Raw genomic sequence first — 217,755 nt, 5'->3', positions numbered from 1 at the left:
AAGGTGATTCGCCCCAAGGCAAACATTGTCATATCTCACCCAAAGGAAAAACCAGGACACCTCAGGAAGGCGCCCTGCAGAGCCTGTCAATATGGCTCATCACCACCCATCTCTACTTCCACCTCTGACACCCCAAGGCATATCTAAAATCTGTATACGTGACAGAAACCCGGACATCCTTGATTGCTGCCATTAATCCCTTTAGAAATCGGTCTAGCAGGAATTAATCCGATATTTCCTGCCCTGTCACTTCATTGTTTCAATAACTCCCGCCTTCTCCTTCCTGATTGGCTCGAGTAGAGACAAAAAGCAGCTCCCTATTGGGCCAACAGAGCAAGGCGGGAAACGAAAGCCCGCCTCGTTCAACCTTCTAGCCTATCAGCGATCAGATGGGCGGGGGAGCGGGGCGGGAAATTCAAAGGGCTGTCAGACTGAAACTTTGTATAAATATGGCTTTATTTTGATTATGTGGTACCCTAGTAGACTGAATGATCGCTACTAGAGTCCTCTTCAGCTGAATTGCTCAATAAAGACTCCTTGGCGGATTTTCCTTCAACTTTGGCGGACCTTCTTCATTTCGGCTTCAGGTTGTATTGCGGCTCATATTTTCCTATTGGCTCCGCAAAGGTCCGTTCTCTCAGGACCGGATTGGCTCTCTCCTTAAGGGCCCGATCCCCTAAAACGCGGTCGACAACAGAACTACTTTTTCTGTCAAATTTGTTGTCTAACATGATGTTTTGGCGCTTAATTTGTAAAATCTTAACCTAATTTGATGTTTAATAGGCTTTTCCTTAATCCCTCCTTATTATCCAAGATATTCGCTTATCCAAGCTTCTGCCGGCCGGTTTAGCTTGCACAGGGGCCTCAAACTTTTAAAGCAAAGGGCCGGTCTACAATCCTTCAGACTGTTGAGGGGCCGAATTATCATTTGAAAAAAAAAAAACGAACAAATTCCTATGCACACTGCACATGTCTTATTTGTAGTGCAAAGCAACAACAACAACAACAATGAAAGAACAATACAATATTTAAAAATGAAAACAATCTTAACCAACATAAACCTATCAGGACTTCAATTGAAAGTATGGACCTGCTACTGGCCAATGAGATAGTCAAGTTAATTAGGATTGTTGTTTGTTGTTGTTTTGTGCCTTCAAGTCATTTCAGAATTTGGGTGAGCCTACGTCTAAAATTAATTATTTATTTACTTACTACATTTATTTACTACATTTATATCCCACCCTTCTTACCCTGAAGGGGACTCAGAGCAGCTGTATGTACATACAATATATTATATTATTAGCATAGCAAAATATTAGCATTATACATTACTATATTGAACTATACCACTACACTGTAATATTATATGTAATATATAACATATAATTAATATTATTATATGGTATTATTATTAGTATTATATTGTGTAACATTATAATATTTTTATCAATATTATATGTATATAAAATATATTATTAAAACTGATATAAAAATGTAGTATAAAACTGAGGGTGGGGGCCAGGTAAATGACCTTGGAGGGCCGCATTCGGCCCCCGGGCCTTAGTTTGGGGACCCCTGAGCTTGCACAAGTGAGACTCTACTGTACTACCCTGTTTCCCCGAAAATAAGATATCCCCGAAAAATAAGACCTAGTAGAAGTTTTGCTGAATTGCAAAATATAAGGCTTCCCCCAAAAGTAAGACCTAGCAAAGTTTTTGTTTGGAAGCATGCCCAGCGCCTGCCAAACAGAACACCAGAGCATGCAGGATTGGTAAATGTACGTACCAGTTGTACATGGAAATAATGGTAGTAACAAGAAATTCTTGATAGGATTCACAGTTTGTCTGGTTATGCTGGTTTCTGATGACAGCTACTGCACAGTATAACATAAATGTTTATTTTTATTTTTTTGTTCAACAATAAATGTGAATTCTTCTTTATGGAAAAATAAGACATCCCCTGAAAATAAGACCTAGCACATCTTTGGGAGCAAAAATTAATATAAGACACTGTCTTATTTTCGGGGAAACACGGTACATAACGTTACCATGTATTGAACTGCTTTTTCTGTCCATGATGTTTTGGTGCTCAATTTGTAAAATCATAATGTAATTTGATATTTAATAGGCTTTTCCTTAATCCCTCCGTATTATCCAACGTGTTCGCTTATCCAACGTTCTGCCGGCCCGTTAATGTTGGATAAGTGAGACTCTACTGTACTTTGCTTCTCTCTCTCTCTCTCCAGCAGAGAAACTACATTTCCCAGGCAGCTCCGCGCGCCTTCTCCTCCTCCTTTTAAAGTCTATGCACGTGGCTCTCTGGGAGGAGCTGGGAACGTCACATTCCTGCATTCTCTTTCGCCTGTGTCAGAAGAGCCCGGTTTTCCCCCTCTGGAACTGGGGGGAGCCCGGAAAATAGAGGAAGGGAGGCAAAAACCCACCCCAGCCCACTCCTTTCCTTCTGCTGCCTGCCCGTCGGGACTCATGCGCCTCCGGTCGGGGATCTGACCCTTGGCTCCCTCTCCCCTCCTTCCTTCTTTCCTTTCTTCCTTCCTCCCTTCCCTTCCTTCCCTCCCTCCTTCCTTCCTCCAGCCACCCTCTTCCTCTTCTCCAGCCAAGCCCGGGCTCTCCAATAAGGTAATTCGGACCGAAAGGCCGTGGGTTGTATCTGGATGTGGGTGGAAAGGTCTTGGGTACGTTTTGGTGGTGCGCGCTTGGAATGCGCTTTCGTGCGTAATGGTCTCCCCGGCGGTTGTCAACCAAAGAAATACCTTTTCCTTCTATAATAAAGTGGGGATCCCTCTTGCCAAAGCTGGGCTCTAACAGAGGATTAGCAGAGGGAATATAATTTCCTCATATGATTGCCTATTATGCCCGTTTTCTTGTGCGCATTTGTCACAACCCCCAGGATCAAAACTGCTCTCTCTTCCTCCTGTGCGCTTTCTGCCCAGCTGCGTTTCTTTGATCGCCACCGGGGAAGGGCTTGTTTTGGGGCCAGGAATGTGTATATAAGGAAGGGGGGTGGGTAAGGGGTTGTGGTCTTTCTTTCCTGCCCCTTTTCCCCTTGTTGTTGTGGCGGTTGCATGTCATCCTTGGCGTAGCCAAAGAGGGTGGTGGTGCGCGCTTGGCGCTTCCCTTTGTTTTGCCAGCGCTGCGCTCGGCTGGCTCTTGGCTGGCGTGACCAACTTGCAAGGGTGATTGATTCATTCCCTCGGGCCTGGGGGCTGCAAAGGGAAATCCCACTGGAACCAGGAATCGAATGGTTTGCAGAGCCCCTCTTCTTGCCCTCTGGCCTCTCCTTCCATAGGCCTTGGTTGGGGCTGAGCTTATTTTGCTCTCTTTTGCACTTCCTATCTGATTCCTCTCTTCTTCCCTATCTGTGTGTGTTGATTGCAATTTCCCCTCCTCCTCCATCAATATTATCTCCCCTGTCCCTTTCCTATTGATATATAAACATCTTGGCTGGTTGGGGAAAAACTGGGCCTGCTTTGGTTTTTCTCTCCCTTCTTTTTTCCAAAGACATCATTCCAATACCGTCTCTCTTCCGCACATTCACACCGAGACCTTCCCTTGCCAGACATTTGGGCGGGGAGAGGAAGAGAATGGATGGTAGGCATAGTTGTAATGTTTCACGCCCGCTGTAGCAAGAAGCAGCCAAGGCTGTCTTTACCTCGAGCCACATCCTGACAGATCCCCTTCATCTATAAATTATTGAGGGCAGAGATTCATTTGGATCCATATTCATGAAAGGCACTGCAGACTAACTCAACCAGAGAAGTCAGCCATAGCAGAGCACTTCATGAACCAACCTGGACACAGCATATTATTGGAGAACACAGATATGCTGGACCACTCTCACAACCACCATGTCAGACTTTAACACAGAGAAGCCATTGAAATCCACAAGCATGTGGACAATTTCGACAGAGAGGAGAAAACCATGCAAGTGAACAAAATCTGACTACCAGTATTAAAATACTCTAAAATCATGAAAGTAAATAAAGAACAACACTCTGAAAACAGGGGAATTCCAGACATTAACCAATCAGGGCCAGCTAACACCTCCCAACAAAGGATTCCCCCCAGGCAGGAAGCAGCCAGGCTTTGAAGCTGCAGAGCCATTTAAATGCTAATCAAGGTGACCAATTGCTATATTAACACTTGCCTCAAACAGACAACAGTTGTTTTTCCCACCCTGGACATTATTCCACAGATATATCTTTTCTAGTTTCCAACACACCTCAAAACCTCTGAGAATGCCTGCCATAGATGTGGGTAAAACATCAGGAGAGAATGCTTCTGGAACATGGCCATACAGCCCAGAAAACTCACAGCAACCCAGTGATTCTCGCCTTGAAAGCCTTCGACAACACATATTCATGTCATTGCATATTTGTGTATGTCTGTATATAGAGTGGGCCCTTGGTATACACTGTAGCTTGGTTCCAAAACTGTATATTTGTGTACACATGTCTCTCCCTCTCTAAGATAGATACACACACACATACACACACACATATATTGGATCCTTGGTGTCTGCTGAAGAACCCTGTTTGGATATTAAAATCCATAGATGCTCAAATTTATATGCATATTATATACAGTAATGTATTTAAAAGGTATTCCTTATATCATCATCATCATCATGTAATTACTTATTAATCGCCCTCCATCCAAGATGCTCTAGGCGATTTACAAGATAAAATTGTAAAGGATAGAAATACATACAAACAAATATTGATAAAAGCTCTAGTAAAGAGCCAGGTCTTGAGTGCTAGGGTAAAAGGCATAAAACAGCAAAATCCAGGTTTACCTTTTGCAGTCCTTTTTTTTGAATGTGTTGAAGTCATGAATGTTTCAATCTGTAGATACCATGGGCCTATACATTCACACGCACACACTAGCAAAAGTAGCCAAGGTTGCCTTTAATTAGAATCATACATAGGTATATTACCTTCACCTATAAATGCTTGAGAGCAGTGTAGAGATCCGTTTGGATCCATATTATGCAGCTGTGTATTTGTATACCTTTATAAACTCAAATGCATACAATGTGCCTTTGGTATCCTCTGAGCTTTGCTTCCAGGATGGTCCTTGGGTACCAAAATCCATGGATACTCAAGTCCCATTATATACAGTGGTGTAGCAAAATTGTACCCATAACATAACATTATCTTTTGGAATCTTCATTTGAATATGTTCAAGCTGTGAATGGTTCAAGTTGTGAATGCAGAATCTGTGGATACGGAGAGCCGGCTATACACACATGCACACACATACATATTAAGGGGCTGGTGAAAGTTTTGTTTATCCTCCGGGATTTGTTAGTTGCTTCCTGTCCAAGTTGCCCAGACTCAAGCCCGCCCAGAATCATTTCTCTCCGCCCTCCTCCATCAATGATGTGTCTTAAGGTCATCTGCTTCCCTCCCCCCACCGTCCTCTCCTGGTAATATAGGATTAATTGTTCAGAGGCTATTGTAATCCTTTTAGCCTTCCCCCATTGGCCCTGCCTGCTTTACACAGATTTTTTTCTCTCTCGCTCCGATTCTATCCATGCTGCGGGAGCTTTCGATTGTTCTGTCAGAGAGGCTCTGGAACATGGGTCCATTTTGCTGAATTTCAAAGCGTTTTGGAACAAAATTTTGGGTTGCTGAAATAAAAAGATGTGACCACTATGCATGTTTTAGAGCAAGAGAACTATGTTATGCCTTTTGTAGTTGCATGGGTCTGTTGGGAGTTATTAAAAATGCCAGCCTTAGATTATCAGAATTTGAAAATGTGCATAGGTTTTCCAAGATTTCCAAGTCATCCAAGAGGTTTATGGTCTTTCAGTAGAGAAAGCTATGCATATATACAGCTTGATTAGTTGTGGTTTCTTTGTGATTTGGGCATATGCTGTCTTTCCTAATGTATGTCATTTGAAAAAAAAAAAAAAACCAGAGAATTCCATGGATGCTGTTGGCCTCATTTGCTGTTTTTGATTCCTGATCCAGCAAGATAATATCAAGTCCCTGATATTGCTTTTCTGCCTGGATTATGAGATAAGACTGGTGGGGAGGACTGGTGCTTTTCCCTAGCGAATGCATCTCTCAGTGTGAGTAGCCTGTAGTAGCATCTTACAGTGAGCATGCATTGCAATCATACTCATAGCCGGTTAGCGTGCCCTGCAGTAGTGCTGACGAAGAGCCGTCTTAGGTTGGATCGGTTTTCAGACAGATTTGGGTGCGGTTCTTTTTATGTATTTATTTATTTATTTATTTCGCTATAGCACTCATTCTGAGTTTTAACAGTTATTATCATCTGTGTCTGCCTTTGGCTCCCTAGTTTTCCTCAGCAAATAGTATGCAGCTGTATGTGATATCTCTTGCCATCCTTAGTCATGGGAATGAATAGACACTTCCAGACGCCAGGAAGATAACTGTAGTGTTGATGCTGAGGTGCCAGTTTCTCCTGTTCCCGGTCTCCGCCACGTAGAGCTTCCTGCATATGGGTTGCTCATGAAAGCTGCTGCAGTGGGGAGAACAGATTGCAGTGGGAAGCAGCTGTAGATCGGTGAAAAAGGCATCTGTCTCACTCTCTCTCTCCTTCTCTGCTTTCCGCCCTCCTTCCTACCCTGGTATCGGTAAACACAGTATTTGCATTTAGTAGAAGCATCAGCAGTCTTATATATCCTATATCCTTGCTTTTCATCTCCTGCATTTTGAGAAGCTTGTGGATGTGGCATCAGAGTTGTGCCTTCCTGATGGATGTCGGAATGCCTGGTATCTGAGGCTGGGCGCATTGTGGGCAAGGAGGTTGGAGTGGTTGGTGACTGAACCAGAAAGGCAAGCAGCCATCCTCCCATGCATATATATACACCTTAGACTCACAATCCAAGTTGTTGTAGGTGGGCAAATTGGTGCTGGCGTCGCTTTGAAAAATGAATGGAGCCTGGCTGTACTGACACAGATTGTATTAGAGCAGAAAATCATGTTTCTCTTCCTTCTTTCTTCAGTATGCATTTTGCTTTACAGTGAGAACTGGAAACTTCCTTTGGTAAATCATTTTGCACGATGAGGGAGACGATGTCATTTCTCTCGTCGGGCATTGCAGAACATGCATGAATAATTTATTTAATATTTCATTATGTATTCATTACACTTATATCTCGCCTTCCTCCGGAGAGGTCTTGGTTGTTCTGCCCCAGACTTAGGCTCACAAAAACTATGTGAGGAAGACCTTGGTGAACAAGAATTACTGCTCCAAGGTCACCTCGTGGCCTAATATCAAGATATGACATAAAAGGAAAAAGGGATGGCAGTGTGGGAGGGGATCAAGTCCAGCAGATATTACCACTTCTTTTGTCCCTCTGAGGCTTTGCCATTGGCAACTGGGATGAAAGGAGCGTCTTTCATGTGCTTCACGGCTTAGGCATGATGGAAACATTTCTGCTTCTCTTTCTTTCCCATTAGCCCAGTGGTTTTCAACCTGTGAGTCCCCAGATGTTTTGGCCTTCAACTCCCAGAAATCCTAAGAGCTGGTAAACTGGCTGGGATTTCTGGGACTTGTAGGCCAAAACACCTGGGGACCCACAGGTTGAGAACCACTGCATTAGCCCAACACACAAACTGCTTTACCACACTGGCTTTCTGCTAAAGCTTCTTGGGTCAGTCTCTTTCTCATCTAATCTACTTTTTATGGTTGCCAAGTAGATTAGTGAGATAGCATTTGTCCAAAGAAAAACACTATTTTTCATCAGACTCCAAAAGTAGGAATGTACAGTAATTGAAAGCCAAACCGTGTAACATAACCCTAGTATCCATGGTATTAGCACTAATGTTCTCTTTAGGCATTTTCTAGGTCCTCCAACATAATTCTGTGGTATGCTTCTGCTGGAAATTGACTGGAGCATTGAGCTGGAAAATATGATCTACTAGAGAGGCATTTTCTAGGTCCTCCAAAGGGTTTGCTATTATCCTTGGAACTTATACACCTTGAGTATGTCATACTGTATTTTCCTGAGTTGATGTTTGAAACTGATAATGGATGTTTCCAGCTAATTATTTGACATGCCCGGAGGAGTTAGAGATAAAGGAGATTGCTGAGACTAGTTTGCTTAGCACTCCAATTTAATTTGAATTGAGGTATTATGTCTGCGATTCTTACCATATTCCTGTAAGGCATGCTTGTATTGTTTCCATGTTGGAGCTTAACAGATGGAAAGACTCATGAGAAGAAATGGGGCCTCCAGACCAAAGTAATATTGGGACTAAGTCACTGTTCTTCTAACCACTACACAATATCTTATTTTCCCTCTCCAGCTCTTCTGCTTTCCCCCCAGCTCCCAGGTGTTTACTTTATCATGGACCAATCCAGACATAAAAACTGGATATTTCTTTGTTGTTATTCACCAACAAGTTAACTTCAACTTATGGCAATCCTATGAATGAGGAACCTCTAAGATCATCATTTTCCCTCCGTTTTTGCAAATTCAGAGCCATAGTTGTATTATTATTATTATTATTATTATTATTATTATTATTATTACTATTATTATTGACACAAAGACAGAGTATGACACAGTAAATGAGATATATATGCTGGATTTCGTATCACAGAATTGCAAGTCGAACACTTCCCAAGCATTTAGGATTGTGTGATGTATTTTCGGATGATGCACGCAGATCCCAGTAAGATGGTCTTTTGCAGTTGACCTCATGGGTGCCACCTTGTCATGGTGGAGGGGCTTAACTGCTCCAAGGATGCTAAGAGCTGTGCTGGCGATAGTGTAACTACCAGCAGATCCAACCAAGCCAGAGAGGTCTCATCTGAGGAGTAGAACTAAGAGTATCTCACCCATTAGCACTATGGAGAAACAAACCAAAACAAAGGCTATACTGGCTCGGTCGTTGCCCAGGATAAAAAAGACCACGGTGGATGCTGCTAATTATGGACATCCATTGACAAGTGGGCTACAGAATCAAAGTACAGATGAATAGTCACCGAAGCGGCATAAATATACAATGCCAAAAAACCCCACACTGTTGTTATTTTTGTTGTTGTTATTAAATCAATCCACCTGCAATGTGGTCCCCCTCTTTTCCTGTCCATTTTTCACAATCGTTCCCAAAATTAGAGACACTATTGTCTGGATCATCCTGACTGGTATTCAATGATATGTCTTTATAATTGAGGCTTTCATCTAGTTCGTTCGTGGCAACCTTTCCAAGTCTTTTGATTTCTTGACCATAGTCTCCATTTTCTTTAGTGACCGAGCTGATGTGTGGCTATTCCTTAACTGTTAGGACAGGACTACTAAGTGGATTCTTGAACTGAGCATACTATTCCCCATACCATTCTACGTTCACTGGTTTTAAGATGGTTAATAATTGCATCTGAAATAGAAACGATGGCTGCTTTGTGCTATCAGGTTATCCGCATGTTTATGTGTATATTTATTCATAGATTTGAAGGAAGCCCCATGAGTTATCTCATCCAACCTTGCCATTCCATGTGCAATTTTGCTTTATTTTGCATTGCTGATTCATGAATTGGCAAACACAATCATGCACAAAATTTATGGGATACTGTGGTTGTCTAAGGCAGCTAGTTCATACCTCACCTGCTGAACTTTGCCTTAATTCCTCTAAAGATTGTTAAGTCTGGAGAAGGGAAACATAGTAGTGTTCTTCAAATGTAGGAGGACTGATCTGGCCCCTGGAGCTACAGAAAGCAGAACTGGAATCGGCGAGCAGAAATCGCAGGAAACCAAACTTCAACTAATTATTTGGCGATACTTTTTGACACTATGAGTTTTTTTGGCAATGTGACAGGATTTTTCTCTGGATGTATTTTGGCAGTTGTCTATAAGAGAGCTGTAATTTGTCTTGGGTACTGCAGGTCTTGTGATGACCAGGAGCTTGAACTATGTTAGTTGTTGTCAACCTTTGTTATCTCACAGTTTTGGAAATCTCAGCAAAGATGGCCAAGGAGTCTACGAGTTAAAAAAATCTGGAAGGTGAAAAGTTCAGAATCATTTGATAACTTTTGGCTTCATTTCCAAGATTATCAATCTTAGTGACACTGTGCATTTCTAAATAAGTCATTTACAGATGAAATAACACTTACCATGATAGGCCCAGTAGAGTTGAAATATACATCCAATTGCCAGTCATCACATTTCTCTATGACTATTTCCCGACAAGAAATTTTAGCTGATTATATTGGTGCATTTTACTTGAATTAAGAGATCAAGCAAATATGCATGGATGTGCCAATGAAGACATCTAATAGCTCTTTTAAAAAAACACAAACACATTTTCTTTCTATTTAGATCAGAAATAGGAATCAGGCAACCCTCCAAATGTTGGTGTCCTAATAGATTTTCTTGGTTTTGTAGTTTGGTGAGTCCAGTTGGAAAGATAGAGGCCAGGCAATTAATATGAAATCACAATGCTATAACTGCATAGTGTGGAAGGCTCCCAGGTATCATAAAGATTAACATTGCAACTTTCTTGGTATATTTTATCCATTTAGTATTGACTTTAGCCATAATATCTCAATCCACAAAAACATCTGAATGATGTCCACAAATTGAAATAGTAGTTAGTTTGCGTGTTGGACTATCACGTTGGGAGAACAGGATTTGAATCCCTGTTTGGCGATATAAACTGACTGGGAGACCTTTGGGCAAATCCCATTGTCTCAGCCTCAGGGGAAAGCAAGGGCAAATCTCCTTTGAGCAGATCTTGCCAAGAAAACCCTGTGATAGGATTGTCAAAAGTCAGAAAGGCACACAACAACAGCAATAACAACAACAACAACAACAATTATTCGTTCTTGTCATGTTCAGATAGCTGCTTTGGGTTTCTTTTTAGACAGAAAGTGAGATATAAATAAATATAATAGTAATAATTTAGAAGCAAAAACCTTTAGGATTTGGGGGAAAATTCTGTGGAATTAAGAATCATTACAGCAAATAACCATGTTTTATTTATTTTGCCAAAAAGGCTCACAGGGCAGCTTATAAATCATAAATGTGACTGTTTCCTGCCCTAAGGCTTACAGTCTAAAGGAGACAAGACAAGACACATAAGGAGAATTGATTTGAAACAGAAAGAAGATAAACTGCTCCATCAAATTCTGACTGTTCTCTGTCTTAGAGGTCAGAGCAATGGCAACTGAAATATGGCCAAGTCATGACAGAGCTGTGATTGGCTGCTCTTCTCAGAACAATGAAAAGCATAATTGTTTTTGTATTTATAACAACTATTTAGTAGTTACATTTAGATTCCCCCTTTCATCCAATGACCTCAAATGATAGAGGTTGAGTATCTCTTATCCAAAACGCTTGTGACCAGAATTGTTTTGGATTTGAGATTTATTTATCTCTTTGGCTTTTGGAATTCTTATATTTCCATTGGGTACACAATGAGCTATCGTGGAGATGGGACCTAAGCCCCCTAAGCAAGGAATTCATTTTTTGTTTCATTTACATGTTATACATGCAAACTGCAGATAATGTTAGATGTTTTAAATAGTGTTGTGCATGAGACAAAGTTTGTGTGTACTGAATCATTAGAAAGCAAAGGGCACCTATCTCAGTCACCTATGTGGACAATTATGTAATTTGGAGTATTTTGAAAATCCGAAATTCTGGATAAGAGATGTGCAACCTGTATGTAGCTCTCCTTCCACCCTCTGCATCTCCTTACATGTTGAGATGGAGTGAATAGCTCAGGTTCATCCACTGCATGTCACGGGTCAGTACTGACAAGAAACTTGATTATCAGTTCCTAAGCCCAAGGAAGGGTACATCTACACCAGGCATGGGCAAACTTTGGCCCTCTAGGAGTTTTGGACTTCAACTCCGACAATTGAATTGTGGGAGTTGAAGTCCAAAACACCTGGAGGGCCAAAGTTTGCCCATGCCTGATCTACACTGTGAAATTTATGCAGATTTGTCATGGTTTGCAAAGGCACTGTGCAGTGTGTGTTAACTGGAAAATGAAGTGCATGAAGCCAATTGGCTGAGCCTGCAAAGAACAGTTTGAGCAAGTTTTTCATTTCTGACTGAGTATTGCTAGAGAGCAGTATGTACTCACTCAGAGAGGCCTTGCTATTTTGAGGCCTGTTTGCAGCTGAGAAAAGAGGGTGAAGAACCAGGACTGTATTCTTCTCTGAAGCAGATTTGTGGACTGAGAAAGGACTGTTTATGACTGTGGACTTCTGTAAGTGATCAGAGGGACCATCGTAAATACTACTTTTTAAAAATCTCTTTATATCAGTAAAGTTCCTGTATTTTTGTTCTGCAAACCTGAGTGGCATGTTATTGTTCTGCGAATGACTCTAGATCCTGGGCGTACATAAGAGCTTCCATTTATCATCAGTCCGTAACAAGATTGACACCTTGGTGCAATGATGTAAAATCCTGGTATTCGTAGTTTGGTAAAATACCAACACTCTTTTTTTTGGCAGAGGAGGCTAAAGACCTTGCAAAACTGCAATTCCCATGTGCATAGCATTTAGCCATGGCAGTTAAAGTGGTGTCAAACTTTATAAATTCTACAGTGTAGATGCACCCCAGGAATCTAACCACTTCACCACACTGACTCTTGGTATTGCTTTGGCTGGATCTACACTGCCATATAATGCAGTTCAAACGTCATTATAATGTCAGTGTGGAGTAGACTCATATACTATAGTTGAATTCAGTTCAAACAACATTATACAGATCCATCCTTTGGGGGCATAATGTGGAAATATGAGATATCATTTAAATAAGACAATTAGTTAAAATGAAACTGGGACTTCTTTGTGCTGTCTCAACTTCCATTCTCTCTTTTTTCCGATAGCAGTTTTGTCATGTGGTTTTTGAACAGGACTAGAATGTCTGTAAATATTCTCAGTTTACAACCTGGAAGATTCCTTTTTGTTGATCTCATACTGTTTGGAATGCTTTCCGAGTCCAAACAAGAGCTATAGGAACCTAAGGTTTTAAACTGGCAGAGCAAGTTCTAATCCTACTCCTTGTTCCTTTTCCAAAAATGGTAAAATGCATTAACCTTTAGAATATTTTCCCTAAATACAGCAATTTTCTTAAATGCAGTCCTTTCCCCTTCAGTACAGAGGGAATATAATATCACACTGTTGATGGAAGTGTACAAAAATAAAACACTCAAAAAGACAATTATGCCATAGTGCTAAGAAGTCCGTATTGATGGAATTAATTAGTAGCATCAATAAAAGTGATGGAGGAATGAATCAAAATTAATGCATTGAGCTTTTAAGAATCCATTGTACCTGCTCCCCTCCTCTGTTACGTGAATTTACCATAGCAAATACTTAAAATATAATTTTTTTTATCTTAAGTCTTGTTAACTTCATTGAATCTATCCCTTTAAAATACCAGTATGGTTGGTAAACATTTTGTATCTTTTAAAGACACAGTTATACAGATACTATCGTTTTAAGGGATATAAAGAGTTTAGAAAGAAATTAAGATGGCTATCTTAAACCATAGGTTGAGTCTTCCTCTCCTAAAATGCTTTGGACCAGAAGTAATAATAAGAATTTTATTTGTTACCTGCTTTTCTTCAGGATTTAAGGTGGAGTACAATATAGTCAAATACATAAATAAAACATCAAAATACATATATTAAAAGACACAGAGGAAATATCAGAACACATTAAAATCATACATATCAATACAATGTAAATGTAATTCATAGCTTAAAAAGGACTAGGTGAGCCTGCTGGACAGGTGTCCCTTGACTTCTGTGGATTTGATTGTTCACGGGTTTGATTTCAAATATCATCTCTTGGAATTTCTAGGTCTTTCTATGGCCAACTCATGCTAGAGCACCTAGAGCAATGGTTCTCAACCTGTGGGCCCCCAGACGGTTTGGCCTTCAACCCCTAGAAATCCTAACAGCTTACAAACTGGCTGGGATTTCTGGGAGTTGTAGGCCAAAACACCTGGAGACCCATAGGTTGAGAACCACTGACCTAGAGATATCTAGAGAGAATGCCCTTCTAGGGTTCTCTCCTCCAATGTGATAGTGATGACTTTTCTTTCTGATGTTACATAAATTCTGTTTCATTCTCAAAATTACTAAAAATATGGTATATAAAATTACCTTCAGATTATGTCTGTAACGTTGGCCAACACACATTTTGGTGCCTCATATGTTAGCCCTATTTCTGGGTATATTTGACCTGCTGATTCCACAAATGGCACCAGTTTTCCCCTATCAGCTATAGTTTTTGAGATACAGAACATATGCCATATACCAGTCTTCATCTGTTCACTCATAGAAAATCATGGTAAACATATTTAAGAAACTATAGCTGATGTGGTCTATCCAATAGAATTTACTAAATCAGTGCTCCAAGTAAACCCAGGAACAGACCTAAAAACCAAGACACCAAGAATATTTTTTTGGTTGGGCTGTATAATATATGTATGAAACATAAATGAAATTGATTTTTAGACCTGAATTCCATCTCCAAGATATTTCATTATACAAGAGATGCAGGTTTGGTGCTGGTCATCGACTGTATAATATATATATATATATATATATATAAGAGATACAGGTATTCCAGAATCCAAACCACTTATTTCTAAAGCATTTTGGATAAGGGATGCCCAACCTGTATAAGAACTGTCCCTTTAAAACAATTGTTCCTTTGGTGTCAGAGATTTCACAAGTTATTTTCTCAGGGATTCCCCAGAAGCAAGGGATTTCTGATCCTTGTTAAGCTGGTGCTGTCAACACTAAATCCACCGCTACATCAGCTGAAATTGCATCAGCTGTCATAACCCTTCCCAGCTAAGCAAGGGTTTTCCTAGGTGCTATTTGCCTTTGTTTCTCCCTTTCTCCCCTACAGTGTGGGGTAGATTTCTCTTTCGTGTGCATCCACGCATGCGTGCATGTGCCCACGTAGCTCACACACTTATTGGTTTTCGAACACAAAGGGGCTTGTGTGCGTATTGTCTAGAAACCAAGGGTGATGCTTGAGTTGTTTGGAAATGAAAGCCACCCTATCTGGGGCGATACCCAAGTTGAGCCGAACGGGAGAGCCAACTAGTTGTTTTCCTGGTTCGAACCCATTGTTTCATTTCTGACCTCGGCCAACCAGGGGCCTTTGGGAAAATGCAAGCAGGGCAAAAAGGTGATGCTTGTTGCTCCCTTCTTTCCAGTGTTTATTGTTACTGAGATACAGTGCCTCAATTGGAGAGGCTTCTTGGACATTCATTGGAAATGGTACTCAAATATTTGGTAAACAAACAGAGGCATACACAGAAAAGAAACATGTGCTTTTCATGAGGCTGGGCACATGTTTAATTCAGCTGATCATTTCGTCTTTCTGGAAATGTAAGCCCAAAGTGTGTTGGAATTGTGCCATGTGGAGAAAAAGATGTGGATTTGGGTACAGGGTCACTACTTTATTTGCAGATTTGATATTTATGGTTTCAATTACACCGTTAAAGTCTACTTCTGGGGTTTCAAGTTTGGTGAGGCATTAGAGCAGAGCTTTCCAAACTGTGTGAATGTGACAAACCTGCAACAAGAAACCTCTGAGCCTCTGTGAAAAGAGCAATAAATCATATATTTTGAAATATATATATGAAAGGTTTTCATGAAATAAATTGTGTCCTCATCCATTTAATTATAGCAATTTATGTATGTGTCCATATCTTTTATAAAGGATTGGTTTAGCCTCTGGTTTGCTAGTAAAATTGAATCACTGTGTCCTGAAATGATGCATGTCTGAAAAGTATGTCACCAACATGAAATGTTTGGAAATCTCTGCACTCATGCATTGGCTGAGAATTCTGAAATACTCTACCCTAAACTGCAAATCCCAGGATTTTAGAGAACAGAAGCAGACTACTTTAAATAGGGCTGTAGGGCTATAATTTTTCAGATTGAAAGGAGCCTTGAAGGCACACAACAACAAGGATTCGCCTTCTTGACACCGAGGCCTTGGGAGCTGAATGCCTGGGCTGGATTTTGTACTTTTGAGTCGAAGGCTAAAGCTTGCATCATGCAATCTGATCAGGTTAGGTGAGTTCTGGCCCTTGGCTGAATCTCAAACACACAAACAAAGTCTGCTGTCTGGTATTTACAATGCTGGAAAGAGAGTTGATTGTGCATCTGATTCTGCATCAAGCTTGCCTTCCAGGTGCATGCTGACATCTTTCTCAGTCTCAAGGGAAATATCAGGCAGTTGTGAGGCTACATGCCCATAGCACTTAAATTGCAGTAAGCTTTTTATAAGCACTCGATTTGTTATACCAGTTAGAATCAAGACATTTATTGGAACAGTGTGACATCCGTATAAATGACTCGCTCTTGTGGCTGTTCCTAGAAACCTAGGATGTTGTCTTCAACCGATTCAGATTTTTTCCTATTTAACCCAGTGGTGTCTGTTCCAAAGACTAGGAAAATTAAAATTTTGCATTATAAAACTCTGTTCCGACAAATACCAAACATTGAAACGGGGACCTTTTGTGTGCCAAACAACCTCTCTGCCACTCAACTATGGTTGCCCTCCTGGCTTATTGTGAACAGTGTTTAGGAAAGTTCCTTTTTGGACTTTGGCCAGTTTAAACTGTTTGTCCATCCATCCCAGCGTTGTTCTTTCAAGAGGCTGGAAAAGTTCCATTTTCGGACTGTGGCTTTTAAAACATCTCAGCCGCCCATGACCTTCAGAACTAAGAGTTATAGCCCAAAAAAGGAACTTTTCCACTCTCTTGTCTGACTGGCACCTATTCCCAGGATCTTTCAAATAGTTTCTTATCGTTTCTTAGTGATTTATTTTTGCAAACTGAAACCGGTTGTTACTTTGTACAATGGAGAGACCTTGGACTATGATTTTGAACTTGCATAATTTTAATGGATGTTTTAATAATTGCAATTGTTATTTTTAATTGTATGTGTTGGCATCAAATAGTTGCCTATTGTGAGGCCGCCCTGAGTCCTCTTCTGGGTGAGAAGGGTGGGATACAAATGTGGGAAATCAGTACATAATTTACTTCATGCAAACTAGTATTGTTTTCCCTATTTATTGGGGGAAAGGGCTTGGAAAGTTACTTTCTTTGGAACTTTGGAATTTTTCTAGTCAGTATGTTCTAGGAATTATAATTTCTTTTGGAATAATTTTTTCCTGAGTGCATTAAAACATCATAATTCTAATTTTTCAAAACGGCATATACTTTATAAATTTGCTCATCAAAGGATTGTTTCTTGGCAAAGCTTACATTTTCAAAACGTACACAGAGCTTTAACAGTCCTTCCCTTTCAAACCAAGCCTACAACTGCAATTGATAGAAGATATTCTTTTATCCCTTTGGTCCGCTTTTTATGTATTTGTGGATCTCCAAAAACTGGGGATTTGCCTCATCATTTGTTCTTGTTCCCCGTATATGCAGAAACAAGAACTAACTTTTGGGCACTATTTTGGCCTCTGATCCAAGGATGAATAAACTTGCTACTACTATAATAAAACAACATCTAATCTATAGTCGAGTGAGTGTCAATCAGACTGGTTTTCATTTTAAGATTAAGGTAGTTTTTATTCCAGTGGGCATGGTAAATGATAGAAAAATGTAAAGTACGTACATGTGCTGACACCGTTTATGGCTTTTCCCAGCAAACAGACACATTCACATTTCCCCAGGGAGATGTATAGTCCTCAAAACTCTGGAAGCCAGCCAAAAAACCCTCAGGCAGTGAGAATGTGCCTTTGTGCATTACCTGTATCATAAATAAGTTCAGGGGTTTTGTCGTTATTAGTATTAATAACATTATTAGTATTAATAACGTTGACACGGATTGGATTAAGGCTCTTGCAAAAGGTCTGATGGATGACTGGCATATATATTCGGCGTTGCACTGTGTTAAATCTTTTATATATTGTATTTTACTATGTTATTTAACTATTTTAATTGTTGTATTATTTTATTGTATTATGATATACTGGTAGTGATCCTGCCAGTTGTGTAAACCGCCCTGAGTCCCGTGTCCAAAAACAAAGTCCTATATAGGCATTTTCTAGGCCCTTCAGCATGATTCTGTGCAATGCTTCCACCAGAAATTGTTTATTTTAATAGAATTCACTATTATCCATGGTTTTACATTTCCAAAGTATGTCCAGGAGCAGATAGAGGTTGCACAATGTACAAATCTCTGCTTAGTCATGGAATCCCACTGAGTGACCTTGAGCAAATCAATAATTATCATCCTTGGAGGAAGACAATGGCCAAATGTCTTCTGAAGAACCCTTGACCAGATTATAATACTTGGTAAAATGCAAGGAGGTAGGAGACATGTCAGATCACATTACAGGTGGATTCATACAATCAATCAATCAAGGAGATCACAGGCCTGAGTTTGGAAGACCTGAGCAGGACAATTGTTGTCCTGGGCTCTTGGAGGTCTCTCATTCATGGTGTCACCATAAGTCAGAACAACAGTTTTGGGCTGCGTTGGCTTGCATCTGCCTTAAGAAACAGTTATATCTTTTAAGACAGATTTGATTCAAAGGAAAACATTGGTGGAGGCATTCACCTGGTGCTAAAGACAACAATATGTAGAATGTTTGGTATGCTGTAAGAAATAAATGAATTCCTTGTCCACAAAGAGGATGGTCATGATTCAGTGTTGTCACCTTCCCATTGGAGCCAGATACTTCCTATGTTTTTTGTGGTGAGAACACTCCCTTCCTCCTACAGATACGGAACACAATTATTTGGGGAAGCCTTCCTGAGCCTGCCTCTTAGGTCTCTGCATGAATTGTTGCTGAGCCTCGCATTAAGGAGACTTGCCCAGATCAAGTGGGGGAAAGGGTTTCTCCAATTAATTGCTGCTGCTGTTACATGTCTTCAAGCTGTTTCTGACCTATGGTGACTCTAAGGCAGCGACCCTTTGTTTTTACACACACTAATAAAGTAAAACAAAAAGTTGAATCAAGTGAAACAGATATTGTAGATCTATAAAACTACCAGGATTGCACAGCTATGTATTATACACTAAGCTAAATAATTTTATAGCAAAGAAGCTCTACACACTTCTCACTGTGATGGTTGTTATCCCTTGTTAGTCTATTCCTTTTAAATAATAATTTTTAAATATACTTGTGGAAACAGTTTCCCAATTAATGTGTCCTACAGTTGATAAATGCTCCCATAAATAACAGGATCCAATTTTTCCTAAAGTTAGGTAAAGATTTCTGCTTAATCAGCATAGTTGATTTGTCCATCTCGGCTGTTTCACAGATCCTCGTCAGCCAGTCTTCTTGCATTGGGATAACTGGTTCCTTCCATCTCCTAGCATATGCAATTCTTGTACCAGTTTTTGTAGCATTCCTCCCAATTTTCTTTCTAAATAATCATCCAGATTTCCCGACAATTAAATCTTCATCTTCCATTTCAGCTTAACAATACCTTTCAGCATCAAATGTGTTTGAGTAAAACATTAAAGAAGACAATTTGTGTGTAATGGTGTTGTGTTTCCAGCTTTACTTGGGATGGAGATGTGGCTTAGCTGTGAGAAAGCAAGTCAGTAAATTCTGATGGTTTGATTTGGATTTTTGAGTAAATATTCTTGAGATCAGGATGTAGGCTGAGCATTATGCTTGGATCCTATTGAGCTTAAGACTTGGCAGATGTTAGTACCTAGGAAGAGAGACTTGGTAAATAAAAGTTACAATAAGCAATTTCTAAACGTGTTTTGAGATTGCCTGGGCACATTTTGGAAAGATCTGAATTTACACAATCCTTCTTCAGGTATTTGGGAATAAAACATGTACAATAATTCTTGTAAATTCTTCAGAACATCAGCATGTACTTTGACTACAAATCCTGACCAGGGATGTATCTGAAAAACATGATTGTAGCACTTTGATACCACTTTAACTGTCATTCCTCCATCCTGTGCAATGCTGGGATCTATAGGTTTATGGGGTACTTCGAGACTCCAGTGGTGTAGGTTGAAGGAATGTGTTGAGAAGTCTAAGTAGTAATACACTACACATCTCAGGATTCTTTAGGATGCAGACATAGCAGTCAAAGGCATCAAACTGATCCATGAAGATCCCCAAGTTTCTTTGGGTCCATTGTTTTCATATAATCATAGAGTTGGAAGAGACCAGCTTTGCTTGTTGGAGGACTCAGGTGTGGAAATGGAGAGCCACATATGCCATTCTGTAATTCATCAGCATATAAACATAATTAATAAAATAAAAAGAAACCAGTGGCTTGGAGAAAAATAGATGCCCATAAAACTCCAAAGCAATCATGCTGTGTCTTTGCATAAGTTCCCATTCAGGTCTCTTGCTTCCCACCTGCCTTTGCTGAGTATAGATTATTCTGTTCAACTTTGCCTTTGGTATCGTTGAATCATTTGGTCATTCCCACAATTTAAACATCAGAAGATTTGCCTGCCTTCTGAAAAGACCACTGTTTGTCATCAGTGCTCATCACTGAAATGGGCTTGCATCCATCCAAATATGTTCAGAACAATGGCCGCCATAGAAACGTAGGGAATGGCCTTCCTTTGAGAATGTCTATTTCTTGTTCTTTTGAGCTCTAAAAAGATAAATTTTGACCACTATAAGAGCAAAACACAGGCTCTAGCATTAGTACAGAAGTGTCTTCCATCTTTCAGAGGTGTGAAGATGCTGGTTTGCATCACCCCTGGAGAAACAAAGAGTTGGAAGGGACCCTATGGACCATCAGGTCCAACCTTCTACTCAATGTAGGATCTCCAGCAAAGCACCCCCAGCAGATAGCTGACCAGACTCTTCTCAAAGACATCCAGAGAAGCCCCCACCATCTCTCTAAATAATTGATTTCATTACTGACAATCTTGTATTGTCAAGAAGTTCCTTCTAACGTTCAACTGACATCTTACCTCCTGTAACTTCAGAACAGTATGCCTGGTCCTATGCTGTGGGACAGCAAATAAAAAACCTATACCCTACGCTTTGTTGAAGCCATTAAGGCATTTTAAAAGTGTAATCTTTACTCCTCAATTTTCCCTTTACCAAGCTGAATATGTCTAGCACCTTCAACTAGAACTGAACACATTACTCCACAGAATATAGGGGGACTTGGAAACCATTCTTCTATTAATGCAAGCGAAGACAGATTTTGTTTTATTTCACACAGCTGGCTTACATTCAGTTAACAATAAACAGTAACCCCAAGCTCCTTTTCACGTGTAGTTCTGCTAAGCCAAGGTTTCCCCATTCTATACTTGTGCATTTAGTTTTTTTAGCTTAAATGTAGAACTTTGTGTCTGTCTCTATTGAATTTCATTTTATTAATTCAGCCCACTCTTCCAGTTCTATCAACATCCTTTTAATTTTGCTCTCATCTTCTAATAAAGTAAAAAAAAACAAACTTCATAGATCTGTAAGTGTGGCCAGCAAAATGGAATTAACAAGCAAGGTCCCTGGATGCATTTTCGGAGAAGCTTCCAAGCAATTTCTGGGAGGTTCAAAATGTTCTTGTTTACTTACGCAAGGCTTATCTGACCTGATCGTTTCTTTTCTCCTGTGCATGCTGTTAAAGGTTTGCTAAAACATGTAACGTTTCTCACTTATTGTGTTGCAGGAACCTATCCTTATTATTTCAATGTTATTTCTGCCTCTGGTTCCAAAATTTTCTATTAAAGAAGTAACGCCTAGGAACACATCTGTACCTGTACCTGTAATTCCTGTAAGGCAGGATTTTGAACTTTACCCTAGTTGGTATGCAGGACAAATTATTACAGGCCACATTTTCCATTGTTTGAAGTTTTCATTAGACACCACTTTGCAGTCGTCCCTGTCCCTCATTGTTGGAGGGTGGTAAAGAACTGCACCTGATGGGCTTTCTGATTTGGCTACTTCATCTCGATTGGTCTAGTGACCCATTGGGGAGTTGTAAAGAAGTTGTGATGAAGATTTAGGCTCATGCCCCTTTTCTCTTTCTTCTTTCTTTTCACCTCTTTTGTATTCCATCAGTCCATCACATTTCTGGGTTAAATTCCTGCAGATTTGATTATTATTTTGTAATAATATTAAATATTATTATTATTAAATAAATATTCATTTCTATTAATATAAATAAATATTAATTATTTAATATTATGTTAATGTTTGGCTAATATGTTTGTTCTAGGTCTTTAGGGATTGCGGTAGACATTGACTATAGGGCCACCCTAGAGGTCATAGATATTCCTAGAGAGAACACTTCTCTAGGAATCTCTAGCTTCTCCAACACAACTTTTTGATCAATGTTGATGAATATTGCCCTAGAGTCACACTGGAGGATCTAAGGGATTCCTAAAGAGGTTGCAGTGTTTCCATTTTCATAGGGGTCCTGCACCCCTTCAAGAAAGGTTAAGAAGAGTATCAGAAAAAGACCACAAAAATCTCTCTATGTTGAATTTCATAATATAAGTGTCTCACCTCTAGGGCCGAAATTGAACCTATTATATACTCCAACAATCATCATTATTTCATCAATTCTGAAGTTGTAGTCCTGTGTACATTTACCTGAAGGTCAGTCCCAAGTAAGTTGGGTCTCCTTCTGATGGTATGGATGGTAGTCCACTGTTACAGTTAGGGCATTCACATGCATTCAGCACAGGGACACTCTCTGTATATGCCAACACTCATATGGTTAGTTGTGAATTCATGCTCATTGTGTGTAAATTTGTTTGTTCTCATTCGTGACTTTGGCTTTTGTGGATTTGATCATTCCCAGATTTTATTAAAACAATTTCTCTACATCCTTCATTGTGACTCTGTGGTCAACCTGTTTCAGTTATGCTGGAGGACATAGAGAACCCCTCTCTAGGTCCTCCAGTGCAATTCTTTATTGGTGGTTTTTCACTTCCATGGGGGTCCTATACCTCACAGGCCTGACCATACACTCATTTAAAGAAAATGGAGAAAACTGGCTATCAAAAATCCAAATAAAACTATTATCGTGTACTCAAGCTCCCCATAACTGGTGAAATCAATGTCCCTAGTTTTGTTTGTTGCAGTGAATAATCAATGGCTGCTCTCTTAGTTTGAAGACAAAAAGGCTGGCTGAGGCTCAAAGGCTGCCGTCTTGCTCAAAGGGTTCTGGCTACCAAGTGAGCTTAGAGCTGAGCCATGGCGTAACAAGGCAGCCTCTGTGTTGACAAAGCAGAATATGATTTGTCTATGAGATGCCCACCATAACAGTGTGCTGTGACCTTAGATGAGCATTGATTTTGGAAAAATTGCTTTTTTTGGACCTCAACAATATTGGTTGAGGAAAAAGTAACTGTCTCAACGAATTTTTGATTATTTTAATGCCTACTTGGTTGTTTTATTGTTTGCATTTTAATTTACAGTTGGACCTCCAACATTTCTGGGTTTATCTTTTGCATGTTTGATTATTAGGGTATTAAAATACACTATGTGCTGTTTCGGAATGTTTAGTTCTTTCAACACAAACATCAGACAGTAATTGACAAAAGTTATACTGGACGGTCTAGAGATGCTTAGAGAGGACATTTCTGTAGGGTAGAAGCTGAGCATATAGGTGTTCTGGTTAACCTAAAGATTCCTAAAGAGATGTCCTCTCAGGTAAAAGAAGAGCGAGTTTTCAGTTCCCACCCATGTGGACAGTGGTCCAATTCAAATGAGAACCACACCATCTTAAATACTCTGAAGTATACAATAACTCTGAATTGTGGGGCTGCTCTTCCATTGAAACTTCAGGGAATTTCCGATTTTTGCTAATGCAAAGTAAAACCAGGGCCCCATCTTCACTAACCATATAATGCAGATTCAAACTGCATTATTTGGCAATGTAGATGGGGTCCAGATTAACTGGGTTTGCTTTGTATTACAAATGAACAAATGAATGTTCAAGAGCAACTTCTGCTCTGGTGTGGGCTTTCTGGCCATTGTAGACAAGAACTAAAACTCAAATCCTGGTTCATTCATCCAGTACAAATATGTCTAGCTAAATTCGTGCTACTTGCACATGGATTTATTATTATAATATTATTATTACTATTATTATTATTATTATTATTATTATTATTATTATTATTATTATTATTATTATTAAAAACAGCTCAGTTAGTTGGACAAAAGTTAGGTTACTGAATCATCTTAATTCATTTGGAGAATCCAGGCAGCATCACAGTCTTTGAAACTGGTACTTGGGGTTCTTGCTCCTGTTTGATTTTATTAACTTCAAAGGCTGTTGAGGCGTTATTTGTTATTCTAGGGGAAGAAGCCAAGGCATTTCAAGCATATGTTAACTGTAGAGGGTCCCTAAGGGTGCACCTAAGGCCCTTTCTACACTACCATATAAATACAGATTATCTGCTTTGCGTTGGATTATATGGCAGTGTAGACTCCTATAATCCAGTTCAAAGCAGATAATGTGGATTATCTGCTTTGATAATCTCAATTGTATGGCAGTGTAGAAGGGGCTTAAAAAGCAATACAATCACCCTTTCATATTCATACGGGTTAGGAGCACGTGTACCCCATTAAAGTGAAAAAAACACAAATTAAAACATTGCATTTTCTATCCAAGAGAACATCTCTCTTGATATTCCCTGATCTTCCAGCATGGCTGTATGGTCAACTTCCACTGAAAGCTGGCTATAGAATTGCATTGAAGGATCTAGAGATGCCTGGAGGAGTGTTGTCTCTAGAAATCTCAAGGCCCTCCAGAACAGTGGAGGACATTGACCATAGGGCCATAAAAGAAGACCTAGACATTCCCAGATGCAACATTTTAATCAAAGCTTGACTAATCATATCCTCAAAAGTCAAACCAGCAAATGTGGCATGATTGTATTTGCTTCATTGTATTACAGAAGGCCATGGTGTGGGTCTCTCACACATTTGACTCCTCTTTTAAATGAAATACTTGTCCAGATTGGATGGTGGAGGCAATAACATTTTGCAGTGATACAGATTTCAATTTGAGGTAGGTTCAGAGTCTAAGCCAGTAGTGGTCCAAGTGCCATTTTTGTGGACCACAGAGAAGTCTCCGGGACTTTCTAGGTGTCCATTTTTTCCCATTTCCACCCAAATACCTTCTTTGCGGAGCATACATGCCATGTGTTTGGACATCCTGGGACCAATTGAAGCCCAGAAGTTTCCTTTTTTAAACAAGAACTGGGACTATAGCATGTGTTACTGGTATTCTTTTGGAGGTCTCCCATCCAAGTACTAACTAACCAGACCTGACCCTGCTTTGCTTCCAAGATCAGCTGGGATCTGATGATGCCTTTAGGCATGGCCAGCATAAACAGCTGCTTGTGCAATTGTGCTGCCATGCATTCCTTCCAGTATTTCAGAGTAAGATCATCTGTATTTGCATTTTCATTTAATGTCTTCCTCTGTATTGCCATTTAAAGTGTGTGTGTGCTCCTATACGCATGCATGCACACCCCATCACTAATAGCTCTCTTCTCTCCAATCGAGAAAAGTAATGTAAATGTTTAATAGCATTATTTAAAAAGAAAGATTAGGTGGGCACAATGTCAAATGAGACAAAACGTTTGATTAGCCAGTTAAAACAAGGCAATGCCGCAGAAAGCCAGCTCTGAATAGATACGAACAGCTGGGAGTTGAGGGTTCCTGCCGTCTGATGGGAAAACTATAATGAGTGCAGGGAACGCCGGTTAATTAAAGGCACGGGAAGGGAGCTGTCTTCGGAGTCAAGAAAGCTAAATAGTTGAGCTGCCAGCCAAGGAAAGAATCCTTTAAATGAACATTTAGTTGAACCACTATTTAACCAGGTAATCAGGTATTTATATCACTGCTTTTGAAACTGTGGGTCCCAACCTCAAATGGAGTCCCCTTCGCCCAATGTTGGGATCCCCCAAAATTTGGCAACAGTAAAAGGTTTCTGAACACCACTCATTTGCACAAATTTGATAGTAACAACTTTCAGTGTTTACAGTGGACTCTGCAGAAAATTCTTCAGCAGTATTTCACAAAAAGGAAAACTAACATGTTTCGCACCCCTTCCAAATGCTGATTTATTTTCAGTAAATGTGTCATTTCTTGATTGGACAGAGGTGGGAAGTGGAAAAGGTTTCAAAAGCCCAGATTGCTAAAACCTAAACCTAGGTGCCTTTTGAGGAAGTTTACGATAATTCAGAGCATACTAAACCAGAACTTCCACTCATTTCCATAATGGGCATATATCTTGCTTCCTTTTTTTCACTTCCTGTTGAAGCAAATGCATCAGGAAGGAGTATAAACTTGGAAAATTAATCAACGCGGCTTACATTGGCAGTACCTTTTGTGGGGCAGGTAAAGAGATTCCCTGTTCCAATTAAAATGCTGGGCTTCAAGTGGTTCTGAACTGGTGGTGTGTCATTTGGATCGGACTTCAACTCCCAGAAGTCTCCATGAATTAATTGCTCATCTTCCCTATATAGTTCTTCTCCACTATCCATGCTCCTCATCTTACATGTTATTTCTACTTATTTTAATCACAGTACGAAAGTGATATAAAGTTCTAATGTTATAACATCATAGAAATTGGAAGGGGATCATGGATTATTGAGTCCAATCCCCGCTCAGTGCAGGATCCCCAGAAAAAGCATTCCTGGCCTCTTTTTTTGTCCGGAAAAGGATACTCCACCACCTTTCCAAGCCATTGATTCCATTGAGTTGCTGTGAGTTTTCCAGGCTGTATTGCCATGTTCCAGAAGCATTCTCTCCTGACATTTTGCCCACATCTCTGGCAGGAATCCTCAGAGGTTGTGTGGTCCGTTGGAAACTAGGCAAGTGGGGTTTATATCTGTGGAATGTCCAGGGTGGGAGAAAGAAAGAATTCTTGTGTGTTTGAGGCAAGTGTGAATGTTGCAATTGGTCACCTTGATTAGCATTGAATAGCCTTGCAGTTTCAAAGCCTGGCTGCTTCCTACCTGAGGGAATCCTTTGTTGGGAGATGCTCACTGGCCCTGATTGTTCGTTGTCTGGAATTCCCCTGTTTTCAGAGTGTTGTTTTTTATTTACTGTCCTGATTTTAGAGGGTTTTTTTAATACTGGTAGCCAGATTTTGTTCATTTCCAATGTTTTCTACTTTCTGTTGATTCCATTGCTGACATACCCCTATCATGAAGAAATTATTTCCAATGTTCAATTGAAATCTGCTTTCCTATTATTTGGAACTACAGTAGAGTCTCACTTATCCAAGGTTCTGGATTATCCAAGCCATTTTTGTAGTCAATGTTTTCAATATATCGTGATATTTTGGTGCTAAAGGATAAGTGGATAAGTGAGACTCTACTGTATTAGACCTGGCTGTATCCTCTGGGGCAGCAGAAAACAAACCCATACTCTCCTCTCTTGGATATTTAATAAGTGCAATCATTATAAGAAAAAAAACAATGGGAAAGAAATGTTCAATCTGATATCTGGCAATGTGATGAGGCAATGCAAGTCAATGGGAAAAGTCCCTCCTGGAACATCTAGAGTGGGACCACCCAAAAATATAGCAGCAGGAAGGGACAAGGGAAACAGATGTCTGCCATTTACTCAGGCCTATATAGGAAACTCCAATGACCAGAGGAGGGGAAAAACCCAGCCCATGCAGTGAGTACAAAATACAAATCATCCCAGAAATTTCCAGAGAAAAAAAGGAACACGAAGAAGGTAGTCTGGATATTTTATGTTTAAAGTACTGCTATACCTGTTTTCCAAATTCCAAAAGGGCTCTGAGTTAACCTGTATATTTAATAGAATGCAGCTGGCACACCTACAAAATAGGATGACTAGAAATGGCAGGGGCTTTTTTATACTTCTATACATGAGTGAAACGTTGTACTGAATGGAATGTAAACATTTTATAAATGTACATGTGATATAGTAGAGGATAGGTGACAATTGTCATGATGTTCAGTCAAGAGTCAATGGAGAGCAGGACATATATATGTGTTGTACCTATCTCTCACTGAGGCCCCATCTACACTGCCATATAATGCAGTTTGAAACTGCATTATATCATCCCTGTTGACTCGTATAATGCAGTTTACTTATATAAATTTAGCTGCATTGATCTGCATTATATGAGTTCATACTGTCCACATAATGGAGTTTCAAACAATATAGCATTCTGGATGGGGCCTGAGTCAGACTAGACTTTATTAATTGCATGGTATGTGATCCCTGCATCTCTCTCCTCTGAATGTGAAAAAGTTATTATTTTTGAGCTCCCGGAATGCTCCAGCCATATGTCCTTTTTTTGATCTGTTGCCCATGGTATTTGTGGAACTTTCTCCACGCTGTATTTCAAATGAGCTGATGTTTCCCCCCGTCAGCTTTCTTCATTGTCTTGATTTCCCAACCATGCAGAGAAATTGGAAATACTGTGACATGGGTGACCATCATTGGTATTCAATCATATATGCAAATGTAAATTTGAATGTCGTATTTGGCTGTTTTATTTATGACAGACCTGAGAGCAGTAACACGTTGCCAAATGGCAAATCCTTTTGGATTTGTCCATGGCTATATCTACACAGCTTGACAGCACCTTAACTGCCATGGCTCAATGCTATGGAATTTGGGAACTGTAGTTTTGCAAGATCTTTAGCCTTTGTGGCCAAAGAGTGCTGGTGCCTCAACACATGGCAAATCCCAGGATTCTATAGCATTTAGCAGTGGCGGTTAAAGTAGCCTCAAAGTGCATTAATTCTACAGTGTAGATCAGGGGTCCCCAAACTAAGGCCCGGGGGCCGGATGCGGCCCATCAAAGCCATTTATCCGGCCCCCACGGCACAAGGGCAGAAGGGGGTTGGGCTAAATGACCCAAGGGTCTCTTCTTCTCTTAAAGCTGTTATTATTATTATTATTATTAGAAACACAACAAGATGAGTCCACAGCAGACACTCTGCTGGTTGGATCATACGTTGGACACTTCCCAAGTGTCTAGGACTGTGTGATGTATCGGCGAATAATGCGTGCAGATCCCAGTAAGGTGGCCTTCTGTAGCTGGCAGATGGTAATTTTGTTAGTGCCGATTGTGATTAAGTGCAGGCCAAGGTCTTTAGGCACTGCACCCAGTGTGCCGATCACCACTGGGACCACCTTGACTGGCTTGTGCCAGAGTCTTTGTAATTCAGTCTTTAAATCCTCATATCGTGTCAGCTTTTCCAGTTGTTTCTCCTCAATCCTTCTGTCACCTAGGATTGCAACATCGACAATCCATACTTTGTTTTTTAACACAATTGTGAGGTCAGGAGTATTGTGTTCCAAAACCCTGTATTATTATTATTATTATTATTATTATTATTATTATTATTATTATTATTATTGATAATAATAATAATAATAATAATAATAATAATAATAATAATAATAATATTGAGGCTGGGTGGCCATCTGTCAGGGGTGCTGTGCTTGTGCTTTCGGTGCATAAAGGCAGAAGGGGGTTGGACTAAATGGCCCAAGGGGTCTCTTCCAACCCTCTTTATTGTTGTTGTTGTTGTTGTTGTTGTTGTTAATTATTATTATTGCTCGGTGGCCAACTATAGTCCGGCCCTCCAACGGTCTGAAGGATCGTGAACTGGCCCCCTGTTTAAAAAGTTTGGGGACCCCTGGTGTAGATGGATGCACTCTGTGGCATTTGAAGCAGAAAAATAGCATGGTTTAAAAAATGAGTTGCTTTTTAGTCAAGGCTGTGGGTGGTGCACACATTTGTATGTAAATGTCCTCATGTTCAACCTCCAGCAACTCTTATTAAGTGGGGAAAATACCTCCATCAAAAAGGGCTGTGTCACAAAACAGGGTCAGGAAGTACACCTTTTAACACAGTGTACAACAACAGTTCATAGTCTCAGCTGTCAAATAGCCAAGCGCTTTGGGGCACTTGAGTCAGGCTGGAAAAAACTTTCTGGGCAGAGTCCAACTTCTCCCTGTGCTTTGAGTAGAGTTCGGCACAGGTAGCTGGCAACAGGTGAGCCTTTATTTACTACTCCATGTGAATGAATCAGAGGAGAAGCAGGTGTATGAATTCGCCTGGGTTGTTGCTTCAAGGCTGCAAATATTATTACCAGGGAAATGTTAAAAAAAAAAGGAAGGAAGGAAGGAAGGAGGATGCCTATCACCCTGCAGAGATCCTGGGATGTCTGCCCAGTTTTAAGGTGTGCAAGGGAAATGTGTGGCTTGGAACAAGCAGTGTTTTGAAAACATGCCTGGAAGAGGTAATTTGATCTGAATTGCAAATGTTGTGCTCCTCCCTGAACTCTGCTGGAAGAATTTACCTAGCTTGGATTATAAACTCCCTAGAGGCACCAGATCCTACCTGATCATGAAAACTAAGCAGGGTCAGCCCTGGTTAGTACCCGGATGGGAGACTGCCAATGAAAACCAAGCCATATTTCAGAGGAAGAACCTGGCAAAACGGCACCTCTGAGCATTTTTAAAAAATATTCTTTATTAAGATTTTTCATTGCAATAATAAAATATAGTTAAGATTAGAAATATAGATCAAGGAAGCAGAAGAGAAAGAAGATAAAACCCTACGTACCAAAAATATTGTATAAATATTAAATGATATTAATTTATTTATTTCGTGTCAAAAGCATTGCATGATAAATACATTTTAAAATGATGAAAAAAAAGGAAATCACAAGCAACTAAATAGTTTTCGACCAAAAGCAGGCAACAGCAACCGCATTTTTTATAGTTCTTTATCTTTATTCTAGTGTTATCTTCTTGACCCTACAGTATAACAGCACTATTATTAATATCATTCATTCACTCCAAAAGCATCGGATGAATGAATGATATTAATAATAGTGCTGTTATACTGCAGAGTCAAGAAAATAACGCTAGATAAAGATAAAGAACTATAAAAAAAGACGAAAGAAAGAAAGAAAGAAAGAAAGAAAGAAAGAAAGAAAGAAAGAAAGAAAGAAAGAAAGATTGATTTTTTTTGGCTTCCTAGTATCTTCTTGAGATCTTATCCTTTTCTTTCTTTTTTCTTTGTTATTCTTTCTTTTTTTAATCTCCTTTCCTTCCTTCCTCAGATAGTCCTTTTCATATTGTCATCTTATTTTATCTCAGATCAAAATCTTTATGAGGAAAGTTAGTCTATCCATGTTTCTGATCTCTAATATTTTTGTCATCCACTTGTCTTCTTCCAGCATGTCTTCTTTCTTCCATACCTTTGCATAACATACTCTTGCTGCTGTGGTCATAAGAAATAATAGTTTATCCGTATTTTTTCTATCTTCATCTCATATATGCCAAATAAGACAGTTTCTGGTCTCCAGGGAATTTGTATCTCTAAGATTTTCTGAATCTCACTCTGTATTTTTAGACAGAATTTCTTTGCTCTATCACATAACCACCACTGAGCATTTTTTTGTGTAAGAAAAACCTCTGAAATTCATGAGTTGCATTACTTGGCGCAGGATCTGAAGGCACACACAGATCAGAATAGGAAATCAAAGCCAGATGAGGCCTGACCCAAGCAGAATAGAGTAGGACAATGACTTCCCTCGATCAAGATGCTATGCTTCTATTAATGCAGTTTGCCCTATATTGTGTTTTTAAATCACGGCATTGCATCTATGCAGCACAACGCCCAGGACATTGCATCATCTAAAATAATCATGATATTGCTTAATTGCCTGGTATGAGATATTGCATGAATTGAATGTGAGGTGGATATAGGTATGCCAAGGGAGGATGGGCATGGCAATATTGTGTGCAGTCCTATTCCAATCATAATCTTATCTGGACACCCCCCCCCCTCAAATATGCCATATTGGTGCAAACTGAGTGCTTAAGGATCACTGCAATCTAAAGCTTTGCAATAGTGAGGAGGAGATCGCTTAGTAATATAGCAGCCACTCTCTGCCAGAGACGCAACCGAAAGTGCCGTTAATTTCCTGGATTTCCCACCTACTGACGTCAACCTGTGCTCTTCCCTCCTGTGAAATGGCATCACTAATGTTTCATGGGCGCCAGCCAGAAACTGCATAAAAATAGTATCTGGCTTGGAAATCTATTTCGGGAGGCTTTACAAATGTGTTTGTAGTGATGTGCTTTTGCTTGAACTGCTAAAGGAAAGCATTCTGTTGTTGCGGTTTATGCCACACAATCCATGAAAGTGGGTACCACTTTGGAGTGGGCATTCCCTAGTAATCCTCTGTCTTGAAAAAATATTGGCAGAGTAAGGGCAGTTTCAGAACATTATTGAAGGCCCCATCTACAGTGCCATGTAATGCAATTTGAAACTGCATTATATGATCAATGTAGACCTATATAATGGAGCCTTAACTGCACTGAACTGCATTATATGAGTCTACAGTCACCATATAATGCACTTTCAAACTGAATTATATGACAGTATAGCTGGGGCTGAAGAATCTGATTTCGCTCTGCAAATGATTACATAGGAAATCCTAGAACTAATATAAGGCCCAGATGGTGATTACACAAACTATAGAGCACTGATGTGCATTAAGACCTTATTTAGTACACTTTTGTGGGTGTTCTTTGTATAAGTGGTATAGTTTGAAGCTAGTGTCAAACTGCTTTGTATGGTCAGTGTAGAGTGACCAATGGTTCCCAGCCTGTGGGCCACGGCCCACTGGTGGGCTGTGGGACCTAAAATAATGTCCACGAAACATGCAGCTTCCCTGCATGTCTTGCGGACCTTGTTTTAGGTTTCACTGCCTAAAATCAGCTCTAGATTATTAACTATGGTTTTCTGTGGGTGAGCAATTGGATAGCTACTGAATGGCATATGTTCTGTATCAGAAACCAGACTTGATGTGGTCTATCCAATGCAATTTTCTGAATCAGCACCTCAAATTGCCAAACCAAATCTAAAGTTGACCAAAAACTGATTCGTAACCCATTTGGTACTAATGTTGGAGAATTTCAAGTGGTACCTTGAAGGTTGGGAACCACTGGTGTAGACTGATATAATGCAGCTTAACTGCCTTGGACTGCATTATATGAATCTACACAGCCCATATAACACAGTTTCAAACTGCATTAAGTGGTCAGTGTAGATGGAGCATAAGACAAACCCAAAGACCGAGGAGTAAGAAAAGAGGAATGTATACAATTAGCCTGAACAGTTTGGAAACTGGGGGTGATTCCCAGAAAACAAGTAGTGAGGAAATGTATCCTGAAACCTTGCAGAACATCGCAGGGATCTTTCAGATAGGTCTTGCAGTCTGGTGTGTATGTTATGAGCTGTGTATGCACACACACACAAACACACACATTCACTTACATTGCTGTTTTGCTTGGCTGTTGGCTCTGGAATGTGTCCTGAATGCCAGCTGTGGGTCTCTACGCAGGAACGAAACAAAGCACTCTGCAACCACCGCAGTTGTCAGAGCTGCAGACATGGGTTTTATAAAAGGGATTAGCTGGGCCTGGCAAAGGTCATCCCCGTGGCCACATAATTCTGTCCCTGCCTCCCATCACACATCTCTGGATTCGTGCAGGAGTCGCCCGGTCTGCAGACATCGCCGGTGTGTGCCCTGATTTCCCTGCAGTTCTAAAAGATGCAGGTACTGTGGGTACAGAATGCTAACTGCTCATCATTGCTTCCTTTTTAAGATGTCAGGATCTCAGGATTTCATGGCATTGAGCCATAGCAGTTAAAGGGGTCTCAAACTGCATTAATACTACAGTGTAGATAGAGGCACCCCATAGTCCTATTGCTGTAAATCCACAGTTTAATGTGATTGTTGCTTGGGCATGAATAGTTCTGATTAGAAAATTACTCTCTGGACAATTGCTTCTTCCCTAATTCCTTATTTTCTTTCAGAATTTGGAAATAATGAGTTAAGATTAATTAAACTGCAATGTTGTTAATATCTATATATATTATATATATGAGATGCAGTTCGAAGCTCTCTCTCTCTCTCTATATATATATATATATATATATGTACAGTAGAGTTTCACTTATCCAATACTCGCTTATCCAACGCATTTTTGTAGTCAATGTTTTCAATACATCGTGATATTTTGGTGCTAAATCCGTAAATACAGTAATTACTACATAGCATTACTGCGTATTGAACTACTTTTTCTGTCAAATTTGTTGTCTAACATGATGTTTTGGTGCTTAATTTGTAAAATCATAACCTAATTTGATGTTTAATAGGCTTTTCCTTAATCCCTCCTTATTATCCAACATATTCACCTATCCAACGTTCTGCCGGCCCGTTTATGTTGGATAAGTGAGACTCTACTGTATATATATATATATATATGAACATTTAGAGAATTACAAGTTCCATTTATAAAGCAATACATGGCAGAATACATGTTTCTCTAATGTGTGTATTAGATCCCATATACACTGCCATATAATTCAGTTTAAAATGGCTTTTTTGTGTCAGGAGAGACTTGAGAAACTGCAAGTCGCTTCTGGTGTGAGAGAATTGGCTGTCTGCAAGGACGTTGCTCAGAAAACACCTGGATGTTTTACCATCCTGTGAGAGGCTTCTCTCATGTCCCCACATGGGAAGCTGGAACTGACAGGTAGAAGCTCACCCTGCTCTCCAGATTCGAACTGCGAACCAGCAGTCCTGCCGGCACAAGGGTTTAACCCATTGCACTACCGGGGCCTCCTTGAAATGACATTATATGGTGTGTGTGGACTCATATAATGGATTTCAATGTAGTTAAACTGCATTGTATCAGTCTACATAAAATTATATGGAAATGTACATGGGACCCTAGTTATAAAATTACTTTTAAAGAGGACATGAAGCCATTTAGTAGGGAAATCTCCATGATTGTTTGCCTTTCTATTCCTGATACAAAGACAGTTTTCCCGGCAAATTAAAAACAAAAAGATGAAGAGTTGTTTCATCAACAATGAAGTTGGCTACAGGTTTGTTTTTGTAATGGCAGCGACTTGCTTCCTACATAGGTTTCTGCAACAGTTTACATAACAAATTCATTTTACAATGTAACTTTCTGAGCCGTTTCATTTCTAATCTGTCAATTGGATAATATTGTTAAGCTTTCAATAGTGTGTAGATATTGACTTGCGACAACTAACATCGGCCTATTGTATTTGAAATTGTATCATATCATCAGTGTAGATGAGGCCATAACTTAGTGCCACCAATGACATCAGACAGAAACCTTTTAGTTTTCTAGGTTATGTTTTTTATTTAAAACAATTTTGGGAATATGCACCTGGATGGAAACGATCCAGCTTATTTATTTGTTTGACAGTTGTTTGACAGCCTTTTCCTTTAGCTGGGTTTAGGACCCAAACCTGTGCCTTAGGATGTATCTACAATGTATAATAAATGCAGTTTAACACCACTTCAATTTCCATGGCTCAATGCTATGAAATCCTGGGATTTATAGTTCGATGGGACACCAGCACTCTATGGCAGTGCAGGCTAAAGCCATGGTAAAACTACAGCTTCCATGATTCTATAACACTGAGCCATGAAAGTGGGATAAAACTGCATTAAATGTACAGTATAGATGCACCCTTAGACACTTTAGAGTTCTCTTTTGCGGTTGGTCTGTCTTGGAATACATTTCACATTAAAAATTCATTTTGTTTGACAAACTTTTCCTTGGTGTTCAGTTTACAATGTTTCCTTTACCAGTTTTCTGGTGTCTTTAGCATCCTGTTGAACAGATTATATTCAATACGGTAAGGGACACAGGATTACTGTGAATATATATATATTTTTAAAAGTGTATTTTTCATCTGTTGGTATTATATCCATCTCATTAAATATATTGCTTTAAAGTACTTTTTTTCCCTAGTGGAACACCTTTAGGTATTTCTAGGTCTTCCAGGACGACTCTATTCTTAATGTGCATTGGAAAGTGATCATACAATTGCACTTGAGAACTTAGAAATACTTAGAATGAATGCTTTTAATCAAATCTGTGGATAATCATACCCATCAAAGTCAGCCCTACAAATGTGGAGGGGTGCCTGTAATTTCTTCTTCTGTTAGTATGTGCTGTGAGACCCGCTTGGATTTGTATATCATAGTGGCTGGTGTGATTTCTTCATATAAAAAAGGCAGTGCAGTGAGTATCTTTGGGAATGTTCTATTTAGAAGCAATTAGAACAAAAAATAACCAGGCCTTCTTTTCAAAACCCCTGTGGCTTTATTTCAGGGTGGTTGCAAAAAGCAAAAGATTTATTGTGTTGCCATACTCAAGGACAGCAGTTGGGGCATCACCAAGGATATCAAAGGAAAGCTTAAAGCACAGCGTAGAACATTTATTTCCATGTAAAACAAGAGAAAACTGCAGCGAGAAACCATAGGAGAGCCAGGATTGGTTATTCTAGACCAGTGGTTCTCAACCTGTAGGTCCCAGGTGTTTTGGCCTACTACTCCCAGAAATCCCAGCCAATTTACCAGCTGTTAGGATTTCTGGGAGTTGAAGTCCAAAACATCTGGGGACCCACAGGTTGAGAACCACTAAACTAGACTGATTGTTGTGTACCTTCAAGTAATTTCTGACTTCTAGAGACCTTAAAGCAAACTACGGGGTTTACTTTGTTCTGAAGAGGTTTACCTCTGTCTTTCTCTGAGGCTGAGAAAGTGTGACTTGCCCAAAGCCACCTGGTGACTTCCATGGCTGAGTGGGAATTCACGAGTTGTAATACTATTGTATTACGGCGCTCCATGCAGTCATGCCGGCCACATGACCTTGGAAGTGTCTACGGACAATGCCGGCTCTTCAGCTTAGAAATGGAGATGAGCACCAACCCCCAGAGTCAGGCACAACTGGACTTGACGTCAGGGGAAAACCTTTACCTTTTAATACTATTGTACACTATCTATTCATTCAATTTATATGCCACATTTGGTGTGTGGTGGAGTCTCCTTCTCTGCAGGTTTTTAAACAGAGGCTGGATGGCCATTTGTCAAGAGTGCTTTGATGGTGTTTTCCTGGTTCACAGAATGGGGTTGGACTGGATGACCTGTAGGGTTTTTTTTCTTCCAAATATATAATTCTATGTAGGGAGCCCCCAGTGGCGCAGTGGATTAAATTGCTGAGCTGCTAAACTTGCTGACCAAAAGGTTGGCAGTTCGAATCCAGGGAGTGGAGTGAACTCCCGCTATTAGCCCCAGTTTCTGCCAACCTAGCAGTTTGAAAACATGCAAATGTGAGTAGATCAATAGGTACAGCTCCGGCGGGAAGGTAATGACGCTCCATGCAGTCATGCCGGCCACATGAACTTGGAGGTGTTTACAAACAACTCCAGCTCTTCGGCTTACAAAGGAGATGAGCATCAACCCCCAGAGTCGGACACGACTAGTCTTAATGTCAGGGGAAAACCTTTACCTTTACCTATAATTCTGTGATTCTCCCAATGTGGGATCAAAAGGGAGTTTACAGCATAGGTTAAAAGAAAACACAGCTGAAACAATTTATAGCACAAAAATAGACAAAAACAAAAGATTGCCTAAAATCAACTTCAAAGCCAAGCATAATAATTTGAAATGTTCAACAACTCCAACAAAAGAACCATCTGCAATAACCAGTTCACAGGCAAGGACCTGACTACATAAAATTATTAAATTTGGATATCTTATATGGCACTTGGACTTCTATTTTCCTTCCTTCCTTATGAGAAAACAAACAGTAATCCATGAAAGACACAAGTAATGCAAGCTGGGGTTTAATACCATCAAAGGAAGAGTGAAAAATCTATAAAATAAAGAACGGTAAAATTCCATGTGGGAGTAAGGAAGATCTGCTTTTTCCACAACGACCTGCAGATTATATCTCCTTAGTTATGAGCAAGACACTCTCATTAGGCTGATGAGTTGAAAACATCTTTATCTCCCCATCAGTGATTGTTATGTAAGGTATTTATTTTTCCTTTCCCACTTTCTCTGCTATTTTTCACCCTAGCTTTGTGGCCTCACCAATTTCCATATGGTGTCCTCTCCCCTCCTTCTCCTAATGGGATTATCCCGTGGTCTCACCCTGGTTTGTCCTTTGTTGCCCTCCCAATTCTTGCTTTTTATGATCTCCAGGCCCTTCTATGGGTTTTGAAGAGGGGGTGCTAGGGTGGGTGGGTGGGGGGGGGGGTTCCCTCCTTTTATTCAGTGCATGTATCATAAACAGCCTGGCTCTTTGTTGGAGATGAGCGTAGCCACGGAGAGGTCATCTCCCTTTGAGCTTCTTCCTGACCCTGCCCTGACTGCTTTGACAGCCGGGTCAGGCTTAGGAGAAGAGCGGGCACTGCGCTTGTGCGGACGCAATTTCTTTGCTCCATCTAGTGGAGTCGGAGCAAAATACACAGGCCTTCGTGCAGTCCTTTATGTTGCTCATCTATTGGTGCTTTTTCTTGTGTACAATCTGCTTCTGGTTGTGCAAGAAAGAGTGATTTATTTAGTTATTTACAGTATTTATATTCCACCCTTTTCACCCTGAAGGGGACCCAGGGTGTGTCGTAGTTGGGCCAAGGGACAATGCTACTATTACTAGTAGAGTTACTACCGTGTTTCCCTGAAAATAAGACAGTGTCTTATATTAATTTTTGCTCCCAAAGATGCTCTAGGTCTTATTTTCAGGGGATGTCTTATTTTTCCATGAAGAAGAATTCACATTTATTGTTAAACAAATAAAATGAGCATTTATTATATACTGTACACTGTACAGTAGTTGTCATCACAAACCAGCATAACCATACAAACTGTGAATCCTATCAAGAATTTCTTGTTACTACCATTATTTCCATTTACAACAATCTATGGTACATATATTTACCGATCCTGCCTGCTCTGGTGTTCTGTTCGATGGGCATGCTTCCAAACAAAACTTTTGCTACGTCTTACTTTCGGGGGAGGCCTTATATTTAGCAATTCAGCATAACTTCTACTAGGTCTTATTTTCTGGGGATGTCTTATTTTAGGGGAAACAGGGTAGTAGGAGGAAAAGAGCTAATGGTCAGCAGGTGCTTGATGAGGAACAGCAAACAAAGTGGCTCCGGGAAATACTTATGGCTCCTTCTGGGGAGGAGACGTTTGAAGGGTTCTCTAGCTTCGCTACTCCTGGTTGGCGTTTCTCTGGCTCCAGAACTTGGTTTGGCTCCTGACGACGGCATCGCTACTCCCGGTTGATGTTTCTCCGGTTCCTGTAACTCGGCTTGGCTTTTGACGACGGCTTCGCTACTCCTGGTTGGCTCTTCTTTGGTTCCTGGATTCAGCTTGGCTTTCTGGACAACGGCGTTGGCCGCTCCTGTTTCGGGTGTGTGTTTGGCTCGCTCCAGCTTTCCACATCGTAATTGAGCATGGCCATAGCTTCATTGAACTCCTGGCTGGATTTAAGATGGATTATCAGGGAGGATAATCCGGATTATTTTCTGTTCCTGTATTTTTGCCTTTTTGGAAGCTAAAGACGTTTACTTTTACCAGGAACACTGAAGTTAAGTGTTTCTAGGTTCAAAACATTGTTTAATAAACGTTGTTGACTTTACTTTCTTGTGTGTGGTCTTTTCAAAGGGGTCTGTGTCCTTGTCACGACCCAGGCTACAGAGCACCAATAACCATACGCAGAGGCCAGATTCTATCTAATATCTTTATTAAGGAAATATATAAAGTTAGTAAAAGCAAATGTAAAAGTTAGTCCAGAAGCAGACCTTTCAGGAAAGGTCAAAATTAGTCCAAAGAAACAATGTCCAATATGAAATATTAAGGTCCAAAGTTGTAATCCAATAACCGAAACACTCACTTTGCCAGGCAAAGTGAGGGGAGATGACAAGGTCCTTTAGTCCATGAACTTGAGCAAGGCTAGGAAATAACTTGATACTTGAAACAAGGCTTGAAACGTGGAACAAGGTAACGAGGAACAAGAACAAGGTCCGTGGAATAACTTGGTAAAATCCGTGAAACAAGGCAAGGTTTAGTCCTGGGAAACAAGGCAAGGTCCGTAGGTAAACAAAGGCTGGGAAACAGGAGCGAAGGCTGGAAACAAGGCAAGGCTTGAGCAGGAACGAGGCTTGAATCGGAGCGCGCTATCCAGACACAACTCGCTCCGGAGGTTGACGAATTGACTCCGCGAAGTTACTACGCGGGTAAAACACCTATATAGAGTCTAACTTTCCCGCCGAAGCAGTTCTCTGGGAACCAGAAACGAAAGCTAAACTCTGAGACCAGATGTTTGACTCCTTAAAGATTCTCACGAAAAGCAGACTTAATTGGGTACATTCTTAGCTGCTATTCTCGCACTCCTGCGCGAAGCTGCTTCCAAACCCCTCTGTTGTTTACAAAACTCATGGCGAGAGAACACGGGAGATGTAGGCTCAGGGTTTGTTTGACATACTTCTGGGACACAACTTTCTTGCAGGTGCAAGGTTCCCAGATCTGCCTGGGAAAGATCTGGCTGAGAAGATTCCAGTTCTGACTGGGAAGGTAAAAAACCCAAGTTCTCTTCTTCATCAGGCATTACAATGTCATGAGCAGGACTACAAGGCCCATGAGTCATCACACTATCCCCCTCCTCAAGGCCCCTCCCAAACTGGGACTCTCTCCCCGAGGCGCGAGGTCGTGGCTTGGCGGGATAGGTTTGATGAAAGCGACGGGTTAGATCAGGAGCATGGACTGTGGAGGCGTCTTCCCAAGAGCGTTCCTCAGGGCCAAAACCCACCCAGTCAATGAGATATTGCAGGCGGCGGCGGTGAAAGCGAGAATCCAAAATGTCCTGAACCTCGAACTCGTCCTCCCCATCCACCAAAATAGGGACGGGGGCCGGCCGGTCTACATCTGGCCGCACACCATCCGCCGGAAGGAGCAGGGAGCGGTGAAACACTGGGTGAATGCGCATTGAACGCGGAAGTTGGAGTTTGAAAGTCACGGGGTTTAATTGCGCCACCACTGGATAGGGGCCAATGAAACGGGCATCTAACTTCCGGCAAGGGCGATGGGAGGGCAAAAAGCGAGTGGACAGAAAAACCCGATCTCCTACCTTGACTTCGGGGCCCGGCTGGCGATGTTTGTCCGCGTGACGTTTATAGTCCTCCTTGGCTTGTTCCAGTTGCTGGAGCAAAAGTTGTTGCACCGCTGTGAGTTCCTGCAGCCAATCTTCTGCTGCGGGAACTTCTGAAGTTTCAATGACAGGGGGAAAGAAACGTGGATGAAAGCCGTAGTTTGCAAAGAACGGCGTTTCTTTTGTAGAAGCCTGGACTCCATTGTTGTAGGCAAATTCCGACAGTGGTAACAGAGAAGCCCAATTGTCCTGTTGGTAGTTTACATAACAGCGAAGGTACTGTTCCAAAGTGGCATTGGTGCGCTCCGTTTGCCCATCCGTTTGGGGATGATGAGCTGAAGATAAACGAGAGTCTATGCCCAATAGTTTTTGTAGTGCCTTCCAGAAACGAGAGGTGAATTGGGATCCACGGTCTGTGACCAAACTCTTGGGCAATCCATGTAGTCTGAAAACATGTTGGAGGAATAAATCTGCAGTCTCTTGGGCCGTGGGAAGACCTTCACAGGGAATGAAATGGGCTAACTTGGTGAAAAGGTCCACCACCACTAGGATCGTGGTGAATCCACAGGAAGGTGGTAAGTCAGTGATAAAATCCGCAGAAATTATTTCCCATGGGCGAGATGGGTTAGGAAGGGGGTGTAGAAGCCCTGAGGGCTTCTCCCTTCTTATCTTGGAGCGCTGGCATACTGGGCAGGTGTTAACATATTTTTCCACATCCTTGCGGATCTTGGGCCACCAGAAATCTCTTAGGATCAAATGCATGGTTTTAAATAGTCCGAAATGCCCTGCTGGTTTGCAGTCATGACACAGACGAAGTGCTTTTTCCCTGCCCGGTCCGGGTGGGATATAAACATGATTTCTATAGCAAAGCAGTCCATCTTTAAGCGAAAAGAGAAAATGCAGACCTTGACGAAGTTGGTCCTGCGCCCAGGCATCTGCTTGCTGACTAGCCCTGATTTCTTGAGCACAGATGGGCCCTGGAGTAGAGGGAGTTGAATCAATGGGAGTGGATTTGGTGTTCCCCACTGTGAGCGTGGCAAAGTTCTCGGGTTGTAGTAGTTGGGATTCAAAGGTCTCCTTGCGTCCTGCAGCGTATTCCGGTTTACGTGACAGGGCGTCTGCTTGCTTGGTTTGGGCTGGGGTCACATAATGAATCTGGAAGTTGAAACGTTCAAAGAATAAAGCCCAACGTTGCTGCCTTTGATTTAGCTTGCGGGCAGTTCTTAGATGTTCTAGATTCCGATGATCAGTGTGGACTTCAATGGGAAATTTGGCCCCTTCTAGCCAATGTCTCCAAGTTTCAAAAGCTGCCTTTATGGCTAATAGTTCTTTTTCCCAAATGGTATAGTTCTTCTCTGGTGCGGTTAGTTGACGAGAATAATAGGCACAAGGATGAAGGTGATCTCCCACCGGTTGTAGGAGCACAGCCCCAATTGCCACATCAGAGGCGTCCGCTTGCACCACAAAAAGGGTTTCAGGATCTGGATGCTGAAGGATTGGCTGGGATGTGAATAATTTCTTTAGTTGCTGGAACCCTTTCTCTGCTTGATCAGTCCAGCGGAAGGGCTGTTTTCCACGGATGCAGCTAGTGATTGGGTCAGACCAGCGGGCAAAATCTGGAATGAACTTGCGGTAATAGTTCGCGAACCCCAAGAATCGCTGCACCTCCTTCTTGTTAGTTGGCGCCCGCCATTCCAATACTGCTGAAACCTTGGCTGGATCCATGGAGAGCCCTAGAGGCGAGATACGGTATCCAAGGAAATCTACCTCTTGTAGATCAAAAGCGCATTTTTCCAGCTTGGCATAAAGTCCATGATCCCGCAATCGTTGTAACACCATTTTGACGTGGTTCTCATGTTCTGATTGTGATCTAGAAAACACCAAAAAATCGTCCAGGTAGATTATCAAGAACCTATCTAGATAGTCCTGGAAAATGTCATTGACAAAATGCTGGAACGTTGCGGGAGCTCCGCATAATCCATAATTCATAACTCGGGACTCGAATAATCCAAATTTGGTCTGGAAGGCGGTCTTCCACTCGTCCCCTTCTCTGATGCGAACTAAGTTGTAAGCTCCCCGAAGATCCAGCTTGGTGTAAACCTTGGCTCCTCGAAGTCGGTCTAGTAGATCCGAGATTAAGGGCAGAGGATAGCTGTTCCGCTTGGTGATATTATTCAATGCTCTGTAGTCCACCACCAAGCGTAATTCCCCTGACTTCTTCTTCACAAACATCACTGGGGAGGCGGCTGGGGATTGAGAGGGTCTGATGAATCCCTTGCGAAGGTTTGTCTCTATGAATTCCCTGAGAGCTTCTTGCTCTGGTTCAGTCAGGGAGTAGAGATGCCCTCGCGGGATCGGGGCCCCCTCCACCAAGTCAATGGCACAGTCATAAGGTCTATGTGGGGGTAACTTTTCGGCTTCTTTTTCATTGAATACATCCCAATACTCGGAGTACTTCTTTGGCAAGGTGATAATGGGCTCGGTGTCTGTGGCATGGCAGACCTTGGCTACGAGGCAATGGTTTTGGCAGTACTTTGAAGCAAACTGCAGTTCTCTGTTGGACCAGGAGATGCTTGGGTCGTGAAGCGTCAGCCATGGAATCCCCAAAATCACAGGGAAATGGGGAACCTCAGTAACAAAGAAGGAAATCTCTTCCATATGTTCCCTTATCCACATCCTGGTGGGTTCCGACCACTGGCTTACGGGGCCCGTCTTGAGAGGGCGGCCATCGATGGCTTGCACCACACGGGCATTCTTGAAGTCATGATATTGTAATCCCAGAGAGTCGGCATACTCTCTATCAATGAAATTGTTGGTAGCTCCTGAGTCTATCATGGCGTGGATCATGACGGGTCCCTTTTTTGCTGACCATAAGGTGACCACTAGAAGGAACAGGACCCCGGTTGGCGGCTCTTGAACGGGTTTCTTGACCGGGTTGGCGAGCCTCTCTACGCCCGGTCGTTGGCTTCCCCCGCCGGCTGTGTGCCAGCCGCCTCAGACGCCTTCGTCTCCGTGGAGGACGCCGCCGCAAGACGGGCGGCGGGCTTCCCTTTGGCTGGGCACTCTCTGGCGAAGTGGCCCCCATTCCCGCAATACCAGCAGAGATTTAGGCGTTGGCGGCGGGCCTTCTCGGCGGCATCTAATCTGGGACGCACATTGCCCAACTGCATCGGCACCTCCTCGCTCCCTCTGGGGTATGGGGATGGTGGTGGGGGTCTCCACACTGGACGCGGCTGAACGCTGGCGGGAGCGGGGGGTTTTGCCCCAGCTCTACCGCTCTGGCCTCGTACCCACTGTTTCCTGTTGGCAATCATGACTTCAGCCCGTAAACATTGATCGATGAGTGCTTCCAGCGTTTGGGGAGGATCCACCTTGGAGATTTCCTCCAGCATTTCAATGTTGAGACCCTCCCGAAATTGTCCTCTGAGGGCAACATCGTTCCAGCCGGTGTTGTGGGCCAGCACTCGGAACTCGGCTATGTACTGAGACATGGGTCTGTCTCCTTGGAAGAGGCGGCGGAGTTTGTGCCCGGCGGCCTCCAAATTGTCCTCGATTCCCCAGGTCGCCTTAAGGTGGTCCAAGAAGTGTTGCGCTGACCTTAGATGTGGGGAGGCTTGGTCGAACAGAGCCGTCGCCCAGTTAGCCGCTGGCCCGTCTAGGAGACTGTAAATCCACGCCACCTTGATGTCTTCCTGGGGAAACTCGGCATCACGGGCCTCTAGATAAGCTTGGCATTGGCGACGGAAAACATGAACCTTAGAAGCTTCTCCAGTAAACTTGGTTGGCAACGCCATGGCCGGAAGACGGATTCCGCGTTCCTTCAAACCCTTAATTTCTCCATCCTGTGCATTGAGCTTATCACGGATTCGGTCCACCTCATCCTTGTCGATGGTGTAGGTAATCGGCTGGCCGCTCGGCCCAGGTACGGCTCCGGTAGACATTCTGGCCGAGGTTAATTGGTGCTTAGGGTGGCGGAGTCAAACTGTCACGACCCAGGCTACAGAGCACCAATAACCATACGCAGAGGCCAGATTCTATCTAATATCTTTATTAAGGAAATATATAAAGTTAGTAAAAGCAAATGTAAAAGTTAGTCCAGAAGCAGACCTTTCAGGAAAGGTCAAAATTAGTCCAAAGAAACAATGTCCAATATGAAATATTAAGGTCCAAAGTTGTAATCCAATAACCGAAACACTCACTTTGCCAGGCAAAGTGAGGGGAGATGACAAGGTCCTTTAGTCCATGAACTTGAGCAAGGCTAGGAAATAACTTGATACTTGAAACAAGGCTTGAAACGTGGAACAAGGTAACGAGGAACAAGAACAAGGTCCGTGGAATAACTTGGTAAAATCCGTGAAACAAGGCAAGGTTTAGTCCTGGGAAACAAGGCAAGGTCCGTAGGTAAACAAAGGCTGGGAAACAGGAGCGAAGGCTGGAAACAAGGCAAGGCTTGAGCAGGAACGAGGCTTGAATCGGAGCGCGCTATCCAGACACAACTCGCTCCGGAGGTTGACGAATTGACTCCGCGAAGTTACTACGCGGGTAAAACACCTATATAGAGTCTAACTTTCCCGCCGAAGCAGTTCTCTGGGAACCAGAAACGAAAGCTAAACTCTGAGACCAGATGTTTGACTCCTTAAAGATTCTCACGAAAAGCAGACTTAATTGGGTACATTCTTAGCTGCTATTCTCGCACTCCTGCGCGAAGCTGCTTCCAAACCCCTCTGTTGTTTACAAAACTCATGGCGAGAGAACACGGGAGATGTAGGCTCAGGGTTTGTTTGACATACTTCTGGGACACAACTTTCTTGCAGGTGCAAGGTTCCCAGATCTGCCTGGGAAAGATCTGGCTGAGAAGATTCCAGTTCTGACTGGGAAGGTAAAAAACCCAAGTTCTCTTCTTCATCAGGCATTACAATGTCATGAGCAGGACTACAAGGCCCATGAGTCATCACAGTCCTGACAGGGTGGATCACAGAACATACGCATGTGGCAAACATTCAATGCTATTTATACACTGACAAGACAGGCAATTGTATATAGATAGAGTTATGTAGACTTTTCCCATCTTCAGCATCTTGGAGGCTTGTGCTTAGTTCTGGCCATGGGAGGGGGGTGCTGTCAATCCATCTTCCCTGCCAAAGAGCTTTGTTCGTAAACTTCCTCCTTTTGATCAAATCGCCTTCATTTTCCTGGCATTTCCTTATGGGTGCCTTAATACCTCCCCACTTTTAAGTGGTCCCTATTTATCTACTCACATTTTGCTTTCGAACCGCTATTATAGGTTTCAAAAGTTTACAATAAAAGTGGGAGAACCATAGGGGCTAATAGGAAAGTAGGAAAATAGAGATCAAAAAAGAGGGGAGGGGAGGGAGTTAAAAATAAGGAAAAAGAAAAAGAAAGGAAAACAAACTTTATTGACTTCCATCCTTATCTATGCCATCCTTAATAAAGGGAAAAACCTTTCCCATTAGTTTGTTGTTATTTATTATGAAACAGCTTTCTTATGTTAACAAAGTCCTGAAAATTTATTGATGTTTTGTCTTTATGTTATTATAGTTTTCTTTTCTTTTCTGATAAAATCTAGGAAGGGTTGCCAGTCTATACTTTTCTTCAGTTGTCCTTGTTGTTTAGTTATTAAGTATGTCAATCTGTCCATATTTTTTTATTTCCGTTAGTTTAAGTAGCCATTGGTCTGCATCTGGTATTTTTTCTTGTCTCCAGTTCCTTGTGTAAAAGATCCTCGCTGCTGTCGTCATGTAGTTAAATAGTAATTCGTCATTTTCTGACTTTAAACCTTTTGACAGGATGTCATATTGAGTGGAAGGCAAGCTTGTTTTCTGCTGCTCCAGACCAAGACATGCAGCAATGGATTCAAACTACAAGAAGACCACCTAAACATTAGGAAAAACTTCCTGATGGTATTAACTATGTAACAGTAGAATATGCTGCCTTGGAGCATGGTAGAGTCTGCTTTGCTGGAGGTTTTTAAACAGAGGTTGGATGGCCATCTGCCAGGAGTGTTTGATTGTGTGTTACTGCATAACCAAATGGGGTTGGACTAGATGGCCCTTGGTGACTCTTCCAACTCTTATCATTCTCTGATTCCATGACCTACGTGTAAACTTGCCCCAAGACTTGGAACAATGTCTCCAAATTGCAAGAAATAAAACATTGGGAAACAATTCCTATTATAAGAGGGGTCGGGTTTGGGCCCTTCCACAAATCTATATAACCCGGAATATCAAGGCAGAAAATCACAGAATATCTGCTTTGAACTGGGTTATCTGAGTCCACACTGCCATATATTCCAGTTCAAAGCAGAAAATGTGGGATTGTATTCAACTGTGAAAGGGGTCTTTGTTTTCTTCTGCTCTGGAGATTATGACACAGAGCAATGGATTCAAATTTCAGGAAAAGAGATTCCACCTAAACATTAGGAAGAGCTTCCTGATGGTAAGAACTGTTCAACAGTAGAAGATGCTGCCTTGAAGGACAGCAGAATCCCCTTCTATGAAGGTTTTTAAACAGAGGCTGAATGGCCATCTGTCAGGAGTGCCCTGGTTGGCCAGATAGGGTTGGACTGAACAGCCCTTGAGGTATCTTCTGCCTCTATGATTCTAACATCTTTATTTTGTGGCTCTTTAAGGGGCGCATGTTTTCCCCGTCATGGATTGTTGATTCTCTCCAGACATTGTCTTGCGTGAATGGAGCTGTGTTATACAGGATTGGAGCATTAGCTCAGTGCCTTCTGATTTGATTGGGAGAGATTCTGTAGTTTTCCAAGTCTACATTGGAATACTTTTAATAGAGATGCTAAAGACTTCATATTGTATACTTTTCAGTTTGGGAAATGGGTTTTGTATTTCAAGTCCTTCGCTGAATCCTCAGAGTCCTAGTTTTTCCAAACTCTGTTGTCATAAAGCTAAAGCTATTTCTGCCTTGGTCTTCCTTAACCATCAATGCATTTTTCTTCCAAAACATGTTTGTACGTGTATTCACATCCCCATTTACCTAAAGAGCTATTTAATTTCCATTATTTAAATACTAGTCCTGCCTTTGCATGATCTATGATGAAATTTTCCATTTTATTGTAGGACCCCTTCTTGCATGCCCTCTTCCTCTTTCTTGTAGAAAGATTAAGGGTGCAATGGTGACTTGCATTCAACACTGATATATTGGCATTTAACATTTTCAGAGAAATCTAGATTTAAGGAAGTACAAAGGCTTTCTTTGTTAGTGTTGTGTGTTCAAAATTTGAAATTCTGTCCAGAATGCCAGAGGGATGGACTTGATAGCCTTTGTAGTCTCTTCCAGCATTATGATTGTGTGCTTCTAGAGAACAAACATATACCTTTGCTCCAGTGGCAGCAGATAGTGGCTTTCTTGTCTGTGGAGGAGATCAGTCCTGTCTGGATTTTAGTCTGATTTTCAAAGGAGCTATCCAAGATGTTGAACTCTGCCCAATGTATTCAGTGTTTTACACAGGACCGTTAAAGCTTGAAAGAAAAGTCAGAGCTGATTTGCCATCATTTCTGAAGGCATTGGTGTACCGAAAAGAGACTTTCTGGCTCTTCGTTTCTTCTCAAACCAAAGGCTGGAGATATTTTTGGCATAAGATGTACACAAACCCTGATTATATCTTGTCATACATCTTTTTCCCAAGTAAATCTGACACTTCGCAGCAAGAGGTGCCCAAAGGCCAAATCTCATCAGGTTAACCTTTGCTGAAGAGCTTTTCAGTCTAAAGATACAAGCCAAGAAGGTGAGGCTGAGATAACAAGATGGGTAAGACAAGCAGATATGGCAAACTTGGGCTCTCCAGGTGTATTGGACTTCAACTCCCACAATTCCTAACAGCCTACCGGCTGTTAGGAATTGTGGGAGTAGAAGTCCAAAACACCTGGAGAGCCCAAGTTGGCCCATGTCTGGGTAAAAGAGATGTTTGAAGTTCAAGGCATCCATGGACATAAGGTAGAGGACTTTAATTTAGGAAGGGCTACTGGACAATAAAACCAACGGCTGTAGGGTGGAAGACTTAGGGTTCATCAACGCCTATGGTTCTCAACCTGTGGGTCCCCAGATATTTTGGCCTTTAACTCCCAGAAATCCTCACAGCTGGTAAATTGGCTGGGATTTCTGGGAGTTGTAGCTCAACACACCCGGGAACCCACAGGTTGAGAATCACTGAGCTGTGCCATAGAATTAGCGCAATGGTTCAGTGTTGTGGAATCCTGGGATTTGTAGTTTGGTGAAGCACCTGTGCTCTTTGGCAGAGAAGGCTAGCAATCTAGTAAAACTACAACTCCCATGATTCTATATCATTAAGTCCTGTCCGTATTTGTATAATCCTAGAACTATAAAAAGCAGTATCTGAGAAATATATACAGTACGTATCAGTTAACAAAACCAAACATTATGACAAGCACAGGACTGCTCATCTCGGTGATTCAATCTGTTGTCACCACACATTTAAAACTGCAACGCTAATAGAAACTCAAGTCACTTTTTCCGGAAATGTTGAAGGTTTCTTTTCCACCAATAAAATTTCCAGTAATCAAAGATTCAATAGATTAATCAAAAAAGATCTAGCTTTCTAAACAAAGTTGCTGTTTTTGAGTCCTTAATTAGGTAATGTATAAAACCGCCTTCCTGATATGCTGATCTGTCATTCTTTGTTTCTAAATCTTTTAAAAAAATAATTCTGTAGACAGTTGGATGCTATTTTAAACATAACTTTATATATGTTTTTAGCAACCTGCTCTTTCATTTGCAATTTATTTTATTTTGAATGCTGACTTGTGACCCAACTTTACAAAGAAGGTGGGTATGGAAACATTACAACCCCAAAGTAATATGATTACCCCTCTGTCAAGAAAACATACCGATAGGGTCACTTTAGGGCCTCTATAACTTGGAAACAACTTAAAGGCGTATGGAAAATAAAATAAGAGACCTTTTGGAACTCCAGCTACCAACTACTGTATATACTCGAGTATAAGCCTAGTTTTTCAGCCCCTTTTTTAAGACTGAAAAAGCCCCCCTCGGCTTATACTCGGGTGAGGGTCTTGGTTGGCTTATATTTGGGTCAGCTTATACTCGAGAATATATGGTACATTTATTATTTTTCTCTATTATTGTTGCTACTTTTACATTTATTTTACCCTATTTTTATTATTAATAATAATACATTTATTATTTCACTCTGATCTTATTATTATTATTGCATTTATTGTTTGACTCTATTTATTATTACATGTATTATTTTCCTGTATTTATTATTTTATTGTATGACACAGCAAACAAGATAGACATGCTGGATTTCATATCACAAAATCACAAGTCGAACACTTCCCAAGCGTTTAGGACTGTGTGATGTATTTTTGGATGATGCATGCAGATCCCAGTCAGGTGGCCTTTTGCAGTTGACAGATCATGATTTTGTCAATGTTTATTGTTTCCAAATGCCGGCTGAGATCTTTTGGCACGGCACCCAATGTGCCCATCACCCCCGGGACCACCTGCACTGGTTTCTGCCAGAGTCTTTGAAGTTCAATCTTGAGGTCCTGATAGCGGCTGAGTTTTTCCTGTTGTTTTTTGTCAATGCGACTGTCACCTGGGATGGCAACATCAATGATCCGAACTTTTTTCTTTTCTACAACTGTGATGTCTGTTGTGTTGTGTTCCAGAACTTTGTCAGTCTGGATTCGGAAGTCCCACAGTATCTTTGCATGTTCGTTTTCCAATACTTTTGCAGGTTTGTGATTCCACCAGTTCTTTACTGCAGGGAGGTGGTACTTGAGGCATAAGTTCCAATGGATCATTTGGGCCACAGAGTTGTGCCTCTGTTTGTAGTCTGTCTGTGCGATTTTCTTACAGCAGCTGAGGATATGATCAATGGTTTCGTCGGTTTCCTTGCACAGTCTGCATTTTGGGTCATCAGCTGATTCTTCGATCTTGGCCTTAATTGCATTTGTTCTGATGGCTTGCTCCTGGGCTGTATTTATTTATTATTATTATTATTATTATTATTATTATTATTATTATTATTATTATATGTATTATTTTACTCTATTATTATTAAAAGGATACATAAGCACATTTACATTGAAGAAGATGAGAATAATGATTTAATCAGAGTTGGACGGTCTTATCTTAAATTTGAGCTTTATGTAAATATTCAAAAACATCTAACCTACTGATGCCTCAGTTAATGTAATTTTATTGGTATCTATTTTTATTTCTGAAATTTACCACTCTCGGCTTATACTGGAGTCAATGTTTTCCCAGTTTTTTATGGTAAAATTAGGTGCCTCGGCTTATATTCGGGTTGGCTTATACTCGAGTATATACGGTATATTACTCATGTCTTGCAAACTCGAGTTTCCCTGTCTGAATCAATGCATCTGTAGTGTGTTCTTCCTCTTTTCTGACTGCCCTCCATTTCACTAAGAACTATTATTTTTGAAGTTAATGACGTCTTCTCATGATGTGCCCAAAGAATGACAGCAGGCTAGATTTGCTCTCTGACTCATTCATTTGCCTTATTTGCTGACCATAGAACTCTACTGCAACACCATATTTCTAAAGAGTTTATTTTCTTCCTCATGTTTATCATTTCCAGCATTTTCTAGTTACAGAATAAAACTGATGGATGGCTTGCTTTCTCTGCATCTTTTTACAGCGATAGCTTTACTGTGTTATTATGCTGTTTCCACATTCCGCACCGTAGGCAGTTTCATGGCCTTCGCTCACACAAAAAGTGTTGTACCTTGTATAGTGGGCCCTTGATATTTGCCGGGGTTTGGTTGCAGGACTCTCAATGGATACCAAAAACCTACTATAGTAAATATTGTTCCTTATATTAAATGGCCAAAGCAAGGTTTGCTTTTTAAAAAATTGTATATTCAAGCCATGGACACTTGAATCCAGGGATACGAAGGGCCAACTGTAGTGTTTTTCCAGCTTACATACTAAATCTGGAGAGCGTCCTTTTGGGAGCAAACAAACTGATGAAAGGTGAGACGCCTTTTAAAATAATTAGGATGGTGCCGGCTGGTAACACTATATTTTAAGGATCTATCAGCAGTCCCTTTATAAACCTGTGTTTTGAGTGGATTAAACATTAATTGAGAAACTCCTCTCTCTGCTTTTAAATCATTAAAGGAAAACCTCTGACTGGACTTGTATAGTTGAGCAAAAGATGGATGGCTCACTATAGAAACTTGGAGGTGTTCATCTTTTTCCTCCTTTTCCTTTTGCTCTGGTTGCCTCATTATACCCTGTGGGTAAAGAGGGTACGGCAAGACAATTCTGCCTGTACATGTTTATTATAGGTGTATTGCTTCCAAATTTATAATAATGGTTACAAAAAATGTAGGATTGGTGGCTCCCTCCTTAAGCACTTTCTGGCACAAAACCCATCCTTGTCCTTCCTTTGGCCCCAGGTTGCATCTAGACTTGAATTACCCCCAGTTTAATGGAAATAATGTGGAGGGTACCTCATTTTAGACTTGATATGTGCATGCAACAAAATGAAGTTAGAATCTAAATCAAAAAGGAACACACAGGGAGTAATTCCACTTGGTATAGTTGTTGCTGTGTGCCTTCAAATTACGATGTTTGCTTCCTCTGAAACTGAGAGTGTGACTTCCCAAGGATCATATAATGCTGTAGTTCCCAACCTTTGGGCTTCTAGGTGTTTTGGACTCAACTCCCAGAAATCCCATCTAGCTCACCAACTGTTAGGAACTGTGGGAGCTGAAGTCCAAAACACTTGGATGCCCAAAGGTTGGGAACCAGTGATCTAATGACTGAGCAGAGATTTGAACCCTGGGCCCAGTGCTCAGACCGCTATACCACATTGCTCTGTTGGTGTCATACACATATCTAAGTTTCCTTATGCATGTAGTTCGACTATCTTGGTCACTTCGTGGCACGCATCACCTGTTCTTTTTTCTTTTTAAAAATTAATTAATATTTTTCACAATGTACATTAGGGACTAGGAGGGAAAGGTAAACCTTATTCAAGTTATTGTTAGTAGTTTAATACGTTTTCGCACAAATCATCAGGGAAAGGGAAAATATTGTGGAGGGCAAATAAACAAAACATTTTATAACATGTTATGTTGCATTCAGGTTTTTAGTCTCTATTATCTTGACATCCTTTATTTAAACTACTAAAGTTTTTGAAAAGTCATTGTTTCATCTGTATGAAGGAGGAATCTTGTTGTTCTTTACTGTTCATCTCTTCTGCCTGCCTGTTCTTGGTTGCATAAGTAAAGTTCTGTAAATGCAACCTTTTCACATGCAACCTTCTCATATGCAAAATTCTATTCCTGGTTTGAAAGTGCTATTTCATGTTTAATTGTACTATGCTTTCTTTGAAATTAGTTGTTAAACTCCATAAACTTCATTTGTGTTGAATTAGTTGAGACTCGATGAGATAGTCATTGAAAACTATAGCAAAATATATACTGCAGGATGTCCCTCAAAAACAAAGTTTTTGCAGTTTAATAAATCTTTTCCATGTTTTTATGGTACAAGTTGCATAACATCTGTTTTCAATAATGGTCATGCATTAAGGGACCTATGTATATAATGCCATCTCCCAGAATTATATGTGCTGACAATGTAATTTTGTTATGTTATTACTTAATTTGTGGTAATGCTTTTGATTATCACTCTGATGTGAATGTCAGATATGTTTTTGACTTAGGTGCTTTTGGTTGTTTTTGTTTTGCTAACACATTACAGCATTGAATGTCTGCAGTTGTTTGTTGTAAACCACCCTGAGTCCCCACGGGGAGATAGGGCGGGATATAAATAAAGTTTATCATTATTATTATCCATCATTACTGGTTTTTAAGTGAACTATTATTTGTATTTCTATTATGCTTGACTAATTCTTACTGCATATTATTAAGAGGTGCGACATTGTGGTTCGGTGTAGTTTTAGGTTTTTGTTCTCTAGTTTACTATGTTTGGCCTGTGAAGGCAATGTGCAATCTTTTGAATAAAACAATGAAATAAAATAATGATATTGTGAGGTCATATAAATCAAGATTCATGCACCAATCAGCCTGGTAACAGCTGAATGACATCTGCCATGTTCAGAGACAGTATCCCTGTCGATTATAGGATGATGGCTATGGATGGATGGGGGATGGATGGGGGGGGGGGGTCTGTATTTCATGCTTGTTAACTTCATTTTGTCCATTGATGCACACCTATCATGCAGGGCTAAATGAACCTTTTCCCATATAAAGTAAGAATCCTCCTTACCATTGGTATATACTCTATATATTTATTTATAAGTCTAGAAACAACCCTCTCTACTGTGACACCGTTTCTGGCCTTTCTGAATGCCTGGGTTGGGAAATGGCAGTGGTGGCCAGGTGCAGCTGACCTTTCAAGTTGGCATTAGTATTTTCCCCTCTCCAGAATGACCCTTGACTTATCCACAGGTTATACAAAAATCCATAATTTTGGTCTCCAAACCTACCTTTGATTTATGCAAGAGGTAGACATGTACATGAGTATATACAGTAATCACAGCAGGCTTGCCAAATAAGTTACCCCCCATTTTTTGGCACGCTTCTCAACAAAAACTGAGAATTGGGCATAGTGGGGGACACTTGATCATTTGCAGTTGTTCTTACAGAACCAGCCATTCATTCCATACTGTAGACTCGGTTAATTATTTACCCCTTCATCACCCCGTGTGCCATGTTTATTTGTGTTCCCATATGTCACTCCTGGCTCAGCATTGTACATCTGTCAGTCCTGATAAGAGCTGTAGCGACTGGCAGTTTTTATGGCTTTTCTTTATTGCAGCATTACAGAGAGAGGTACAATAGGCTGTGCTTTTATGTCAAGGTTAAACCAAAGCCTTTTGTTCTGGCTTATTTCTTTGAGGATGGTGCAGAAATGTTGCATGGCTGAGTTGAAGAGTCCCATGGCTTTTCTAGTCTGTTTAAATAGCAAACCTATCTTTTGTTTTCCCCTTAAACTCAACCCTCCACATTCATTGGAGTTGGGATACAGGGCCAAATAAATAAATACCCTTTTATGTGAAGGAACACATCCAAGAATTTCTAGGTCTATGCACAACCTCTGGTGGACCTTAACCATAGCATTGCATTGGAGAAACTAGAGATTGCTAGAGGGGTGTTCTATCTAGAAGTCAGCATGATTGAAGTTGACCATTAAGTCACACTGGATGACATAGAAATTCCCAGAATTTTTTTAAAAATCAAAGCCGTGAATAATCACCAGAAGTCTAAACCACAATATGGAGGGATGGCTATATTGCCACCCTTGAATGTGGACCCTTCAGCTGAATTTAAAAGACATTTTAAGCTGCATTATATGATCAGTGTATACCCATATAATGCAGATTACCTACACTGAACTGAGTCTACACTGACCATGTAATTCAGTTTCAGACTACATCATATAGCAGTGTAGATCCAGCTTACGTTACATTTTTCTATCCTTTTTAGACTCAGTGGCTCACTTTGGCAATTTTAAACACAATGTAATGATCATACGAGTTTCTCTCTTTTGATAGTTATGACAGGCAGGTAACGGGCAATTATATACCAAGTAACGTTTTCAGCTGATTATTTCAACAACAAAAACAGATTTTGAGTGGAGAGAGAATGAGATATGGCATTTCTCAGACTTCTGATTTTTAAAATCTACATTGATTGAACTGCATTATATGAGTCTACACTAACCAGATGCTGCGGTTTCAAAGTGCATTGCATGGCAGTGTAGATGGGACCTGTGAACAGGCTGTAGGATGTCTTTGTGAGAGGACAAAATGAGAGCATTATTCCAACAATTTTCTTTTGGTTTCCCAAATTCTTTCATTTCAGCAAGTGAGACTTTGAAAATTATGTACATCTAGAACTCTTATCTTTGCTGTGTTTGCATTGGCAACTTTGCCTGCCTTTTTATGTGCAAATGTGGGGATTGCAGGAAAAACTAATTCGTGTAAATGGAGAGGAATTTGAAGGAGCAGTGGTATCATACAACCGCCATCTCCTATAGCTACTGCCTGGGCATATACAAAATTAAATGTTCGTGCACATTATATGGCATGAAGGGACAAATAGCGGAATATATAGTGTACTCTGTAGAGCAGTGGTTCTCAACCTGTGCATCACAGAAATTTTGGCCTTCAATTCCCAGAAATCCTAACAGCTGGTAAACTGGCTGGAATTTCTGGGCGTTGTAGACCAAAACACCTGGGGAACCACAGGTTGGGAACAACTGCTCTACAGGGTACACTGTATATCCTGCTATTTGTCCCTTTATGCCATATAATGTGCATGAACATTTATGTTTGTATATGCCTGGGGTGTAGCTATACGAGATGGCAGTCGTAGAGTATAGAGTGTCTAGGAACTATTATCCACTCAGTGAGATTTTAGGCTGAGTTGATTATACATGCCTGCAATGAAAAATACACAATTAAAAAGTCATGGTACACACAGCTCAATTTTTCCCCAATTCAGTTGTTACTTTATTTTAATTAAGTGCTGACCCTGATGTTCTAGTGTGGTATCTTTTAGTGCTTTTGAACAGATCCGCTAATTAATGTGTTTTTAAACTCTGTAGACTTTAATGCCTTTTGTACTGTCTGCTCTTCACTCCACCATAAAATCTTAGTCGCATATTGCAAAAGGAAAACATCAGAGCAAGTGACTTTAAAAAAAGGTTTGTACATGATGGAGCATAATTGGGTCATTTTTGGATGTAGAATGCCAAATTTTGGATGTAGAATGCCAAATTTCTATAAAACCAGCCTACATTTTATATATATATATATATATATATATATATATATATATATATATGAGAGACCCTCAATTTTGCAGGCCTCTGTTAGTTAGGAAAACAAGTTTTGAGTAAGGATAGAATGGAAGTGTGAAATATCTCTGGCTTGTGATTTTTGAAATGGTGTTGAGAAGAAAAACTTAATTTTGATGGAAATTAAACCTCCTTATTCTTTCGGCAGGTAGACCCCTTCCGTTCCTGGTCCTTTATCCAAAGGGATGGAAAATTCTTCTGTGGCGTCTGCCTCATCCGAGGCAGGGAGTAACCGTTCGCAGGAGATCGAGGAGCTGGAGCGCTTCATCGACAGCTACGTTTTGGAGTATCAAGTCCAAGGCTTGCTAACCGACAAGACGGAAGGAGACGGGGAGAGCGAGAAAACGCAGTCAAACGTCTCCCAGGTTGGCACAGGATGGGTTTTGCTTTGCTTTCATGTCAGATTATTTTACCATTTTTCATCATCCTCAACAACGATAATAATTTCTTTCCTGTCTCTCCCTTTAGATTGAAGCAGGGAACAATAGATCCAAATTTGACATTGTGTGCTTTCGAATTGTCAATCTGGCAACCCTGTCACAAGGTTTCCTTGGCGAGATTTGTTCAGAGGAAGTTTGCCTTTGCCTTCTTCTGAGGTTGAAGCCCCTTCTACACTGCCATAAAAATCCAGATTAATTGCGTTGAGCTGCATTATATGGCAGTGTAGAGTCATAACCCATCTTAAACCAGATAATCTGGATTATGTGCTTTGATCATCTGGATTATGTGGCAGTTTAGAAGGGACATTAGAGAGTGTGATTGTTCATCCAGTCGGTTTCCAGGGCTGAACGTGGATTTGAAATGGTCTCCAGAGTCTTAGGGTGCAACTATTCTGTAGACACCATGTTAACTTGCTATGGCTCAGTGCCATGGAATCATGGGAGTTGTGGTGTTACAAGATCATTCTCTGCCAAAGAATGCTGTTTCCTCACCAATTACAACTCCTAATATTCCATAGCATTGAGCTCTGGTGCAAAATATTTGTAACCCAGATTATTTTTGTTGGTGTAGACAAGGCTTTGTCTCAAATCCAAAAGGCAGTTCTTCTGAAATCATTCTGCTCCTCTGATGCTCATTGTTAACATCAACATCCCCTCCAAACCAGTGACTTCCCATAAGTGCCTTAATGTTTCCATCTTTTTATAGTGGACAGCTGACTGTAATGAGCAGATAGAGGGCACTGGTTCCTCCTCCAGAGGCAGGGGCATAGCACCTCAGCATCACAACCAGGTAAGGTGCATGAGATATCCCCACCAGAAATGAGCATGCTTCGTGATGGTGTCTTGTGTGTTTCCACCAGCATGCAAACCTCAAGGTTCGTACTGATGCCTTGAACTCCTTGACATGAAACAGAACAATTACCTTATTCTGATTGAGACCATTAGTTCATCTTGACCAATATTCTCAACTTTGCAATTATTTTAGTTTGTGGTTCCAAGCAGAATCCATGCCTAGCTCTACCTGGAGATCCATGGCAGTCCAATTAATCTCCAAACTTGATCTTTTTTAGGTTCCAAAATCAGATGTGCATTTAGCGTGGTACAATGGTTTCGTGAGCATGATGTTAGATCACAGATACACAATACCCTTCCTCTTAACTTCACCAGAATTTCAATGCCAATGTGAGATTTCTTGTCAGCATTTTTAAAGGGGTAATTCTGAAAGTTTTCCTCTAAAGGAGAATATTGCTGTTTGAAAGGACAACGCTACTACGTTGCCATTTCAATTGAACTGGAGGTAATTAATTTGAAACCTGCCTTTCCATTTGCAGTGTGATCTCCCAGGTCTGACTGTGCTGTCGGTAGTTTGTTTTTCTGTTGGCTTCCTAAATAGCATTGGCTATTAAAGTTGTTCGGAACATCTTGTGTTCTGATACTTGTGCTTAACTGGGGTACTTTCCATTTGTCACAGAACACACTGCAGTTACACAGTTTGATGAATCCTACTGAAGCCTGGGATGTGTAGTATGGTGAGGGACATAACACTGATCAGGGCGATATAATAGATCTGTATAGGAGAGACTTATGCATACATTACCCAACCACATTTCAGGATTTCGTAGAATGGAATCAAGGCAGTTAAAGGGGAATAATCTGTTGTCATGGTGTTGTGTAAATCTGGCCTAAATTCAAGATAAGAATATTTGAAGACAGTTCAGTGTGTCTGAAAACTTCCACAAACCGCAACGTGTTTCCAGAGTCACTTTGCTATACCTAGTTGAGATGCAATTCCCGTCTCATATTGCCAACATTTACTGCCTTCATAAATTACTGTTTTACAAGCAAGCCCCAGAATTAACTGAGAACCGTTTTGCAGAGTCTTAAGCATGTTTGTTTACAAGTAAAATCCACTGAGTTCATTCAGTGCCTTACCCATTTAGTGGAACTAAGTGCCACTGGGGCTTACATCCCAGTAGACACGCTTAGGATTGTGTTGTTAACAGGCTAAACCGATCATGGCATGTAATCATTTCCCTTCTCCTTGAACACAACCACAAGTCAATTCTATAGGATTCCTTTAATTTTCCATAGCCATTTTCGAAGCTTCATGGATTTGTGCATGCAATGTAGGTGGGGGGAATTCGAAACTGCCAGCAATGTTAATTGTACAGATGGAAGGATTCTGAAAGATAGAACACAACACAGTGGCACTCAGAAATTTCTATATACAGGGATATTCAGGAATATTGGTCTTGCAAAGTGGTATTGATCCTTTACGGCCAGAGGGAGCTGTTTATCTCAGGAGGAGATTATCTGGTTTCATCCATTCCCTGCAGCTTCTCATGACAAGGTTGAATTGAAATCCTGAACAGGCCCAAACTGGCCAGCATTAGCAATATGGGATTACACCTTGGGAGCATCTACACTGTAGAGTGAATGCAGTTTGGCACCACTTGAACTGCATGGTTGAAGGCTATGAAGTCATGGAGGGTGTGGTTTTACATTGAGAACTGTAGCTTGGCAAAGTCATTTGCTTTCCATGCCAAGGAACGCTGTCTCCTCTCCAGATGACAGCTCCCAGGATTCCAGAGCATTGAGCCATGGTTTTTAAAGTGGTGTCAAACTCCACTCATTCTGCAGTGTAGATGCACCTGGAGTGAGGCTATATTCCAAAGCAATTTCATGAATTATAACTAGTTTTTAGAGTTGGTAGAAGGTGAGTCTGTGGCTTGGCTTTGCATTGTTCCCATGAAGATATGTCAGGAGTAGTAGTTGGGGACTTCCATATCAGGCAGGGTAGTGAATCCACTCTGCGTTTTAGAGCAAAGTTCAAAGGAATCCAAAAAAAAAAAAAGAAGAAGAAGAAGAAGCCCAAAGGAACCTTAGGTGACTTCTTTACAGTTCATGTGCAGATTAATGTAGAAGTCTGCCAGGACCCAGGCTGCAGAACACCAATAACCATGCGCAGAGACCAGAATCTATCTAATATCTTTATTAAGGAAATATATAAAGTCAATAGAAACAAGTGAAGAATATAGTTCAGAAGTAGACCTTTCAGGAAAGGTCAAATATAGTCCAGGAAAACAATGTCCAATATGTGATATTAGAGTCCAAAGTTATAATCCACTTGACCGAAACACACACTATTTGGCAAGCAATAGTGTGGGGAACTGTCCATAGTCTTTCGAGGCTTAAGGTAAATCCGAAGGAAACTGGAAAACAAGGCTTGAATCTAGGAAGCAAGGTCCGTGGTTTAAAACGCAAGGCAAGGCAAGACTTGAAACTTGGCAAGATCAAACTTGAAACAAGGCAAACATGAAACAAGAACTGAGTCCATAGAAGTCCGTGGAACAAGGCAAGGCTGGAAACTTGATCCGGAAAGCAGGGAACTGGAGTACGAAGTCTACACACGATCTCACTCCTCAAGCTGACGAATTGACTCCGCAAGGTTTCCTTGGCGGCAAGACCTCTAAATAGGGTCTCGTTTCCCGCCAGAAGAACACTTTCCCTGGAGAACTAGGAGTGAAACTCATCTCTGTCCAGATGCATGACTCCTTAGAATTTCCCAAGGGAAGCAGACCTAATCAGCTAATTGTTTGGCTGCGATTCTGGCGCTTCGGCGATTCGCCTCCCTAGCGCCTCTATCTTTATTATAATTGTCCTTTCGAGAAAACGGGGGAGAATTCTGCCCAGGGCTTGTTTGGCTAACTTCTTGAGGGCAAACATCCTGTAGGTGCAGGGGCTCCGTTTCTGGCTGAAACGGTGTAAATCCCATGTTTTCCTCTTCGTCTGCCACAATAGTACTAGGAACGCGACTTCAAGGCCCATGAGACATCACAAAGTCACCAGTCACTGCTATGATCAGCAGTGAGAATCAACTGGTTTCCTGTTCATGTTGCAAAATGACGCCCATATCTGAGTTGGTGTGTGTACCCAGACTTTGTGTGGCTATGCAAAACTGTAGTTAATAGCAAACACTATTGAAATGAAAGACTTTAAAAATACCATAAAGCTATACTGGACAATCTAGAAATGCCTAGAGAGGATGTATTTTCTCCATCGCGGACAAACAAAACCATGGATAAAGGGGTTGTAGTGTATAGGCAAATTTAAATCAACCCATTGTCTGAATATGCCTTTTTTTTTTAGTCAATGAAGAAGTGGATTTTACCTTTCTCCCTCCGCAGCAATCATAGCTCTTTATCAGTTTATTGTAGAGCCACTTCAATAAATTGGTTGAGAAGAGAGGAAGATTGGAGAAGAGTCACTACAGCCAGAGGCAAAGAGACTACTTGAGGCTTCTGAAGGACTTCAGTAGATAATGTCAGCATCTTGCATCCTGCTATAATGTCAACATTTTGCATCTTGATACAGACCTTCTCCCATCTGCTCTCTGCTAGACATAGAATAGACATGGGAAGAGGCTAAGGCAGCTAAATGACAATTCTAGTGGTGATTGGTCTATGATGACCTTCTGTGTACTTTGCAAAAGTATACTACAGTTTGCCATAAACCAATCCCCCTTATAGCTAACTCTGATCTTGCTAAATGGCAAATACCTAGAGAGACCCATAAACACTTCTGTGGAGGTGGATATTTTTTGGAGTATAAGATAAGGGAAACTGCTATAACCAAGTCGTGTGCAAAATGATTAAAATAGCATATAGAATTGCCTTCTCCAAGATGTCTCAATGGTGCCTGTTCACGCAAATACAGCTACTCCAAAATTGTGGTCCCAAGCATTTCAGATAAGGAATACTCAACCTATAATATTTAAAAACCAGATACAAAGTTCTGAAGAATCAAGTATTTTTTTTAACCAGTACAGGCAGTCTCTGAGTTACAAACATCCAACTTACAAATGACACATAATTAAGAACAGGGGTGAGACAACAGAAATTGAGACTGTTTTACCCCTAGGAAGGAAAATTAACTCCTGAGAGAGTTATTATCATGGGGAAAAGGTGTCGCCACTGAAACCAATCACCAATCTTTGTTTCCACAACAAGCTAAATTTTTCAAAATCCAGTGATCATAGAGACAGCAAGTGAGGTGAATTCTTCTGAACAAGGGCACAGACTGTTAACAAACAGGAGTGTTAACCCTTTCCTATGCTATCCAAAGCTAAAATAATATATATTTTGGCAATTAAAAATGTATCTGTTCTGACTTGCATACAAATTTAACTTAAGAACAAACCTACATAATCTTATTCATAACTTGGAAATTGCCTGTATATGGTTTCGGGTAGGGGTTGAACAGAGATGAGGATCTCATAACCCAAAACATATATTTACATTCTTATGGCAAGCAGCATTCTTTGTGGGATTTTTTGTTGTTGTTATTTTTTCCTGCAGTAATGTAGTTATATGTGGCTGTAAATCCCATAGTGATGTCCATATACGAAAGGGTTTTGAATACTAATAATTTCTGTAAACCTTTTTTGGTGTAAGTTTAGGACTCTGTAGATACCTCAGTGTATTTCTGCTCTGATTGAAAGGCAAGAGTGAATTCCTGGAAGTGTACCAGTTTGAACTATGAGATATTGTAGAACTTGTTAGAAATGAGAAATTGATAGAAATTCCTCTGCTTCTGTTAATAATGAAGAGCTGGGGAAAGTTACTTTTATTAGACTATATCTCCACAATCTTTTAATAATTATTTTATACTCTGGACAGTGACCTGAAAAACAATAAGTTCATAAGGGGAGGGGAGTATTCATTTAAAATTCCCCTAGCTCTGTACATATGTGTGTATATGTTAGTTTTACTTGCAGTGAAATTAAATTCAGTCTTAAATCTTGCCAAATCTTTTCAGACCTAGCATTTCTGCATGCTCATGAGGAATCACATCTAGGAAAGCATGCATAGGTTTGTAACAGTCATTTATTTTGATCTTTTAAGAAATGTTCAGAAGAAAGCTGTGCAATATGTTTTACTTGAGTTTTATTATAGCAATCTCTTGAGGAGGTTATACATGGTTATTCCTTATTTTTCTATATAATTTGATTCTTGTTACAAGGCCTGAGTTTGGTGGAAAGAACTTGTGCAATTGTTGAGTTGAAATAAAGGCAATAACATAGAACGATTGACATAGGAAGAGTTTGGACCTGGAATTTAGTTTCCTCTTTCTTTTCTTTTCTCTTTTCAAACATTGACACAGCTCAACAACAACAAAATCTTGGTGTCTTGGTTTTTAGGTCTGTTCCTGGGGTTATTTGGGGCTCTGATTCAGAAAACTGCATTGGACATACCGTATCAATTCTAGTTTCTTAACTATCATGATTTTCTGTGGCTGAGCAAATGGCAACTGGTATATGGCATATGTTCAGTATCTCAAAAACTAGAGCTTATAGGGGGATGATGCCATTTTTGGAATCAGTGGGTCAAATGTACCCAGAAATAGATAATCATATTTGTCAACTCAGGATATTTGAGCAGTTTTCAGCCTTCTAAATAACCTTATGAAAGATACACATCTGTACTTTAGGGGTTTTCTTTATTTAAATGACCTTCTTGTCCCCTGTGCTATAACAGGTATGGAAATGCAGAAGGCTAGCTTTCTAACAGACTTGCAAACTGAGATCTGGTGCAGAGTAGTGGTCTGAATATTGGATTAAGTTTCCTTGAGACAGGTTCAAATATCTTTTCGACCATTGAAACCCACCAGGTGACTTTGGGCAAAGTGCGTTTTCTTTGTTTCAGAGGAAGACATTGGTAGACCCTCTTTGAACAAATCTTGCCATGGTAGGTTCTCTTTAGGGTCTTCACGTGGCAGAAAATACTTGAAGGCACACAATAACATCTACAACAATGCCTTGTAAATAGATAAAACTTGCTGTCAAGCAGGGTAGTAGAGCAGGGATAAAGTTAAGGGTGTAGCTATTGAGAAGAAGCAAAATCAGGGCATGGTCCACCTCCCAAATAAAGGTATATTTTATTCCCATATTTCTAGTATTGTATTACATTTGCTGATGAATGGGGCACTGAACCCCTGTGACAGTGAAAAAAAATAACATAAAGAAATTGTAATTTTTGTACAGAGAGACCATCTCTCAAGGAATTTTTCAGTTGTCTAGCACAGGCATGGGCAAACTTTGGCCCTCCAGGTGTTTTGGACTTAAACTCCCACAATCGTTAAAAGCCTACTGGCAGTTAGGAATTATAGGAGTTGATGTCCAAAACACCTGGAGGACCTAAATTTGCCCATGCCTGGTCTAACACAACCCCCAAAAGAAGTTAGCCATAGAATTGCACTGGCGGACTTAGACATTGCTGGAGAAGTATTCTCTTTAGGAATCTCAGTGTGATGGAAGGATATTAATTTCCAGAGTCACTGGAGGATCTAGAACTGTGGTTCTCAACTTGTGGGTCCCCAGATGTTTTGGCCTTCAGCTCCCAAAAATCCTAAAAGCTGGTAAACTGGCTGGGATTTCTGGGAGTTGTAGGCCAAAACACCTGGGGACCCACAGGTTGAGAACCACTAGGGAATCTAGAGATTCCTGGAGTAGACATTTTAATCAAATCCATGAGTAATCCACTAAAGTCAAAAGTACAGTTGTGGAGGACTAACTGTAATTTCAAACTTTAGTTAACCATTGGGAAATACAGCTAAGGCAGGCAAAGAGATAAAAGGCAAGGAAAGTTTACCCCAGTTGTGAACGATTCTCACCCTCTACAATGGTAGAAATGGAGGGGGGGGGGGGCTGGAAGGAAATTTTAATTGATGGACAGAATTGTTATTGTGTGTGTGTTTCTAGAGGGGTGGTAGCCTCTCTTTCACACACCCAATGATGACACTCTTGGATAGAGCAAAGGGATGAGCTTCCCTTCCTTTGCACCCAGTGGAGAAACCAAGGAGACTTTTCCATCAGCCTGCTTAGCATCCTTGTCCACCTGTGGCTTTCAAAGAGTGACATTAGTGGTCAACGTAGAAGCTCAAGATAGGACATTTCTAGGCTTTGCTCTCTCCTGTCACCTTTCAAAGGCGCTGAGTAGCTTTGGTAAGTTGTCCTTGACTAAAGCAAGCCGTTTATTGTTTCCAGGAAGATTGGGACCACAGCAGCAGTGGCAGTTCAGGATCCCGACCTAGTTCGGGCTCCAGGCATGGGTCTGTGCCAAGGTCTGGCGACCGAGGGAGAAGCAGCCAGTTCAGGCATTCGACCAAGGTATCCTCTGGTGCTGGTGCTGCGAGATAGACTAGGAGAGCTGGAAACGGCTTCTCACTTGTTGCTGGCTGCTCACTGTTGGCTTTGTCCAGTAGGGACATGATCGTTTTGCGGTGTGTACATGCGTGTGTAATGGCGTGCTGTGTATAGAATCTGTGCACAAATGAGTTAGGCTTTGTTTCTCACTGTGGGAACATTTTGGGCGAAGATTACGTCCCAGGGTTCTGCAATACTGTGAGTACGAACTAGATACCTGTATACATTTACATGGCATTTCTCTGTATAATTGTCTATGTTCTGAATTTAAAGGTTTCTGATGAGAGGTATTTTTTAACATGCAATACAACCCTTATATCTGTATATCCAGGACTTCATATGAATACATGAAACCATGGGTAATTGCAAACCTTGTCTGTGTTGTGGATTTAAAAGTTTCTGGGGAGATATATATTTTTAGCATGCAATATGACCTTTACATCTGTGTCTCCAAGACTTCATATGGATACATGAAACCAAATTGCAAACCCTACTGAACAACCAACATCTGGCCAGAGCATAACACAAAGTTGTTTCTCCTACAGGAGAGATAAAGCGGGGTATAAATAAAAAATCAATAAATAAATAATAGAGAAAACACTTCTGTGGACACGAAATTATGGGTGAAGTCAGGTATTTACACTGTATTTGTGTCAAACAATTATTTTGTTCTTTCCTGGAAATGTCACAATGAAAAGTACCCAACAGGTTGGAGATTGTACCGGTCCATAGTCAACCAATTTGAGCCTTACTAGAGTCAGCAGTTTCAGACCTCTCAATTCCTCATTCCTTTCTAAGTGACAAAAGGATATTTTAAGAGTCAACTACATCCATATTTAACAATTTTACTCCTTTGCAGTAAGTTTCATCTAAAATCCAAGTGCTGTTTATTTTTCAAGTTTCCTATCCAAGTTTATCACATTTTCATTGGCTTAATTGATCAATCAAGACTCCGCAGTAATGGTTTTACAGTAAGCATGCTGTTCCACTTGAAAATAACGATTTCACCCTTATTTTCTTGTGTTTTTCTTTAACAAATAGAATGGCAACAAAGACAATTCTCTAGACATGCTGGGCACTGATATCTGGGCAGCCAATACTCTTGACTCCTTCAGGTAAGCTTGCATTTTTGATGGCACTATCCTTTCTGTTGTCGAAGGCTTTCATGGCCAGGATCACAGGGTTGTTGTACGTCTTTCGGGCTGTGTGGCCATGTTCCAGAAGTATTCTCTCCTGACATTTCGCCCACATCTATGGCAGATATCCTCAGAGGGTATTGTGAGGATTATCTATGGATGCCTGCCACATCTATGGCAGGCATCCATGCCTCACAACTTCTGAGGATGCCTGCCATAGATGTGGCAGGCATCCATAGATAATGGAACATGGCCACACAGCCCAAAAGACATACAACAACCCTACTGTCCTTTCTGTTTGGTAGGCCACTAACAATTGTTGCTTAAATCCAATCCTTTTAATCATATTGTTCAAAATTCTTCCACCATGAATTATCCTATTGGGGAGAAACAAATAATTCCAAACATATAATTCAGTTTGTACTTTCTAACCTCGGATTTGGACAGTTGAAAAAGCTGGCTATTACTTTAAAAATAAAGCTTATGTGTATGTGTTTTTAGTCTATTATGTTTTTATCTATAGTATTTTAACTCTATTATAGCTCACCTTGAGCCTTAAGCAGAGATGGATTATTATTATTATTATTATTATTATTATTATTATTATTAGCAGTAATAGTAGTAGTAGTAGTACTGACTTCTGTTTTGATTATTAGACTCTCACCTTTGGGGTTTGATGATACATCTAACCTCCAAATTTCCTTGTAAGATTCACCCAGTATATTGTATTAAGACATTTCTCTGTTTCTTCCCATCCTTTCTAGTGGTGCCACCTGGGACTTGCAACCTGAAAAACTTGACTTTACGCAGTTTCACAGAAAGCTCCGGAACACCCCCAAGCATCCCCTCCCACACATAGACAGAGAAGGGTAAGTAGATCCTTTTTTTGTTCGTTTTGGGGTTTTTTTTGCCTTAGAATATAGTTTGATATATCTGCCCTCATTTCTGCAGGGGATATGTTTCTAGGCTTTGCATGGATGCATGGAACCATGGATATTAGCAAACCTTATTGAAATGAAGGATTTCTGACCCAAGTTCACCATGGAGTCATGTTGGAGGACTTAGAAAATGAGTAGACAAGACATGTTGAATGTGGATAAATGAGACCTTGTTTACTGGTCTTGTTGACACTGGGGCCTTGGTGCAGAATGGCAGAGAATTTCAACTAGAAATATAGCCAATGTTCCACATGTGAACACCCATCCAATTTATGTACTGAAGTGACCTGTATTTCACAACAGAGAAAGCCAGATTTTGCAACCAAAATGAATGATGTGGCTTCTTTGTTTGTTTATAGTTGCTTACAAAGCAACTATAAACTATAAAGTCCAAGGACTTCAAAGAGTTGTAGAGCAGTCATAAAAAATACATAAAATAGTCCATAAAAATAAATGTGCAATAGCTAGTTGTTCCATAAGAATAGGGTTGGGGATCTTGCCCTATGGATATTCATGGAAAGCAACTGTCATCCCTTACCTGTGCTAGTTGGAGATGATGGGAACAGGAGCTTTAATAGCATCAGTAGGGTCACTGTTTCCTCAGGGCTGCTTCAGATTAACATATATAATGCCCCCCTCTTTTACCCAATATGCGGTTAGCTTTTGTATTAATAGACTGAACAAATGGGTGGACTTTTCTACATCTTTTCTCCGTTTCCAAAATCTCATGATGCATATACCATCTTTCCTATTACAGTATATCTATTACTGAAACATTGAAAGAAAGTGGGTTAAGGCAGACACTTATTTTAAACTCACTGTGTACTAGGTTTTGGAATAAATTAATACAAAAGGCAGGAGGTTTTAATTCTGCTGGCAAGCAACATTAATCCCAGTTTTTGCTGCAATTATCAGAATATATTCAGGTATACAACTGTACCTTTTCAGCATTTCAGATGTGTTCCATCGAAATCCAGGGTGCATCTTGTTTTATTGTAGTGTTTATCTTTTACAAAAATGAAATCCAAACATCATTGATCCCAGTTTTTATTGCCTGGCACAAGAACACAGGTGCCACTTGTTTAATGCCAAGAGACATTAACCCATCTTTTTATTAGACTCTTATTGTTTAAAGAGATTTGTAATTAGCTTGTCTGACCTTCTGTCCAGGCTAGAAATAGGTATGTGTGCTCCCTTGGGCATATCTACACTCAAGGCTTAAATTGGCTCATAATAGGAAGAATCCCCTTTCTATACAGTGATCTTTGAATATTGTAGTTCAAAAACTCAAGCACAGATCTTGCGGAAATTACAACCTGGAATCAATGTCCTGATCAGACTATATACCATAAGGCTTTTGAGTGGAGGCTGCCTCAGCCAGACTGGAATAAGATGAGTGTTGACTTGCAATATAGTTATTCCTAAAGCTAGCTTACTCCAAATTCCTGGCATCAACTACATCTAGATATTTTTATTACTGCTTTTTATGGGCACAGCAGCTCTAAAGCCTTTGTCATGTGATAGCCTTTGTCATGTGATGTTAGGATTGGGACACAAGGAATAATCTGCTATCATAGCCACAGATGGGAGCCAAGACTACAAATATTTGAGAGGCCACATGTGTTTTGATATCATAGAACCATAGAATAATAGAGTTAGAAGAGACCACATATTACAACTAGTCCAACTCCAGTCTGCCATGCAGGAAAAGCACAAAGTACCCTGACAGATGGCCATCCAGCCTCTGATAATATATTTGCAATACAATTCTGTACAGGTTAACAGAGAAGTCTTTCCCTTCATGTTGTATCAGTTCCTTTAACCTCAGGATTGGGTAACTCTGGTACATTTGGGATCCAATTTTTTGTCTTTTGAGGTCTTTGAGCCTACACAGACAGTCATCAATGCAAAACAATAATGGCAGCTCCAGTGGTTAGGGTCTACTTCTGGTGGTTGCTCTGGGCAAAGGACAGCTTCTGGGAGGAAATTCACTTCATTCTCCTTTTTTGGCCAAAGTATGCAATTTGGGGAAGGTAAGCAAGGAACACTAAAGCAACTCGTATAGTAACTAACTGGCCTTTGGGCAATCCTACTTAATGCCAGGGAGGAAACTGGGGCTCACAGAGATATGCCATTAATCTATGTCCAAGCTACTTGGTTATTTCAATATTATTAAATTATTCTAAAGGCAGTTTGACAGCAATCTTTGCAAAAAAAAAATTAGAGAGAGTAAGAACCATTGAAAGAACCATTGAAAGTATGCTTCTAATGGCAAGTTGTCTAGCCTTTTGAGAATGATCAACTTTCAGGCAACTGGACTAGCAAACATGTTTGTGTGCTGTAGTTAATTCGAAGAATCTTTAAAGTAGTAAGCAGACCAATAAAGTGATTTCTGGGTTAATAACTTCTTGGGCCTTAACTACAAATCCTGAATTCAAAAGTCAATCCAACCATTGTGGGGATAGTACTAGTTACCAATAGCAAACTGCAATGCAACAAATCTATGGAAACCCATTGGGAGACATTGGGCAAATCACACTCTCTCAGCCTCAGAAGAAGCCAAAACCAAACCCCTCTGAAAAACCTCATGATAGGGTTGCCATAAGTTGGGAATTATTTGGAGGCACATAACAAGATCAGTTACCAAGCTGCCTTGTAGAATTATTGTAGGATCTGCTGCAATAGTATATGCATTCACCAACTTTGTAAACTCCTGGTATGTTGACTACAATTCCCATCATCCCCAGATGGCATGAGAACAGCTAGATGACACCAGGACTAGGGAATATGGGGCCCTTTTTGCTGCGTAAATGTCAAAAGGGAGTGTTTGCTTCATTTAAGAGCAGTATCAATTTCGCATCACTGCTTGTCTTAATGTGAAACTGACATGCCTCTTGTCATTCTGAGCAATCATAAAAAGTGTAAGACACAAGAATAAAAGCTGGAGCCCAGAGAGGAGGGCAAAGCGATCTTGTCAGGAAGCGGCAGATATCTGTCACATCATTGAGAACCCTTTATCTGTTTTTCTTCTTCTTGCATAAGCGAGTGTTCAATTCCGTTTTCACATGAGGTTTTCATTTGCCTTTTGTTTTTGACTCAGGATTGGAAAAGGAAAATGCGAGGATGGAGACGGAATCAACCTGAACGACATTGGAAAGGTCCTTCCAGCCTGGCAGGTAAACACTTTCCCCCCACTGACCGGCCTGATGCTGAAGTTGATACAGGTGCAGTGGATGTAATCTTGGCTCCTAATTGTTCCGGATTAAATGCATTCATTTCAGTTTATGCAACCTGATGGTGTGGGCAGGACACTTGGACAGTGGAGAGCCACCACTTGACTGGTTAAGTGGGTAAAGAAAGTAGTGACTGCCTCACTGCAGCAAGGCATCCTGATGAAAGAAACTGTTAAGAGGCATCTACTAAAAAACAACGCCTTTGGGGAAAAAACACTGAATAAACACCAACCAGTCTTCGATATTCCCAGCAAGGTGCTAGAACATTTAGTGGCCTCCTAGCTCCAGGAGTTCCTGGATGAAACTAATCTAGATCAATTTCAAACTGACTTCAGCTGGCAATGAGACAGGGATGTCTTTGGCCTCCTTTGTGGGTGACCTGTGCAGAAAACTGAGCAGCGGAATTGTGTCCTTTTTGATCCTGCTGAAGCTATCGGTGGCTTTCAGTACCTTTGACCATGGTATCCTTCTGAGTCATTTCTTTGGGATGGTCTTGGGTGTAATGTTCTGGGGTGGCCCCAGTCTTTCTTGGAAGGACAGACTTAGGACCCTTCCATATAGCTATATAACCAGCATATCAAGGCAGATAATCCACAATATCTGCTTTGAACTGGGTTATCCGAGTCCACACTGCCATATAATCCAGTTCAATGCGGATTTTAGACAATTGTGTGGAAGGGGCCTCAGAAAGTGATTCTGGGATTCCAGTTTGAACTCATGGTCATTGACCTGGTTTTTGTGGGGGGTCTCTTGGTCACCATCCTATTTAACATCTGTATGAAATGGCTGGTAAAAGTTATCTGTAGTTTTAGAGTTGGATGTCACCAATATGCTGGTGGCACTCAACTCTTATTTTTCCCTTTCCCTCCAAGAAATCTTTCTCTATGTTAAACTAATATGTTCTGTAAGAAATGGACTAGATGAGGCTAAACATATCACAGCTTGGTGGCCAGGAGAGTAGTGTCTACTCTTCGAAATCTTGGATCTGTCATTCAGTGGCCAAAATCAGTATTACCAAGCGCAACATAAAGGTTTTGCAGCCGGAACTACACTACAGCATCCTTTCACCACCCCAGGACTCACTGTTTAGCTTTAACAGCCTCCCTCCCCATGACTATTCAGTGTGGAGAAGCATCTGGCTATGGTGATATAGCCAGGTACAAAGCAATTGCATCATCCACTGGGATCTGCCAGGGTCTTCCAAATGATGGGAACATTGCACCTCCAATCCCCCATTCCCATCTCATTCCACTCTCCATAACCATGAAATCTCCAGCGAAGGGGGTCAATCACAGCATAAGAGTGAGCCTGTTGGGATTTGATTATTGCAACTGGAGGAAGAGAATACCAGAATCCACAGTGATCAAAAATGTCACAATTAAGTGTATGGTTGGACTTTCACTCGCTTATGTTGCCAAAGACTCTTAATCCAAGAATTATAGAGTTGGAAGAGACTCCAGGGGCCATCCATTCCAACCCTATTTTGCCATTCAGGAATACACAATCAAAGCACTTATGGCCAGGTAGTGCGTGTGAAACCCTCCAAAGGAAACTCCAACACACACATGATAGTTGAATGATTGTACTGTGAATTATGTTCAGCGATTGCTGTCCTTCCAGACAGAATGAGAGTTCCACAAGTTTCCTGGGAAGCGAAAGATTGAAACTGAATTCATGATGTCTATATTCCAAGAGTAGGGGGGAAAGTGTTCCTCCAGATGCCTTTGGATTGTAACTCCAATGAATCCTAGGCAGCAGAGCCAATAATCAGAAAGGCTGGGAGGTGCAGTCCAGCAATATCTAAAAGGGACATCCCTTAACCAATCCTGTTATATTCAAAATCCATTTTATGTTGCAATTTAATCGTAGCAGAATGGCTATTTCCAAACCAATAGTTTGCCATCTGCTGGCCACCAGTGTTAAGGGAACCATCTTGTTGCACTTCACAAAGGATGGAGGCTTCTATTAGTGACAAGCCCTGTGTGCTCTCATTTACGAGTGTTGAATGAAAAGTAATGCCTCCACCTTCGTAACTCCTCAACAGATGGCAGTACTGGTATGCAGCAGGTACTGGCTTGTTCAGTAGACTCTCCTCTACAGTTCTATTTGGTGGGAAGCCTTAGCATTGAATTGTTGTGTTGTTAAAGTACGAAACATGGAACCCGTCAATGTGACTTAAGCAACATGCAGTTATTGAATTCTTGACAGCAGAAGGTGTCACCCCAAAGGAGATTCATCAGAGAATGCAAGCTGTTTATGGTGGTTGTGTTGATGTGAGTACTGTGCGTCGTTGGGCAAGTAAGTTTAAAGATGTTGAGGTGGGAACATCTGACTTGCATGACAAACAAAGAGTTGGACGTCCTGTGACAGTAACCACTGAGTTGCACAAGCAAAAGGTTGACAGATTGGTTCAGGACGATCGTCGTATCACTCAGAGAGAGATTTCAAGCATAATCGGCATTTCACAAGCGCGGATGAGCTCCCTCTATCAGCTCCAGCTCCATGCGGGGACATGAGAGAAGCCTCCCACAAGGATGGTAAAATATCAAAACATCCAGGCGTCCCCTGGGCAACATCCTTGCAGACGGCCAATTCTCTCCAGAAGCAACTCCGGTTGCTCCTGACACGAAAAAAAAAAGAACCTGTGGGTCACATTATTGCTTTGCTTGGCTGTCGGAAGATCTGTGCGCAATGGGTACTGTGAGATGCTGGTTGCAGAAACCGAGTGTTGACTTCTTCCATGACAGTTTCAGAAAGCTTGTTCATCATTGGTAGAAATGTGTCCAATTGTCTGGTGATTATGTGGAAAAGTGAATAGTGGTAGTTAAAGAGCACATTCTAAGGATTATTTCTGCGTTGTATTTATTAAAATATTCCCATCCAAACCGAAGTAACGAAGGTGGAGGCATTACTTTTCATTCAACCCTCATATATGAGTAAATTCAATTAAGTAGTGACATGTGTGTCCTTTCCCATCTTGGAAAGGAAATAAGGTCACTGAGTATCCAGTGCTTTTTTCCAATGGCGTTGACACTTTTATAGACACCCTTTTTATGGTCTTTTCTAGTTTGGGGTATTTTATAGCATGTGATATCTGTTCAGGAAGGTTGTACAGGAGCACATAGCCAGTAAATGATAGATTAGGCAATAACTTCCTTGATTTCAACAACTAAACTATCATAGAAACTTTCGGATCTAGGTTCCCAGCCTCTGTCCATACATTTTGTGACGTGAGTTTATATTAGCCACTCTGTCTGTCTGGTGCTTACTGAGTAGTTGCCTTGCTATAGGCAAAACCTGGGAAGTTTTGAGAAGTGATCACTAAGCGATCAGTTTGTGATCAAAACAGGAGAGAAATGCTGAGGTCTCCAAAGAGTGGGTTTCTCAAGAACAGCCTGATCTCTTTATTGATAGATATACATATGGTAGGTCCACTTTAGGGTTGTCCTAAGTTGGAAACAACTTGAAGGTACACAAAAACAAAACTCAGATGCCTTTATTTCTGTTTGGAAGTCAGCAGGGGGCAGCAGATACATGCTAACTATACAACCTACCACTGTTTGCAAGAACTAATTCAGTTCTATAAAACCAACCTCATAAGAAAACCCCACAATTTTGCTTTCGATTATCAGCAAAGATGATAATCTTTTTGATGGGGGCAAGAGAGTATAACTTGTTGCCTGTTAAAAGTCAAGTAGACCAGAGATTGGAGATTACTAGTTTAAAAAGTGGAACTGCACTACATTAGGGTTGTAACTAAGAGTGCACCTACACTGTAGAATTAATGCAGTTTGACACCACTTTTAACTTTCATGCTATGGAATGATGGGTCTTGTGGTTTTGCAAGATCTTGAACTTTCTCTGCCAAAGAGTACTGGTGCCTCACCAAACTATAAATCCCATAATCCCATAGCACTGAGCCATGACCATTAAAGTGCTATCAAACTGCATTATTTCTGCAATGTGGATGCATCCTTAATGAGAAGTAACTTGCTCTTTTGCTGTCCCTTTCCGATTACTTTGAAAAACTCTGGAGCTGTGAAATCAATAGAGGAGGAATATTCTTTGGCTCTAGTACAGGTTTGTTGTTGTTGTTGTTGTTGTTGTTGTTCTACTTTCATCTAAAGGAGACTCATGCTGGATCTGCATTGCCCTATATCCCAGGATCTGATCCCAGATTATCTGCTTTGAGCTGGATTATATGAGTCTGCCAGATAATCTGGAATAAACCGATAATCTGAGATCAGATCCTGGGATACAGAGCAATGTAGATCCAGCCTCATATAATCCAGTTCAAAGCAGATAATCTGGGATCAGATCCTGGGATATAGGGCCGTGTAGATCTAGCCTCAGTGGCTAACAGTGCTAAAAACAATACAATTTATGTCATACTTTATTCTGTAACCATGTGTTGCGATATAGGTATTGAACTGTTTTTGAGGTTGGTACGGGAAATACTTATGTATTTGTATTGTGCTTTTCTCCTATATGGGACCCAAGGAGGCTTATTACACATAGAATCATAGAGTTGGAAGAGACCCCAAAGGCCATCCAGTCCAACCCCATTCAGCCATGCAAGAACACACAACCAAAGTACAGACAGCAGACAGCAATCCAGCTTCTGTTTAAAAATCTCCAGAGAAGAAGACTCCACAACAATAAAACAATAAACAATCTGAAAATACATAATTTGTAATAAAAAATAAGTACTTAACATTAATTTTAGAAAGTTCAGGGCTGCATTAAAATCTGCACATTGAGAACCAGCATGTATACAAAATGTGTTTTATATCACAAGCTTGGAAACTGCAGCATTTCAACATCTCATTTTTTAATTTGTTTGAGTATATTAAACATATAATAATAATAATAATAATAATAATAATAATAATAATAATAATAATAACAACAACAACAACAACACAGTCCTAAACGCTTGGGAAGTGTTCGACTTGTGATTTTGTGATACGAAACCCAGCATGTCTATCTTGTTTGCTGTGTCATACAATAAAATAATAATAATAATAATAATAATAATAATAATAATAATAATAATAATAACTTCTTTATTTTTATACCCCAGCTCCATCTACCCACAGGGACTTAGGGCGGCTAACATGGGGCCAAGCCCAGATAACTGCAATAAAACAGGATAAAATACATTCAGAACAAAATCATCATCATCAACGAGAAAAAAATTTAACAGAATAAAACATTATTTAAAACAATAATGTAGTAATTAAATAAAATAATAAAATAAAAACTGCCATATAACAGCAAGACAGCGATCTAGTTTTGCTTGGACAGACAGTGGGAAACATCTTGAACACTCCTTGGTTAAGAAACCCTTCTGACTTTCATAGCTTCACCATGAATCAACAGGTACGTGAAGGTATATACACACACGTGCAGAGGGCCAGTGCTTCCAAATGTCAGGATCTTTGAGGTTGAAGTTCAACACTTACTAACAAGACCTTGCTTAGGTCACTTTTTAAAAAGATATACAGTAGACTCTCAGGCCCCTTCTACACTGCCACATTAAATCCAGATTATCTGCTTCAAACTGGATTATATGGCAGTGTAGACTCATATAATCCAGTTCAAAGCAGATAATGTGGATTATCTGCTTTGATAATCTGGATTATATATCAGTGTAGAAGGGACCTTAGTTAGCTGGCACCCATGGGGATTGGTAAATACCAGATAAATGTAGTTTCTGGTTGCTTGAGAGTTATTATTAAAAATAGGCCTATGAATTTATAACATATCATAAACTCTGTATTGACTTGGCATTAATATTTAAGTACAGGATTTTTATCATGTCAGAAGCGACTTGAGAACATACTGTAAGTCACTTCTGGTGTGAGAGAATTGGCTGTCTACAGAGATGTTGCCCAGGGGACACATGGATGTGTTACTATCCTGCTGGGAGGCTTCTCTCATGTCCCCACAAGCTAGAGCTAACAGATGGAAGCTCATCCCATCTTGTGTATTCGAACTGGCAACCTGCAGGTCAGCAACCCAAAATTTAGGTCAGCAGTCCAGCCAGCACAAAGGCGTAACCCATTGCACCACCTCAATACAAGAAAGTAATTGAAAGCAAGTTAAGGCAAGTAAAGACAAACTAGACAAATAAAGACAAACTTAACTTACTGCAACACAGTTTTACTGTATTATAAAAATGACTTAGTGAATCCTTTCTTTATTGAGCAGCATTATTATGAGCATAAAAAATGCACTGATTTTTTTCCTGGTTGCTGGAGAGTTCCAGCTGCTTGAGTTCCAGTTAACTGAGAGTCTCCTGTATACTGAAACCAGAGATAAGTGTTTGGTTCTTTTCTACATTCCTGAAGGCCATAACTCTTCCCCAAAATTATGTGAAGACCATTCTATTGGTTGAAAGTGGTTTTCATCCTGTTTCTGCTCTGCGTTTGAACAAAAGTTTCCGTAAAAAAATTCTAGACATCTGCCACTTTTCCCTCCGGGAAGGAAATTTCATAGAGCAGCAGAGGGCAGTGTAGCATTTTTGACCGACGGAGACCCAACCGTAGTTGGCATGGAGCGCCTTAGCTAAACAGAGCTCCATGGAGAGGAAGCAGCCAGTGTCACTTTTTCCAAATAGTAAAATATAGTGTGTGAGAGCGTAGCATTTCTATACACATCCTGAACAAGGGTCAGGGCGCGCTCCTTTTTCCCATTGAAGCATTCACGGCTGACCTCAGGCTACCTAAGCAAGATCCCTGCCTCTACGAAAGTAGCCTTGCAGACGTGTCCCAGAATTATGCCATCTCTTTCAGAAAGGGAATGGAAAAGTTGGAGCTGCAATGCATTTAGGTGTGGAGTTTAGTTGGTCCTGGCATGAGGATGTTTAGCTCTTTCCTAACTTCTCTCTCTCTCTCCCATCTCTTGGCCTGGAGATGCCTGCTTTGGCACATAATACCTGAGTTGCATCCTGTTTTGATTACTGCACTGCCCTCTCCATGGAGCTGCTTTTGAAGAATGTTTGGAAATGCAAGTTGTAAAACAGAGCTGCATCCAGAGTGTTAAGTGAGGCAGAATATAGGGCCCATACTTCTCTGTTGCTCCAACAGCTCCCCTGTATGCCATTCTGGTTACAATTTACAGAAAACAGTTCCAATGCTAGTTATAACCTATAAGGTTTAAGTCCAGGATATGTGACAGATTGTATCTCCCTGTATGAGGCTGCCATTGCCCTGAACTTTTCAGGAGAGGTTCCTTTTTGAGTCCCATACCTTCATAGATATGGCTGGAAAACACACAAGATCTCAATATCCGCCCCTAAGTTCTGGAACTCCATTCCCCATATTTCTGCCATTGGAGGCTTTTACAGTTTTTTTTCCCGAGATGAACAATACAGACATACACATGCACAAAACACATATGATTTGGCTTCCTCTAATGCTAACTATATTGCTCTTGTTATTCATCAAACCAGAAAACATACCGTGTTTCCCAGAAAACAAGACAGTATCTTATATTAATTTTTGCTCCCAAAGATGTACTAGGTCTTCTTTTCAAGGGATGTCTTATTTTTCCATGAAGAAGAATTCACATTTACTGTTGAACAAAAAAATGAATACCTATTATATACTGTAAACCAGCATAACCAGACAAACTGTGAATCTTATCAAGAATTTCTTGTTACTACCATTATTTCCATGGTCAACAATCTATGGCACATACATTTACCAATCCTGCATGCTCTGGTGTTCGGTTTGGCAGGCATGCTTCCAGACAAAAACTTTGCTAGGTCTTACTTTCAGGGGAGGCCTTATATTGAGCAATTTAGCAAAATCTCTACTAGGTCTTATTTTCAGGGGAATATCTTATTTTCAGGGAAACAGGGTATGTGTACTTCTACTTAGCATGATGGAGAAGACTAAAGCAGAAATGATGGAAGTTTTTGCTTTACTTGCATTCCCATCACCCAGTCTGTAGAAAAGAAGCCTGAGTGTCCTTTTGAGGCTTTCTAAGCCAATGATTCTCAACCTGTGGGTCCCCAAGTGTTTTGGCCTACAACTCCCAGAAATCCCAGCCAGTTTACCAGCTGTTAGGATTTCTGGGAGTTGAAGGCCAAAACATCTGGGGACCCAAAGGTTTGTGTGTGTGTGTGTGTGTGTGTGTGTGTCAGGAACAACTTGAGAAACTGCAAGTCGCTTCTGGTGTGAGAGAATTGGCCATCTGTGAGGATACTGCCCACGGGACACCCAGATGTTTTGATGTTTTACCATTCTTGTGGGAGGCTTCTCTCATGTCCCCACATGGAGCTGGAGCTGACAGAGGGAGCTCATCCATGCTCTCCCGACAACCTTCAGATCAGCAACCCAACCTTCAAGTCATCAGTCCTGCCGGTGCAAGGGTTTGACCCCTGTGCCATCAAGGGCTTCACCCACAAGTTGAGAACCACTGTTCTAGAGAGATGCCTGGATGATGAGTGTCAACATTATAAAGGTTAGATTTTCATAGACTCATCAAGTTGCAAGAGATCCAAAGAGCCGTCCCATCTTGCCCCCATTCTGCCATGCAGGAACACATCATCTAAGCAATAATGGCAGAATTCCATCCAGCCTCTGCTTAAAACCCCCCAAAGAAGGAAACTCCACAAACTCCAAGCATATTTCAGACAGCTCTTACTGTCTCCTTTGTGAATGTAAATAGTGGTGGTATAGATAACAAGAAGAAGGAGGAGGAGGAGGAGGAGGAGGAGGAGGAGGAGGAGGAGGAGGAGGAGGAGGAGGAGGAGGAGGAGGAGGAGGAGGAGGAGGAGAAGAAGAAGAAGAAGAAGAAGAAGAAGTTGAAGTTGAAGTTGAAGTTGTCGGGGGTGCTTTGAGTGCGATTTTCCTGCTTCTTGGCAGAGGGTTGGACTAGATGGCCCATGAGGACTCTTCCAACTCTAGGATTCTATTACTCTAAATTCTTCCTAATGTTTAGTTGGCATCTCATTTCCTGCCATTGAATCCATTGCTCCATGTCCTCTCAAGAGGTTCAGAAAACAAACTTGCACTGATCTCAATATGACAGCATATTTACTTTCATAGGAGTTTAGCAGAGTTTCCTTTTTCAGAAATTTTATTTAAATACATATATTTTATTTCCAATCAATCTAACCCTGTACATTCTAGCAATAGTGATGAAGTGCCTCATGCTGCCATTTTACCACAATAAATTTATGATTACGAGTAATATACCTTTCAATGTATCAAGGAGTCGGACCATACAAAACAGAGGAATTGAGTCAAAGGTTTGGTGTCCTGACTCCTCATGGCTTGCATGTCACACTCTCTTCTTCAAGCTATGATGCAGCAGAGCTATAGAAACTGAAGATCTGGGTATCATCTTGCCAAATATGAACATTTAGAAAGAGTAGGATTACCACTAAAACATTAGCTCTTGAAGACCTGTAGTTGTTTCAATGATCCTACTTGTCTGAGTTCACAGATTAAATTAAAAATAAAAGCAAACCTTGATATCTTTGTACCTGAAGATGAAATCACATGTACTACATCATAAGGCTATCTTCAGTACACAACAGAATATATTACTGGAGCAAAATGCTAATCAAGGTTTATTGATTAGTTATGTTACTCTCGCATTATAGCCCAGTCTTTTTTCCCCAGGCAGATTTGATATTGTTAATCAATAACAGTTGCCGATTATTTCAGGAATTGTACATTGCTACAAATTTTATTTTATTTTATTTTGAAAAAATCAGTTTTAAAAAGTCCCTCTTGTTTGTAGTTTTTAAGCTACAATCAAGTTGTTCTCACGTGTTGGCAATGGGCAGCCTTACAACAACAGCCTCCTGGCCGTTTTAAACATTAGACGGCTTGCTAAATCAGTGCTAATGTGATATCCTCTTTTGGGTAGTATAATGGGTTAATGTTTCCTGCTGGGACCGAAATGGGTTTTTGACTCACGGAGTCACTCTCCGGGCCCCCTTCCCTTCCCCCTACCTTTCTTAAGCGTTTCCTCTGATGTTATGAAAATAGCAACCAATACAATATACGAGACCAGAAGTTCTTAAAATGCTAGTTTCCTGTCTGCAGTAGGCAGGTAAGCACTTGAGAGCTATTGTAGAATGTGGTCAAAAAGTCTGGGGCCTCTCTTTCTGCCTCTAATGCGAAACTAAGGCCTCGGCTTCAATAAATAGGATGCCCAGGCGTGCAAGAAAACGTTCGCACGTGGCATTTTGCACGTCTGGTTTAGAGGGAGAATTTAGCAAAGCAGAGTTTAGAAACGTTCCCTTTTTTTTGGATCTCAGTCCCTAGAATACGCCATTCCACATGCATATTAATGGACATCTGCATGATACAATTGAGGTGGTTTGACCTCATTTTTACTGATATGAAACAATGCTATGGAACCCTGGGATTTGTAGTTTCATGAGCTACAGTAGAGTCTCACTTATCCAAGCTAAACGGGCCAGCAGAACCTCGGATAAACAAATACCTTGGATAATAAGGAGGGAATAAGGAAAAGCCTATTAAACATCAAATTAGGTTATGATTTTACAAATTTATTTATTTATTTATTTATTTGCAACATTTCTACCCCGCCCTTCTCACCCGAGGGGACTCAGGGCGGCTTACAACAACCGGCAAAATTCAATGCCAAACAGATCAATAAAAACAGCAACACATTTCAAACCATTAACAACTATTCATAAAATACAACACATAAAATACATAAAATTCATTAGTCAGCTAAAACATATAGTTACTTAAAACCACTTTTCCAAGGAACCATTGCACCAAGTTAAGCACCAAAACATCATGCTATACAACACATTTGACAGAAAAAGTAGTTCAATACGCAGTAATGTTATGTTGTAATTACTGTATTTACGAATTTAGCACCAAAATATCATGATATATTGAAAACATTGACTACAAAAATGCATTGGATAATCCAGAACCTTGGATAAGCGAGTCTTGGATAAGTGAGACTCTACTGTACCAGCAATCTTTGGCAGAGAAGGCTAAAGACCTTGTAAAACTACAACTTCCATGGTTTCATAGCATTGGGCCATGGCTGTTAAAGTGATGTCAAGCTTGCATTACTTCTGCAGTGTATGTGGCTCCAAATTACTGCCCAAAATGTAACTTTTCCAAACTCTGTTTTTGGGAAAATGTTCCCTGTTGGCGCATTAGACTTGTGGGGCAGAACTCCATTCTAAGTTTCTAATGCTGTTTATGCAATGGCTGGCAGGTTAGCTTAAGTAAATTGCCAACCACATGAAATGATACACCCATGTGTTTTTCTTATACAACGAGTGTCATGTTTAATTTGGGCCTGATTCATAGCAAAGGGGGGTGATTAACTTTTTGCTCTTTGCAATAGAATAAGACATTGCTTTGGGAATTTATTTGGATGCTAACTTGGGTCCGTTAAATCCCATATAATTGCCTGTTGTACCCTGGCTTGCATTCAAGCCATGACAGAAAAATGTTTGTTCTGTTCCACTGCTGCAAGTTACTATAGTCGGGCTTTATTGCTCAGTGGTTCAATTATTCTCTGTCATTTTGTACCCCAGGTGATAATAAAGGGGGGGTCTAAATCTAATTGGCAATACAGGTTGAGTTTCCTTATCCAATATGCCAAAAGTGTTTAGATTTTGGAATACCTAACACATGCATACATAATACATATTGAGATGCCTTGGAGATGGGACCCACATCGAATACAAAATTCATGTACCGGTATGTTTCATATATATTTTAGACATGGCCAGAAGGTAGTTTTATATGCAATGTTTATATACACTGAACCAACAGAAAACAAAAGTGTTATTATATCAACCCCACATGATGACAGTTTTGGAATATTTTAGATTTCAGAATTCTGTGTCAAGGATGCACAACCTATATCAGTTATAGTAGATCCAATGACTCAATCTATATATATAACATGATAAATTTGTTTGCGCAGTGACTATAACAACAAAACTAAACATCCCAGAAATACGAAATTTGGCAACACAATGCAAAAGGCTTGCCTCCAGGTTACAACAACACAACCACACCACAAAACCACAATCCAGACCCACAAAACTCACAACAACGCATCATGCGATAACAACACACCTAAACGCCCCAGAAATACGAAACTTGGCACACAACTAAACGCCCCAGAAATATAAAACTTAACAACACAATGCAAAAGCCTTGCCTCCCGGTTGTAACAACATAACCACACCACAAAACCACACCGGACCCACAAAACTCACAACAACGCATCATGACTATAACAACACAACTAAACGCCCCAGAAATATGAGACTTGGCAACACAACACAAAAGCATTCCCTCCCGATTGTAACAGCACAACCACACCACAAAACCACAATCCGGTCCCACAAAACTCACAACAATGCATCGTGACTATAACAACACAACTAAACGCCCCAGAAATACAAAACTTGGCACACAACTAAACGCCCCAGAAATACAAAATTTGGCAACACAACACAAAAGCCTTGCCTCTCAGTTGTAACAACACAACCACACCACAAAACCACAATCCGGACCCACAAAACTCACAACAACGCATTGTGACTATAACAAATACAAAATTTGACAACACAACTCATCCACCTCCCCAATCCCTATATTCACACTTGGCCTCCAAAAAAACAATTACAATAATAACAATGACAACAACAACAAGAATCAACACCATCACAGGCAAGAAACAGCCAGGCACTGAGGCTGAGAGGCCAGTCAGTGCTACACTGGGCCTCCAAAAAACAATACAGTAGCATCTAACTTATCCAACCTTCATGACCGCTACAACAACAATAATAATAAACACCTACACAGGCAAAACAAAAAAAAGACTATTGTACCACAATAAAAATATAAACCGCACTCAACAGAATCAGACATTACAATTAACAACAAACCAAAGACAACAGGGATCTCAAGCAATTATCAATCAACACAAAAATTGAAGAAGGTAACAGACTTCAAATACTACTACTAATGTGAGTATAAAGAAGGGTGGAGGTCACAGCATAAATACAACCTAATGTAGACTGACCAACACCACCAGACTAAGCCACAGCAACGCGTGGCCGGGCACAGCTAGTCACATATATATCTATATCTATCAATAATATGCTACGAATGTAAGAAGGTACCATAGACTTAAGATGAATCATTGATTGTTCTATGCTTGTAGATTTTAAGGGATTGAAACTATCCCAGCTCTATATAGAGAAACTTGGGATCATTTCCATGCAAAGCATGTGTTTCATTACCAGACACACACATACGCAATGCATTTGGGGAGCATTTCCATGATTCCCATTTTAAGGAATGCAGGCCAAAGGAAATTTGCCCAAGACTACACAGTGTGAAGTCTAATTATAGTATTTAATTTTGGTTTCCCCAGGCATGCCACATGAACTTTCATTCTGCTTCTATATGTGCGTTATGTCTTGCATATGGCACTTGCATATTCTATGTGCCATTATTGTCACTATATCATTTATAAATTGTAGAGTTATAAGTTCAGAGCACATCACATGGTTTGCAACCAGTAACATGTATTTTACAAGTGAGAGGCAGAAGTGGCCTGAGTTGGATTCAGGATAGTCATAAGATTTACTAAGAAGAAAATCAGACAAAGACTCATATTATCTGTTTCATTGATATGCAGGATTTAGATCAGATGAAGCTAGGTGTGAAAATTGCAGGAGCAAAGAATAACAATTTAAAATATACTGATGAAACCATATTACTTGTGGAAGACAGAAAAGAATCAGGATGACTATTGAAGAAAATTGAGGATGACAGTACAAAAGCATGGTTACAGCAGAATGTGGAAAACAAAAGATTTACATAATTGTAAAGTAGCTTGTAGGGGCCTCTGGTGGCCTCTGGTGGCACAGTGTGTTAAAGCGCTGAGCTGCTGAACTTGCGGACCAAAAGGTCCCAGGTTCAAATCCTGGGAGCGGAATGTTAGCCCCAGCTCCTGCCAACCTAGCAGTTCGAAAACATGCAAATGTGAGTAGATCAATAGGTACTGCTCATGCTGGAAGGTAACAACGCTCTATGCAGTCATGCCGGCCACATGACCTGGAGATGTCTTTGGACAACACTGGCTCTTCAGCTTAGAAATTGAGATGAGCACCAACTCCCAGAGTCGGTCACGACTGGACTTAACGTCAGGGGAAACCTTTACCTTTTAAAGTAGCTTGTGAAGATGTCAGGATTGTAAAAGTTTTCTAAACCTTGGCTCAGCCATTAGTCAAAATAAAAACTATAATCAAGAAATCAGAAGAAGATTACAAGGGCAGCTATGCAGGAATCAGATAAGATCCTCAAACGTCATTGGATGTCCAAGTCAGGATCATCTATGCCATAGTACTTCCAATTAGTATTTGTGGTTGTGAAAACTGAACAGGGAAGTTGATAGGAGAAATATGGTCTTGGAGGAGGCCTCTGTGGACATCATGGCATCCAGAAGAAATTGCTCCTGGGATCTCCCTATAAGCCAAAATTCTCAAATTGAGACTAGCGCACTTTGGACTTATCATCAGACAACATGACTCATTGGAAAAGATGATAAAGCTTGGTACAGTAGAAGATAGTAGGAGAAGAAGCAACCATGTTTATAAAAGAAAAAGGATCTGAGCAAGGCTTTCTCAAAGCTCACTCATTCACAGGGCTTCTATAAGTCAAAGCTAACTTTGAAAGCATGTAACAACAATGTAAGACTGTGCTGCCCCTTGCTCCCCATGTTCTCCTGAAAGTGTGATAGACCACTTTCTAAATCCTGTAGCTCCTTTGAGGTTGAGACTAACTCAATGACTCTCACAGCAGCTATATGATTCCTTTATATGTTGTTATACTCCTATGGACCAATACAGATATGCCTTAGAGTAGTACTAAGTATACATACCATGGGTTATCCATCCTATGGCATAATCATGATAAATTTAGATGCTCAATTCCTCCTATTTCTTCCTGCCCACCAGTGATGATAATTGATGTTCTTTCCTGCCAAAGATTGTCTATTGTTCTTCCTCTAAAGCCCTGTTCTCCAGGGTTTTTTTAAATCTTAAAACTTACTGAATTGAGTAACCATTATAACGAGATGCCAGCAAACAAATATGTGTCTTTCTCTAAAAAAAAAAAGGGCCATTTTCTTATGACATGGTTGAACCTAGGTTCTTTGGTTGGAGTGAGTGGTGTGACATAAGATATGAAAGGCTTGAGAGAACTATTTCCATGTCTCCCTAATCTTTACAACTGTACATATATGTCTTTCTCAGAAAATAAATGGGCTATTTTCTTATGACATGGTGGAACCTAGATTCTTTGGTTGGATTAAATGTTGGAACATAAGATATGAAAGGCTTGAGAGAACTACTTCCATGTCTCCATAATCCTTGCAAGGGCACGCAAAAGATCAGAATTAAATCTGTTGTATAGATTGGAAAAGGGAATAATCACTTTCATTGGGCTTCCCAGTAAGTGCAGATGTTGGATTTGGGATGTCACTCCTTGTTTCTGTGCTATATTTGCTCTCTGTGGCCGGTCTTATTCTTATGTTGCAATAGCCGTCTCCTATAAGTCTGGCGATGGAGTAGGAGGGGAAGGTCAGAATTGACCCTTGCAGAGTCTAGACTAAATAGATCGTTGACCATGCTCTACAGAGAGGAAGAGAAAAGTCGAACAAGCGCCAAAGGGCCTCTTAAGCTCAAAAGAGCAAACGAGCACAAAAATAAGCCCATCAGTGTGTGAAGAGCACCCTTCCTCTCAATCACATTATCGTTTTCCTATGTTATTTTTTAATGCTTGGTTTAGCAATTAAAAGGCGACACTGCACTTTGGGTTTTTCCAGTCGGCTGCATTGGGCAACTCTTGTGACACTTGGTTTAAAAACATGGTTATACAATGGTGCCCTTTATTTTTGGAAAACCTCCATTATTCCTTAGAGCCAAATATGGATTTTACTTTCTTTTTTCTTTCTTTTTTTAGTCCACCGCCTTTTGTAGACGCTTGTCTCCATCTCTGTGCACATTTCTTGCCCTCTGGAAGGACCAATCTGGTATTTTCATGGTCCCCCCCCCCCCCTCTTCCTCTTTTCTTCCTTTTACAGATTTTTTAGGAGGAAGAGAGAAAAGATTGTTTTTAGTTTGCTTAGGCCTTTGCTGTTTTCCTGAGCGAGTGAATGTGGTGTGGGGGGGATTGGGGGTGGGCGAGAGGTGGAGGGAGAGTACGTGATTCCAGGCAGGTATTTGTGAATGGACTTCAACCCTGTGACTCCCTGTGGCTCGGCCAAACGGGGACGGGAGGCGGCAGCGAGGGGAGGAATCAGAAAGCGGCTTGACTTGGCTGGAAAATATTTTCAGTCTGGCCGTTCAGAAGCCGGGAGGAAGCTTTTCTTCTGGCCCAAGAACAATAAAGAGGTCAGCGGCTTGATCCTCCCTCCTACACCCTCTTCCTTCCATTGTGAGAAATATCCCAGGCTACCTTCGAGGCCTACGGGTAGAGCAGCAGCACATGACATAACAGGAGCTGGTGCCACGAACAACGTCTGCTCTCGTCCAGTGCGGTTCTTGTAATCTTGGGATGCATCGAATCATACAGGGCTTTTGCTGCCTCCCCAACCTATAACTTCCATGATTACATAGCATTGAGCTATGGTTGCTAAAGTGATGTCAAATTGCATTAATTCTGCAGTGAAGATGCACCCTTGGTTGCATCTCTTGCGTGTACTGTGTATTTCCTCCAATATTAGGGATTGAGAAAGCAAATGGACGGGCTGTGGCACAGGCTGTTGAGCAACCAGCTGCAGCCAGCTGCAACAAATCACTCTGACCAAGAGGTCATGAGTTCGAGGCCAGCTCAGAGCCCCGTGTTTGTCCTGTCTTTGTTCTATGTTAAGGCATTGAATATTTGCCTTATATGTGTGTAATGTGATCCGCCCTGAGTCCCCTTCGGGGTGAGAAGGGCGGAATATAAATACTGTAAATAAATAAATAGAGCAGACATGGGCAAACTTCATCCCTCCAGGTGTTTTGGACTTTAACTCTTACAATTCCTAACAGCCGGTAGGAGTTGAAGTCCATAACACCTGGAGGGATGAAGTTTGCCCATGTCTGCTCTACAAGATCTATCGTCCATTTGCTTTCTCAATCCCTAATATTGAAGAAAATACACAGCACACGCAAGAGATGCAACCAAGGGTGCATCTTCACTGCAGAATTAATGCAGTGAAGTTTGCTCATGCCTGTTGTAGAGGTTGTATCCGACTTTGTCTTGTGGAAAAAGGGTGTGTGTTACAGCAACACTAAAGGTTTGCGACATTAAAAGAACAGCCAAGCTTTGAGCTATGGTCCTGTTCTGGTTGTTTACCATGACACCTGACATCCTAAAATTGAGTTGCAGGCTGTCGTACATAAGGTGGCCCAGCTGGAAATCATGATGGTATCTGAGAGCCATTTCCAGTGTTACACAAGACAAAACTCTTCCTGTGTCATAAAGTTGGCTAGCCAAGTGCTGGAGCTTTTTCTGTCTTAGACATACAGTATGGCCCTTGTTCCAGATCCCCCGTGGATATCTGAAACCACAGATCATAGTGAATATTTTGACTATACTTAAGCTTGAAGCATACTATAGATTTACACTAGAGTACGAAGAGAGGCCCACAAACATTTCCAGGTGGGGGGAAGGGAGAATCGTTTTCAAAGCATGGCTAAGTGAAACTGTCGATATTGAATTTGTGGATTTCACTGTATTTCTGTGATAGACCGATCTTAATATTTATCTTCTGCTTTCCCTCGTTTGAAGATTCATAAATGCCAAACGTGAGATCAACTATGTAGTAAATCAATAATTAAAGCATAATATCCTTTGAGAAGGAATGCTGCTAAGCTGCAGAGGCAACAAACAAAACTCTGCAGAGACTGGTAGTACAACTTCCAAAAAGACATTTTCTCTGAGCTGAGCTATAATATAGCCCCCAAATGAACAACTCAATTCATGTGGGAGAGCTAACAATCCTACCACTACTTCTGAGTTTGAAATGTATTTTTAAAAAATATTAAATAGTTGGGGGTGGTTTTGCACCTTATTTTAAAGGAGAATTACTTTTCCTTGAGACTTTCAAAGTGGCAATTCACCCTCCCTTTAATTCCCCTTTGTGACTGTGTAAAAGAGTGATGTGTGGCACTCGAGGTATCAAAGGTGAGGACAAAAAATAGGAGATTCCTGCACTTTGTATGCTTATGTCCTGTGGGAACTTCAGGTTGTCTGGTCCTCCAGATCCTGTCTTTGGGCATCCCCATCAAGAGGAAGCATTTCTGTGCCTCCCGCCATGTGCTGTAGTGGCTAAGAGATTCAAATCATGGCTCTGCAAGTATTTACAAAACCAGTTTCTCCTTGCCTCCTCTTCCACCTTACTGTTCTCAAGTTGGGAATGAAAGCACTGTCCTTGCAGGAAAGATTCCTTTGATCCAGATTTCTGAGAAGTCAAATGCTAACTGTGTTTTAAAACATAGGAAACTGCCTTACGTAGACTCTTACCTATCAAAGCATTGTTTGGCAACCTCTCTTTAGACTTTCCCAGTAGTGTGTAGAATAATGCTGGAGGAAGGAGCTCGGACTTCTTGCATCCAGAATAGTGTCTACAAACTTTTAGGAGTTGGAAGTCCTCAAAGTAACTGTTCCAAATTCTTTAAGCTATGCACCTTATAGCTCTACCATAATTCTTCCCTTTTGAAGGTGCATACTGTACAATACATAATGGGACCAGCAGATCTCCTTCTAATTTGATTAAACACCTCACAGTGTTCAAAGAAAACCTGTAGAGTTGGCTCCTTCCAGATACGGTGAACTATCTTGTCCACTATTCCCTGTCAACACTTTTTCTGGGGATAATGGGTGCTTTAGTACATTTGGAGGGTTACGGGAGGCCATACTATGAATCTTAGAGATGCAAAGATTCTCTGACCACCAAAGGCAAATCCAGAAAGTAATCAATATGCTGCATTTTTAAAATTTGTGTGAATCTGTCTTATACTGAGTCAGGTTACTGTCCTTAGTTTGCCCTCAAAAGATGCCATAAACTGCTTCAAGTGCCAGGACAGGATATAAACAAATAAAGGAATTAATTGAATCTCTGTAATCTTGAGTAATGTTAGTAGGTATATATGCATTAAAAGGCATTGCTTCACCTATGCTATACAGCAAAGTGATGATGGAACTTTACACCATTTGAATTGCCATGGCTCAATGCTATGGCATCATGGCAATTGTATTTTTTATTTCCATGAGACACTGGCACTTTTTTTTTTTTTTTTTGCAAAGAAGGCTGGGAACCCTGTAAAACTACAACTCCCATGATTGCATAACAGACTATGCCGTGTCAAATGGCATTAATTCTTCAGTGTAATTATACCCAGAAACCATGCAAACAGAAGCCTGTTTACTCTGTTGTTGTTGTTGTTATTGTTGTTATTATTTTGGGAAGTCCGTAGTAAGCAGCAAGCAACACACGCTTTGCACGTAAAACCCATCCACATTTATGGTTTCACGTGAACAGACAAAGGCGGCACCAAGCCAATATCAACCTTTGCATTTTAAAAATAAAAGTATCATAGAAATGGATCTCTTAATGTCTCGGTGCAATCTTTTGGGGGGTTATTGGAGCCGAGCATTTCCTCCGAAATCCTTTGCTTTCCTGGAGACAGGCTGGGCCACAGGAGAGGAAGTTGCCATGAAACAGGCAAATTCCCTCTTTCCACCAGGCTATACAGCCAAGCTTTAAGTACGTGCAGCCAGACACACAATGTGTAGGGGACCCTAGACGGCATCACGCTGCCTCGCATGTGCTGGAGCCTACGTGTTCGTGTGGGAAACCCAGCAAAGGCAGGGAGAATCTATTGTGTGTCGTTCCCAGGATAGGTAAGGTAAACGGTACCTTGGTTTGTTGAATTGAGAGAAAGAGAGAGAGTACATACACAATGTCACTTCCTTTAGAGCTGGCTTTTAATGAGTAATCCAGGAGCATTTTATCTCACACCTTACTGCAAACATAGGTGATAGCATTCATTACAAAGATAATTGTTGTAGCCCTTTCCAAGATACTGCAAACCTAAGGCAGACCTTAACTTTTCTTAGTAAAGTTTATTCAAAAGAGGTTCACTATTGCTTCGAGTCTTTTCCAAGCTATGGCGACTCTGATGCTGGGTTTTCTTAGCAAGGTTTGTTCAGAAGAGGTTTGCTGTTGCTTCGATCATGTGTTCCAACATGACGGGATTTACTGGATGGGACTTGGGATCTCTTCCAATTTTATGATTCTGTGTGTGTTAAAGTGCTGAGCTGCTGAACTTGCGGACCAAAAGGTTGGCAGTTTGAATCCGGGGAGCAGAGTGAGCTCCCGCTGTTAGCCCCAGTTTCTGCTAACCTAGCAGTTCGAAAATACGCAAATGTGGGTAGATCAATAGGTACCGCTCTGGCGGGAAGGAAACGGCACTCCATGCAGTCATGCTGGCCACATGACCTTGGAGGTGTCTACGGACAACTCTGGCTCTTCAGCCTAGAAATGGAGATGCGCAACAACCCCCAGAGTTGGACACGACCAGACTTAACGTCAGGGGAAAACCTTTACCTTTACCTAATTCCTCCGAGGTTGAGAGACTTACAAAAAGTATCCAAATGGATTTCACAGTCAAACAGGGATTCGAACCCTGGCTTCCCAAATTATATTCCAATGACTAAACCACAATGGTTCTCATGTAAAATTAGTACTACAGTATATGATAAATATGAGGACTCTTCACACTGTACAATTATAGCACTTGGATGCCGCTTTAACCATCCTTTGGGATTTGTAGTTTAGGCCATCATTGTTAGAGTTCTTTGTTGGGGAGCTCTAGTGCCCCACCAAACTGCAGATCTCAAGATACCTTTAAAGTTAAAGCAATATTGGTGTGCTATGGTTTGAAAGAGCTCCTTGAGCGGTCCGGTTTTAGTTGGTGAGGCTATGAAATAAGAACATAAAATCTGCATTTCAGTAGTTTTGGGACTAAGACATGGAAAAATAGGTGAAGATTGTCCATATTCCCATGGCAGATAGATTCATTTACACTAAATTTTTATGTTCAAATTAAAAAAAAAAATAAATTAACAACCACAAGTTGCAACTTTAAAACCAAATGCGTGACTCCTTGCATTCAGCGTGAATTACGCCTGGGTAATCAATGCCTAAAATAGGGCTTAAGTTTGTATTTGTTTTTTAAAAATAAACGTGTATAGCTTTAATTACTTTTGTTGCTATGGCCTTCAGTAGTTGTGACTGATAAAATCATTCAAGACAAATACCGAGGATGTTTCCATCTAAGGAAATTGGGTGTTTCTCATGGAGCGCTTTTCCTTAATGACCACAAACGGGAGACCATGTTCGGTAAGAGAGGAGTCATTTGCCGAGGGCCGTGCCGTTTTTTTTTTAAAGCTCATCAGAATAATTTTTCCTCAGGCGTTTCCTTCGCTTCCTCTCTCCTGGCTTTGTTTGGGTGCAGATTTGGGGAAGATTCTTCGCAAGCACAAAGCCGGCTGCACATTATATGTGAGCAAAATCGTCACTTTGGGCATCATTCTAGGCGGGTACCAATGAAGCAGGAAATACGCTGGAAGGTGCATCTCAGCATCACCTACAAAAGCCAATTGAACTTTAAGATGCCCTTCCAGACTATCTTCCATGCTGCACAATTGTAGCGTTTTCCTGTCATGGCTGCTTTCTATGAAATCCTGGGATTGTAATCAATCAATCAATCAATCAATCAATCTCTTTCGATTCCACCTTTTCCCTCAAATGTGGAACTCAGGGCATCTTTTGTTATAAAAAATATAACCACATATAACTAAATCACAGCCTCAGGTATCGTCATAAATGTTCACTTGTTAGCCACTTCAAATACCTATATCAGGAGAAAAGGAGAATACAATTAAAGTAAGTAAATAAATGAAATAACTAAAAGGCAAGAGGAAAACAATTTTAAATTGTTTATACAAGTAAAACCATGCAAAACATTAATTTAAAATGTATTGTCGAAGGCTTTCATGGCCGGAATCACTAGGTTGCTGTGAGTCTTTCGGGCAGAATGGCCATGTTCCAGATGCTTTCTCAGGAAACTTCAGGAGAGAAAGCTTCTGGAACATGGCCATACAGCCCAAAAGACGCACAGCAACCCATTAATTTAAAAGCCTCTAATGGAAAACTTTATAGCACTAGAACAGTAACCCTTATCCGGAAATACGGAATGCTCCAGAATCTGAAATTGTCCACATGGGTGGCTGAGATAGTGGAACTTTGGTTTCTGTCTAATGTTTCGTGCACAAAATTATTATAAAAATACAGTGCAAAATTACCATCAAGCTGTGTGTATTAGGTGTATGTTAAACATAAATGAATTTTGTGTTTGCACATGAGTCCCATCTTTAAGATGTCGTATTATGTTTGTATATTCCAATACAAATATTACAAAATCTGGAAAATCCAAAAATGCTTCTGGTTGTAAGCCTGTATATAAAGCAATCAGTTTCCAAATGCCACAGGAGGCATCCATCTAAGGTAAAGGTAAAAACTTTCCCCTGACATTAAGTCTAGTTGTGTCCGACTCTGTGGGGTGGTGTTCATCTCCATTTCTAAGCAGAAGATCCGGCGTTGTCTGTAGACGCCTCCCAGGTTATCTATGGATCAGTGTGAGTATGGTAGCTTAACTCTTCTCCAAAGAAAGGATTGCTCTCCTTCTCTGAGAAGAGTAGCAAAAGGACAGAGTTTAGTCCATCCCAAAAGGGAGGACCAACCCATCTTGGCATTGTTTTGAGGCTTTCTGAATACCTGGGCAGGGAAATGGTGGTGGTGACAATCAAGGGCAGTTGACTCCTCGATGCAACTCTGCTGCTTTCCCCTTTCCCTTCTCTAAGAATGACCCTTGACTTATCCATGAGTCATATCAAAATCCATAATTTTCGGCCCCAAAAACTGCCCTTGACTTATACATGAGAATGACCACATAATTATATGTGGTATATCATTGGACTTGGCACAATGTAGACTTGTGTTTGGCTTTGATGTGAGTCCAACTATCTTTTAGAGCCACTTTCCATAAATGATCTGACTTTGGATTTTTCAGTGTATTTGCTTTCTTGTTTACTTTATGTCCCCCCAACCACAAAAAGTTCAGGAGTTCTGAATACAAGAATTTTAACCTTTAGATTATCTTCAGGAAATTTAGAACAACATATAGGCATCTATTTTAGTTCAAGAGAACTGTATACTAACATATATGCACTCTGCACTGGCTGTATAATTAAATTCAGAACTTCTTTGTTTGTGTTTTAATAGTTCCATTCATGAATTTTGTACATGAATTTAGTCCTGTGTCTCACCTTAACTTACAGAGGAGGGTAGATTAGCCCTACATATATAATTAATATTAAATAAGCAATTATTTGATGTCTTCTAAACTTAGTTGTTTACATGAAATAATAATACCAGCAGCATCTTTCTGGCAAAATGAATATGCAGGTTGCCATTTGCCATAATTGCTGGATTTTTCATTTTCTTGTCTTATTGTTTTCTTGGCTTGTTCCTCAAAGTTTTTTCAGGATTTTCTGAGGAGATACAAGGTGTGTGTGTGTGTGTGTGTGATGCCTACTTTCTGGTTTCTCTGGTTGGGCGCAGACACGGTTGTCTTTATCTCTCCCTCCCGTCCCCCAACTCCGCAAGACCGAGATTAAAGCTATTTGTTCCGGCCCTGTGTAAATGAAAATGAAAAGCAAAGCATGGAGAACAAAATCCTCTCTGGGAAGTGCCACTTCAAGAGGTTAGAGGAAACGTGCATCTGGAACAAATATAACCCTCCCCGAACTTCCTCAATAACTCAGCCCCCGAAGCTGGCTTTTGCCAGACAAAAGGGAATGTGGTTTGCCATCGACTCTTTGAATGTGGCTCTGCTGTTCCCCCCCCCCACCCTCATCCAAACCCACAGAATGCATATTAACCTCCAGCTTTCCGTAGCTAGTGGGAGATCTTCCTTTGCTTTACTGGTGGCAGTGGAATGAGATGTGGGGTATGTGCTCCAATTACAGTTGCAGAGAGAGGTCTAGCGGGGTTTTCTGCTTCTCCCCTTCCATGCTAGAGATTATCTTGAACACTGTTTAGCAGAAGTCAGTAGCTTGGTCTTCTCGAGGCATAGCCAAGAGGCTTTGTCATCACCATCAATGCCATAAAAATAGTTTAGAGATTATTTTCTCTGTATGAATAAGGCACGGAATGTGGTCGTCTTAGTTGCAGTTTAGTGATGCACCAGCACTGTTTGACAGAGAAGGCTAAAGACCTTGTAAAAGTTCAAATGCCATGATTCCATAGTATTAAGCCATAGCAGTTCAGGTGCTGTCAAACTGCATTAATTCTACAGTGTAGATGCATGCTTAGTTCCAGATGACTGCCATGTTTTTATTTGTGTTGTACTTTGAAATGGTCATATGACTGGTCAAATAAATAAATTATTATCACAATTAATTCCAGATGAATATAAGATTGCCCTTCTATCATACATAAATTTACTCTAGGTAAAGGTAAAGGTTTTCCCCTGACATTAAGTCCAGTTGTGTCTGACTCTTGGGGTTGGTGCTCATCTCCATTTCTAAGCCAAAGAGCCGGTGTTGTCTGTAGACACCTCCAAGTTCATGTGGCTGACATGACTGCATGGAGTACCATTACTTTCCTGCCAGAGCGGTACCTATTGATCTACTCACATTTGCATTTTTTTCGAACTGCTAGGTTGGCAGAAGCTAGGGCTAACAATGGGAGCTCATCTCACTCCTCAGATCTGAATTGCCGACCTTTCGGTCAGCAAGTTCAGCTGCTCAGCGGTTTAATCCGCTGCACCTTCGGGGGGCCCAGATTTACCCTAAGTTCTGTTAAACTCAGAGTGGCTTATTTTTAAGGAGACACAGAGTCTGGGTTGGGCTCAAAGAAACCTTCTATCCCTTTCCAATTCTCTGCTGCTGGATCAGTTCAATTGCATGCATGGTTATGCTTCTGTAATTGTTGATTCTTCTTTTGTAATTGTGACCTCAAGTTTTTCTTTGTCCCTTTTCCTCCCCGGTCGCAGTGATTGTCTTGATGCCGTCCCATTTCTTTAAAAACAATATATATATATACATACATACACACACACACACACACACACACACACACACACATACACATACATACATACATACATACACACACACACACATACATACATACATACACACACACACACCCAATATTTTTCTGTATTTATTTCATTCTAGTTTTGCGAATGGGGCGGGTTCCCTAATCCTCGAGTCTGTTTTTAAATGTGACCCCTGCTAGAGGAAATGCATACAAATAAGCAATAAACCCAAACAAAATGAAAATAACATCAGTTAAAACAATTACAGTCACATCCACTTGTGAGGTATTGTTCCATTCCCAGCCGTAACATGGGAAAAGTATTCTGGATTTCCTAGATCAGATTGTAACGTGATTTTTGCAGAGACTGGCCGATTCTTGCCACAAACAGAGGTTTTCTTTTGTGAGTTATTTATACTCTTCCTAAAGCAGGGTTATGCAACTTCTGCCGTTTTGAGTACGCCAAGCAAAGTGCGGCAGTGGAAAGGGGGGCACATGGGACTACATCCTGGCGCCTGCATTTTGAATGAGCAAAGATTCAGGACTCACTGACATAATTTCTGTTCAACATCTAAAGATCACACACTATAGTGATTCTGGCAATGGATGCCAGAATGGGAGGAACGTGAGACAGTGTGATTGAGCTCCCCTCAAAATTTTCAGACACCAAGGATCAGGGACCACCAAGAGTCCTATGTTCTTGAGCTCTCCGTGGAACTCCAGAAAAGACATTTCTGCATTTAGAGCCATCTTTCCATTCACTTAATAGGATCTTATATTTCCCCCTATTTCCTTGATGTATCAGTGTTGTGCATTAAACAATTTATATTATTTCATGTATGTTTTGTCAATGTTTTCATGGTAGTCACTTTGTCAACTCCATCAGATGCTGACATCATTGCAATTCAACGTATTCTCTGTTTTTACCATTTTGCAAATGACCTACATTCAAGTATAGTCATCCCTCCACATGAGCGGATTTGACTTTGCAGTTTGGTTATTCACAATTTTGTTTAAAATTCTCTAGGAATCTCTAGAAGCTCCATTGTGGTTCTACATCAGTTTCCAATGGAGCCATGCTGCATAAGGCAGCTATGCCCAACACTGCACTCCAATGCAAGAACATTGGCAAAACATATTGCTTTCCAGACTCCCAGGGTATATTGTCCCCCTTACCAAATCCCAGGATTCCACAGAACGACTGGTGACAGTTAAAATAGAATCACAGTGGTATAATTATGTATTGTGAATGAGCCTCTGACATCTTATTGTCCTGTTGATGAACCCAGGGTGCAGAGAAAGCTTGGGAATCAAACCTGAACTGGGGAAAGTTACCTTTTTTTGTAATAGCATGGCCAACAGGTTTTTCTAGAACTTTTCCAAGCGGACCTCTTTCTGATCCCATGAACTAGAAACTTCATTCAATAATTTATCTCATCATGTGCCAACTCCACCCACCTTTCTCAGGTGTTTCTCATCTCTCATCAGAAATAAAGAAGGAATCCTGTCTTTTCTCACTTTCTGTCTACTCCCCCCCCCCCCCACTTTTGCTGAAGGCATTTATCTTTGGTTTCTATGCATCTCTGATTTCCTTTGGTCTGTACTGAAATAAAATGCTCCCAAGGTCCATCAAAAAGGCATCCTGTCCATCCTGTCCCATCCAACAAGATTGCAATGGCCCCTTTTACTTCATGTATTTTGTCATCAGCAAATGCATGACTTCTGTGGTAGACAGCTAGGTTTTAGAGCCTCTTGTGTTGTCGAAGGCTTTCATGGCCGGGATCACAGGGTTGTTGAATGTCTTTTGGGCTGTGTGGCCATGTTCCAGAAGTATTCTCTCCTGACGTTTCGCCCACATCTATGGCAGGCATCCTCAGAGGTACCTCACAACCTCTGAGGATGCCTGCCATAGATGTGGGCGAAACGTCAGGAGAGAACATGGAACTGTGTGGAACATGGCCACACAGCCCGAAAGACATACAACAACCCTTTAGAGCCTCTTGTTAGGCCACCATAGCTCAAGATATTTAGCAAGGAAAGTTTTTAAAGGACTGTTCTCAGTGCTACCTGATTGTCATCAGCCCAGTGAACCTTACCATTTGGAGTTCAGCTTGGCAGTTCAATTAGCATAGCCCAGCATGACAGATGTATTCTGTGTTACATGGATAGTCAGAGGCAGTATGGAATAGCAGTTAGCGTGTTGGTGTGTTGAATTGGTTCTTAGGAGTTCCACGATTTCATCTCCAAGCTTGGACCAATCTTGGATCACTGGAAATAATGATGAAATGGGCAGGAAGAGAACTATGTATGACACTTAATCTCATTTGATATCTCAACAAATATGTAACCAATACACAAACAAAAGTCCAGAGAGACATAAAAACTACAGCTTAGACCATAGACCATGGAGTTGGAGGAGTGCTCTCCTGAATTGTTGGACTTATGCCCAAACAGCTGAAACAGGCATGGTTCCCCACCCATACCTTTCCCAACTACAGTAGAGTCTCACTTACCCAACATTCGCTTATCCAACATTCTGGATTATCCAACGCATTTTTGTAGTCAATGTTTTCAATACATAGTGATTTTTTGGTGCTAAATTCGTAAATACAGTAATTACTACATAGCATTACTGCGTGTTGAACTACTTTTTCTGCCAAATTTGTTGTATAACATGTTTTGGTGCTTAATTTGTAAAATCATAATCTAATTTGATGTTTAATAGACTTTTCCTTGATCCCTCCTTATTATCCAACATATTCGCTTATCCAACGTTCTGCCAGACCGTTTATGTTGGATAAGTGAGACTCTACTGTATATCTCTTTAGAGTAGACTAAGAGATTTGCTGTTTGTCAGCTAATCTGTATTAATCTGGAGGTACCTTTTGCCGACTTTTGGCTTCCTGGGCATCCAATTTATGACTGAAAGTAGACTAAGCAGCCAGAATTGTTGTTGTTGTTGTTGTTGTTGTTAACTTTATATCCCACCTTTCTCCCTGTAAGACTCAGGTGGCTAACAATTTCCACATTAGACAAGTTTAAAAAGTGCAATGCAAAAGTTAAAAATGCTTAATTAGTAACAGTATGGTAAAAACAGAATTAAAATACAATAAATACACTAAAATGGCCTTTAAAACTCATAGTCCACCCGCATTCCACCCAACCTCCCCAAACCCTGTCACCTCTCAACTTAAGCATTTTATGTATTAGAATCCCAGCAGACTTTTTTAGACTGTTTATCATATGCATTTGTAAATAAACAAACACAAAATTGCAATTACCTGTCTGCCAATCCTGAGTCCTTTCACCTCAAAAATAGTTTCATGGCCTATGTTTACATTGTAAACCAACTGTTTTACTTACGTTGGGTCTATTTATTTATTTTTTTTGCAAACTAGATGCAAATCAGCATGCAATCTGTTTTCCCTTGTTCACACACAACCAAGAGAGACTGTTCTCATTGAAAACTGGGAGAATTTCCTAAGAGCCTCGTCTCCATAGAGTCCTTAGATCCTAGGGCTTAGATCTTAATATGAATTTTGTAGTAAATTGGTGGCAATAAATCATGAGCACAAATCTGTTAGCAACAATATGCAGTATAAACAGTGGACTCTGTAGAAAATGCTTCAGTTTTACTTCATAAAAAAAGAAAATCAGCCTGTTTAACAAGCCTTGCAAATACTGGTTTGCTATCAGTTAATGTTTGGTTTTTATACCTATTTTATACACCTGATTACCTGGAGTCATGTAAAAATTTCTTGGGCCAAAAGGGGTCATGAGTAGAAAACGGTAAAAAGCCCTGGTCTATGGCAACTTTGTGGTGTCTGGATAGGACAAGCAGTGGTTGACACCAACCAAGAATTACCTCCAAGCTGTCACCATTTGCAAGCCCATTTCAGATCATGGTTTGCAGTGGGATGTGAGCGGCTTTGCTCTAGCAGTGATTCATTCATTCTGTGGCAGGAAGGGCTCCCCTAAGGATGCTGAGAATGGATTGTTATGGATATCTAAAGAGTGGTTTTTACAGAGTTTCTTTTATGGCCGGCCTGGAAAGCACTGCGTTGCATAAATAAAAGACTTTTACTGCCTGCAGTGGTTGCGACAGCTTTGTAGTTCTAAGAAAATAAATAATACTTTGCAATTATTAGAGAGCGCCTCCTCTTCCAAGAACCACAGAGCTCTTTACACAAACTAATGAGGCCCCAAAACATCTCGGAGAGGGCTAGACATACCATAACACCCGTTCCCTGAGGCTCAAAGAGAACCATGCAGACAGAGAAATTCCAGCGCAGACGAATGCCTACGGGGCTAAACCGAGGCCTGAATCCATTTTCAAAGAGCCTGGAAACCCAACGGTGGACCTCTTAATTCTGTGACTGGGATAAATTTATGTCTGCCCAGCAGATTTGCATATATTGAATTTATATTCCCCCTCTCTCTTTCTACCCCTTCATCTCTCCTTGGTAGATTGTCATTGTGGAGACTCGGAGAGATTGGCATGGAAAGTTGGAAGTACAAAAAATTGTATGGGACAGGAGCCAAGGTCTGAAAAGCATAGGGAGGAGATTGGAGATTTATTACGTAAAAGCAGCCAGTACATTTGGGAGGCACAAATACTGACACCAAACCACTACAGTACTGGCAACTGTTATTTAGTCTTAACGGAGGAATTTACTTTCCCCTCATGTTAACATTCTGCTTCATTGCCTTCTTCTGGAAGCACTTCGTCAGGGTTTGGGTAGACTCACAGGACAGTATCTCTTGTGCAGGGCTGCCAGTGTGCATTTTCCGTTAAAAGGCCACAAGAGATCTTTTATGTCTCTCCTTTCCCTGTCATCTTAGGCAACACTAATTTTAATCACAGGTATAACTCTGTTAATGAAATAGATATGTTCCAAGCCAGTACTTCTTTAACAGAAATTGGTACCAGAGACAGAAATGACATGGAATGACATTTTCATATCAGCTGAAAAGATATGCTGCAAATACCTAAAGATGTCAGTGCAGAGGATGAGTGCATAACAACCATAACAATAATAATTTGTTGTTTTTTCTTGTGCTTTTGAATCCTTTATGTAATTCCCCTTCTTTAATTTCAGCATGGAAATTTCAGAATGTTTTATAATGGACATTGTGCCACAGACAAATAAATTCTGTTGACTAATAGTATGCACATGTCAAATGAAACAACCAGGTTGCATAGATGAACAAAAGCATGTTTATCCTTCTGGAGAACATTTAGACTCTTCTTTGCAAATGCAAGCAGAGGTGTTTTGTTTTACTTTCACCAGCCTCTACATTTCATATGATTTCTATTTTGGTGCCCAAACTTAATAGATCCATGGATTGTTGCTATATTTTTTAACAAAATGGAAGTATCTGGTGAGGCAAGTCCCTCCACTCCCTCATTTTAATGATGGCCTGACTTACATTGCTATATACAGTAGAGTCTCACTTATCCAACATAAACGGGCCGGCAGAATGTTGGATAAGCGAATATGTTGGATAACAAGGAGAGATTAAGGAGAAGCCTATTAAACACCAAATTAAGTTATGATTTTACAAATTAAGCACCAAAACATAATGTTAAACAACAAATTTGACAGAAAAAGTAGTTCAATATGCAGTAATACTATGTAGTAATTATTGTATTTACAAATTTAGCACCAAAATATCACGATATATTGAAAACATTGACTACAAAAATGCGTTGGATAATCCAGAACATTGGATAAGCGAATGTTGGATAAGTGAGACTCTACTGTAATGCAATTTGAAACTCATATAATGCAGTCCAAACCCAACTTTCAACCACAACAATCCCTCCCAACATGAGAGAGGATGGATGCCAGTGAAAGCAGAAAAAAGAGTGCACAAAGTTATGTCCAGCCCTGTTATTATGATTGGATAACTGTGAATGAAAGTTGGAATTTGGAAAGTGAGAGAGGATAGGTCTCTTCATCACATTTTACATTATCTTGTCCTGCTCCAAGATGTATAAATGATCAATGTTACAGAAGACCTTTCCCTGGTCCAATTTGATCACACTGTTAAATCAGCATCAACACCACTATATTATCATCATCACCATCATCACAACAAAGTTGAATGTGTTAACAGTATAATTCTGTCTCAAGTCAGAGCTCATTTGTTTTACAATTCAAAGATATCAATAATTGAAATAGATGGTTCATCTGAGACAATATTTTGGTTGGTTATGAGTTTGTAGGAGCCAAGAAGTTCCACTTGTTCTATATATTAAGGCATATGTTCTGTGCCTCCTCTTTCAAATTAATGACTTACTTACCTTCCCCTTCTTCTTTTTCTGCACCAGGGCTATCAGCCGTTGCCACATGAAGCTGAAATTGCACACACCAAAAAGTTATTCAGGAGAAGAAGGAATGACCGGAGGTAGGAGAAAGACCTCCCCACTCCCAAATCATAAATGAGTGATTGTGTGTGTAAACATGTTCATGCTTGTTTATGTATGTGTTTCATGACTTAAATCAGAATTTGAAATGAAACCTCATATGCCAATTTGATACAATTGAACTATGGAATTATTAGGATTGCTTCGGTCCACACTGTAGGGAGTAACTGATAAAATAAGAATATTTTCACTTGATTGTAAAAACAGAGCAAGAAGGGAATAATAATAATAATAATAATAATAATAATAATAATAATAATACATCACACAGTCCTAAACGTTTGGGAAGTCTTTGACTTGTGATTTTGTGATACGAAATCCAGCATATGTATCTCGTTGGCTGTGTCACACTGTGTAATTGTGTCAATAATAATAGTGATAATAATAATAATAATAATAATAATAATAATAATAATAATAATAAAATCTTTATTTGTATCCCGCTTTTCTCCCACAAAGGGACCCAAAGCGGCTTACAAGATATTAAAAGCATTACAAGTCCAAAACAATCAGCATATACAACACATAAAACCATCTATAAAATAAAACATAAATAAGCTGTAACGTTTATTGTCATTGTACATTATACAACAAAATTTAATGCCATCCCCAATGCACATTATATATTTATTTATTATTTACTGTATTTATATGCCGCTTTTCTCACCCCTGTGGGGGGATTCAAGTGGTTTACAACATAATAATGGCAAAATTCAATGCCAAACATACATGTAAACCAAATCATATATCTAATCAAGAAACATATTACTGTGTATTTATTGATTAGATATATGATATATGTAGAATTACAAAACAAAACGCCCATCCTTCCACATTCTACTCACTATTGCACAGCCCCTAATGCCACATCAGTGTGAAACCATAGAGTTCAATGTAGGTACCACTCTAGGATAAAAGCTATCAATCTATTTGCCCTCATTTTTATTTTTCTATACCAGTGGTTCCCAACTTTTGGGTTTCTAGATGTTTTGGACTTTAGCTCCCACAGTTCCTAACAGCTGGTAAGCTGGCTGGGATTTCTGGGAGTTGAAGTCCAAAATACCTGGAGGCCCAAAGGTTGGGAACCACTGGTCTGTGCTCATTTATACTGTTTTTCCTAAAATTGTACAAACTCATGAACAGTTTGGCAATATGTTCTAAAATATGTGTGTTTCTATCCTTTAAATTTCATGGCATTGTTTAAGGGGGAGTATAGTTGCTATATAAAATTCAGATGTTTATCTGAAAAGAGAATACAACCCTAACTTCTCTGAAATGAAGTTGCAAAGTCTGGAATTGGCCACCAGATAATACCGGAGAAGGTGATGGGACAGAAAGAAGCCTCTCTCCTGAAGATCTTACAGCTCAAACAAGCTCATATAGGAAGATACGTGCCTTCAAATAGCTTGGGCATTAGCCATCTAGGTTTTTCAATACAATTCTGTGGTACACCAATATATGGGGTATAATATTATCCATGTTTTCGGATATTCGTGGGGGTGGAGAGTTTGGATACAGAAACTTTACTGTAATGCACACTGCCATCTAAAGAGAAGAGATGGTTTAATACCATTAAATACAGAATGACCCGCTTGAGCTACTAATAAATAGCCCTGAGCCATTTGCAGTAAGATCAAGGTATATTGGAAATACATAGAAGTCTTCCCTAAAATCTTAAAAAGCTGCTGAGCTAGATGAAATTGTGATGTGTATTGGTATATAGCGCCCTTCCCATAAATAGCATAGTAACTTTTGCAGGCTGGAATAAAAAAGAGTAATAGGAACCAGTTGTTGAATTGTGACAGATTGTGGATAGTCATGACTTATATGAACTTGATCCATATAGGAAAAGTAAAGAACCAAGGTCATTCATTTGGTCTCCCCCCCCCCCTTTTTTGGTAATTCTCAACACTAAACAATACTTGTTCGTTAAATAACAGGATTACAAATACGTTCCTAATTTTCCAGTCCAGTATTAGCCAGGTGGCTTTCCTACTGTTTGCTTGGCTTTACACTTAAATGGTCAAGTAAATCGAGCCTGATATTTTTGTTTTTGTTCTGTTAGTGGTTTTGTTTCTTTTTTTAACCCTTATAATTTTTTTTAATTAACTTCACATTTTGAGGAAATGACACCCTCCTTTCCTCTAAATCCCTGGAGTTAGCCATTAATAAATATGCAAAGCTTGTTTGGTTTTTCCTTTTCATATTTTGGAAACAGACAGAGCAATTTTGCAAATTGCTACTGACCTACTTCATACACTTTTGAAAAGAGGGCTGCCTGAGGTAGAGAGTTTTTCACTTCAGTGGTTGCAAGTCTATGCAGCAGAAGTAAGCAAAATGTGGACCTCCTAAGGCTGGTTTTTTTTTCACATCCCTTGACTTTTTCAAGATTCTGCAGATTTTTTTTGCTTCCTGTGGCCCCAATTAAAAACTTCCAGAAGAAAGTATTAAGCTTTTAAACAGTTTGGGCATCCAATTCATTCTTTAACATTAAAAGAAATCCTGCAAAACCTGCAAAGTAGTGGATTTTTTGGGGAGGAGCATGATAGCATTTTTGGCAGTCCATGTGGCCGCCAGAAAAGCTGAAGTCAGGACATTGGTGCAGTGTTTGCCATTGTCCACCTATCTATGAGCTCTGTATGACCCTCTTATCCGCAGACTCAATATCCACATTGCACTGACCCACGCTCCAAAAAATATTTCCCAATAAATTTCGCCTGCCATAGATGTGGGCGAAACGTCAAGAGAGAATACTTCTGGAACATGGCCATACAGCCCGGAAAACACACAACAACCCTGTGATTCTGTCCATGAAAGCCTTCGACAACACATTTCCCAATACATGTTTTTGAGGTTCTCTATATATTTCATACTATTGTATGGTATGCTTCAGTTTCAAGTATCTATGGCAGCATATCCTTTGCAGATAACAGGAGTTGTGTCTCAATGGGATGTCTTGACTGTGTTGCATTGCATGGCAATAGGCTGGACAATCCGTTATCCTCCAATTGTAGTTTTGCATAGTCTTTAGCCTTCCCTACAAAATAATGCTCATCAAACTACAGCACCCACAATCCCATAGCATTGAGCTATGACAGTCTTGTCAAATGGAATTAATCCTACAGTGTAGAACCACTCCAAGGCAGTCCTCAGCACAAGTAAAGTGGCGAAGAGAGCTCTTGTTAACTCCACTCCCATTCCGCTTCCCATTGTTGTTGGTTTTTACAGTCCCTTGTGGACTTTAAACCACCTGCTCTGATTAGCTCCCATAATTAAGCTGCCTTTCCTCTTGTGGCTATTGCTCTTTGTGCGGTGTTTTCAGTAGGCACACCACGAGTGGCATTGTTCCAGACATCTTTCTGAAGCACATCTCAGTCTTGATTTACATTTCAGCAAGACATAAAGGAAACCTTCATGATTGAAGGATTTTTCAATGTGTCACAACATGCAGGAGAAAGAAACGTTAGGAGTTTTACATATGCAGTCAGTCCTCTACATTCACTGAAAACGCAATGGCAAACCCTCTTTCAACATATCTTATCAAGGAAAACTTTTGGTAGGTTTGCCATAGGATCACCATACGTTGGGAATGATTTGAAAGCACACAACAACAAAAGCTAAGGAGGAATGTTGCTCAAAGCTGGCACAATATTCAAGTCAGAACTGAATGCCATTGCAGCTGGGTATCTGTACACCAGGTTCATTTGACATGATAGCATTTCCTTCAGTAGCTAACCATTGTAATCAAATTCTGCCTTGGTTGGGAACAGAAAAGACAGTGATTCCCAAGCTCTACTTCTCCAAGTGTTTTGGACCTCAACTCCCAGAAGCCCCAGCTGCCTTGGCCAATGATCAAGGATTCTGGGAGCTGAAGTACCAAACACTTTTGGCCTTCCAAGGTTTGGAGACATGGATCTGAAGTCTGCTGTAGTTCTATGCAAACATTCATCTTGCATATGTGAAGATTAAAATAATAGGCAAGTTCAAGAATGCGGTCACATTTAAAAATGCTCCTGCATTGCAGTGTGCTGTGAGTTTATAGCCACATTCACCTGAAAGCACTCTGTAACCCTGGGGTCACCAAACTAAGGCCCGTGGGCCAGATGTAGCCCTCCAAGGTCATTTACCTGGCCCCTGTCCTAAACTTTAGACTTAGGGTTGATCTAAGTCTGAAACGACTTGAAGGCACACAGCAACAATCCTAATTTTGGACTATTTCATCATAGTCCGGCCCCCAGCAGTTTGAGGACCCCTGCTGTAACCTCCTTTGCAAAGAAGAGCTTACCTTCATGAACACATTTGGCTGAGCTTGCTTACAATCTCCAGCTGCCCTCCATGTGCAATGCACAAACATGTGCAGATGTTCAACATAGGAGTTGGACATGGGAATATTTGTTATTTACCTTAATTATATCCCGCCTTTCTCTACACCGAAGGGTTCTCAAGGTGTCTTACAAATGGCACTATACATTTCCTCAAACAAAAAAAGCATGAGATAAAATTAGGTTAAAATTGAAAACATACAAAAAGCATAGTTAAAACACATTCCAATAATAAGCCACGTCATCCAAAACAAGGTCTAAGATGTTGTGTATCAATTGCACAATTTCCGGTTAAAATTATAGCACTGCGCTATTTTTCAAAGTCCTGCTCCCAAAGCCAGGTCTTCACTCTTCTTCTAAAGGCTAGGAGGGAGGGGGCTGATCTAATATTGCTAGGGAGGGAGTTCCACAGCTGAGGGGCCACCACTAAGAAGGCCCTGTCTCTCGCACTTGCGAAGAGGATGGGTTCGAGAGGAGAGCCTCTCCAAATGATGCCCCCTCGATTGCCACACATTTAATCCTCACAAGTACAATCCTAGTATAGAGCTGTGTCTTGAAATTTTCCTGCAAGCCTTTTCCAGTGATCACTCCAAACCGGACATAAAGAAGTGGCAAAGCATTGTAATTTTATTTATTTATTTATTTATTTACATCGCTTTTACCTTGCCCTTCTCACCCGGAGGGACTCAGGGCGGCTTACAACAGTCGGCAATTATATTACCCAAAATACATTCAATAAAACAGTAACAGAATCCATAAACAATAAAATAGTACCGCATTAATTAAAACTCTAATTAAATTCTATTAACCGTGAATTATAAAATTTAAAATGCGTATATAGTTAATGTATGGAGATGGAACAGCTTCAGGTTTGCGGGTGGGAGTTGTGGTAATCTCTGAGTGGTTAGGCTCAATTTAACCCTCTCTGGGGGAGATTCCACAAAAAGTCAGCAGAGTAGCAAAAGCAAAGCTTTCAAATGCAGCAGTTACTTACACGGGGTGAGCAAAAGAAACCTTTGTCTATTTAGGATTGCAATGGACTACAGAGTCTCAGTAAAAGTTCAAAAAGTATTTATTCAGGTAAAAAGAACTCCATTGTAGATAGAAAGGCTTGGGAGCTGTCTAGTCTACTCTAGACTGGTTTCTAAGGGAAAATAAGAAAGGAAAAATAACAAACATCTAAATATCTTGCCCGCTAGAAGAACAAAGGGAGAAGAGAGAACCAAAATGGTTCCAACCTCATGGTCCAGTTTATTGGGGCCATAAAAGACATTCTGACCAATGGGAAGTTAGTGTCCCTAGAGATTCACATTTCTACTAACTTCAAAGTAAGGGATGTGACGTAAACAGGATAGAGTGAAACACAGTAAAGCCTGTCTAGGCATGCTTTGGAAACAGGGAAAGGATTCCCTCAATCTAACTTTATCGTCTATCTAACTACATCTAGACTTGAGTAGTCCAGGATGGTTCCCAGCAGGAGTAAGCTTTTGGCTTCCTGTGCCCTTTTTTGCATCCCAGTGGGAGATTTCAGAGACTGGTAATGAAGAGTTTATAGCAGTGAGGTGGATGGTGTTTACTTGCACCTCCACTCTCTTGCATTTTCTCTATCAGATTTTCTCCTAGAATACAGCAATGGCAATTTACGCTAGATGGAAGTATTTGGTAGTTGCTGGGCAACCCTCAAACACTCTCAACACACTGGAAGAGACAGTGAAGTCATTGTGAACTACTTTCCTCCTCCTTGATTCTGAACTGGCAGTACAGTTTGGTTAGAATCAGCGTTCTCAGATCAGATGGTTCAAAAAAACGAGAGATACTCGGGAGTGTGAAACAAGGGGCAGCTATTATATTCTAAAGATGCATGAAGGATTGCCATTGTGCTCGGCAGAATCTTTACAGGAAGAAATGAACAGAGGAAGTTACAAACACGAGAAGAGGAACTCTTTCGCCTGCCAAGTACGGACCTCACACAGATAAGTGACCTAAGAAGTCACTGACTTTACAATGGCAAGTCTGCTGGGTTTAAACTTGAAGAGATACAGGATTTTATATGCAGTATTTTCCCAAAAAGTCTGGATGACTTTTGATGCATGAGGTTTTTTTAAAAAAAAAAAAAAAAAAGAGGAAAGAGTGGATTTTACTTTGCAAGAACGAATAGCATCATAGATTCTTGTCAAGTTGTTTCTCACCATTCTGAGTTTATGGATCATGAATTCAGCGTAACAGCAACTGTATTTTCTTCGGTAGCTTCAACATGTATATATTCACAGATGACTTCATGCCTTTCAAGAACAATTATCCGTGCCATTAACTCATAACATCAGGATAATCCAAAGAGCAGACAGCTAGCAAACATCCGCATTTAACTATAAGTAACCGTGGCAGCAGACTGACATTTTCAAGTGGCAGAAATGATTTCAGCATACGTCTTGGCAGTCAGAGACGGTCATAATTTGGACAGCGGATGTGTGTCAAATCCACTTCCATCATTCTTCCAGGAAAGATATGAAGAAATAGCAAGATTCTCACAGCAAATATTATGGATGTGAATGCAGTATCTGGGCCGTAGCAAGTTTTTTCCCTTGGGTTTCCTATTGGGTAAAACAAGGGATGAATAGAACTGAGATTGATTGACTGGGTTTACATCACACCTTGAAAACTGTTTTTCTTGAATACAGCCACATCGCCAGCATGATTAATGATGCAAATGAGTTTTTCAAAGCTCTCCTGATTAGTCAGTCTTTGTCTTCAAGGGCTAAAAGGGACTTAGGAAGCAGAAGCAGAATTGCAGAACAGGGACTGATGTATAAGAAACATTTCAGGGTTGTGAAAAACTCCAGTAATTGTTAGCAGCAGGGTTTTTGTCTTGTCTTAGCTACCCTGTTTTCCCCAAAATAAGACAGGATCTTATATTAATTTTTCCTCCAAAAGATGCGTTAGGGCTTGTTTTGGGGGGCAATCTTATTTTTCCAAATTGACTTTTTAAATGAACTATATCTAGGGCTTATTTTTGATATAGAGCTTATATTTTGAGCTTCCTCAGAAATGCTGAAAAATCATGATAGGTCTTATTTTCAGGGTAGGTCTTATTTTGGGGGAAACAGGGTAGACACAGAAGATAGTTTCTGCTGGCTACTTCCTCCCTGGAAGAAGAGACACGATTGCATTAGAAACCATTCACAACTCCTTGCTTTTTAGAGTAGGGACTCCTGTTCCTGAAAGTGTCGCTGATATTTCCCTCTTGCTTCTCCATCATGCTGGTTGGGAGAGATCTGGTTGTGGCCATCTAAAAACATGACTTTCTTAAACTCAGTACCATTGACCTTTTTTGTGAAGATGAGATACTAATCTGTTGTGGAGTTAGAATCACATTGGGATTTAAAAAAACACATGGTTCTTCATTGTTCTTCTCTCTCCGCCCCCTGTTTTTTCACAAAGTACAGCTGACTCAGCTACCTGGCATCAAATACCAGGATGGGTCACAGAAGACCTATTGAGTGGCTTTTCCAATGGGTGTAACATTTCATGCTTTTACACCTACACTCTGAAACATCACTTCAGGTCAGTTCCCTCCACAATGCTAAATTACTTAGGACTTAGGACTTTCTACTTACTTGGTAATGTAGAGGGGAAGAACTTTCTCATCAAAATTAGTGCTGTAGTAATTGACTCCATTTGAGAGAGTTTTTTTTTTTCATGTGAGGAGCAACATGAGAAACTACAAGTCTCTTCTGGTGTGAAAGAATTGGCCGTCTACGAGGATGTTGCCCGGGAATACCCGGGTGATGTTTCACCACCCTTGTGGGAGGCTTCTCTCATGGGGAGCTGGAGCTGACAGAGGGAGCTCACCTGCTCTCCCCGGATTTGAACCACCGACCTGCCGGTGAGAGTAAGATGGCCATGTATACAGTCCAAAAGTGAAGCAGTTGACTTCTGTTTGTGTGCATGAGGGGTTTTTGTGGTCTTGGCAAGATAAGACTGTAACTGTGGATTGGCTTACTACTTGCATTATACTCCTGGTTGCAACTGACAGTTTGTTCTAGAGCAATGAATGAGTAGATAGTAACCTTGCTTCCTCTAGTGATACTGTGACATTAAATACTTACCCTTTGTTTGCTATAATTCTTAGGGTCTATGTAAGTAAATGAATGCTTTAGCAATTCAGCCATCTTCAAGCCTGTGTGTTCGGTTATAGCAGTGGTTCCCAGCCTTTTTTTGACCAGGGACCACTTGACCGGAGACCACTTTGACCAGGGACCACTCTTCAACATTAGTATCAAAAGGGTTACAAATCAATTTTTGGTCAACTTTAGATTTCGTTTGGTTATTTGGTGTGCTGATTCAGAAAACTGCATTGGATAGACCACATCAGCTCTCGTTTCTGATACAGAACATAATATATACCATCCAGTAGTCGCCATCTGCTTGTCCACAGAAAAGCATATTTAATGATCTGGACCTGATGTGGTCTAGCTAATGCAATTTTCTGAATCGGCACCCCAAATAATCCCAGGAAATGACCTAAAAATGAAGACACCAAGGTACCCCCACTTCCAGGTGCCACATGGAACAGCTCTGCTCAGGGAGGGAGGAGGGGAAGCAGCAGTCAGGAGGCTTGTTGTCATGCCTTTCATGGGTAGTCAACCTCTCCCCTCCCAACATCCCTGTTGCCTCGGCACTATGAGAGAGTTTTGTGAGACCAGTAGATCTTGTTGCAACAGTGTAGTAACAATGAGACCGCATATCATATTTTAGTTCTTTGGGACCACTGGTGGTTCACAGACCACAGGTTGAGACCCACTGAGCTATAGCTTCCATCACCAAATTATAAATACTGTTGTGCAAGGAGTTGGACTAGATTGCCTTTCTCATCTCTTCCAACTCTATGATTGAACATCTGGAAGGCACTAGGTCGGAGAAATTATAGTATATGTGGAATAACCAGTAGGTCTTAATATCTAACTTCAGCAATGACAAAAAAGAATATTTGGCTTTCATGATCAATGTTTACTTGAAGAATTCCCCCTAGTGAGAGTGGTACTATTACTTCTTTTGATTGAAGTACTAGACTATTGATTACTAAGCATATTCTTGGCCAGTTGATCACATCTCTTTTCTCGTTCCCAACCAGCATCATACTACATCCCTACAACTCCCTCCACCATTCTCATGGTTATCCATTCATCTTAGCTTTAGGGAACATCTTTCCACCCCAATGATCCTTGCGTCATTTCATTACCATAGGTTTTGCATTTCTTTCGCTATTTACACACAGAGATATAAATATCTGTTCCTAGGGACTTCACTCCATGCACCAGAGGAAGTAGACTTAGTCTATGAAAACGTAGTCTACCAACTTTGTTCTCTCCATGTCAAAAGTGCTATAAAACCCCTTTGTATAGCAAACTAAGTAGCTGATATAGAATACCTGAACCCAAGGTCTGAGGATAACAACCCTTGTCAGAAATAAATACCATGCAGGAGACAACCTGTGTAAAGCATGGTCTCCCTTGGGCCAGATAAATATCCTGTGCCCAAAGTTATGGGATTGGAGGGATGACATAAATATTCTATCTACCAAGGTGTTGACGGAAGCATTTTAGAAGCAGATATTTGTCTATCCCATTTTGAATGCCTGCAGATAATGCTCCCTGTGGTGAATTGTGCTTCTCTTTCTCGCACACACCATTCATATCAGTTTTCTCTATTGGCATACCCAAGGGTGCAGCGTGAGTTCAAGGTTTATTCATTGAAGAACATGACCCACATAAAGTAGATGAATCACAGGAGACAGGGAGGAAGAATTCAGGATGAATACATTTCTGTCTCTCTGTGTGGTTTAAAACTGGATTCTGCCAGTATATAAAAAAGAAAGAAAATTTAGTTGAAAAATTAATCAGTCTGCACAGTGAGCATGTTAGCATGAAATGTTCCCTCCATAGAGCGGCTACAGCTGAGAATGATTTAAGGCGTCCTCTGTATGAGCCAATGGTTTTCTTCTTTGGAAACCAGAAAGATACTGCTGTAAAGCTGTACCAAGCAAAAGATTGATATAGGAAGCATTTGGCAGTCACATCTTGACTTGAGACTCTTGTTGCATTACACTGTAGAAGTAATACTATTTGACACTACTTTTAACTGCTGTGTCTCAGTGCCATGGAATGATGGAAGGTTTAGTTTTACAAGGTCTCTATCCTCCCTGCCAAAGAGTGCTGCTAGTGCCTCACCAAACTACAAATCCCAGGATGCCGTTGCGGATTAATCAGAAACTTTCTCCAGGATTGAGAATAACCAGCCAAACATTTGGATGCAAGTTTCTGGTGATAGATATGTGCTGCAGAAATAGTTTACAGTGAGCTCACTGGAAGTCCTCAGCACATGCTCCTGAACTTGATGTGCGTTTTATGAAAAACCACAAATCAAAAGCAACCATATGCTGTGGAAAACAGATTAGTTCATCCTTCCTGAAAACCCCCTGAACCAGCTCACTGTGGCCAATGCTGGAGCAGCCATTGTTTGTTGACTGAAAGAAGTCCTGCCCGCTACAAATGTTTTATGGGGAATGAAAAGGATTGCTTATTGCCCTGGGTTAAAGATTCACAGAGATGTAAATAAAAACAGCTGTAACGAGGGAAAAAATATGGGAGGGCCAGGGAAATAGTTCAGATGCATGCACTATTTAGAACCGTAAAATCTGGGGGAATGAAAGAAGACCAGGGTTGCGATCGTGTGGGGCTCCAGCTGGGATTATGGGAGCGAGTGGGTGGGAGGCTGAGTGGCACAGTTTTAAAGTAAATTTAGCTGCTGCCTTGTTATTTGATCTTGGGAGCACTTGGTGGGCTTGTGAACTTTCCATTGATTGCGAGGAATACAAAAACATGAGCCAGTGGCAAGCAAAGCAATAACATCACTATTTTATACACAGTTCATCTCATTAAAGAAGCAAGAACATGCAGATATAAGGAAGTGGGGAAAATCAAAACAGACAATTCCATCACAGATTTTTTTTCCCTTTTGACTTTGAAGCCTGTACCTTTTAGTACTCTTTTCCTCTTATAAGTTGTGTAGAAAAGCAGTGGAGTTTTATAATGTATTAAAGCAAATTCTGTGCCCGCAGACCTATTCATCTTTGCTTCTTTTCAGAACTAAGTCCCATTAAGTGACTATAGGCCTGGAGTCTTAAAATGTTGGAGACTATGGCTCCATCAGTTCAAAACTGCATTATATGGTCATTATATGGTTTAATTGCATTGAACTTCATTATATGAGACTACACCAACCATATGATGCTTTATTCACAATTCATCTCATTAAAAAAGCAAGAACATGCAGATATAAGGAGGTGCATTGGACTGCATTATATATGTGTCTACATTGATCATATAATATAGTTTTAAATTGCATTATATGGCAGTGTAGATGTGTTTAAATACTGTGTTTTTGTAAGGTAATAAAACAATTCATAAGCAAATGTCTGCATATATACAGTAGAGTCTCACTTATCCAACGGGCCGGCAGAATGTTGAATAAGCGAATATGTTGGAAAATAAGGAGGCATTGAGGCAAAGCCTATTAAACATCAAATTAGGTTATTTTTACAAATTAAGCACCAAAACATCATGTTATGCAACAAATTTGACAGAAAAAGTAGTTCAATACGCAGTAATGCTGTGTAGTAATTACTATATTTACGAATTTAGCACCAAAATATCACGATGTATTGAAAACATTGACTACAAAAATGCGTTGGATAATCCAGAACGTTGGATAAGCGAGTGTTGGATAAATGAGACTCTACTGTATGTGTATTTGTATTTTAGTCTGGTGAAGGAGGTCCATTGCTTTTATCACCTTCTGAAAAGTCTCCATGATCCAAGGAAGTTTAAGAACTAATGGTAGAGAAATACAATATACTAGGAAATCTACACCAGTCTGCCTGAGTTGATGTTGACAATATTTCTTATGCATAGAAACAAGCAATGTAAAGAAAGGATATTACTTTGGCTACGGTCCACAAATGGTGGATTTTGCAACAGTCTTTGAATGCAATGGAATAAAACAATTTGTAGGCAAACGTCTGCATATACATGTTTATTTGCATAGCTTTCATCAGCTCAAATATCTGGAGGACACCGAATATATCTCCTTTTGTTGCCACTCTCAGAAGTCATGTAGCAAAGGAGCTGGTAGCCCATCGATGCTAGCTGTAGCATGTTCTGTGGATATGCGGTACATTTTTAAAGGATTATTGGTACAGTTGGCAAAGCAACGGTGCACTCAAATTGCTCACATAAACTCAGACATGGGGATGATTCCTACCTGTGATAAATCTGTTCCAGTGTAATCCAAGACCCTCAGACAGCACCGTCCAACTGAGACACACTCCCCCACCTGTTTTTCCAACCAGTTTTCTGTAAGACGATTCAGTTCTCATAAAGTCAGTCAACCATTTTTAAACCTAAGCGTGAATTCCTTCCGTTACCACAGAGCACAGGTCGGCTCTTCCTCCATTTAGCCAAACACAAGGGTTCAGTCTTGACGGTTAAGAGCCAGTTGGCCACAGAAAGGAGGTCTGACCTCCTCCGACTGCCAAGGAATACAGTTTGATGGACAGGATTGGTTTGGCAAACAACCCTGGGGGACAGTTTTAGCCACTGACCAGCTTAGGGTAATGGCCACTTCCTCCAGTAAAGCACATTTTAAGCATGTCAGCGCAAATTTGTTCCTTGTGAAGTAAAATAAATATCTGTGCAAAAGAAAATAAAAGTAAGAAAGAGAGTTTAAAATAGCACACATTAATTTTGAGGAGGGGGAGAGATGATTTAGAGATTAAGAATAGGGATCATTGCAACCAACGTCAGAAAAATGGTGGCTGATTCTTACAGTTAACTGTAAAGTCATTAGTCTACTAACATTAGAACTAACATTGTGTGCTGTGGTAGAAATGGCCCTTTTTCTTTATATTGCTTCATTTACATATGGATGGGTTTATTACATTGGAAATTGATTTACTTCAATGGAACCAAAATGTACAGTGAGTGCTTGTTACTTGGATTGACCCACATACAGTGATATCTTGACTTAAGAATGTAATTCATTCTGTGACCATGCTCTTAAGTGAAAACATGCTTATCTCAGATTTCCTATTGAAGATGCTATTAATCCATTCTGCCCTCCCAAAAACCACCCCATTTTTGTTATGTGTTTTTAAATAAGAAAATATACTTTATGAATAACAATTAATGTATAAGATGTTCAGAGATAGTCAGTGCTTGGTTCCATCCAGCCACTGTGGCAAGGAAGCACATTTGAGGCAACAAAATGTGTATTGGTCAGTGTAACAGAAAGATAAAAGCATCATTTTCTTCATACTATACAGTATGTACAGCACTAATTCCAGTACCCTTCCTTTCTTGTTTTTTTCTCCCCCTCACTCTCTTCTTGGAGCAAAACATACAGTACAAGAAATGAAGAAAAAAAAAACAAAAAAAAACAACAAAGTGATCTAACTCAAACTTCCTTAGTGGATAGCAATCTCCCAAAGCAGAGAAGAACACTGGCAAGCAGGCAAAGGCAAGCAGGCTGAGGCACTGAATCACGGGGTACAATGGCTGCTCCCATCTGCTGGAAGCCCTGTACTCTCACGTTAGGCTGAGGCTCTGCTACACCCGGGTGGACTGTAATCTCTGGAGTGGAATCTCCAGTTTGGACTCATCCCAGAACGTTCAGGGGAAGCAATCACATGGAGCTAGAATTTCTGCTTTGCAGGATGAGCCAGAGCTGCTCCTGCTAGGAATCCAGTCTAGATTTTGTTTCTCTCTGCCTTCTCGTTGGAACTGGTTTAGGGGGCAAAGAGGCCTCTTTTGCACTGTTCGTAGGTCAAAACAAAGTTCAGATGTCAAAACGTCACACTAGGCCGAGTGAGAATTTGTGGGGTAAAACATACTTATGTTAGGGCATTCATATGTAGAAGTTCTACTGTACTTTTTTGTCACTAGAGCTAAACTTATTAGTGGTTACTAAAATTAATGTCTCTGTTGCAACAAATTATGCCTCTTACATACAATTGTATGTTCGCCAATGAAGCGCTTTGGTGTTCTGAATGATGTGTGATTGTACCAAAAGTCAAAAACAATGTATGTTCTGCTTGTCATTGCAGGAGACAAAGGGCTCCTGGAGGAAACAAGGCACAGCAGCACCCGGAGCATCAGCAAGGCACTGCCAAACACAACAAGGAACACCAGAAACCCTCCCAGGGAGGCCAAGCACCCCACTCCTCAGGGCGACCCAGCCACCACGGCTACAGCCAAAACCGGCGGTGGCACCATAACCAGAAACACTCGCCCAATGACAAAGAGGTGCACCGAAATGCCAAAGAGACTGAGAACCTGAAAATCGAGGACGCCTCTGTCTGTACCGTGCACATCCCTCTGGAGATGCACCGAAACAGCGATGCCTCAGACAGACAGTCCCCACAGTACATTCAGGATCCAGAACACAAGCGGAAAGACAGCCTCCACGAACGGATAAGCGAGAGGCCCAAAATTAACTTGCTACAGTCTTCCAAAGACAGACTGCGTAGGAGACTAAAAGAGAAGGTAACTGCAAGTGTGAAGGTAACCTTCTAAGCAAGTGAGGGTGTTATGTAGAGCAAACGTGCAAAATCATTTTAGTCCCGAGAGGCATATTTGGTTTCAGAGAAGTTCTGGGGACCATTTTTCAATGATGGGTAGAGCAAAGGATTGAGACCAAAACAAAACCAAAAAAACGCCATTTCAAGTTATAGCTCTAAATACTGGTGACATTTCAGTCTTTCAGAATCAGTGGTGGTTCAATCATAGTGAAACTGGGAAATCAGTGATGCCAATGTAATAAAACACATGGAGAAGGAGTGGAGCTTCTGAAGGGCTTTTTGCAGGTGGGGGCATGAAACAAGTAAAAAGACAGTGAGTTACAGGATCTACAACAAGAAACTCACTAATTCTATGAAAGTAGATGTAGCTTGAACATTTTTGAGATTGTTCTCTGTCTATGAACCCTTCCACACAGCCATATAACCCAGAATATCAAGGCAGAAAATCCCATAATATTTGCTTTGAACTAAGTTATTTGAGTCCACACTGCCATATATTCCAGTTCAAAGCAGAAAATGTGGGATTTTATTCAGCTGTGTGGTGGAGGGCCTCAGAAAGCTAGAGGGGCTTACTATTTTCATTGTGGACAGCCAAAATGGAAGCTATTTACTAAAAAGTGTAATACCATACAGTGCAGAGAAGTACGGGTTATGTATCCATTTTTAGGATTTCAGAATCCAAGATATTCCTGAATTGTCCACATGGATGGCTGCGATAATGACGCTCCATGTACACAAACTTTGTTTCATGAACAAAATTATTAAAAATGTTTACAGTAGTATAAAATTACCTTCAAGCTACAAATATAAGGTATATATGAAACATGAATTGATTTTAGTGTGCAGGCATGGATCCCATCTCCAAGGAATCTCATTATGTATATGCAAAATCTGGGGGAAATCTGCCAAGACTTCTAGTTCCAAGCATTTTAGAGAAAGGATACTCAGCTGGACTTAAAATTGCCTTTTCACGGTACAAAGCAACCTGCAGCAAATATATCTCAATATGTTGTTTACCAGTCTTGATTTGGAATGTCTGTTATAATGAATCATTTTTGTTGGAAGTACCAGAATTCATTTATGTTTACTATTCATTGGGTTTCTCATCCATCTTCCAAGTTGTATTTAAAAGGTGTGTAAACTATTTAAATCCAGTTTAATGCTGCTGCTATTGCTGCTGCTTCCTCTTCCTCCTCTTTGCTAGGAATCTCCTTTTGCTTTTTATATCTTTCCCTTGTGTGAGTTTTATGCCTATTATGTTATCAGTTTACTCCCAAGGGGAGATTATTAGCTACATTTAGTAGAAAAGGGGGATTTGGTGATGTTATTGGGGAAACTCTCTCTAATCTGACATTTTCTTTGTTTTAGGAAGGCTTTAGTGCTTTAGTTGTCACTATTTCTAGTTTGTCCTCTGACTCAGCAGGACCCGTGTAATATTCTGTAGTGCCAGGTTCTGTCACTAGGTGTCAGTCTGTGCTGTTTATTGTTTTTGCCTAGAAGCATTAAGGCTACTGCATGCAGGAATAGGAAAACAGAGATAAAAGAGGAAAACAGATTCGCCTCCTTCAGAGGTTCACCCCAGCCCCAGTATAAGATAAAATGGAATCTGGTGAAAGAAGGAATCATCCCTGGATGCCTTTTGGGAGAAGTTTTGAAATGGGCTCCAAAGGATTAAAAGTAATTTTGTTTATTTCATGCAAGGCTTCCCTGACTGGGACAGAATTATAGTGCTTTGACACAACATTAATTGCCATGGCTCAGTGCTACAAAATTCTGGGATTTGTAGTTTTGTAAGAAATTTGTCTTTGCCTGCTAAAGAGCCCTGATGCCACAACAAACTACAAATCCTAGGATTCATTAGAATGGAGGTATGGCAGTTAAAGTGAAGTGAAACTTCTATAATTTTGCAGTCTGGAAAGTCTCATAATCATTCACACATGCAAATTGCTAGTTTCAAAGAGGTTCACGGAAACCTGCATGTTTGTGGTGTTAGTGTAGGAACCTAACTCTGTTGTTTCCATTTTATTTCCTGTCTCCAGTTCCAAATTTTCTTTTAAGTAATGGCCAGAAACATGTTTATTTCATTAACTTCAATATACCTGTAATAAGCATATTTTGGAGTGAAAAGGGTTTGTTTCTAATAATGCCAGTACAAACAATGTTCATTTGGGGATCCTTTGTTAAAAGTCCTCAGTTTCTTGATAACATTATAGTTCCTAGAGATCTTCAGTGAAAAAGCCCTGAAAAGTTAGCACTTTGAAATGTCCTCAGATTCTGTGAAAATGATGGTAATAAGATCTTGGATGTGTTACTGTGATGGATTGTACCTTTCATAAACATACCTCTCCCAAGACAACATGCCCAATATGTACTCGAAAAATGTAACTTTTCAGAATTCCAAAGTAGTGATGGCTTCTTAGAGTGATAAACTATGATGGAGCAGCCAGTAAAGCCTATAAACTTGTAGCCACCTGTTCAGATTTTCCTCTGCATCTAGATTTATATGCTTCTAGTGTAGCTGCATCCCTGACACAGATCTTGTTTTATGCTTGCTAATCGTGGTTGCTTGCTGCGCATTGCTGATCTGTGTTTTCTTCTTTCCTTCCTTCCTTCCTTCTTTCTTTCCCTTTTCTGTCCCCTTCCACGTTTCCTTGCATAACAGATGCCTTGTCTTTCCCTTTTCACGGATCAGGACGAAGTGGCCGTGGAGTCCACCAACCCAGAAAAGAACAAAATGGACAAACTAATTGAAATTCTTAACAGCATGCGGAACAACAGCAGCGGGGTGGACTCCAAGCTCACCAACTTCATGGAGGAGGCCCAGAACTCCACCAACTCCGAGGAAATGCTCGGGGAGATTGTCAAAACCATTTACCAGAAGGCCGTGACGGACCGCAGTTTTGCCTTCACGGCCGCCAAGCTCTGTGACAAGATGGCACTCTTCATGGTGGAAGGCACCAAGTTCCGAAGCCTCCTTCTCAACATGCTACAGGTAACCCCATAAAGCTCCATCGCTGCTGTTGCTGTTGCTACTGCTGCTTACAGAGAGAGAAGTTCGTAAGTTCTGGCCATGTTAGAACCATCCCCACATTCTATTCTCACCCAATTAATTTTAGAAAAATTAAAGCATAAATGGGGAGGAGGCAGAAGCTGGCCTTGTGTTTGTTTACAAGGGCGTCTCATGTCTACTGTGGACTGATATAATTTTGCAGACTGCTGTCTAGCTCCAATTCTAATTTTAAAGGCTGTCTTTAGTAAGCCCTTGGTTTCCCCCAAGGCATTGTTTGTCTACAATTGTTTATAGCAGGGCTTTGTAAACGTTTTCCACTCATGACACCTTTCCGCCCGAAAAATGTTTGTGACACCTTTTTGCTCAAGAAATATTTATATCACCCCAGCTACGTAGATATATACAATGGGTATAAAAAGCATTTACTGATAACAAAACCCAACTAGAAAAAAATTGTTGGTTTTTAGGCCTATCTCTGGAGTTATTTGGGGTACTGATTCAGAAAATTGCATTGGAGAGATTGCATCAGCTCTAGTTTCTTAGATATAGTTATCATGGTTTTCTGTGGGTAAGCAGATGGAGACTGCTGGATGGCATATGTTTGGTATCTCAAAAACTAGATCTGATTAGGAGAAACTGGTGCCATTTATGGAATTAGCAGGTCAAATATACTCAGAAACAGGACTAAAATTTGAGGCACCAAAATTTGTGTTGGCCAGTATTAGAGTAGATCTAGTGAATCAATTTGTGATCTTATAATTTTTCAATGATCATACCATACAATTATTGATATAGTAGATCTACCGTAGTTTGGACTAACCTGTAGGACTGATGTAGGAATCCTGCAACTTTCAAGATATTTATAGACTACTAGTCCCAGCAGCCCTAACTAGCATAACTAGCATAACTAACGATCTAACCGATAGACTTAACAATGTATAAGATAAATATAAAGGTTTCACCTTGACATTACATCTAGTTGTGTCCGACTCTTGGGGCTGGTGTTCATCTCCATTTCTAAGCCAGAGAGCCAGCATTGTCCGTTGACACCTCCAAGGTCATGTGGCTGGCATGACTGCATGCAGCGCCATTACCTTCCCGCCAGAGCGGTACCTATCGATCAACTCACATTTGAATGATTTTGAAGTGCTAAGTTGGGAGAACCTGGGGCTAACAGCGAGAGCTCACCCAGCTCCCCAGATTCGAGCCGCCAACCTTTCGTTCAGTAAGTTCAGCAGCTCAGCGGTTTAATCTGCTGTGCTATCATGGGCTCCTAACAATGTATAGAGCAGAGCTTCTTCAGCTTTTTCAACTCACAACCCATTTTTTCCCTAAAAAATGTTTATGCAATACAAATATATAAAGGACAGACGGAAGGGGAAAGGGGAGGGAGATGAGAGACCTCATGGGCCATCTAGTCCAACCCCCTGCTTCTTAGCGGGGGGTTGGACTAGATGGCCCATGAGGTCTCTTCCAATACTATTCTATGAGACAGAGAGAGTCTACAAATCCCAGGATTCCATAGTGTTGAGCCATGGCAGTTAAATTGACGTTGAGCTGCATTAAGTCCTATTGTAATTGCACTGCAAGAAAGAAATACAGTGTTCCCTCACTACTTTGCGGTTCGCTTTTCGTAGATTCGCTGTTTCGCGGTTTTTCAATAAACTCTAAAAGAATATTATAAATCATAAAAAGTTACAGTTTACATCCTAAGGAAGGGAGGAAGGAGAAGCCAAAGGGAGAAAAAAGGAGCCCAAGCAGCAACGGGAGGAGGAGTCAATTTATCAACACACAATTGGTTGATAAAGAATTAAGATAGTATATAACTACTAAAATCATGTATAAATATAGAAACAAATATAGTGTCCGTACTTTGCAGATTTTCACTTATTGCGGGTGGTCCTGGAACATAACCCCCATGATAAGTGAGGGAACACAGTAGACTAAATATGATACTATGACCCTTTTTGGTAGTTGGTCTTTCTTCCGGAGAGATTCTCCAATCTCTTGGAAGTGATAGGCATTAGCTAGAAGGTAGTTTGGCCGTTGCTTGTCACACATTCACACAGAGCTTTACCCTGGTTTTACTGCCATAGTTTAAGTCTATTTGAGCAAACAGCTGGAGTCAAAACCTAATTGCCGTGATCGACTGGAGCCGTCCGGTGTGTGGGTGGCTGCACTTAACAATTCCAGACAGAAACAGTTTGTGTCCTTGAGGGCTACTATTGATTTCTATGGGTGGCTGGCTGATCAGGACACTTGGTCCTGTATTTGTGGGGGGAATTGCATCAGGAGCTCAGGATATGAAATGGCAGCCACTGAGGTCAAATTAATGAAGATGGGTGCAGCATTTGAAGAAAGTTTAGGTGTGCATTGATGAGACAAATGAGCCATGCTTTCTAATGAACAGGATTGACAGAGCAGATCAGTCGCTTAAGAAACCTCCATGTGTCCATGAAGTCTTTTTCTAATGGGTGGGAATCACACATCTTATAAATCCCAAGGCACCTTTTACAGGTACTAGAATTATCATAATTTGACAGGGGAATGTCAGAAATGAAAAAAACTCAAAATAAATTTTAAAAACACATTGTCTGCTGTTCAATTGATGCAGTTGCTTTGGGTCCTTCACTGACTAGAAGTCCAGTACTGAAAATAAACATTGTAATTTACTTCCTCTTCTTTCCCAATTGTTTCCTCAGTCTCCTGATGTTGATCATCATCAATGTTTTATGGGTGACTGATTTAAAGAAAACCATGGGATCAAGTTGTTTCATTGAAATTACTTGGTTATAAATAGATTCAGATGTGAAGGTTTTTGGGCTGCTATCTGTTGTAGTTTGTGTTTCGTTTATTTATTTAGAATATTTCATGCATCGATACAAAGAGAGTTCTATTTTGGAACGATCCCAGAGCTGTAACTATCTTAATTCAGCTTTGTTCATTAGTTGTTTACAAAAGTACAGCTTCGTTCTTTCCAAGTGGGCTGTTTCGTTGTGATGTTTGGCTGTGTGCACTGACAAGCCAGGTCCTCTGGCCATGCGCCTCTTCCTCTTTGCTGACCTGGAAATATAAAAACAAACTTCTCATGCAAACGTAAAGTTCAGAATATAATCATGCTTGTTGGAAGAAACAGCAACTTCTCTAAATTCTGGAAATCTATGAAAGGAACACATGGAAAGAGATGTCACTGTGATATAGCTCCTTCCATAACTGTTCTCATAAGTGGGAAGAAGAAAACTAAGAAATCTTTCACATAAGTTGCATTCTTACATCAGCATACACTCTTTTTTGTTTCTCTGAATGTTTATTTGCTTTTCAACAGATTATTGTAAAGTGAAAGATAGCAGAAACAGTTAGGCATGGTTTACATTTAACATCCAAGTTTACCTTCTGGCAGTTCTCCCTTTCCCACCTTTTTGTATATTTGTGTCTTGTAAAGGTATAATTGAGAACCCGTGCAATGCATGTTGTTGTTGTTTTTGTTGTTGTTGTTGTTGTTGTTACCCATGGTGGGTCACAGCATAGTGGTTTGGGTCCATGGATACCCACCTGGGCAAGACATGCTCTCTCAGCCTTAGAACAAAGCAATGGTATATCTCTTCTGAAGGAATCTGGACAAGAAAATAGCATGATAGGTTCGCTTTAGGGTTACCTTCAGTTGGAAATTACTTGAAGGCATACAGTGACAACACAGAGTTACTGCTGGACCAAGTCGACTAGAACCTGTTTTGGTACTGAATGCATTAGCATGTTCCCTTCTGTTTTGTATCAGTGCAAATACCTTTGGATTGATTTATTCTTAGAACTGTTTTGGCAATTGAGTCCACTGGATCCAAATCTAGCATCCGGGGGGCATTAATTGGAGCGGCCTCCAGATCGAGGGAAGTAATGGTCCCACTCTATTCTGCTTTGATCAGACTTCACCTGGAAGAAGGTGTCGAGATCATTGAAGCATATTGACAAATTGAAATGTGTTGAAAGAAGGGTAACAAAAGTGATCAAACGTCTGCAGGCCAAGTCCTATGAGTGTTTTGGAAGCTGGTACATTTAGCCTGAGAAAGAGATTTAAAGTGGGGACAAGATAGAGCATGTGTAAATATTTAAAAGGATGGCACAGTGAAGATGGAGCAGGTTGGTTTTCTTCTGCTCTACAGACTAGGACACAGAGCAGTAATTCAAATGACAGAAAAAGAGATTCCACCTGAATATTAGGGAGAACTTCCTAATGGTAAGAGCTATTCAACACTGGAATATGCTGCTGTCTGGAAGTATGATGGAGTCTCCTTCTCTGGAAATTTTAAAGCAGAGGTTGGATGCCCATCAGTTGGGGGTTCTTTGGGTGTGTGTTCTTGCACTGCAGAATGAAGTTGGACTATATAGTCTTTGGGACCCTTCCAACTCTACGATTCCATGATGGCCCACTTTAGCGGGAATGCATTGCTTCACCATATTCTCAATGAAGTCCCTCCAAAATGAAAACATATACCTGATCAGATCAGTAATGCTCTCCATGCAGTGTGCTGGTGCAGAGACTGCAACTACCAATTGCAGGTTGTGGATTTATTTTGGGGGGGGGGGGGGCAACACACAATGCCAAGTGATCTTCCAGGTCTACGCAGCGCAGGACGTAGAGTGCTGAGGATGTTCCAGGGTGTGGATAGATATAACCACGAAGCCGTCTGGGTCAAGATGACATTTTGAGAATCCACCTACTGTGCAGCTTCTAGAAATTTTTGCCACAATTCAGTGGTACGGATGTTGTGAAGATTTAACTCGATCCAAGTTACGCCTTTTTGTAAAATTAAACACTGAATACTTAAAAAACAAAAGTTTGTGAGAAAATTGGTTAGTTTTAGGTAGAGAAGAAGTAAGTTATTTGTTTGAAATATGTATTGTTTCCTGCATGAAAAATGATAAGTGTTTCTTTACAAGATAATTATCCAGGACATTTGGCAAAATGCTAAGCCTGGGAAAAATAGCACAGAAATTTTGTTGTTTATTTTCTTAATGAGAATCAAAGAAACAAATAATTAAATATGTCCAAATCACTAAGGTATGTCTTATCTTCCCTCAGCAGTCTTGAACAGGTAGATATATGTAACAAAACATGCCTCTACTCATCTGATACTGAATAGTCACAGCTAACTGTCACCTGCCTACTACATTATTTTCTTATCTGTCAGTAAGAAAATGTTTAAATTTGCCAGTAATACTTCTGTCTCCTGAAGGAATAACTTCCTTTCTGGATAAGGTTGCCAAATTGCTTGAGTTTTCCATTACATATTTGATATGTAACTTTGTGTATTTATACCTTCTGGGCCGATGCTTCAGGTAACATTGAAAGCTGGGAATGCCTAGAGGGGGCATGGCCCAGAGTTGTGGAGTCTATGCTTCATGTCATTGATCAAGGAGCCTATTTTCTCTTCCTTGTAGCCTCTGAAACTAAAAAAAAAATGGTGGGTTGGAGAGTCAAAACTGGAAGTGTCCAAAAGTTAGATTTAAGTTTGGAAAGAGTGGGTTTGTTAAATACATTACTCCAAAAGTTTCCAAACATAAAATCATACTTGTAGCCATGTTCATTAAAGAATTCTGGGAAATATCATCCAAACAGTAACCTTTCACAAGATATTACTCCTTGGAGGACCATCACTGCTCCAGGCAGACAGTATGGGGCCACATGGAGCAGTGATCTTGTGAAGTATAAAGACACATGGCATTCAAAAGTATAGTGTCTAGATCCAGGGAAGTCATACTACCTCTCTCTTCTGCCTTGGTCAGACCACACCTGGAATCACACTGTGTCCAGTTCTGGGTACCGAAATTGAAGGGAGATGTTGACAAGCTGGAAAGTGTCCAGAGAAGGGCGACTAAAATGATCAAGCCCTATGAGGAGCGTCTTAAAGAGCTGGGCATGTTCAGTTTGCAGAAGAGAAGGCTGAGAGGAGACATGATGCGGGCCATATATAAATATGTGAGGAGAAGTCATAGGGAAGAGGGAGCAAGCTTGTTTTCTGGTGACCTGGAGACTAGGATGCGGAACAATGGCTTCAAACTGCAGGAAAGGAGATTCCACCTGAATATTAGGAAGAACTTCCTCACTGTGAGAGCTGTTCAGCAGTGGAACTCCCTGCCCTGGAATGTGGTGGGGGCTACTTCTTTGGAGACTTTGAAACAGAGATTGGGTGGCCATCTTTCAGGGGTGTTTTGAATGTGATTTTCCTACTTCTTGGCAGGCAGTTGGACTGGATGGCCCACGAGTCTCTTCCAACTCTATGATTCTTTGACTCTATGAAAAGAAATGCCCCATGGCCTGAAAGGGCCTTCCTTCCCATCTCAAAATGTGAGGGCTTCCTGTGATTACTTTGGGTGTATTCTCTGCACTACAGCTTTGAGACAGTTTCTGATGACTAATTCTTCTGGCCCCAGTGAAAGAAAAATTGGGAACCATAGCCATAGCAACTGGGTTTGGACAATAGAGATCTTCCATACTGTCCTCAAAATACAAAATCTCATGGTTTTGCGGAGGAAGCCCATTTATGTTAGACTAGTATTTTAGGGGCAGGCAACCTAGTGTCCTCCAGGTGTTTTCAACCCTTAATTTTCATAACCTCTTCCATGCTGACTGGGGTTTCTAGAAGTTGTTGTCCAAAATATCTAGAGGACAGCATTCTTTTAACTATATACTGCAGTGTAGGAGTTCTAGCAGAGTCAAGGCATAATGGTAGAACTTTAAATAACATTTATTCTAGATCTGATACTGAAAACAGGACACTGAAAGCTGTGTTATATAGTAGATAAAAGAAAAAGGTATCTGATACAGATTTCATCTTCATGAAGATCTCAGTTTCTCCCAATAAAACCTACATTGCTTATCTCGAATACCAAGGGTTTTTTTCTAGTGTGATCCAGCACTCAAGTTAAGATAGCAGTGAAATGTTACATGTTTAGACTTTAGAAAAGGGAATGAGGAACCTATGGCCCTCCAGATATTTTGCTCTAACTCTTATTGACACCAGCCAATTTGTCCAGTGGGTGGAATAGATGAATGTCATAGTCTATATCCATTTGGAAGCATCCTTTTCCTTCAAAGCTTTGGCCCAAAATGGTGTGGTGGACTCCACCATGGAGCAAAAACAATTCCCAACAACAGTTGTCAACTCCTGCCTTACAGAAAATATAGATTGTGAAGAGGAAGCTGTTTTAGTAGATTTGTAGAGAGACTAAAAAAAAGTGGTGTCATGGCATCCAAATTGTCCCCAGCTTTCCAGGTGATCATGGAAAAGGAAAAGGCCATGAGCGTGAGAGATCTCTGTGGAATTCAGGGCAGTGGGGTTTACATTCATGCCTCCTTCTCAAGGCCCATCCTGCTTGGGATTAAGGGGACAGAGGCTGAACTCAGGATAAATCTGCTACCGAGCCCCGGACACATATTATCCCAAAGGGTGAAGGACCTTGTTAGCCTGATGTTGCCTGGCTGTATGAGGGTGTGATAAATAGGGATAAACATCTTCCCTCATTACTGCTAAAGCCTTTGAATCCTCCTCCAGCCATTCATCAGCAGCTGTAGGCCAGAACCCCTCGCATATGGACAGAACAGATGTTCGTGTTTTTAAGAATACGCCTGTAGATTTGCTTAGTTTGCCCCGGAAGGGTAAATGGCTGCAAACTGAAATCCTGATGGTCTGGACAGACTGGCAGAAGTCTCCAAGGAAGCTTCAGCAGAGGTTCTGATGGATTAGAGCAAGGATCAGGAGCCCCAAGGGCTGGATCCAGTTTCAGTTCTCCAGGGCCACATTCTAGCGGTGGGTGGACCATAGAATCATAGAATCTCTCTTCTGCAGGCTAAACATGCCCAGTTCTTTAAGCCTCTCCTCATAGGGCTTGTTCTCCAGACCTTTGATCATTTTAGTTGCCCTCCTCTGGACACATTCCAGCTTGTCAACATCTCCCTCCAACTGCGGTGCCCAGAATTGGACACAGTATTCCAGGTGTGGTCTGGCCAAGGCAGAATCGAGTGGGAGCATGACTTCCCTGGATCTAGACGCTATTCCCCTATTGATGCAGGCCAGAATCCCGTTGGCATTCTTAGCAGCCGCATCACATTGCTGGCTCATGTTTAACTTGTTGTCCACAAGATCTTTTTCACATGTACTGCTGTCTAGCCAGGCGTCCCCCATTCTGTATCTTTGCATTCGATTTTTTCTGCCGAAATGAAGTATCTTGCATTTATCCCTGTTGAACTTCATTTTGTTAGTTTTGGCCCATCTCTCTAGTCTGTCAAGATCTTTTTGAATTCTGCTCCTGTCTTCTGGGAAAATAATGGGATTCAAGCATATTTTAGCATAAACCTCTTAACAGTCAGTGACTGAGTACTCATCTATAAGGGCTCAGTAGCCAACATTGACCATAAAATTGCTCCTGGCTGTCTACATGACATCCAGGGACTTGTCCTTATTACAAAGTAAACTGAGTTAAATGGGTTTAATTCTGTTAAGGAAAGTTGGGAATGATTTGCAGTTTGGCCAAAACTCTAAAGCAGCTCAGGTTTGATCATAATTTGGACAGCACTATTGCAGACCAATCCATTGTCCACATGGTACACTGTCACCAGCCCTTTTTTTCCTGTGCTCATCAGTGCAAAGAAAAGGAAACAGATTCAATCCATATTGCACCATTGCTGCTACCCCCATTCCTCCCTGGTTCTGTGGGCACCCTAATGTCAGTATGGAGTACCCACCACAGCTTGGAGCTCTGGGGCTACAATGGTGACAGGGATGGAAAGGTGATGGTTCCTCAGGGCCAGGTTGGTCTCAGCCTGACTGTACTGTGTAGACTTCACCACGTCACCACCACAGGTTGGAGACCGACTGTGTGACCACCTCCGGGTCCAGAACATTACTGTTCCCAGTTGAGTACAGATTAAGCAGCCAGTGTAGATAAGCCCTTCATATTTGGAGAGGCATTTCAACATTTTAGAATGGAAAGTATTAAAAACAAAACAGAGTATCCACCAGATGATGCTGTCATGCACAAAAGAGTGTGACTATCTGGTGAACCCTAGATAAGGGAGACTAAGAAAACAGGAGGCCTGGATTCTGCCTTGGGACAGCTAAAAGGATGGCTTGCTAGAGATCTATGTTGTGGCTTCCCAGCACATTGATCTCCAGGCTCTATCTATATATCTTATAAATATGACATCTCAACCAGTTCTGTTTCTGCCATTTTACAGAGTGAGTTAAGTCACTGGAGAGGTAAAGAGTGGCCCCAGAATCCCTCAAGAGATGGGGGAGGCCCCCCCCTTTTTAAACCACAACAACAAAGTAATATTAACTTTCCAAGCTTTGGAGCTACCCAGTCAAGCATTGCAAGCATTACAAGTATGGTTTGCCTTTTTAAAAAGACAGAAGAAGAAACCTTTGGTTATGAAATTGGAGAGATGTTTCCCCAGAGAGTTTTCTTCTGCCATTGTTCTACATACCGACACTTACTTTGGCCCCGAGTGTGCTTTTTTTTTTGGGGGGGGGGGGGGATGTCCATTGGCTTGCCTTGCAGGCTCCGGGTATGTAACATAAGTTAAACTATTCCTCTGTTGAAATCTGCCTGCTCTTTATAGCCAAGAGGTGTCTGCTTCTGAAGTATGCATAGCAAAGTATATTATTAGAGTGAGATTCACTGGGAGTGTAATCGAACACTTCTCGCCTTAGCAACCGTTCCCAACAACACAGGAAACAGAAGGATGCAATACCATTTTGGGGGGGGGGGGGGGGAGACAGTGAAGGAAGAGGAGCACCCAAAACCAGCAACTCTGGCACAGATAGCAAACACTTGCAAAAGAGAGGAGCAGAGACATACCTAAAATCAATCGGAATTAGTATTGATAAGCCAGTCGTTGGATCTGACTAGGAACCAAAATGATGTTTCTTAGGCTGTCATACTGTGGACATATCATGAGATGATATGGCTCCTGAAGCTCACCAAAGTGGAAGTAAGCAAGAAAAGAGCAAGACTGCATTACAGGCAAATTGATTCAGGGATCTTTCATAGTATAACCATCCCTCTATATCCACAGATTCTTTATCCACGCAGTCAACCACACACAGCTTGAAAACAAAAAAATAAATTCCAAAGTTTAAACCTTGATTTTATCATTTTATACAAGGGACACAATTTTATTGCACCATGGTGTACAATCGGATCCACACAATAAACAGAATCAGAAAAGTATATTTTCTGTCAAATGTATTTTTAATGTACATTTCAGCCTTGGGACCCAGATGTTGCTGGACTTCAACTCCCATCATCTCCAGCTGGCATATTCAGTGGCCAGGCATGATGGGGTTGGTGGAAAGCTGGGGGTGGATGAACTATGTGTACATCACTTTAAGAATCGCACTAATTATTGCTTTAAAAATTACATCTCAGAGTTGAACTTTTTCTCTCCATCATTTGTTAGGAAACTTATTTCATGTCCTTGTGCCCATCTGCAAGATGTTTCCTCAGCTATTTTTGTGAGGTGGCAACTGCTTGGGAAAATGTATTTATTTTAAAATATATTCTTACCCTATGTTCCGCTTCAAAACAAACATAGATAATTAGCACCTAGTCTTTAGCTAAGTACCACATGGAAAATAGTGCTGTTGTTGTTTCTTACCTTCTTCTCCCAAGCCACGGTGGTGCAATGGGTTAAACCCTTGTACTGACTGAACTGCTGACTTGAAGGTTGGCAGTTCGAATCCACGAGACGGGGCGAGCTGCCATCTGACAGCCCTAGCTTCCCATCCAAGGACATGAGAAGCCCTGTGCAGGATGGTAACACATCCGTGCGTCCCCTGTGCAACGTCTTTGAAGACAGCCAATTGTCTCACACCAAAAGCAACTTGCCTCACTTCGCTTCTGACACAATTAAAAAAAAACCCCTGCTTCTCCCAATAGATCAAGGGTCAAAAACAACAGAAAACAACCGAGAAATTGGGCGGTTCTGTTCACTTGGTTCTTCAACCCCCCTTGGAAATCCTAGCAGATTCCCAAGGAAAATTAATGGCAAAATCAAGGTTTGCTTTCTGGTATTTATTTTTCAATATTTTCAAGTCATGGGGCCAACGCTGAATCTCTGGTTGAACCTATCACTTTTCTCCCATAGAGTCCAAGCCCAACTGTCAAACCACTACACCATGCTGGGCTGCCATTAGTGTTTTATTACTACAGTAGAGTCTCACTTATCCAAGCCTCGCTTATCCAAGCTTCTGGATTATCCAAGCCATTTTTGTAGTCAATGTTTGCAATATATCATGATATTTTGGTGCTAAATTCGTAAATACAGCAATTACAACATAACATTACTGCGTATTGAACTACTTTTTCTGCCAAATTTGTTGTATAACATGATGTTTTGGTGCTTAATTTGTAAAATCATAACCTAATTTGATGTTTAATAGACTTTTCCTTAATCCCTCCTTATTATCCAAGATATTCGCTTATCCAAGCTTCTGCTGGCCCGTTTAGCTTGGATAAGTGAGACTCTACTGTATATCTGAAAATGATCATATCCAAAAATGTGTGAACATTCAGTGGAGCACAATTTTGCGTTTTCATTGCTTGAGATAGAAAACCAAATATTACCCTTCTCCAGAATTTGGGGAAATCATTTTTTGGGGATTCCACATTGACCATGGAGGCTGGAGGATTTGAGGGATATTAGACCAATAAATAATAACTTTTCCAAACTCCTTTTCTCTACTGCAATTTAACATGGGCCACAATCCATCTGGAAGTCCTGCTAGAGATAAAAAGGGAGAAAAGGAGATACCTGTTGCCTTTTGGTCTCAGATCTTTAAGCCATTTTGGATCATGCCTTCCTACATAGTTTCCACCAAGTGCTCTTCTCCTGTGAGTATATATACAGTAATTGTTTTTTTTGAAGGGGAGAAAAAAAACCATCATAATATAGAAACTGATCGGCTTCATTAAAGCCGACAGGCGAACAAGCACATTTAGCTTTGGAGTGTAGGGTTTACAGCTTCCTTCCCTCAGAGTGATATATGTGTCAAGGGCTTTATGGCTTATGATTTGTGTTCCGTAAAAAAACCGGGGGAGGAGGGTTGGCAGTATCGTTTCTCCATCGTCTATCAAGGTCTGATGAGTTATTTTGGTGAGGGAACAGTTATCTCCTGCAACAGACTTGCGAATCACTCCCTTGAGCATTGTGTGCAGATGATTGGCTTGCAGTAGAATTATTGATAATAATGAAAAGCCAACAACAGCCCAGTGTTTTTTATCTGTGGATCTTGCGGGGAGCTTTCAAAGCGAAACAGGCATTCTCAGCTTGATTATCTATGAAGCAGTGGGTCTGGCTATTGTCTGGTTTATCCCAACATTGTCAACACAGACTAGCAGACTTACTTACGTACTTAGGCCATCCCTCGTAGCCCGAGGATGATGTCCCTCCAAGTGTAGTGTCTTGGCAGTGGATGCATAGGTGGCTCTGGAGACCTATTCTTGACCCACATGTTCTTCCGCAGTGAGGATATCGGTTTCCAGATGGAAGGCAGTCCCGGTCAGGGTTGGCTTGACGCGCCTTTTTCTTGGCACATTTCTCCCTTAAACCCTCCATTCATGCCTCTTCAAATTCTGCAGCACTGCTGGTCACAGCAGACCTCCAGTTAGAGCTCTCAAGGGCCAGGGCTTCCCAGTTCTCGGTGTCTATGCCACAGTTTTTAAAATTGGCTTTAAGCCCATCTTTAAATCTCTTTTCCTGCCCAACAACATTACATTTCCCGTTTTTGAGTTGGGAATATAGCAACTGCTTTGGGAGATGGTGAGTGGGCATTTGGACAACGTGGCCAGTCCAGCGGAGTTGAAGGCATAGGAGCATCACTTCCACGCTGGTGGTCTTTGCTTCTTCCAGCACGCTGACATTTGTCTACCTGTCTTCCCAAGAGATTTGCAGGATTTTTTGGAGGCAACACTGATGGAATCTTTCCAGGAGTTGAATGTAGACAGTAGACAGTCCATGTTTTGCAGGCATATAGCAGGGTTGGGAGGACAATAGCTTTATAAACAAGCATCTTGGTATCCCTACAGATGTCCCAATCCTCACTCTCTGCTTCATTCGGAGAAATGCTGCACTCGCAGAGCTCAGGCAGTGTTGTATTTCAGTGTCGATGTTGACTTTTGTGGAGAGTCCAACCACAGCTAGCCAAATACCACCAAAGACGTACCCAAGTGGGGCTTGAAGGTAATGGGCATCTCTTGCCTGATATTGAGAAGCCCACAGCTAAGAATCAAGGAAGTTCCACCAACAACCATTGTTAAAATGTGTACAATGGTTCTTCGGTATCCACTGGGATTTGATTCCAGGACTGCCCATTATATACAATAGTGTAGTAGAATGGTTTCCTTTATATAAAATGGCAAAATCAAGGTTTGCTTTGGGGAAATGGAGTTCCTCCAGTGCAATTCTGTGTTCAGCATCCAGCATAGTTGACCATAAAGTTGTACTGGAAGACTTAGAAATGTCTAAAAATGTACTCTCTCAAGGTTTAAAAAAATCATTCATGTTTTTTTTCACTTTCATGGCGATCCTGTGCCCTGAACCTCAGTAAATGTGGAGGTCTGACTGTACTCCTTTGTACTACCAGCATATAACTGGTTTGACTGGGATTGCAGAACCTGGGAACAGCAGGGTTAATATTCAGCAGAAAGATGGTGCGACCACTTAGCCATATGAGTGTAGATTTGCACAGTATAGGAGCTCAGCTTAAAAGTGTTACAGATACGATTAATGCTTTGGGGGGGGGCAGTGGGATAAAACGGCAACAGCTTTCTGGGTTCAAGTCCAGGCTAAGTCTGATATCAGGGATTTGTTCTTTTACCCTTGAATGTTCCTGGGTAATTCTGTAGCCGTGTGTTTATCTTATACACTCCTTGGTAGTCAGGGTGCCTGTGTCTGCAGTCACCAGAATTCCTCTCCTGAGACATGAGATACGGAGTGGAGTGGGGTGGGCTGGGAGGTGAGAGAGGAAAAGAGAAGGGGGCTTCTGGCTGGCTGCCCAAACTGGCAGGCAGGTGAAAAAAAAATTAAAACTTGGAATGAACTAGTTGCTATAAAACCCTGGCAGGCCTCCCCCTCCCCTGCCTCCATCCTGGGCTGGGAATGTTCCATTGCGGCCCACCAAGTCTGGCCAAGTCCTTGTCTTTTGCATATTTTTCTTTCTAATCTCCTGATAGGCTTTCCCTCCCCGTGTTTTGTTAACATGACGGGAGCCGGGTCTCAGCTGGGTCCCACGCAGCAGATAAAGTGGAGCTATCGGAGAAGCCTGTATTAAGTGTCCGGTCAGCCGCATGGTTGTGAAGCTTTCCCCGGTGTGTAAGCAGAGTTGGCGGCACCTTTCGGGCTGACCCGTCTGAGCGGCATTAATGCGAATATCCTTTCTGTCACCCCACACACACACACATACACACACACACTCACAAACGCAACATCACTCCTAGCCGAGCTGGCGTGGGAGGAGGTGGAAGCAGCCGGAGACTGTGTGGTTGGATCAATTCCTGCCTCGTCAGTCAGACAGACGCGAGAATCCCAACCATGCTAACTAGCAATGTGCTGAATCTCAGCCTAAGACAAGCACGCCTGGCAGGCGCTCTCAGGGACCACGCCGCTTGTACCTGCTGAGTCGGGGAAGGGGATCTGGAAGCAAGGCAGCAGGGAATGGCATCCTGGCTGCGCCCAGACATGGAACATTTTCGTGCCGTGTTATGTAATGCTGTCCCTCGGGTGCCTCTTGGGAGTATAACAGACCAAAGGGGTCCGGAAGGCTGTGATCAGCGAGACCTATTGTCCTCCGCAGACAGGGAAGAAGAGTTCCCATCTAGCTTGGCTCAGACAGTCCCTGGAATTTTGTCTTGTTATTTATTTTATTTATTTATTTCCAACATTTATATCCCGCCCTTCTCACCCGAAGGGACTCAGGGCGGCGTACAAAATTGGCAACAATTTGATGCTTACACATAATTAAAACAGCAATGAAAATCCAATTAAAACAATATAAAAAATATAAAACCTATGATTAAAATCCATTCATCCAAAATCCTCTTGCTGTAGCCGTAAATCAATCCGGGTCATCTTTATCATTTAATCTTCGAAAGCCTGGGCACATAACCATGTTTTCAGGGCTTTTCTAAAACTCAAAAGGGTTGAGGCTTGCCGTATTTCTCTGGGGAGGGTGTTCCACAGCCGGGGAGCCACCACCGAGAAGGCCCTGTCCCTCATACCACCAGCCGCGCTTGTGAGGCAGGCAGGACCGAGAGTAGGGCCTCACCAGATGACCTTAGGGATCTTCCTGGCTCATAGGAGGAGATACGTTCGGACAAGTAGATTAGGCCAGAACCGTTTAGGGCGTTAGGTGATAGTAGAGGAACATAGCAACCCATTTCATAAAATCATTAGAGTTGGAGGAGACCCCAAAGGCCATCCAGTCCAACTTCATTCTGCCGTGCAAAAATACCCAGTCAAAACACTTCTGATGGATGGCTTTCCAGCCTCCGTTTAAAAACCTTCAGAGAAAGAGACTCCACCACACTGCCAAAGTACTCTTACCAAATGTTTAGGTAGAAACTCTGTGAATTTTGAATCGATTATTCTATGTCCTAGTCTCCAGAGCAGCTGAAAACAAACTTGCCCCCTGCAGACTAACTCAACTAGAGAAATCAGCCATAGCCGAGCACTTGATGAACCAACCTGGACACAGTATATTATTTGAGAACACAGAAATGCTGGACCACTCCAACAACTAATCATGTCAGACTACACAGAGAAGCCATTGAAATCCACAAGCATGTGGACAATCTCAACAGAAAGGAGGAAACCGTGAAAATGAACATAATCTGGCTACCAGTATTAAAAAAAACTCCAAAATAAGAACAGTAAATAAGGAGCAGCACTCTTCACACAGAAGAATTCCAGGCAGGAATCAATCAGGGGCAGCTAATGACTCTGGACAAGGGATTCCCCCAGGCCAGGATGTGAGGTTGGGAAGGCCATTTAATGCTAACAAAGGTGATTAATTACAACATTCACACTGGCCTCCAACAGACAAGAGTTCTTTCCCCCACCCAGGAACTTCCACAGATATATAAACCTTCCTTGCTTAGTTTCTCCATACCTCACAACCTCTGAGGATGCCTGCCATAGATGTGGGTGAAACGTCAGGAGAGAATGCTTCTGGAACATGGCCATACAGCCCGGAAAACACAACAACTTTGTGATCCCGGCCATGAAAGCCTTTGACAACAAACTTGCCCCCTCTTCAATGTGACATTCTTTCAAATATTTAAACATGACTCTTATTCCGCCCTCAACCTTCTCTTCTCCAAGATAATTATACTTAACTCCCCAAGACTGTCTTCATGGAGCTTGGCTTCCAAACCCTCTCTGGGCACATTCTGGCTTGACAACATCCTTCTTGGATTGTGATGGCCAGAACCAGACATGGTATTCCAGGTGAGATATGTCGAAAGCAGAAGAAAGTGGTACTATTACTTCCCTCAGTCTAGACACTAGACACTGTATTGATGCAGCCTAGAATTGCTACAACAGTCAAGACTGTTGGTGCATCTAATGGAATATCTCAGCAACAGACTTCTTGGCTAGCATTTTTTCCAAAATCCAGAATGTAGACGCCAGGATTGAACCCAGGAGCTTTGTGAGACCTGTATTGGCCTCCCTTATTGAAGACCTATTTGTGAGGTACTGTAACTTCAATTGCAAAAGCATGAAAACTTTGGCCTCCCAGGTATTTGGGGAACTGCAACTCCCAAGGGGCTTCAGTCAGCATAACAAATGGGGATTATTGATGAAGGAGCTGCAGGCTGAAAATATTTGGCAGTACCCACACTGACTGTGGTAACAAAGGCTCTAGATCTTGGTTGTGATACATAACTAGAAGCTCTTCCTTGCATTCAGTGTGGGGTGGTGATTTCTTGTTTAGTTCGGTGGTGAATCTGCTTGGAAGGACCTTAAACGTAGCTCTGAAAATTTATTAGACCAATGAAGTGACCTTGTCACTGTGGGTTCCATTTCCATAGATGGGGAATATGCTCAACATTTTAGTGTGAATACAAAATACCTTTACAGAATAACTTTGAATATTAGTTGGAACTTTAAAGGAATTACCCAAGGGAGACAGTTTGAGCAATAGGATAAGATAACAGCTTTGAAATGTGGACTAAAACTGTATGCTGAACCTTATCCCACAAATAAGTTCATTTCCTTCAGTAGCTCCTTTAAAGTTCAGAGTAAACTCCAAAGCAGATTCAGCATAACATGTCCCAGTGAGACTGGAGGCAGCAGTGTGTATTTCCTAGGTCTGGATCTCATCCAGCCTTGAATCATAACCAAATGTTTCACGCGTTTTCTTTACAAGGCGGACCATTGCCTTTGGATCATGTACCATTCCCAGCATGTTGCTGGAGCCTGTTTTGATGTAGAATAGCTGTAAGACCTGCCCAAAATGTCAGGCTAGTTAAACACAACCCCGGGTCACCCCACAGCCGCCGTTTCTAGGGCTGGTGCAGATTGCATTGTCATTCAAAGCCTAGCATCCCTCCCCAAGCCAGGAAAGAGTGGTGCATCTTGCCAGCTGAAGGACTCAGCCAGTCTAATGCACTCAGTCTGCGAGGCCATCTGCTCCCAAACAAGCTGTCTTAAATTCAGGTCAGTCTGATAGAATCACTTGAACTTTACAAGGTTTTATCACTGGCATTAACCGGCTGCAGCACTGGGAAATCCCAGATCCTGGCATCAGACAACTAATGCCGGAAAGAGCCAGCTATCCTTAGATGGTCTCTTCGTGTTGCATAAATAAAATATGGGATGATTTCTGTGCTGGGTTTTTCTGTCCAGAAGTGCCTTAGCTTAAAAGAAGAGTGAGAAGGGTCTTTTAAACCTGCCCCAATGGCAGGACCCACACCAGACACAGTCTATTTTCCTGCCATTGTATGATGACAGACTCAGAAGGGGCATTTGTTTAATGAGTGCAATATTTAATTATCACAAAGGTGTGCGTGAGAAAGAGAGAGAGGCTATGGCTCCTCACTATTCCACTTTGGTTTCTTATCAGAGGGTGAAAAAGCAGATAATAAACCTCAAGTTCACCTCTACTCCAGATAATATTTGTATTTCCATCCCCTAATAGGAAACCAGAGGAGAATGGTTAGAGGATTCATCTGCTGCCAGGCTCTTCTCTCAAGAACTTGAGAAGGTAGAGCTGGCATGGAGACGTTGTTCCAGCCATGTGGCAGACATTCAGCCCTTGTCCTCTGGGTCGGAAATCTTCCCTGAAATAGCTTCCTCTTCATGGTCTCTGCAATTCACACACATGGGTCAACACTGCACAGAGATCTTTGGAAGCTTCAAGAGCACATGTATCAAGGCCCATGGGCCAAATCCAGCCCACCATGTTATTTCATGTGCCCCTCCAACTCCTGTATTCCTCATTATTAGACATTACAACTATTGCTGGTACAATAACATCTGGAAGACTACAGTTCATTCTGTTTAATCAGGATAGTGGGGTTTGTTTTGTTTAGTCAGGAGAGTGGGCTTTGGATTTAGATACAAGGCTTGTGGATATGATGTCTGACTTTAAAATGTCCATTAGCCTTTTCCCAACCTCAGACCCACACATCCGGTTGGGTTGCAATTCCCATCATTCCCTGGAAGATAATCAAAAGTGATAGGAGCTATTGTTCAATAACAGCTGGGGGCCCAAACAGGGTAATAACTAAAGAGCAATGACTGCTATGTAAAAATATTATAGTTAGCCTTCTGTATCCCTGGATTCTCCATCCATGGATTCAATAGCCATTTGAAGACAGCCATAAGGCTGATGAATGAAAATAAGTCTGACATCCCTGCTGTAGAGCTTGCATTCTGTCTTCCTTCTTCTCACCACCACAATTATTATTATGATTATTTAAGCCTTGCTTTTTACCAGGACTGGGTCCTTTAAAAAGTAACATAGTCAGCCTCATTCACTGGGGTTAGGGGTACAAAATCCTCTTGAAAGTGAAAAACCGTGGATAAAAAATATATATAGTTTTTATCTGAGACATCACATTTCTAGGGGTTTCTAGGTCCTCCAGCATGACTCAGTGGTCAACTTCTCCTAGAATCTCACTGGATTCTCCACAAGAGGTGTTCTCTGCAAATTTCCAGGTCCTCTGGCATGACAGACATAATGGTGAACTTCCAAAAGAAGTTGCAGTGGAGAACATGGGGATTCCTGGAGATAACATTTTAATCACTCTATGAATTATCAAAACTGTGAATGTCAAACTCGCAAATGTGTAGGGCCAGCTTTACTATTAAATATATTTTTAAAATAAATAACGTTCTATATAACTGCGGTTACAGGTAAGTAACCTTGGAAACATTTCTGTATCATCGAAGGCTTTCATGGCCGGGATCACAGGGTTGTTGTATGTCTTTCGGGCTGTGTGGCCATGTTACAGAAGTATACTTCTGGAACATGGCCACACAGCTCGAAAGACATACAAAAACCCTATTTCTGTGTCAGTCTACAAGTCCTAGAATTCTCCCCAGTTTGGCTAGGAAGGGTTGGGAGTTGTAGTCCCCCAGAACAATTTTCCAAAGGTCTAAGTTCACTTTCCAGCGTGAACCACTGCTATGCCATCTTGGCTGGATGCTCAGAACAGCTCAGGCTTTTGACAGTCCAACCGAGCAGTTGGCCTGTTTGCTCCACTTCCTTCCAGCTGGTTCCATCAACAAAAGCAGCACTGAAATTTCCCAGACAGATTTACGATGGCTCTATTTTCGGCAGCTTGCAATAGGAAGGAGGAGATAGTGGCAAAACCCCACTCCCCTCTCTGACACATCCCTCCCAACAGGGTCTCATTTGGAGAAGAATAAGCATGGGTTTCCAGATAAGCGTATCAATTGCCACCTCTGTTCGGGAGAGACTCTTGTCATCAGGAGCAACTTTCCCAGGAAGATATGGGCATTCGGAGTCAAAAGCCATTAACAGGGCAGTGCTAATTTGCGGAATTATCTCCATGGCACATACTAGGCAAGTCCCTTTGACAGAAATTGAGGAAATCCCTTCTTTGGGCAACAACTCTCCAGTTGAAGGATTCAAGGAGGTGTTTAAAAAGAGTTGTTTGTTCAAGCCCAGCTTTGGGTCAGGAGAAGGCAGTGGCCGAGGTGAAGGGTTGGGATCACACACTTGTTGCTGTGTGTTGAGTTCAGTTGAGGGATATATTTAATACAGGTTTTTCCTCCTTCAAACTCAACAACAAATGTTGGCTCTTTTTAACCACCTTCCAGTCAGCTAAAATTCATGACAGTCCCATAAATGAGAGACCTCCCAAGTCCCCTTTCCTCAACAGCCCTGATCAGGTCTTGCAGACTCAGAACTTCCTTGTGGCTTTCTTGATCGAGTCCATTCATCTGGAATGCGGTTTTCTTGTTTTCCTTCTGCTTCCCACCTTATTAAGCATTATTGTCTTTTCTAGAGAGTCATCTCTTCTCACAACATGGCCAAAGTACAACAATTTCGGTTCAGTCATCTTGGTTTCTAGGGAAAGTTCAGGCCTGATTTGGTCTAAGGCCCATTTATTTGTCTTTTTGAAAGACAAATCCATAGTATCCATCATACCTAACACTATTCTGAATATTATACAAATATTAATATTATTTGTATTGATATTAGCTTTCAAAATAATTTATCAGTGCTTGCTTCTTGAGTTGTCTATTCCACTTTACTCAAATCTTCAAATTCCCTTCTGGTTCAGGTTTGCCTGTTCTAAATGCAGAAAGAAGCAATAGTGAGCACACGCTTCCTAGGATGTGGCATGTTTGAGGTCTCTTAAAGCATCTCAGAGAGCCAGGGGGATACAGTGGTTTTGAGTTTTGGTTCAAATTCCCATTGGCCCATGGAAACCCACTGGGTGACCCTGGGGAAATCACATCCTTTCAACCTCAGAGGCAGGCAATGGCAAATCCCTTCTGAACAAAGCTTGCCAAGAAAATCCCATGATAGGGTTGCCATAAATCGGAAAGGACTTGAAGACACACAACGGGGACAACAAAGGATCTGAGCAACCTGCAGGTGGCACCAGTGCTGCAAGATTTGCAGTCTCTACTAACAAGCTTAAAGTGATTGCTTCAACCTGTGTTGTCCTTTTTGCAACTGTCCTTCTCTTTGAATTTTATTTTATGAAGTGGAAATTAAAGTGGTGTGTGGATCATAGATAAAACACTGGGGGAGCGGGGAGGAAGGGGCATGCATTGTGGTCTTGTGCTTGTGTGTGTGCGTGTGTGTGTGTGTGCCTGTTTGTAGGTTTCCTGGCCCGGCTAAGAAGCATGACTGCAGCTAATGACCATCCAGCATTTCCTCTATTAACCTAGCTTTTTAAAAAGTATGTATAATATTGGGGTAAGCAGTAATTTGATCCAGCTTGACTTTCTGGCACACATACCAAGCCTGGAGTTGCACAAGCAGTTTCTTTTTTAAACGGAGTAATGAGGATGGTTTATATAATTCAAAGCATTCTGGGGAACATGAGCTAATTAAGTCCTCCCCTGTCGTTCCCAGTAAAACTAGTAACTTCTGCAGGAGATACAACGAATGATGGGATGAAGATGATTGAAGTCCAACCCTTTATTCAACCCACCAATCTAAACATCATCCCAGTTGCTTCGACACATAGATTGCTCGATTTTAGCATTGCCATTGAGTTATTTATGTGTTCAGGTTTTTATCTCACCTTTCTTTCAAATGGGACCCCCTGCCCATATTGCCAGAGTAGAGATGGGGAGTTTATAGATTTCTATATATGGTTGTAATGGAACTTCTACTATTCACTGCTAATTGGGTCTGCGGTCTCACAACATCTGGAAGATCGCAAGTTGCCCACCCTACTTTTACAGCATATGTCCTTCTTCTTCAGCAATAAGAATAACAGCAATACTATTATGAGATACTTTAAAATCTAAAGTGTTGATCTATATTCCTTAGCAAGCCATTCAGTCTTGCCGTCCCTATTGAAATCTGTTCATACCAAGCATGGAAATGTCCTCCCTATTCACTGAGTTCTGCAAGAAGGTCTGGTACCAAGGACTTAGGACCTCATCACATGGAGAAAATTCCCCATCATAGAACACTTTGCCCACACAGCCAGCATGGAGCCCATCGGATCTCATCACATGGCCCACATCTACTTCTGGCAGGGCTCTGTGCTGACTGCATCTGTGAAGTGTCCTATAAGGGGGAAATCAGGACACAGGAGACTACCCGTGTTCAGATAGAAAATCACGGGACAGAATGGGAGCATTCAGGGATGGTACGCATTCCAGCGTGTGATGGGCGATGCGGAGCACTGGGCCACAGATTGGCCCCGCTGCCCCACGATTTGCCCTACTGCCTTCCGGAACCGTCCCCCCCCCCCCCCCCACACACACACACACACAGTCCCCCACATAAAGGACTTCTATGTGATGAGGTCCTAAGTTACTGCAACCTGAGCAATGTGTACTATAAGAAAATTGGGTCTGGTGGTTTTAGAGTCTTTATTATCATCATGGATAAGCGCATAAAGCTATCCATGGGTATGAAAGAATTATTTATATTAGTAACTTTGTGGGATATTTTTGTGCTGATTTTGCAGTTCAGGGCTAGGAAAAAAATTTGAAAGCTGAGAATGAGCTAGAGGGCTGAATTTTTCTTGATCAGTTCTCTCAGGTATTAAGAGGAGAGATGGCTTACACTTGCACAATTTGATTATCTTTGTGTATACACTGTATAACCCCTTGGAGCCCATCTTCCATTGGCACATCCTAGCCCAAGAGATGCACAGATATCTAGCAATGGGGAATTTTGAGCACTGGCCAATTCTGAGTAGAATTTGTTTGGGGACCGAATTTTGCAATTGGCTGTGAGGGAAAGTTGGAGTTTTGCAGCAAACGAGCAATGAATGATTTTCTCCTGTAGACCATCTGCAGCATCATTTACCACCAATGAAGCTTACATTATAGAAGTAATGCAGTGGTTCTCAACCTGGGGTCCCCAGATGTTTTTGGTCTTCAACTCCCAGAAATCCTAACAACTGGTAAACTAGCTAGGATTTCTGGAAGTTGTAGGCCAAAAACATCTGGGGACTCCAGGTTGAGAACCACTGAAGTAACGTGTGCCATTATCTGGCATGGAAGGAATGCTTGGAAAGGCCTGGAAACACACCCAGTTCCAGGAGAAGGACACCGTCATTGTAGCCTATGAGCAGGATAGGCAGCTTGCTTTGATCTCTCCTGCCTTGCATCACTATCTATAGGCCCTTCTATACAGCCATATAACCTAGCTTATCAAGGCAAAAAATCCCACAATATCTGCCTTGAACTGGGTTATCTGAGTCCACACTGCCATATATACCAGTTCAAGGTAGATAATGTAGGATTTTATTCAGCTGTTTGGAAGGGGCCTATGTCAGTGGCTAGAGGGAAGTTCTGCAGGGACTTCTAAACAGAACTTAGAAAGAACTGACTAAATATTAATGTGTTACCCTTAATTTGTTTTTAAATTCAGCAGCAGCTTTAAACTTTGCTATTCATTGACGCACAAAAGATGTTACTTTGGGGTAACTGTTAAGATTTCTCTTTACTGGAATCATTGACATATTGGAGGAAGATTAATGGAGTTTGAGCTCATTTTTAATCATTTTTAATTTTTTTAAAAACCAATAAATTAAAATCTTGAATGAATAGATTTAATAACTTTCTTCTCAGTGGTTAATAGTGACTCATTTTCTTTAGCAATTCAACATTCTTGCATTAGTGCTAAAGTGGTTTCAGAGCTCTGCTTCTAGTTCTGGAGGCATTGAGGGAATCAGATGCCAGAAGTATCACAATTGGTCGTAGAATACAGTCAGCCTTCCACATTTGATTCGGGCGGGGGAACCTCCCATGAAAATAGGGAAAAAACAAATTAAAAAACCTCTCTAGGGATTTCTAAGACTTCCAACGTGAGTCTGTGTCCAATTTTTGCCAGAGGTTGACTATAGAATCATGTTGGAGGACTTCCAAATGTCCAGAGAAGTGTTTTATCTTAAGGAATCTCTATGTCCTCCAGCATGATTCTTTGATCAACTTTTGGTGAATGTTGACCTAAGGCCCCATCTACACTGATTTTGTAATGCAATTCAAAGTTAGTTGCAAACTGCAGCTCCCACAAAAGCATGCAAAAGAAATTACCCACTTGCATTCCAAAACAGACCCTCCCTGGCCATAGAGCATTGCTCTGGTCTGATTCAGTGGCATGAGTCACCAGCTGTGACCCAAAACATAAGCATAAGCTTCCAGTTACACTGCTGTGTTCATCACATATGCAGGTCCCATACCCTGTTTCCCCTAAAATAAGACAGCCCCAGAAAATAAGACCTAGTAGAGGTTTTGCTGAATTGCTAAATATAAGGCCTCCCCTGAAAGTAAGACCTAGCAAAGTTTTTGTTTGGAAGCATGCCTGCCAAACAGAACACCAGAGCATACAGGATCGATAAATGTATATACCATAGAGTGTTGTACGTGGAAATAATGTTAGTAACAAAAAAAATCTTGATAGGATTCACAGTTTGGCTGGTTATGCTGGTTTGTGATGACAACTACTGTACAGTATATAATAAATGTTCATTTTTTTGTTCAACAATAAATGTGAATTCTTCATGGAAAAATAAGACATCCCCTGAAAATAAAACCTAGAGCATTTTTGGGAGCAATAAATAATATAAGATACTGTCTTATTTTCGGGGAAACACAGTATGTACCTATGTCTATACCCCTTTGAGCTGCCTGTAAACGTGTGACAGCCCCATTATTTGCACGGAACAGTCAGAGAGGTGGTTTTGCCAGTTCCTTCCTCTGGAGTATAGTTTACAGCATCTGGTATCCATTGGCAATCTCCCACCCAAGTACTCTCCAAGGCTAATGCTGCTTAGCTTCCAAGATCAGATGGGACCAGGCGCCTTGAGGTCCCATAACAGAGTGCGAATGCCAGGAGCTTGTTTGCGTGGCTCTTATCCCATCAGGAGGGAGGATCGCCACAGCCAGGAGGAGGCAGAGCGACGGTGGTGGGAATGGAAAGAAAGAGGCACAAATTGTGCATTGAAATTCCTTAGCCAGACGGCAGCATGTTCCCAGCATCTAGGTCAGGCCCTCCTCCTTGGCAGACTAAACAGTTCCAATGTTTTCTCCTCTCTGTCATTTCATGACCAAAAGTATTTAGAAAAGACTCTGCAATTGTTCCCAGAGTGCTACCGCCTCAAATATTTCAGACTTTGGGCTTTCTGTCAGCTCTCTTGCTGACTAGGTCACTAAGATTGCCAGGATTGCACCAAAATCCAAGAGGAAGGACTCTCTATTGGCCTGCTTGTGTGCATTAATGATAATTCTTTCTTTCTGTGGTATTTTAGGGATCCATCCTTAGCATGAGAACTAGGATGCTATGAGACACAGTCTGATTTTCATCAATGAAATGGTGGCGAGTGTGTTAACTACTTAAATGGATATGTGCATGTGTTATATGGATTGTAGTGGCAAAAAGAACAGCAAGTTAGTTTTTCTGTAGTAGCTTTGGATGCTTTCCTGTGAGTTGTATATGTTGTTTACAAATTTCTCGTGGCCAAGGTGAGTTTTGAACAAGGACTTTCCCAGACCTTAGCTATGCCAAAGAAAAGAATAGATTCAGTTTATTGACTGATTTGACTAATACAGCCTCTCAAGGTCCTTCCTTGTGACTCTGTGGTCATGTGCACACCTAGAGACCTAACACATCTCTAGGAGTTTCTAAGTCCTACAGTGTCAATCTGTGTTGAGCTTCTATTAAAAGTTGACCATAAAGTCATACTGGAAGACCTAGAAATTCCCAGAAAGATGTTCTCTCAAGTACAATAGGGATACAGTTGATGTTAAAAGTTCCTGAGTCCAGGAATTTGAGTATTGGATAGGATTCTGAAAGATTAAAGTTTGAACCACATGGAAACTCAATAGCCTTGAGCAAATAACAGTTTTTTCCGTTTCAGAGGACGGCAATGACAAACCCCACTCTGAACAAACCTTGCCAAGAAAATCCCATGATAGGTTTGTCTTAGGGTCAGAAATGACTTGGAAATTACACAACAACAACAACACTGCAGGGATGAGTGACTACAGTTGACATAGAGGCCAGTTTTTATTGCCTTTGAGACCTTCAGGGACCCAATAATAATGTCTGACATGTGATCCAAAACAACAGCCAGCAGAGTGTCTGCTGTGGACTCATCTTGTTGTGTTTCAAATAACAACAACAACAACAACAACAATAAATGTCGTATGTTTATTTCCTATCCGCCTCTCCTTACTGCTGAAGACAGGGTACAACATGGTTACAATGCATCATAATACTAAAATATATTCCATAAAAAACATGAGGCATTACTGCAAGTAGGCTGTGCAGTAATGCCCCAGAATTGAGCAGTGGAAATGGTGATAAGTTCACTTCTGGTTTTCAAAAACCCATATTTTATGTTAAACAGTGCAAGGGGCTTGCAGCCTATTTAAAGGATGAGTGGCACTCCTGCAAGAACTTTATATTTGAACCAGCTTTTGGGGCAGTCTGAAAGGTCTCAAGAGCTACAAAATCAGCCTTGTGGGGAGGCAGAACGGCACCTTTTCCCCACCTCTGAAATATCTGAACTGAACAAAGCTTGTAGTCCTTTCACACAAAGCTCTACTTCTCCTTCTTCCTTCAACTTGTCTTCATTTGAGCATTGATACCTGGGGTCTGGCCGTGGCGCCTGTTATTTTGTTGTTGCCACAGACTGTTAGGAGTCAGAAATCCTTGCTGATCTACTGCCAAATTTCCAGAGAACTTGCAATAAATCCTAGTGTGCTTTATGCCCATCTCTGCTCTAAACTACTGTTGTACACTAGCCACTTAATGTGGCATCAGTGTGGCTCCATGGACAATTCAACAAATGCAGAGTTTTTTCACTGGCCGTTGTACCTTGATGCTTAGGAAGGGTAACCGTCATCATAAGGTGGCATTAGAAGAGGAAGACCCAAGTCCGTACACATGAATGACACCTTCCCTGCTCCCTCCCTCCCTGTCCCATTACAGTTTTAGATTCTCTTGCATCTCTCTTTCCAAACTTGGCTGCTCCCCATAGACTCCTCGGCACCTCGGCCTTATAAAGTGGACGCCCTGCAAGTGTGAAGCTTAACTAAAGAATGCGGACTGTTGGCAAACTCCAGCCGATGATGTCCACTGCCCACTTGCATTCATGTGACCGGGGACACCATGCCTTCTCTATACACACACAAACACATGGCTTCTCTCCTCTTCGCGTCATTGGCATTAGTTGCAAGCCTGAAGGTTTGAGCAAGCAAGAGGAGATTTCACACAACATTGTTGTGTTTGTAGGGCTTTTCCCCCAGCTCCATGGACCTTTCTCTGCCATTTCAGTCCATACAGTTAGTTGGCTGTAGGACTCAGGATGCATCTACACTTGTAGAACTAATGCAGTTTGATACCCCATTTCACTGCCATGGCTCAAGGTTATGGAATCCTGGGAGGTGTAGTTTCATAAGGTCTTTAGCCTTTTCTGCCAAAGATTGCTGGCGCCTCACCGAATTACAACTCCCACAATTGCATAGCATTGAGCCATGGCAATAAAAGTAGTGTCAAAGTGTATTAATGCTACAATGTAGATGCACCCTCATTTCCATCAGCTATCTTGATGGTTACCATCACAGAGAATTATTCCAGGTGTGAAATGACAATTGATTTTCAGCAATAGCTTCCTGATGGCATCCCCATCTTTCAAAGCTGCCTTATACTGAGATATGGATATTACTCTGCCATTTATTTATTTTTCCAGATCCTCTCTTCATATTCTTCCCATCCTTGTTTCATATCAGTTTTCAAGACTGTATTTTCATAACTGCACAGAATGATGGGGCAAGATGTGTCCCTCTTTGCACAAGCAGATGTAGAAAAAACCACTTACAGCAAGACTGTTGAATTCAGTGAAACCCTCTTTTATCCTTCGGGGGTGAAATACTTTGTCATTCAATCCTTTCGGCCCACCTCACCATAGTTTGCTCTGACTGGCAGTCGTTCCTAGTAGTCTCAAGTGCAGAAGTCTCATTTACGTCATTTGATACCTGAGATCCTGTCAGTTGGAGACTCTGAGATCTTCTTCATGTGAGATAGGCATGTGATTATTCAGCTTCAGTGTTCATCTGGGGTCATCTGGACACCACTTGAACTGGTTAAATGCACCATTTATGTACAGCAGACAAACACATATCCACACAAGTGTACAAGGTGGTACATACAACTAGGGGCTTCCTCAATACCTAAGGCTCATTTGGAGACAACGACTTTGAGAAATTTAAGAACATTTTGGGGGAAATACTTAGCCCTCAGGGAGTCAATGTGATACAGTGATTTGAACATTAGAACACGACTCTGGAGAACACCATTTGATTCCCTGTTTGGCCATAATACCTTGGGCAAACCACACACTTGCAGCCTCAGAAAATCCCTGTGATAGATCTCCATAGGGTTGCCATAAATCAGAAATAACTTGAAGGCACACAACAGCAACCAGACCTTGGGAGAATGACCCATTGGATTGCAATTCTCAGAATCCCCAGCTAGTTGGTTGGAGATCCTGAATGTCCAAAAATCCTTTTCAAGATTCTGAGGTTGACTTTATTCCATACAATACTTCAAGTTTTATTAATGCTTTCTGAAATCTCTTGCAGTAGCTTGACATTTCTGATTAGTAAGAAGTTGAAGGTTTTCCCCTCAACTCCCGCTTGACAATCCTGTGAATGTCCTGGGGCTTCTAGCTTCATAGTTCAGGAGACAGTGCTAAAGACCCAGTCTGATCCTATAATGAAATTTATCCTGAGATTTGTCTGCAAGAGATTTTCCTGCTTGCCTGTAGTTTGAGTCTTTAGAGATAGGAAGAAGTGGCAAGGAACCCATTGCTCACAGATGCAGCTTAGGTGACAACATATGTCTGGCCATATACCTATATTGAGGGACTTGTTCTTATGTGCCATCTACTCAGTTTTGACTTATAATGATGTTATTACTGACAAACCATTAAGAGATCCTCTTATTAACAGCCTTGATCAGGACTTGCAAACCTGGCGGTGTGGATTTCTTGACTGAATCAATTCACGTTTTCCTACTTGCATCAACTTCCAAGATTGCAATTTTTTCCAGTGAATCCTGTTTTTGTGTGATACATTTTAAGTATGATAGCCCCAGTATATTCGTGTTGTCTTCTATATTGAGAGTTGCGGTTTCATTTAATCTTGTATCCATTTATTTATCCTTTTAGTAGTCCATAATATCCATGAAGTTATCATCCAGTACCACGTCACAAATTAGTTGAATTTTCTTTTTGTCTCGGCTCTTCTTTGCCAATTAGAAACAGACAAACCTGTCAAGTTCAGTTTTGCTCAGTTTTCATTTTGCCATCCTCACCATATATCTTCACCATAAAATAGAGTCTCATCATGAAACTTCACCGTGAGATTCATTAACTGGCCCTGGAGAAGGCATTGTCCTCCTAACCAACTTTGAAGGATTTCATATAGCAGTGAATTAATTCTGTGGATATTGGTTTGGTCTCTTAAAACTAGTTCACTGTTATAAATCCTGCATCAATGCAGCTCAAAGAATGAAACAGTATGGTTATGGGAAGTGTTGGAAGTAGGGTACAAGCTCCATATCTGTGGGAGGTGTTTTCCAAGACCTCCCATGAATGATTTGGGCCAGAAGCATATCATAGAATCTCACTGGAGGACCTGGAGAGGTCCACAAACTCTTCCCTGGGGGATATTTTTAGAGCATGGATAAGTGAAACTGGACATTGAATCCTTGGATAACAATGTCATACTGCTTTCAACGTCGGTGTGAACCACTACTTGGAAAACTAATTCAACACAGTGACCATGCTGGCTGGAGGAGTCTGGAAACTAACTCCAAAAACCCTAACTTGTGTTATGACCTCACAGCAGGATGGGAAGAGCCAATACGTCTTAATATTCAACCTCTTGTCTGTAACAGGAGACTAAGGCTGATTCTTTGGCACATGACTGTTGCAAGAAATTCAGAGATATCTTGCATTCAGTATTTTCTCTTGATTCGGAAACGCACTGGTTAGTGAGAGTCTTCCTGGGTTCTCAGAGAGAGGACAGCTTGACTTTAAGCAGCATAAGAAACCAAGTTGCAGAATAACTCGGAAGCAATAAAGAGACCGGCACATGCAACTCAGGAGGGAGCGGACTTCTTCGAAAATCTTCCAGAAAGGATATATCCCCAAGTGAATTGTTAGAAAAGGAGGAGGAAAAGCTGGAACTATCACCTAGCCTAGTTGCTGGGGTGGGTGGATGGGTGGGCGGCATTGACCGATCCTGCTCATCATACGCATTTCCCATCTAGGCTGTGTCTCTTCTGTGAAAGGCTAGCTGCTGCCGGAAAGGTTGTGAGGGGAAATGCCAACACACAGAGACGCACTCACACACATAGATGTGCTCCCTCTTGGCTCTCTTCGTTTCCCTTGCTCTCCGTTTTTGCTGACCTGAATGCACCCACTAGACTCCTTGGCTCCTCTGCCTTATAAAGATGTTCCAAGCCTCTGTGTGCGAAAGAGAGATTGAGGGAGAGATTGGCCTGAAAGGAAAATAAAGAGAATATCCACAGATGAACAGCAGTAGTCAGCTTGCTTTGCGGACTTTGGGAAGGGAGTGGATTTAACTATCCGGTTTTTCTGAAGTCCTTTGTAAGTAAAGAGGCAAATGGAGTGAATCCTCCAGTTTAAGGAGGAAGAAAGGGAAAGAAGACCAATTGCTGGTCTCAGCAAGGTGTAGAACCACTGCTGAATGATCAGCCAGTACTTGTGTAAATCATATTGACTCAGTGGGTCTACATTAGTTCAGAGTAGCAGTGGGACATAAGCCATTGGTTTCAGAAACCTGGTGTTTTAAACATCCTAGGAACAAGTAGATCGAGCTTGACTTTATTCCAGGAAAAAACATCCAGCTATTGAGGTCTGACTCTTTGAGTCCCATTTTGTGAGACAGGTGGGATATACAGTGTTCCCTCACTACTTTGCGGTTCACTTTTCACGGATTCACTGTTTTGCGGTTTTTCGATAAACTCTAAAAGACTATTATAAATCATAAAAAATTACAATTTACAGCCTAAAGAAGGGAGGAAGGAGAAGCCAAAGGGAGAGAAAAGGAGCCCAAACGGCAACGGGAGGAGAAGGAGACAATTTATCCACACACAATTGGTTGATAAAGGCTTAAAATAGTGTATAACCTCCCAGCTATTGAGGTCTAACTCTTTGAGTCCCATTTTGTGAGAAAGGTGGGATATATATCAAATGAATTAATCCCTGCACACATTTAGTGGAACTTCACTATCCACTGGGGTTCGGTTCCAGGACATCTTGGTGGTTATCAAAATTTGTAGATGCTAAAGCTCAAATGTGTACAGTGGTGTAATAAATTGGCATCCCTTATATAAAATGGCAGAAATCAAGTTTTGGTTTAGATAGATTTTTTAAAAAAATTCAAGCCATGGTTGGTTTAATCTGTGGATGCAAAATCCATGGATATAGAGGGCTGACTCTACATGAATGAATGATCTGCAATTAACCAGCACCGCTCCCCTGAAGCACTTCCCAGTATAGGCGTGTGTGTTTATGTGTATGTTATAGGTTTGTTCCATCCTTCCTAAACAAAGCCCAGAGCAGTTTCTTTTCCCTACCATCCTTACAGCAGTCCTGTGATCAAGGTTTGGTAAGAGATAAAAACAAACCAAACTGCTATACTGTAGGAGCTGGTTGACAATAGTATAGACTGCTTCAGAGGGTGATGGGTTCTCCTTCTTTGGGGGACTTCAAACAGAGTTGGATAGCCATCTCTTAGGGGTGTGTATTCCTGCATGGCAAGCACTTGGATTGTGTGACCCTTACGGTCTTTTCCATTTCTAGGATTCTGATTTCTCTGCAGTTTTAAGAGCCCTTTCAATGGCTGCTTCTACTTTCTGAAACTCCCTTCCATGGAGGCCAGATGGGCTTTTGTCTGCTTTCCTTCTCAAGCAGGCTTTTAACATGTAAGCAGGAGAGCTTTCTTAGGAAACATTTTATTATTTTTTAAATTGTGTATATATTTTTTAAAAAAATCTATACTGTTTTGTGTGCTTTCAGTTGTTTTAAAATTTTTATTGTGTTTTTAATTCCTTTGGAAGCTGCCTCTGGTCCCATTCTGGAAGAAAGGTGGCATACAAATACAATAAATAAAAATGTGCAACTTAGTCAGCTGCTTCTTGGTAGAAGTAACCATCTCTGTAACATAGCACAGCAAATCTTAGAGTGAATTTTTTTATAACAAGAGAGGGAAGGTGTGTGTGTATGTGTCGGCTTTGTGTGGGGGGGATGCATGCATACATACATGTCTTTGCCTCCCTGATTTCTTTGTCTGGCATACTGCTGTGAACTCATAATTCCTCAGAAAACCTGTTCGGAAGGTGTCACGAACATGTCACCAGGCTCATGCTAGACAGACTGCCACATGCTGGATCACAATCCAGGAACCCTGCCGCTTTCACACAAATGCACCTCCAAAGCCGACTTCCTCCGTTGACCCATCAGACGCGTCTGAGCACAGCCTCCTTATGTCTGGCAGCAGCTTGGATTTTCACACAGCGAGGCAAACTTGTCTGAGAGGTGTTCAGAGAATTTCAGCTACCTCCCCAGAGCCTTTAAAGAAGAAAAAACAGAGGGGGGGGGGGGTAGTATAATAAGACAGATTTTGCAGCACGAAGGTAAGGTTTTTAATGGCACTGAGACCAAGGAGATCCAACATAAAGCACTTGCAGTAATAAGCACCATGGACAAATTTCATGCTTGCACGAATTCATGACAGGCACGGATTTCTCTTGATTGGCATCTGTATCTGTCTGTCTATATATATAATTCGGTTTCCAGCATTCTGTCACAGCCTAGCATGACACGAAACAGAACGCCAGTGGGATGGGGTGATGTAGTGAGAAGCCGGCTGCATTCCCAGTAGCTTGATCTGCCGTGAACTGGGCCAGCTGGGCCTGATTCAGCTCCCACCCTCCGAAAGGCACTGCTTGGCTCCCTACAGCATAAACATAAGGGTCCTATTTAATACCGCAAGGAAAGGAAGTCTCCGTGCTTGGAATACTGTGGTGGCTTGCGAAGAGTCCCTTCGCAAACTGTAGTAATAATACTGACCTACCTAAGAATGTTGATTTATAGAAAGCACACTGAACATTCTCAGAGAATTATAAAAAATAAAGCATCACTGTTGCTTAACTAGGTCAAGCAGTATCTCTTGCTTTCATTTAAAATGAGTGTGATGATTGTGTGTGTATATGTGCCTTAAAGCTGCTTGTTGATTTATGGCCATGAATTTCATTGCGTTTTCTTAGGCGAAGAATATTCAGAGGTAGTTTGGCAAGTTCCTTCCTCTGAAATATAGCCTACAGCACCTGGGATTCATTAAAGGTGGTCTCCAGGGGTGATCTTCCATAGCTTCCAAGATCAGATAGGATCTAGTGCCTTTATAGCATGCTTACATTATGACTACAGTTCTCTTAAATAGCATCTCTATCCTAAGGCTTTGGGATAGAAGCTGTTTCAATAGCTTGTAGTTGGTGCTCCGTATTCACAGATTGTGCATCCAAGAACTCAACCATTCATATGCCCACAACCAAAAAGATTTTAAAACAAATCCAAAAAGCAAACTTTGATTTTGCCATTTGTATAAGGGACAGCATTTTGCTACATTGGGTTGTTGTATGTTTTCCGGGCTGTATGGCCATGTTCCAGAAGTATTCTCTCCTGACGTTTCACCCGCATCTATGGCAGGCATCCTCAGAGGTTGTGAGGTATGTGAGGATGCCTGCCATAGATGTGGGTGAAATGTCAGGAGAGAATACTTCTGGAACATGGCCATACAGCCCGGAAAACATACAACAACCCTGTGATCCCGGCCATGAAAGCCTTCAACAACATTTTGCTACATTGTTGTATATAATCGGACTTGAATATCCATAGATTTTCATATTCATGGGGTTTCCAGCAACCAAACTCCAGTACAGTGTTTCTCAACCTGTGGGTCCCCAGATGTTTTGACCTTCAACTCCCAGAAATCCTAACATCTGGTAAGCTGGCTGAGATTTCTGGGAGTTGAACGCCAAAACATCTGGGGACCCACAGGTTGAGAAGCAGTGCTCCAGTAGATACCAAGGATCCACTGTATGTTCCAGGTACTGTAGATAGTGGAATTGAGGTACTTCTGTCTCTATTGGGAAGCTGGACCTTTCCAATGGAGTAGACCTGCTTTAAAAGGCAGCAGCATCTGGTGGCATCCGTGTTAGCGGGACGGTGAATACACTTCAGGTTTTAATATGAACTTTAAAGCAACTATGCTAGATATCAACCATATTCCCAAAAGACATTCAGAACCCTGGATAGCTCTTTTCAAATTTGAACTAAAATCCACTGCATTACTAACATGGAAAGCAACACCCAGCAATATTAAACACCTCATTCTTACAGATGTACAAGTTTGCTGCAGATGGAGTTGGGGAAATGAGCCAAAAGTGGCAATCCCATGATACTCTTGAAAGTACAGTAGAGTCTCACTTATCCAACACTCGCTTATCCAACGTTCTGGATTATCCAACACATTTTTGTAGTCAATGTTTTCAATATATCATGATATTTTGGTGCGAAATTCATAAATACAGTAATTACTACGTAGCATTACTGCGTATTGAACTACTTTTTCTGTGAAATTTGTTGTATAACATGATGCTTTGTTGCTTAATTTGTAAAATCATAACCTAATTTGATGTTTAATAGGCTTCTCCTTAATCCCTCCTTATTATCCAACATATTCGCTTATCCAATGTTCTGCCGGCCCGTTTATGTTGGATAAGTGAGACTCTACTGTATAAGAAAAGGACTGACTGAAAGCAGTGGTCTCTGTTTGCAAGGAGTGCTTCCTCATCTCAGGACAGAATAGTAGGAGAGTTCCAAAATTCTTCCTTTGGATATTTGAATGGAGTATGCAACTATCGTGAACTTTATATACTTCGCAACAATTGAAACAGGCAACATTTCATTGTGATGGAACAAAAGGGTGAACTTAGTTGGAGAGCACCAAGAAACTGAAAAATCTACCTGGCTTTCCATGTCAAAAAAAAAGCCTTTGGAATTTTGCAGTGATGATCCCACTGAGGATTCAAGCAAGAGTGTTGCCTAACTGTCTTCATAGGAATGAATTATACAAATATTAATCCTAAATTGAGGAGAGATTTCCTTTCCCCTTCCAGAGAGATTTTGGCAGCTGAAGACAGCAATTGGACTAGGTATACTCAAATCTTCTGATAGATTTCTTTGAAAGACTTCAAGCTTGGAAAATTCCTTCTTTGAACTATGGCTCTGAGAATTCCAGGAAATTAATCTTGCTGCATGCTGTATTCTCTGTTTAACATCCATTCCTGAACTTCATTTTTATAATGAAGGAAGCTTGGAAACAAAGTGGGCCAAATCATGATGAGCAATTTCAAGAGACCGAGAGGCCAAATTTCTGTCTCCAGAACATTCCAGGATGGGCACACAAACCCCCTAAACCCCCCAAATACTAAAACTAAAAGAATTCAAAAGTTTGGGGGAGTCCACTTCCAGTTTCCAAAAATTATTTTCTTTATTTTCTTTATGTTAAATAAGAAGAGGGTATGAACTATTGAAAAGATTATTGTCGTTGTCATTATCATCACCATCACCATCATCATTGGGTTGTTGTATGTCTTTCGAGCTGTGTGGCCATGTTCCAGAAGTATTCTCTCCTGACGTTTCGCCCATATCTATGGCAGGCATCCTCAGAGGTCATCATTCTTTCTTACCTGCCTCTTCCATGGATTGAAGTTTCCAGAAAAGATAGCCTATACTTTTTGCTTCAAAATGTATTTACATATTTACTGTTTTGTATTCTGATTCACTGCAGTTTCAGGAGAGGAAAGACAGCCTTTGGACTCTGGAGGGTTTGGTGACCATTGGATTATGGAGGGTTTGGTGACCAAAAAAAAAAATCCTTAGTGGGTCACACTTTGCTACCCTTGGACTATTTGTAGATGGAAGAACTGAACAAGTCTTGTCCTCATCAAAAGAAGGAACTCCCATGCCTCCCTCTTAATAAGCCTCTGGCAGTGTCAACATTTCCTCCAACCAATCCTGTCCATCTCAGACTGGCCTTCAAGCGCTGTAGCTGTTTTTTTTAATCATCCCACCTTTATCTTCAAACATAGAATGCTCTATTAAAAGATCTCAGCTCCTTTGAAGTTCCTAATTTTGGAAGAGGAATAAATCTTCTCAAAACTATGAATAATCAAGTGTCTCGTAAGGCCTTCCAGATAAGCAAAAAGGCTCTGATTTTACACCTGTATTAATCAATGCTCTCCACGTGATGCTTTCTTCACCCCAAAGTACATATTTCCTGAGAATTTTGGATATTATTAAATGCTCCTCAACCTAGACCAGTGGTTCCCAACCTGTGGTCCATGGAACACTAGTGGTCCCTAAGAACTAAAATATGGTCTATAGCCTCACAGTTACTACACCGTTGCAAGGAGAGCATCTGGTCTCGCAGAACCCTCTTATAGTGCTGAAGCAATGGGGATGTCAGGAGGGGAGAGGCTGACTACCCACAAAATGCACAACAACAAGCCTCCTGACTGCCGCTTCTCCTCCTCTTCCCTCCCCCTGAGCAAATCTGTTCCATGTGACACCTGGAAGCAGGGGTGTCTTGGTGTCATCATTTTTAGTCCTGATCCTGGGGTTATTAGGGGTGCTGATTCAGAAAATTGCATTGGATAGATCACATCGGCTCTAGATTATTACATATGGTTTTCTGTGGGAGAGCAGATGGTGACTACTGGATGACATATGTTCTGTATTAGAAACTAGATTTGATGTGGTCTATCCAATGCAATTTTCTGAATCAGCACCCCAAATAACCAAACCAAACTAAAGTTGACCAAAACTGATTCATAACCCTTTTGGTACTAATGTTGGAGAGTGGTGTCAAAGACAGAACGCCAGCGAGTAAAACAAAACTCAGTTTATTGAGGTTACAGAACTAAAAACGCCCGTAGGAGACAAAGAACAGGGCAAACACTTGACTTCAGTGTGATAAGTAACAAAAAACAACTCAGTTTGAGCTTAAACAATTCAAAGGGATAAACCGGGTTAAACAGAAGTATAATCCGGATTAAATCAAAAGTGCTTACTTCAGCCTGGCAAACAATGCAAACAAAAGAGGATCAACAGGAGTCAGAATGTAAACAACAGACTGGTAGCAGATTCCTCTCTGCTACTCAGAAACAGCAGGAGAATAAACCAGGCTTGTTTATTCCTCCCTGCAACAAACGAAAAGCGTGGTCGTAGTCAGGATTCAATTTAAGGTTCAGCGGCCAACGATATCCAGGTCCAGGCACAGCAGTCAGGGTAACGGCAGTCAGCAGGGTCCCAATCCGGTCCAGAGGTCAATAGCCAAGCGTAGTCGTCTAGAAATCCAAAGGTCTCACCGATAGCCAGCAGAAGGGATAATCCGGAATCGAAGTCAGTCAGTCCAGCGTCAATCCAGTGCGAGTAGATATTGCCCGTCAAAAAGACGACGGAGGTCCAAGCTATCGAGATTAAACACAAGTTGCACAGAGAAAAACCCCGCACAGTTCCTCCCGCCGTCGATGCCCAGTGTCCTTGGTAAACTTACGTATCCAGTAACGAATCACACCCGTCTTCAGGAAGTTCCCCAACAAAAGCCCAAGCGTCCGTCCAGATTACCTTGCCCAACGCAATTAGACATTGGTCCCAAACCCCAATTTATCCCAGTTCAAGCTCATCATCGCTGTCAGCTGCCATCCCAATTCCAGGCGCCCCAACATCATCATCCTCATCAGAGCTTAAACACCTTTGACTACGCCCCACAGCATCCCCAGCTGTGGATCCCGCTCCATCCCTCCAGCCAGTCCATGGGTCTGATCCTGCAACCTGCCAATCACCTCCCATGCTTTCATTGCCTGTTTCCCCAACACCCAAATCCTCCCTCACACGAGTCCATTCCATGTCATCCTCCTCCGAGCTGGCCATCTCTTCCTCCAAACCCTCAGAAAAACCCTCAAATGAGTCCTCATCTGTCGGGTCTGTAAACAAATCCCGGAGCCGTTTTCTTTCACGCTCCTCGAAAGAGTCTGACTCTCGAGGAGTCTTATGACCCCTTCTTCTATTACCGGAGCCCGAAGGCTCAACCATAACAGTGGTCCCTGGTCAAAGTAGTCCCTGGTCAAAAAAAGGTCGGGACCACTGACCTAGACAGATAATAAAAAATCATATGGTAACTCATTGTCTGATGCTCTTGCATAATTGAAATTCTTGCATTCCTGGGATATCTAAGGTCATAGCCTCCTATCACTTTAAATAAATTGCACACTCACACTTATACATCTGTACAGCATTTCTCAAAACTTATTACCTGGATATATATAGTTTTTTAATGTTCCTCGGTCATTTAGATAAAGTTTTTAACCATATTATTAGAAACACTTTTTTTGCTGGGATTTGTTGGCATGGAGAAGAGCTTAAAATAAAGCAAAGCCAACGAGCGAGGGCTGCTGATGTGTTAGAGTTCACATATTCTTAGTTCTGGCCAGACTCACAGCAGCTTCTAAAGAACCCAGCATGAAGTACTTACTGCCAATGGCGGCCCATTGCCAGTGATAAATAAGGAGAGGTGTATTTTCTGTTTGAAGATTTTGAACTGGCAACAAACCCATTGCTTGGGCTGTAGTCAAAACATAAAGGCTCCCAGAATTTGCTAGTTAAGATGAAAAGCGTGCCTGCCTTGGGCTTTTTTTAGGTTAGGTTTTGAGAAATGTGTGATACATGAACTTGCCTTCTGGGAGAGCTTTTAAAAATACCTCATCAGGAACACCATTCTGCTCAAGTTCAGCATTTCTACTTACCATTGCTTTCAATGGGACAATTAAAAACAATCCAAGTGTTACACCCAACTAGAGATGGTCCAATGAGTCTATAGGATTTAAATGTTAGACTTTCTGAATGTCCATTAATTCTATTGAAGATATTCAAAGAAAAAGACCCCTCTGCTTCTCTAGGTGTTTGGTTCCATTTCCAAACCATTCCTTTTGTCAGGACATTTTTTCCAATATTCAGATGAAATCTACTCTCCTGTTACTTAACACCATTAGACCTGGGCAGCACTAAACAAACTTGTATGCTCCTCTTCATGCCAACCTTTTAAATATTTAAAGAGTGTCTACTTAGCTTGTGTGCTGAATTGTCATACATAAATCAGAATTAGACTTGAAGGAAGAAGCCATGAAAAATGAAGGAAGCAGCATCAAAAATTAAAAATATGCAGATGATACCGTACTACTAGCAGGACATAGCAAAGACTTTGAACAATTAAAAAGTCAAGGAAGACATGTCAAGGCAGGTTTATCATTGTGGTCATAGATGATTTTCATTATTTTAAAGTAGAAATCAAAGACATTGAAATAGTTCAAGAGTCCCCTTGCCATGAATCAGAATGGAGATTGCAATCAAGAAATCTGAAGAAAACGAGGATTCAGAAGACCAGCTATGAGGGAACTAGACAAACTCCTGAAGCATAAAGATATATAATTGAGCACTAACATTAGGATTTCCCATGCCATCATTTTCCCTGTTTCTATATATAGTTTAGAAAGCTGCAATGAAGAAAGCTGATTTGAAATGTGGTGCTGGAGGAGAATTTCACAAATACTGTGAAATAGATAGATCCCAAAGCGAATCAACCTGGAAGCCAAGATCACAAACTAAGATTGTTGTGCTTTGGCTATATCATGGGAAGACATGGCTCACCAAAAAAGTCAATAATGCCTGGTAAGGTAGAAATCAGTAGGAAAAGAGGAAGACCACATTACAGATGGATAAACTCAAGTCATCCATTGGGACTGTTGAGGATAGGGCAACTTGGAGCCTATCTATAGCTTCACCTATTTCTGGGTCTGTCCAAAGCATTGCTGTCAATAGACACTTTTGTTGGTGTCAGCAAATGCACCTTTACAACATGGAGCAAGGTGGGTCAAACCATTATTGTTGAATGGATGCATCCAGTTCCTGTTACCTAAGCAGAGTTCCACAAGGATAACTCGGTTGTGCATTCTTGGCTGGTATCTAATTTTTTATCAGTGCCTTCAGTGTATCACTGTATTCGCTTGGACTGCCTTAACGGCTACTACGCAAACCACAATGTTGGGATTTTGGATTGGGCTTATTTCAGCATTATGTTCCCACCAGTTTTTGCCTTTCAGCATTTTCCTTCCTTACCACCAGCTCCTGAGATGGAGTGGGATAAAAAGAAATCCTTAGAAACCAATAGCCCATAACCCAGAAATGAGTTCCTGGCTTTTCCGCTCCCTTTTGCTCTTGCGCAGCTGTTTCAGCTTGTTGCCTAAATCATAATCCATTGTCCGTGTGGTTTTCTAAATGACTCTGATCATGCCTTGGAAACCTTGAAACACTTTGCAGCTTCTAAAGGCTATTGATGTGGTCCTCTGCAGGAAGCAGCAATGTTACAGTAAGCGTTTTAGCCCAGAAGCTGAGGTTTCAAGGGGCAGTCTTAGGATTTGTGAGTTGGGAAAATGCAGAGAAACATTCTTTGAGAAATGACTATTAATCTTATGCTGTACAGTCTAATTTGGGTTTCTGATTTTTTTTTTGTCAAATTCACATTTTTGAATTGATTTAAACCATATATATATTGTGTTATCGAGCACTTTCATTGCCAAAATCACAGGGTTGTTGTGTTTTCCAGGCTGCATTTCCATGAGAGAAGCATTCTCTCCTGACATTTCACCCACATCTATGGCAGGTATCCTCAGAGGTTGTGGGGTATATTGGGAAAAAAACTAAGCAAGGAAGGTCCAGGGTGGGAGAAGGAACTCTTTTCTGTTGAAGGCCAGTGTGAATGTTGTAATTAATCACCTTGCTTAGCATTAATAGCCAGGTTTAAGTATTTGAAAGGATGTCAGACTTGGTTTTTGCTGTTCTAGAGACTAGGACACAATGGAGCAATGGATTCAAATTGTAGGAAATGAGAATTGATCTTAGAATTAGGAAGAATGTCTTGAAGGCAAGAGGTGTTGGCCAGTTGAATAGGCTACCTGGGAGTCTTCTTCTCTGTCGGGAATGCTTTGGTTGTGTGTTCTGGAATTTGAATGGATAGTCCTTGAGGTCTCTTCCAACTCTTATGATGCATTCCTCCTATGATACCAATCATGCAAGAAGAATGTCTTCTATAGATTTTGAGTTTCCGATTATTTTAGGCCTTTGAAATTCATTACCAACCTCATAAGCGCAGACCGAAAATGTATTGACAATCCGTACACTTCCATTTAAACTAGTTTCTGTATGATGTTCCTGACCCACAGTGTTTTGGCCAATTGTATGTGTCATCAACAAGGGAAGTCCACACTGGCATTTCTCGGAAGCTACAATTAGCATTTCAAGTTTTCTTCAGTGAATGAAGGAATGAATGGTTCTTTGGCTGAAAATTGGAAAGCTGCTCTTGGAAAGCTACACCTAAGGAAGAATTTGAAAGTTTGGAGTGTTTTAAAAAATAATGCTTAAAAGAAGTTGGGTAATGAATTAATGTATGAATTGATAAATATGCATGTGGGTTATTTTTTTAAAAGCAAGTAGCCCAGCACCATTCTTATGCAGCAGGTGTAGAATCAGCTTTTTATGACCAAAATCCAATATTAGTTACTCTCACTTACAGTGGCCTCAGTGAATCTGTAGAAACTAGTTAGTTAACACTTTGGTAGCTTCCATTGATTCTACTTTTTAGGACTATCCATTGGTTTTAGACCTATCAGTTGTAAACTAAGTTTGGAAAAATAATGTTTGGGGACAACAGTTCCCAGAATCCCAACCTATAGTTTTTAGGGGGAGTTATAGTCTCCAAAAGTCACTTTTCCAAGCTATGATTGTAAACTACTAGCTGGTCTACCCATAAGGCAGGAAGATGGCTGTAGAATCTGGAAGGACTAAGAGCAATGTACCACCACAAACTGCAACAGGTTGGGTTGGTAACATTTTTATTCTTTTTCAGAAAAGCAAACTTTATGCAGTGAAGAATTTAAATATATTATCATCTGCTCTGCTGTCTAAAATTTCATATTCAGTTTGAAGGTTCTGCCATCTCATCCCACTAGACCAGTGGTTCTCAACCTGTGAGTCCCCAGGTGTTTTGACCTATAACTCCTAGAAATCCCAGCCAGTTTACCAGCTGTTAGATTTCTGGGAATTGAAGGCCAAAACATCTGGGAACCACAGGTTGAGAACCACTGCACTAAACAAAGCAAGACCAGTTCTGTTAGTTATATAAAACTGGAAGACTGATTTCCAGTAAGAGTATTCTAGCAGCTGACAAATCAATGCAGTTCTAGGCTGCATCAATAGGAGTATACTGACTAGAACAGGGGTCCCCAAACTAAGGCCCGGGGGCCGGATGCGGCCCTCCAAGGTCATTTACCTGGCCCCCGCCCTCATTTATAATAGAATATTTTTATATCATTTTAAATAATATAATATATTGTATATACATATAATATTGATAATAATATTATCATTTCATACAATATAATACTAATAATACCATATAATAATATTAATTATATGTTATATATTACATATAATATTACAGTATAGTGGTATAGTTCAATATAGTAATATATAATGCTAATATTGTCCTATGCTAATAATATAATATATTGTATGTACATACAGTTGCTCTGGAGTGAGAAGGTGAGAAGGGCAGGATATAAATGTAATAAATAATGTAGTAAATGAATAAATAAATTATTTTAGACTTAGGCTCGCCCAAAGTCTGAAATGACTTGAAGTCACACAACAACAACAATCCTAATTAACTTGACTATCTCATTGGCCAGAAGCAGGCCCACATTTCCCATTGAAATCCTGATAGGTTTATGTTGTTTACTATTGTTTTCATTTTTAAATATTGTATTGTTCTTTTGTTGTTGTTGTTTTGCACTACAAATAAGACATGTACAGTGTGCATCAGAATTTGTTTTTATTTTTTTTTCAAATGATAATCCGGCCCCTCCACAGTCTGAAGGATTGTGGACCGGCCCTCGGCTTAAAAAGTTTGAGGACCCCTGGTCTAGAAGATCAAGGGAAGTCATAGTCCCCCTTCATTGTGCTTCTATTCTGCTTTGGTCAGACCTCACCTGGAATGCTGTGTCCAGTTCTGGGCACCACACCTCAAGAAGGATGTTGATAAGCTGAAATATGTCGAGAGAAGGGCCACCAAAATAGTAAAGGGCCTAGAGGTGGCTTTGGGAGGTGGATATGTTTAGCCTAAAGAAGAGAAGATTGAGAGGGGACATGATAGGTAAAGGTAAAGGTTTCCCCTGACGGTAAGTCCAGTCATGTCTGACTCTGGGGGTTGGTGCTCATCTCCATTTCTAAGCCGAAGAGCCGGCGTTGTCTGTAGATATCTCCAAGGTCATGTGGCCGGCATGACTGCATGGAGCGCCGTTACCTTCCTGCCAGAGCAGTACCTATTGATCTACTCACATATGCATGTTTTCAAACTGCTACCCTGTTTCTCCAAAAATAAGACATCCCCAGAAAATAAGACCTAGCAGTGGTTTTGCTGAATTGCTAAATATAAGGTCTCCCCTGAAAGTAAGACCTAGCACCGTTTGTGTTTGGAAGCATGCCCGCCGAACAGAACACCAGAGCATGCAGGTTTGGTAAATGTACGTACAATAGATTGTTTTTTTTGTTCAACAATAAATGTGAATTCTTCTTCATGGAAAAATAAGACATCCCCTGAAAATAAGACCTAGAGCATCTTTGGGAGCAAAAATTAATATAAGACACTGTCTTATTTTCGGGGAAACACGGTAGGTTGGCAGGAGCTGGAGCTAACAGCGGGTGCTCAAGCCGCTCCTGGGATTTGAACCTGAGACCTTTCGATCTGCAAGTTCAGCAGCTCAGCGCTTTAACGCACTTCGCCACCGGGGCTCCGGGGGGACATGATAGCCATGCTTAAATATTTGTAAGGACACCATGTTGAGAATGGGACAAGCTTGTGTTCTGCTGCTCTGGAGACTACAATATGGAACAACGGATTTGAATTACAGGAGATGAGATTCCACCTAAACCTTTTCTAGTGATAAGAGCTGTTTGACTCTGGCGTACACTTCCTCAGAATATGGTGGAGTCTCCTTCTCTGTAAACTTTTAGGCCATGGCTGAATGACCATCCGTTGGGAAATGCTTGGATTGTGTCTTCCTGTATGGCAAAATGGGGTTGGACTAGATAGTTTCATCAATCTCTTTTAACTCCATGTATCTAAGTACAGGGGTGCCCTGTCTGTTTCAAAATTAATGGTCATTTTGCTCTCCTGTTCTTATTTATTGGCTCTTAGTTTAGCAAGCTGCTGCCAGGCTTCTGTGCCAATTGTGCTTGTTTCCTCTTTCTGATGGCCTTCTTTGGCTTGTCTTTTCTTCTTTTTCTTTTGCAGAAAGACTTCACAATGCGGGAAGAGCTGCAGCAGAGCGACGTGGAGCGCTGGCTCGGCTTCATCACCTTCCTCTGTGAAGTATTTGGCACCATGAGAAGTAGCACCGGAGAGCCCTTCCGAGTCCTCGTCTGTCCCATTTATACCTGCCTCAGGGAGGTAAGGACTTATTCCCTCTCTTTGTTTGAGAACAAATGGGTGATCTGTACAGTTGTCACTCCACATTTGTGGCTTTAACGTCTGTGAGTTTGATTACCGGCTGTTAGGAATTGTGGGAGTTGAAGTCCGAAACACCTGGAGGGCCAAAGTTTTCCCATGCCTGCTCTGGTATGTTTCTGTGGTCAGCTATAGGCAGAAGTCAACTATAGTGTCATTCTGCAAGATTTGGAAATTACTAGATAATGTTCCCTCAGGTTAAAAAGTAGAAATTTTGTGTTATTTGCAGTTTTTCATTTTCATAGGGATTCTGTACCCTTAGGACAGCAAATTTTTAACTGATGCTAGTGCTCATACTAACAAGAACAGGTCATAGGATGTTTAATCGTTTCAATGTCTATATGTTTTATGTTTTATATGCTTAATTATGACATTGTTCATATTTAAGTGTGAAATTCTTCAGTTACACTCCTTCCTATTTATTATGGCTTGCTTTTATTTCTGGTGATTTAACTTTGATTGATTTGTTATGTGTTTTATCATCATTTATACTGTCATCTTGTTATGTGCCACTCCGTGTCCCTTTGGGAGATGGGGCAAGATATAAATAAAGCTTCATTCATTCATTCATAACTGTATTTTGTCGGATGTGATTAATCTTAAGTTTCTCTTCTTGACAGGATGGGTTGGATATCCCTTATCTAAAATTTCTTACACCAGAAGTGCTTTGAATTTTGATTTATTCTTTTGGATTTTGGAATACATGCCTAATGAGATATCTTGGAGATGGAACCCAAGTCTAAACATGAAATGTATTCATGTTGCATTTTTAACTTTAATTGTAGTTTTATACAATCCTTTAATAATTTTGGCCATTAAATAAAGTTTGTGTATATTGAACCATCAGAAAATGAAGGTGTCACTCTCTCAGCCAACTATGGTATTTGGAGTATGTCGGAATTGCAGATAAGGGATGCTCAAATTGTACCTTACTGAGAAAGATTCCTAAAAATATTTCTTCCCAAGCAATGTCTGTCTTAGTGCTGTTTCATTTTGTTCTGCAGTTGTTGCAATCTCAGGACATAAAGGAAGATGCTGTCCTTTGCTGTTCCATGGAGGTGAGAGTCATCCTATTTTATCTAATCAGGAGACGAAGGGTATTGCGAAGGGAGGTTGCCAAATTGAAAACTGCAGAGGGTTCCTTGTGTAGAAAAGGACATTTCTCCAGGTGTTGCATATCATGCAACCAGATAACAAGCAATACCTATTGAAATTCCATTTTACACAAACATTTAAGGTTTAGCAGCCTTCTTGATTTTTCACTCTGGTCACTTTAGTGCAGGGGAGTATTCACTTCATATTATGCTCTCTCCCTATGGATCATTCCATTGCATTTCAGAGTATTAGAATTGATGTCACATTTATTCTGGTTGCTATTTTGGCCTGTTTTCTGCATCTTTCCTTTTTTTTTTTATTTGATGGAAGGTTTGGACAGTCTTTGAGGAAATTTTTGTTGTGTGACTTCAAGTCGTTTCCATTCAAGTCGTGATCTCTATAGTGAGGTTTTCTGGGTCTGCGAGTGTGTGAGTTTCGAAGGTTGAGCAGGAAATCGAACCCTGTTCTCCAGAGTCAAAGTTAAACTGTCAAACTACTCCACATTGCTAGCTGGGGATGTCAGCAGTGTATATGTTTGCAGGTTAAAATCCCAAATACCTGATAGTAAGCATTGACACAGCTCTTGATTACTCCATGGAACAGAAAACTAACATCTAGAAATGAATCCACGAGCAGTATTTGTTTCCACTAGCTGCCAGGTCTTCTATACAGTGGTTCCCAACCTTTGGGCCTCCAGGTATTTTGGACTTCAACTCCCAAAAATCCCATCTAGCTCACCAACTATTAGGAACTGTGGGAGCTGAAGTCCAAAACACCTGGAGGCCCAAAGGTTGGGAACCACTGCTCTAAAGTCTCATCCAGCAAATATTCAGGCAGGACAGGAATGAGAAAACAAAGGGCTTGAAGAGTCATAAAATAATAACCAGGAAGTGTTTTTTAAAAAAATATTTAGATGAAATCTCTTTTCCTGGGGTTTGAATCCACTGCTCTGGGGTTTTTTCCCCCTCTGGAGCAGTAGAAAAGCTTGTTCCATCTTTAGCATGACAAATATTTTGTATTTCAAATGTTTAACATGGCTATCATGTCCTCTCTTGACCTTCTCTTCTCCAGACTAAACACACCCAGCTCCCTGAGCTGCTCTTCTTGGGCTTGGTTTCGAAACCTTTTGCCATTTTGGTCATCCTCCTCAGAGTCAGCCTGATTCTTCTTTGTATGAACATAACACACCCATTGCCAAAGTGATGTAGCTTTTAGCACTTTCAGCACCACTACTAGGCTTCTCAAGATCCCATATGCCTGAAAGAGACTTGACTTCAATCATGTGTTCAAATGGCAGTGTATAAATATGAATAATGGGGCCGGGCTGTGGCGCAGGCTGTTGAGCAGCTGCATAAATCACTCTGACCATGAGGTCATGAGTTCGAGGCCAGCCCATGGCGGGGTGAGCACCCGTCAATTTTTTTTTTAAAAAAGCCCCTGTTCGTTGCTGACCTAGCAACCCGAAAGATAGTTGCATCTATCAAGTAGGAAATAAGGTACCACTTATAAAAGTGGGGAGGCAAGTTTAACTAATTTACGACTTGGAATGAGGAAGTGCCATCAGAGTGGATGATGAAGCAGCTGCTCCCCCCTGTGGCCAGAATCGAACATCCCCTCGGGAGAAGGTTAAATTGCCTCTGCGTCTGTCTGTCTCGGTCTCTGTTTGATGTGCTTATGGGCATTGAATGTTTGCCCTATGTATGTATAATGTGATCCGCCCTGAGTCCCCTTCGGGGTGAGAAGGGCAAAATATAAATACTATAAATAAATAAATAAGTCAAAATAAAAAGCAACATATAAACATATCAAAAGAACAGCAAATGGAGACTGTTTGATGGACTTTTCAAGATCCCATGTGTCTGAAAGAGACTTGCTTTTGGCCATGTATTCAAATGGCAACGTGCAAGTAAAACACCATAGAAACATCTCAGAAGAACAGCACATTGAGACATGCCTCTATCCCTGGCCATATCTTCTCAGTTGGAAGGAAAGGAGCAGGAGATGACAGGCACAATGTTGGGGTTTGTCGGCACTCTCACGAACACCCCTCTTTTGACCGTTTTCCCTCTTCCTTGACAGCTGCAGAGCACCGGCCGGCTCCTGGAGGAGCAGCTGCCCGAGTTGATGACGGAGTTGCTGGCGATCGCGCGTGACAAGATGCTGTGCCCCTCGGAGTCCATGCTGACCCGGTCTCTCCTCCTGGAGGTCATTGAGCTGCACGCCAACAATTGGAACCCCCTGACGCCCACCATCACGCAGTACTACAACAAGACAATCCAGAAACTGACAGCCTGAAAGGAAAACGGGAAGAAGGGATGGTAGAGAGCCGGGATGAAGACACGCACTTTAAAAAACACAGAGAGAAAGAGAGAGAAAAAGAGAGGGAGAGGGAGAAAGGATTTCGGAAGGAACTGAGCTACATAGTGACCAGGGAAGGGTTTGGGAGACCTTTTGTGGTCAGATACCTAAGAAGACAAACCCCAGCATGCTTAAGAATATGTTCATGGGGGCGAAGCATGTTTCTTTTCAGCCGTGTCCTCAAGTGCCGTCGCCACCCCTCTCCCCCTACTGTGTTTTGTTTTAGGTCCCCCTTTTTTATCATTATTATTAAACCCATTGCTCATTCAGCTCCACATCCCGCCAGGTCATTGTTTTGGCTCAGAAAGAACACGGCGGACCTGAATGAGGAGTCGGAGGGCCTGGCGGGCGGATGGCTTTCACGGCATTCTCCGGGCTCACCCGGGCCAACTGGCAGGAGGCAGCGCACGGCAGATGTCTTTGGGGGGGACAAAGGCAGACACGTTCCACACCAGACGCTGGTAATTGACAGCTTTTGTCAAGCAGAGAGACCCCTTCTCTCTCCCCACACCTCCATTTTCTTCCATCCCTCTTGTCTTCAGCGTATTGTCTCCTTTGCTGACCTCCCTCTTTGTTGCTTCTTATCCTGAAACCTCATTCCAGATTAGACATTCAGAGGGAATATATTTTTCTCTTCTTTTTAAATAGAAAAGTTGCACTGGGTATTGGCTTTTTTCTTTGTTGGTTTATTACACACACACATATTTATATGCACATGGATGGTTTAATTGCTATGGAGTTTTTAACACCGAACATAATGTTTTGATGTGAGGCTGCAGGTTTGCACGAAGATTTTTTTTTCTGTAGGGAAGCAAAACCCCAAAGCCAGTTTGGAAGTGTTAAAGCCACAAAACATCTTGCCAATTGCTTATCATTAGCAACCTGATACTATGCTGAGTTTGGTGGGACTCCCTCCTTTTTTCCAGATGTTGGGAATTAGTTAGGCTGGTTTCATGCAGCCAACACATCACATATGAGCATCATGCAAAAGTGATGCATATAAAGCATCATAGATGCATTGCACAAGTCCGCATGATGCCCATGCCACCAATGCACAACACACTCTGTTTCTGAAAGTGGTTGCAAAGTGTGAGTGTGCTTGATTTGTGTGTAGGAAGGTGACTGATATGGTTTTAGTATGCTGATTACTTTCAGGACCAATCAGGCTGGTTTTGTTGAAAGTTTTAAAACCTTTTGGGGTAACACTTTTGCCAATTAGGAATGGCTTTAAATTACTCCTGTAGTTGTAATTATACAGCTAGGTTGGACCCACTACATTTGAGCTGAAAAATAATAGGTTGAAGTGGGAAACGGAAGTGAAGACTTGAAGATGTTCTTTAGATGCTAGTGAATAGAAAGTGATAAGCATGTGTGTGGAATTTATAGTTTTGAGTCAAGGATAGGAGAAAGACAGACAGACAGAGAAGAGAACAAGTGGGAGGAACAGGCTCCTGATTAGAAACATGATATCATCATCATCATCATCATCATCATCGCCATCATCCATGAATTGCATTAACTGTGATGTGTTATAGAGGCTTTGGCTTTAAGCTGAAATATGCCACTAGTCTTTTCCATAGTCAAGATATAGTTTGCATATCTAAAAGGCCACCTTAAAGGATACTTCATATTAAGTTTTAAGATGTTAGAGGTGATAGCACACACAGAACAACTGCTAGTAATCTTGATGACACAACACAGTCTTGAAGTTCAGAATAAAATCCAGTCCATATTGGCCTCCATCCTGCAATGAAGCCACCAGCTACAGCTGCTGATGGGAGTTATAGTCCAAAAGCACTTTGGGGCCACATCCACCTCAGATTTTAGAGAATGCTAATCTCCTTCTTAAAGTTTTTAACCTTATGGCCACATCTTCCAGCAATGAATCCCATATATTCCTCTTGCCTGCTGTAAAGCTACCACTAGGTTTTATTGTGAGGGCACAGAGTTTTAGAGCTTATTTTGACCTTGATGCTCCTTGAAGCACATTGGCTGGCATTCTGCATTGCAGTTACAGATTTATAACTGAGTTACGGGTCTGTAACTGCTCCGTGTTCAGCTATGCTACACATTTATAATTGCAACACTGTTGCCATGATTATAAACATCTCTGAAACCCAACCTGAACTCCAGGGAATCACTCTGAATGAGGAAGATCTGTGGTGTGGATATATAAGGCATTTCAGCATGACACAGCTCTAAGTCGGGAACAACTTGAAGGCAAACAATAACAACATAATAGAATCATAGAGTTGGAAGAGATTACAAGGGCCATCTGGTCCAACCCCATTCCATGCAGGAATACACAGTTAAAGGAGAGAGATGGCCATCCAACCTCTGCTTTAACAAAGATTCCCCCAAAAAGGGGAGTCCACCATCCTTCAAGGCATTCTTGAAGAGCTCTTATAGATCTTGCCTAGAGGGAATCTCTTTTCTTGTCATTTCATGGAATCATAGAGTTATAGAGACCCCAAGAGCCATCCAATCCAACCTGCTGCCATGCATGAATACACAAGGAAAGCACTCCTGACAAATGGCCACCCAGGCTTCGTTTACAAATCTGCAGAGACGGAGACTCCACCAGACTCCGAGACAGACAATTCCACCATTGAACAGCTCTTACCATCAGAAAGCTCTTCCTAACGTTCAGGTGGAATCTATTTTCCTACAATTTGAAGCCATTGCTCCATGGCTATCATGTCACCTTTCAGTCTTTTCTTCTCTACCCTAAACATTCCCAGCTTCCTTGTATTTGTTAGGATTGCTCTAGAGTTTTAGACAAACTTCAGAACAACCCACAACTTTTCTTAATGTGGAATTAACCAGGTTTTCCCCACTATAGTTGCCAGAAGTGCAGGACTACCAGACAAACTCATGTTGAGCATGGGTTATAATCTCTGTACAGATGAGCCCAGAGTTGAAATCACTTGCAGGAAAAAAAAGCCCACATTCTCAGACCATTACAATTGTTCATCCTAGCAATATGTAAAGATAAAACAGAAGTGAGTGAATGCATACACAAAGTGGCTTGCGATGAGTATGTACAGACCCACTACTCCATGCTTTCAGTTTGATCTGTGCAAAATATTAAGTGTGGGAGGAAGAAAAAGAAAGAGACCTGCTGTAGCACAACCCATTATACTATTGCCTTTTGAAAGGCCTAAATTTTCACATAATCACTTGCAATTTTCTTGGGAGCACAAAGAGGCAACGCCAATCCATGTGACGGTAATTCTGTCAAAGTGCTTTGCTGCCGCCAGCCTTGAAAGTGTTGGTCAAAGATGGCCTTTAATAGAGATGGCTTTTGAGGAGCAGCCACCATCCGGAATACACAGACTTAATGGATTTGCTCTCATTACTTAGTTCTTGAGTGCCTTCTTTGGATAACGTCTGTGATCATCTAGAGATAGTGCCCTGGCTGCCCTTTCATGACTGCAATCTATGTGTAGCATCCTTTAATTTCATGCATCTCTACCACCGGCTTGTTTATATTATGTAGTACCCTGATTCATCTGTGGAAATCTCGATGTTGGTGAAATTATAAACTGCCTCTCCTTTGCTCTTTGACTTTCAGCAAAACATATTTCCAAGCAGAGCTTGGAATTGCTGCTTAAGATGTCTGATGCATTAGCCATTGGTTTCATTGTGAAATGTGTTAATGTTAGTGCTGCAGTTTGGGGAAACATATCAGTAAAGAATATCTACTGAAATAATGAATGGTTCTCTGCTCACGAAATGAGCTTTAAAATTAGTATTTGGGAATTAGCAAATAAATGCAACAAATAATATTTGGGAAGTAGCAGATAAATGTAACATACCCAATATTGATACAGATATATTCCATTAGTATTACAGTTGGCCCTCCATATTTGGAGTAGTTAGAGGCACAGGAAGCCCCAAAATTGGAAAAATCAGAAATACAGTAGAGTCTCACTTATCCAACATAAATGGGCCTGCAGAATGTTGGATAAGTGGAAATGTTGGATAATAAGGAGGAATTAAGGAAAAGCCTATTAAATGTCAAATTATGTTATGATTTTACAAATTAAGCACCAAAACATCATGTTTTACAACAAATTTACCAAAAAAGCAGTCTAAAACACGGTAACGCTATGTAGTAATAACTGTATTTACGAATTTAGCACCAAAACATCACAATGTATTGAAAACATTGACTAAAAAAACATTGGCTACTAACAAATTGATTACAAATAAAGATAGAATTGCATAACTTACAGTAACAACATTGTCTGAAATTAAATCCATAAAAAGTTCAATCCTTGCTGCCTAGAGAAAAGCTGTGGATCGGGGCGGGAGGCAAACTGTGTTGGATAATCCAGAACATTGGATAAGCAAATGTTGGATAAGTGAGACTCTACTGTACATGACAGCACGAGGCAAAAGGCCCAGTGTGCAGTGGCCACAAAGAATGTAAACCTGAATGTAAAACCAACGAATGTGAAGGATGGGTTGCATTGTTAGAAACAAGGTAATTGGGTTGCCCCAAAAAAGTAATGAGTTGAAAGCAAAATTGTTACTAGTAATTCTTTGTTTCTGAGCTCATCTTATGAAAATACTTCTTTTAAATCGCCATGATTGATATTAATGTGACAACTGCTCACCCCAAATGGGAATATGTCTGTCCAACTCATAGTCATGGAAGCTAAATGGATCCTGTATTACAACAATAGACGTCCATATGACATGCCAGGTGCTAGGTGGTTTTCCAGATGTTGTTTAACTGCAGTCTCTATTAGCCCTAACTAGAATAACCGCTGATAAAGAATGTTGGAAATAGCAGTCCACGCAGATCTAGAGGGCTTCAGTTTTGCTACCCGCTTTGTAGACAGACCAAGGAAAGTATGGATATTGTTGGAGAACTGCTGTACTAGATTGATCCAACCAAGTGGATTCTTACATATCAGAGATGTGTGCATGAAGTTCATTATGGACCAAATTAGCCACACACATTGCTCATGTGCAGGTTTGCATCATCTGCAAATGATATTCACCACTGATATGTGTAGTCCCATTTCCATTCCTCGTCCCATTTTCTACCCCCTTAGAAACCTTCCCAGAGGATTTGGGGAGCGTGGACAATGGGAGATGGCACACAGTAGAAAGTTTAAAGGAGAGGAGGGCTCATCCAGAACTGGTGGGGTCTACTGGGTTTTTGATTATTCATCCAGCATCCTATGACACATTCCAGATGGTTCAAGAAGGACCTCTGGCTTTTAAGAGAAGATTCCTTAAATTGACTCAGATTCATATCCATGCCAGTGTCATTTCTCACATCATTGCAATAAACATTAAGAAGCACTCCCTGACAGAACTGTTCAACAGTGGAATAGTCTGCCTTTGAGTCCAGTGGAGTCTCCGTCTCTGCAGGTTTTTAAAGGAAGCCTGGATGGCCATTTTTCGGGAGTGCTTTCTGTGTGTATTCCTGCATGGCAGCAGACTGGACTGGATGGCCCTTGGGGTCCCTTGGGGTCCCTTCCAACTCTGTGATTCTATAATTTTCGATCATAATATCCATTAAGAACTACATGGCCCTTGGATGGCCCTTGGGGTCCCTTCCAACTCTATGATTCTATAATTCTCAATCATAATATCCATTAAGAACTACAGAACAATAGAATTCCCAGTCTGGCAAGCAGGGTATCCCAAAGTATGTTTCGCATCAGTGAAGAATTTGCTTTTCTCACTAAAATTCCTGAAGGAGTCTTTGCAATCGTCTGATATTTTTTAAAGAAGGCCAGTGTTTTCAATACAAGCGGTGTGTGCATGTTTTTAAATCAAAAGTGGCCACCAAACTATTTTTCCACCCCTAGGAAACCATCTAATCTCCAGTTTGGCCCTAGAAATATCTCAGAAATGGGAGCCAAAGAGAAGGACAAGGGATACACCTTGAAATGCATTTGAAGTTGCAGTTGAAATTGGAATTCATTCCCAAAGCTGTGATTTCAGCTCTGAATCAGTTTTAAGGATTTTAACTTTCAATTCTTAATAACATTAATATTTAATTCTATTTTAATGTTTGTGTATTTTTTAGTTTTAATTTTTATTGAATTGGTTATATTGTAAGCCACTTTGAGTCTCGTTTGTAGAGAGAAAATGTGAGAATAAGTAAACATAATAATAATAATAATAATAATAATAATAATAATAATAATAATAATAATAATGCACAAAAGGTAAGGGGGGAGAAATAGAGACAGCACACATGCTTCTGGAATTATATTCTAAAAAGTAACTTTCCCAAATGTCCTGGGTCCAGTTCTGGTTAGTTTTAGGGAGAGGGATAATTTTGTTGTTGTTGTTAACTGCTATCAAGTTGTCTTACACTTATAGCGACCCCATGAATTGGAGTTCTCCAAAGACAATTTTTCACTAACAGCCTGACAAAGTCAGTTTTTACAAGGTCATATTGGACAATTTGTAAATTACAATGAAGAGTCTGTTGCTTCAATATTGTTTGCATAGGCAACTAGATAGATTTTAATTTTGCACTTGTTTACATTGCCTTATTGGGTGAGTGTGCTGAAGCCCTAATAATTGCGTGTTTCTAATAAGTGTGCCTCCTATAAAAGGCTTCTGTACTAATTCTTTGAAACAGAAAGTTGTGAGTTCCTCCATTAGGTTTTGATATATTTATAACTTTTTTTCATGTCAGGAGCAACCGGAGTTGCTTCTGGAGTGAGAGAATTGGCCGTCTGCGAGGATTTATAACTACTTAGTGATTAAATGCCCATGGTTGTGGGGTGTGTGAAGGAAGAGGTCTTGTGTTGCAGTGACCGAAAGCATATAGAGACATTGTGCACTTCCCCAGGGATTTCATGTACGGGGAGACTAAGAACATTTCCATATTCCCCTGTTATGGAACCTTGATCCCATTTGAACTGTCATGATAGCATGGAATTGGGGGGATTGTAGTTTGTTGAGGCATGGTTCCACTTAAACAGTGATTGCAGCATCCAAAAGAATCCTGGAGTTTGTAGTCTGATAAGGTCCTATTGTTCTTTACCAAGAATGAATGAACATTTAAGCCCTTGTATCTGTGGGGAATACGTTTCAGGGTTTCACTTAGATACGTGAAACCATACAGGTCATATCAAACCCTAGTGAATGAATGTATTCTGATGGAAGCATACCATAATGTCACACTGAAGGATCTAAAAGAGGGATCATACTTTATCAGACGTGTGTAAATCAAACTACAAGGACAGATTTTGCATATCTTGGGGATCATATAATACTGCTTTAGATGACTTCTGGGGATGGAGGGCAATGGGAAAGTAGCTGGTTCTCCTTTTTGTAAACATTTTAGTGCTATCCTGTTATTTAAAAATAGCTCTTAAATTGACTCAACAAACACCCTTCCTTGTGGTGTATTCTTAATGTATTTTTTTTTTATTCTGAATGCTAATCTGGAATGGAGGCCACCCTTTGTTCTCTTCTCGCAGTTCTCTGTAGTGTATCAAAAGATGCTATGTTCTACCTTCCCAATTGCTCTTTCGCTGAATCTTACAGTGTCTTTAGCCATCCTCTTGTTCAACGAATGGAAATGGAGTTTATATATGAGCAGACAAAGGGGTTGACTGCATACTCTTCTGAAAGATGTTATAGAGACACAATCCAGGCTTATAAAAAAGTACTGGGTTAATTAACTTGGTCTGTATTATGTTTTTTAGAACCTGTGTTCAAGTCTTTTAATATTTCCTGACAAAGGGGGAATAGTGATCTCCCCCTTTTAAAAAATACTATGCGATAGGATCAGCCACACAGAAACATATATGCCGCAGTTAGGCCAATTTTGTATTTTTTGGAGTACACACAGTCCATGCACGGGCTGTAGCAATTTAACCCCCTTTTAGACTGCGCTGTAGTGGAGCCAGGGCTCAAAGGGTCACAATTCTGGGACATGACATCATTTGCCTGTCTCTCCACCTACCTCTCCGTTCCTGTCCCTTCTGAATTTTGCTGCCTTCCTCACTTTTCCTCATTTTTTCCCAACACATTATATTGTTGTGAGCCATCCCTTCTGTGATACATAGTCTTCAGGGAGGCTTGGTCATGAATGAGCAATCAGGACCCATTGGAGATGGAAGATTGCTGGAACTGATTGATCAGTTCAGGTCAACAGAACCATGAGGGACTCCCTTAAGGGTCATAGTTTTGGGGACTTCCATGATAAGCAGCTACAGTTGACCATGGTTTATTGGTGGAGAAGTTATGTCCAGCTTCCCCAGTCAAGTGCTCTGCATTCTGGTGGAAGTTGTAGGCTAAGTCATCTGCAAAGCATCCAGGACGGAGAAGTCTGAACTATGGCGGAGTCCAGCCATTAAAACTCCCCATATGCTTGGTTGTTATGAGAGCATCACTTGAGATTGAGGAACTTCCTGAACATTGATCCATATTGGTGTGTCCCTTTTCTGGAAGGAGATAGCAATGCCATAGCATCTCTGGATGAATCACAAATAAGAGACTTCTCTAATGCTGATCCTGTCTACTCAACATATGTCCCTTAGATATAATGGGACTTATTCCAGGGGCCTTTTCTCACTCCCATTATAGCACTATGGTTCCACTTTAACTACCATGGTGCCATCCTATGGGATTCACTTTTAAAGGCAGACATTAGGATTTCCCAACCAGAGATCTGTAGCTCTTCACCAAACTGCAAGCACCAGGATTCTAGTGCATATTCCTCTAGCATAGTGATCCTCAACCTGAGGTCCCCAGATGTTTTTTGGCCTACAACTCTGAGAAATCCCAGCCAATTTACCAGCTGTTAGGATTTCTGGGAGTTGAAGGCCAAAAACATCTGGGGACCCAGGTTGAGAACCCTTGCCCTGGTAGTTGAAGTGGAATCACGGTGCTACAATTATATGCAGTAGGCTCTCCACATTGGTTGGGTTCAAAGGAACTAGTGGGAAATCCACAAATTTCAGGTCCTCCAGCACAACTCTGTGGTCAACATCTGGCTGAAGTTGGCAATAGAACTGAACTGGAGCACTTAGAGATTCCTCAAGAGACCATATTAATCAAATCCGCAAATGCGGAGGGCCAACTGTAGAGTGAAAGGTCCCCAGGTGAGTGAGTATAAGAAGCTCTTCTTTTTGTGATTATTTTCTCACTATTGAAATGTTTAGCAGATGTTTTCAGCACATCTCAATTAACTCCCATGCACTAGGATAGGATATTTTTATCCCCGTGTCTTGTTGCAGAAACCACACACAACCTGACTGACGATGTAGGCATTGTTATGTCTTCAATACAATATCACAGTTTCCCCAAATTCCATTAGTTTTCCTACAAACAAAACCATCCAGGATGAAAAATATGCAGTTCCATTTTTTGGCACGAAACAAAGGTGCTTTGGTGGTCAGTAATTTGTCCCAATATGGGAGCAATTGAACTCACTCCTTCCCGTGGAATAGAAAATAGGAATTCTTGAGCTCCAGAAATACTCCACAATTGTTTGTTTGGAGCTCCCCCAAATAAAACTATAGCACTTTGGTCCCATTTCAGCTTCCATGGTTTCATCCTATGGAATTCTGGGATTTGGAGTTTCATGAAGGGTTTAAAATTCACTTCCTGATAACTTTGAACCCTCTTAGGCCAGATGTGCACTTTGTGACTGCATAATATGGTCAGTGTAGGCCAGGCATGGGCAAACTTTGGCCCTCCAGGTGTTTTGGACTTCAACTCTCACAATTCCTAACAGCCTGCCGGCTGTTAGGAATTGTGGGAGTTGAAGTCCAAAACACCTGGAGGGCCAAAAGTTTGCCTAAGCCTGGTATAGACCCATATAATGCAGTTTAACTACATTATATGGGTTTACACTGACTATATAATGCAGTGTAGATCCAGCCTAACTTCAGTGAAGTCCCCTAGCAAGTCAAATCTCTTCCCAAGCTCCAGTTCTAAGGGCCCATAGGATGCATTTGCGGTGTTTAAGAATGGCATCAAACTGGTTTCAGTGCAGATCTTTATTTCACTTTTCCCCATTACACTGGCGTTTTCTAGCTTCACGTGTTTGGGTGAAACATAACCTCTTAGGATGTTGAGAATTACACCGACATATTGGGATTTTCCTGGAAGGAGTCCAAAAACATATTACAATTCATACAATGTAAGGTGTGTGCATTTTTTTTAATCCCAGTGCATGAGAGTTAAATCCCAGTAGAGGCAACAAGAGCCAGGTTGATCTCCATGTTTTCCCAGGAAAGAAGGAAGGAAGGAAGGAAAGGGAAGGAAGGAAGGAAGGAAGGAAGGAAGGAAGGAAGGAAGGAAGGAAGGAAGGAAGGAAGGAAGGAAGGAAGGAAGGAAGGACGGACGGAAGGAAGTTTGGTTCTATGCTCATCTTGGCCACCTCAAATTTACCTACTTTCATCATAATCCTTTAAAACTGGGCGTACCTCCAAAATGAGTATGCCTGAAAATGCAGCCTTGGTTCTTATCCCCCCTGTGGATGTGTGTCTGTTTTTATTGGTAGTGTTATTATCACTATTATTTAATGCTAACCATTTTCCTTCAATTGCCTAATCATTTAACGCATCATCTACTGGGATATATCTAAGGATCTTCAGATCAAGTTAACGTTGGAAGCTATCGAAAATCCTGTGTCAAAACCCCAGAATGAAGCAGTGGTTTCTTTTTAGAAGATAGACTTGTGCTCTAATTATGATTTTTTTTAATTGCAAAGAAATGTATTTATTTTATTTGAAAACCGCCATTTAATTTAATCATTTATCATATTTGTCATCATCGTCGTCGTTGTTGTTTTTTAAGTGCTTTTGTTTAAAAAAAGATTTAAAAGGGAAAAAAGAGACCTGGACTTGGGGAGACTTCTTAGATGATTGTAAATGGGGAGGGCGGGCGATGAATGGGGAAAGGCTCCCATCATTTTCAGCATTTAACAGACTGTTAAGGGAAGGGAGAGGACGATTCTTCATGGCAATCTAGTTTTGTTTATGGAACATCCCGAACCGCTGTATGCTATAAAATACATCATCTGAGTAATAAAAGTTTCAAGCTCTCCGCTTTGCCATCTCTCTTGATTTGGGGTATCAGTTCTGGTGGTCTGAAAAGGACTTGCTTGTTTGGTTTGGCTTGGGATGAAACGTAGAACAAAGGAATACATTAATTCCACGCTTCCTTCCAAAAAAACAGAACTCCTACATCTGGTTAAAACAGGATACCTCTCAGTCCTCCTACGTAACTCTATGATATGCCAGGACCAGAAGTAAGCCAATTTAATGGTATTTGGTAATTAAAGTCCAATTAGAAATGTGTCCACTCCAAATACAGGGGTCTCACTGTATTGTGTGTTGTTTAGATATCTGAACTGACTTTTAACATCATGTTATATTGCTTTCTCAATGGACTCAGCACATATAATACAAACATTTATAGCAACACCATTACAGTAGTTTCCAATGAACTGTAATGTCTTTTCATTCAGTTAATCAACCTTGTAACAAAGAGTGACAGGAGCCCTGATGGCGAAGTGTGTTAAAGCACTGAGCTGCTGAACTTGCAGGTCCCAGGTTCAAATCCCGGGAGCTGTGTGAGCAGCCGCTGTTAGCTCCAGCTTCCGCCAATCTAGCAGTTCGAAAACATGCAAATGTGAGTAGATCAATAGGTACCGCTCCGGCGGGAAAGTAACGGCACTCCATGCAGTCATGCCGGCTTCATAACCTAGAGATGTCTATGGACAACGCTGGCTCTTCGGCTTAGAAATGGAGATGAGCACCAACCCCCAGAGTCGGTCACGACTGGACTTAACATCAGGGGAAACCTTTACCTTTTTAACAAAGAGTGAGTCCTATTAAAAGTCAGAGGTACAGCTGGGTAACTCTGGACGAGTCACACTCTCTCAGCCTCCAAAGAAGGCAAAAGTAAACCATGGGGTTGTATGTTTTCCAGGCAGTATGACCATGTTCCAGAAATATTCTCTCGTGACATTTTGCCCACATCTATGGCAGGCATCCTCAGAGGTTGTGAGGTGACCATCCCCACAACCTCTGAGGATGCCTGCCATAGATGTGGGTGAAACGTCACGAGAGAATACTTCTGGAACATGGCCATACAGCCCGGAAAACATACAACAACCCTGTGATCCCGGCCATGAAAGCCTTCGACAACACAAAAGTAAACCATGTCTGAACAAATTTTGCCAAGTAAACCATGTGGTAGCTTCATCTTTGGCTCACCGTAAGTCCAACACAATAATCAACTCTGGAGAAGATATCTAGAAGGTTGTGCATTGACTTCTAAGTGCCTCTGAATTAGGGTAGCCAGTGAAAACTGGAAAGAGCTCCTATATGTTTTCATTGTTCTGCAACAGAAGGATTGTCAGTGAAAACAAAAGAGACTCTTGTGCCTTTAATGGTTCTGTTGAAGAAGGAAACGCTGTATTTACTCAAATCTAACGCTCACCGTTTTTGGCTAAATCACCATGCCAAAATTAGGGTGCGGATTCAATTTGCGTCATATGGTAATCTTAGTGCTGAGCCAAAGCAATACAGGAAGCTGCTTCAGGATCCCTTGAAGGTCCTATTTGAGGGATGTCATCTCTAATTTACCACGGTAGCGCAGCGAGTTAAACTGCTAGCTACAGGAAACCTGTCAACGAAAGGGTTGGCAGTTCAAAGCTGCACGTCAAGGTGAGCTCCCAACTGTCAGCCCTAGCTTCTGTCAACCTAACAGTTGAAAGCATGCAATGCGAGTGGATCAATAAGTGGGAAGGTAAAAGAGTGCCCTGTGCAGATATGCAAAACATGCTGACAAACATGATCAGAGAGATCTACCATAACAGGCTCCTCAACATGGAAAAATGGAACAAGAGGACATCCCCATGGCCGGAGTTGAGCATCGCCTCCAAACGCCGGAGATGAAAAAGGGGGAAGACCTTTACCTTGTTTCTGTGTATTGTATGTCATTATGTATGTTTGCCTTATGTTTTTCTGTAATCCTCTCTGAGTCCCTCCAGGGAGATAAATCAGAATATGAATAAAGTGTACTACTACTACTATTATTATTATTACTATTACTAGCCAGGGCTCAATGCTATGCAATCCTAGGATTTTTAGTATGGTGAAGTATCATCATTCTTTGGTGCATGCCCAATACCTTGTAAAACTACATCCCTCATGACTCCATAACATTGAACCAAGGCAGTTAAAGTGGATTCATTCTACTGCATATATGCACCCCAAGTTTTTCTTTTCCATTGCTGGAAGCTTTGATGTTCTAACACTTTTTTAAAGAAGGAATTTGAAGAAGGCAGCAACTGTAATGGGCATGCTTCTTACTCCTACCTGTGGTCCCAAACCACAAATGGGTTCCCTTAGCTCAATTTTGAGGTCGGTAAAAATTTGGCAACACGAATTTGTTAGCAACAATGTGCGTTTTTACAGTGAACTCTGCAGAAAGTGCTTCAGTTGTACTTCATGAAAAGGAAAATCAACCTGTTTAGCAAACCTTGCAAATGCTGATTCATTATCAGTAAATGTTTTATTTTTATATCAATTTTATATACCCATGAACACATAAAAATGCATTGGGTGGAAAGGGGGTGCAATTTTTGCTGGCATAAAAGGGATAACAAGTGAAAAGGGTTTAAGAAGCTTTGCTCTAGATAAGCCCCGACCAATGCAAAATGTAGTGGGATTATTATTTTCCTTGATGCTTCCATTAATAGCAGTCTCCTTCTAAATAGCATTGACCTTATGTGCTGCAACATTGCATAGCTTGCTCACTTCAGTTTATGATCCACAATAGTCCCTAGGTCACAGGCATAGTTCAGCATTTCCTCTTCCCTGCAGTGCCCGAGACCCAAAGTCAAGTATGCAACAGATCTATTGGAGCCAAATTGAGTCTACACTGTCATATAATGCAGAAATTTATATGGCAGTGTGTATGGAACCTCAGAGCTTACAACTGCAATCCAGAAAAAGGGTGTTCCCAGCTTTCTAATGGCCTACGAGACACCATCCCAGAAACCATAGAAACTGCAGCATGAGGCACTTTCCTGGACGTTTTTATTTCCTATCTCGTTTTATCATTGAAGTTACTGTTTTATGTTCTATTTTAGTGTTTTATGATATGAATAAGCTCAGTCTGTTTTACAAGTTGAACCCTTTGGCGCTCAGATGCAAGTGCCACTCAAGCTCAGTGGCGTTGACTGCTAGGTAACCATGCTTTAGAACTTGCAGTCATGACCCATAAAGGCAATTGTAAAATTTTATTAATGGTTTTGTTTGTTTGTTTTCTGTGTCTGCCTTTTATGATGGAGTTTTTATAACTGGAGCAAGCATAAATAATAGAACAGCTGATCAGCTACAGCGGCAGGTAGAAACAGAGATGGAGACAGATAAGGACCAGAGATAACCGTCTTTCTGTGAACCTAACTGGGGAATCTCTTTGGCGACACAGGTACAAGGCTGACCAAATGGGTTATGCATTTTGATGTTTTCTACTTAATGATATTGTCTGGATGGATTCGCTTATACTTAACTGCCTCTCTCTGCCAACACTCAAGGTAGGATCTGGCCCGAATTCTTCATCACAAATAAGCATTTATTCAATCAGTGGTAAGTCAATGCATAAGTAAATCCAGTTGATTCAATGAATCTATTCTCTATTCAAGACTGTCAATTGGATTTAGACCATCATGTACACTCCAGCTGTCCCAATTTGGCAGGGTTTGCTCAGATTCATTCTCTTATCATCCCATTTTCTCCACTGCTTTTAAAAAGTCCCAGCTTCGTTTCACTCCTCCATCTTTCCTCCCTGCTGCAAAGTTCAAAGGAAAAAATAGTTTGCATTCATTCAGAAGAGAAGGAGAAAAGAGGAGGGAATGGAATCTTGGCCTTCCCAATAGGATCAGACAAAAGCAAACTGCTGCTGGATTTCCTAGAGTGCATCTTCATCAGTGGGTCTCAACCTGTGGTCAGTGGAACACCAGTGGTCCGCCAGAACTAAAGCGTGTTACTATGTCGTTGCAACAAGAGTGACTGTCAAGGCTTATTTAATACGGTTTTCTGTGGGCAAACAGATGGTGACTACTGGGTGGAATATGTTCTGTATCAGAAACAAGAGCTGATGTGATCTATCCAATGCAATTTTCTGAATCAGCACCCCAAATAGCCAACTGAATCTAAAGTTGACCAAAAACTGATTTGTAAGCATTTTGGTACTAATGTTGGAGAGTGGTCCCTGGTCAAAGTGGTCCCTTGTCAAAAAAAAAAAGGTTGGAACCACTGATCTACACTGTAGAATTGATGCAACTCAACATCACTTTACTTGCCATAACTCAAAGTAATGGAATTGTGCGAACTGTAGTTTGGTGAGGTACCTGCACCCAGAGAAGACTAAAGACCTTTTAAACTATATAACAACAACAACAACAACTTTATTTATATTCCGCCCTTCTCCCCAAGGGGACTCAGAGCTGATTGCAGTATAAACGAACACAGGCAAACCATTCAATGCCTTGTTATAATGAAACATGCATACACTGCCAAGGGCAAAGGCTTCTCCTTTCATTTCCGGCACTAGAGGTGGGGGTGTTCATCTCTGGCTCTGGGGAAGGTGCTCGTCTCCATTTCCAAGCCAAGGAGATTGCCCTGTCACCTTCTGGTCATGGGGCTGGCAAGATAGCTTGGAGTGTCTCTGCCTTTTCCCGCTGAAGCGGTACCTATGTATTTACTCACATTTGCATGTTTTCGAACTGCTAGGTTGGCAGGAGCTAGGGATAACAGCAGCAGCTCACCCTGTGCTGCAGATTCAAACTACCAACCTTCAGGTCAGCAGTTCGGCAGCACAATACTTCAGCACCGCAGCCCCTTATAATGTCCAGGATTCCATAGCATTACGCCATAGCAGTTAAAGTGTTCTTGAAGTGCCTTGTAGGAACAACCCTGATATGAATACTCTGACCCATTCAAAACTTTGGCCATTGTATCTACATTCTGATTTTTTGGGCTGCATGCATTCTAGTTTTCATCTGTGAAATGTTGAAGGGTGTGCCATAGCCGTGTTAATAGCAATAGTAGTTGAATATTTGCAAACCATTTGGATCACATAATAAGCAATACATACACATAGACATGCACACTGATAATGATTGAAGATAAGATCACCATCCCTACTCCTACCTGTAAGGCAAAGCCTGGAACAGCTTTAACTCCTAAGACTAGAATACATTTGGATGAGACTGTTATATTACGTTCTGAAGGTATTTTCTGTTTACACTGAGGGAAGAAATACAGCGTAGGTAATGCCTGGGCACCGAGAACGGTATCTCATTTAAAGATAAGTAGAGAAATTGTGGTCCAGGAGGTCATGCTTTGGCCCTAGTTAAATGAGGACCATCTTTGCACCGATTGCACCTCTCTCCCATCTCCATCAAGTTCGGCTTGGCAACTGTAAAGAGCAATGAACAAGACTAACCTCCAATTTAGGCTGCAAAGCGATCTGCAAATTGAAGTGTAAGTAGCAGTGGTAGAAAATAAGCCGGATTCAACCATTATTAACAGAGACAGAAAGAACAGCTCTTATCCGCCTGCGTCAGTTCCATCTCCATTGATTAGTTTTATTTATTCATTTACAATTTTTTGAATCATGATCTTTTTTCTCTCTCTCTCTTTCTCCCTTTCGACCAGGGATATCACTTTAACATGTTCCAGGGATTGTAGCATTTTAACCTTTCACCCTGGTCTAGACACGGCGGAGTATCCACTGTCCCTTTTTAATGAGAAAATAGAGCCTCCTGTGGTCTCTCCGGCTGGGCGGTGGAGCCAGCCAGATTTCCAGGAACAGATGGTGGGATTTTTCTGACGGCACCACGACCACAACCTGGCGGCTCCCTCCAAACTGCCCAAGTTAAATTATTAAAGATGCAATTTCCTTTCATCTTTCCAGTAAAATCTATCTTTGCTCTGTAATCCTGTGCATTACTGTCACTGCAGAACGTAACGCACAATGAAGCTTCCCTCCGCTCCCTTTGGAAAGGGCTGACGATGGCTCCGTTTCAGGATTCGAGAGGAAGACCATCCTCAAGAAGGAAGAAGATGTAGTTGGTAGATCTACTTCATGGATGATAGGGCTGGGAGGTTAGTCTTTGGTGGACCACTTTTACTCACCAAAGACAATCTGAACAGAAACACGTCGTAGACTAGTGTACAGATTTTCCAGTGGTGAGACCAGATTGTGTCTAGGACAATGGACAATTGACCTGGATCAGGAGGCTGGATCCTTCCTATCCCGGTATGTGTTATGTGCTCTGGTATGTGTTAAGCAAGGTAAGTATCAGGGTCAGAAGTTCTTTCAGCTAAAATACAGTACGACCTCTGGGAGACACAGTTTTGCTATCTGCATTTAACAAAATATGGCCTCTCTAGCAATTTCCTAGGTCTTCCAGGCTATGCTATGGTATGCTTCCATTAGAGGTTACCCTAAATTGCCCTGGAAGATCTAGGGAGGATGCTTCTCTAGAAATTTTCTAGGTATGTCTACAAATACATATACGTATTAAAATACAAAGAACAAAGATTGAAATACAGTATAGTGAACACAGGAGCCACGGTGGCGAAGTACGTTAAAGCACTGAGCTGGAGACCGAAAGGTCCCAGGTTCAATCCCCAGGAGCGGCGTGAGTGGCCGCTGTTAGCTCCAGCTCCTGCCAACCTAGCAGTTCGAAAACATGCCAATGTGAGTCGATCAATAGGTACCGCTCCGGCGGGAAGGTAACAGCGCTCCATGGAGTCATGCTGGCCACATGACCTTGGAGATGTCTATGGACAACGCCGGCTCTTCGGCTTAGAAATGGAGATGAGCACCAACCCCCAGAGTCGGTCACGACTGGACTTAACGTCAGGGGAAACCTTTACCTTTTATAGTGAACACAAGACACAAGTTTAAAATTCATAATTAAAACTGACTGGGTAGTTGTAAAACTACAAAACCAGGATTCCATAGCTGTTTGTGATCCTGAAGATCTCAAGGCTCAGGAAGGTCCGCACAGGAAAACATAATCTACCAAATAGCTTGGACATGAGTTTTACAGGGCTTTAAAAGGAATAACCAGCATTTTGTCTGCTCCCAATAGCCAGCCGCAGTGAATAGCCCTGGTTGTTGTTCTGTTTGGACCAACAGAGATTTCTGAGCACATTTCAAAGGCAGCCCCACATAGAGCGCATTACAGTAAACAGGCATGTAACCAAGGCATATACCACCATGACCAGATCCAACTTCTCCAGGAATGGGCTCAGTTGGCAAAAATTGAACCCTGAGGAACCCCACAGGACAATGGCCAAGGAGTAGAACAGGAGTCCCCAACACCACCTTCTGAGACCGGCCCTCCAGGAAGGAACTGAACCATTGTAAAACGGAGGCTCCAAGTCCCATCCCAAAAAAACAAACCAGTAGGATAGCATAGTTGGTGGTATCGAAAGCAGCTGAGAAGCCCAGGAGAATCAACAGGGACCAACTCCTCGTGTCTATTTCTCTACATAGGTCATCCACCAAGGCGATCAGCAGGTGCATTATTTCACTAGCGCATACAGTTTTCATTCTGTTGGCTACCTGGTTGTTGTTTTTAATCTACAATGCTGTCATATCCATTGCTTGGATATTTGTCAGCCCTGCTAGAATAATTGCATTGCTGGGAGACTCGAGGAGCAGGTGCAAAAGCAACAGCAAATAATATATTTCAAGATATAAGTGTGAAAGATGCATTTTGCGATAAATGCTGAAGAGAAAATAATTTCAAATCGGTTTTTGCAATCATATTTGACCCTCTCCCCTCTTGTCTCATACCTGGGCAATGTCTGTTGCAAGTATTATTCTATACACTGTAATGGGAATGCAATTACTATGTAGAAATGTTGTTCATACGTGATACACAATGTATACATACACATGCCAAGAGTCTACAGAGCTTCAGCAGTGTTACATTATGCGATCCCTGCCCTGAATAATAATACAGTGCAACATAATGTGGATCAGTGGTCAATGTGCATGGCTCCCAATGCAATTGAAAGTTGAATGTTTGCACAGAAGCAATGCATAGAAGCAATGGGCATTCACATGCTATTCTTTCATAAACTGCTTTATGCACAACATATTGGAAATGAACAAGGCTTAGCAAAGAAGAGTGCAAAGTGCTTCACAGTAGTCTGTAGTGATAGGGTTAGATGTAGCTTGAGTAACCTGAAGTATCTTCCCTCTATGTCTTCATATCCTGACCCTTCTGTAATGCAAACTGATGCTCTCCAGCTCTTCTTCCCAATCCTCACTCGACCTTCCAAGATGTAGTTTGCTTATATTACCTCTCTGAGTAACTTTCGTATCTTAGAATGGCGTCCATACAATAAAGACTGGTTTCTTTCTCCAAGTCATTGTGGTGTTCACTCTTTAAATCAAGATCTCTAACCACTGAATGTACCCTAACACAATAGTTCAACACATGCAACGCTGCTTAGACCTCAATTGGCTGGATACTACCATTAGCACCATACAGAACAATCACTGTACAAATATTACACAAATTACTGTATATACTCAAGTATAAGCCTAGTTTTTCAGCCCTTTTTTAGGACTGAAAAAAAACCCTCTCGGCTTATACTCGAGCAAGGGTCCTGGCTGGCTTATACTCGAGTATATATGGTACATTTATTATTTTTCTCTATATTTATTGGTATTATTACATTTATTCTTTTACTCTATTATTATTGTTAGTATTACATTTATTTTACTCTATTTTTATTCTTATTAATACGTTTATTTTTTCACTCTGATATTATTATTATTATTATTATTATTATTATTATTATTATTATTATTATTATTACAGTAGAGTCTCACTTATCCAAGCCTCGCTTATCCAAGTTTCTGGATTATCCAAGCCATTTTTGTAGTCAATGTTTTCAATATATCGTGATATTTTGGTGCTAAATTCGTAAATACAGTAATTACAACATAACATTACTGCGTATTGAACTACTTTTTCTGTCAAATTTGTTGTATAACATGATGTTTTGGTGCTTAATTTGTAAAATCATAACCTAATTGGATATTTAATAGGCTTTTCCTTAATCCCTCCTTATTATCCAAGATATTCGCTTATCCAAGCTTCTGCTGGCCCGTTTAGCTTGGATAAGTGAGATTCTACTGTATTATTACATTTATTATTTTACTCTATTATTATTAAAAGGATACATAAGGGCATTTACATTGAAGAAGATGAGAATAATGATTTAATCAGAGTTGGACAGTCTTATCTTAAATCAGAGTTTTATGTAAATATTCAAAAACATTTAACCTACCGATGCCTCGACTAATGTAATGTTATTGGTATCAATTTTTATTTCTGAAATTTACCACTCTCAGCTTATCCTTGAGTCAATGTTTTCCCAGTTTTCTTGTGATAAAATTAGGTGCCTCGGCTTATATTCGGGTCAGCTTATACTCGAGTATATACGGTATGTTTGTGAATATCACAAAGGTGCCAGCCACATCCTCCTGGTTCCTACTCTGCCTTATATTATGAAACTGCTTAGATAATAAAAACACTTGTTTGACCTATTTCACTCAATGCCCCTTTTAGGAGAACAAATAATATACTTTCACTTGCGCCCTAAAAAAAAACTGTTCGGTACAAAACCAGCAAAAGGGTTTGCAAATGCACATGCAATGTACATACACCTACCCAATGAAGAGTGTGCATTCCTGGTAAGGATGCTGCCCCGTCAAGCTTAATAAATCAGAAGTACAAAGACACTTTATTTTTATAGAACACAACCAGCAGACCTTACTGGAGAGCATAGAGCCAAATTACGTAATGGCTGCATCCGGTACAGTAGGCCTGCCTCACATCATTGCAATTCACTTTGAAGGTTGTTATGCATGCAATAATCAAAAGGTTCCCCCAAACCTACTTATGAGAGGCATCTGCAAGAAGCAATGAAAATGCCTATTGTAGTGAATCTAGCTACAGGAAAAGAGGGGGACACATCTCTGCTCCCCCGTAATACAGAAATGGGCATATTGCCAGATGGCTGCACCTCGAAAAGATAGAGTTTCTTGCCAGGTTGGGGCGGGGGGGGGGGGGGGAATAGTATCAATGCAGTAATGTGAATATAGACACATGGCTTCATCTACAGATGCAGGATTCCAGCTATCATCTTGAAAAGTGCAACTCTCTGTACCACAGAGATGTGCCTGGAAACAATTTTAAAATCATTACTTGCAGGGAACGTCTATCTACTAATGAAAATTCATGAATCAGGTAAATCAGCATGATCCATTGTTTTATGAATTAGTACCTTATCAGACGGTACATTTGGTCATGTTGGCATCACTTTTATATCATATGCCATTAATTAAGTCAGCTACTTACAGACTACAACAAACCTTTCTCCACAAACTGAAGGAACAATAGCTTGCACCCCACTCATAAGGCAGTTATGAATATGTAACTTAAATGCCTGTTCATATTCACAATCCCTATGTATTTGCTAGTTTAGAGACTATGCAAGAACCATGAAAGTCCTCACTTATGATACAGCAGCTACTGCAACCAACAAGGGTCTGTTCCCCTCTTGATCAAGAAGCAGCTGTTCCCACCCCTTCTCCCATAAGTAGTCTTTAGTGTGAGCGGGAATCATGCCAAGGACTTTGCTGTCACTCCAGAGATCAGTCATGAGAAGGGATGGAAATATCAGTCAGTTGCTTCCGAAATAACAAGAGGACAAATCCCTGCCGTTTGCATCAGTTGCTCCCCAGTAAATATGAATTCTGCAGGGTCACACTGGGAGATACTACTTAGGCCCCTTCTCCACAGCCATATAAAATCCAGATTATTTGCTCTGAACTGGATTATATGGCAGACTCTTATCATCCAGTTCAAAGCAAATCATCTTGATTATTTGTTTTGCTCATATGGATTATATGGCAGTGTAAAAGAGGCCTAAGAAATCTAATTAAACTGGTTACCTTGCTAAGTAAGTGATAAAGAGTCACACCCAAAAAATTCAACCATGGATGGGCAAGATCCTAGATTACTCTTATGTAGCATAAATTTACACACATAATGGTTAAGTAAAGGTAAAGGTAAAGGTTTCCCCCTGATGTTAAGTCCAGTTGTGACCGACTCTGGGGGTTGATGTTCATCTCCATTTCTAAGCCGAAGAGCCGATGTCCGTAGACACCTCCAAGGTCATGTGGCTGGCATGACTGCATGGAGCGCCGTTACCTTCCTGCCGGAGCAGTACCTATTTATCTACTCACATTTGCATGTTTTCGAACTGCTAGGTTGGCAGGAGCTGGGGCTAACAGCGGGCACTCATTCCGCTCCCGGGATTTGGACCTGGGACCTTTCGGTCTGCAAGTTCAGCAGCTCAGCGCTTTAACACACTGCGCCACCACCATGGGCCCCAATGGTTAAGTAGTAGCTGTTTTACACCACTTTTCTGCTGAAAACTAACATTTGGCAACATATCTACCACTGTGCTTGCTTATCATTGAATGGGAAATTCTCAGTGGCTGTCTTCCCAGTTCCAGTGAGTCAAGAAATACATGGACAAATACAGTGATCGACGACCTAGGAAGTGGCCATCTGTTTGGAGTGTTTTGATTGTGTGTTCCAAATGGCAGAGGATCGGACTGTGTAGCGCTATTGGTCTCTTCCAGCTTGATGATTCTAGGAAATGGCTAGCTTTGTGTTTCCTCAACTACAAACTGAACACAGATGCTAGATGATGGCAAAAATCTATGACTGCACATCTCAGGGAATTTACTTATGCATAAAACAATATCTCACCAAGATACCAGCCACTGTTGAATCACTTCACACAAACATTCCTTCCAGAGACAGATTAAAAGCTGTAGAAACTATTATCTCAGACAATATACTATTATCATTGCCATAGAATTATCATAGTTTGTACTTAACTCATGACAAAAAAATTAATGGACCAATTATGGCTGGAATCCTGTTGGTTAACCAGAGTAAACCCATTGACTCCATTCCTAAAGGTTGAGTCATCGTCTAGGTAAATCCAAATGATACAGCAGGTCCACTCTAGCTCGAACTAAAAATAGGGGCCAAGATGCTACATCACCTACTTAGAACTTTATAACACGAGGCAGGTAAATTAGCATTGAAGCAGACTATTGCACAATGCTGTGCGTATCTCACTGCACATCTGTGTCTTCCACACAATGAATCCATCCCTCAAATCCGAAACCAGCACAGATACTGGATATGGTGGTTGGAGGATTCTGAGAGCCTTAATGCAAAAAAATAAATTTTTCTATACTGTACAAGCCAATCATATAAATGGAGAAACTGTCTGTTTCATAAAATATTTCTATACCAAATAATTAATATTCTCAGACTGCCTGTAAATATTCCCACAGATGCCCTGAACTAGTTGGCTTTACTGGTTGGTAATATGAGGAGCCTTAGTCCAAAAAAACCTAACTTTTCTAAGTACAGTAGAGTCTCACTTATCCAACATAAACGGACCGGCAGAACGTTGGATAAGTGAATATGTTGGATAATAAGGAGGGATTAAGGAAAAGCCTATTAAACATCAAATTAGGTTATGATTTTACAAATTAAGCACCAAAACATCATGTTATACAACACATTTAACAGAAAAAGTAATTCAATACGCAGTAATGCTATGTAGTAATTACTGTATTTACGAATTTAGCACCAAAATATCATGATGTATTGAAAACATTGACTACAAAAATGAGTTGGATAATCCAGAATGTTGGATAAGCGAGTGTTGGATAAGTGGCAGCCAGTGGAGCTGACGCAACAGGGGAGTGTTATGCTCACTGTACGCCATTCCAGTTAGCAAGCTGGCTGCCGCCCATTGGACTAATTGGAGTTTCTGAACAGTCTTCAAAGGCAGCCCCACATAGAGTGCATTGCAGTAGTCTATTCTGAATGTAACAATAGACTGACATGGCTACTTCTTTGACTTACCCAAGGTCATTCAGTGGGTTTCCATGGCAGAATTCGAACCCTGGTCTCCTAGTGTCTTAGGACCCCATCAGATGGATAGGGGAAAGTGAGGGAAAGTGGAGAGAACCCTTTCTTACACCGCTCTCCCCCATCTTTCTCCGTCTTCTTCCCACTTTCCCCCAGTGCTGCTTTGAGTTGGGTAACAGCCGACTCCTGAAGATGATCTTCGAGCTCTATTTCCATGCACTTAGGGAACTGAGAATTACAGTTTTGCCAGAAGTCTCCTTACATTGCCTAATGATCTCTGTGGGACTTCCATGGAGAGCGATTTCCTAAGTGCATGGAAAGAGAACCCAAATAACGCCTGATGAGCTTGTTAGTCAAACCACTGCATCTCAGTGTGTATAGCAGGGGTCCCCAAACTAAGGCCCAGGGGCCGGATGCGGCCCTCCGAGGTCATTTACGTGGCCCCCGCCCTCAGTTTTATAATATAATATATTGTATATACATATAATATTGATAATAATATTATAATGTAATACAATATAACACTAATAATAATACCATATGATAATATTAATTATATATTCTATATTACATATAATATTACTAATAATATTACAGTATAGTTCAATATAGTAATATATAATGCTAATATTGTGCTATGCTAATAATATAATATATTGTATGTACATATAATTTGTAAGCCACTCTGAGTCCCCTTTGGGGTGAGAAGGGTGTGATACAAATGTAGTAAATAAATGCAGTAAAATAATAATAATAATAAATAAATACATTTTAGACTTAGGCTTGCCCAAAGTCTGAAATGACTTGAAGGCACACAACAACAACAACAACAACAACAACAACAACAACAACAACAACAACAACAACAACAACAATCCTAATTAACTTGACTATCTCATTGGCCAGAAGCAGGAGCACACTTCCCATTGAAATCCTGATAAATGTATGTTGGTTAAAATTGTTTTTATTTTAAAATATTGTATTGTTCTTTCATTGTTGTTGTTGTTGTTGTTGTTGTTGTTGTTGTTGTTTTTGCACTACAAATAAGGCATGTGCAGTGTGCATCAGAATTTGTTTGTATTTTTTTTCCAAATGATAATCCGGCCCCTCAACAGTCTGAAGGATTGTAGACCAGCCCTCGGCTTAAAAAGTTTGAGGACCCCTGCTGTATAGGGAAATCCTAACTGAAGGTTTTCCACTTTCAAAGTTTTGGTTAAGAGGGAATGATAAGGAATGATAAGGAATTGGAGAGAAAGGCTGTTTCTCCTCTAGGGAGGAGGAATGTGTGGCCTTATCACCTCGGTTTTGATATTGGATTCAACTGGGAAATGGAAGGGCAAATTCTTTATAAGGCTATTACAGTATTTATTTATTTATTTATTTATTTATTACAATATTTATATCCCGCCCTTCTCACCCAATAGGGGACTCAGGACGGCTTACAATAAAACGCATATATAAAAAAATTATACAGTACAATATAAATCGGTTTTAAAAATTATAACTGATAAAAACACATTATAAAATGTACAGTGTAGATATGTGAGATTAGATTACACATTATAAGATAAAACACATTATAAAATATAGGTAGACGTGTTCAGTATTACAGTAGAGTCTCACTTATCCAACCCTCGCTTATCCAAGCCTCTGGATAATCCAAGCCATTTTTGTCGTCAATGTTTTCAATACATCGTGATATTTTGGTGCTAAATTCGTAAATGCAGTAATTACAACATAACATTAGTGTGTATTGAACTACTTTTTCTGTCAAATTTGTTGTATAGCATGATGTTTTGGTGCTTAATTTGTACAATCATAACCTAATTTGATGTTCAATAGGCTTTTCCTTAATCCCTCCTTATTATCCAAGATATTCACTTATCCAAGTTTCTGCCGGCCCATTTAGCTTGGATAAGTGAGACTCTACTGTATGTGTTATCATTCTCTTTTGATGTCAGAGCTTTAAGACTTTACCAGTTGCAAAGACTGAGTTCTTTGTGTGTTGGATTTTACATGACACCAATCTTAGATGCAATAATGTTCTGATTTCCTAACTCTGGAAAGGAAAAAGGTTTCTGTAGTACTTTCTTCCATCACCTTCTGCACTTTGGTGTCTTGTTGGTGCATTGAACTCAAGAGCCATTCATGTAAAGATTTCACATATCCAGCAATTCTCCATACAAAGTCAAAAGCGAGGGAAACCCTGCTTTTCCTTCCATTGGCGTTTTGGGGGGAAACTGATACATAGGATACTTACTTTGAAATCAAATCCAAACAAACTTTACAGCTAACTTTAGAATCATAGAATCATAGAATCATAGAATAGTAGAGTTGGAAGAGACCTCAAGGGCCATCTAGTCCAACCCCCCGCTAAGAAGCAGGAAATCGCATTCAAAGCACCCCCGACAGATGGCCATCCAGCCTCTGCTTAAAAGCCTCCAAAGAAGGAGCCTCCACCACGGCCCGGGGGAGAGAGTTCCACTGCCGAACAGCCCTCACAGTGAGGAAGTTCTTCCTGATGTTCAGGTGGAATCTCCTTTCCTGTAGTTTGAACATAAAATGCTTCCTTTACAATGTAGGTAGCATTATATCACTGTATTATTTGGCATATTTATGAAATAATAATATAGTGAATTGATTTAAATGTTTATTTTAATAATATTTTCACTGAATGGTTTTAATAATTATAACACATTTTATTGTTTTATTTTAATACTTATCTTTCATATGTTTTTATTGCATAGTTTTAAAAATTGTAAGTTGTTTTGGATCTCAATCCTAATGGAAAAAGCAGGCAACAAATTATTGTTGTGTTGTTGTTGTTGTTATATCAAAGCCTTCATTTTGCACAATCAAAACTGTGAATATAGACTACAGGTGAAGTGTACAAAATGCAGCCTTCCAAATGTTGTTGAATGACAGCTCCCAGAATCCCTCACTATTGGCTATGTTGGTTTGGAGTGATTGAAGTTGTCAACCAATATTTTATAGAAACTTATTCATTTCTGTTCTGCGCTGAGGAGGGAGGCAGAAGACAACTGCAAGAGCAATATTTTTGAATATAAAGTTTAACTCAGTATTGAATATACTTTTTTCCAGCTGAATATTTTCATGTATAAATACCCTAAAGGCACCAGATCCCTTCTGATCTTGGGAGCTAAGCAGGGTTAGCTCTGGTTGGTACTTGGATGGGAGACCACCAATGAATACTGGAGACTATATTTCAAGAGAGAAAAAATGACAAATGATTTCTGGGTAGTCTTTGCCTAAGAAAACCCTATGGAACTGATGCCATAGGTCAACAGGCGACTGTCGTTTGCACCAAACACTGTGATTATCATGCAAAAAAAGTGTACTTCTGCACACAATAATTTCCCACACCATTTCAGGATATACAAATATTGGATTAAAACTCTACAAAGTGTATTATTCTTTATGAGTTTCCCAAATGTTAAGAAACCCATTTTTCAGCCAGGAAAGGTCTCATGGTGATTTCTTAGGTACATCTTTTAAAATTCAGATAATACCCGTGTAGTTAAATTTAAGCAGAAAAACACTTTTCGTAAGCCCACTTTTCATGCACTGAGTCAATATACAGTCAGTCTTCTACATTGACTGAATTTATGGGCACAGGACCCCAACAAAAGTGGAAAAGCCATGAATTTTAAAAACAGCATTGTTGCTGCTCTAGAAATCCCTAGGTTGTGCAGCTCAACCCTACAGTAGAATTCAAACTGACGGAGCTAGAGATTACCAGAGAGAATATATTAATCAAATCTGTGAATAATCAAGTAAGCAAAAGTGAAATCTGCAAAACTGGAGGGCCAAATATACTTACGAGGCTAAAACTCTATGTCAGAGCTTTCCAAAGTCTATGTGAAATAAGCAATAAATTATATATTTAAAAGAGTGAGAAGGGCGGGGTATAAATAATTGAAATAAATAAATAAAATATAAATGAAAGGTTTTTATGAGATATGCTGTGTCCCCTTACATTTCATTACTACAATTTATGCATGTGTCTATACTTTGCCCCAGTGGCGAAGTGTGTTAAAGCGCTGAGCTGCTGAACTTGCAGACCAAAAAGTCGCAGGTTCAAATCCCAGGAGCGGAGTGAGCACCCGCTGTTAGCTCCAGCTTCTGCCAACCTAGCAGTTTGAAAACATGCCAATGTGAGTAGATCAATAGGCACCGCTCCAGCAGGAAGGTAACGGCGCTCCATGCAGTCATGCCAGCCACATGACCTTGGAGGTGTCTACGGAGAACGCCGGCTCTTCGGCTTAGAAATGGAGATGAGCCCCAACCCTCAGAGTCAGACGTGACTGGACTTAACATCAGGGGAAACCTTTATCTTTATTTATACCTCTTATAAGGGGTTGGTTGAATATCTGGTTTGCTAGTAAAACTGAATGACTGTGTTGTGAGACAATGCATGTCAAAAAAAGTGTGTCACCAACATTAAATGTTTGGAAAGAATATAAATGGAAGGTTTTTATGAGATATGCTGTGTCCCCATACATTTCATTACTACAATTTATGCATGTGTCTATACCTCTTATAAGGGGTTGGTTGAATATCTGGTTTGCTAGTAAAACTGAATGATTGTGTTGTGAGATGATGCATGTCGAAAACGTGTGTCACCAACATTAAATGTTTGGAAAGCTCTGCTCTGTGTTGATTTGCTTTTTGAGTCGGTCAGAGCTGTCATTATTAACCAATTGCAATTATGCTTGGACCATGTGGTTTTGTTTGCATGCACTACAAAGACACGCTGATGTTTTGTTGCTGTTGGTTTTTATAGTTGCTGGTCTTGTCAAATTGTCTGGTATTTTAGCAACAATACTGTGGCACAGTCTGGTATAGTCTTGTATAGGAGGAGGTCCACTGGATGGCACCAAACCTAGAGGCACCACTCTCTCTCCATCCCGAGGTGTTTGTGAACACACTCCCAGACGTACTGCATTGTTGTTGTCTGGGCATCATGGGATTATCCATCTTGTCACACTGTAGATATCTCCTTGGTGACTATATATATATTATAATAACCCAGCCCACTTCCGGTTTGGCGCCGGAGCAGGCTGCTGCTGGCTGGAGGAGCTCTGGACATGCTCATCAACAGAATAATCCCAACCTCCTTTGTTATTTGCTCCATACAAGCATCAATGTTTGGTTCCACAACAAAGGACAATTACGGGTGCATTTACAACCTTGAAGCAAGATAATCAGCTTCACACAGCTTAGAGATGCCACAGTTACCTTTTCCTTTCTGAATTATGCTTGAACTAGCCTTCTGCTTTCATTTTGCTGGGATTTTGCCTTGTGGTTCCAAATCATTTGATGTTCAGAGCAGTTCAGTGTACTGTGCTTCAACAATATTCTGTCTGTTGTGTACAGTTATTGAAAGGGAAGCATGGGAAGCATAGGTTGAGGGCAGAATAATATTGAGAATGTCCAGGTTTAGACAAAAGACTTGCTTGATGAAATGTAACTTATGAAACACAGAATCATAGGTTGGAAGAGACCACATGGGCCATCCAGTCCAACCCATTCTGCCATGTTGAAACACACAAAGTACTCCCAACAGATTACCTTCCTGTGTTGTCGAAGGCTTTCATGGCCGGGATCGTAGGGTTGTTGTGTGTTTTCTGGACTGTGTGGCCATGATCCAGAAGTATTCTCCCCTGACTTTTGCCCACATCTATGGCAGGCAACGTCAGAGGTTGTGAGATGACCATCCTGCCTCTGTTTAAAAATCTCTAGAGAAGGAGATTCCACCACACTCAACTTACCGGTAATTGAATATTGCCAGGAACAAATTCCTAATATTCAGATGTGGTCTCTTGCCCTATAATTTGAATCCTTTCCTCTGTGTCCTCGTCTCTAGAACAGCAGAAAACAAGCTTGCCCCTTCTTCAATATGACAAACTTTCAAATATTTTAACAAGACTCTCGTGCACCCCTTCACCTTCTCTTCTCCTGACTAAACATGCCCAGCTCCCTAAGCCACTCTTCATTGGGATTCATAGTTTACAGACCCTTAACCATTTCTGTCTCCTGTCTCTGGATGCATTCCAGCTTGTAAATATTCCTCCAGAATTGCTGGGCCCAGAACTGGACACAGATTTAATCCAGATGATGTCTGACCAAAGCAGGCGCAGTTGTATTATGACTTCCTATGTGTTGTTGTATGTCTTTCGGGCTGTATGGCCATGTTCCAGAAGTATTCTCTCCTGACGTTTCATCCACATCTATGGCAGACAACCTCTGAGAATGCCTGTCATAGATGTGGGCGAAACGTCAGGAGAGAATACTTCTGGAACATGCCCACACAGCCCGAAAGACATACAACAACCCTGTGATCCCGGCCATGAAAGCCTTCGACAACATACTTCCTCTGTGCTTTACTGAGTTTCCTTTCCAATCAAGCAATATCATGTTCATTGTGGACTAAGTCCAGATGTTAGTCCTGACAAGAGTAGATCCATTGAATCAATGGCATTTGCCATATTACCTGTGTGCAATGTGCATCCCTGTGTAACTGAAATCCATGTGTTAATCCATTCCTTAACTGAAGGAGGCTGTTCTGCATTGCATACCATACTTACTCAAATTTAATGCTCACCTTTTTTTGGGCTAAATTGCTTTCCCAAAATTAGGGGGCACATTAGATTTGCGTACTATGGTAATCTCAGTGCTGAGCCAAAGCAAAAAGGGAAGCTACTTCAGGAGCATCCGGAGCTCCTATTTGAGGGACCTCATCTCTAATTTAATGCTATGCAATGCTGGGATTTGTAGTTTGGTGAGGCTTTGGCAGCCCCCATGATCCCAAACGACAGCCCCCATGACCCCATTGAGCCAGGGCAGTTAGAGTGAATTCATTCTACAGCATAGATGCATCCCAAGGTTTTCCTTTCTATTGCTGAAATCTTTGGTATTCTAACACTTTTGTTTTTAAAGAAGGAATTATAAGCATGCAGCAACCGCAATGCACACCTTTAATGGCCAAATTACAAAGAGTGCACGTTCTGCCACTGTGCATGACATTTGCCAGCAAATACTTTTTTTGTTTCTGGGTTTCAAAAATTAAGGTCTGCATTAGATTCGATGGAGCATTAGACGTAAGTATATGTACAGTAGAGTCTCACTTATCCAACACTCACTTATCCAACGTTCTGGATTATCCAAAGCATTTTTGTAGTCAATTTTTTCAATACATCGTGATATTTTGGTGCTAAATTCGTAAATACAGTAATTACCGCATAGAATTATTGTGCATTGAACTATTTTTCTGTTAAATTTGTTGTATAACATGATGTTTTGGTGCTTAATTTGTAAAATCATAACCTAATTTGATGTTTAATAGGCTTTTCCTTAATGCCTCCTTATTATCCAACATATTCACTTATCCAACATTCTGCTGGCCCGTTTATGTTGGATAAGTGAGACTCTACTGTATATCTAAATGCAGCCATAGGAAAACTTACACATGTAAGGATCCCTTTTGCTGTGCAGTTATGAAAAAGGGGGAAATATATTAGCAACAGGTTCCCAATGAATTATAGTTATCCCTACACATTTGTGACTTTGATCTTTGCATGTTTGATTACTTGTGGACTTGATTTTAATTAAATTTTTTTAGGAATTTCTAGGTTCTCCAATGTAATTCTGTGGTCAGCTTGCATCAGCTGTTGAACATAGAGTCATGCTGAATGTCCTAGAAATTCTTAGAGATATCTTCTCTCAAGTTATAAAATTTCTTTATTCGCCATTTTTCAGGTTCATGGGGATCCTGTGCCTCTAATCCCAATTAATTGAGTCCAGATTCAATTACTTGTGTGCTTGGAACCTAATTTGCAGTGACTGAAGTAAACTGAGGACAAAAAAAGGGAAGTAGGAGTAGGAAACTGTGACATTTTAAAAGCTGCTGCAGTTATGGGACACTAGAAGATTAATAGAGGCCTCCTTGCCAAAATCGGCACAGACGAAAGTTGTGCCATCCAGGCATCTCCTTTCCGACATTACTATGCATCAATCTTCCTCCTCCTCACTATAACACTGTGGCTTCCGGTGTTTATCTACAATCTTGGTTGCAGCAAGTTGTTTCTAGGAGCTCAAGCCGAAGAGTGCCGTTTCTAGGAAACAGAGCTATGTTATCAGTTGGCCTCACCCTGCGAGGCTCCATTTTGCGGTACAGTTATGAACAAGGGGAAAAGATATTGCAAACAAAAGAGGGAACAATGGTAAAGTTTAACTCACCCAGAGTGGCTTTGATCTGTTTGTATTGTACACCTTTTGTGAATGATTCCTTTGCAGAAGCTCTCTTTGCCCAAAATATATACTTCAAGAATAAAGCCAATAACCAACTGTTCTGATTTGGCAAGGACAGTTCCTATTAATCCTCTGTCATCCCACTTTTTCAGCTGTTATTGAAATGTCCCAGTTTTCCTTGATTCCCCCTTGTCTTCAGCTTACTTCAATTTCTGCAAACAGTTCAAAATGCAAAACTAGAAGAGAAGAGGAAATAGAACATGTACTTCATAGAAGAATCAGGCAAAAGCACACTGCAGCAGCCTCTCCTAGGTTAGGTGACCATCCTCATTTATAGTTTTTTTTCCATCTTCACCAAACTAATAGTGCTTATTTATTTATTTTACTTATTTACAGTATTTATATTCCGTCCTTCTCACCCCGAAGGGGACTCAGGGCGGATCACATTACACATATAAGGCAAACATTCAATACCTTGACATAGAACAAAGACAAAGACAAACGCAGGCTCCAAGCTGGCCTCGAACTCATGACCTCTTGGTCAGAGTGATTGGTCTCAGCTGGCTGCAGCTGGCTGCTCACCAGCTTGCGCCACAGCCCGGGCTGTGCTTGGCCAGTTTCATCTGAGAAATAAATGTTAGAGGGTGTACTTTAGTCCACAGCATCTCCAAAGGATCAAATAGCAAGTAATGGAGAGGGAGTGTGGCTTAGCAGCTTAAATGATTAGACTACAGCTATATCCAGACTGTAGAATTAATGCAGTTTGACACCATTTCCTCCCCTTCACTTTTGACACCACTTTAACTGTCATGTCTCGATGTTACGGAATCCTGGAAGTTGGAATTTCACAGGTTCTTGAACCTTCTCTTGCCTAAGAGTACTAGTGCCTCTCCAAACCTCAGCTCCCAAGATTCCAAAGTATTGTGCCATGGCAATTAAATGGTATCAAACTGAATTAAATCTACAGTGTAGATGCATCCCAAAATAATGCACTTTCATAGTTTAGAAGTGCCAAGAGGAAGAAGCTGTGAGAGGGGGGAAATGGAAAACCAAGCCAAAAAAGGGAATGTTCTTAATGAAAAGCGGGATTAATCTGCATTAATTCTACAATGTAGATGCACTTTATGACACTTGAGACCAGAGTTTAAATCTTCATTCAGCTATGAAAACCCACTGGGTTTTTTTTTGTGTCAGGAATGACTTGAGAAATTGCAAATCGCTTCTGATGTGAGAGAATTGGCCATCTGCAAGGATGTTGCCCAGGGGAGGCCCGGATGTTTTGTTGTTTTACCATCCTTGTGGGAGACTTCTTCCATGTCCCCACATAGGGAGCTGGAGCTGACAGAGGGAGCTCATCCATGCTCTCCCTGGATTTGAACTGGCAACCTTCAGGTTAGCAGTCCTGCCGGCACAAAGGTTTAACCCATTGCACCACCGGGGGCTCCTTAACCCACATTTTGCATCCTAGAAAACTCCATAAAAGGTTCGTCTTGGGGTTGCCATAAATTGGAAATGACTTGAAGTCACACAACAAAACAAATCAAGCAATAGGAAACACCTGGCTTTGCCTGATATCCCATATCTGTGAATCCCTCAAAGCCAAGTGGGGGGATTTTGGAACTTGTGAATCGCCTAAAAATACACATTCCCAAACTCTAAACAATAATAGTACCTGATGAAACGCTGTGATCTGATTCAAATGCTAAGTGGCGTAATGTGAGCAAAAGAGCTCTCTATCTGTTCCATTACAGGTGCCAGAGATAACTACTACGTGAAAGGCTAAAATATTATTTGTCCTTACATAAAGCTTTGGCCCGGATTGTCTCGACACTTTACCCAGGGTGGCAGACACAGACGGACCAAGATGGGAGTCGCTTGGCTTTGATGTCTCCCTGCTGTAATATCATCCTCCGCTTTCTTTCATTCGGCAAAAGTCATTCGTGGGAAATCTCCAAAGGCTGACTGTTCAAAGACTTTGTCATGAACAAAGAGAAGTGGCAAGCCCTGGGGTTCTTTCTGTCTCCCATTCAGAGTCACCAGGTGAGGGAAAGGGCAGGTGAAAACAATCAGCCCAGGCCCAGTCTCCCTTCTGTGGATTCAAAAGGCTCCACCAATGGCCATTCTGACAAGCTCAGGGACTGTTGGAAGGGAAAGAAATGGTGAGCAAGCAAAAAACAAGGGTGCATCTACATTGTGGAATGATCACACTTTAACTGCCATGGTTCAATGCTACAAAGTCATAAGAGTTGTAGTTTTACAGGGTGAAGAGAGCCCAATTTGTGGTACTCAACTCAGGCAGGGGAAATCCTTTTCCTAAATCCCACTGCTGCCTCCAATTGAGGAGATGTGCGCGCGTGTGAGAGGGAGGGATGGAGGATGTGTGAGTGTATGACAGGGAGGATTTAGGGATAAGGAAGGATAACAGAACTGATGGGTTTAAATGAGTAGAGATGGTAACTTATATAGGAAAGTACGGTAACTTATATAGATAGGTACGATAACTGCCACCAACGTGAGGTAACAGGCTTACAGAGAGGCAAGGTGTCAGGACCCAGGCTGCAGAGCACCAATAACCATGCACAGAGACCAGAATCTATCTAATATCTTTATTAAAGGAATATATAAAGTCAATAAAAACAAGTGAAGAATATAGTTCAAAAGTAGACCTTTCAGGAAAGGTCAAATATAGTCCAGGAAATCAATGTCCAATATGAGATATTAGAGTCCAAAGTTATAATCCAATAACCGAAACACACACTTTGCCAGGCAAAGTGTGGGGAAATGACAGGGTCCTTTAGTCCAATGGAGCTTGACAACAAGGCTGGAGAGCAAACTAGATTCTTGGCAAACAAGGCTTGATTCGAGGCAACAAGAAGCAAGAAACAAGAACAGGGTCCGTGGCGAAATCCGTGGCGAGGTCCGGGGAACAAGGCAGGGCTGGAACAAGAACAAGGTCCTGGACACAAGGATCAGGAGTAGCGTAGTCCACACACGATCTCACTCCCGAAGCTGACGAATTCACTCCGCAAGGATCTCCTTGCGGTCAAACAGCTATATAGGATCTTGTTTTCCCGCCAAGGAACGCTTTCCCTGGGGAACAAGAAGTGAAACCCATACTGTGTCCAGATGCATGACTCCTTAAGATTTCCCAAGGGAAACAGACTTAATCAGCTAATTGTCTGGCAGCGATTCTGGCTCTTCGGCGATTCGCCTCCCTAGCGCCTCTATCTCGATTATAATTATCCCGGCGAGAGAGCGGGGGAGATTTCTGCCCAAGGCTTGTTTGGCTGACTTCTGGAGGGCAAACATCCTGCAGGTGCAAGGGCTCCAATTCTGGCTGAAACGGTGGGAAACCCAAGTTTTCCTCTTCATCTGCCACAATAGTACTAGGAACGGGACTACATGGCCCATGAGTCATCACACAAGGAGACTTATCTTTATGAACAATAACAAAATTCAAGTTTATTTGTACATAAGCGTATGGTTCCAATACGTAAACGTTTCAGGATCTTAAGTTACAATGCCGTCTTGTTTGAATGGATATTTCTTAAATAACTTCTCTTCAAACCAGTATACTAAACTCCCGGTCAACTTATATTCCCAGCCTTTCCCCTGAGTGACCATAAGCTGCCGTCCTTAGTTGATTTCCACAGCTCCTAATCTTTCCAAAACCTAACCGCAACTGTCCTTTTTAAACCCTCATAGCAACTCCTTTTTAAAAAAGAGGGAATATACTCTAACTGTCAACTTAGCCACGCCCCCTTTTTCTCCCAAGGGAAGCTGTGTTACCATGGCAACCTACCAAATGCTGCTTCCAGCTAGTTTCCATGTTAGGCTTTTCCTTGCTAATATATAACTCCCTTTTCCCTTAACAAACAAATAAATAAAATCATATCAATAATCTCTGTTTAACACAAAACTTCTCTACACAGGGTGTTTAGCCTTCTCAGTGATGGTGCCTCACCAAACTACAGCATTGAGCTATAGTACTTCAAGTGGTGCCAAACAGCATTCATTCTATAGTGTAGATCAGGGATCCCCAAACTTTTTAAACTGGGAGCCAGTTCACAATCCTTCAGACCATTGGAGGTTTGGATCATTGATGTCGCCATCCCAGGTGACAGTCGCATTGACGAAAAACAACAGGAAAAACTCAGCCGCTATCAGGACCTCAAGATTGAACTTCAAAGACTCTGGCAGAAACCAGTGCAGGTGGTCCCAGTGGTGATGGGCACATTGGGTGCCATGCCAAAAGATCTCAGCCGGCATTTGGAAACCATAGACATTGACAAAATTACGATCTGCCAGCTGCAAAAGGCCACCCTGCTGGGATCTGCGCGCATCATCCGAAAACACATCACACAGTCCTAGACACTTGGGAAGTGTTCGACTTGTGATTTTGTGATATGAAATCCAGCATATCTATCTTGTTTGCTGTGTCATAATAAAATAATAATAATAATAATAATAATAATAATAATAATAATAATAATAATAATAATAAAGAGGGTTGGAAGATACTTATTGGGCCATTTAGCCCAACCCTCTTCTGCCTTTGTGCACCAAAAGCACAAGCAAAGCACACCTGACAGATGCCCACTCAGCCTCAATAATAAAAATAATAATAATAATAATAATAATAATAATAATAATAATAATAATAATAATAAAGAGGGTTGGAAGATGCTCCTTGGGCTATTTAGCCCAACCCCCTCCTGCCTTTGTGCACCAAAAGCACAAGCAAAGCACCCCTGAAAGATGCCCACCCAGCCTTAATAATAATAATAATAATAATAATAATAATAATAATAATAATAATAAAGAGGGTTGGAAAAGACCCCTTGGGCCATTTAGTCCAACCCCCTCCTGCCTTTGTGCACCAACGGCACAAGTAAAGCACCCCTGAAAGATGCCCACCCAGCCTCGATGATGATGATGATGATGATGATGATGATGATGATGATGATAATAATAATAATAATAATAATAATAATAATAATAATAATAATAATAATAAAGAGGGTTGGAAAAGACCCCTTGGGCCATTTAGTCCAACCCCCTCCTGCCTTTGTGCACCAACGGCACAAGCAAAGCACCCCTGACAGATGCCCACCCAGCCTCAATAATAATAATAATAATAATAATAATAATAATAATAATAATAATAAAAGAAGGTTGGAAAATACCCCTTAGGCCATTTAGTCCAGCCCCCTCCTGCCTTTGTGCACCAAAAGCACAAGCAAAGCACCCCTGACAGATGACCACCCAGCCTCAATGTTAACAATAATAATAACAACTTGGGAAGTATTCGACTTACGATTTTGTGATACGAAATCCAGCATATATATCTCGTTTGCTGTGTCATACTCTGTCTTTGTATCAATAATAATAATAATAATAATAATAATAATAATAATAATAATGATAATAATAATAATAAAGAGGGTTGGAAGAGACCCCTTGGGCCATTTAGCCCGACCCCCTTCTGCCTTTGTGCCATGGGGGCCAGATAAATGGCTTCAATGGGCCGCATGTGGCCCGTGGGCCGTAGTTTGCAGACCCCTGGTGTAGATGCACCCAGGGGACAGGTATTGCTCAACGTATTTAGCTGCCTGATCATATTTAGGAAATCTTCCTCTCACATACATAAACACACACCAGACTCAATTCTCCAGCTCAAGTCTCCATTAATTCCTATACAGTGGGTGTCTGCTGTGTTTTGGTTCCAGGACCCCCATGCATACCAACATCCATGGATGCTCAGTCAGATTATACACAATGGCCTCCCTTAAATAAAATTACAAACCAATAAATAGTTTTCACATACAGTAGTTGATATTTCAGTTGTTCCATGCACAGCCTGGCTATGGTTAAATAGGAGCCCTTAGCTCCACAGAATTACAAGAAAATTCTTCACTCAGATTAAAACAACCATTAATATTCTTTGTGAGGAACATCTTCATAATTGCTGTGGTTATTGTTGGGACTGTGCTTCTCAGACATACGTTCGCTCTCACTCTCCATCTTCAGACAATTATGGAGCTCTTTGATGAACAGCAAAGGTGAGATGAGGTGAGTCAAAGTGCCTTCAAACCATCTACATATTAAATGTCCTAGACCAAAATTCTCATTATGTCATCTGCCCCAACTACCTTGGCAAGAAAGTTAAGTTTCAGCTTTCCTGCTGGGTTGCCTATGGAAAACGCAGAGTTGGGCAGAAGCACATGCTACCTTGGGTGCATCCACACTCTAGAATTAATGCCATTTGATGCCACATGAACTGCTTTGGCTCAATGCTATGCAGTCCTGGGAGTTGTAATTTGGTGAGACACCAGCACCTTTTGGCAGGAAAAGCTGAAGATCATGTAAAAACTACAACAACTGTGATTAATTCTACAGTGTAGATGCATCCCTTGATAATACTGTCAACTGAATCAATGTATAAAGAGGGAATTAGATGTTGGAGGAAGGATCAAACATTTCTTTTGCATTCTACTTTACCTGCCTACCATTCTACTTCCCTGTTTCCAGCAGTGAATTTACTTGTGGTATCTGAACCAACCAGAAGGAAACTCAACAAGAAGAAGAATGGCCAGGACTAGGATTGAACATTGGAGAGTTTTCATGATTGTACTACTGAATTACTGACCTGAAGGTTGGCAGTTCGAATCTGCAAGATGGGATGAGCTCTTGTCTGTCTGCCCCAATCTAGCCAATCTAGCAGTTAAAATACAGACAAATGTGGGTAGATAAATAGGTACTGCTTCTGTGGGAAAAGGCAAAGAGATGCTCCAAACAGTCTTGCCGGCCACATGACCAGAAGGTGACAATGTAGGCTCCTCGGCTTGAAAAAGGAAAAAAAGCACCTCCCCGGAGCCAGAGATGAGCACTGCATCCAGAAAGCTGGAAATGAAGGGAGAAGCCTTTGCCTTGTTTGTGTTTGTATGTCTCATTGTATTGACGGTAAAGGCATTTAATGTTTGCCTATGTAAAAGCTGTTATCCCTTCAGGTGTTTTGGACTTCAACTCCCACAATTCCTAAAGGCCAGTAAGCTGGCTGGAATTTCTGGAAGTTGAAGTCCAAAACACCTGGAAGGCCAAAGTTTGCCCATGCCTGGGTTAGGTTCACAAGACCTCCCGTGAAAGTGAGGGAGAAAACATAATTAAAGAAATTGCTATCTGTTACCTACGATAATAACTCTCTAAAAATGTCTGTGTTTTCTAATACGACTCTATGCTCAACTTCTGACGGAAACTAAACACGGAATCACACTCCAGTTCCCCAAAGCAAATCTTGATATATATTTTTTTGCCATTTTATATAAAGAACATCATTATACTATGCTACTACATATAGTAGGACTTGGGTTTGGATATCTAGCATGAATCTATGTTCAGCCGCTGCTGCAAGCTGTCCACAGAATCACATTGGAAGACCTAGAGATCCCTGGAGAGGTGTTCTCTCTGGAGATCTTTGGGTCTCCTAATATGATCAAAGGAAGTTGACCATGAAGTCACACTGGAGGAATTAGAGATTCCTACAGAGAACATTTTAAGTTAAATCAATGAATAATCAAGTCCACAAAAGTCATAAATGGAAATAGGGAGGGACAATACCCATATTCTGTTACAACCCAGGGTGCATCTACACTGTAGATTCAGTGCAGACGGACACTACTTTGATTGCCATGCCTCAGTGGTAAGGAATCCTGGGAGTCATGGTTTGGTGAGGTACCAGCTCTCTTGAGAATGCTAAAGACTGTATAAATGTACATTTTTCCATGTTTCTATAGCATTGCGCCATGGCAGTTAAAGTGTTGTCAAACTGCATTAATTCTACAGTGTAGGCGTACCCACTGTTACCAGAATCTGCAGATTTTGGTTGTGCTGTTGAAGGCTTTCATGGCTGGGATCACAGGTTGTTGTATGTTTTCCGGGCTGTATGTCCATGTTCCAGAAGTATTCTTTCCCGACGTTTCGCCCACAACTGTGGCAGGCATCCTCAGAGGTTGCGAGGTTGTGAGATTTTGGTTGGCGTGTTAATGCTAGTTGCCTAAGAAAACTCTCTGAAATGCAAAGGGTCACCATGAGTCAAAGGCTTGAAGGTACACACGCACACAAACATATCTCACTCTCCTGCAGGCACAATGCATGGTAGTTCCCATGTTATCTCCTATCCGGGAGCTGACCAGAACCAGACTTGGGTATCCCCAGCCGGATTGCTGTAACCTGTGACTTCTGACAATGCCCAGGGCTCCGATTTCTCAACCTCCACAACTAGGCAGACAGGACTGTTTAGCTCCAAATTTCTTGTGGCAAAGCCTAATGCTCCGCTGCCGACTTCAAAAGAGCGACTCCATTCTAAAGGGATAATTTTGTCCCTTTCTGCAAGGTGACTCTTTTGTTTCCATTCCTGAATCACAATTATGAATCCCTTTTTAGGTAATCTTTGCAGGAAAGGCAGTTTGGAAAGCATAAGCGTCTATGGTTCTCTGTTTCATACCTTCGGCAACTTTATTCGGCTCTGCTCTGTTGTCACTCGTGCCCCATCTGTCCGTGCCGTCGTGCCGCAGAAATCCAATCTGACTTCAGAACATTCGTCAAATTCTCATAATGCAAACTCACTTTTGTTTGATTTTCTAAAGCGCCAAGCTGAATCTTTTTATCTGCTGCGCCGTTCCCTGAGTAACCGCACAAAACGCTCCATTCTTCCAAGACCATCTTTCCTTCTTGAATGTAAAAAGCTTTCAATATTATGGCCTTGATTATTCTGCGGCGGCAGCCACAGGATACTTGAGGTAAACCGAGGTTTTTAGATAGATGCTGTTTTTCTAACATCTTTTGCTTCAGCACATATAGGTCATAATGATGCGTCTTTGTTTGGAAAATACTCCTAGATGCCCTAGAACATTGCAAGGTAGCAGTGTAAACTTTGTGCTTTGGGATTTTAACATACATTTTGAGGTCAATCTTCAGTTAGGATTTCGGTGTACAGTATTGAGAGAACTCTGTTGTGTATAATAACTTTAAAGGTAAAGGTAAAAGTTTCCCCTGACGTTAAGACCAGTCATGTCTGACTCTGGGGGTTGGTGCTCATCTCCATTTCTAAGCCGAAGAGCCAGTGTTGTCCGTAGACACCTCCAAGCTCATGTGGCCAGCATGACTACATGGAGCACCATTACCTTCCCGCCGGAGCGGTACCTATTGATCTACTCACATTGGGATGTTTTCGAACTGCTAGGTTGGCAGGAGCTGGAGCTAATAATTTTAGTATCCTCTTAATGGACAGGAACTTTTAAATTTCCAAATGTGACCAGACTATCCATGTCTTTGTGCAATTGGGATATTTTGTGCAAATAGATTACTCAAACTGGGATGGGAGAAGAAATCTCTTGTTGGAGGTTTGGCATGCAGAACTGGGGCCCCATATACATTGCCACATAATAATGTTTGAAACTGCATTATATGGTCAGTGCAGACTTATGATCAGTGAGTCTACCCTGCATTACAATGCAATTCAATGTAATTAAACTGCAAAATGAAACGGCATTATAGATGGGCCCTTATATAATGCAGTTCAATCCAGTTAAACCTCATTATATGAGTCTACACAGACCAAACAACTCAGTTTCAAACTTCATTATTTGACAGTTTAAATGGCACATGGATCCATTTTAGGAGTAAATGCTGAGGCACATATTCATAACATACTCAACATAGGACATTTCATGTTAAGTAAGCAGGAGTGCATCTACATTGTAGGATTGATACAGCTTGGCACCACTTTAAGTGCTATGGCTCCGTGCTATTCATAGTTCGATGAAACAGCAGCACTTTTAGCAAAGAAGGCTCGAGACCTTCAATTCCCATGATTACATAGCACTGAGCCATGGCACTTAAAGTGGTGCCAGGCGACAGTAATTCTACAATGTAGATGCACCTCGGGTCATGCCCAACTCAGGTGCCAATGTCTGGTGTGAGAGGAACCACAGGGTGGCTTGTGCCAAAGTGGATTCTTATATCTGTCATTGGAAGGCTACCCAGCAGGTGGGCAAGATAAATGACTTTCCATTTACTTATTTACCCCATCTACTGTAAATGGGTAGGCTAAATCATTAAATGGAAAATTGGCAAATGGAGCATTGAGGAATGGATTGTCATTGGTTAGCAGGTAAGAGATGGAGCAAGCTTGCTTTCTGCTGCTCTAGAAACTAGACATGGTGCACTGGATTCAGAAATACTTAAACATTAGAAAGAACCTCCTGGCATTAATTGCTGTGGAATACGCTGCCTCGGCAGATGTTGGAGTCTCCTTTTCTGGAGGTCTTTAAACAGTGGCTGGATGGCCATTTGTCAAGAGGGCTTCGTTTGTGGCAGAATGGGGTTGGATTGGATGGCCCTTAGGCTCATTTCCAGCTCTATAATTCTTGGCCTGGACCCAGACCAGTAAAAAGGTGGCAATTTCCATTCCAACAAAAGTGAGGCTGCAAAGAAATATCGCTTTTGTGAAGTTAGGAGATGGAATCTCCTTGTGGTTCCTTTTCTACTCCAGAAGAATTGTGTCAATTGGGCTTTGAATATTTGCTATAAGATTCCTTCTTCGGCAGGAAATGAATGAATGGTGACATTTAATTGAAAGCGCCACTACTTAGTGAATAGCTCTTCTCAGTTTCTCCTACCTTTTATCCCAAACTGCCTAACTTCTGGCTTATGCTGAGAACCCGAATGCACATGCATGCTCACACATACATTAAATTGCAAGAACACTCCCCCCTCCCTTTTCCACCTCAGCATTGTCCCTCATGGTACATGAAACATTATAGAGCCTGTTCTATTATCCGCGCCTGACAGTTCAAGCATTTTTCTCGGGTGATTTATCAGCCCAAAGTTACATGGTTTGTACCTATTTTACTGCACTCTGCAATTACAGCTCAGCAGAGCTACAACAAGAATGCCCCAGCTGTGCTATAATTTACTCAATGGCGGTATATCATTAGAAGATTTAGTGCTGATTACACTGGAGCCTTGGTACAAAGCAAAGATTACTGTCACCAACAGGAAAAGATTGATATCGGCTTGCCAAGAGTTGAAGTCAAAACCTGTTTCTCACGAGAGCTATACATGGTAACTGGGAGCACTGGCTAAGGACTCGTCATCTCCGGTGCATTCAGGTCTTTTTTTTTTTGTGCATTTTTTTTTGTGCATGTGACTTTCTGCATTGGAAAGAAGGGGCCTTACTCCTCCAGCTCCATATATTCAAGGCAACAGCTTCAATGGAAGCTATGTCTTAGGGTTACTACATCACCGGGTCTCACTCGCAGACATTGCTAAAGCAGAGCTTCTTAAACTTTTTCCACTTGTGACCCCTTTTGGCCCAATATTTTTTATGTGACCCCGGGTATATAGGTATATAACATAGGTATAAAAATCAAACATTTATTGAATAACAAATATTAGCATTTGCAAGATTTGCTAAACAGGCCGATTTTGCTTTTTTGTGGCGTGGACTGGTCCATGAGGTCACGAAGAGTCGGAAACGACTATGCGACTGAGCAGCAGCAGGAGTAAAGCTGAAGCATTTCCTGCAGAGTCTACTGTAAACATTGCACGTTGTGGCTAAAAGATTTGTGTAAATGGGTGCTATTCAGAAACCTTTCACTGTTGCCAAATTTTCCATGGCCCAAACATTGAGGTAAGGGGACACCATTTGGGGTTCGGACCCCAGTTTAAAGAGCAGTGGTCAAAAGCAGGTAGGTTACTCTAGTGTAAATCTGCCCTGGAGCAGCTCAGATGCAACTAAATCCGGGATTAGTGTCCAAATGGATTGGGAATTTATCTGCCCTACTAGGCTGTCACATCATCCTTCATGTTGTCACTTCTGTCACTCCCTACCAGTCATGAAGCTCCATGTTCCTGGTCATCACCAGTCATATCTGTTGATGCCAGAATGGAGTACTTGCATGACCAACAAGAAGGAGGGAGAATATTTACTTGTTTTTGCTTGTTATATAAACACTCTGTTTTGGCACTAGCAGACATGGAGTGAGCTCTGTGTCTGGTAGGCAGTATCAGCACCATGGGATGAGCCATCCTCTCCCACTGTGCTGATGAGCACAGAGAAATGGTGACAGTGTCTATCTGGACACGTGTTCTCAGATAGACCTGAACCAGTTGTCCAGACTGGCACAAAGGCCTGGGATACTCCCAAGTTTCCAGCAAAACCCGGAGTATCCCCTGACTTTTCCTAGATCAAATTAAGCCCTGAAAATCTGAGCTACTCACTGGAGATTGCTGTACATCATGAAGACAGACAATAGTGCATTTGCAGTGCATCCATAGTAGACAAGCCATGAATCTCCAGTTTTCCTAAGTGGAAGACCAAGGTTCACATTCTCTACTTTTGGTGGACTTAGCTTTCCATTTAGTCATTATAGCAAAGGGGCTCTCCCACCACTCTGCTCTGCATCTTCTATCTAGCTAGAAGCAACTATACTGTAGTCACCTATTCACTAGGGTTTGGAGCACAGGGCCCAGTGAAAGTGAAAACTTGCAACAAAAGGAATTACCTTTTTTTAACCTGAGAGAACACCTCTCTGGACATTACTAGGTCTTCCAGCATGATTCTATGGGCAACTTCTTCCAGAAGTTAACCATTGAATTACACTGGAGAACCGTGAGATTTCTAGAGAGGTGTTCTCTCTAAAAATTTCTGACTCCTAGATCAGAGGAAACTAACCATAGAGTCACACTACTAGACCTAGATATTCCTAGAAAGAATATTTTAATCAAGTCAATGCATAATCAAATCCACAACAGTCAAAACGATAAATATGGGGGGATGACAGATTGAATAGAGGTTCTTTAGCCTGTCTCCTTCAGTAAGTGAGAAGGAATAATTCCCCCATTTCACCGTAGTCTGAAAACAGATCCCCTAGGTAAGATGTCTGTTTTAATTTCCTAACAGAAAAATATCCTCTTTCTGTGTATATATCTGTGTTTCCAATGACGGTTAATACTTAATGCATAATGCTTCATTAAGTTGCTAAGAGTTCATAGATTTTGGCTTGGAAACCTCAAGGCTTTGGGCAATTCTGAACAGGCAACCCTATTGAACATGTATATGTTGTCTGCATGTATATTTTTCCGCTTGTGGCTCAGGAATCCTGCAAAACATGAGCAGAGCTCAGGAATGTACAGTTGGATCCACATACTGTCAAGGACAGAACGCCACAAGATTCAAAGTAACAGAGTTTATTAGATTACAGAACTCAAAAATGCCCGTAAAACACAAGGGCCAGGCAGTTTTTGCCTTTAGGAGCAAAAAGGGGCAAAAGTAAATGTTCAAAAGATAAACCGGATTAAACCGGAGTTTAATCCGGGTAAAAACAAACTGCTTGCTTCAGCCTGGGTATAAACGAAACGAAAGCCAAGGAACAAAAGATACAAAGAATGCAACTAATTGGCAGCAGATTCCTCTCTGCTGCCAACACTGTGCTTAGAGTAACTTGCGTCGCTCCCCCACACACACAGCAGACAGGATCTCCAACACGAGTAATTCAGCCAAGGATTGTAGCAGTTGAGTAGACCAGTTTCGTTCCGTAGATCAAAGCCAGAAGCAGACGTTTGTAGTTTTTCCAAGTCCAAGAAGGGGGGAAGACAAGCCGTGGTCAGTTCAGTCCGAGTTCTCAAAGCAGGAGATGGCGTCCGTCAAGAAGACGACGGAAGGTCAAGCTAATAAGAGTAAGCACAGGTTTGCACAAACAAATGCCCACACAATCCCTCCCGCCGTCTGACCCTGGATTCCAATCAACTTACGTCACAGCACAGGAAAGCACACAAGTCTTCAGGGAAGCGTCCCACACACACACGGATCCCAAGCGTTTGCCCAGATTACCTTGCCCAACGCAATTTGCAATTGCTCTCAAGCCCCATTTTATGCCAGTTACAAATCTTCATCACTGTCAGCTGTCCTCCTTAACCCGGGCGTTTCCTCATCACTTTCCTCGTCAGAGCTGGAACACCTCTGACTACGCCCAACAGCATCTCCAGCTGTGGATCCCGTCCCATCCCTCCAGCTAAACCATGGGTCTAATCCTGAAGGTCCCCATTCATCTTCTGTCCCATCATGGCCAGTGGCACCCACTTCCTCCCTTACCCGAGTCCAATCCATCTCATCCTCCTCTGAGCTAACCAGCCCCTCCTCCATTCTCTCCGTAAACCCTTCGAAAGACTCCTCGTCAGATGGTGCTGCAAATATGTCTCGCAGTCTTTTTCTCTCTCGCTCCTCGAGAGTATCTGACTCTCGAGGAGTCTTACGCCCACGTCTGTCAGTAACAGAGCCATGAGGCTCAATCATAACACATACCAAATGCAAGGCTGATCGCACAGAGGCCAAGGCCCAGTTGGAGAAATCCAATTCCTTCCTGCTGCCTATGCATTGCTTGGACTGGAATGCTGCTCAGGGTCTCAGTCATGTTATAACTGCCTTGAACACTCTAAAGAATAATGATTTCAAAAGTGAGACTGGTGCCACATCATAGCAGATCACAGTTTTTCCTGACATAGGCCTGAATTCTGTCTATATCTTAAGTCTCTCTATGTTAGTGGTGGGACATTTTTGTCCAATGCAGAATGGCCATAGTTAGTTCAAGATTGTGGAAGCAGTTAGACTTGCATGTCATTGTACACACATGCACAATGCAGGTTGGTCATTTAGATGTGCACACAGATTTGGCTGCGCATTCAGTTGTAAAAAGTTGCAGTTCAGTAACTACGTGGCATTACATATTCCATTTTCGCAATTATTATTTCAAGCTTCAAACTTGGGAATGTTATCTTTTTTTCCCTGCCCATGATTCCCAGCCTCTGATCATGCACTATGGCTTATTTGTCTCCTAGCCACCATCATTCTGGTGTTGAGATTTTTTAATACCAATCTCATGTCTACACAGTCGAAGTAAAACATACCTCAAATCTGCTATGAGCAGTCCAAACAATCTGTGGCCAGTTTTGCAGCAGAAGCACTACTTCCAGCCATTAATCCAGCACAAGTTTTACTAGAGCAGTGGTTCTCAACCTGGGGTCCCCAGATGTTTTTGGCCTACAACTCCCAGAAATCCCAGTTTACCAGTTGTTAGGATGTCTGGGAGTTGAAGGCCAAAAACATCTGGGGACTCCAGGTTGAGAACCACTGCACTAAAGCTTTCAGGAAACTCTGGAGTGATTGCTGGTGTTTTTGACATGTAGAGAGCTGGATTAGACTGGGTCTGGAGTAATCCAGTGCTCCATATCAGGACTACCCAAACAAAGCAGCTCCCCAGCAGAAGTGTGGTATCAATGTCACTTCTGGTAATCATATGGCTGGCCACCCCGATCACTTCTGGCCGCCCCACCAGAAGCAGCATCACCAGCAATGCTCTCCTGGAAAGTTGCTTCTGGTTGGTGAAACAGTGACAGTGGCTCCCAGGAAGACTGGACCCTGGTAGCCGTGCACTGTTAGCCTGACAAGCCAAGTGGACTGCAAAAGAACCCGTTTGCACTAGAGCAGTGGTTAGGGTTAGGGTTAAGGTTAGGGTTTCCACATGAATTTCCACACTAGTATGTATAGACTCCACGACATCTCCAGAGCTGCCTGCTCCAGAGTATTTCACCTGGTGTAGCCACAGCCTTAGCAAGACTTGACCATAGATAACAGGCATGCAAGCAATGCCACCCTCCCCAGACTTACGGTAGAGATTGACCATTCCATGCCTGGTGGACACCAAGAGGTGACAGCATCACAGAAGCCTTTGGCTATGTCCCTGTAGCTAGACAGGAAATTATTATCTCTGCTTCTGTGATCTCCAGAAGATCTCAACACACTTCATCAGCTGATGTAACTACTTTGCATCTAGTTACAGGAACATAGCCAGATGCTTCTGTGATCCCATCTCTGCTCTCCACAACACAGGGAATAGAGATGGAGGGAGCTTCAGCAGCAATATATGTCCAGTGGATGGTAAATGGTTCAGTGTTGCATAGTTTTGCATGTGGAGCTATTATGCTATGCTCAGCTATGCAAGATTGTGGCCCGTGATTCCTATTCTTACCTTTTTCTTTTGTTTTTAAATTAATATAGGACTTTCACTTTGTTACCTCTACATTAATTTCTTTGGAAGGAAAAGTAGTTGCTACCGAGCTCAATTCAAAGTGCTGGTTTTGACCTATAAAGCCCTAAACAGTTTTGGCCCAATCTACTTATCCAAACGTATCTCCTCCTATGAGCCAAGAAGATCCCTAAGGTCATCTGGTGAGGCCCTGCTCTCGGTCCGACCTGCCTCGCAAGTGCGGCTGGCGGGAACGAGAGACAGGGCCTTTTTGGTGGTGGCTCCCCGGCTGTGAAACACCGTCCCCAGAGATATACGACAAGCCCCAACCCCTTTGAGCTTTAGAAGAGCACTGAAAACATGGCTGTGTGCTCAGGGCTTTAATGAATAAACAACAAAGACGACCTGGACTGATTTATGGATAAAGCATGAGGATCTTGGATGAACGGATTTTACCATATGTCTTATATTTTAACTATGTTGTCGGCATCGAATTGTTGCCAATTGTGTAAGCCGCCCTGAGTCCCTCCAGGTGAGAAGGGCGGGATATAAATGCTGGAAATAAATAATAGCTCCAGAGCAGGAGAAACCATTG

At 41.1% G+C, this 217,755-nt stretch overlaps 1 protein-coding gene across 6 annotated transcripts; it reads left to right on the top strand.

Moving 5' to 3' along the window:
- The first annotated feature begins 2,316 nt into the window (after positions 1-2,316).
- Positions 2,317-179,831, top strand: ctif (cap binding complex dependent translation initiation factor). Of its 6 annotated transcripts, none has more exons than XM_008102767.3 (13): positions 2,317-2,636; positions 56,992-57,208; positions 57,990-58,073; positions 65,328-65,450; positions 66,528-66,601; positions 67,387-67,491; positions 70,661-70,736; positions 102,331-102,407; positions 116,908-117,346; positions 120,074-120,373; positions 165,123-165,278; positions 166,340-166,393; positions 168,510-179,831. In XM_008102767.3, exons 2-13 carry the CDS (start codon positions 57,029-57,031, stop codon positions 168,723-168,725), a joined length of 1,884 nt encoding a protein of 627 aa, XP_008100974.1. In that variant the 5' UTR covers positions 2,317-2,636; positions 56,992-57,028; the 3' UTR covers positions 168,726-179,831. The 6 variants fall into 6 exon arrangements, with proteins under 6 accessions (XP_008100974.1, XP_008100972.1, XP_062828637.1 ...); XM_008102765.3 differs by having other exon boundaries at positions 120,044-120,373; XM_062972567.1 differs by lacking the exon at positions 57,990-58,073 and having other exon boundaries at positions 120,044-120,373.
- Positions 179,832-217,755: the final 37,924 nt, after the last annotated feature.

Source organism: Anolis carolinensis, chromosome 2, assembly GCF_035594765.1.
Source record: "Anolis carolinensis isolate JA03-04 chromosome 2, rAnoCar3.1.pri, whole genome shotgun sequence".
NCBI lineage: Eukaryota > Metazoa > Chordata > Lepidosauria > Squamata > Dactyloidae > Anolis > Anolis carolinensis.
The sequence above is the reverse complement of the archived record's forward strand: the minus strand, read 5'-3'. Positions and strand labels throughout refer to the sequence as shown.

What these genes read in the sequence shown, in the direction of transcription:
- ctif (XM_008102765.3), top strand. Translation starts at nt 57,029, where the DNA reads ATGGAAAATTCTTCTGTGGCGTCTGCCTCATCCGAGGCAGGGAGTAAC. An exon ending in AGTTCAGGCATTCGACCAAG is followed by an intron (nt 65,451 to 66,527) that starts GTATCCTCTGGT and finishes TTTAACAAATAG; the next exon opens with AATGGCAACAAAGACAATTC. An exon ending in AATACTCTTGACTCCTTCAG is followed by an intron (nt 66,602 to 67,386) that starts GTAAGCTTGCAT and finishes CATCCTTTCTAG; the next exon opens with TGGTGCCACCTGGGACTTGC.